The sequence below is a fragment of the Carassius gibelio genome, chromosome A25, assembly GCF_023724105.1.
Source record: "Carassius gibelio isolate Cgi1373 ecotype wild population from Czech Republic chromosome A25, carGib1.2-hapl.c, whole genome shotgun sequence".
NCBI lineage: Eukaryota > Metazoa > Chordata > Actinopteri > Cypriniformes > Cyprinidae > Carassius > Carassius gibelio.
The window spans coordinates 11000007-11288364 of record NC_068395.1 but is presented as its reverse complement, the minus strand read 5'-3'; the positions used below and the strand labels follow the sequence as shown (position 1 = coordinate 11288364).

At 38.6% G+C, this 288358-nt stretch overlaps 11 protein-coding genes and 1 long non-coding RNA gene across 13 annotated transcripts; 4 read left to right on the top strand and 8 right to left on the bottom strand.

Moving 5' to 3' along the window:
• Window positions 1-3860: 3860 nt before the first annotated feature.
• Window positions 3861-5415, bottom strand: LOC127947355 (beta-1,3-galactosyl-O-glycosyl-glycoprotein beta-1,6-N-acetylglucosaminyltransferase 3-like). Its single transcript, XM_052544440.1, has one exon. It carries the CDS (start codon window positions 5328-5330, stop codon window positions 4026-4028), a length of 1305 nt encoding a protein of 434 aa, XP_052400400.1. The 5' UTR covers window positions 5331-5415; the 3' UTR covers window positions 3861-4025.
• A 32452-nt stretch (window positions 5416-37867) lies between these two features.
• LOC127947431 (beta-1,3-galactosyl-O-glycosyl-glycoprotein beta-1,6-N-acetylglucosaminyltransferase 3-like) lies at window positions 37868-39247 on the bottom strand. Its single transcript, XM_052544544.1, has one exon. The coding sequence runs from the start codon at window positions 39167-39169 to the stop codon at window positions 37868-37870; it is 1302 nt and encodes a 433-aa protein (XP_052400504.1). The 5' UTR covers window positions 39170-39247.
• A 30143-nt stretch (window positions 39248-69390) lies between these two features.
• LOC127946900 (beta-1,3-galactosyl-O-glycosyl-glycoprotein beta-1,6-N-acetylglucosaminyltransferase 3-like) lies at window positions 69391-70915 on the bottom strand. The gene has a single exon (XM_052543717.1). The coding sequence runs from the start codon at window positions 70693-70695 to the stop codon at window positions 69391-69393; it is 1305 nt and encodes a 434-aa protein (XP_052399677.1). The 5' UTR covers window positions 70696-70915.
• Window positions 70916-85460: 14545 nt separating this feature from the next.
• Window positions 85461-87093, bottom strand: LOC127947354 (beta-1,3-galactosyl-O-glycosyl-glycoprotein beta-1,6-N-acetylglucosaminyltransferase 3-like). Its single transcript, XM_052544439.1, has one exon. It carries the CDS (start codon window positions 87013-87015, stop codon window positions 85723-85725), a length of 1293 nt encoding a protein of 430 aa, XP_052400399.1. The 5' UTR covers window positions 87016-87093; the 3' UTR covers window positions 85461-85722.
• Window positions 87094-96197: 9104 nt separating this feature from the next.
• LOC127946644 (proprotein convertase subtilisin/kexin type 5-like) lies at window positions 96198-121650 on the bottom strand. Its single transcript, XM_052543337.1, has 16 exons — window positions 121362-121650; window positions 117453-117656; window positions 116281-116349; window positions 116049-116091; window positions 111925-112070; window positions 110630-110824; window positions 110285-110371; window positions 109934-110129; window positions 107193-107416; window positions 106710-106952; window positions 105221-105466; window positions 104817-105015; window positions 104286-104491; window positions 103749-103849; window positions 103391-103562; window positions 96198-96971 (listed from the first exon to the last, which is right to left on the bottom strand). Exons 1-16 carry the CDS (start codon window positions 121534-121536, stop codon window positions 96571-96573), a joined length of 2907 nt encoding a protein of 968 aa, XP_052399297.1. The 5' UTR covers window positions 121537-121650; the 3' UTR covers window positions 96198-96570.
• Window positions 121651-122725: 1075 nt separating this feature from the next.
• Window positions 122726-196489, top strand: LOC127947042 (OTU domain-containing protein 7A). The gene is made up of 13 exons (XM_052543942.1): window positions 122726-122880; window positions 158918-159053; window positions 164300-164430; window positions 173973-174155; window positions 174362-174580; window positions 175678-175779; window positions 175952-176079; window positions 178849-178961; window positions 182554-182681; window positions 182863-183012; window positions 191513-191627; window positions 192347-192431; window positions 192731-196489. The coding sequence occupies exons 3-13, from the start codon at window positions 164346-164348 to the stop codon at window positions 194246-194248; spliced, it is 2826 nt and encodes a 941-aa protein (XP_052399902.1). The 5' UTR covers window positions 122726-122880; window positions 158918-159053; window positions 164300-164345; the 3' UTR covers window positions 194249-196489.
• LOC127946899 (uncharacterized) lies at window positions 130157-132430 on the top strand. Its single transcript, XM_052543716.1, has 3 exons — window positions 130157-130366; window positions 130803-132380; window positions 132427-132430. The coding sequence occupies exons 2-3, from the start codon at window positions 130975-130977 to the stop codon at window positions 132428-132430; spliced, it is 1410 nt and encodes a 469-aa protein (XP_052399676.1). The 5' UTR covers window positions 130157-130366; window positions 130803-130974.
• On the top strand, window positions 132440-137556 carry LOC127947041 (uncharacterized). The gene is made up of 2 exons (XM_052543941.1): window positions 132440-136980; window positions 137417-137556. The coding sequence occupies exon 1, from the start codon at window positions 132502-132504 to the stop codon at window positions 136705-136707; it is 4206 nt and encodes a 1401-aa protein (XP_052399901.1). The 5' UTR covers window positions 132440-132501; the 3' UTR covers window positions 136708-136980; window positions 137417-137556.
• A 7775-nt stretch (window positions 196490-204264) lies between the features above and the next one.
• Window positions 204265-225491, bottom strand: LOC127946789 (Krueppel-like factor 13). Its single transcript, XM_052543548.1, has 2 exons — window positions 224708-225491; window positions 204265-211890 (listed from the first exon to the last, which is right to left on the bottom strand). The coding sequence occupies exons 1-2, from the start codon at window positions 225159-225161 to the stop codon at window positions 211565-211567; spliced, it is 780 nt and encodes a 259-aa protein (XP_052399508.1). The 5' UTR covers window positions 225162-225491; the 3' UTR covers window positions 204265-211564.
• A 20902-nt stretch (window positions 225492-246393) lies between these two features.
• Window positions 246394-266897, top strand: LOC127946982 (transient receptor potential cation channel subfamily M member 1). Of its 2 annotated transcripts, XM_052543845.1 has the most exons (28): window positions 246394-246576; window positions 248271-248495; window positions 253905-253981; window positions 254440-254632; window positions 254797-255010; window positions 255349-255473; window positions 255622-255793; window positions 256358-256532; window positions 256835-256958; window positions 258474-258546; window positions 258627-258727; window positions 258815-258991; window positions 259434-259568; window positions 259751-259801; window positions 259965-260105; window positions 260466-260495; window positions 260582-260874; window positions 261070-261298; window positions 261892-262020; window positions 262185-262316; window positions 262564-262692; window positions 262830-263081; window positions 263188-263362; window positions 263779-263799; window positions 263945-264089; window positions 264276-264478; window positions 264602-264734; window positions 264838-266897. In XM_052543845.1, the coding sequence occupies exons 2-28, from the start codon at window positions 248418-248420 to the stop codon at window positions 266327-266329; spliced, it is 5199 nt and encodes a 1732-aa protein (XP_052399805.1). In that variant the 5' UTR covers window positions 246394-246576; window positions 248271-248417; the 3' UTR covers window positions 266330-266897. The 2 variants fall into 2 exon arrangements, with proteins under 2 accessions (XP_052399805.1, XP_052399804.1); XM_052543844.1 differs by lacking the exons at window positions 246394-246576; window positions 248271-248495; window positions 258474-258546; ... (16 more) ...; window positions 264602-264734; window positions 264838-266897 and adding an exon at window positions 252249-252687 and having other exon boundaries at window positions 253905-254632; window positions 256835-257213.
• A 390-nt stretch (window positions 266898-267287) lies between these two features.
• LOC127946986 (ras-related protein Rab-8B-like) lies at window positions 267288-282702 on the bottom strand. Its single transcript, XM_052543852.1, has 7 exons — window positions 282438-282702; window positions 274088-274148; window positions 271395-271455; window positions 271213-271290; window positions 270910-270999; window positions 270518-270634; window positions 267288-268243 (listed from the first exon to the last, which is right to left on the bottom strand). The coding sequence occupies exons 1-7, from the start codon at window positions 282559-282561 to the stop codon at window positions 268151-268153; spliced, it is 624 nt and encodes a 207-aa protein (XP_052399812.1). The 5' UTR covers window positions 282562-282702; the 3' UTR covers window positions 267288-268150.
• On the bottom strand, window positions 276302-281730 carry LOC127946988 (uncharacterized). The gene is made up of 3 exons (XR_008151206.1): window positions 280389-281730; window positions 279894-280013; window positions 276302-279611 (listed from the first exon to the last, which is right to left on the bottom strand). It is a non-coding gene; the product is annotated as an uncharacterized LOC127946988 (long non-coding RNA).
• Window positions 282703-288358: the final 5656 nt, after the last annotated feature.

Sequence of the window (288358 nt, the reverse complement as noted above, 5' to 3'; positions counted from 1 at the left end):
CGGCTGCCTAACAGATGTCCTTGATAGAGACACCACTAGACCAGGCCCATGAAGAGGCCATCCCTCTAGTGGAGTGGGCTCTTACTCCTAAGGGGCACTCAAGGCATAACATAAAGTGATAGCGTCGACTATCCAACGTGAGAGGCGTTGCTTTGAGACCCAAGACCCCTTGGTGTGGCCCCCAAAGCAGACAAAGAGCTGGTCAGATTGCCTGAAAGGCTGTGAACGCTCAATGTATATCCTCAAAGCCCTTACTGGGCAGAGTTAGGGGCTGAAGGTCAGCTGACTGCAGCGGCTCAAAGGGAGGTCCTTTCAGTGCTCCAAGGACCGTGTTGAGGCCCCAAGTGGGAACGGTGAGAGGAGGCGGGGGCTTCAACCGCCTAGAACCTCTCAGGAAATGCATAATAAGGCTGTTTCAACCCACAGGTTGGCCAGCGATAGGAGCATGAAATGCTCACCTTGAATGTGGAAGGGGTCTAGACGCTCTTGGAGAAATTACAGTATTGGAGATATGTCACACTCAAAATGGTTTGTAGACGGGGCTCTCGCCTGAGCAATGGTGGGTAGCACGTCCCCGGGGAGGCTTGGAGGCTCCCATCGAGGGACCATACATGCAGAGCCCAGACTTCAGAATGTGGATGCCAGGTTGTCCTGTTTGTCTCCTAGGACCAAACTTGGCTCCTCCAGAGTGGGGCCACCAGGAGGACTCTGTGCCTGTCTTCCCTGACTCGTCTGATGACCTGAGGGATCAGAGCGATTGGGGGAAAAGCGTAAAAAAGGAGGCTGGGCCAGTTGTGGGCTAGCGCATCTATGTCCTTCGAAAACAAGTTGGGAAATGAGAGTTGCTTTCTGAGGCAAAGAGGTCGACCAATGACTTCCCGAAAATTCTCCCAGATTTTGAGAACCGTCTGGGGATGGAGCATCCACTTTTCCGAGGGGACATTGTTCCGAGAAAGCATGTCTGCTCCAAGATTTGTCTTGCCAGGCATATGCGTCACCCTGAGCGACCGCAGCCTGGGCAATGGCCATTCCAAGAGGCGCTTTGCCAGTGCGCAGAGGCGGCTGGACAAAAGGCCGCCTTGGTGATTTATGTAGGACACCACTGTCATGCTGTCCGACTGGACTAGGATGTGGCACCCTTCAGAATCACCTGAAAGGATTGAAGAGCTTCATCTCACCAGCATCTCGAGGCAGTTGATATGAAGATGGCTCTCCTCATGCTGTAATAAGTAGTATATCTCCAGCACATGCATTCAGATCAGGGTTGCCAGCTTTTCACAACAAAGCCTGCCCAGCCTGGCCTGGTAACCAGCAGTAGAACGGTAAGGAGCTCTAACAGGTGCATCTAAATTCAAATCTCGTCATTCAATTTGCTACACTTCCAGGTTGAATTAAATCAGGAAGGGTCACATGACCTTCAATTAAGTCAAACTTAGCAGTACCACAAAAAAAAAAACCAACACCTTCATAATGTATGCAGTTGACACATATTTGTATTTGTATAGTTATAAAAATACAAAAAGGAGCAAAAACCCTGATATTTCATACATAAACCGTAACTGACCTATCAGTGTCAGCTACACTCCCACCAAATTACCTTTGATCTATTCGAAAAACATATAGAATGCAACAATTCGAATAATCAATGGAAATTTCCAGGCATCAACACAATATATGAAATCAGCTAACATGATTCTATCCCCACAATTCATAATTGCACACTCTTCAGTTAAAATGAACAAATTGTTCACCATATATCACATTGTTTTTAATATTAAACGGAGTACTAATCAACATGTGACCAAGATACTAATACCTACATACCAAAAACCCTGATATTACAAATACATCATACATAACCCATAACTGACCTATCAGCTACAGCTACAGTGTTCTAAATGCAACTTAAATAGTGATTTGTAGTTGTGTCCTTTTTTGGAAGGCCAAACAAAGTATTTTTGCTTTTACAACAAAACAGCGTCTCCATGACATGATGCTGGGGGCAACAGCAAGAATCAACACTACGCCTTCTTTCTTTGCTTGAACATTTGGGCGGAATTATGCAAATCTTCAAACACAGTGACTTAGACATACAGGGGTGTGTTTAAATGAGGCGTTTTAGGAGGGTGCGGACAAGTCTAACCTTTTATTAAAAATTCCTGTTTGGGTTTGAGACTTTAGTCTTTGCAACTTAGAAATCTTATCTATTATAGGCTTTTATCTTTATGAACATCTGTCAAGATTTTAATAGTTTTTTATGCTATTTGAGCCAATCAGAATTGACCCTTACCTAATTTAGGAAGTAGTTAGTGACCTCCTGTTAGAGTATAATTGCTGCTGTATTGAGTATGCAGAGAGCGGCCTACAAACTCCTCGCGAGTATTGAAGCTGATTTCTGCTGAGAAAAAAACTGCAAACTATTTTCTTCAACAAATTTTTCTTCAGTTAATTCCATCTCTGACTCCTGGTGTTCATTCATCATACCTGGTCCTTGGGTTTAACTGTAAATTCCCCTACATTACTTTGACATTCTGTAAACATGCTATTATAACAAGCGGAATTATAGTTATACACAGTTGTGGTTTACTATTCATTAACTTTTGTGCAAAACTTTGCTGTTCTGTGGTTTAAACAGGAAGAGATTTTATCGAATGCATTTTTATGCATACTTTCAATTCCATGCTTATATTTACCATTGCATATGAATTGAGAATTTACTATAATTTTTGGTTTGATAAATCCTTTCATAAAATATGGCAGCCCTTCATAACAGTTTTTATAGTTAGCTCATGAACAAACATTACAGATCAGTAGTGTACATTTGGATAACAATATGGTGGGTGTCAAATATTAAAGTGATAAGAAAAAATCTCCACTTTATGTGTTTGACTTATTGTTTCCTTTGTGATTTATAGCATAGGTTAGAAACGAATCGTGCTTCAGAGATTCACGTCATACTCGATTGTACCTCTTACCACACAGTACACCAGTGGATCTCAATTCCAGTCCATGACCCCTTCACGTAAATCATTGCTCAAACTTGAACAAACATTGCACTACTCGAGTTTCGTCAATGAAGAGGGTAGAGTAATTGTCGTTTATTCCATGTATGGTCTAAAATACAATCACCCTTTGTATTTGCCACAGAACAGCAACTGATTAAATGTTGTCATCTTTGCAGGAATGTTGTATGAAGACTTTACAAATGTAGCATATCTTCAGCAACATTTGTGAAAGTGATTAGCACATATTTCAGGCACATACCAGTATAAATATAGATATATTTTAGTACATTATGTGTCACATTCATTGTTTTAAAAATCCTCTTTTTTTTTCATAGGCCACACTACAACAATTTTTTAACTTTCAAGCTGTTTATTACAGCAAATTTACTTTCTTTCAGACATGATATGTTGACAAGATTCTTCTTCTGTCTGTTAGTGTGTTGACTGTCATTCTTGTTATCATACTTTGACCACACACTGTGTATGCTCCATTTAGAAGAAAATCATATATTGTTTCTGTATATATAGATACATTTGTGTTAAATTTTTACATTAATGTAAATTATTTGTTATATGTCAGAGCACTATCATGCATGATGCATGAAAAATAATATTTTATTTAAATTCATTATTTGTTTTTATCTTTAGATCTTTATTGTTAGTAGACTGACTGACTAATGATATGTTAGTGTTTTTTTTATATGTTAGTGTTATTAGCAAATCTGTTGGTTTATAAGAAATAGTATGCATAACAGAAAGAGAGCTTCTCTGAAGGTTTACAAATAGTTCATTAATTTTATTTAACAATTTGCAACATCCTAATAACAATATAACCTGCATAGAACGTGTATTATGTTATGTAAACATTAAACATTGACCTGCATAGAAAGTATATAATATTATATAAACAGAAAACATATGCACTTACTTTTACATAGCATTGTACTTCATATCAATAAAAAAGATTGATACATTATTTACAAAAATGTACAGAGGGCTTTTGAACCTGTTATTAAAACATCATAAAATAATGTCAGATTTTTGAACTGTTAGTAATGATCGACCATAAATAGCTTTGTACCTTAAAAATGCCTCCATACATTTGATTGCTATATCATCTACTTCTGGATCAAACTTGTTTGCCAAAAGATGGTGTTGCTGCACAATCCATTTCAAGTCTCCAGCTCCATAGACACAAACTGCCCGTCTATGTGTCCCAGTGCATGGTGGGTAGGGAGCTCCACTGTCTAGATCTCCTTCATGGTAACTCCACTTCACCAGACGAGCAATCGCGTTCATGTCCGATTGTTGGTACTTAATGTTTGGAGGATTGGATCCTGGTACTGAAGGCATCCGCTGTAACGTAGCCCACATGTGCTCATCTGGACTGTATGTGTCTTTCTCCCATTCCATGAAGTTTTCAATCTCTTTGCTTTTGAAGATGTGCTCCACAAACTCTCTTGAAACCACAAAATAAGCATTTCCTGAGAACATGGGGCTCTTTATTGGTGGAGGCGACTTTTTGACATCTGTCTGAGTCACAACGTCCGTAACATTGTGATGATACTGCCAGCGCCAATGTTTGTCCTTTACATCCTCGGACTCCAAACTGTTCTTTCCATTCAGGTGTTTTAGAGACTGGACCATTTCTGCATTGGTTTTAATTGGGAAATCCGTACCACAGGTGTTGAGCAGATACTTCCACTGGACAGGTGACTTGAGCAGATCTTGCATGCAGTTGATGTCCGCTTGAACTCGAGACCAGGAGGCGTAAATCACACTCTCCAGTTTGCTGGCCACAAATACATTGGTCAGGCAGGATGCAATGGCTCTTACTGCTTGTTTAAAGATCTCAGGAGACTTCTGGTCCATGTGAACGCAGTACACATTGTGAGGAGTGTAAATGGCTCTCAGGAGCCTTTCAAACATCTCAATCTTCTCATGGATCACCATGGAGTAAGCAATGGGGAAATCTTTCTCCTCTTTACTGAGAGAAACAGTCAGAAATCCTCTGTCTCTGATGTAGGATGGACAATCCTTGGTTGCATTGAGATAGAATGACTCTGATAGCTGGGATTTTCTTTTTTTAGAGGCCAGGAGTTTCTTGAAAACCTCTTTGTCCACTCCATCCATGTCTTCTTGGATAATAGCAGAACAAGCTTGTAGTTCTCCAGCATCTTGCTTTAGTAAGTTATTGAAGACTGACTCTTCCTTATGAGGGCAATTTATCCCTTGTCCTTGATAGTTCAGCACGATGACAAACATGGTTATACTCACAGAAAGGATGGAGATTATTTTCATAAACCTCTGATTGTTAAGTCCCATGCTGAGTCCTTTAAGATTATAGCCTGCCAAAAACAAGTACCTGGAGAGGAAACCTGTGTCAGTAAGGTATGAAACAGCCTCTCTTGTTAAAATACCAGAAGAATGAGGCAGGAACTGAAAGAGAGCCAGTCATGTACAGAAAGGAAGGGTTGACCTCTGCCAAAATGCATAATAATTATTACACAGTAGAGGTGTGGCTTTTTTCTTTCTAGTGGGTTTGATTTTCTGATACTACGGTCAGTAAACTTTGTGTAACAAAAAAGGTTTTAAAAATAAGAGGAAAAAAAATGGTTAAAACAAATAGGATTGTAACACATCATGTCATGGATTTACAAACTGAGGATGGCCTTTTTGAGCGAGGTTGTCTTATCTTTTGCTTACGATACCTGTGGCTTTTCACAAAAGATTTTTATTTAAAGGTATAGATAAATAAAAATACTTATTGACTAAACTATCCCTTTAAAGCAGTGGTCTCAAACTCAATTCCTGGAGGGTCACAGCTCTGCAGAGTTTCACTCCAACCAGCTTAAAAATCACACCTGCTTGGATGTTTCTAGTAATCCTGAAAACATTGATTAGCTGGATCAGGTGTTTGAATAGGGTTGGAGCTAAACTGTGCAGAACTGTGGCCCTCCAGGAATTGAGTTTGGAACCAATGTCTTAAAGTATGTGTTGACTTTGTGTTGGAGGTTAGAATCTTTTGCCACTCTTTTATTTCACTCTGTTTGCAGTTTATAAGCATTTCTGCATAATTAACAAAAAAAAAAAAGTATTTCTACATAACAGGAGGACACAACAACTTTGAATTAAATTGGCTAATTTACTTATTATAATTATATTTACTTATACTCATTATAAACTTGCTGTCTACCTTGAGTTTGAAAATTGTTCTGTGTCCTATTTTTGTTGTACAAAGATGCTGCCCAAGTTACAGTCATAGCCAAAAATATTGGCACCCTTGGTAAAACATAACCAAAAAAAGGCTGTGAAAATTAATCTGCATTAATCCTTTTGATATTTTATTTTAAAAAGTCCACAAAAATGTATCCTTTCATTGGATAAGAATTTAAAAAACGGGGTGAAATGTCATTGAAAAATGTCATGTCATGAAATAAATGTTTTTCTCTAATACTCATTAGACAAAATTAACGGCACCCTTTTATTCAATACTTTTTGAAACCTCCATTTGCCAGTTTAACAGATCTAAATTTTCTCCTATAATGCCTGATGAGAACACCTCACAAGGGATCAGTGACAATTCCTTCATCCAGAATCACTACAGACTCTTTAGATTCCCAGGTCCATGTTGGTGCTTCTCCTCTTCAGTTCACTCCTCTCCATTTCTATAGGGTTCAAGTCAGAGGACTGGAATAGCTATAGCAGAAGCTTGATCTGTTCACTAGATTTGTGCTCAGTCACCCATTTTTCTGTTGATTTTGAGGTTTGTGTTTGAATTATTGCATGGTTGGAAGATCCAAACATGGCCCATTATAAGATTTCTAACTGAGTCAGACACTTAATGATTTTTTATATGTTAGTATTTGATAGAATCCATGATACCATGTATTTAAAGAAGATGTCCAGGACCTCCAGCAGAAATATAGGCCCACAACATCAAAAATACAGCAGTATATTTCATCGTACACATTGGGTACTTTTTATTTCTGTGTTTGACAAACCCATCTTGAGTGTTTGCTGCTAAAAAGCTCATTTTTTATTTTCATCTCACCATGGAAGCCAGTCCCATTTGAAGTTCCAGTCATGTTTGATAACTGAATATGCTTTAGTTTGTTTTTGGATGAGCTAGGTGAATTTTTCATGTGGTGATGTAGGTACTGTTTGACCATTTTTTTTAAAGGTTTTCTGAACCCGAGACTCAACTGTTTTCTGCAGTTCTCCAGCTGTGATCCTTGGAGAGTCTTTAGCCACTCAAACTCTCCTTCTTACTGTGCATTAGGACAATATAGACACAAATCCTCTTCCAGGCAGTTTCGTAACATTTTCTGTTTATTGGAAATTCTTAATTATTGCCCTGATGGTGGAAATGGGAGTTTTCACTGCTCTATCTCTTAAAGCCACTACACTAATTTGTGAAGCTCAGTTATCTTTTGCTGTAAATCAGAAATGTATTCCTTGGTTTTTTTCTTACTTTGATGGATGATTAAGACAATTTGGGCTTTGTTTTCCCTCCTCTTTATATTTCCGTGAAACAGGAAGCCATGGCTGGATAATTTCATGTTTATAATCATACTGGAGTGCTCAAAATTGTGAATATGACTGGGAATATACTTCAGAGATATTTTACTCATAAGAATTTCTAGGGGTGCCAATAATTTTGTCCAATGAGTATTTGAGAAAAACATTTATTTCATAATGATATTTCCCCCCATTTTAAATTCTTATTATCCAATGAAAGGATACATTTTTGTAATTAAAAAAAAAAAAAAAAGATCAGAAGGATTAACAATGCTGATTCATTTTCACCGCCTTCTTTGATCATATTTACCAATTTTTGGCCATGACTGTAAGCTTTCAGTGATTTACAAGCTTTGCTTTTAACCACAAATCTAGAAATTAATACACCAGGTACATTAAAAAAGAACAATGTGAAGCTCACAAAACAAGATGAGTAAGAAAGATCGTGTACATTTGTAAACCATTGTCTTGTGTGTCCTTCTAGGAAAACAAATTCATTTCATTCTGTCAGATCTTGAATGCTTTTATTCTCTTTGTGTCATTTGCTGCTGACTCAGAGAAATGTCCGCCTGAAAGAAGAGCAAGGAATGGGAGTGTATTTACCACTTTAAACAGGGAAACATAATGGATGAACAGTCTTTCTTCATTAAGGTTTCGTAAACATTTTTCACATTTTCCCTTTATAACTAATAAGAGTTTTTATATTCACAGCACTGCTTTGTTTAAATGGGTAACCATGGTAACCTTTGTATTTCTGTTGTTTAGAAGCAAATGAGCAAAACAGATTAGTGTGTCCAGACATAACTAAACTATTGTGTACCTATGAAAGTGATGAGGCTTCCATAACAGATGCAGACAATATGGAGGTGCATCATCTCCCATCAATTAATGGGATGTTGAGTCACAGTGCAGAACGTCTTGGTTACGTATGTAACCCTCGTTCCCTGAAGGAGGGAACGGAGACGTTACGAATGGGATCTCGCCCGAGAGCCCAATCACCTTCAAGTGTGTGAGTGATAGCACCCTGTCGTGAGGCCAGCACGAGTGAAGGCCTATAGCTTACACAGAATACACTGGGTAGCATATTCCAGCTGGACATATGCTAGCAGGCTGCCTGCCCGTGGGACGACTTACAGAAGGCAGGTATCTACCAAGGGTTCGGGGTTCAGACACACTCTCTCTGTTTAAATCTAGATTAAAAACACATCTCTTTCGCCAAGCATACAAATAATGTATCTTTTAAATTGTTGCATCTGATCAAATGTGCATTTTTATTCATTAGCTTGGGTTAAACTAATTTTACTTTGTTGGATCAGCAGCTATGCTAATGATGTCTCTATTTTGTTTCTATGTTTTGCCTAGGATTTACACAAGCTCCAGTCTGGATCCAGAACACCTGAGAAGAGATGATGCTGACCCTCAGAGGACCCCAGATGATGCTAACCGATGATGCTAACCTTGAATCAACTTACAGAACTAACAATTATTGCTACATGTGTGACTGCATCATATAATAACTATTAATTAATAATATTGATAGTTCATCGTCTAGCTGACTACGTCTTGTATTATTATTATTATTTTTATTTTTTCTAAAAACGTGCACAAACTACTAGCTACTACTAAATATTGTAGAAACATAATTTTCTGTAAAGTTGCTTTGTAACGATTTGTATTGTAAAAAGCGCTATACACATAAACTTGAATTGAATTGAATTGAATCAAGGTGGTGATACATAAGAACTCTGAGGTACCCAGCCCGCAGGGTGGAAGTTTCATCGACAGAGCTGGCAAGGGGCTTGCCAAGGGAAAGACACATGCTGCGGAGAGACTTACTGTGGACATACACATGTGGGATTACCCAGAAAGGGGAATCACGACACATGGAGGCACCTAGTCCCACACATGGCTGACCAAAGGGCATGTACGCAAGTGTTGGACATCAACAGTGCTGGAGGAACCCAGGGTCCTGACTGAGGAACTCACCTGAGGGGAATAGCGCACGCATCCAGTCCACGGAGTGGAATGGCACAGCAAGCGGATTGACACCGAGCAGGTCCTTACTGGCCCGAAGGGGTGAGTCCCCGGGAGGACACGGGCTCTACACGGAGATTATAAAATCTTGCGAATGTGTTAGGTGTCGCCCAGCCCGCAGCTCTACAGACGTCTGCTAGCGAGGCGCCATGCACCAGCAACCAGGAGGAAGCTACGCTCCTAGTTGAGTGAGCTCTCACCCCTAAGGGGCATGGCAGGTCTTGAGCCTGATAAGCTAGAACAATAGCAGCCTTTCCCTTCTGCTGGCCTCCGTAACAGACAAAGAGCTGTTCAGAGTTCTACGGAGCGCATGTACTGGACAGAGCAGCGCCAGGGCTGGGTCTGCCTCCTCCAGGGGCAGCGCTTGCAAGTTCACCACCTGATCCCTAAAAGGAGTGGTGGGAACTTTGGGCATGTACCCAGGCCAGGGTCTCAAGATAACGTGAGAGTTAGCCGGCCCGAATTCCAGGCACGCTTCGTCAACTGAAAATGCCTGCAGGTCCCCGACCCTCTTCACCAAAGCCAAAGCCGTCAGGAGCGCAGTTTTCAAAGATAAAAACTTTAGCTCTACTGAGAGCAAGGGTTCGAAGGGAGCTCTCTGCAGTTCTGATAGAACCACTGTGAAGTCCCAAGAGGGCGAGGGCGAGGCAGATTGAGCCTCCTTTCTCCTCTCAGGAACCTGATGATCAGATCGTGCCTCCCAAGAGACTTACCTTCAACAGGGTCATGGTGAACCGAAATGGCAGCCACATAGACCTTGAGGGTGGAAGGAGACAGCCTTCGTTCTAACCCCTCCTGAAGAAAGGAAAGCACTGACCCAATCGGGCATTTCCAGGGGTCCTCACGCCGTGAAGAACACCAAGTGACGAAGAGGTTCCACTTCAAAGCATAGGCATGTCTGGTGGACATGGCTCTAGCTGAAGTGATGGTAGCTACCACCTGTGGTGGCAAGGTACCTAAACCTTCCGTGACCCAACCAGAACCCACCCATGTAGGTTCCACAGATCGGGACGTGGGTGCCAGAGGGTGCCCCTTCTCTGAGAAAGAAGGTCCTTCCTCAGAGGAATTGGCCAGGGAGGGGCTGTCGCGACGAGTACAAGTTCAGGGAACCAGGTCCGGCCGGGACAAAAGGGTGCAACCATGAGGACCTGCTCCTCGTCCTCCCTGATCTTGCACAACATCTGTGGAAGAAGGCTCACTGGGGGAAACGCATACTTGCGCAGACCCAGCGGCCAGCTGTGTGCCAGGGCGTCCGTGCCAGTGGGAATTTACTGGAGAGGCAAACAGGTCTACCTGAGCATCTCTGAAGTGTTCCCAAATCAGCTGAACCGACTGGGGGTGGAGTCTCCATTCCCTGGGGCGAGACTGCTGCCGTGAGAGCTCGTAGGCTGCACGATTGAGCCTGCCCGGAATGTGAATGGCACGAAGCGACTTCAGATGCTTGTGACTCCACAGGAGGAGATGACCACCCTGACGGTTGATGTACGCTACGGTCACAGTGTTGTCCGTACGGACCAGAACGTTCTTGTCCTTCAGCAGGGCCCTGAAGCGGTGCAGAGCAAGACATACTGCTAGCAACTCGAGGCAATTGACATGCCACTGAAGTCGGGGTCCTGTCCAGGAGCCTGACGCAGCATGCCCATTGCACATGACACCCCAGCCCGTCGCAGAGGCATCTGTTGATTCAACAACATGTCTGGACACATATCAGTACAATGTTCTCCCATTTCGGTTGCCCCTGACAGGGCCAACCCGAATGGGAGAACCTTGTACTGATATGCCTGCCCCTCGAAAGCAAACCGAAGAAATGGTCTGTGTCGAGGAAGAATGGAGACATGAAAGTACGCGTCCTTCAGGTCGATCGCTGCAAACCAATCCATCGGACGAATGCAAAATGCGCTTGGGCATTAGCATCTTGAACGGGAGTCTGTGCAGAGTTCGGTTCAAGGCACGCAAGTCCAGGATTGGCCGTAACCCACCTGTCTTCTTGGGTACTATGAAGTAAGGGCTGTAAAAGCCGGACTTCATGTCGGCTGGAGGGACCGGCTCTATCGTGCCCTTTGCCAGCAGGGTCGCGACCTCCGCGCGTATGACAGGGGCATCTTTGCCCACTATCGTCGTGTGGACACCCCGAAACCTGGGGGGATGCCGGGCGAACTGAATCGCGTAGCCGAGCCTGAGTGTCCAGATGAGCCAGCGGGAATGCCTGAGGAGCTCTAGCCAGGCTCCCAGGAACCGAATCAGCAGGGTCAAGGGGACTACAGGAGTACCCACAGTGGGGCAGTGTGGTGGAGCAGACAGCCCCGGCATGGGAGGCATAGCGTCCCTTAGCGGGGGCGGAGTGAGGGCACTCGTCTGATTCCAAGTAGCAAAGAGGGCATGAGAAGGCGAAGCGTTCTTGAGCCTTCTTTGCATGGAAACTGGCAAGGGGAGAGGAGAACGAGAGTGGCGAGGAAGCACGTCGCCAACTGTCATTCGGAGGTGGAGGAAACAGCTCTTTTAGTGAAGGTTTGGGTACCACTGGCCGCAGGTCTGATAGTCCTGAAGTCAGGCCATGGCATGCAGGGCAGAAACAGCCTGGCCCGCAGCTCTGTAAGCCTTAGCCACAAGCGTGGATGAGAACTTACAGGCCTTGGAGGGAAGTTTGGGAACACCACGCCAAGCGGAGGTGCTCTGTGGACACAGTTGCATCGCAACAGAATGCTCCACCGGGGGAATCCCTGCATACCCCTTGGCCGCCCCGCCATCGAGGGCAGTGAAGGCGGAGGAAGAACCAGAACTGTTTCGGGCAGTTAAAGGTGCCTTCCATGAACTAGTTACTTCCTGGTGCACTTCCGGGAAGAAAGGAACCAGAGGGGGGTGCTGGCGATCCGCATGAGCAGGCCCCAGGAACCAATCATCCAGCCTCGAGCGCTCGGGACAGGGTGGAGGATTCCACTCAAGCCGATGCTTTCCGCTGCCCCGGGAAAGCACGGCCGTCAGATCGGGATCGGACTCGGACAACGCTGGCACTCCCGAGGGAGGCAATGCAGCCGAACCCTCATCTCCCGAGGACTCAAGCCCGCCTTGTGATGCGGCGATCGACATACGGTCCTCTTCGCGAGCCCCGAATGAGATGTCAGGAGCCTGAGAGGGTCCAGCAAACTCATCCGGGAACTCAACCGGCTGCGGCGTATGTGAGGGGGGTGTGGCCCGAGGAGGTTTGCTTGTCGTGGAAGCCCACACAGTAACCCTCAGATCACCCTGGCCACCAGCCGAAGTAGCCCTCTTACGAGAAGAAGAGCTAGAACGGAGTGTGGCAGAGGGGACTCTATACCTTTTAAGGTAATCGAGTCTCGATCTCAATGCCAAGATGGTCATGTCCCCGCAATGAGAACATGAGCCATCCACGAACGCAGTCTCAGCGTGCTGGAAGCCCAGACACGTGACACAGCGATCGTGACCGTCACGAGGAGCGATGTATCGACCACACCCAGAAACACATGGGCGACACGGCCTGTATCTCTTTTGTGAGAGAAATTGCTCTTTTAGGGGTGTTGAAGTGCTCAGGGGAACACGGGAGCTGTCGCAGGAAACCTAGACGAACCACTGAATCACGCCGTCACACCAACACCAGCTCTTGCTTGTAACACTCCGGTGATTGCAGCAAGCGATGTGCTCGGCTCCCAAGCGAAAGCTTGAATGCGAGTTGCTCGCGTTGCTCCTTATATACCCACTCTGCGGGGCGGAGCTCGCGATGCGAATTCCCCAGACCAAGGTACTTTGTGTACCATTGGCTCGTTTTGTACCACTCGAAGGTGATTGGGCTCTCGGGCGAGATCCCATTCGTAACGTCGAACGACTGAAAGGGAACTCTGGTAGATATTGTGATATTCCATGCAGTCATGGCTGACTTCGCCATGCATCACCATTACACATTTTTTTTTACAATATTATTATGTTAAGAATGATGAAGGCCATTTGAAATCCCATTTGAGCTGCCAAGGCATACAGACTGAGATGCATCTGTAAAAATCAGATTAAAATCGCATTTCAAACCACCTCCCCGCCTCAATTAAAGAAGTCAAGTTTTTGACGCGTTTCCACCTAAATTACCTGGAACAATTGTAACTGGTTTGTGACCATCAGTCTGAGGATGCATACTTCTGCTTCCAGATCATCAAGGGACACAGGAAGTTCCTCAGGTTTGTTTTTTGAATGAAGTTTGCCGTTACTTTATTCCATTGAACTGGCCTTGAACGCCGATTGAGTGGCTGTCACATTAGGTCAAGGACTGACAACATGGCTGTGGTCTGATACATTGGTCAGATAGAATTACACTCTCACCCCCTGTCAGGTTGATGAGATGTGTTCTTCTTGAACGCAGACCAGGATCCTGTCGATCAGAGCAGTTCATGTCCCGTGTCACCTGACCTCAGGAGTGGACTTACTCTTGCACCCTTAGTTGGGTGAGTCTCATATGGCAAGGTTCAGCCGAGCAGATCAGGCCCAGGACCAGTTTTCTGCCTTCCAGTCGACCTGTTTGCTTCCAAACGACTCTGTTCAGAGTAAACTTGGTCTGAGTGAACATTTGTTTTGGTGGTGCCGTTTTGGCCTACTCGTAAATGTCACTGTTTGCCCTTAAGCAGACACATCTGGACCCAGTCCATTACCCTTAAGGACCTGCCACAGATTTATGTGGATGCCATATCTACTGAGCGTTACCCTTAGAGGTGTTTCAGAAGGATGTCACCCTCTGGTTTTCCACTATGCAGGGACGAGATGGCTTAGGCCTTTCCACCCAGCACAGATCCATTTTGGGACCTATTTTGATTGGAAGACCTGGCAGGCCATCCATTGAGCTGTTTAAGTTTGTCAGCTAACTTTGAAGTCATCTATTCTCTATTAGAGGAAAGAGGATCTGCAGGCTCTGTCAGCTCCTCTAGTATGGACTTATCTCCAACGCCGGTTAAGTCGGTTAAGCAGGATATACCTGCTTCCTAGGCCTAGTATATCCTAGGCTGCTTCAACACTGTTCGTTTCAGCAAGTGGTTGGAGGCTTTTTCCCTTGATATAAAATCTGATGAAATGGCACTCAGCATGCACATATAGCATACGTACATATGGGCGGTGCTAAGCGCTATTGGCCAATAAATTGGCGTGATGGTATAAGGCCTTCAGACATTCGTCACACCACAGGTGTTCCCAAAGCGATGACGTCATTGCATCATCTCATTCCCTATTCAGGGAACCAAGGTTACATAGGTAACCGAGATGATTTATAGATCAGTTGTCTGGCTGCAGACCATGAGCGAGTGGAGCTCCACTCCCGAACCGGAAATATGTCACCTCCACTAGAAAACAAATTAAAAAAATTAAACTCAGGTAATTTTATCTCAGCGTTGCTAAAATGGTGAATGGACGCTGTTGTAACGTGTAGTGTAAGCAAAATGCAGAGGGCTTGAATGAAATTTCTCACAAAAGGATTAATAAACACGATGGATTTCTAGATTAATTTTTATGAATTAAGGTATCAAGTTCAATTACACACTTTTACGGCACTTCAACATCTGAACACATATTATTAGTGTTGATACAACAAAATAGAAAGAAAAAAGCGGAAAAAAATTATAAATCACACCATAAAACGGGAAAAGAAAAAGGGGCTTATTCTAAAAGCAAAAACAAGTTCAAAGCATATAAGAGTTTCTGGGCGTTACTGTAATGAAGAGACTTTGCAAATATCTTTAGTTCATTCTTCCAGCCACTGAAGTGAGGTTTAACCTTTAAATACTTACATCTATGAATATAGTATTTTGCACAAAGTAATTAAGTTATTTATCAACAAGTCTAGGATCTTATCCTTCAACAATACTCCAACCTTAATTGAGACCACAGTCAAAGGGTGTATTGATGATGTATGTTTGGAATGAAGCCAGTTTTCAAAGTTCACATTGAAAAAACATATGTTCTACAGTTTCGATATCTTTCTCACAGAACCCACATGAATGCTTCTCCCAATTAAATCTTTAATGTTAGGAAATTATTAGATGGATTTTAAATGTATGTTGCCACTAAAAGTCAAAGTCTTTTTACATGTGACATCAACATGTACGTATTTATTATGTCTGTTTTGTTGTTCTATTATTATATTGTTTGACTTTAGTTTCAGATCAAATGTACATCAAGTGTTACTTTTCTGTGTTGATTTTACATAACGTAAGTACACAGACATAGTTTTGTTCCAGGTTTGCTGTGCAAAGACAAAAATGAAGACATGAGTCTTCTTTGTGTCCCCAGCCCAGCAGATGCATCAGATCAACAAATCACAACTTTTGGCACCTTCAGCAACGAGTAAATTGCTTTAACATTGATGACAATGCAATGTCAGTCATGTAATTAAACTTGACCCATGTGATGTAATTGTTCATGCCAGAGATTTCACAAAATTGTCAGTCAGGAGTATTTTCAACAGGAGGCACACTTTAGCTGGGTTGATAGTGACTTCAGTAAGTATGGTTGCTGTCTCTTATTTTTTGTGGGTATAACAATTAGGCTAAGTAATCTCACTATCTTCCATTTCCAAAGATGAAACTTTTGACAGATTTTTTTATGTCTTAATGTTTTTTTTTAAAATTATTATTATTATTTATACTGAACAGGTGCAGTGATTATATTTAAAGAGGCACTATTAAAAGTACAGAAAGCCGTACAGCATCTTTAGGTGCAGTCGCCTACCGCGCAGCCAGCTTCACAAATACTGTGGGTCTGGTCACCAGGGAGTGCCTTTGGGGTTTTACTACTCATTACTACAGATGACCACCCTGGCTACTGTAGCTGGGATTGCTTGACAGACGATGGAACTGTCAATTGTGAGTCTTTTTTTTCTTCTTTTTTTGCCAGTGTAAGCATAGCCATATATTCAGGAATATTCTACAATGTAAGATAAATGCAGTGTTTAAGAATAAACATATTCAGAAAATATTACTTTTCAGCAGTAAATTAGTGCACACAATACAATTGTGTGTTTTTTGACTCTAACACTGTTCAGTGTCAAGGGAAGAATGAGGCGTTTTTAACAGACAGTGGCTACATAGTTTTCAATCAATTTGTGAATCATACTTGGAATACAAGTCTCACTGTACATTGTCCAATGAAATCTGAGCTAGTTTAAAGGGTTAGCTCACCTAAAAATGAAAATTTTGTCATTAATGACTCACCCTCATGTTGTATCAAACCCATAAGACCTCTGTTCATTTTCGGAACACAGTTTAAGATATTTTAGATTTAGTCTGAGAGCTTTCTGACCCTCCATTAAAAATGTATGTACGGGATACTGCATGTCCAGAAAGGTAAAAAGGTCTGTTGTGAGTGTACAATGCTGCTGAAGTGTTTTCTGGTGCGCCCAATAACAAATGTAACACACAGCGTCACTGCAGTGTTGTGAATGTGCTCACAACAGACCCGGAAGAGAAGACAATGCTGAATAAAGTCATAATTTTTGTTAATTTTGGACCAAAATGTATTTTTTTGATGCTTCAACAAATTCTACCTGACCCCTTGATGTCACATGGACTACTTTGATAATGTTTTTCTTACCTTTCTGGACATGGACAGTATATCTTACATACATATTCGATAGAGGGTCAGAAAGCTCTCGGACTAAATCTAAAATATCTTAAACTTTGTTCTGAAGATGAACGTAGGTCTTTACAGGTTTGGAACGAGTCATTAAAGAGCCACACAGATGGGAAATCAAAAATTACCTGTATTACAGTGTATGATGTAGCTGTCCATCAGTGTAAACAATGTGCAAAGTAATTAAACCAAAAAGTACACGATTTATAAAGTTATTGGCTTCTAAAGTAAGGAGTCGACACTTTGCATAATAATCTCCGCCTACCGTGTTGGGAAAAACGGAACTCTGACCTGCCCCCCCACACAGACGCTCTGGTTGGTGTGATAGCATCATGTCGAGGAGACAGTGTGTTTTTAATTGTAAAGGCAAGTTTGTTTTATTTTCACTTCCAAAGAATGAAGATCAGAAGAACCAATGGCTAAAATTCATTTTTACCACAATACCAGAGCAGTACAACAAATCCCTTTTGTTGTGTTCACAACATTTCACTGATGACTGATTTTCTAATCTCGGTGAGTTCAAGGGGGGATTTTCAAAGTGTTTGGCCATGAAAGAGGGCTCATTACCAACTTTATTTAGACCAACAAGCATCTCTGAATCACAACGCGAAGTGTGATTATGAAGTTATGTGTTTGCATTCTCCCGAGCGTCTTATCAGTATGTGTGCTGTCTGTAGCCTTCGTCTGTGCTGATCTTCATTTACAAACACGTCATTAAAATGAAGTGTAACAAGTGCTGCTAACAGATATTCTCTGATAAAGTAATCCATATGAAAACAACACGATGTCCGTTTTTCACGTCTCCCTTCATTATATCTAATTTGACCACACCCCCGCGCTGAACGCGCTATTCAGATTCAAACTGAAGCGCGCAGCTTGAATACACCCACAGAAGAAAAAGCAGCGAGACTGTTCAATTTTTTTATTTTACTGTTTGCTTCACGATGAGAGGAATAAGACATAATTCACCCCAAAAAGATGCTAACGCATTGTTTACCAAGAAGTTGTGTGTGGAACAACCAATCAAAACTGACTACGTTAGTTGACCAATCAGAACACAGTATGCTACCGTTTGGGGGGATCTGAGAAGTGAGGTAATTTTAAAATAATATTTTGACAAAATGACAATGTTTTTTAACCTTGGATGGATTTAAACCTATTGTACAGGACTTATAAACAGTGATAGGAAGCTTAGAATTTTCATCTTACTGGCTCTTTAATGACATAATTTAAATTTTTGGGTGATGTAAGGGAAATGGGTCAATTTAGCTCAAAAGGAATCATTTAAGATTTTAAAGGGAATTTGAACAGAATCACTGTTTCATGGCTGATCACTGAGATGCCCTGCGATTCACTGAACGAGCCGTTTAACATCAAATCTGCGCTGGATATTAATATCAAAAGTATAGTGAAAACACTATCAATTAGCACAGTAACAAGATCGGCAGTTTAAGACATTAACTTGTCAGCACAAAACACAAGATACTTCTCTTTTCAATATGATTAAGGCTTTATTAGATAAATCTAAGACATATAAACTAATCTGACATATAAACTAATCTAACACATAAACGCATGCACGCACACATTCACACAAGTTGCAGGAAGATCGAAAGTTAGGGAAAGATGAGTTTAAGAGAATGGAAATATGGAATCCCAAGTTTACAGCAATACGTGAAATTGCATAGACATGAACAACCATCAATCACTTATTTAAAACTGCAGTAGGTAACTTTTGATGCTCTAGCGGTTAATAAACAGAACTGCTTGCGTCTTGTGGAAGAACATCGTAGCCGGAACTACTTCTCTCTGTTTATGTCTATGAAGAATCACAAAGGTATGGTGTTACTCCGCCACGGTGGCCCCGAAGCAATCTAAAATAGTCAGAATATAAACACTTATTATAGGTGCACTCTAGTGATTCAGGACAAGCTAAAAACATGGTTTGGAAAATGGATTCATGTTGTACTCGCTTATTATATACATTTTTCTACATTTTGAACACAAACAAAGTTACGGACCGCAGCTCTGATTGGTTGGTTTCTTACCGGGAGCGGATGACTTTCTGCAAATGGCAATAAGACCACTGGGAGGAGCCCAGTCTCATGTTCTACTGTCAGGACATAATGACAGGTTTAACAAATATGTAAAAAATATATTTTTACAAAAGTTACCTACTGTAGCTTTAACCCTCGCATTGAGTTCCTCAATGAGGTTAAAATTATATTAGATACCTCAGCACAAATGTCTGAAGGTACATTGCCTGTGTAAAGTTGTCGCTGATTGGCTGGAAGTTCAGTAGTCGTTGAAGTGACATCTTGGGAAGCCCGTGGTGGGGCGTTGGCTGAAAGTGCAGAGTTGTTTGTGCTGGTTGAAGTTGAACGGGCAGTCGTTAGAAAACTTAAATCAGAACACGAAACTCTCAAACGGAAAAGAAAAAGAAGTACAGTTTGACGAGACTAGGTTGTGTTTCTTCTCATCGTGGCTAAGTAGCAGCAGGCGTGCAGGCTGAAGCACACTGGAACCGCGCTCAAAGAACAGTGATGACAAACAGCATGGCTAAAAGCTAAAGCTAAGAAGCAAGGCTAAAAACTAAAAGCATACTAAAGCAGGCATGACTAATAGCAGAAGCAAAGCTAACAACTAAAAGCAAGATTTTATGGTGTCCTGAGTATTTAAACTGGCCTGCAGGCCACACCTCAAATGTTGTCTTGACCAATCAGATATTGTCTTGGCTCGGGGGTAACATAAATCATGTTTATCTTACCAAGCATGTGGTCCGAATTTTCCCGCTCTTGCAGGGTCTAATTTTGGACGTGATTCCTATAACAAGAATATGACACATTTGACAAATAACTGATGGCCTGGACTATTTCAAGCAAGCAGATTCGATTACATAGATACAAGACATGACTATGTATCCTTAAGCTATCCCATAGCAGTGGCGTAGCCACGGGTGTGCCAGGGTGTGCCTGTGCCACCTACAGTATATATATATTGTTCGCGACTCGGTTGATTCAGATCGGGACTTCGGAGCATGTTCGCGACTCAGTTGATTCAGCTCGGCACTTCGAAGCCTGTTCGCGACTCGGTTCATTCAGCTCGGCACTTCGGAGCCTTTTCGCGACTCGGTTCATTCAGATCGGCACTTCGAAGCTGTTCGCGACTCGGATGATTCAGATCGGCACTTCGGAGCCTGTTCGCGACTCGGTTGATTCAGATCGGCACTTCGGAGCATGTTCGCGACTCGGTTGATTCAGATCGGGACTTCGGAGCCTGTTCGCGACTCGGTTGATTCAGTTCGGCACTTCGGAGCCTGTTTGCGACTCGGTTGATTCAGATCGGCACTTCGGAGCATGTTCGCGACTCGGTTCATTCAGATTGGGACTTCTTAGCATGTTTGAGATTTTTTAAATTCAGATCTGGACATCGAAGCAGGAAGTGTTTGTCAAACAGTTAATTGGTGATAAATGAATATTTGGACTTGAGGCTTTTTTTTACCTGTCGATTCAGCATGTAGGCCTACATGGATCCACACACAAAGGTGGACACACTCTAGACGGGTGTGCCAGGTAGGGTGACCACCCGTCCCGCGTAGCGCATGCGCGCACAGCGTTTGAGCCCAATACATGCATCCCACAAATTGAGACTGTCACCCATAATCAATGCTTGCTCAAAAAAAGTTGGTCGCTATATCTGGAGTCACCAACCCGTCGATCGTGGTCGACAAGTCGATCTTGGAAGCATTTTAAGTCGATCGCGAAGATTTTTCAAAATCTGAGAAAAAAAGGTGCGAGCCTCCGGTGCGAGTTGGGAAGTGTGAGCCTCCGCTGACTGCGCGCGCACCTCCCGAAACAGACGAGACATTTATACTTGACACAACTGTTTTAAACTGAAAACCAGACCATACAACTGATTTAGACGCGGGTGCCGGTGTGATGGGATGTACTAATATCCGTCTGCTCGGGCATGATTGTTTTAGGCCTGTAATTGATTGATTATTGAGGTAATAGGGATGGCACGGTTCGCTGAAATAAAAAAACCAAACCGTTCGGTTCACCACACACGGTTTGGCACGCGCTTCAACTTAAATCTGACAAACCATCTGTAATATCATCTGTAATATGGCTTGCTATAAATGGCACATAAAAAAAAAAAACAGGGTTCAGCTAATAAATGTTTCTGTTGATGCATGCGCATTCTGGCTTCCCAGACATTACAAAAACATGAAAAAAAAAGATCTATATTGAGCAACTACAATTCATTTTAATCCTATAATTATATATTATAATTTATTTAAATTGCATAAATTGTAATGAAAAATAAACAAAATGAAATAGCTAAATTATCATATTTGGAAGAAAATTATTACATTTAACAATTAACTACATTTTGACACGACCTGCAAATTAACACTAGGAGTATGGTTGGACGGAAGCAGTGTGACAAAAATATTATCCCATAATTTTGCAGTCTCTTTTCTGGCTACACTACTGTCCCATAGTTATTAAAAGACATACACAATAAGTGATTATAACATGATAGTCAAATGTGTGGGTTACATATAAATGAATATGGAGTTAAGCGATGGACTGATGTTCATTTAGAAGTCATTTTTGGAGTTCATTTTGGTCCATATATATGTAGAAAAGACAGTTTCTTTGCCATTCTCTTGACAAAGATTTCTGTGGAGACCAGAGGTTCAAAGGCCCTTCCCCCTTAGGAATTTCAGTCTGGTTCTGCTGGGTGGGGGAAGTCAAAAGATCTTGTGTAGTACTCTCATGGGTTTATACATGGTGTCCGGCGTTGCTTATCAATTACAAACAACAAATTTGACAGTTTCTTCTGGGAATTAAAATTGTCAATAATTGTTCTAGTGGTGTTAATGTTGAAAGCTGTTCTGTGAAAGCGTTGCTTGGTTGGTTATCTTGCTTGGGACTTGTGGCTCAGAATGTTTTATGACTTCCTGTTGCCTTACTGAGGAATTCAGCTTGTGTTTCAGCCACAGCCCTGATCGACTCTTTAATTTGTCTGGTTCAAGTCATTTCTGTTACAGTGAACTAACCCTTTAAGACACAGACAATCTAAAATAAAGCAATGGCAATGATGTCTCAGACTGACAAATATAATTAAACAGTTATTTTCCTTTTTTTAAGGTTATTTTTCCTAGTTTTGAGTTGTTTTTTCCCAATCCATCTATTCCTCACAAAAAACTAAACTACTTTTATGGTTCTTTTTTCTCATTTTGTGACATTCAGCTAACATCTTCAAGAAATGAACTAATTTGTACTGGGTTGGAATGACATGAAAACTAAATGATGATTAAAACTGTAGGTAGCCTAAATATGTCAATTTAATTCTTACTCTGTACATGCTGAACTAGTACAAATTAAGATGACAAAGTAATTCAGCAAATGTGTATCTCTGCAAAAGAACCCATAACTGTCTGTGACATTTATGGTGAAACTTGCATGACAGGTGAGACAGGTCTGGGCCCTGGCCCTTGAACAATGTTTACAGGGCTTTTCATAGGGTTCACAAATACACCAACACCACTGAAAGAGACATGTTGGATTACATGTATTAATCATTTATGACAGTTCCAGTGCATTGTTGTTATATTTGTTCAATTGAAAAGCTTTGTGTACACATGTAGCACCCCCATACCTTCTTTTGTAAAAGTTTAGTATGGAGCAGCACCAGGTTCATTAAACTAGTGCATAAGGGATGTTGTATTAAAGGTATATTTCACCCAAAAATGAAAATGTGATGTTTATCTGCTTACCCCCAGGGCATTTCAGGATATAGGAACCAGGATTAAGTAGAACACAAACCAAGATTTTTAGCTCAAACCGTTGCAGTCTATCACTTTTATAATGTAAGTGGATGGGAATCACGGCTAAAACATAAAAAAAAAAAAAAAACCTACAGCTTGTGTCGATACATTAATTCGTAGACACAAAACGATTGTTCTTTGCATGGAACTGAACAGTATTTATGTCATCTTTTACCTCTGATTCATGCAATGTTCAAACTGTTAGAACTCTCCTGAGTGCCTTCTCCATAGACAGTAAAAGAAATGGACACAGCGACACTTCCTGGTGGTCGAGCGTACTGCGCAGACTCAAACTGAGCTTGATGACGTAAATATCACGTGAGCAACCTGTCTGACCTGTCTGGATCACCCACCGAATCTTGCAGACGTAAAATAATTTTGTCCCGTTGCTTTTATGGACTCTCTATGGGCTTCACCCTTGACTTTATGCCTCCACGTCCCCCCCGATAGCCTCATAGACAGTAAAAGATTGCGAGCTTCCTGTCCATACGGTCATTTCTCTACTGTGCGACAGAGGTTATGATGCAATCGTTAGCCTATTTTTACAAAAACTGCTTCTACGGGGCCACAACGTAAGATACAAGGTAATGGGGCCTTTTATACATTTTCATGTTTCTTTAGAAATAATGAATGGACAAATTGAGTCTTTAAACACCTCAGATGTAAAGTTATACGCTGTCAAAGTGACGCCAAAATGAATGGGAGTCAATTGAATGCTAACAGCAGGTGGGGGTCCGCTAGTCAATGGCGGCGCCAAGGGATGCTTCAATAAAATATGAAACCCTGCCCCCCGGTGTTCTCAAGCAGTTGTGTAAGGCGTCTTCTTCTTCTTGCTTTATGGTGGATCTGAGACTTATTAGTGCATTACCGCCACCTAGTGTTGTCAAAAGACCCGGTTCTTCAATACCAGGTCAGTACTAAAAAAATAAAAACGTTACAGTGGCATGTTTATTTTTTATTTTTTTTTTGCATGTTTTAACAAGTACCTGGTCAACCCTGTTCTTTGAAAAGAGAACAGATGTGCTCTCTTCATAAAAGCACTGAGACATGGTGACATCAAAAGGAGAAAACACACCAAACTAACAAAACACTCTTTTCACCTTTTCAGTTTAGTTAGTTTTAAATATTCTAGCAGTCCCCCCAGAGTGAGTTTAAGAAGACCGTTATTTTAGAACGTTCCCCTTACTGTTTCCGTGGCGACGTGTCAAGCTTGTCATGTTGACACACCACGTCTACAATAACATCGTATGACAGATGGATTGCTTTCATTTAGTTTTAACTTTTTTTTATATTCACAAACCTGCATACCATGCCATAAACAATATGATATTCCGATTCATAAATATGTGTAAATGAGTATGTTTTGTAATTTAAAAACCTTGATATGTAATGTGGCACCACCATGTTTGTTTGTGCCTCATTTCAGAGAGTCCTGTTAGTCGGATTTACAGCACATGAATTCATTAATCTCTCCCGAAATGCTTTCAAAAACTGGAGCGCTGCACAGTGCCGACCAGCAGTACAGATGGTCTGTCTCGTCTTTTTGTTTGTTTGATTAGCTGTTGTGATGACTGGGTGAAGGAGGAGCTAGAAACAAGTGTGAGTTAAACAGTTTAATGAATAAGAAACAAACAAACAAGAGTACAACACGATGCTGGGAAGACGACAATCCAAGATGGCGGTGAGACTGTGAGTAATCCGGATGGTGACGGTGAGAAGGCAGCAGGAGAGGATGGCACAGGAACTGCGGGGAATCGAGCCAAGGTTTAAGTCATGATGCTTGTGGAAGTGCGGAGAGTGGATGAGGTTCCGGGGGAAGACACGGACAAACAACACAGAAGCAAGAGACAGAGATCAGACATGAAACAACGTTCTCACAAACACAAGACGTGAGACAAGCCAATAAATAGGGAGTGTGTAATGAGTGACAGCTGCTGCTGATGACAATTAACGGAGACGCCCACAAACCAATCAGTGCAGACGCGAAATACACAGACTTCACCACAAAGTGCAAAACCCAGAGATCACGGTCACAGTGACAGCTGTTTGTTGGGATCATTGTAATCATTTTCGGTATAAACCATAATTAGATGTACTGTCTAACAGACTGTTACCATAGTCACTATGAGTCGCGTATGGGAGCTGGCTTTAATAGTCGTGTCGATACTGTTTGTTATCGGTGTGGTAAGTGAACCGGCCAGCAATGTGGAATCACATGTATGCTACAACAGAGACTTTCTCTTAAAACTGAGCACCTACGCGGGCTATTGGAATCATAATGATGTAAACATACCCACGGAGATAAAAAGAACTGTCAATGACAAGGAACACAAGACAAAATGAGGGAAGAGGGGAGGAGTTCGCCAAAGACTCGGGAAGAGGAAAACAAAAGTGCCACTTCCAGCTATCATTTTCTTTAACGTCCAGTCGTCTGTACCTTAGGCTTCTCTGAAACTTGGCTTAATGATACTGTGCCAGACTCCGAAGTTTGTCCTGAAGGATTTAGTTTAGTACGTTTGGATCGATGCAGCATGGCTTCAGGCAAGGAACACAGAGGAGGCGTGTGCGTCATGATCAATGACAGATGGTGCAAAACAACTGTGGTAAGAAAAAAGATTTGCACTAAAGATATTGAACTTTTATCAGTTTCTATGCTCCCCTCATATCTTCCTGTGAATTCACATAAATATTTCTGACTGTTGTCTATATACACAAAAGAGCAGACATAAACAATGCTGCAAACATTATTTTTTAATATCACCCGAGAATTGGATAAAATCTCACCAGAAGTGCCCAAGTTTATAATGGGGGACTTTAATAACTGTACCCTCAAAACAAACTCTGTCTACCTATTCACAGTATGTCACCTGTCAACACGAAAAAATAAAATCATTGATTTATGCTACGGCTTCATCCCCAAGGCATACTCATCCAGTGCCAGGGCCCCCCTGGGTGGCTCAGATCACAACACTGTCCTACTAAGACCCAACTATAAACAGGTTTTGAAAAGGGTTAAGCCTGTGGAAAAGCAGATTCAGGTGTGGGATGAGGACAGCATAGAGACGTTGAAGGGATGCCTGGAGTGTACATCCTGTACCATTTTCGAGGATTCTTCAGCTAACTTGCATGAATATCTCGAGCTATATAGACTTTTGTGTGAGTGCGGCAGCATCCCTTGTTCTGGCCAACAACTTAAATGAATTTAATATCTCTGCCTGGCAACAGATTGTGATGGACGATGCTGGGATGGAGAGCACTTTGATTATCAAAAAGGAGATGGTCCAGCAAATGTTTGAGAGGATTAAACGTATGAAAAAGCCCGGCGCCGGCTAACATTATAGGCAGATTGCTGAAGTACTATGCAGCCCAATTAAGTGGAATTTTCTGTTCCATCTTACAACGTTCAATAGACATCCAGGTGGTTCCACTGCTTTGGAAAACAGCAGTTGTGAACCCCCTTCCCAAAGTCTCCCATCCATCCTCATCCAAGGATTACAGGCCCATTGCCTCCCCTCTCTTTAAGTTACATCCCTTGAGCGTATTATTAAAACACACATCATGAATTTCTGTAGACATGCTCTTGACCCTCTACAATTTGCTTACAGACTTGGGAGGGGGACGGACGATGCTATTGTAGTGCTAAACTCAACTCTAAATAAATAGATCTCGGACTTCCTGAGTGGGCGGCCACAAAGAGTAAGGGTGGGGAACACATTATCTGGGGTTCTAACTGATCTAACTGATCTCTGTTTCATTACAGTTTGCACATATTTTTTGGTTGCAAATGTTGATTTAACTTCAAAACAGCCAGTAAAAGAGTTGCGCGATAACGCACATCATCACTTCGACACGGCATTAGATCTGGCTTTTGTTCACACAGCAATCGTCCCGGGTTGAACCAGGCAATGTTACTAGGTCCCCAACCCGGGTTCAATGCCGGAATTAATCCTGGGACGTGGTTGCTTTCACACAGAAGGCAACCCAGCAATGTTCCGGCAATATGCCGGGTCCGACGTGCAGTGTGAAAGGGGCTACTTTGAACACACACCCAGAGCAGTGGGCAGCCATTTATGCTGCGGCCCCCAGGGAGCAGTTGGGGATTCAATGCTTTGCTCAAGGGCACCTAAGTCGTGGTATTGTCGGCCCGAGATTTGAACCCACAACCCTAGGTTTAGGAATCAAACTCTCTAACCACTAGAACACGACCCTGTGCACTGACTGCTGTTGCAATAGTTACCCTGGACATTATGATACTGCTGTGATAAGTTTATTGGAGCGAGATGAAACTGAACACGGTCTCGTGTTGCATGAATTTGTTGACTGGTGTGAAGCCTCCCAGCTGCATTTGAATATGTCCAAGACCAAAGAGTTGGTCTTTGATTTTAGACATGGGGCTCCCTCACCCACTCCAACTCTGATAAAAGGAGAGGAGATAGAGATGGTGACGGAGTATAAATATCTTTGTCTTACCATTGACCGTAAATTATCCCGGGATCAGTGTGCTGATGCCATTTTTAAAAAGGGCCAACACTTTTATATTTTCTCCAAAAACTTAATTATTTTAATGTTGATAACAAAATGTTGTCTCTTTAAAAAAAAAAAAAAAAAAAAGTATTTTATTGAGAGTATTCTCTCCTACTGTATTGTATGCTGGTATGGACATTCAAAAATCACCCACAGGAACAAATTGGGGAAGATTGTTAAAACCTGTGGAATAATCATTGGTAAACAACAGGTAGACCTGTACCAACTATATCTGACGAGATTGGCACAGAAGGCAGACAAGGTTTGCATGGATACAACCCGTCCACTTTAAGTGGAGTTCAAGCCTCTCCCTTATAGATACCATAAGGTTAGAACCAACCAAGCAAAAATCTCATTCATTCCCATGGCAATAACCCAATCAAATAAGGTATAGGGAGGGGTATGACTGGAGAACATATGTGGAGTAGTTTATTTTTATGATTATTATAATTATTTATGATATTGTGCATGTGGATAATGTTTGTGTTGTGGATTATGTGTCGATATGTCTGTACTGCATAACAAATTGCCTCTCTGAGGACATAAAAGTTTCTAGTCTAAGTCTAAATACAAGTTATAAGTGGTGGGTGAACTGGGTGAAGAATAGAGTGAACTTAATACTTACACTATCTGATATAAATAAAAAACATCTGCAAATTAAATTTGAATGGATTGTTATTGTTGCTTCCATATACATATGCATGTATTTTTCAAACTCTAAATGTATCGTTTTACTATGTGTATTTAAATGTCTGAAACCTAAAATATGCATTATGTGGTTAATCACAACATAGCTGTGCATGTCTCTCTGGCTCAGCGCCAGCCAATGAGCAAATTTGCAGTTATGTGACATCTCCAAACGTTCTAAATCCCATATGTGGGACCATACCACTCAAAAGGTTAAAGACAGACACCCAAATCAAATGAGAGAGTTCAAGCAAGTAAGTTTTATTGTGTTTCACATACATTTATTCATTTGTGGCTCCCGCCAAAAAGTGACCGCCACAAATACATTTTCCAAAAGGCTTTGAATTTGGTGAATAAACATGAGCACTGCACGTTTCAAAGTTTATACCTGGTGCAGGTGTTTTTATATCACTATATTTCTGAAAGAATCCAACTGTCTTAATTATGGCTGTCATTTTAATTTCATCTTGCCTGTAATGCCTGAGCAGCATTTGTGATCGCAGGCTCAGCGCTTATTTGATTACAGCCGTTACCGGGGAAGTGGTGGATGAATGTGGGATTGAAATTAACGCTGTTATTAAAGTAGTTAATCGTTATACAAATACTAATTCTAATATAATGAGCATAAGAATGAAGTTTCTTTATTACCTATTTAATGCTCCTATAACTTTTATTATGTTAAAAAAACAGGAGGGCATGATGATATTTACTATTTTTACACACCAGAGTCTTTTACATGAATTCTGAATCTAAAATATGAGTGTTAGAGAATGTACAAATGCTTAATATTGTTTGTTTCATATCAGTCAGAAAAGCAATCCAATCTTTTCATGGCTTTAAAATTAAAGGGGGGGTGAAATGCTCGTTTTCACTCAATATCCTGTTAATCTTGAGTACCTATAGAGTAGTACTGCATCCTTCATAACTCCAAAAAGTATTTAGTTTTATTATATTCATAAGTGAAAGATAGTCTGTACCGATTTTTCCCGGAAAAACACGAGCGCCTGGAGGCGTGACGTGTGGGCGGAGCTAAAGAATCACGAGCGCCAGTTGCGCTGAGAGCGTTTGGAAGCTGTGACAGCTGTGAAAGCTGAAACTGAACGAGAGCAGCAGCAGCAGCAAGGACTCGCTCCGAGCGGGGCTCGAACCCGGGTCTCCTATGGGAGGCGGACGCACTAACAAGGAGGCAGAGATATTTTAAGCAGTTTTACTCACCGCCTGTGGTTCCAACACACAATCGTGACCCTTTTTCGTTGGGATTGCATCATCCTTAAGAAATAAATGATACGCAAATCCGTCGTCAAACTGGGCTTTGTTTGTAAAACAAGCATTTTAGAAATGCAGGGAACAAACACAAACACTTGCACAACTCCGTTGATGCTCTGTAAAAATAAACTCCATCCACTGGTCCCTTAATGCTGTTTTTTCTTTGGTAATCTGTGCAGGGTTGTCTTGCCCTGGCAACCAAAAACACACTCCTTTTGTGACATTTCGCGACACTCTCGCTCTGATCAGTGATTGTCTGTGCACAGCCTCTCTCTGCTCTGCTATACGGGAGCGCGCGCTCTTCCGGCAAACGTGCCCTCAGGACCCATATAGGGAAATTCCGCTCCATCTAACGTCACACAGAGCCATACTCGAAAAAAACTTTCCGAAACTTGTGACAAACCGGAAGGAGTAAAAAGAACTCAGTATGCATGAAATAGCATTTCACCCCCCCTTTAAATAATTTGGATTAAATGAAAGTATAGATTACATTTTTTAATTAGCATGTTTTTGTGTTTTGCTTTGGTACCAAAATTTGAGAATCGTGAGTTTTCAAGATTCAAGATTTTTATTCATCACATACAAAGTTATTTAGAGCATATATAACCAGCAGTGAAATGTGAGTCAGGCTATTTTATAGCTATAAAAGTAAACAATAAAAATATAAGAATAAAAAAGATGTATACCATAGAATTAAATATAGAATGGAAAATAATGTGCAAGAAAGTACAGTGTAGTCTTAAATATTAAGATACCCAGGGATGTACAAGAGGCAATGTGCATATGTGCATTATACTGTAGTCTTAAATATTAAGATACAAAGGAATGTACAAGAGGCAAGGGTTTTCACTGGTATCGGCACCGAATACTGAAATTTTGGTACGGTGACAACACTAGTTCCCTTTCAGTAGTTCACTCTCGATGTCACATCGATGATAGGCTGCACTTCCCCATGTCATGCTGCAAGCGGCAATCTCTCCTGTGCGCCTCAACACTAAAAGACCAATTCCAAAAGAGCAATTTCTTCTAAAGAGCTCCACGGGTGCGTCTTTAGAAAGATGACAGATCGTCCTTATAAGGATGCCGTTTCACCTGTGCGTTTCTGGGTGTGGTCGTTACCTGGCACCAGGTGCTGTCCACGATCGCTGCCTTACATGTCTGGGCACTGAGCACGCTGAGGTGGCCTTCATGGATGAGTCATGTTCCCCACTGTTTACCATGACCCCGTGAAGTCTTTAGGTAAGCATGATCTTGTCATCAGTTGCCTTAGAGTTGCCAGGAGGTTAAATCCTTAACGGTCACCCTCTGTACCCTCTTGGGACCTGACCCTATTGCTTAAATCACAACAGCAGTACCCATTCAAGCCTTTGCATTCAGCTGAGCTAACGTTTCTTTCAATGAAAACTCTGCTCCTTCTTGCACTGGCCTCCATCAAGAGGGTAGGGGACCTGCATGAATTTTTTTGGTGAAGTTGAAGTTTGGGCCTGCTGACTCCCAGGTAATTCTGAGGTCCTGGTCCGGCAACTAACCAAGGTTCCCACTACATCGCACTACATCCTAAGATCAACTGGTGAACCTGCAAGCGCTGCCCCTGGAGGAGGCAGACCCATCCCTGGCTTTGCTCTGTCCTGTCTGAGAATTGAGCCTTTGTCTGTTATGGATGCTGGCAGAAGGGGAATGCTGACTCTAAGCAGAGGATGGCCCACTGGATTGTGGATGCCATAACCCTGACTTATCAGGCACAGGGTGTGCCCTGCCCATTCAGGTTGCGAGCTCACTCAACTAGAAGTGTTGCATCCTCCTGGGCACTGGCTTGTGGTGCCTCGCTGACAGATATTTGTAGAGCTGCGGGTTGGGTGACCCCTAACACATTCGCTAAGTTCTATAGCCTTCATGTAGAATGTATCCTCCTGTGTTCTCACCTCAAAATGGTAGTGGCACTGAGATGCCTCGCTTAGTCTCGGCTTGCTAAAACTGCTCCAGAGTGTCCGTACTGTAGACCCTCTTTAGATCCTCCATCACCCTAGGCAGCTGGATGTGGCGGAATGTCCGGCGACAGGCACTCATGATGAATCCGTGAGAACCATGAAAGGCTGGGTTCCGTATTGAGACCTAGGCAGCAGTCGTATGTGTATAGTCCACAGTATAGCCTTAGAGCCCGTCTTTCCCCGGCAGACTTCTACCTTCCAAAGAGGGTTTTAATCACCTCAATTTTCTCCATATATACCTAAACAGATGCTATATGTGTATTTGCGCCCAAAAACTATTTCAGGAAAGATGGGGCTTCCACAGAATCCCTGTTCTAAATGGAACAGGTACGTTTTCCCAGTGTTATTCAGTCTCACCCAGTGATGTAGTGCTTTACAATGGTCAGTGGAACTACTTGTTCCAAGCCTCGGCCTACACCTAATAGGGGCACAGGTGGCTCGCTCAGAGCACTGGAAGGGGCAACACCCATGGCGCTTTGGTAGGGATCCCAATTTCACCTGTCATACAGTATATAGATATATAGATATAGACCACTCTATATATAGATGATGAAACGATATACAGCTATGCACCTGGATTTTTAAAATGTAGCCTACAAAAGTAGCCTAACCTACTTATGTTTGTTACAACTAGATGGTAGAAGCTATTCTCCGCTCTTCAAACACATACACACACAGACACACACAAACACACACACACACACACACACAAACACAAACATTAGCCTTTAAAGACATAGTGTTTCAGTAAAGAAAACCCTGTACTTATTCGAACGTCAGTTATTTATCATTTACCCTTGCATTGTGAACAAGCTGAGATCTGTCTCCAGGCTGTGTGCACTGCATGGTGCTTTGTTCCGAATGGAGGAAGGATGAAGTTACGAGGTTTCACTGACAGAGTGAGGATCAATAGTGTTACAAAGTTTTGAATGTTGAATTTTTTTTTTTTCATTGGTTAAATATTTGTAAAACCCTCAAAAAGACATAAGGAAACTTGAATTGTGTGGTAGCTAATGCCAAGTTATCTAAATAACTGTAAGATTATTTGGCCCTCATTGATGATCCTGATATCCTCTGGTCTATCATGGGCATTGTCTCCTCAATGGATCTTGGGATGAGAGCTTCATCTGCAGCCTGGATAATGCACAGTTATAAAATTAGATTAGATTAGATTAGATTAGATTAAAAAAATCTATAATTTTGTAATGTTTGTATCCTAAAAAATGAACACTAAAATATAATAAGAACCAGTCATGGTCAACAAAGGCTGGTAACATATAACTGTTAGACCTCAGTTCTAGGATTGCGAATTGTAGGCTAAGAAATCCAATAGTGTCTTCTTACAACAAACTGTTAAATTATATAGCACACATGTTTAGGTAACTCCAGTCTAACTGCAACTCAGTGTTGAGTACTCGAGACTCGGACTCGGTCTTGGACTCGGTCTCGAGACCGTATTTTAATGGTCTCGGTCTTGTCATGGACTCGTGTGCATTTTGACTCGGTATTGACTCGGACTCGAACATATTAGGAATCGGACTTATGCCCGAGTCCACTCGAGTCCCAATCAAAATATTTCATGATTATTACTGTATGTTAATGTTTAATTAAATTGATGTATGATTGATACATCCAATGACTGGTGATTTTCTTGTGACGTGAGACGTTAAGCCAGCAACACACTGGATGCATGGCGCAAGCGTCTCAGCTGCGTGGCGTGTCTGTTTTTAATTCGGCTCCCATGTTAACAGGTTAGATCTTGCAGACTGTCTGCGTGAGACGCGCGGAAAACCCGTGCATGCTAGAAATAGAACTGACGCCTATTTTCACACAAACACGCGCGTGTTGGAAGCGTTTCCAGGCAAAATAAACTAGGAAAATATGTTTATATGTCACTTGTGTCATTATGTACACAAATATACATATTAATTCATGACATTTTGATATTTGAAAGTCTATAGGTTGGCATAAATTCAGATATAAATGTAATTAAAATAAATAAATAAATAATTATCGATTTTCAAATATTGCACCTGTCAAACATACTCTATTTTGCAAGAGCCTGTTTTTCGGCGGCCTCTCTCTATGTCACCTATAGCAGAAGCAGCGCGCCAGCGCCGCATCAGACACGCTTCTGGTGTGTAAAGACACAGAAAACGCGAAGCAGCCACCACGCTTCTGGCACACAGCAGAGACGCCACGCAGCCAGTGTGTCACCGGCCTAAGTTACCCTCCTGTCATCCGCCTGTAGTGATCCCGCTTTCCAGAAAGCCACATTGCTACATTATTTCTCTCAACTGTGTTATTTTTACAAAGTAGAACAAAATGGTCACAGAAAAAAAACAAATATTGTTTAATTAAATTATATAATGAATACAGACACAGACTGGCTGTCTCAACACTAAACATCTCCCCCCGAAAAAATGTCTGACAGAATGCATTGAACTTATATGGCATTTCAACCAGCTTTCTTCCCCTTGCACATACACACTTTTGCATGAAATTTTCCTGGACAGTCAGTCGGCTCTTGTGTGTATGCCCTCCGTAACTAATAAAAACTTCGACTAGTGTGTATTTTACCCTGCATTAAAACCCACCATCCAGTGAAATTAGCATTAGATTATCCGTTGCTGTTACAGAAATTGATGAAATGGTAACTTTTGTCAGTCCCCGCTTCCTCTGCACCAATAGAGAGAGTTTTTAGTCGGGGTGGATTGATCATGAGCCCACATCATGCTTGGTTGGGTAGCAGGATGGTCTCCTCACTTATTTTTTTTGAAAAGTAATTATGCCCATCTTTAATCTTCACAACATCTAAAGTGCACATAATCCAAGACATTTTCAGGATATTAGCAGTCATTAGTTAAGCTTCAAGGTTAAAAGTTATGTAAAAGCTGTTACAGTTGAACATTTACAGGTATAGTGGTACAGTAATGTTACTTGTACTAGAAGTGTTATGTGGAATTACAATATAGAGTCGTACAGTAATATTATGTGTACTAGAAAGGTTATATGGATGTGTATAGTGGTACAACGATGTTATGTGAAAATGAGCACTTAATATTGACAAGTAACAATTCATAATTCTAATAAAATTACCTTTACACCACATACTATATGGCCATTTTACCCTTTATTGTTTCCATCATACATTTTACATACTCTTGAAGATTTCTTTAGGTCTTGTCTCAGACCCAATCTCTCTGGTCTCGGTCTTGACTCGGACTCGACCCTTTCTGAACTCGGTCTTGACTCGGACTCGACCCTTTCTGGTCTCGGTCTTGACTCGGACTCGACCCTTTCTGAACTCGGTCTTGACTCGGACTCGACCCTTTCTGGACTCGGTCTTGACTCGGACTCGACCCTTTCTGGACTCGATCTGGACTCGGACTCGAATGAGCCGGTCTCGACTACAACACTGCTGCAACTGCTACTGTGCACCCTTAATACACGGACACATGAAATTATACTGTAATCTGTATGTTTAGTTGATCTGTTTAAATCACATTTGCTACTTTTAAAATCTATGTTGCAACGATTTTGCAAATGTGAATATTAATCTATTTTTCTCTCTCCCTCTTTATTGAATGTGTCCTTGTTTGTACTCGCATTTGCATATCGCGGGACTACTTAGTTTCAGGGTGTACTCACACTGCCAGTTTGAACCGTGCCCGAGTGCGTTTGACCACCAAAGCGCAGTTCGTTTGACTAGTGTGAGTGCTCCGAATCGTGCCCGGGCGCGGCTCGATTGGCCGGCCCTGGCCCGCTTGGAAGAGGTGGGCCAGGGCACGGTTCAGTTGGACTCGGGCGTGGTGACGCTCAAAAACCAACATGGCAGGGAAAGGGTCGCTTTGGTCTACGGCAGAGGTGCAAAACGCATAAAAAAACTAAAAACTGCAAAGTCCTTGCTGCACTTAAGCTGGTATCTTGCTAACATCCTCATACGAGCAGCACGATTACGTGAAAATGTTCGCGCCACTAAGGCGACACATCTGTTTAACAACAGGCTGTGGACCAAACAACACAAAATTATCCACAAAGAAAACAGAGCGATGCACTCCATTGTGTTCATAGAGCGCCGCTCTTCCTGTTTATCCCGAAACCGTCGCACCATAATGACGTAAGCGTGCTCCGGCACGAATGCTGAAACCCTATATGTGAGTGCAGGCCAGAGGGGGAGTGGGGAGGGGGGGACAATCGTACTCGGGCCCGGTTCATGGCAGCCGTGCCTAGTGTGAGTACACCCTCAGTCTGCTAAATAGTAAGGCATGGCCAATTGACTTCAATAACAGGTACTCAGGCAAATATAAAAGTAGTTCGTTTCACCGCGTCACCGGTCGCAGCAAGCCTTGTGTGAAGCCTTTCTTGGAGGAGTTGGATGTGTTATTATCAAACTTTCCTGAGGATGGTGAGGATTCCTCTGGTACTGCTTGGTGTCTTCAACATCCACCTAGATAAACCCCAGGCTACTGACTTCAACACTCTGCTCGCCTCATTTGATTTCAAGCAAATTGCATTGTTTATAGAGTGGTTTGGAATGTGTGGGGAGTGCTCTTTTCCTTTAAACCTAGCCAAAAATAAATAAACATAGCCTATATGTTGGCTATGAAACACAGTAGGCGTTAATTGCATGCATTTATGGTGTAATTACTACATGTTTGTGTCTATGCATGTTCATATTTACTGGAAACCATGACCTGTCACTTTAATTGAGCACATGCAGCACAGCAAAAAAATACACTCAGAGAGCCAGGAGGGCTCGTGAGCATTGAATGGTTTAAACACTGGCAAGAATGAAAAAGAAAAAATGCAATTTATAAAATTTAGTGACGATATGACACTGCCTCGATAGTGCAATTGACAATTCCCGTGTCAGCGGTCCAGCGTGCAGCTCACTTCAGCCCCTTTCACACTGCACTGTGAAAGCAAACATGTCCCGAGATTGATTCCGGCATTGAACCAGGGTCGAGTACCTAGTGAACAAAAAAGCCAGATCTAATGCCGTGTCATAGTGATGATGCGCGTTATCACACAACTCTTTTACCGGCTGTTTTGAAGGAAGATCAAGATTAGATTACAGTAACGTGTGTAACAACACATTATGCCTACTCTGATTGCTGCTGTATTGAGAATGTAAGCAGAGATCAACCTACGAACTCCTCGTGAGTATTGAAGCAGATCTCTATTCCTGTCCAAGAACCCATCACAATCATTGCTCAAACTTGAACAAACAATGCACTACTCGAGTTTGTCAATGCAGAGAGTATTTGTCATTCATTCCATGTATGGTCTAAAACACAATCACCCTTTGTATTTGCCGCAGAACAGCTGAGTAAATTTTGTCATCTTTGCAGGAATGTTGTACGAAGACTGTACAAATGTAACATATCTTCAGCAACACTTGTAAAAGTGATTAGCACATATTGCAGGCACATACTGTTATAAACATAGATATACAGTATTTTGGTACATTGTGTGTCACATTCATTCTTAGTCATTGTTTTTAAAAACCTTCTTTTTCATAGACCACGCTACAACAATTTTCAAACATTCAAGCTGTTTATTACAGCAAATTTACTTTTTTCAGACATATTTTGACATAAGATTCTTCTGTCTGTTAGTGTTTTGACTGTCGTTCTTGTTAAATTAGTTTTAACTGTGCCTCGATCATACACCGAGTTTGGTAAAACTGCCTTTTCCTGTTATGCGCCCAGACTATGGAATGAAATGCAGAGTATTTTGAAGCTAAACATGCTGCCATCGTTAAATATTTTTAGAAACCTTTTGATGTCACATTTGAAAGAATCATGTTCCTGTTTTACTTAACATTTATATGTTACATTAATCTTGAGTGCTGGACATTTTTTGTGACAGGATTTTTTTGTTTTTGTTTTGTTTTCCTTTAATGTTTGTCTTGTAATATTTTATGTGTGAAATTTTGTATGCTGCCATTTTGGCCAGGACTCCCTGGTAGAAGAGATTTTTATCTCAAGGTATTATTCCTGGTAAAATATGGGTTAAATAAATAAAAAATAAAAATCACATGATACATAAAAATTGATAGCCTGAATGCACTGTAAGTCGCTTTGGATAAAAGCGTCTGATAAATGCATACATTTAACCACACAATGCATATGCTCCATTTTGAAGAAAATCATATCTTGTTTCTGTATTTATAGATACTTTTTTTATATGAAATAGTATGCATAACAAATAAAGAGCTTCTCTGAAGGGTACAAATAGTTCATTAATTTTATTTAACAATTTGCAACATCCTAATAACAATATGACCTGCATATGTTTATTATATTATCTTATACAGACATTAACATTGACCTTCATAGAAATATTATTATATTATATAAACAAAAAACATATGCATAAATACATTATAAAATAATGTCAGATTTTTTAACTGTTAATAATGATCGACCATAAATAGCTTTGTACCTTAAAAATGCCTCCATACATTTGATTGCTACATCATCTACTTCTGGATCAAATTTGTTTGCCAAAAGATGGTGTTGCTGCACAATCCATTTCAAATCTCCAGCTCCATAGACACAAACTGCCCGTCTATGTATCCCAGTGCATGGTGGGTAGGGAGCTCCACTGTTTAGATCTCCTTCATGGTAACTCCACTTCACCAGACGAGCAATCACGTTCATGTCCGATTGTTGGTACTTGATGTTTGGAGGATTGGATCCTGGTACTGAAGGCATCCGCTGTAACGTAGCCCACATGTGCTCATCTGGACTGTATGTGTCTTTCTCCCATTCCATTAAGTTTTGAATCTCTTTGCTTTTGAAGATGTACTCCACAAACTCTCTTGAAACCACAAAATAAGCATTTCCTGAGAACATGGGGCTCTTTATTGGTGGAAGTGACTTTTTGACATCTGTCCTAGTCACAACGTCCGTAACATTGTGATGATACTGCCAGCGCCAGTGTTTGCCCTTTACATCCTCGGACTCCAAACTGTTCTTTCCATTCAGGTGTTTTAGAGACTGGACCATTTCTGTATTGGTTTTAATGGGGAAATCCGTACCACAGGTGTTGAGCAGATACTTCCACTGGACAGGTGACTTGAGCAGATCTTGCATGCAGTTGATGTCCGCTTGAACTCGAGACCAGGAGGCGTAAATCACACTCTCCAGTTTGCTGGCCACAAATACATTGTTCAGGCAGGATGCAATGGCTCTTACTGCTTGTTTAAAGATCTCAGGAGACTTCTGGTCCACGTGAACGCAGTACACATTGTGAGGAGTGTAAATGGCTCTCAGGAGCCTTTCAAACATCTCAATCTTCTCATGGATCACCATGGAGTAAGCAATGGGGAAATCTTTCTCTTTACTAAGAGAAACAGTCAGAAATCCTCTGTCTCTGATGTAGGATGGACAATCCTCGGTTGCATTGAGATAGAATGACTCTGATAGCTGGGATTTTCTTTTTTTAGAGGCCAGGAGTTTCCTGAAAGCCTCCTTGTCCACTCCATCCATGTCTCCTTGGATAATAGCAGAACAAGCTTGTAGTTCTCCAGCATCTTGATTTAGTAAGTTATTGAAGACTGACTCTTCCTTATGAGGGCAATTTATCCCTTGTCCTTGATAGTTCAGCACGATGACAAACATGGTTACACTCACAGAAAGGATGGAGATTATTTTCATAAACCTCTGATTGTTAAGTCCCATGCTGAGTTCCTGAAGATTATTGCCTGCCAAAAACAAGTACCTGGAGAGGAAACCTGTGTCAGTAAGGCATGAAACAGCCTCTCTTGTTAAAATACCAGAATAATGTGGCAGGAACTGAAAGAGAGAGAGTCATGTACAGAAAGGAAGGGCTGACCTCTGCCAAAATGCATAATAATTATTACACAGTAGAGGTGTGGCTTTTTTCTTTCTAGAGGGTTTGATTTTCTGATACTACAGTCAGTAAACTTTGTGTAACAAAGAGGTTTTAAAAATAAGAGAAAAAAATGGTTAAAAAAAGAGGATTGTAACACATCATGTCATGTATTTACAAACTGAGGATCTTATCTTTTGGTTACCATATCTGTGGCTTTTTGCCCAAGAGTTTAATTTTAAAGGGATAAATAAAAAAAATTAAAAAATTACTGACTAAACTATCCCTTTAAAGCTTTGAGACCCAAACTCAATTCCTGGAGGGCCACAGCTCTGCAAAGTTTCACTCCAACCAGCTTAAAAATCACACCTGCTTGGATGTTTCTAGTAATCCTGAAAACATTGATTAGCTGGATCAGGTGTTTGAATAGGGTTGGAGCTAAACTGTGCAGAACTGTGGCCCTCCAGGAATTGAGTTTGGAACCAATGCTTTAAAGTATGTTTTGACTTTGTATTGAAGGTTTGAACCTTTTGCCACTCTCTTATGTCACTCTGTTTGCCATTAATAAGCATTTCTGCATTCTTTTTTAAAAAAGTATTTCTACATCAGATATGGGGACACAAAAAATGTAATTGAATTAGGTGATTTACTTATGTAATGCATTATAAACTTGCTGTCTAACTTGAGTTTGCAGTTGTGTTGTTCTGTGTCCTACTTTTGTTGTACAAAGATGCTGCCCAAGTTAAGATTTCAGCCTTGCTTTAAACCGCAAAACTAGAAATAAATACATCAGGCACATTAAAAAGGAACAATGTGAAGCTCACAAAACAAGATGAGTGAGAAAGATTGTGTGTACATTTGTAAAGTCTCATGTGTCCTTCTAGGAAAACAAATTCATTTCATTCTGTCAGATCTTGAATGCTTTTGTTCTCTTTGTGTCACTCACTGCTGACTCAGAGAAATGTCCACTTGAAAGAAGAGCATTTAAAACTTTAAACGGGGAAGCATAACTGTCTTTCTTCAGTAATGTTTTGTAAAAAAAAAAAAAAAAATCACATTTTCCCTTTATAACTAATAAAATAGTGTTTAGATTCACAGCACTGCTTTGTTTACATGGGTAACCATGGTAACTGTTGTATTACTGTTGTTTGGAAGCAAATTAGCAAAACAGATCAGTGTGTCCAGACATAACTAAATTATTGGGTACCAACGTATGTAATGAGGCTTCCATAACGGATGCAGACAAAATGTAGTGTAACAGATATACAGGTCATCGATTCATGGGTTAAATTCAGGCATACAAATGAAACCTTTTTACACTAAATGCCTGGCCTGGCGCCAGCCTGGCTGGACTTAAATTATTTACGATAACCGTGCGAGCCTCAAAGGAGACACGAAACCCCCACCCACATTCCTGAACACACACACATAAGCACACACACACAAACAGACCTTTCTTAAGGTTCTTTATCTTCGTCATTTTATTAATATGTATTTTGAATGTTTGTGTATTGCATAAAAATGGTTAATCCTGTGTAAATGGTTAAAGTTGCTGACTTATAAATTGGAAATGTGTCTCCTAATTTTAATGTTCTCAAATAGAACCATGGGTTGTAACCCCACTCCTGACCAGGTTATAAAACTTTATGATCCCACTGGGAAACAGGACAGGAAAGCTAACTCTTACAAAAGAATGGTAAAATGTACTCAAATGTAGTCTAAATGTATATAGTATTTATTTTTTATTTTTTAGATGTTTCCCATATAAATTGGGACTATCTGCAGTTTTATCATGTGTTAATCAAATCTTTAAATGTGTGTAATTCTGCATTTGAATGTAACTTCATGTTTTAATCATTTATATATATTATTTTTGGTATCTGTTTAATCGTTGTGCTTTGACGGACCCATTTATCTAAAGCAAATTAATGAAAAATGTATTAATCTTGAATTACGAACTTGCTAGAATATCACTGCTGAAATCTGATAAGCCCAAATTTATTAGGGTGGGTGTTTCCACAGAGACAAAGGAACTTTTTCCCGCTTCAGATCGCGGACGTTCATTGGTTGTTCACGGGAACAGAGGCGTGAACCATTTCAAGCCATAAGAGCTGACCCCAGAATGTCCGCCCTCGCTTACGTTCTCTTACTCTCTTCCCTCCTGCTTCGACCCTGGTCGCTTCCGCTCGTCCCTCTGAGCAGCCTCGGGCCACTCTAATATCGCCGTCCCTCTCAGCCCTCTCATGGCTCCTTTGGAAGCTTCCGTTTTCGTTGTTTTCTTTTCTTTTCATTACTAAGTTTATTCACCTATTTGCCTCTCCACACGAGGAAGACGAATCCTGAAACATTGCCTTGTTAAACCTTTCAAATACCATGCGATTCCGCAGCAACCCCCGGAAGACCTGAACCACAAACAAAGAGACCACGCTCACGCCAGGCTCCAGCACACGCACGCTGTTTTCAAAAGACCACGCTCATGCACGCTGGGCCATGCAAGTATCGTTTTCTATGGAGATTTAAATGCTGCTTTAAAGTTGGTCTATGATTTGATTCGTGTTGTCTTTCAAGGTTACTGTCTGTGAGTTTGCATAACTGAGCTCATTCTGTGACCATGCCATGCTCTCTCTCTCTCACCTCCCTTCCTCTCTCATTCATTCTCTCTCTCTCTCTCTCTCTCTCCCTCATTTGGATTCCGTTATGTCTTGTACAAAGTTTACTCTCTGTATTGTCGTACGCGTATTTACTCTATGTGATTTGTAGTTTGATGTATTATTAGTTCAATTATTAAAGACCAATATATTCATGATTGCCTCCGAATCGCTCACATTACGAGTCAGTGAAGTGTCTGATCTTAGCTACATGCTGTTTAAATTGAGTAACTAAATTTATCATAATGATAGGATAATGTTTTCATGGCCAGAGAATATTTTTCCTTGAATTATAAGAAGTGATAACTTTATTGAAAATTGATAAGTTAATCTTAAGGCCGTTTGCTGGACAAACCACTGTTTGATTTGCAGTAATTTACAGTAAGAGATATCACTATAACTGATATGAAGAATGGAATATTGACATATTAATGAGTAAATTACAGTGCCCTGTAATGAGTTATTGGTATAGGCAATTGAGCTATTTTTCATCTTCAATAAAATTTAGTGTAACTGTCATATGAGATATATATTAATAATATTCCTGATTAATTATTCAAATTCCCTATGTATCATTTGAGTTAATTATTATGTACAACCTAGTGCGGCTACAGTAGGTGCATCATCTCCCATCAATAAGAGAGATGTTGAGTCATGGTGCAGAACTCTGGTAGATATTGTGATGTCCATGAAGTCATGGCTGACGTCGCCGTGCATCACCATATATTTTTTTTTACAATATTGTTATGTTAAGAATGATGAAGACCATTTGAAATCCCATTTGAGCAGCCAGAGCATACAGACTAGTGTTGTCAAAAGACCTGGTACTTCGGTACCAAGTCGGTACTAAAAAAATTAAAATGTCACGGTACCAGGTTTCTTCAAGCCCAGGTGTTACAGAGTACCTGGTCAACCCGGTTCTTCATGCATACAGCGCTATGATTTCCGCAAAGAAGAAAATGCAGACGTAATCTCAAAATCCAGTCATGAAAATTAAACTTAGATTTTAACATGGACAGTCTCCATATGGACCAGTATCTGTAAATGTTAAGCCGCAAAAGTTGGTTGAAATATGAATCCTGCATGTTCTGCGCATCTCTGTGAATGAAGGAATGGCAGAGACGTGCGAGTTTGTTTATTACATAGACTGAAGCACAATGATGCTTGCAGTAATTTCAGGATCTGCCGTCTCAATGAGGATATAAATACATAAACAACATCACCAGAACTGTTCTGAGTCACTTCACAAGCATTTTACTGTTTAATTTGTGTAAAACCAGTGTCAATTTAAAGGTATTCATGGAAACCCCGTCAAAATAAGTTCATTTTTGCATAAAGGCATTGTGAAATATTACTATTATTTAGTAAAATGTATCTGATACTGCTACTGTTGAAAAAATTCATAAAACTGTTTAAAGTAATAAATCACAATATTTCTTCCATGTTTTAATTTTAATAGCAAATCCCCTTTGTTTACCAAAAAAATAAAATGTGTTTAAATTTCATTAATTAAAAGGCAAATTAAATTTGGGTGAAACTTGTTTACTGTTTTTCATAATGATATTACTTGTAGAAAAACTTTAAACAAAATTGTAAATAAGTATGAAGAATGACATTAGTTTTATTTTTAGTGATAAAAAGTTAGCATATTATTGTGTTTTGCTCTGGTACCGAAATTGGTACCGAGAACCATGGATTTTCACCGGTATCGGTAGTGAATACTGAAATATTTGTACCGTGACGACACTAGTTCAGACTGATATGCATCTGTAAAAATCAGATTAAAGAATCGCTTTCAAACCACCTCCCCGCCTCAATAGAATAAGTCAACTTTTTGTGTGAACACATACAGGCAAGATCTGCTTCATAATCTGACATAAAGAAAAATTATCTGTGGGCAAGTGTGCCTCCGTTGCCTTGTGACAGCTTGGAAAAGTATGTGTTTAGACTAGGGATTAATCTAGCATCAAATCCAGTATTACCAGTAACACCAGGACTGGGGATTTAAAAGCTTTCTCTTTAGAATTTGGTACAATGACAAGCTTATTTGTATTAACAAAAATATTTATAAAGATTTTGTTTACAATGTTTAAGTCTATGAAACCAAGCAAAAAAAAAAAAAAAATGTAAGTACTAGCACTGTCACCATTAGCCAATGTACTTTTAAATGTGTATATAAATATATATACACATTTACATTTAAATATATATATATTATTAATATTATTATTATTTATTTTATTTTTTTTGCCAGTGTAAGCATAGCCATATTTTCAGCAGTATTCTACAATGTCAGATAAATGTATACATGTGTTTAAGAATAAACATATCAAGAATATATAAGTTTTCGGCAGTAAATTAGTGCACACAATGTAAGTGTGTGTTTTGTGACCGTAACACTGTTCAGTGTCAAGGGAAGAATGAGGCAGGAACCAGCAAACAAATTTTAAGTACAAAACAAACAAAAAAAAGTGAATGGCAGCCCCTCATGGATGACTGCTGAGCAAACAGAAACAAACAGGGACTTGCAGAGAGTTATATCTTTCATTTTAGCTAGTGACAGTGTTTTAACAGACAGTGGTTACATAGTTTTCAATCAATTTATGACTCACACTTGGAATACAAGTCTTTACATTGTCCAATGGCAATGGCAATGATGTCTCAGACAGACAGATATAATTAAACTGTTGGTTTCCATTTTTTTTCAGTTATTTTTCCAAGTCTTTAGTTCTTTTTTTCCAATCCATCTATTCCTCACAAAAAACTAAACTACTTTCCCAGAACCCAGAACTTTCCGTGAAATGTATGGTTAAACTTGCATGACAGGTGAGACAGGTCTGGGCCCTGGCTTGTGAACAGTGTTTACAGGGCTTGTCATAGGGTTCACAAATACACCAACACCACTGAAAGAGACATGTTGGATTACATGTATTAATCATTTTTGATGGTTCCAGTGCATTGTTGCTATATTTGTTCAATTGAAAGGCTTTGTGTACACATGTACCTTCTTTTATAACAGTTTAGTATGGAGCAGCGATGGTCTGTGCTAGAAACTGAACAGTACTTATATCATTTTTACCTCTGATTCACACAATGTTCAAGCTGTTAGAACTCTCCTTAGTGCCTTCTCAAGGGGTTGCGTGAGGCGTCTTCTTCTTGCTTTATGGTGGATCTGATACTTATAAGTGCATTACTGCCACCTAGTGTGGTCAAAAGACCCGGTTCTTCAGTACCAAGTCGGTACTAAAAAAATAAAAACGTTACGGTACCATGTTTTTTTTAAGTACCAGTAGTACCGAGTACCCGGTCAACCCGGTTCTTGATGCGCTATCTGAAAAGTCTCTTCATAAAAGCACTGAGGCGTGGTGACATCAAAAGGAAGAAACACACCAAACTAATAAAAAACTTTAAAGACAGACACCCATCATATGAGAGAGTTCAAGCAAGTATGTTTTATTGTGTTTCCCATACATTTATTTATTTGTGGTGCCCGCCAAAAACTGACCGCCACAAATAGATTTTCAAAAAGGAACCTTTCAAAAAAGTCGAAACCTGGTGCAGGTGTTTTTATATCACTGTATTTCTGAAGGAATCCGACTGTCTTAATTATGGCTGTCATTTTCATTTCATCTTGCCTGTAATGCCTGAGCAGCGTTTGTGATCGCAGGCTGTTAATGCTGTTATTAGAGTAGTTCATCGTTAGCATAAACGTGGCTAGCGCTAACATAATGAGCATAAGAATGAAGTTTCTTTATTAACTATTTAATGCTCCTATAAATCGATCATCGCGTTAGTTAAGTCAGGCCATGTTAGTCACGCTTGCGTCAGCTGTTCCTGACGTGTACCAATCCAGTCTTGACACCTATCACCTGCGGTCTATTTAAATTCCCATTATTCAGTGTCTCTTCCATCGCATTGCTGCTTGCAATTAACTCCCTCCTCCAACCCCAACTCCACCAACTGAACCTGTAATCCGATCTAACTTGTTCGTTCTTTACAGTCTCTTCATTGGAAGTCTCTTCATACAGTCTCTATGACATTGTGTCTACAACTCATGTAATTGTGAATTGTAATTATATATGCTTATAATGGTTATGTTCTGTGCCCCAGGGGGGTTTGTCTTGCTGCTCTCCCCGCTCTGTCCAAGCATGGCTGCATGGACAGGCGTGTGGAGTGTTGCCCAGAACTTAACCATACCGCCAACACTAACTGTATGCAATTATGATTGTCATAAATATACTTGACGGAAGTGGTCCTGATTGAACTTCTATTACAGTAAAAAAAAAAAAAAAAACAGTAGGACATGATGATATTTACTATTTTTACACATCAGAGGCTTTTACATAAATTCTGGATCTAAAATATGCGTGTTAGAGAATGTACAAATGCTTAACATTGTTTGTGTCATATCAGTCACAAAAGTGTGTTTTTATTGTTATTATTATTAGCTAACTTAGTTGTTATTCTTGGCTTTAAAATTCAAAAGCCCTTTAAAATTAAATATGTAGCCTACACAGTTTGGATCAAATTAAAGTATAGTAAAAAAAATTAATTAGCAAGTTTTTGTGTTTTGCTTTGGTACCGAAATTGGTACCAAGAATCGTGGGGTTTCACTGGTATCGGTACTGAAAACAGAAATTTTGGTACCATGACAGCACTAGTTCAGGTGTTCCTAATAATCCTTTAGGTGAGTGTATATATATATATATATATATATATATTAGGGGTGTAACGATACGCGTATTCGTATTGAACCGTTCGGTACGACGCTTTCGGTTCGGTACGCGGTACGCATTATGTATACCGAACGGTTCGTTGGAGTAATTAATTATATTTGAAAAAAAAAAAAAAAAGAGAGAGAAAGAAATATAATGATATGCGTTCAACAAGGTAGCCCAATAACCCAAACAACGTAACAGGCAACGCCCCTGACACTCCCGAAGAAGAAAAAAACACCATCTTATATGTTTATGTTAGGCTACTCAGCAGGCGCTCGCTCACTCAGTACACGCTGAAGGCTCGTTGCAAAATAGCCAATGCGTTTAACAGACTAGAAATGAGAAGATCCTCCAATAACCAACAGGTCTGGTGTTTGGGTGCACTTTGGATTCCCTTTAAGCTATAATGGTGATGGCAAGAGAGTGGTGGATAAAAAAACAACGGTATGTCGCATCTGCAACATGACAGGGTACACCAGCGGGATTACAAAAAAAAAAAAAAAAAAAAAAAAAACAGCGGGAATATCTGGGATATATGCGTCAGTACTATCTGGGAAAAGACGAAAAAAAGGAGAAACATGCACGCAGCAAACTATCCCTGCAGCATTTAGACACTATAGCTTACAGGGAATCCAACCCAAACACCAGACCTGTTGGTTATTTTAGGATCTTATATTTCTGGTCTGTTAAAGGCATTCGACATTTTGCAACGAGCCTTCAGCGCGTGCTGAGTGAGCGAGCGCCTTAGGGGCCGTTCACATATCGTGCCTAAAAACGCATGGAAAACGCTAAGCGCGTCTTTCTCCTCCTTTCCAAAGCGCTCGGGCAGAAGCGCTCATGAGGCGTCTGTCTTTGCTAAGCAACAATGACGTGCTCTCTCCATGAGACGCGGAAATTTCAGCGAAGGATAAATGGATTTGCAGCTCTAAAAATCGCTTGCAGTAGCTCTGCTACTGAATTTATTTCAAAATTGCAATCCATATACAACTATGATCAGCTGTTCCTTCATCTTGGCTGAGCTCTCAACGTTGTTACGGGAAAGGATGAAGCTGATTGGTTGGTTCTTGTCACATGACCCGCGGTGCGCTTGCGGCATTCTGAAAAGTTGAGATGTTTTTACATTTTGCTGTATCTAAAACGTATCGAACCGAACCGAACCGAACCGTGACATCAGTGTATCGTATCGAACCGAACCGTGAATTTTGTGAACCGTTACACCCCTAATATATATATATATATATACACTCATGAGTATTTCACAATCTGCTCAGTTACTGGGATTTTCACCCACAACCATTTCTAGGGTTTACAAAGAATGGTGTGAAAAGGTAAAAACATAGAGTATGCGGCAGTCCTGTGGGCGAAAATGCCTTGTTGATGCTAGAGTTCAGAGGAGAATGGGCAGACTGATTCAAGCTGATAGAAGAGCAACTTTGACTGAGTCATGTTTGTGCAGAAGACTGTGGCAGGAACTGAAAGAGAGAAAGAGTCATGTAAAGAAAGGAAGAGCTGACCTCTGCCAAAATGCATAATAATTATACACAGTAGAGGTGTAGCTTATTTCTTTCTAGAGGGTTTGGAGGAGCACGAGAGACGACGCCCTGTTTCTGTGCCTCGTGATACGAGGAGCTAGGGTGCAGCTGGGGCATCTCCTGCCCAGATGTCCCGAGGGAGCGACGAGGGGGGAACTTATGGAATGTCGCCGCTTGTTTGTGGGCCTCCTGAAACCTGTCGACGACAGAATTGACCTCGTCGCCAAACAGGTCAGTAGGCTGTAGGCAGACCCTGTCCCGCTCTTTCATATCAGACAGGGTCAACCATAAGTGCCTCTCCGCAGCCACCATAGCTGCCATGGACCGCCCAATCGCTCAGGCAGTCTCCTTGGTGGCGCGGAGGGAGAGATCAGCGGTCCTTCTTAACTCAGATATATCGTGTGACTTGATCTCCTCTCCCTCGTCTAGCTCCTTAAGCAGGTCGGCTTGGTACACCTGTAACACCGCCATGGTGTGCAGACACGCACTAGCCTGACCTGCAGCCGCATACCCTTTGCCCACCAAAGCCGATGTTGTTCTGAGGGACTTTGAGGACAGTGCCAGGGCCTTCAGAGACGATGCCGCACCGGGGGACAGATAGCTCACGAGCATCTGTTCCACCCGAGGCATCGCTCTATAGCCGTACTCTCCCATCCCCACCACATTTCCATAGTAATCAGACAAGGGGATGTAGAGGTGGGCCGAAAATGGGCGTTTCCACGACCTGGCAATCTCATCATGCAGGTCGGGAAAGAATGGAAGGCCCCGGCTGGGAGGTGGCTGACTCGCGCAGGAAGCGTTCATCAAGATTGCTTCGCTGCGGTTCAGTTGTTTTTTTTGGCAGGCCATTCAATACTTAATTTGTCCACGGCGTGAGTAACCACCTCCAAGAGCTCCTCATATTGCGGCGAATGGGGTGGCGAATCCCTGTTGACCGACTCCACATCAACCTCCTCGAAGGAAGAGAGGCGGAGCGTAGATCCCTCTCCCTGGGTGGAAGGAATCGCAGAGCGTGCTTCCGATCCAGGGATTGGGCGCCAGATCTGGCGGAAGTGGAAGGAGATAGGGACTGGCCCGTCTCCATTCCCTCCACCAAATCCACTTGCGAACCCCACGAGTGCAGCCGCCGTTCTGCCTTGGCAGAAGCGGGACCAGCACCGTGGGGAATACTGGCAAAGGCCCCCTCCTCGAAGAGTGCCCTCCGGGAATGAAGCAGCCGCACCGACATTCGCTCACAGTGTGGACAGTCGGCCCCCTTCACTCCCAGGCAAACGACGCATAAGCTGTGTGTATCCCCACCCATTATATATCGCGGGCAGGGAGGAACACACAACCTACAACGTGATTTGGAATCGCCTTCACTATGCTTTGATTTCGCCTTGCTCTTCGGCATGTCTAGGAGCTCTAACTGGACATGCAACAATAAATAAGACTCACAAGACAAACAAGTGACATTCACACACAGAGCGCTTGTTGACGTCACGCTCTTCCATGGGACTGATTACCACAATATTCAGAGTCGACCACGCTAAGCGCGTTCCCCAAAGCGCATTTGACGCAGCTCGAGTTCCTGAAGAGGAACTTTAATTAAATTAGCGAATTTACTTTTGTGATGCATTATAAACTTGCTGTCTAACTTGAGTTTGCAATTGTGTTGTTCTGTGTCCTACTTTGTTGTACAAAGATGCTGCCCAAGTTAAGCTTTCAACCTTGTTTTAAACCGCAAAACTAGAAATAAATACATCAGGCACATTAAAAAGGAACAATGTGAAGCTCACAAAATGAGATGAGTGAGAAAGATTGTTTGTACATTTGGTAACCACCCAGTGTCTTCTTTGTCCTTCTAGGAAAACAAATTCATTTAATTCTGTCAGATCTTGAATGCTTTTGTTCTCTTTGTGTCACTCACTGCTGACTCTGAAAAATGTCAGCTTGAAAGAAGAGCAAGGAGTGGGAGTGTATTTAAACTTAAGACTGGGAAGCATAATGGATGAACAGTAACTGTCTTTCTTCAGTAAGGTTTTGTAAAAAAAAAATCACATTTTCCCTTTATAACTAATGAAATAGTGTTTATATTCACAGAGCTGCTTTGCGTATATGGGTACCCATGGTAACCATTGTATTTCTGTTGTTTAGAAGCAAATGAGCAAAACAGATTAGTGTGTCCAGACATAACTAAACTATTGGGTACCTAACAATGTGATGAGGCTTCCATAACAGATGCAGACAAAATGTAGGGGCATCATCTCCCTACATTCAAGTGGGATGTTGAGTCATGGTTCAGAACTCTGGTAGATATTGTGATTTTCCATGAAGTCATGGCTGACTTTGCCATGCATCACTATTATTTTTTTTCAAAATATTGTTAAGAATGATGAAGACCATTTGAAATCCCATTTGAGCAGCCAGAGCATGCAAACCGATATGCGTCTGTAAAAATCAGATTAAAATCACTTTTCAAACCACCTCCCCACCTCAATAAAAGAAGTCGACTTTTTGTGTGAACACATACAGGCAAAATCTGCTCCATAATCTGATGTCAAGAAAAGTTATCTCTGGGCAAATGTGTCTCCCTTGACTTGTGACAACTTGGAAATCCAATGGCAATTAGATTTATGTGTTTAGACTAGGGATCGAAATGTCACTGTGAAGAAGTCCCACATTGGTATTTAATCTTGCAACAAAACGTCTGTGGGAACAAGGGTTACAGTCATAACCCGAGATGTTCCCCTTCAAGGGAACATCGAACTGCGTCGAACGACACTTTGGGGGAATGAGTACCCACTATGCCACAACGAGCCCTGCCTGTCCTAGTGTGAAGCTGCGCACAGGCACACTTAGGACGAAAGCACAAGTGTGCCAGGTGTCAATGGAATGTCCAGGCTGTGAAATCTAATAAAAGTGTGAGGGGTGGCCCATCCTGCAAACGGCCAGGCGGGAGCGCAGCACACGGATTGGCAATCTCTCACAATCCTCGCAACCATCCTCCTCGAGAGCTGCCCATGCATGCTGCACTCCCAAACAATGCACACACATACGGTGTGTGTCCCCACCCGTTATATAACGTGGGCAGGGATGCACACACCTTGTGAAACTGCTTGTTTTCGCCATAATAATGCTTGTGACTATTAGACAATACAACACCAAATAAGACAAACAAGACAGAGAGCCCTTGCTGAAGAACAGAAAGCTGTCTCTGTTGTGTGCCGGCGTCCTTTTTATAGCTTCCGCATATGCCGTCACACATTACGTCATGACGCAACACCAATCAAGATTGGCTTATTTTCATTCATACTTCAGAGGCGCTACGCTGAGGGGCTTCCCCCAAAGTGTCCTTCGACGCAGTTCGATGTTCCCTTGAAGGGGAACCAGTTTTACCAGTAACACCAGGACTGAGATCATTGTCTTGTTGTGTTTACATATTTAAACCTTTCACTAAAATTGAAATGAATGCTTTACAGATGGATTCTTTTTTATTTTGGCAAAGAGAACAACAACAATAAAACAGTACAATGACAAACTACCCACATGGAAAGAACCTATATAAACATATATGTTTCAATATAGGTTTTGATATAGGTTTTTAATATATGTGACATATATAAAATTGGTCGTTTTCCTATATTATATGTACATATATGCACATATATGCACACATATATTTACACATATATGTACACATATATACAGTATTGTTCAAAATAATAGCAGTACAATGTGACTAACCAGAATAATCAAGGTTTTTAGTGTATTTTTTATTGCTACGTGGCAAACAAGTTACCAGTAGGTTCAGTAGATTCTCAGAAAACAAATGAGACCCAGCATTCATGATATGCACGCTCTTAAGGCTGTGCAATTGGGCAATTAGTTGAATTAGTTGAAAGGGGTGTGTTAAAAAAAAATAGCAGTGTGGCATTCAATCACTGAGGTCATCAATTTTGTGAAGAAACAGGTGTGAATCAGGTGGCCCCTATTTAAGGATGAAGCCAACACTTGTTTGACATGCATTTGAAAGCTGAGGAAAATGGGTCGTTCAAGACATTGTTCAGAAGAACAGCGTACTTTGATTAAAAAGTTGATTAGAGAGGGTAAAACCTATAAAGAGGTGCAAAAAATGATAGGCTGTTCAGCTAAAATGATCTCCAATGCCTTAAAATGGAGAGCAAAACCAGAGAGACGTGGAAGAAAACGGAAGACAACCATCAAAATGGATAGAAGAATAACCAGAATGGCAAAGGCTCAGCCAATGATCACCTCCAGGATGATCAAAGACAGTCTGGAGTTACCTGTAAGTACTGTGACAGTTAGAAGACGTCTGTGTGAAGCTAATCTATTTTCAAGAATCCCCCGCAAAGTCCCTCTGTTAAAAAAAAGGCATGTGCAGAAGAGGTTACAATTTGCCAAAGAACACATCAACTGGCCTAAAGAGAAATGGAGGAACATTTTGTGGACTGATGAGAGTAAAATTGTTCTTTTTGGGTCCAAGGGCCACAGGCAGTTTGTGAGACGACCCCCAAACTCTGAATTCAAGCCACAGTACACAGTGAAGACAGTGAAGCATGGAGGTGCAAGCATCATGATATGGGCATGTTTCTCCTACTATGGTGTTGGGCCTATTTATCGCATACCAGGGATCATGGATCAGTTTGCATATGTTAAAATACTTGAAGAGGTCATGTTGCCCTATGCTGAAGAGGACATGCCCTTGAAATGGTTGTTTCAACAAGACAATGACCCAAAACACACTAGTAAACGGGCAAAGTCTTGGTTCCAAACCAACAAAATTAATGTTATGGAGTGGCCAGCCCAATCTCCAGACCTTAATCCAATTGAGAACTTGTGGGGTGATATCAAAAATGCTGTTTCTGAAGCAAAACCAAGAAATGTGAATGAATTGTGGAATGTTGTTAAAGAATCATGGAGTGGAATAACAGCTGAGAGGTGCCACAAGTTGGTTGACTCCATGCCACACAGATGTCAAGCAGTTTTAAAAAACTGTGGTCATACAACTAAATATTAGTTTAGTGATTCACAGGATTGCTAAATCCCAGAAAAAAAAAATGTTTGTACAAAATAGTTTTGAGTTTGTACAGTCAAAGGTAGACACTGCTATTTTTTTGAACACACCCCTTTCAACTAATTGCCCAATTGCACAGCCTTAAGAGCGTGCATATCATGAATGCTGAGTCTTGTTTGTTTTCTGACAATCTACTGAACCTACTGGTAACTTGTTTGCCACGTAGCAATAAAAAATATACTAAAAACCTTGATTATTCTGGTTAGTCACATTGTACTGCTATTATTTTGAACAATACTGTATGTGCATACATATACCTGTATAGGTACATATATGCACGTATATATACCTATATGTTCACCTAAAATAGTAAAATTAAAATCCATAGCTGCTGGGCAACATAAATAAAAGTCCAAAATGTAGAAATGTACATTATTTATTTACTCAAGATCAATCAAATAGTACAATACAAAAAATATAGTACAAGAAGAAAAATAAGACATAAAACCTGCTAGGCAACATAAATAAAAGTCCAAAATATAGAAATTTACATTATGTATTTACAAGAACAATCAAATAGTACAAGAAGAAAAATAAGACAAAAAACTGAACAGAAAAAAATACATATCTTTATTGTTCTTTGAAGGTCTGTCATGACGCGCCTCATCATCCTCCTCCTCCGCCGCCTCCTCCTCCTCCTCTTCCTCTTCCTCTTCCTTCCTGCACTATCCAATGACGTTTGATAGGGTGTCCGAGATTTTTATCTTTTCCTTTTTTTTTTTTTCGGCACACAATTTTTTTAGCGGATAGGCGTTTTCGTCCACACAGATCTGGCGTTTTGGAAGAGTAAAACCAATGTTTTGAAACCGGGTCCCAGAGTGGATATATTTGAAAACGCCGCCTTTGCGTTTCGTCTCGACGTCGAATCCGTACATTTTCGGAAGATATGGCGTCATCAGGGCCGGTGCAAGCTCAAATGCCGCTCTAGACAGAGCACCATCGTGCCACCCCCACCTCACACTACTTAAGATGCATGTAAACAAATTTTTAAAAGCAATTCTATAAAATTACACTTAAAAAAGAAAAACGTTTAATCATGGTTCCAGAAGGTTTTTTTTATACTGCAGCGTGAAAAAAGTATACAATGCAGCAGCTGCATATAATGTCTGCTTTATAATAGATAGTGTATACAGAATAAAACTAAACATATGCAGACAACTTTTTAGCTCTTAAGTACTGGAGGTATCTTTTCTTGACTGATACACACAAACACACATTCACACAACTAATAGCCTACATTTCAGAAGCGTGCGCGTTGGGCTTTTGCAGCGGCAAATGCTTTGATTGCGTCCTCGAGTTGAACTTGTATTTCGGAGATAATTATTAATCAGTATAAGCTTTAAGAAACTGCGTTCTCCAGAGCTCACAGTGACGTGGAGAGTGAAAAGCACTTTCAATGCTACAAAAACATTTGGAAAAATTAATTCCATCCCTTTTTCACAGATGAATTTAAGCACATCCAGTGGTTTAGCTCCAACAACCAGGTGTAAAGCTGTAATCGGGCTTAGGCCCGACAGGACCCGAGCCCGACAAGTACATTTTGATTGACAGCTTTTTTTTAAAGCCCGAAACGGTTAACATAATTTATTCATAACTAACGTACAGGCCCATCGCAACAAGGCAGGCAAACCAAGCAATTGCTTGGGGCCCCGAGCTGGCCTCGGGCCCCAAGACAATGACTGGTTAAGATTAAAATGCAACGACACTGTGTGAGCGCTCCTTTGATCGTCAATGCAGTAACGTGTAATGACACTGTTATCCCGATCCCCCTCAAGGGGGCCCCTCTCAGTAGTCACTGACAAGCAGCCAGCCAACCACGTGATCTCTGCTACCGGCAAAATACAAAACCTCCTCGGCAGTCATGAAGCGGAATTATGCTTTAGGAAGCCAGAATAGAAAGAAGAGAAAGGAAGAGGAGGATAAGAAAAAAAAACAAGATAGTGGTAAGTGATAAATTACACTGGATAAAATAGATCTACTTTTCAGTCTTTTACAAATGGTGTAATTTTGCAGCAGGTAACTTAGGCTAGCAAAAATATGTTTATGTTATTTACCTGCCTGATGGCAAATGCTGCTTGTAACGAACAGTTAGTGCAACTTTTTTTTCGAACGGAAGGAATATGGTTACTGTAAACATGTTTTTTTTTTTAACGGGATAAAGAAGACACAGAACAGAAATCGCATACTGCAAGGAGTCAGCAGTGTTTTGATTTGAGGAACATAAAGAGAACGTCGTGGCGTTTGTCCATTGCAAGATAAAGCTGGTAACTATACCACAACTAGGGCCCTATGATTTCCTCGATGCAGAAAACGCGGATGGAATCGCAGAATCCAGTCATAAAAACAGAATTTACAGTTTAACGCAGAATGACACGTTATTTGCCAAATTTTGAATTAATTTATTAAAAATATGTCATTGCACTTACATCAAATCACGATATGGACTAATATCTGTAAATATTAAGCCGGAACAGTCTGTTTAAATATGAATCCTGCATGTTCTGCGTGTCTAATGGGAGCAGAAGCGCGTCTTCCTTTATTACAGACACTAAAGCGCGCGTGACGCTCACGGTATTTTCAGCATCTGCGGTCTCACTAAATAAGAGGAGAACACATGAACAACATTTCCAGAACTGCTCTGACAGTCACTTCATGAGAATTTGACCGATACACAGAGCTGTAAAAGTACGTGAACTCGTCAAAATAAAAGTCCTGTTTTGGACAAGTATTTGCCAGAGATGTATTACTATTGTTCTGCAGAATGTACATATCCTACTACTAAAAAAAAAATCAAACGTTATTTTTTCTAAGGTTTAATCACACAACATTTATTCCATGTTTTATTTTTAATATTAAATCCCCTTTGTTTACCAAAAACTTTGCTTAATTTTCAATAATTAAAAGATAAATTAATGTTTGGTGTTTAATGCTTAATGTGCATCTCAGAAAATGTTTTATTTAAAAACCCAACTGAATGGCACTTAAATGCACTTAATTCATCTTTCAACTTTATTGTCATTGTTCACAGTACAAGTACAGACAGAGAAACAATGGATAATAATTCAATGTTTATTTTTGATGTATCCATTGCATTCTATGCATTAAAAAAAAAAAAAATCTAAAAAAGGAAACTAGTTGCTCATTTTAAGAGACCCAGAAGTCTTATTTTCTCTTGCATAATTAATATTGCACTTTAACTGAGCAAAAACACATTTTATCCAATTAATTGATTAATCAATGGAATTTTTGGTAGAATACTCGATTACAAAAATATTCGATAGCTACAGCCCTAGATGAAAGTGGCTATTCCACAATAAATTCCGTGCATCAAACATTATCTTGGGATGTTTTTAAGCATTGGTAGTGAAAGCAGCTTCCTGCATCCCTTCCCTTCTAATATCAAAATATGGAAATGCTAACATATCTTTAAGTTTTCAGTAAACTTTATAATAAGTAAAAATACTGTTTAACTAAATGTTAATTAACTATCAGTTTACCATCTATTAATGATTGTTATTATAAAGTGTCTACCATCTAACTTAGTTAGCAGCTATGGTTTTGGGAAACGCACCCCTGAGCTGTTAATAGTGACCTCTTTCAATATGCTAACAGTGAAATGGTAAAACATACTTAAAAGGTAATTTCAGATTTTTTTTTTTTTCAATTATTTTCCCAGCTAAACCATCAACTTCATGCTCAACATCAACAGATGCATCACTTCTCAGTGCTGATGTTTCCTCTATATAGCACAAGGTACCACAAGCTCTATAATTATAGCTGATATCCTGCACAGCCCAGAGTTTAAACTGATAAGTGTGTGCTGTCATATTATTAGAAAAAAAAGTGCAGATCACTATTGAATTTCCACCAAACTATTTTTTCAAGCAGTATTTTCACTGTAAACCTTATTTATTTATATAAAGTGTGGGTGAACTTAAACTGTATGGCTATGCTGTGGTTCCTGTAGGCTTTGCGTGCGTGCGGGGGTCGGGGGGCCTCTATGTCCATTTTGCTTGGGGCCCCCAAATTCCTTCAAATGGCCCTGCTAACGTAGACTAGACCACTTGGAAGTTGGAATAAATAAATAAAATGAATCATCTGTGATGTCTCAGCATTCTAGACATTTAGCCTATAAATAGACCAACGCACCAATAAAAACGAGTCATTTTTAACAAATTAAATTAAGAAAAATTTTAAATTAAGATGGGTATTTGGCAATAACGAAATTAAGATAAAGGCTCCGCCGGATTTGCTTCGCACTAGCAGATGATATTTAATAAACGAATAATGCCAACATTAGTGTAAATACTCTGTCCACATTATGCATTTAAGACTCGATTAATATTTAGTTATCATTTGAAAAACCATAACTCACAGAGATTAGGCTAAGCCTACATGTTTTTGTGGAGGAAAATGATTGAATCCACTGTAGATGTCTTCAGCGCGTTCCTGCGCTCACTGATGGTGCGTCATTATTCATTCATTATTCTCATAAACATGGTCAAAACTTTTCCACACCTCAGACTTTGCATTAGTTGCTGGTGCAACCAAAACGTAATCGCCAGAGGCAAGCTTCCGTTTTACCTACTCAGTATCCATTTTCGCATCTTTCTCAATCGAAACACATCACATGACCGCTCGTTTACCTCGCAAACCGGAGCAAAAGCCCGACCCTGTCCCGAGCCCGCGTAAGATGATGTAAATTTAGCCCGAACCCATCGATCTTCAGCTCTAACCAGGCGTCTGCACAAAACAGTCAGCTCTTCAAACAGTTCATGCCCATCAACATCCCGCGAGTCTCCATGAGTCAGGGCCTTTTCCAGTCTTAAGCAATCCTGAAGAAATATTGTATTCTCCTTTTCAAGAGATGCGATGCCATATAAAAATCCAAATACGCACCCATCAGCGAAAAGCGCTCTTCCACGGAACGGAGGCGAAGCATTTAAAAAAGGAGACTCTTTGTTTCTCCAGTGCTTGGTCATTTAAAAGCCGTCGTCTTTTGTACTCATGGCCATATAATTTTATTAGTTTTTACATTTTTTGGAATATACGTTATAATATTTTGGATACATATATAGGCTACTAATAGGGCGCGGCTGGGCAGGGGTTTTTATTCAAATTTTAAGTTAATTTAAATTTATACTAATGGAGTGGGGGGAATGCTGTTGATATAAGTGCGATAATTGTAACCTAATGTAAAACAATGTCTTTCTCTCTCCCTCTTGCCGCCCTGGCTGAGGTGCCGCCCTGAGGTGCCGTATAGGTTTCATACATGCGCATATATCCACATATGGGTTCTTTCCATGTGGGTAGCTTATTTTTATTAACAAAAATATTTATAAAGATTTTGTTTATAATGTTTAGCAAACTCTATGGAACCAAATAAATAAAAAACAAAATGTCTTAATGTCAGGTAAACAGCAAAAGTCAATAGGCTTCTCAAAATGAAAACAAAATAAATTTAAAACTACATTGGTTAACGGTGACAGTGCTAGCATTTCTCATGGATCCTCTGCCATTGTGTCACCTGTATCGGTAATACAGAGTTGGCCTCCTGCAGCAAACCTAGTTCAGACGTAGCCAGGTGTCGAGATATCAGATATTTATCTGATTTGAAACCACATTTGGAAGTGGCTCAGAACAGATGAGAAAAAAAGATCCTGTATGGATGTGGATGAGTGTTTTTAACAGATAGTGGCTACGTAGTTTTCAGTCAATTTATGAATCAGACTTGGAATACAAGTCTTTACATTGTCCAATGAAATTTGAGCTAATTTAAGACACACACAATCTATAGTAAAGAAATGGAAATGATGTCTCAGACTGACAGGTATAATTAAACCGTTGGTTTCCTTTTTTTTGTTTTTAAGTTATTTTTCCAAGTTTTGAGTTATTTTTTTCCCATTTCACCCCAATCCATCTATTCTTCACAAAAAAACTAAACTACTTTTATGGTTCTGTTTTCTCATTTTGTGACATTCAGCTAAACGTCTTCAAGAAAGGAAGTAATTTGTACTGGGTTGGAATGACATGATGATAATAACTTAAAGGGGGTGTTTGTTCCCTGCATTTCGAAGATGCTTGTTTTACAAACAAGGCCCAGTTTGACGCCGGATTTGCATATTGTTTATTTCTTAAAGATAATGCAGTCCCAATGAAAAAAGTGTCACGATCGTGTGTTGGAACCGCATGCGGTGAGTAAAACTGCTTCAAATATCTCTGTGTTGTTAACTTAGCTATGGGTGCATAAGCACATCAAGTAAACAACATGCAATGTTGTCATCAAACTGCACTTTCCACATGTACACCTTCCAAACGCTTCCAAACGCTCTCATCGCAAAAGCTTACTCGCGCTCGTGATTCGTGATTCAGGTGCTCATGTTTTTCCGGGAAAAAATGGTACAGACTATCTTTCTCTTATAAATATAATAAAACTAAAGACTTTTTGGAGTTATGAAGGATGCAGTACTACTCTATAGGTACTCAAGATTAACAGGATATTGAGTGAAAACAAGCATTTCACCCCCCCTTTAATGATGATTAAAACTGTAGGCAGCCTAAATATTTAATTATTACTCTGTACATACTGTACTAGTACAAATTAAGATGACAAAGTAATGCAGGGAATATGTATCTCTGCAAAAGAACCCATAACTCTCTGTGACATTTTTGGTGAAACTTGCATGACAGGTGAGACAGGTCTGGGCCCTGGCCCTTGAACAATGTTTACAGGGCTTTTCATAGGATTCACAAATACACCAACACCACTGAAAGAAACATGTTGGATTACATGTATTTATCATTTTTGACAGTTCCAGTGCATTGTTGCTATATTTGTTCAATTGAAAGGCTTTGTGTGCACATGTAGTGCCCCTATACCTTCTTTTGTAAAGGTTTAGTATGGAGCAGCACAAGGTTCAATAAACTAATGCATAAGGGATGTTGTATTAAAGGGATATTTCACCCCAAAATGAAAATTAGATGTTTATCTGCTTACCCCAGGGAATTTCAAGATATAGGATTTTTTTTCTTCAGTAGAACACAAACCAAGATTTTTAGCTCAAACCATTGCAGTCTATCACTTTTATAATGTAAGTGGATGGGAATCACAGCTAAAACATCCATCCATCCATCCATCATCTTCCGCTTATCCGGGGCCGGGTCGCGGGGGCAACAGTCTAAGCAGAGACGCCCAGACTTCCCTCTCCCTAGCCACTTCTTCCAGCTCTTCCGGGGGGACCCGGAGGCGTTCCCAGGCCAGCCGGGAGACATAGTCCCTCCAGCGTGTCCTAGGTCTTCCCCGGGGCCTCCTCCCGGTGAGACGTGCCTGGAACACCTCCCTGGGAAGGCGTCCAGGAGGCATCCGAAATAGATGCCCGAGCTACCTCAGCTGGCTCCTCTCGATGTGGAGGAGCAACGGCTCTACTCTGAGCTCCTCCCGAGTGACCGAGCTTCTCACCCTATCTCTAAGGGAGCGCCCAGCCACCCGACGGAGAAAGCTCATTTCGGCCGCCTGTATCCGGGATCTTGTCCTTTCGGTCATGACCCACAGCTCATGACCATAGGTGAGAGTAAGAACGTAGATTGACCGGTAAATCGAGAGCTTTGCCTTACAGCTCAGCTCCTTCTTCACCACGACAGACCGGTACAGCGACCGCATTACTGCAGAAGCTGCACCGATCCGTCTGTCAATCTCACGTTCCATCCTTCCCTCACTCGTGAACAAGACTCCAAGATACCTGAACTCCTCCACTTGAGGCAGGAACTCTCCACCAACCTGAAGTGGGCAATCCACCCTTTTCCGACTGAGAACCATGGCCTCGGACTTGGAGGTGCTGATTCTCATCCCAGCCGACTCACACTCGGCTGCAAACCGTCCCAATGCACACTGAAGGTCCTGGTCTGAGGATGCCAACACGACAACATCATCCGCAAAAAGCAGCGACGAAATCGTATGGTCCCCAAACCGGACACTCTCCGGCCCTTGGCTGCACCTAGAAATTCTGTCCATAAAAATTATGAACAGAACCGGTGACAAAGGGCAGCCCTGCCGGAGTCCAACATGCACCGGGAACAGGTCTGACTTACTGCCGGCAATGCGAACCAAGCTCTTGCTCCGGTCGTACAGGGACCGAACAGCCCTAAGTAGGGAGCCGCCGAATTCTCCTCTCCAGTACCCTGGCATAGACTTTCCCAGGGAGGCTGAGAAGTGTGATCCCCCTATAGTTGGAACACACTCTCCGGTCCCCCTTCTTGAAAAGAGGGACCACCACCCCGGTCTGCCAGTCCAGAGGTACTGTCCCCAACCGCCATGCGATGTTGCAGAGGCGTGCCAGCCAAGACAGCCCCACAACATCCAGAGACTTGAGGTACTCGGGGCGGATCTCGTCCACCCCCGGTGCCTTGCCACCGAGGAGCTTTTTAACTACCTCGATGACTTCAGCCCGGGTGATGGACGAGTGCTCCTCCGAGTCCCCAGCCACTGCTTCCTCAACGGAACACAAGTCGGTGGGATTGAGAAGATCCTCGAAGTATTCCTTCCACCGCCCGACGATATCCCCAGTTGAGGTCAACAGGTGCCCATCTCTACTGTAAACAGTGTTGGTAGGGCACTGCTTCCCCCTCCTGAGGCGTCGAACAGTTTGCCAGAATCTCTTCGAGGCCAACCGATAGTCCTTCTCCATGGCCTCACCGAACTCCTCCCAGGCCCGAGTTTTTGCCTCCACGACTACCCGGGCTGCAGTCCGCTTGGCCTGCCGGTACCTGTCAGCTGCCTCCGGAGTCCCACAAGCCATCCAGGCCCGATAGGACTTCTTCTTCAGCTTGACAGCATCCCTTACTCCCGGTGTCCACCACCGGGTTTGGGGATTGCCGCCTCGACAGGCACCGGAGACCTTACGGCCACAGCTCCGAGCAGCCGCAGCGACAATGGAGGTGGAGAACATGGTCCACTCGGACTCAATATCTCCAGACTCCCTCGGGATCCGGTCAAAGCTCTGCCGGAGGTGGGAGTTGAAGATCTCTCTGACAGGGGGCTCGGCTAAAACATAAAAAAGAAAAAAACGAACTTCCACAAACAAAACCAGAATTAACCCTACAGCTTGTGTCTATACATTAATGCGTAGACACAAAACATTGTGTCATTTTTTACCTCTGATTCACGCAATGTACGAACTGTTAGAACTCTCCTCAGTGCGTTCTCAAGCGGTTGCGTGAGGCGTCTTCTTCTTGCTTTATGGAGGATCTGAGACTTATAAGTGCATTGCCGCCACCTAGTGTTGTCAAAAGACCCGGTTCTTCAGTACCAAGTAGGTACTAAAAAAATGTTTAACGTTACGGTACCATGAGGAATCCGACTGTCTTAATTATGGCTGTCATTTTCATTTCATCTTGCCTGTAACGCCTGAGCAGCGTTTGTGATCGCAGGCTCATCGCTTATTTTATTACAGCCGTTACCGGGGAAACCTCTCTGTCTCATGCTCTAAGTGCCTCCTGCTGCAGAGAATGAATTTGCATATATATGCTGCCACAAATAGATGCAAGGCTGTGTGAAACGCAGATACAGACCAAGTTCCTTGGCAAAGGTCAGTGAGTTGACGGGCTGCCTCCCATCCTGCCACTGCTTGATCCAATACTCATTTCATTTCGTCAAACAGCGCCTGGAACGAGGAATAGCACTGATGTTGGTTCTCCTATACCGCCGTTCCCCACAAAGCCGCTCGTCCTGAAAGCAGGGTCAGTACGAAGGCCACCTTAGATTCCTCCATGCGTAAAGTCTGTGGTTGAAGAGAAAAAAACATTGAGCATTTCGTCAGAAATGCCCTACAATAGCTTGGCTCACCGGAATATAATTCGGGAGTAGGTAATCGTGGTTCAGGTTGGTGGCCGGATGTAATAGGTGTGGGGGGAACAGGTGGTGTGCTAACGTCTTTATTGAGAGAAGATCAGATGTAGGAAGCTGGTGTGAGCCCTTGGCAGCAAAGGACCGCTGAGGACAACCCGATCCGTCTGGAGGTGAGGCAAGGAAGATGATGCAGGAAACGGAGATCTGGAAGATGGTGCTGTGATGACTCAAGCATGCTGGAAAGGTGGAGATCACAGGAGACTGAAGGTGACACACAAGAGGAAAAATCCACAGTTATCTGACAAAGACAAGTAACAACAGAGAGACTAAGATAGGGTTCGCTGATCCGTTGCAGCTGGCGCACTGATCGAAGTCAGCTGGCAAGCAGATCAGCAGCCGTGAACAGTGACCACGACCACAAGACATTCACAACATGAAATGAGAAAAGAAACAGCAAATCCACCAACCGTGACAATTACTACATTTTTGTGTCAATGCATGTTCATATTTACTGCAAAAAATGAGCTGTTATTTTATAATAATGTAATAGACTCAAAGAGTCAGGAGAGCTTGAATAGTTAAATAGTTTTAAATAGTTTAAACACTGGCAAGAACTAAAAAGAAAAAATGCAATTTATAAAATTTGTGACGATGTGACACTGTCTCAATATTGCAAGTGACAATTCCTGTGTCAACTGTCCAGCATGCAGCTCACTTATAGAGCAGACGCGATGTGATTTGAAGCCTAGAAAATACACTACAAAGAGTAACAAGTATTTATTTCATTAATTTAATAATGACTGTAAAAATACACAAGTAGCCTATTATTTTTATAGCCTATACACTCCCAATATGTACAAAACATTTTTATTTGTAGAAATAGGGTGCATTTTCTGCATTCAGTTTCTGTGAATATCTTCCTGAAACAAGTCACTAAAATAAATGAAAATGACCTGAAAAATACATTGTATTTGTAAGTGTCTTTTATTAAATGAAAAAAAAAAAATATCTGATAAAATAATCCATATGAAACCAATGCTGTCATAGATCGTGCCCAGAGATGTATAAAGTACTAGAGACCCAGACTTGAGTAAAAGTACAAGTGCTCTATCAAAAAAGTGACTTGAGTAGAAGTTGAAGTGCTCTTTAAGCACCACACTTAAGTAGAAGTACTAAAGTATTCAACATTATTTGTACTTAAGTATTGCAAGTAGTCTATTTTAAAATTTACTACTCAAGTACTGAAAGTAAAAGTATTGTGTTATGTAGTTATGAAAGAAAGTAGTCAAAAGTTTGAACATATTGTTTTTACTATTTCAAATGATAAACCTAAAGAACAATCACAATTCCGTTGACTAACTTTTTGTAAACAAAAAACGGTTACAGGGTTAGTTCGCCCAATTTGCAAAATTATGTCTTTAATAACTTACCCTCATGTTGTTTCAAACCCGTAAGACCTCCGTTTATTTTTGGAACACGGTTTAAGATATTTTAGATTTAGTCCGGGAGCTCTCAGTCCCTCCACTGAAGCTGTGTGTACGGTATACTGTCCATGTCCAGAAAGGTAAGAAAAACATCATCAAAGTAGTGTGACATCAGAGGGGCAGTTAGAATTTTTTGAAGCATTGAAAATACATTTTGGTCCAAAAATAGCAAAAACTACGACTTTATTCAGCCTTGTTTTCTCTTCTGTTTCTGTTGACAGTTAAAAACAAAGTAGTTTGTGATATCTGGTTCGCAAACGAATCATTCGATGTAACCGGATCTTTTTGAAACAGTTCACCAAATCGAACTGAATCGTTTTAAGCGGCTCGCGTCTCCAATACGCATTAATCCACAAATGACTTAAGCTGTTAACTTGTTTAATGTGTCTGACACTCCTTCTGAGTTAAAACAAACCAATATCCCGGAGTAATTCATTTACTTAAACAGTACACTTGACTGAACTGATGTGAAGAGAGAACTGCAGATGAACACCGAGCCGAGCCAGATAAAGAACAACAGACTGACTCGTTCATGAGTCAAGAACCGTTTCTGTCAGACGCGTCCGATTCGTGAACCGAGGAGCTGATGATATTGCGCATGTGTGATTCAGCTTGAAGCAAACTGACACTCACAGAGCGTCTGAACCAAACTGGTTCTTTTGGTGATTGATTCTGAACTGATTCTGTGCTAATGTTATGAGCCCAGGTAAACCGAAGACTTGCAGTCAACGCCAATGATGACAACTGTTTTCTTCAACTGGTTTATTAAATCGAACTGTCAGAAAGAACTACTGGTGATCCGAAAACCGATGCAACCGGTTCTTGACTCGTGAACGAGTCATTATCTGGCTCGGCTCAGAGTTCATCTCTCTCTTCACAGCAGTTCAATCAGCACGCGCAGTCTCGCTTGATTCGCTCAATGATGTGCCAGCTTCATCAAACCTGCCATCTACAGTTCTGGCAGTGGTAATGTGGGTTTGTAATGGAATGATTCATGACATTTTTATAATTGTAACGAGTAACGATGCAGCACATAAAAAAATATCGGAGTAAAAGTATTAAACTCAGCGAAAATATGTACTGAAGTAAAAGTGGAAGTAGGAGAAAAAAAATAATACTCTAGTAAAGTACAGATACCGCTTTTCAGTACTTAAGTACAGTAGTGAAGTAGTTCTACTTCGTAACCATACATCTCTGATCGTGCCTCTGTGGCTCTCTCCGATCACCAAAGGACACCGTCACCTGAGTATTGATACACTTTACCCCTCTATATAAACTGCTTCCAGACTCTTGCACATTGCAAAGACTTGTCTCAGCTAACATTTCCAAGCATTTATCTATCTTTTTGAATTCCTGGTGTCTGACCTTAGCCTGTTATTGACTCCTGATTCTTCGTCTGCCGCCTGCCCCGACCTCTGCCAGTATTGTTTCTGATTCTGGATATCCTGTTACATACTCGACGCTGTTGTTTGATTTCTGCCTGTCTGACCTTCCGCTAAAAAAAACTGCAAATTGTAGTTAGGGAGTAGAGTAATTGTCATTCATTCCTTGTATGGTGTAAAACACAATTGCCCTTTATATTTTGATGCAGAACAGCAACCGAGTAAATGTTGTCATCTTTGTTGTTGTCACGGTTTTACGCTGCCTGAAGGAATACGGAGCCGAGGATAGATGAAATAAGGCTTTTAATATATACCATTCATGGAGCACAGTGATAGACACATGTAAGTGAGTGAGTTAGTCACAAGTGAGGATACCCGACCAAACAGAACTGAAAGGACAAGGCTTATGTACAAAGGATAATTGGGGAAACACAGGTGGATGGCATGACTAAATTAACAGGGACATGGAACACATGAGGAATAGAATAGACACACCTGGGAACTAATCAAACCAAACACGGAAAGACACAAACTGGGTCACGGGCAAAAACACACTAAATGAGTCCAGGTGTGACAGTACTCCCCCCTCCCGGTAGGTGCGTCCTCGCACCGTAGAAACAACAGAGGGAGGCGTGGGTGGGAACTTGGGAGGAGGTTCCGGTGGAGGACGGACTCCCAGGAGGGGGCCAGCAGACAGGGACCACAGAAGGAGGAGCCAGGGAGGAGACGACGGAGGGAGGAGCCAGGGAGGAGACAGGAGCAGGAGGAGCCAGATGGTCCACCAGAGACCAGTCAGGACGGAGATCCAAGGTGGAGTCGACGGCGGGAGGAGCCATGGTGAAGGAGGGGTCGCCGACACCAGGGAGCCGACAGGCGGGGACTGCACCGGTGGGTGAGGAGCCCAAGATGGAGCAGCACAGCCGCAGAGCCAGGGTGACGTCGAGGATCCGGAGGGCCTAGGTGGAGCTGAAGGCTCAGGCGACCAAGGTGGAGGCGGGGTCCTGGCAGACCGCTGTGGAGCCGGAGTGACCGAGGATGGAGGTGGAACCGGAGGGAAGGAGGAGCCTGACAGAGCCGGAGGGATGGAGTGACGAGGTGGAACCAGAGGAGTGGAGTCCCGAGGCGGCGGATGGTCGACGACTGACCAAGGTGGAGCCGGAGGGACGAGGGAGCCCGGTGGAGCAGGTGGGATGACAGGCCACGGTGGAGACGAGGGAGCTAAGAGCCAAGGCGGAGCCGCTGGGTCGAAGGACCGAGGAGGAGTCCAGGGCTCGGAGGCTGGAGGCGGAGACAGGGCCTTAACGCGCCAAGGCAGAGCTGGAGACTGGCAGTCCAGCGGCGAACCATCGCGCCCCGATGGCGCGGACTGAGGGTGAGCTGCAGGACTGACTGGCACCAGCAGGGATGACGAGGAACTGGCTGGTCTAGGAGGAGGAGAGAGGAGAAGGATGGGAGGAAGGACAGGAGGATCAGGGCTGGACGGAACCAGTGGAAGTGGAGCAGAGGGACCAGCAGGTTTGGGAGGAGGTGGGAGAGGGAGGCTGGGAGGGAATACAGGAGACACAGAAGATTCAGGGCTGGGTGGAACCAGCGGAGACACAGATGATTCAGGGCTGGGCGGAACCAGTGGAGAAACAGAAAAATCATGGCTGGGCGGAACCAGCGGAGACACCGAAGATTCATGGCTGGGCGGAACCAGCGGAGACACAGAAGATTCATGGCTGGGCGGAACCAGCGGAGACACAGAAGATTCAGAGCTGGGCGGAACCAGCGGAGAAACAGGAAATTCAGAGCTGGGCGGAACCAGCGGAGAAACAGGAAACTCAGGGCTGGGTGGAACCAGCGGAGACACAGAAAACTCGGGGCTGGGCGGAACCAGCGGAGATGGAGCAGAGGAAATGACTGGAGGAGGTAGGAGTGGGAGACTGAGAGGGTATACAGGGGAATCAGGGCTGGACGGAACCAGCGGGGAAACAGGAAAATTAGGGATTACCTCCATAGACCAGTCCATCAGATCCAGAACTTGCTCCATATGACTTTCAGAGACTGTATACGGCTCACCCTCAGTCGCAGGAGTGTGGGCAGGGCTTTCCTCCACGCCCTCGATCTCCACGAGGACTCCCACGATGCACGGTGTTGCCGGCTCACACACCTGGTCAGTCGCGCTCTCGAGATCCTGTTCCCTGTCAGTGGATGGCTCGGGCTCTGCGGCTGCGGTGGGCTCTGGCTCCGTGTAGCGAGTAGGTGGCTGGCTGGTCTCTGGGTAGGGAGTGGGACTGGCAAGATCCTCTATGGGGCTGACGGTGAAAGATGAGCCATTTCTCGCCAGAGTCCACTCCACGTATGCGGCGAAATCCTCCCGAGGACCATCTTCGGGCGACAACGCTCTGCACTTGGAGTTCAGGCTGGTGTTGTAGAAGGTGCAGAGCGCGTCGTCCGGGTAGCTGGTGGCATTAGCTAATAGAAGAAACCGTCTGGTATGGTCCTTGAGAGAACGTCCTTCCTGCTCCAGCATGAGGAGAAGGAATTCGGGGCTATAGAGGGGATCCATCGACATTACGAAACAAAAGGACTGTGAAACAACAAAAACAAAACGGAGGGGAAAACACGCAGTTTTAAACTTTCTTTTTTAGGTCGGGTATTCTGTCACGGTTTTACGCTGCCTGAAGGAATACGGAGCCGAGGATAGATGAAATAAGGCTTTTAATATATACCATTCATGGAGCACAGCGATAGAAACACGTAAGTGAGTGAGTTAGTCACAAGTGAGGATACCCGACCAAACAGAACTGAAAGGACAAGGCTTATGTACAAAGGATAATTGGGGAAACACAGGTGGATGGCATGACTAAATTAACAGGGACATGGAACACATGAGGAATAGAATAGACACACCTGGGAATTAATCAAACCAAACACGGAAAGACACAAACTGGGTCACGGGCAAAAACACACTAAATGAGTCCAGGTGTGACAGTTGTATAAAGGCTGTACAAATGCAACTTCTCTTCAGCAACACTTGTAAAAGTGATTAGCACATACTGCAGGCACATACTGTTATAAACATAAATCTTTTGGTACATTATGTGTCATATTCATTGTTAGTCATTGTTTTTAAAAACCTCCTTTTTCATAGGCCACACTACAACAAATTTTTTTTACTTTCAAGTTATTAGCAAATTGGTTGGTTTATATGAAATAGTATGCATAACAAAAAGAGAGCTTTTCTGAAGGGTACAAATAGTTCATTAATTTTATTTAACAACTTGCAACATCCTAAAAACAATATGACCTGCATAGAACATACATTATATTAACATTAAACATTGACCTGCATAGAAAAGTTATTATATTATATAAAGAAAAAAACATATGCATAAAAACATCATGAAATAATGTCAGATTTTTGAACTGTTAGTAATGATCGACCATAAATAGCTTTGTACCTTAAAAATGCCTCCATACATTTGATTGCTATATCATCTACTTCTGGATCAAACTTGTTTGCCAAAAGATGGTGTTGCTGCACAATCCATTTCAAGTCTCCAGCTCCATAGACACAAACTGCCCGTCTATGTATCCCAGTGCATGGTGGGTAGGGAGCTCCACTGTTTAGATCTCCTTCATGGTAACTCCACTTCACCAGACGAGCAATCGCGTTCATGTCCGATTGTTGGTACTTGATGTTTGGAGGATTGGATCCTGGTACTGAAGGAATCCGCTGTAACGTTGCCCACATGTGCTCATCTGGACTATATGTGTCTTTCTCCCATTCCATGAAGTTTTTAATCTTTTTGCTTATGAAGATGTGCTCCACAAACTCTCTTGAAACCACAAAGTAAGCATTTCCTGAGAACATGGGGCTCTTTATTGGTGGAGGTGACTTTTTGACATCTGTCCTAGTCACAACGTTCGTAACATTGTGATGATACTGCCAGCGCCAATGTTTGCCCTTTACATCCTCGGACTCCAAACTATTCTTTCCATTCAGGTGTTTTAGAGACTGGACCATTTCTGCATTGGTTTTAATGGGGAAATCCGTACCACAGGTGTTGAGCAGATACTTCCACTGGACAGGTGACTTGAGCAGATCTTGCATGCAGTTGATGTCCGCTTGAACTCGAGACCAGGAGGCGTAAATCACACTCTCCAGTTTGCTGGCCACAAATACATTGTTCAGGCAGGATGCAATGGCTCTTACTGCTTGTTTAAAGATCTCAGGAGACTTCTGGTCCACGTGAACACAGTACACATTGTGAGGAGTGTAAATGGCTCTCAGGAGCCTTTCAAACATCTCAATCTTCTCATGGATCACCATGGAGTAAGCAATGGGGAAATCTTTCTCCTCTTTACTGAGAGAAACAGTCAGAAATGCTCTGTCTCTGATGTAGGATGGACAATCCTTGGTTGCATCGAGATAGAATGACTCTGAGAGCTGGGATTTTCTTTTTTTAGAGGCCAGGAGTTTCCTGAAAGCCTCCTTGTCCACTCCATCCATGTCTCCTTGGAAAAAAGCAGAACAAGCTTGTAGTTCTCCAACATCTTGCTTTGGTAAGTTATTGAAGACTGGCTCTTCCTTATGAGAGCAATTTGTCCTTTGTCCTTGATAGTTCAGCATGATTACAGACATGGTTATACTCACAGAAAGGATGGAGATTATTTTCATAAACCTCTGATTGTTAAGTCCCATGTTTAGTTCTTTAAGATTATTGCCTGCCAAAAACAAGTACCTAGAGAGGAAACCTGTGTTAGTAAGGTATGAAACAGCCTCTCTTCGTAAAATACCAGAAGAATGTGGCACAAACTGAAAGAGAGTGAGTCATGTATAGAGGGGAAGGGCTGAGCTCTGCCAAAATGCATAATAATTATTACACAGTAGAGGTGTGACTTCTTTCTTTCTAGAGGGTTTGATTGTCTCTGTATCTTTGTATACCAAAGAAGTTTAAAAACATTTTTTTTTAAATCCTGTTAAAACAGGAATTGAATTTTCATGGATTTAAAAACTAAGGATGGCCTCTTTGAGCAATTGTCTCATCTTTTGGTTAACATTTCTGTGGCTTTTTGCACAAGAGTTTAATTTAAAGGGATAAATAAAATACTTATGGACTAAACTATCCCTTTAAAGTATGTGTTGACTTTGTATTGAAGGTTAGAACCTCTTGCCACTCTTTTATGTCACACAATTTAATGAAGTGATGCATAATAAACTTGCTGTCTAACTTGAGTTTGCAATTGTGTTGTTCTGTGTCATACTTTTGTTCTACATACTGCCCAGCTTAAGCTTTCAGTGATTTACAGCCTTGCTTTAACCTGTTAAATGTCACCCCGTCCCGTATACGGGACGCCTACATTGACTATACTATATTACAATCAAATCTAATCTAATCTTGACAAACTATATATCGTTGGAAAGGTCTAAGACTCCCAAATATATATTTTACCAATATTTTTTGTTAAAAATTATGTAGGAAAAGTAATAGATGAATTTATGACAAGAGTGCACCCTCAGAAATCTACATTACAAAAGGAGCTTTTACCTTTGTTTAAAAAAAAGACTTCCTCGTTGCCTTTTTCCCTATCACTTTTTAGAAATCATCAGAAGCTATATATCACTTGAAAACATAAAATCTCAAAATTCATCCTTCAAAACCCATTTTAAAATCAGACATTGCATTACCATGTAAATGCTACATCAAAATCATGTTACAAAATGTTTTCAGTCATGAATTATAAAAATTTAGGTTTGTATCATGCACATTCATGTCTATCTTCAAAAACGTGAGTGACAGTTAACAGGTTAAACCGCAAAACTAGAAATGAATACATCAGACAGGTTAAAAAGGAACAATGTGGAGCTCACAAAACAAGATGAGTGAGAAAGATTGTGTGTACATTTGTAAACCAACAAGAGTCTCCTATGTCCTTCAAACAAATGAATTTCATTCTGTCAGATTTTGAATATTTTTGTTCTGTTTGTGTCACTCACTGCTGACTCAGAGAAATTTCCGCTTGAAAGAAGAACAAGGAGTGGGAGTGTATTTTACACTTTAAACTGGGAAACATAATGGATGGACAGTAACTGTCTTTCTTCAGTAAGGCTTCGTAAACATTTTTTCAAATTTTCCCTTTATAACTAATAAAATAGTGTTTATATTCACAGCACTGCTTTGTTTACATGGGTAACCATGGTAATCGTTGTATTACTGTTGTTCAGAAGCAAATGAGCAAAACAGATTAGTGTGTCCAGACATAACTAAACTATTGGGTACCTACGAATGTGATGAGGCTTCCATAATGGATGCAGACGAAATGGAGGTGCATCATCTCCCATCTCCTAATAAGTGGGATGTTGCAGTGCAGAACTAATTTTTTTTATTACATCAAAACTTTTCTGAAGACAGTCAGTTGTATTCAAAGATACATTCATATAAAAAACCTGTGCCACGTTTTGCATTTGAATCGTTAAGTGTTCATGTTTATTCAACAAAGTTAAAGCCACAAATAAATCAATGTATGGGAAAAACTGGGATGTCAGTGAATTTTTCGCACACCGGTATTTAATTTAGCAACAAAACCAGTATTTCCAGCAACACCAGGACTAGGGATTTAAATGCTTTCTTTTTAGAATTCAGAATCCTGGTGTCACGCAAGAAAAAAACAATTGTCTGTTGTGCTTACATCTGTACACCTTTCACTAAAACTGAAATGAATGCTTTACAGAAGTATTCTTTATTATTCTTAACAAAAATGACAACAATAAAACCGTACAATGACAAACTAGCAAAAAACTAAAATATTTATACATATTTTGTTTACAATGTTTATCAAACTCTATAGAACCAAATACATAAAAAAACAAAATGTCTTCCAATGTCTTGTGTAATGTCAGGTATATAGCAAAGTTTGTCAGGCTTCTCCAAATGAAAACAAAATAAATTTAAAACTACATTGGCTATCGATGACTCATGGATCCTCTGCTCTCTCAGCTGTATCGGTAACACAGAGTTGGCCTACGGCAGCAAGCCTAGTTCAGATGTAGACAGGTGTTGAGATTTTATATATATATCGGATTTAAGACCACATTTGGAAGTGGCTCAGAACAGAAATGGAACATTTTTGTTTACATGTGTGTTACAATATCCGATCTGTCACATGTGAGTAAATTTGTTTAATCTATTTAATTTTGACAGTGTAAGCATAGCCATAGTACGGAAAAAAGTAGGCTAAATCGTGTGCATGATTTACTATTTTGTTACCTCAATTCATAAATTACAATTCAGTAAATTAGTGCACAAAATATAATTGTGTGTTTTGTGACTGTAACATTGTTCAGTCTCAAGGGAAGAATGAGCAAGCAAACATTGAACCAATTTTAAGTACAAAATAAACAAACAAACAAAAAAAAGTGAATGGCAGCCCCTCATGGATAAATACAGAATAAACATAAACAAACAGTGACTTACAGAGAGTTATATATTTAATTTGAGCCATTTCACATTTGTTTGTTAAAAAAAACAGACAGTGACTACATAGTTTTCAATCAATTTATGAACTTATTTAGTTTAAGACACAGAGAATATAAAGCAATGGCTTCGTCTCATACTGATAGATATAATTAAACAGTTATTATTATTATTATTATTATTTTTGTTATTTTCCCAAGTTGTGAGTTATTTTTTCCCAATCCATATATTCCTCAAAAAAAAAAAAAAACTAAATGAATTTTTTGGTTCTGTTTTCTCATTTTGTGACTTTCAGCTAAACATTTGTACTGGGTTGGAATGACATGATGATAATAACTTAATGATGATTAAAACTGTAGGTAGCCTAAATATGTAAATTTAACGATTAGTCTGTACATACTGTTCTAGCACAAATTAAGATGACAAAGTAATGCAGGAAATATGTATCTCTGCAAAAGAACCCGTAAAAGTCCGTGACATGTATTCCTGTCTCACTCGCATGACAGGTGAGACAGGTCTGGGCCCTGGCCCTTGAACAATGTTTACAGGGCTTGTCATAGGGTTCACAAATACACCAACACCACTGAAAGAGACATGTTGGATTATATGTATTAATCCTTTTTGACGGTTCCAGTGCATTGATGCTATATTTGTTCAATTGACAGGCTTTGGTACACATGTAGGGCCCCCTATACCTTCTTTTGTAAAGGTTTAGTATGGAGTAGCACCAGGTTCAATAAACTAGTGCATAAGGGATGTTGTATTAAAGGAATAGTAAACCCAAAAAGTTTATGTTGATCTGCTACCCACAGGGCATTTCGAGATATAGGATTTTTTTTTCTTCAGTAGAACACAAACCAAAATTTTTAACTCAAACCGTTGCAGTCTATCAGATTTATAATGTAAGTGGATGGGAATCATGGCTAAAACATAAAATAAAAAATTAATTAATTAATTAAAAAACCCATACACAAACAAAATCGAATTAATCCCTGTGGCTCGTGACAATACACTTATGTGTAAAGACCAAAAATGAACAGTCTGTGTGTGTTGCCCTTTAAGGAATTTAAGTTTCAAATATCAGCTTTAATTATTTTTGGTAAATATTCTCAAGTGAAAATGTGAAGTTCATAATTATGTTTTTTTATCTAACTCATTTGTAAAAAAAAAAATATTTTTTGTTTCATGCGATGAAGTCACATCCTGTTATGCAGAACTAACTAACTAACACATCCTGTTAGTTAGTTCTGCATGAAAAACAATGAGACAGACATGGTGTGCTCTCTCTGATAATCCATTAGAAGCAATGCTGTAAGTTCATTAATATGACAATAGATATGCTAAAGATCACAGTATTTATCTGACTATGAGAAGTTAGATATATCACTTCTATATGAATTGTATCACAAGCCAGATCGTGTTTACTCGTCTGATTGTTTATCTGCATTTAATTCTGAGAAATTAAATTCAGTATTTATCTGAATATGAGAAGTTAGATATATCACTTCGATATGAGTTGTATCACAAGCCAGACCGTTTCCTCATCTGACTGTTTATCTGCATTTAATTCTGAGAAATTAAATTCAGTATTTATCTGACTATGAGAAGTTTTATATATATATATATATATATTAGGGGTGTAACGATACGCGTATTCGTATTGAACCGTTCGGTACGACGCTTTCGGTTCGGTACGCGGTACGCATTATGTATACCGAACGGTTCGTTGGAGTAATTAATTATATTTGAAAAAAAAAAAAAAGAGAGAGAGAGAAATATAATGATATGCGTTCAACAAGGTAGCCCAATAACCCAAACAACGTAACAGGCAACGCCCCTGACACTCCCGAAGAAGAAAAAAACACCATCTTATATGTTTATGTTAGGCTACTCAGCAGGCGCTCGCTCACTCAGTACGCGCTGAAGGCTCGTTGCAAAATAGCCAATGCGTTTAACAGACTAGAAATGAGAAGATCCTCCAATAACCAACAGGTCTGGTGTTTGGGTGCACTTTGGATTCCCTTTAAGCTATAATGGTGATGGCAAGAGAGTGGTGGATAAAAAAACAACGGTATGTCGCATCTGCAACATGACAGGGTACACCAGCGGGAATAAAAAAAAAAAAAAAAAACACCAGCGGGAATATCTGGGATATATGCGTCAGTACTATCTGGGAAAAGACGAAAAAAAGGAGAAACATGCACGCAGCAAACTATCCCTGCAGCATTTAGAAACTATAGCTTACAGGGAATCCAACCCAAACACCAGACCTGTTGGTTATTTTAGGATCTTATATTTCTGGTCTGTTAAAGGCATTCGACATTTTGCAACGAGCCTTCAGCGCGTGCTGAGTGAGCGAGCGCCTTAGGGGCCGTTCACATATCGTGCCTAAAAACGCATGGAAAACGCTAAGCGCGTCTTTCTCCTCCTTGGGCAGAAGCGCTCATGAGGCGTCTGTCTTTGCTAAGCAACAATGACGTGCTCTCTCCATGAGACGCGGAAATTTCAGCGAAGGATAAATGGATTTGCAGCTCTAAAAATCGCTTGCAGTAGCTCTGCTACTAAATTTATTTCAAAATTGCAATCCATATACAACTATGATCAGATGATCCTTCATCTTGGCTGAGCTCTCAACGTTGTTACGGGAAAGGATGAAGCTGATTGGTTAGTTCTTGTCACATGACCCGCGGTGCGCTTGCGGCATTCTGAAAAGTTGAGATGTTTTTACATTTTGCTGTATCTAAAACGTATCGAACCGAACCGAACCGAACCGTGACATCAGTGTATCGTATCGAACCGAACCGTGAATTTTGTGAACCGTTACACCCCTAATATATATATATATATATATATATATATATATCACTTTGATATGAATTGTATCACAGGCCAGACCTTGTTTACTCATATGATTGTTTGATGGCATTTAATTCTGAGGAATATAATGACATTTATCTCACTTTGAAAAGTCATATATACAGGAGCTCATGGGATATAACATTTAAATAAGAGCACGTGTTTACCTCTCTTCCTCTGAGGAGGTTGAGGCGGTCAGCAGGGGCTACTGGGCGTAGCAGCCCCAACCTATCGTGTTCCAGCTCCTCATTCTGGGGGTATTACTTCTTGTGCTCCATAGAGTCTAGAGTCAGAGTGGTGCTACCAGGCCGAAGGCTTCAAGCGGTTCTGAAACCTGCATCCCGTCAAGTGTGCTTCATTGGGTCCTGCCCAGAGCAGGCTCTGGTCAATCAAGTCTTCCTAGCAGACGACGTGGGTCTGAGGACCGTCGTTTTTATTAGAATACTTCAGCTTTGAGAGTCCTGATGCTGTGTCTCAGGACCTTGGAGGGCAGGCCCCTCTGGGGAAGAGCGGGGTACACTGCATTAACTGGTCCCCGTCTCTCCTCAGTGCCCTCAGGAGATCGATCTGCCACCCTGCCCATGTTCCAGGGCGCAGCGGTCTTCGACGAGCACGTCTCTGTTATTGCCCAGAAACGTAGCGGTGCTTAGAGGCTTGTGACCTCCACAGAGGTCCCTTAAGCAGCTAGTTCAGCTATCCCCTGCTGGTTTGCCGCTTCAGGGCACCGACCCAGCAGCTCTGATTACACCAGAGGTCAGTCTGGAGAGACTGCTTCCCTTAAAATATACTATAGCAGAGTGGAAACTACTGCCAAACATGTCTCAATGGGTCATGCACACTGTAGTGAGAGGCCACAGAATCCAGTTTGGTTCTCCTCTGCCTCAATTCAACGTGGCTTTTTCTACCCTGGTGGGCCCCGAGCAGGCTCTGGTAATGGAACAGAAGTAGACACCCTCTGGGGAAAGAGGCCATCAAGGTGGTCCCTCCTCGCATAGTGGTGTCTGGGTCATACAGCCAGTACTCCACCATTCCAAGGAAGGATAAAGGGCTGCGTCCTGTTTTAGATCTGCATCTTTTGAACCGCTCAGTAAGGAACTGAAGTTCAGCACACTTGCACTAAAAGCAGACAATCAAGTCTGAGGAATGGTGTCACGATCGATATTGAAAGATGCAATCTCTATCCTTCCCCATCATAGGAAATTCCTGAAATTGTTTTTGGGGGCAAAAGCCTAGTAATACAGGTTCTTCCTTTGGCCTTGCATTCTCACCCCACACTTTCACGATTTAAGCACATGGTGCAATGATTTGTTGATATTAGCTCAATCAGACTGGATGGCGTTTCGACATCGAGATGTCGTTCTCGCTCACATGGAAGACCTGGGGTTAAGACTTAATGCCAAGAAAGGTGTGCTTTCTCCAGTACAGAGAACCACTTATCTGGACACAGATGGTTATTATGGGCAAACCGTGAGAAACGTCCCAGGTTACGTATGTAACAATGGTTCCCCCGAAGGAAACGAGACGCTGCGTCTCAAAGCCATACTTCTGGCATCCCTGCCAGAGTTCGCTTCATTCCTAGAATCTGACGCTCGTTTCACTTCACGTGCTTTTATAGCTTCCTGGTCACTACGTCACCCGCCTTGACGTCATGCTCATTCATGAGACTGATTTCACCTATTATTCAGAGGTGGTCACACTGAAGGGCATTCCCATAGCATTTTCGGACGCAGCGTCTCGTTCTTTTCGTTATTTGTTTTTAACAGCAGAATTAATAACTATCCATTTATGGATAAATATACATATAAACCACTGTGCTATGTTGCTCATATTTATCACACAGTAAAAATTGCATGTACGTAAATGCAGCAACTGTGGGCCAAAACACATACACACACCGTTAACACACGCACACTCTCACAACCCACTCTGTAGAAGGCCTAAATCTCAGCTTGAGGTATATAGTGGCCGTGTAAACAGAAAACTGGCCTCTTCACTCTCCTGCGTATAAAAACAAGAGCAAACAAGGGTACCTGAATTACTTTAGGAAGCGTGAACTTTTTACAAAACCATGGTAGGCCTCTTGCAGATCGTAACCCTGCACGGTCAATGGCAGCCGATGTGCGTCACAATCATAGACTGTAAAAAAATATGGACGTAGTGTCCGTGACATCACCCATAGACTCTTCAATAGCGGTTATGAAGCCTAAAGTGTGCAGAGCGGGCCGTCGCCATCTTGGCAGCGCGTCACCACGCGACTCTCCCGGATAATCGAAAATGGGCAAAAAGGCGTGAGCTGATTACTGAAGCCATGCCCACCTAGCGCGACGGCATTGTTAGCAGCGGCAATCCACCTGTCACTCAAGTGGCCACGCCCTTAATTATGCAGAACTTTAAGGTTTAATATAATTTAAACGGATGAGTTATAAAAAAAAATACACCCCCTCACAGTTGTCATGAAGGGCAAAATTATCAATATAGACCAAAATAATTTTTTGTACCAGGCTGTAAACATGTTTTTTTCTGCTGTAAAGTTAGGCATTTTAACATGGGGAGTCTATGGGACTGACTCTCTTCTGCAGCCAGCCTCAAGCGGCGATGAATTGCAGTTTTAGTCACTTCCTTATTGGCTTCACGAGAGGGAGCACGAGGTTGCCGCTCGGTCACAATCCAACGCATCCAGAGGAACCCCAGAACTCTCGTGATCTGGGGTGCTATCTTGTATCCCTCAGATCGATTATTGGCCTGGGATCTTACAAAGATTTCAGTCCTTTTTTTCTTTTTTGAAAGTTATTATTGACGATACCTTAAAGCAATCTGTCTCAGCATTGTTTACTAATGAATGACGTAACCACAACAACGGCAAAACTTACAAACAGAAATCAAATATAAAAAACTGAATTAACTCAACCAAACATGTAAACGCATGAACTATATACTCTTCAAAGTATTAACACGATCATCTGTTGATTAATATTCTTTATTTTCTGCAATCTGTCATCTGTTAGGTATTAGAATGACATCAAAGGAGAGAGGTGGAGATAATTTTTTAAATAAAATTTCCTATTAATTTTTTTTCCCTTAAACCAGTGTTTTTCAAAAAAAGTGTTTTTCATTTCTCCCAGATGTTTCCCTAATAAATTATTTTTATTTTTTTATTTTTTTATAAATGCTCAAGTGTAATGTTTTGTACATCCATTTGTGCCTTTAATTCTGCCTGATTTTCTTCGTATTTTTTGCAGTCTAACAGTATATGTTTCACTGTCTCTTGTACTTTACAATAAGTACATAATCAAGAGGGATGCTTTCCTATTCTGTTCAATGCTGTATTTAAACCAACATGACCCATTCTGAGACGTGAGACTAAAATCTCCTCTCGTGGACTTCTACCCTTCCACATGTTAGTGACTGCTTGATTTTGTATACTGTATATTGACGTCCTTTATCCGCTGTGTTCCAATATTCCTGTCATATTTTAAGTGTATGTTGCTTTATGATGGTTTTGACCTCTGCTCTACTTATTGGTACTTGTACATCTACTGTTTCATGCCTTGTAGAGTTTTTTGCTAGCATATCCACAACTTAATTTCCTTCCACCCCTATATGGGCAGGAGCCCAAAGGAAGGAGACTGCCATTCCCTTATTATGAATGTAGCATATAGCATATATTCCTAGTGTTTGTTGTGCATTTAAGATTGCCCTTTTAAAACACAGTAAAAGGTCAAAATACCCAAATTTACGGTTTTACAACAGTGTCTGAATCCTATGCTGCTTATCTATTGTGGATACATTTCTAGAACTGTGGATTTTCACAAAGGTTTCTACCAAAAGCTCTGCTTTTTCTGCATTACTAATTGGAGTCTTATTATTGCTACATAACACTGGCATTTCCACCTTTCTACCTAATCCACTCATTGTGACAACTGAGTTTCAATTCTAGTTTTATTGCAGTACTGTCTCCAATACATGCGTTTGACTGACCTAATCGTTTTCCCAACTATTGCTTGTGCCCTTTTGTAGTTACAGTTTCTAGTGTGTGATGACCTTTAAGTTATGTTTTATTTCTTCTTTAAACTGCTATTCTACAGCTCTCATCCCACCACATCATGCTTTATCTCCATTTATTTATTGTACTTTTAGGATTTCTTCTTCTGCTGCCTGTATAATGGTTACAACTACTGCACTATTATTGTCACAATGATCGAGTCTTGAGATCCAAGTGCAAGGGCAAAAAAAAAATTATTTGCATATATCTGTAAAAATGTAGGAAGACGATGGCATAAACTCCAGATGAATAATGTCCAGAACGCTCAAGCTGCAGTAACTGCATTAACCCAGCACATACCAAATAACCGTGAAAATACCAACTGGACGAGAATAGGAACAACAACTAGACAGACACTAATTTCTTGAAATGTCTGTGTAATAATATTAAAATTCCATAATCATCGGTAATAAGGAGGTAGGAACCGGCGCACAATCAAACATCATTTTAATATTCAAAATAAACATAAAACAGTGCACCAGCCCCTCACGGACGACTGGTGCGCTCAAATAAAAACCAAAACACAACTAAACGCCCAGGCCTGGTCCTCTCTCGTCCTTCACTATAGTCGCTCCAGTTTTATATCCTTCCATCTCCTACGTGGGACTCGAGACCGGTGGTGGGTCGCAGGTGTAGCTCATCTCCAATCACTACACCTGGCCTCACTCCCCGTTCCCACGTCTCTCGGCCCCGCCCCACTCGTCACAGTCTGCCTGTCAACCATAACTAATTTCCACTTTGATATTTTCACTTAACCGTCCTGGTGTTCCTCTATGACAATTCTTGTTATTATTGGATAGTGATCACTACCCACTGTAGATCAATAGCACTTTCTTTATTATTTTAACTATTATACCATGTGCCCTTTCCTTCATTAATACGCACCAACTCCTTATCTATACATTTCTTCATTAATATTCCATTTATATCTGTTTTAGTACTTCCCCAAAATGTACTGTGTGCATTAAAATCCTGTAACGATAGTTGACAGGAAACGAGATATCCAATAGCAGTGTGTTTTAATGGGTAATCCAAAAAATCAATATGTAAACAGGCAAGAGGTCATAACCATGAAATCAGTCCAGAACAAGAAAAACAGGAAACAAGAAAACACAAGGGAACACGAGAATACCAGGTGACGGAAAACAAGGACTTCATCAAATAGAATGAAAACAGACCGGTATATATGGACAAGTGATGACGATGAAAGTGAAGACAGCTTAGTGCAATTAACAGGTGTGCAATTGGCCGTGATGAAGGGACAAGGCTTTGTGGGAAATGTAGTGCCTGCAGTGGGGTGCCTATGGGGAAGTTAAACCACTAGTGGAGACCCAGACCACAGACCAGACACCATGACAAATCCCCACATAACACTATTTTGCCCTGCATTGATCTGCAAACTAATTCCAACATATCAGTACTTAATCTATTGCAAGTGTTGTAAAAATTGGCTATTCTTATCTCCTGACCATACTTCAAATACAACATATTCATGTTATTTCCCTTTACTAATATGCTTATGTATTATTTCCTAATTTAAGTATATCCATACAATACAAAGTCTAACAGTTGTTTTTGGCCATGTTTCTTGCACACAAATTACATGAGGTCTATCTGCTAAATCTGTGACCAAAACTCTTGAATTCCTGTCCATTTACTAATAAGGCTCCTGGATTTCCATTGCAATATAGCTAATATCATAAAGAGCCTCCAACCCATTCCACAAGCTTGTGCTTCCTGCCACTCTCATTTCTTCCACTGCTTCCCAGCTAAGACCTTTTATTACCATATATGTTTTTGCTGATTTAACTATTATTTTGATATTTTCTGTCTTCCTTTATGTCTGTGCCAAGCAGTTTATCAACTCAACCATAAACAACACAAATTAATTTTTTCCCATAACTAACATATCCTTCTTTGGTTCATTTTTCTCACACTTCCCACAAGACCTACTTTTATTTTCTTGGAGTTCTGGTTTATAGGGTTCCTTTTCCTTAGACACTTTCTTTACAGCTTCTGCATATGTTATTTCCTGCACCTTCATTGCCCTCTTGCTAACTTCACATCCACTGTAGGCTGAACTGTACTCCCCTCCACAGTTACAGCGTTTCAGCTTCACTCTTCTCCACATTCCCCATACTCATGTTCGCCTGAACACCTACTACATCTTTGTTTACCCTTACAAACTACTTCTACATAGCCATATATTTGGCATTTAAAACATTTTACTGGGAGAGGGAAGTATGGCCTGACCTCATAACTCATGTAACCTATGTATACTGTAACTTACTTGAAAGTCTTGCTTCATCGTTTGTGGTTGTTCTAAGGCGATTTACCTCCAGCACTTTTACCCTGTTACATTGTCTCTTATTTGATCTTCTGTGACATTTACCAGTATTTCTGTTATAACTCCTCGAATCAATGCCTTGTTTCCAGTCAAGACGCACTTTATTCTCTTGTCATCTATTCTATTCAGTTCTATGGTTTTCTCTTATTGTGTTTTATTCCTACAAAAAAAAAATCAGCAGTGCTCCATTTCATTTCACAGTGCTCGCATTTTTGACTTTGCCTAACAATTTGTTTATCGACTTTGTTAATTGAAACGGATTCCACTAACCAAATTACGACCCCTCCTGAGATAGTTTTATGATCACTTTATATTCTACTTGTTGTTTAGTTACTGTTGTCATACTTGGTTCACTAACTGTTACATCTATATTAGATGTTACTTTTTCCTTTTATTTCCTGTTTTCTTGATCGCATTACATTCCAAACACTGCTATAACTCCCACCTTCTTCAAATTCCATCTCACTTCCTGTCTCCTCACTTTCTTCTGCCATCTCTTGCCCAGTCACAGTCTAGCAGGTGAAAACAATGAAAATAAAGATCAACCTTACTCACAGAGCAAAAGCACGTTTTTTTTTCACCTGTGCACCCCAAAAAAAATTAATAACAGCATTCTTAAATACACAAATGCACATATTTTGTGACTTTGAATATGAAGTGTTAGTTTCCATAAAAATGTCAGTTCTGAATGAGATACTAAATTACACAAGGAGGAAATTAAACATAACCCACTATATTTGTAGAATTATATTCTAGTGGGTAACACAAAGTACACAATTTCAGCTTAAAACATCTTCCTTGTAAATTTTTATACCTGCAAGTCAAGCTTTACAAGGTGCCATGTAAATGTACTGAAATGCACGCAAACACACACTGTAGTATCAACGTGATCTCATGAGAATATTCATGTATTTTATGTAAAATGTGGTTCTACAAAACATATTTACATACATTTTATATATACACTAAAACGTACAATACTGACAAATTTAAAGCATTTAAACACACTATAATAAAATATTGATGACACCTAAAACATAAATAACTTGCGTATGAGTAACTTTACAGACTTACAAATGAATCCATAATATGTAGGCTACCTCATCTTTCAGTGCTATGACTGCAGCTGTCATTAGAAGTCTGGTTGCTATAGAAGAAGCTAGCGTTCTGACTGAGACAGGAAAACAGGCTGATCTAGCCTGAATAATAAGCTATTTCAAATATGAAATTTAACCACAAGCATAGTGAACAGTTTTGTAGAATTTGTTTCCCGATTCCAAGAGAGTTGCAATTGCATGCCCCTTAGGGCGTTTTAAAGATGGCCGCCGAGTGACATGATTGTCTTAAAGGGACTTTTTATTCCACTCTTCAACTCTTTGCAACACCTTCACTATATCATCATTTAAATCTCAACACCTATCTTTTCTTAGGCAGAAGGATACAGAGGGAAACTTTTTGAGTAATTTTGCCGGGCAACTTAAATCTTTTTTAGCAATGTTTCTTGGGCACTTTCACATTGAGAATGGATAGTAAATGTCTATATGGATACTGTAGAATGGTCATGGGCCCTGTGTCTCATCTGGTTGCCCATTGGGGCAACATTGCCCAAAGTTGCCTGGCAACATTGATCAGAAAGTTGCTCTGTGAATCATGGGCGTCGCTAGGCCAACTTCAGCAGGGCTATATTATATACAAATTTTGTGATTAGCTCCATAAACTGTACACTAATTCGTGATCACGTGTACCACGAAATTTGGCCATATTTGATTTTTATATTATTTAAATCCGTAGTACTTAGGAAACCTTTCCTTTTATTATCACAGCTGAAAAAAAAAAAATATATATATATATATATATGTGTGTGTGTGTGTGTGTGTGTGTGTGCGTGCGTGCGTGCATGCGTGTGTGTGTGTAAAAAACACCAACCACAAACATTTGAACAGTAGTGTATAATGATTACTTGTATACCTAAAATATAATAATAAATTATATAAAAAAAAGTGGATGATGTTAGAACAAAAATTACTTTTGAATAAATACAGAAAATAAACAGTAATTTCAATGACACAAGTCATGGTCAACATACATTTAAACATACATTATTCATCTATTGTGCCCCTGACCTTTGCTCAAAATAAAGTTTTATTGATTGTTATAAAGAAGAGTATAAAGGCTTATATCTTTATGAGTGAGGACTTGAAGGGACCATACTATAAATGTATAGTATAACAAAGGTTTTTATACTGGATAGTAAATGCTGCAATAAAATATATTGTAAAATATTTTAAATGTATGCAGTCAATTAAAGTGCCGAAGCATATCAAGCACAATCCTGTATTGTAGAATTGCAGTTAATGAATTGTATTTGACCTTTCCTGGGTAAAAAAAATTGCAATAATTTGGCAACATAATAGTATACATCGTCACAATATAACAATGTAACATATGTTAACAGGTGGAATTTAAATTTGATGGTGACTAGGGTCTGGAAAATCTTAAAAATATGTAACAAGAAACATGGAAAGAGCTTCTCTGAAGTGTACAAAAAGTTTTTTTAATTGAATGACATAAAAAAGTTTTAAAGTATTTGCACCATACTATTAATATTACGACCAATTCAGAGTATATATATATATATATATATATATATATATATATATATATATATATATATATATATATATATATATATATTACATTTACGTTATTAAAAAAATCCCAAAAGGTTTCCTACAATATTTATTAAAATGTACAAATAGATATTGTCTGCACACGATTTACTAATTCTTTCCCTCAATGTACTAAAATGTGAACACGATAACTATTTAATTCCCTCAATTTGCTAAATTGTACACAATTTAGAAAATAGAGGGAATGAATTAGTTTATTGTGTGGACAATTAAAAAATAGAGGGAACGAATAGTAAATTGTGCGCATGATTTAGCCTACTTTTTTTCCTGCATGCCATGTGGGGGGCTCCATAATATTTCAAACCCATTATTAAAAACATCATAAAATAATGTCTGATTTTTGAACTGTTAGTAATGATTGACCATAAATAGCTTTGTACCTTAAAAATGCCTCTATACATTTGATTGCTACATCATCTACTCCTGGATCAAATTTGTTTGCCAAAAGATGGTGTTGCTGCACAATCCATTTCAAGTCTCCAGCTCCATAGACACAAACTGCCCGTCTATGTATCCCAGTGCATGGTGGGTAGGGAGCTCCACTGTCTAGATCTCCTTCAAGGTAGCTCCACTTCACCAGACGAGCAATCGCGTTCATGTCCGATTGTTGGTACTTGATGTTTGGAGGATTGGATCCTGGTACTGAAGGCATCCGCTGTAACGTAGCCCACATGTGCTCATCTGGACTGTATGTGTCTTTCTCCCATTCCATGAAGTTTTTAATCTCTTTGCTTTTGAAGATGTACTCCACAAACTCTCTTGAAACCACTAAGTAAGCGTTTCCTGAGAACATGGGGGTCTTTATTGGTGGAGGCGACTTTTTGACATCTGTCCGAGTCACAATGTTCGTAACATTGTGATGATACTGCCAGCGCAACTTTTTCCCCTTTACATCCTCGGACTCCAAACTGTTCTTTCCATTCAGGTGTTTTAGAGACTGGACCATTTCTGTATTGGTTTTAATGGGGAAATCAGTACCACAGGTGTTGAGCAGATACTTCCACTGGACAGGTGACTTGAGCAGATCTTGCATGCAGTTGATGTCCGCTTGAACTCGAGACCAGGAGGCATAAATCACACTCTCCAGTTTGCTGGCCACAAATACATTGGTCAGGCAGGATGCAATGGCTCTTACTGCTTGTTTAAAGATCTCAGGAGACTTCTGGTCCACGTGAACGCAGTACACATTGTGAGGAGTGTAAATGGCTCTCAGGAGCCTTTCAAACATCTCAATCTTCTCATGGATCACCATGGAGTAAGCAATGGGGAAATCTGTCTCCTCTTTACTGAGAGAAACAGTCAGAAATCCTCTGTCTCTGATGTAGGATGGACAATCCTTGGTTGCATCGAGATAGAATGACTCTGATAGCTGGGTTTTTCTTTTTTTAGAGGCCAGGAGTTTCCTGAAAGCCTCCTTGTCCACTCCATCCATGTCTCCTTGGAAAATAGCAGAACAAGCTTGGATCTCTCCAACATCTTGCTTTAGTAAGCTATTAAAGACCAGCTTTTCCTTACGAGGACAGTTTGTCCTTCGTCCTAGACAATTCAGCAATAAGAGGGACACTGACAGGATAGAGATCATTTTCAGAATCCTCTGATTTTTAAGCCTCATTTTCAGGTCTTTTCAGGTAAGTTTATAACTTTCCAGAAACAGCTAGCAAGAGGGTAAACCTGTGGTGCCAGTGAGGAATAAATCAGTCTTTCATGCGGCAAGATGTAAATCTTGTACAAATTTAAGTGGCAGAGCTGTTTGGTTAATGAGTGATTAATCATCATTGCACTGTGGCGTTGTTTATATCACTTACCTGAAGCTTATGGTTATCCAATATTACAGTAAATAAATCATATAATTTCTATAAAGTAAAAAAAACAAAATTTGGACTCAAAAAACAAAAACAAAAAACAGTAAAGATTAGTTTTGTGTATCACATCTTAAACTTTGTTTTAAAAATATGGTCACTTTGAAGAAGCTGTCTTACCTGGTTACCAGATCTGTAGTCTGACATGGGTCTAATATTCGTTAACTCCAACAGCCTATTACAATTCTATTTTATCCATAGATCTAATAATCTACAGACTCTGAACAAATGACCCTTGGCCAGGAGTTTGAATGACAGGCAATCTGAGCGGTCATAATACCAATTATAATGACAAATCATGGGAATAGTTAAGCTGTTAAAGGCAGTGGTTTAACATTTAACAAGCTGTAGGTGGAGACTAAAGGAATTGGTCATACATGGTGGCCATGGTGGGGTGGTGGATAAGACACATGCCTTTGGTGTGAGAGATCCGGGTTTGAATCCACTGTGAGACACCAATGTGTCCCTGAGCAAGTTAACCCTAGTTCCTCCAGAGTCGTGCGACCTCTGACATATATAGCAATTGTAAGTCACTTTGGATAAAAGCCTCAGGTAAATGTAAACTGAAGAAAGTTCTGGTGCTTATTAAAGTGTCATGTTTACATTTTGCTACCTCTTATCAAAGGCAAAGAATTGTAAAAGTATAACAAAGCTAAAATGTTCCTTGTGAAACTATACTTGTTCTGTCATATTTAATATTGTTTTCCCACCAAAAAACAGCAAAGCAAGAACTTCTGAGTCTGAATTAGTTTTCAGTTGTATACGCCCCTGCTTTATGAAAACTATTCACGCAACTAATAATGAATAGTTACAGGTTAAAAAGATAGCTCACAGAAACACAGTCATTATAGTGAAGCAGTTTTTTGGGCAGTCAGAGATGAATGGATTGTGTTTGCAGCTGTAAATTTATCCTTGTCACTGTCACATGTACCAGACAAAGAAGGAGTGTTCATGCAAATATAGAATTCATTTTTGGTTGGACAATTCCTTTAATACATTTACATTTTGCACTTCACAAATCAATACTAAGATTTTCTAACGAAGATAGCGATTGAAAAAAATCTAAAAATCGATGTGTAAGGAATGTATTGTTTCTGGTGTTTAAGTCTTAATGGCTTTTTGATATGTGTCTTGAATTGTGTGTTTGTACTTATTTATTTTAATTAATGTATATTTTGTTGCCAAGTAATTGTATTATTGTTTCGATAACCAGAGGAGAAAACCCCCAACCAATTTCAGAATGGTTCCGTCCTGGGGTGGAGCTACAATAAGAGTATAAAGTGGTTCCCACACAGTCATTCAGTGTGGGTTGTTGTAGGAATTTGTGATTGTAGTCTGCATACAGAGTAAATAGCTCTTTTCTTGCTTATGGGGTTCAGATCAATTGATTTAGCTGAACTAGCTTGTACATACTTTGTATATAGTGTATATTTCGTACAGTTTCATTATCTTTTTGATTATTCTGTTACTTTAACACCGTGTGTTGGGGTTTGTTACCACGTGTGTGCGCACGTGTGCCAATAAAGCGCCCTTCACCTGACTCCAAGCAGCTTCTGTGTCATTTTGCCTCCCCCTCAAATCCTAACAGGCCTTTTTTTTCTTCTATGTTGCATACATCTGAGATCGAGTGATGCTATATCTTCAAATCATGATAATTCTTCTCTAACATGTTTAATCAAATGTACATGCAGATTTGATTAGTATCTATGCCAGCATCTATATATTGGGCGGCAGTGGCTCAGTGGTTCATGTAGGTTGTCTACAAACTGGAAGGTTGGTTGTTCAATCTCCGGCTCCACCTGACCAAGTGTTGAGGTGTCCTTGAGAAAGACACCTAACCCCAGCTGCTCCCGATGAGCTGAATGGCGCCTTGAATGGCTGACTCCGCAGTCAGTGTGTGAATGAGTGTGTGTGAATGGGTGAATGTGAGGCAAATTGTAAAGGGCTTTGGATGGCCATGTGGTCTGGTAAAAGCGCTATATAAATGCATTCCATTTACCATTTAAATGTCAAGCTGTGCCTATAATGGGACCTCATTGTAAAGTGCTAATAATTAATTTTTATTGGTGAACTATCTTAACTTTGTACTTACTAATTCACATTGTTTGGTAATGCATTAATACAGGAAATGCTTGACTGTGACTCCAGCTTTAAATATGCACCATTCTAGACTGGCAGGAAGCCAAGAACTGACTCTCAGGGGAATGTAGGTGAAACCTGGGTGACAGGTAATACGAGAAGGGTCTGGCTGCAGACTTGCACTCTCAGACACTTGTGCTTCCGCTAGCGACGTCACTTGCAGTCTTAATTTATTTTCATTTTGTTCTATTTATTGATAACTTTTTGTTTGAAATCTCTCAACATTTAACAACAGTAGCCAGGTGGTGAAGACAAGAAAAAAAGAAACTAAATTACAATGTCACTTGTAATCGCCACTTGCACTCTCCGCTACCTGCAACACTTGCAATCAACACAAATCATGCGTGTTGCAAATGGAGACAGGACGCTGTGATGGTGATTAAACGATTAAACCTAATTTAGTACTATAACGTACAGGGTCCTGCAAGAAGAAGACAAGCCCGGACTGTGGCCACAGAACAGCAGAATATGAACGCAATGCACAAAGTCTTTCGTTAATCATTTTCTTCCTGTAAAAACAAAAAACAAAACAAACACTTAATATGGCATAATATATAAAGATACATTAAGTTCAATTAAAAGACCAAATTCGATATATAGTTATTATTTAATGTACTACAAGGCAAGCAGATGACTATGAACACAATGCGCAAACTTTGTCCTCCCATACAACAAATCGCTTAATGTGGCCTAATAAAAGACTAAGATGATAAAGACAATTCAGTAGGCCTAGCCTATATTTCTTGTTGTTGACTCAACTTATATACAGACCAGCAAATATGAACGTGCATTATGAAAAGCCGTTCAGGCAAGCAGACGAGTACAGAACACAGTGCGTTAAATTGTACATTAAATGTTTCCCTCCTATAGAAAATCATTATAAATTAAATAAAAAAAATTAATTAAAAAAAATGTATGCATTTGGCAGACGCTTTTATCCAAAGCAACTTACATTGCATTCAGGCTATCAATTTTTAGCTATCATGTGTTCCCGGGGAATCAAACCCCCAACTTTGCGCTTGATAGTGCAATGCTCTACCAATTGAGCTACAGGAACACTATAAAAATAAAATATATGTATTTATATATTTTTATTTTTATAAATAAAACACATTATGTAGCTTAATGGACAAAGACAGTGATATTAACATGTCGTAGACATTTTATTCTATATGGAAAAATGCTTAACGCGAAACTTTGCGTGTTGCGTTTATTCTGGGCTCACCTGTTTGTCTCTACATATTAGTTATGTATTTTAATAATGTAGAGAAGCATATTGAGTTCTGCCTTTATCATCTTAGTCCATTATGCCACATTTTGCGGTATGTGAGGAAAATACTATATAAATATTCATTTAAATAATGAACTGTATGTTTAATTTGATATTTTAATAGCTTCTTAATACATTAAGCCATGTTAAGTGTTTATGTTTTTATTACAGGAGGAAAACGCTTAGCGAGAGACTTTGCGCAAGTGTTCATATTCTGGTGTTCTGGCCACGGATTTGCCGGTCTTGTCTTTTTCTTACAGAACCCTGTACGTTATAGTTTTTTTTATCATTTAATCACCACCACAGATTCTTGTCTCCATTGGCAACACGCACAATTTGTGTTGATTGCAAGTGACGTCACAGGTAGCGGAGAGTGCAAGTGGCAATTGCAAGTGATGTAATTTAGTTTATTTTTTCTTGTCTTCGCCACCTGGCTACTGTTATAAAATGTTGGGAAATTCAAGCAAAATGTAATAAAAAATTCAAACAACAACAAACAACAACAAAATAAAAAATAAAGACTGCAAGTGACGTCACTAGTGGAAGTGCAAGTGTCTGAGAGTGCAAGTCTGAGAATGCAAGTCTGAGAGTGCAAGTGCAAGTATGCAGCCAGACCCTCTTGGGTAATACAGTTGGAGGATTCTGACACAGGAACAATGTTTACACGGCTTGTCAAAGGATTCACAAGCTGTAAAGCTTTTCTAAATTTTCAGTTGTTTTTGGTTTAGGCTGCATGCTTTTGTCATGGCAACAAAATGGATATAACTTCTATTTCACACTAAAACAATATTCATATTGATTATGTCTTATGGCTACACTATTGAAACATTGAGTATTGAGGCTTTACATTAACCTAGATTATTGCTTTTTTAGACAAAGGACAACCCAAAGTTATTTTATGTGGTCATGAATTATTCCACAAATGAAGCCTAGAGTAATATTGCAATCACACCATGTCGTAATTATTGTGATTTTGAGATGACAGCACAGGACGTTCTACTTGGAGCTCTTTACATCCTTGGACTCAGAACTATTGCACGAAATGCCTAAATACTCTATAGAGCCTGATGAATTTGAAGTGGGCATGTGGTAGTGGTACAAGTTCTTGCTCTCAGAAAAAGTTGTAATTACAAGTTCCACGTGGACATGTATGCTTTTACAAGTTGGAATCTTCTAATTACGATAATTACACTATAGCATGACCTACAGCTAGTCCACGTGTACCCAAGCTGCTGCTCAAAGGCAAAACGCCATAACTTCATTTTAGGTTGAAAATGGGTATTGATATTTTTGGGACATTTTGGGAGCATCCTTGAAAATCATATATTAAGAAAAAATGTTAACTTTGCAGGCCACCAAAATTATTTTGTTTAATTATTTTGGTAACACTTTCTATGAAGCCCATTTTTCTAACACATTATAAGAGTATTCTTAAGGTATTATAATAAATGCATAATGCATGCTAAAAAAAAAATAAAAAAATAATGATAATGTGATGTGTCACTGAGAGGCTCTTTTTATAGCCAATCATGTTGCCAATTGACCAAATAAGTTGCAAATTGGTCCTCCAGCTGTTCCTTATATGTACATTTAACTTTTCCGGCCTCTTATTGCTACCTGTCACAACTTTTTTGGAATGTGTGGCTCTCATGAAATTTATATATATGAAATGAGATTAGATATGAGATTAGATTAGATTAGATTAGATTAGATTAGATTTTATTGTCACTGCACATGTAGGTACAAGGCAACGAAATGCATTTAGCATCTAACCAGAAGTGCAATAAGCAGTAAGTACAGAATAAAGGTCTATAATATGTACAATAACTATACAGATAAGTATTATGGTCATAATTTAAAAATATGAAATACTATAAGCACGATATACAGATAGGTGTACTATGAACATACTATACAGATGGGCTATGTAAAAGTGTATGTACACTATAGGCAGAATCATGAACATAATTTACAGTATTGCAATGGACAGTAAAGTGCATCGAAAGTATTACAGTGTGCAAATGGATTATACAGTGTTCCTGGATGAACAGGCAGTAGTGCAAGTAATAACAAGTTGCCTTTTTTTTTTTTTTTTTTTTTTTGCTTGATGTAAATAAATAAATAAATCAGTCAGAGTGTTGAAGAGGGGGAGGAGTCTATGTGTGTGGTGTGGGGGTGTTGAGGGGTGTCGGAGGGCATAGTTCAGCAAGGAGACAGCTTTAGGGAAAAATGCGTTGCGTTATTGCGTTGGGCAGCTTTCACCGCCCTCTGCAGTGCCTTGCGGTCAGCCACTGAACAGTTCCTATATCAGACTGTGATGCAACTGGTCAGGATGCTCTCGATCGCACACCGGTAAAAGTTCACCAGGATGGATGAAGAGAGCTGGTTCTTCTTCAGTGTCCTGAGGACGAAAAGGCGCTGGTGAGCCTTCTTGACCAGGCTGGAGGTGTTTGTGGCCCAGGACAGTTCCTCCGAGATGGTGGTTCCCAGGAACTTGAAGCTGGAGACACGTTCAACAACCATCCCGTTAATGTGGATGGGGTCATGCTTGCTTCCTTTCTTCTTCCTGAAGTCCACAATGAGCTCCTTGGTCTTATTGGTGTTAAGGAGCAGGTTATTGTCAGCGCACCATGTGGCCAGGTGCTGAATCTCTTCCCTGTAGGCAGTCTCATCGTTGTCTGTGATGAGGCCAATCACCGTGGTGTCGTCTGCAAACTTAATGATGGAGTTGGATCCATGCACAGGCTTGCAGTCGTGGGTGTAAAGGGAGTAAAGGAATGGGCTCAGCACACAGCCCTGTGTGCTGAATATATATATATATATATATATATATATATATATATATACTGTATATATATTCATTATTATTATTGTTGTTGTTGTTATTTATAAGTGGGCTTTGTCTGCTTTAAATAAAGTCACAAGTTAACAATGGCAAGATATGAGATTTATAATACCTTACATTTATAGGAAATATAACCCATTGTAAATTAACTGGATGCATTGTGTTCATTGTTTATTATAAATCATCATAATAAATGATACAACATTTTTATAATACATTATGCATTCGTTATAATGCTCTTATAATGTATTATACATAAGGGCTTTATAGAAAGTGTTACCAGTTGTTTTTCAGATATTCAGTGGAAAACATTTTGAAGATCCCTTCTATATTACTCATTCATGCAAGGACCATCTTTTTCATGTGAAAAGACTCAATTTTAGTCAGTACTTGAAGTGAGTTCTGACATGTTGCCGGTACCGAGTTAAAGTGTCATTGCCTGGGTGATTAGAAATGACACCAGAAAGCACACTACCCAGGAGGTCATTTTAAACTGGTAAACTTCTGGAAAGTTCAAAGATTTCATGTCTGATTGTTGGTACTTGATGTTTGGAGGATTGGATCCTGGTACTGAAGGAATCCGCTGTAACGTTTCCCACATGGGCTAATCTGGACTGTATGTGTCTTTCTCCTATTCCATGAAGTTTTCAATCTCTTTGCTTTTGAAGATGTGTTCCACAAACAAATTTTTTTTGACAGTGAAACATTTCTGCACCACAAGTGTTGAGCAGATACTTCCACTGGACAGGTGACTTGAGCAGATCTTGCATGCAGTTGATGTCCGCTTGAACTCGAGACCAGGAGGCGTAAATCACACTCTCCAGTTTGCTGGCCACAAACACGTTGGTCAAGCAGGACACAATGGCTCTTACTGTTTGTTTTACGATCTCAGGAGACTTCCGGTCCATTTGAACACAGTACACCGTAAATGATGGTAGAATTTTCATTTTTGGGTGAAACAGACAGGAGTCAAACCCAAGCAGTGTCCACAATCACCCCTTATATATAGTGTACTATTACACATATCATATATTTAATTGTGGTGTCTTGTTAGTTACAATTTCCCTTATTGTATAACCCTTTGTTATAACATCTGTTCTTTTAAAATGCTCTTCATAAATAAAACTTGTCCTTGACTCAGGTAAGCAAATTAGATTTATTTATTTTTTTGCTGTTGATTCACCACAAGACTAGTAATGTTCTAACAAGTGAATGTTGCCCATTTTGATTTCATGTACAGACCACCTTCACTTATTAGAAAAGTTTCTCTTAATTTTTTTCATGTCATTTTTAGATTTAAATTTAACCGTTGTAGCTGTAAAGTTGCTGTTTTATTAAAAATTATTTTAACTGGCAAGTCACAATTATTGTGATTAATGTTCAATACAGTTCAACTGATTTTTTTCCTCTGGTAACAGTGGAAAATATTTGATGTGGCAAACTCAAAATTCCAACTTAAATCTCATTTAATTATGGATATCTCTTTTGCATTTACTGCATGACTTGACAGCATGTTTCAGAGTTGTACTGTACATCACCAGTGTTGATAAACTTACTTGGCCATTCTATAGTATGAATATTGTGAAAGCTAAATGCTATAGCACACAGTACGTTTTTTTTTTTTTTGTATTTTATTTTTTTTAAGAAAATGTAAAAGAGAAAGAAAGAAAAAGAATTAGGGAGAATTATTAAATGACTATTAAATTATTATATATAATTTATATTATAATTTAAAATATAACTACTAAATGATTACTAATTGACTGGAACTGTGTGAATAGTCTGTTATCGTGTATTCCTTAAAAAAGTAAGTGTAATCTGATTCTGAGCATTTTAAAATGTAATATACTCCACTTTTTTAATACAGATTATATGTAATCAGTTACTACCCAGCCCTGTCTGTGTGTGTACTAAGCCAATCACACATTTTGGCATCAAACTGACATTCATCATTTGATCACAGTCTGAAAGCTAAGACTATATTTTACCAAAGATAATAGAACATTTACTCTGAAACTGAAACTTTTACTTGCATCAACTGAAAAAAGCATACCAAAAGATCAATATTGAGATTTACAAAGCAACATTGATATTTTCAAACGAGTATCACTATTATTAATGGGTGTGTGAAGATGGTTATTAACATTATTTCTAATATTATGTGACAGTCTTTTCCAAGCATCTTGGAAAACGTTGCAACAATTTAGGCTGTTTCATTGCTCAGTCAAGACTACTATTACCTAAAGAGAATTCCGTTTTTTTTTTTTTTTTTTTTTTTTTTTTATCTAAAAAATAAAGGCAGAATGGAGACATTTTTGTTTCCTTGTGGCAGACAGTTGTAGTACTCCAAATATACTGTAGAAATAATCTTATTTCAGCTCACCATTCTCCAATAAATTATTTTTTATTATATTGACAAATAAAGGATTTTTATTTCTTTTATATGTTTATGACATTAATTAGGCAGGATTTACAAAGCAGAAATCTGAAACCATTTAGCTGTGCACAATTTCAAGATCATTTTTGTGTGTACATTCATTTTCTGAATCACGTACGATTGTTTGAGAAATTGTAGGATGGTTTATACACATTTGATAAAATAGGTCCATGAATCTTGCTCCATTGTGACAGCTTCTTCAAGACTTATAGTTCAGCAAAACATCTAATAAAGAGACAGGATAGGGCTTTTCAAAAATTTATTGAATATTCTTTATTAAGAAAATATGAATACACTATCTGTCACCTTTTAATCACCCCCCAAAAATGTTTAATACCACTTTATAGTAACTGTCATTAATAACATTAACAAACATTACATTACATTATGAAAAGGGTTATATTACAAAAACATAACAGTAATCTACATAGACAATGGCAGCAATATTCTGAAATATATACAATATATAAGCATAAATGTATCAAGTGCGTGCATATAAAGATGCTATCATATATTGATTTACATTAATCATTACCATTTTTTCAATCCAGTGAGTTCTGACAACAAAAGTGTGCATATAAAGAATTAGTAGAATTTGACTTATTAGTGACCATATTTTAGGCTCTACTGAGGTGCGTGTTCTCGTTAGCGTCCTCCTCGTCCTGCTCCTCCTCTGTGTATGGCTCATGGATGAAGCCGCAGCGGCGATACACAGATCCATCTCGACTGGTGTAGACCACGTCCACCTCGTCTCCACTGTCCTCTGGTTCTGGTACTCCGTGTGGCATGGGCCGAGGGCTGGGCTGTTCTCTAGACACCCCGCTCAGTCGTTCATAGCTCCGTTTCCAGCATAGCCTCTTTTTGGCCCTCGCCTGTACCAGAGCAAATATAACTAGTGCTAACACTACAGCTAGCAACAAAGCGGCAGGCAAAGCTGCAGATGCATGCTGTACCACTTGGGATCTCAGAATAACATCGTCCTCACTTATACTTGGTACAGGCGCCTCAAGACACAATGCTGTAAAAAAAAAAAAAAAACACACACACACACACACACACACAAAAGTTACATTAAAGTGACTTTATCATTGTAAAAACCTATAAAATTTTTGGCAAAGCAGTGTTCCCTCTAAGCTGCTTGCATGTGCTACCTTGCATTTCTTACATCACAACCGTGCAGAAGAAATACATGTAATATGTCTCGCACTAGGGTTGTGACAGTGAGGCTTTTCTCACTTTCCTTCGCTTTAAAATAGCTTGTAAAAGCAGCGTGCACATTGAACTTTCATTTTCAAATAGGGGCAATTCATTGTCAATTGATTGCATGCAACAACAAAATACAATGTCAAACTTACTTTAGCCTATATATAAAACAGTAGTTTTATTAACAAAACAAATAAAATACACCATGCTATAGGGCAGGCTATGCCTAATATAAAATAACAAATAACTTACATAGCCTATTTCCATTTTGTATACCTAAGTAAACATATAATGTATAGCAAAATAAATAAGAAACCTAGAATGTTTATTAGCAAAATGAGTAAAATAGCTTGGAGGGATGGCGTATACCTTGATGTCAAATAAAATAAATAAATGACACAAAGTTTAAATAAAAAAAAAGAAACTGCAAATACCATGGAACCAATTAAATAAGAAACTAATGTTTAAAAAAAACACCCAAAAACACCTTAGATAAACAGCAAAAGTCAACAGGCTTTTCAAAATCCAAAATATTGGCAAACAGGCACTTTTGCATTTAGTTTCAAAACAAAAATCATCTGCCATCGTCTTGTCTGTCTCACCTCACTCTTCTTGCCATTCAGCTTGACTCACTCTCCTCACTGGAGAAATGAAATCTGATCTGTGATGCGACTGTTGTCCGGCACACTGCATTAAGAAGCTGCGTTCATTTTTTAATTGTAGTGTCTGTTCATTTACTGAACGTAATAATTTTTATTACTATAAAAAATCTAAATGACTTGCAGCTTAACACCGGTATCACAGTCAACACTGTCTATTGTGGCAAGCCTATCGCGCACAAGACAGACACAAAAAACTGAGTTGGGAAAGACAGTTTTAATTAAATGCTAAATAATTGCGATGCTTGCACAAACTACTTAAAAAGTTGTTAGAAGTCACTACAGCATCAGAGCATGTGCATCTAGGGATATGCTGGTATCAAATTTTCATGTTGCGATTAATTGCTAATGATTTTATCACGGTATAATCACAATATTGAAATTTTGTTTAAAAAAGTGATCTAAAACAATATAACAGGTTTAATAAGTTTTACCTTATAACAAAAATTACTATTATTTAATATTTAAATACAATAAATCAATACAGAAGAAAATATATAAAGTTAAACATTTTACACAGCTTAAAGTGCAAAAGAACTGTAAAGACCAATAGGTATCACTTTACAATAAGATCTCATTAGTTAACCTTAATTAATGCATTATCATTCACAATGAGCAATAGCTACATTTGCTACCTAAGTTATTAATCTTTGTTAGTCTTTGTAAGTCTTAGTTACCAATCTGTCGGTCACTACGAGTTATGTCGAACGACATATGGGGTCTCACTCGGGAGGCCAATCATCTCTGAGTTTAAGAGAAAACGCCAATGAAAATTGGCTAGTGGATTTGACATACCTTAGCCACTCCCCGTGCCAACGGGTATAAATAGGGCGACAGGTGCATCCACTCATTAGATTTTTGCTTCAGAGCCGAGTGGTTGTATGAAAGCTGTTATACTCCACAAAGCCATTCATCTGCTGTGTCGGGTAGCTGTTCTGGTTGGCGCTAGGGCAAAAACAGTGGTGTCCCTTTCAGCGATTCCCCTGGGCGCTTCAACTAGGAGAGCAGATTTCCTAAAAGAGCAAATCACGGAAAATTTGCATCTTTTTAAAGACGCCGTTTCGTCCGCGTCCTTCTGGATGCGGTCGTTTCCTGTTCTCTGACAACGGCCGCGATCGTTGTCTTCGGTGTCTGGGCATTCAGCACGCTGAATGCTCATTCATGGATGGTTCATGCACGCACTGCATGTGTGACCATGGCAACGCTGTGATCGCGTCTTCCCTTTCTTAAAGGGAAAAGAGCAGACCCCTCTGTCACTACCGTTCCGGTTTCTCTGCCACGAGCAGAGGACCGCCGACTAGTACTCTGGGAGATTTGAAGGTGCCAGTGAGAGCTTCTCACACAGGCAACTCGGAGATGTGGGAGACTGCTCTTCAGGAGCTGGCGGAGACAGAGCCACTCCTTCCCCCAGAGCAGGGCCGGGTGGAGAATCCTCAGTTTTTGTTTCTTTCTGTTCTGCCCGATGGTCCAATGACCGGTGGCACCCACTTTTTCATAGAAGAGCAATTTCCCTCTCCTCCGAGGTGCAAGGCTCGCGGGTTGACGATGAGCGACGCACTGCCTCCTCATTCTCACCCACGATGCCCCCTTTTGCCAGCGGTCAAGAGGTCACGGTTCGGAGACACGCTGGCTCATTCAGATGGTTCGACTCGGTTATGCGATTCAGTTCACCCGGCCACCTCCCGAGTTCAATGGCATCCTCGAGACTTCGGTGGCAGTCTGGGACGCCTCTGTCTTGTGCGAGGAGATTGCTGTCCTGCTGGCGAAGGATGCAATTGAGCCGGTCCCTCCAGCCGAGATGAGGACGGGGTTTTACAGCCCTAACTTCATCATATCCAGGAAAAGCGGTGGCCTTCGGCCTATCCTGGATTTGCGAGTCTTGAATCGGGCACTGGTCAGACCTTGTCTTTCTACGGGCCGGCATGCCCTTAGAAGTGTTCTGTTGTCACAGTGGACAGGACCTCGACTGCTTTGGCACATCAACTGTGTGGAGTTGCTGGCAGTGTATCTAGAATTACGGCGGTTTCGGCCTGTGTTGCTAGACAGGCACGTGTTGGTCCGCACGGACAACACTGCGGCTGTTTCGTACATCAACCGACAGGGCGGTCTACATTCACATCGCATGTCTCAACTCGCCCGGCATCTCCTCCTCCATCTGGAGTCAGACGCGGCTCAAGTCGCTGCGCGCTATCCACATCCCGGGGGAGCTCAATCGTGCAGCTGACGCGCTCTCACGACAGCTCACCTTTCCCGGGGAATTACGAATCCATCCGCAGATGGACCAGCTGATCTGGAGTCGATTTGGGGAAGCCCAGGTAGACCTGTTTGCTTCCCACATAACCTCCCACTGCCAGCTCCACTATTCCCTGTCCTAGGCCCCCCTGGGCACAGATGCACTGGCACACAGCTGCCCTTGGGCTCTACACAAGTATGCATTTCCCCCAGTGAGCCTGCTCACACAGATGCTGTGCAAGGTCAGGGAGGACAAGGAAGAGGTCCTATTGGTTGCGCCTTACTGGCCCACCCAGATCTGGTTTTTGGAACTCATGCTCCTCGTGACAGCCCCTCCCTGGCGCATCCCCCTGAGGAGGGACCTTCTCTCTCAGGGGATTGGCACCATTTGGCACCCGAGTCCAGATCTTTGGAACCTCCATGTGTGGCTTCTGGACGGGACGTGACAGACCTAAGTGATCCCCCTCTACGAGGCAGGCCTATGCTCTGAAGTGGAGTCTGTTCACGAATTGGTGTTCTTCTCACCGAGAAGAACCCCGGAGATGCCCGGTCAGAGTCGTGCTTTCTTTCCTGCAAGAAAGGCTGGAGCGTCGGCTGTCACCCTCCGCCCTGAAAGTGTATGTGGCTGCCATTGCAGCCCATCACAATGCAGTGGACGGCCGGACCCTGGGGAGGCATGAACTGATCGTTAGGTTCCTTAGGGGTGCCAGAAGGTTACATCCTCCTAGGACACCCCTGATTCCTTTCTGGGACCTCTCTATTGTCCTGCAGGACTTCAGAGGGGTCCCTTTGAGCCACTGGATTCAGTCGAGCTTAAGTTCCTGTCTCTCAAGACAGCGCTCCTGATCGCGCTCACTTCCATCAAGAGGGTTGGGGACCTCCAAGCATTTTCGGTAAGTGAAGAGTGCCTTGTGTTCGGGCCAGCCTACTCTCACGTTGTCCTGAGACCCCGGCCGGGAGATGAGCCCAAGGTTCCCACCACTCCCTTCCGAGACCAGGTGGTGAACCTGCAAGCACTGCCCCTGGAGGAGGCAGATCCAGCCTTGGCGTTGCTGTGTCCCATAAGAGCGCTTCGCATATATGTGGACCGCACCCAGAGCTTCAGAAGCTCTGAGCAGCTACTGGTCTGCTTTGGAGGTCAGCAGAAGGGGAAGGCTGTTTCCAAGCAGAGGTTGGCCCACTGGATAGTGGATGCCATCACCTTGGCGTAGCATTTCCAAGGCGAGCCGTGCCCCCTGGGGGTGAAGGCCCACGTTACATGGAGTGTGGCCTCCTCCTATGCATTGGCGCACGGCACCTCTCTGGCAGGCATTTGTCGAGCTGCTGGCTGGGCGACACCTAACACCTTGGCAAGGTTTTGCAACCTTAGTGTAGAGCCAGTTTCTTCCCGTGTATTGGGTAACAGGTAAATTAGCAGGAAGGGCTGGCTGGGTGTCACACTTGCTGCGCCATTCCCCCTAACACAGGGATGCGAGCGCCTTTCTTCTCCCAGTAGAGTTCCCCGGTTAGCGCACCCTGGTTGAGCATCCTCCAGCACCCTCGGCAGTCAGACAGGGCGGAGCAGTCTGTCGCCAGGCCCAGTACTGGTGTTAACATGCCCGGAGCTCCGGTCAGCCCCTGTACTGGGCTAGGTGTCCATATGGCTTGATTCCCTACAGGTAATCCCATATGTGTATTTTTCCATGGTAAGGTTTCCCTCTTGGCAAACCCGTGTCTTCCCTTGACAGACACGTTCTGTCAGTGTCTTGTGGCAGCCGTTCCATCCCTACTCTAAGGTAGGACCTGCCTCAGAGACCCCTTCCATATGTAGTACTGCCCCCTGGGTCAGTCCATATCAGTATCTCCACGTCATCTCCCTACGGGTAGGATGTGGTCTCCGTAGCGACCTTTTCCTAAGGTTCACTTCCCCATTGTCTTGCCAAGCTGATAGAACAAATAGGGAAGATTTGAAGCAATCTTTCTCTGAAGGTTGAAATCCCTTCCATTAACTTTATGTGGGCGGAACAGCAGCGTGGTCTTCTCCAGCAGCAATGTACTCACCCTCTGGCCCCTTCGGGACCAAGGTCAGTGAATTTGCGCTGGGGCTTTGGGAAGGTTACGACCTTAAGCGTTGCTTTTGTGGCATGCCACGTCTTGCCGACAATTGCAGCGCCACAGGGTTGTGACGGTGTTCAGGTTGTGGCGTTTTCCATAGGACCCCATATGTCATTCGACATAACTTGTAGTGACAGACAGATAGGGAAGGTCTCGGTTATGTATGTAACCCTCGTTCCCTGATGGAGGGAACGGAGACGTTGTGTTCCCATGCCAAAACCTTGAACCAGTCGCTGTTGCCGGGACACGTTCTCGGCTCCTCAGCGTAAAACCTAATGAGTGGATGCACCTGTCGCCCTATTTATACCCGTTGGCACGGGGAGTGGCTCAGGTATGTTAAATCCACTAGCCACTTTTCATTGACGTTTTCTCTTAAACTCAGAGATGATTGGCCTCCCAAGTGAGACCCCATATGTCATTCGACATAACGTCTCCGTTCCCTCCATCAGGGAACGAGGGTTACGTACGTAACCAAGACTTTCATGTTAGCTCATTAAATAACACAGTGGCAACTTTCGATTTTAACAACATGTTATTAAATATTGGAATACCTAAGATTTATGAATGTTCAGAAGACTTTTTCATTGGCAATTTATATTATAATGAATTAACTAATGTTAACTAATGGAGCGCTAATGTAAAGTGTGAACGAAAAATAAAGAATCAAAAAACGATTTAAATACGTTTTAGCAGCAGCTGCTTTTTTTATGGGGTTTTCATGGTAACGGCTGCAGTTTCTGCAGTTCTCACACGTGTTCACAAGATTTACTGTAGATTAGTTTGTTTGTTCATCAGAACTGATTTGGAGAAATTTAGATTTATATCACTTGATCACCAGTTAATCCAGTGCAGTGAATGGGTTCCGTCAGAATGAGAGTCCAAACAGCTGATAAAAACATCACAATAATCCACAAGTAATCCAAACAAGCAGCTTTTAACTTCATAAGATTTAGAGTTAATGGAAGGACTGGAGTCGTGTTGATTATTGTGATGTTTTTATCAGTTGTTTAGTCTCTCATTCCGATGGCACCCATTCACTAGGGGGAGTCCATTGGTGAGCAAGTGATGTAATGTTACATTTCTCCAAATCTGCTCTGATGAAGAAACAAACTCATCTACATGTGGTTGGCCTGAAGTAATGCATATTTTCAGCAAATTTAAATTTTGGGGTAAGCTATCCTTCAAAAATATTTAATGTATGTCTCATTGAATGTATAGAACCCATTTGAAGGCTTAAAGTAAAAACTACCTGAAGCGGAATCACAAAGACAACACTTCCTGTTCCTCTCCCCAGACTGGCAGCAGGGCAAGCACTGACTCTCAGGGGCATGTAGGGCAAAACCTGGGTGACAGGTGAGACAGCTCTGGGGTCCGGCACCAGAACAATGTTTACAGGACTCGTCACAGGGTTCACAAACTCCCTAATGCCATTGACAAAGACACATGCAAAGTGAAATCTTGTTGTTTACACTGCTGAATGAACATTTGGACTGAAATATAAATAATATTAATAGTTTTCATCTTTTGACAAAAATAGCAGTAACTGATCAGGTGCTGCTATAAATAACAGCACAAACTTCCACACACACACTGTCATCAGCACTTACACCCTGTGAGTAATATCGGCTCTCTTCACAGCGAGGGTAACACACCCCATCCTGCAGGACACTGCCCCAGTCACACGTCACACAGCCCTGGGGAGTGTTATCTGCAAAAAACACAGAAACCTTTAGATGAGAAAGGGTGAGGCACCAACTGTTTCTTTCAAAGAGATCAACGTTTTGCCTTTTCTGTTTAATCTTTATTTGAATTGAACCCAGAATATTCATTTTGGATTGGAATTAAATTAACATTAGGGGCCTACTTAATACTAGATTTAAAAATGTGTTTCCCCGGAAATCCTGTGTCAGCCAGACAACTTTCTTAGAGATTTATTATATACCTTCTTGGCTGCCAAGTCAACAGATCTTATTTCATTGCTATTTTATGCCATGGATTTTATTGAACAGTCAGTAAACAGAACCAAATATAATTTGTCTGCAATAACATTTCATGATAAAACGAGGCCTATAATGACTAGAATGATGATACAACAATATTATGGAAGCTTATAAAATGTGAAAAAAAAAAGATAACCATAGCACCTGTGCAGGACTTGCAGCTGGTGTGGCACTGTCTGCAGCTGTGCCCGCTCTCATAAAAGCGCTCTGGACATTGATCCACACACTGCCTGGTACCCTGCAGGTCTAGCAGAGGAGGTGTGCACACCCTGCAGGTGTCCGGCCCTGGACCTGAGCACTGCTCACAGGAGCGGTCACACTTCTCGCAGCGCTCCCCTGTGCTGTAGTACCTGGCACATCAAGTGAAATAAATGCACGTCTTGTTATTACAGACAATGAACAGAAGACAGTAAATTACTGGTAATGGATCTGTAGTTATTACTTCTGCTGACCACGCCCCACAGGCCTAGCCATATTATCTGGACATTAACATTTGACCCTTGTTAAATATACTCAGGTCTTTGACTATTTTAAGAGAAGTTTGGGAAGCTACAGTTTTAACAAACACTAGTGCTTTTCTATTAACTAAGCTTTTTATTACCAATGGATAATGTGCGCGTGCGTGTGTGTGTGTGTGTGTGTGTGTGTGTGTGTGTGTGTGTAGGAAGATCTTACCCTGTGGGACAGTGGCTAACGCACAGATGAGAGAGCAGATGAAGGTAGCCTGGTGCACAGCTCAGACAGTCTCTGGGAGATGCCCCGGCACAAGTGGCACACACATGATCGCAGGGCATACAGAAACCCAGCTCTACCCCATCAGCCTCCTCATGGGCACTGTAAGTTCCCGCAGGACATTTGCTTACGCACGAACCGTCTGGAATACAAAGAGGTTCCCATTAAACCATTTAAATGTTTTCCCTTTCAACAATGCTCTAGATCCAAGAGAGGGATTTAAAAGACAACCCACAACAGATGAACACTTTAAATCAGTATTAATAATGACAAACAATTTCATTGTTTTCTTAACAGTATAAGTATACAAAAGAAATGCACTGATGTGAGTTCAGATGATTTCGTACTGTGGAGGTAGTTGGGCAGGGCGCAGGTCTGGCAGTCAGAGGGTCCCGACCCTTCGCAGGACTGGCAGAGCCGATGACATGCTTGGCAAGTAAACTGGTTGTTTTGGAGGAATGTTCTGGGTGGACAGTCAGAATCCCCAGTAACCCCACACATCATGGTGTTGGGATCCAGAACCAGACCCTTTTCACACTGCAGACACTGGGTGGGATCTGGACCCTCACAGTATGCACAGGTCTGGTGACATTCTACAGAGCCGATATGGGACATATTAATGACACATAATACATTTATATTTATTCACTCTTCAGTCACAATGATCACTCCGTTATTGTGATAAGATAACCAAATAAATAATCAAATAACAAGTATACTTTTGATGCAGACTCTTTTAACTTTTAACTTTTTAAAGTAAATGAAATGGTGCAATGGTGTTTTAAAAAAGTGTGATCCTGGTCCACTCTCTGCAGTCTCCAGAAGTTATGAGTGATCTTTAGAAGTTATGCGTGAAGTGTCTTTTAAATTGCTGATTGCTGAGCATTTTCAACCTTGTAGGATGGGGTGTCAAACTCAATTAGTCACATGTAGTTTTCAAATAAGTCTGAAGAAGGACTTGATTAGTTGAATCAGGTGTGCTTAATCTAAACTCTGCAGGACTCTGGTTTTTGACACCCCTGCTGTAGGATATGTACCCCACTATGTTTGTCTACCATTTTCCAAATCACTGGTAATCTGGAAATTATCCCATTACCCACTCATTTAGTTTTTAGCTGTTTTTGCTCTAACTCAATCTCACTAAAGTCTGCCTTAACCATAGTCACTGAGGATCTGTGTGGGTCACCTGATTAGCTGGGAGACTAGTCATATTGCCTCTTCTTTACTAAAGATTCACAGATGTTTCACTCAAGTGTACAATTCTTAAAAATAGAGATGCTCACATGCCTTCTTAATGGGTGCTGGCGCCCCCTAGGGGAATCCCTGGTACAAAGTATGCATGATTAGAAACATTGGGCTATGCACATACTGTGAAATTTAAATTAAATTTACAATTAAAAAATTTTTATTTATGCATTTATTTAGCAGACTCTTTTATCCAGTGCATTCTGGCTACAAATTTTTACATATGGTGTGTTCCCTGGGAATCGAACCCCCAACATTGCGCTTGATAGCACAGTGCTCTACCAATTGAGCAACAGGAACACTAATAGCACACACTATGCGCAAACCATAGTCTATTTGTAAAACTGGAAGGTGGAACTTATACCGCCGGCTTCACAGATAAGTCTTAAACTAGTCTCAGATTCAAATGCATGTTTGAGCCGTCTCAACTGAAAATATCTTGCTCCGAAATATCTTAAAATATGTCAGTGATGTAGTTCTGTGTCAAGATGCACACCTGTAATGATATGCTTAATCTAAGCCCCATTTGTGAACCCAGGCCATACTGTCCAGGATTATACTGGTTTTGTTTGTTAGTGGTTAATACTTCACCCTGGCATTCCTTTTCAGAGGTCTGGTAATATGTTCCCGCTGGGCACTCTTCCAAGCACGTGCCCTCGTAGAGTTTTGGGTTGAGGGCAGAGCAGGTCTCGCAGTCATCAGAGAGGGGTCCTGAGCAGGTGGCACAGGTGCGATGGCAGCTCACACAGACCCCCTGATCTAAGTCTTCAAAGTAGCCCTTCGGACAGACAGCCTTGCATGCCCCGTTTAAAAGCAAATAGAGAAAACTGCATCCTGAAACACCATAGTTACACAATGTTATTAGATTACAAATTCACTGTAATTAATTATCCACTGATATACTATTGAATGTGTTCTAACCGGCCTGTGCATACTTCCTTATTAATAGATTATACACAAGATAATATAACAGGGAAAAGAAATTCAATATTTTCCTTGTTAGTATCACTTTTCAGTGCTCTTTTAGCTGTATCTGTTACTAGTTAAACAATGCCAGCAGTAACAATAACTCACTTGTACAGGTGGACAAATCGATGCACACGTCACAGTGAGGAGCACAGCGTCTGCATGTGCCATCTTCTGCCACGTAGCTCATGGGGGTGCAGTTCTGCCTGCACTGGCCATTGGCCAGATGAAGGCCTTCTCGACACGAAAGGCACTGTGTGCTTATGCCATCACAGGTCAAACAGAGTTCATCGCAAGGTTCGCATGTCCCCAGCTCTGTCTCAAAATACCCTCTGCAAGAAACCCAAGAAAAACACGTTTGTTTCCCTCTTGTGTTCATTAACATATCCTCATGAATGCTAGTACTAAAAACCTCTGAAAGTCATTCGGCTTTCAGTTCAGCGTCAGTTTACAGTCATTTTTAGTGATGCATTTTCAAATGGTCTTTCCGTGTTTCGAAAACACTAAACAAAAAATGTATAAACGTATCGATAGTAGAGATAATCATTGACGTCATCGATATTTACCTCTGTCTTATTTATCTACACATATTCAAGACTTTTTCATTTCTTGCATAGTAGATATTTCAACAATATTAAAGGCTTCAAAGTCAAATCTCAAATCGGTGCAATATTTAGCATCCATAAAATATAAATATTTATTAATATAAAAATTCTAACTGAAATCTCTAGGTGTATTTCTAGGTATTAATGTATATTAATTTGATTATATATACAGTATTGTTCAAAATAATAGCAGTACAATGTGACTAACCAGAATAATCAAGGTTTTTCGTATATTTTTTTATTGCTACGTGGCAAACAAGTTACCAGTAGGTTCAGTAGATTCTCAGAAAACAAATGAGACCCAGCATTCATGATATGCACGCTCTTAAGGCTGTGCAATTGGGCAATTAGTTGAATTAGTTGAAAGGGGTGTGTTCAAAAAAATAGCAGTGTGGCATTCAATCACTGAGGTCATCAATTTTGTGAAGAAACAGGTGTGAATCAGGTGGCCCCTATTTAAGGATGAAGCCAACACTTGTTGAACATGCATTTGAAAGCTGAGGAAAATGGGTCGTTCAAGACATTGTTCAGAAGAACAGCGTACTTTGATTAAAAAGTTGATTAGAGAGGGGAAAACCTATAAAGAGGTGCAAAAAATGATAGGCTGTTCAGCTAAGATGATCTCCAATGCCTTAAAATGGAGAGCAAAACCAGAGAGACGTGGAAGAAAACGGAAGACAACCATCAAAATGGATAGAAGAATAACCAGAATGGCAAAGGCTCAGCCAATGATCACCTCCAGGATGATCAAAGACAGTCTGGAGTTACCTGTAAGTACTGTGACAGTTAGAAGACGTCTGTGTGAAGCTAATCTATTTTCAAGAATCCCCCGCAAAGTCCCTCTGTTAAAAAAAAGGCATGTGCAGAAGAGGTTACAATTTGCCAAAGAACACATCAACTGGCCTAAAGAGAAATGGAGGAACATTTTGTGGACTGATGAGAGTAAAATTGTTCTTTTTGGGTCCAAGGGCCACAGGCAGTTTGTGAGACGACCCCCAAACTCTGAATTCAAGCCACAGTACACAGTGAAGACAGTGAAGCATGGAGGTGCAAGCATCATGATATGGGCATGTTGGGTGTTATGGATGGTGTTGGGCCTATTAATCGCATACCAGGGATCATGGATCAGTTTGCATATGTTAAAATACTTGAAGAGGTCATGTTGCCCTATGCTGAAGAGGACATGCCCTTGAAATGGTTGTTTCAACAAGACAATGACCCAAAACACACTAGTAAACGGGCAAAGTCTTGGTTCCAAACCAACAAAATTAATGTTATGGAGTGGCCAGCCCAATCTCCAGACCTTAATCCAATTGAGAACTTGTGGGGTGATATCAAAAATGCTGTTTCTGAAGCAAAACCAAGAAATGTGAATGAATTGTGGAATGTTGTTAAAGAATCATGGAGTGGAATAACAGCTGAGAGGTGCCACAAGTTGGTTGACTTCATGCCACACAGATGTCAAGCAGTTTTAAAAAACTGTGGTCATACAACTAAATATTAGTTTAGTGATTCACAGGATTGCTGAATCCCAGAAAAAAAAAATGTTTGTACAAAATAGTTTTGAGTTTGTACAGTCAAAGGTAGACACTGCTATTTTTTTGAACACACCCCTTTCAACTAATTGCCCAATTGCACAGCCTTAAGAGCGTGCATATCATGAATGCTGGGTCTTGTTTGTTTTCTGACAATCTACTGAACCTACTGGTAACTTGTTTGCTACGTAGCAATAAAAAATATAATAAAAACCTTGATTATTCTGGTTAGTCACATTGTACTGCTATTATTTTGAACAATACTGTATATAGTATTTTATATATCATTGGGGTTGTTTCTTTCTTTCTTTCTTTTTGAAGTCCCTTATGCTCACCAATGCTGCATTCATTTTATCAAAATACAATTATATTTTAATATATATAAAATGTAATTTATTTCTGTGCTGTCAAAGCTTAGTTTTCGGCATCATACTTCAGCCTTCAGTGTGACATGATCTTTCAGATCATGTAAATAAAGTAACATTTATTTCTATTAGCCATGATGAAAATGTTGTACTGCTTAATATTTTTGTGGAAACCATTTTTTTTTTTTCAGAATTCTTTGATAAATTGAAATCTGACCCCCAATCTTTTGACCAGTAGTGTATATACCGTCAATTAAATTATGTTATAAATATATTTTAGATGTCCAAATATTTTTGGGTCCTCCGTAAAGCATGTTTTTGGAGTTCCAGCCATAGCGACTCACTCTGGACACTCTGACCAGCAGCTGCCCTGGAACAGATAGAGCTGGTAAGTGTCCGTCTTACAGCTCACACACTCGTCTCTGCTCTCACACGCCTCGCAGTGAGCAGAACACCTCTCACACAGCAGACTGGAGCTGTTCCCAAAGAATCCCAGAGGACAGCGCTCTACACACACAGCCTCCTGCTCCAACATGTATCCTGTTGAGACAGCAAACAGAGGTGCGAAGAACCTATTAAGGAGATTAATATCTTATTTATTCAGCAAGTTCTTTTGAAGCAGGAACTCATTAAAAGGGGAATTTGACAGTCTGTTTATCAGGTGGGAGGGAAAGGAAAGCTAACCTATACGTTACCAGTAGCACATGTGATGCAGTTCTGAGCCTCTGGACCATAACATGTCAGGCAGGATCGATCACAGTAACGGCAAGTGCGGCTTTCCACTAATAAAATACAAATAAATAAATAAAAGACATGATTATTTTATCTAAACTTTTCATTTAGAGTTCCAAAGCAGTTTTACAGAGATTGAAACAGTCACACAATTGCAGGTCAAAAGTGTGTATTACTACCACATATTCACCAGAGGACAGTATTGCACAAACTATAACAGACCTAAGCAAATCCTAAACAGCAAGTTTGCAAAAAAAGGTAGACTTATCTTTTTTATTGTTCTTATATTAAACGGCAGGCATTCTCACCATCAACATATTGGCCTTCCGGGCAGCTGATCACCGGGCACTTCCCGTAAACCGGCCGGCTCCAGCCACTGCATCTGTCACAGTCCCTCAGTCCAGGGCCGTGGCAGGTCAGGCAGGAGCTGTGACAGGGCTGACAGCGCCACCCTCTGGAGTCTTTAAATGTGTCTGCTGGGCACTCCTTCACGCAGGTGCCATCTTTTTCATGCAAAAAGAAGTGTTTATCCTCTTATCTTTAGTGTTGTGATTTACATCAAATTATTTTTAGTTGAAATATTATTTCACAATATTACTGTTTTTACTCTATTTTTGATCAAATAAATGCAGCCTTGTTAAGCATGAGAGAAGATGCAAAAATCATATCAAGCCCAAACGTTCGCTGTTAACAGGTGATAAAACAGTTGTTATTTTTCATAGTATATTAATTTAGTAGGAATAAGTAGGTGTGTATAAATCAAAAACATGAACATTAATTTGCATGAATGAACCTGATCTCAGATCAGAATCACAGTGCTAACCTGTGTAAGGTTTTGCATTAACTATATTTGCATTTCTATTTCCCATTAAAAACAATTGAGGGAAACAGTGCTTCTCTGCACAACATCCTTTCTGGGATATATACATATTTATTTAAAGGTTTCAGTAAATTCATGGATATTTAAAATAAAAAATAAATTGATTTTGACCTTATCTATGTAAATCCAAGTTTTAAAAGAAATTCTGTTTGATAAAGAATTTAATTCTTGAAGCATTTTCCATTGTACAGTACTGTTTTTATTATACTGAAGCACTTTCTTTCATGGTACTCGACTACAATTTTAATTGTTTGTGTCTCATTGTTTTTATTTTGATGTGTGTGCTTTTAGTTGTTTTTAATTGTGCTATATAAATAAATGATTGTCATCTCACAATTCAGAATTTATCTTGCAATTCTGAGTTTAAATTCACTATTCAGAGATGAAAGTCATTCAGAGCAATTCTTAGAATTCTGAAACTAGCAATTTGTTTTCTGTTTGGTGTTACGGAAAGTACTTCACCTATAAACATTATATTCAAAATTGCTAATACTTATAGGTTAATAAATACATGACAACAAAACATTTAAGTTTCATTATAAGTGACCCATTGGAGTTTTGTGGGGTTTTTTCACAAGCTCTCTACGAAAAAGTAGTATTCATTTTAAATTGTAGGTTTAGCCTAGACTTAACAAACCAAAGTAATGAGACTGAAACCGCTATGGCTATCAGGAAAATGAGAGTGAACTTTAGCGAGGTGTTCAGGGGAAGTAGTGTACGCACTGTTCAGGAAGTATCCGGACTGGCATGTGAGACACAGGCTATCGCTCCAGCAGTCCACACACGGCTCTGGGCAGCTGATACACAGTCCTCTCCCGCGGTCCTCGTAGGTCCTCTGGGGACAGTGCTGGCGACACTGCTGTCTGTATCTTCACACAGATAACAAACAATAGGCTTGTCACATATTGAGGCTAAACTGAGGGCTGTTTTACATGCTTGGATGAGTCATTACAGAACTTTGAAGCTATTTGAGCTTTTTTCTGTGTTCACTAAAAGAATTATGCAAGTCAAGTAATGTGGCAAACAGATTCCTTTATGCAGTCTTGCAGGTCAGTTGTGAGTGTGGTCGTGGAGAAAGCATAAGATTGAAATCCTAAGTACTTTGCTGAGATTGTACAGCCAGGACCATTGGAAGCCTTTTTTTTTTTTTTTTTTTTTTTTTTTTTTTTTTTTTAATAAACTGTTTGCCTTCTTTTGCATAAGCATTCATAGTCACATCACTTGTCTACCTTACATAGAAAATTGGTGGATTTTTTTTTTATTGGTAACTAAAACTATAACTATAAATAAAAATGAAATAAATGCAAAGGGAACATTTCTCATTTTCATTTAGTTTATATAATATATATATAATATAATAAATATATAATTCAAAATATCCACAAAAAAATAAAAACCTCAACTAAAATATTGTTTTAATTATTAAAAAATAACACAGGTTTGCAATGAAAATAATGACAATAGTTGGTGCTTCAAAAAATGGCATAAAATACATGATTGGAAAAATTTAATGTAATAAAACAAAAATCTTATACGTTCACTTAAAGTTGATGTTTGTTTGGCAAGAAGAAATCCACAAAAGTTGCATGCATTTCTAGATTAAACATCAAGTAATTTTAGGTGACTGAATAATCTGCTCACAGAAAGAAATAAAACATCTTATATATTTTTTCAGCATGCTCTAAATCACAGGTAATACAATACCTGTATATTACATTTATTAAAAGTGCCACAATTCTCTCAATTTTTTAATTTTGATTTGTGCCAGTTTCTCTGCCAGTTTCATTCTCATTAACATATGCAGTGGACAGTTTTTAATTTGCTAAATAATTTTGCAACCATATAATATTTTTCACAGAAAATTTCAACTTTGGAAACAATGCAATGATGATGTATTAACTGAAAGCTAATGAATTACTTTAAATTCAACAAAAAGTCAGAAAATGTAGCAGCTGGTTGAACCGTAAAGGAGTTTGTTCAAAACTCTTTAGTTGCCTCACTATCACTTGGTTGGAGCAATATCAATATCCTTCCTATCACTTGGAGCTGTTTGAAAACTTGCTTACGAAGACTTTGGAGCAGCTTCAGACCAGCAACGTCTTTGTAGACTTACTTTTGTATCAAATACGCTCTGAATCACAAGCTCCCGCTTCAAGGTGAGGAATATAATGCCGGCTGAGATTCTGTGAGCCCGGGGCAATTGGTTTCAGTGCTTTGACAGAGAGAGTCTGAGTGAAGAGTAACCAGAGAAGCCAAACCACACCAGAGGAATCAAAACCGTTCCGAAACCACAGCGCACCTGCCTGCAGCATTCAATATGTAAAAGCATGAGATCGGAAGACAACAGTTTACAGTCTGTTGTCATAATTCTATCACGATTCTTTTAATGTTGTTTAGACCTTTTGGGAATAAGACAGTCTTCTGATTTCTGATTGACTGCAGTGTTTATGAGGACTGACTAACAATTATACAGTAAAGTTATAAGAGAGCTTTTATATTAAAGGAAGAGAGAAAATGAGGAACAATTGTAGAGATAATATAATTGCACGATGGTCTCTCCTTATTAAAAAGAAGAAACTCCTGCTGTGTTGCTAAACAACTGCAGGAATGACAGCATAAGCATTAGAACACTATCAAAGCTGCTTGAGAAGAAGTTATAAAAACTGACGAACTGATATTTCTGGCATAATATTTTCTTTATTTTTCCCTTCCATCAAAAATAGTTAGAAACTCAGACTGGACTAAAGTGTTTGGTCCTGTATTTAGGCCAAAATTAAACTCACTGCCAAGTCTGTTTACATTTAATACAAAAAAAACTTTTAGTAAATACTGTGTATTAGAATAAGATTTTTAAGACTTTTACTCAGCAAGCACACATCAATTGGATCTAAAATGACAGTAAAGACATTTCTAATGTTACAAAACATCTATTTAAAAAAAAAAAAAAAAAAAAGAAATATATATATATATATATATATATATATATATATATATAAAATGATTCTTGATCAAATCAGCATATTTTAATGATTTATGAAAAATCACGTGTCACTGAAGACTGGAGTAATGATGCTGAAAATTACGGAATTAAATATATATATATATATATATATATATATATATATATGTGTGTGTGTGTGTGTGTGTGTGTGTGTGTGTGTGTAAAGAAACAGTTATGTTAAATCTTAACAATATTTTACAATGTTACTGTTTTTTAATGAAAAATGTTTTTGTTAAATGAATGTGTAAAATAAATAAATAATATAAACAATACATTTTGTGAGTCCTTTTAAAACCATTTAAAAAAATTCTTACCCCAAAACATTTGACTGGTAGTGCATGTATTATTTTTCAAATAATTTCAATGTCACCTTTTACACTCTAGCCTTGTAATAAAAAAAAACTCATTAAAATAAAACTTTGCTCATTGAAATTAGTAAAACTTATGAATTAATTTCTGTACAAAACTGAAATTGTAATGTATTTTAACTTTATTTAGATTTTTTTTTTTTTTTAGGATGAGTGTGCTGAGTTGTAATCTGGACAACTAGCACAGATTTTGAGATAGGATATTTTTTTTTTTTTTTTTTGTATTTCATAGTTTTGAGGACTTTATTATGATGCTAAAATGTGGAAAATAGTATCAAAATAGTAACTAGGTGTCTTGAAATGTCTAACCTAGTACTGCAGGTGTTAATCAATCTTAACGTAAGTCATAATAAATACAATCTAAATAAATCAATTTTAATGTGAAGATAAATTGAATAAAACTACATAAATCACAGGTTTTCACTATGGTCAACACATATCTTGTTGTAGTCAAGCAGTCGATAAGCATGGCTGATCAAGTGCTCCGTCTGAGACACAGAGGTGCCTCACTTTGGAACTCAACACTTAAGCAAGATGTTTGAGTGAGACGGAGGACAACAGCTGCCATGGCAATAGCGCAGGCACAATGAAAGCATGAGGAATGTTTGGGGGGATTAACATTGCTCTTTTCCTCTCTGAGTGGACTTTCATTAGTCAGGACTCTCGTACAAGACACTCCAACCCTCTGAGCAAAGAAAGTCCTTCAGTTTCAACCGAGCGAAGAGGAGATAGGCTCAAATTAGTGAGGAGAGAGAGCAAGAAGACAGATTGAGTGAGTTGAGGGAAAAACTCATAAGAGGTGCCTCTATGTATAGCAGCGTGGATCTCAGGTAACCGGCTGTGAGACTTAACTAAAAGTGAAATCTGATGCACACAATAGCTGGAGGCCACAACACACAATCAAACCTCTGTTCTCTTCATAGTATCTCTGCAATATGCGCCAAAAGACAGCCTTAAAGGAATAGTTCAGCTAAAAATGAAAGTTTGCTGAAAATGTACTCCCATTCAGGCCATCCAATATGTAGATGAGTTTGTTTCTTCATAGGAACAGATTTGGAAGAATTTAGCATTACATCACTTGCTCACCAAAGGATCCTCTGGGGTGGATGGGTGCCGTCAAAATGAGAGTCCAGTCAGCTGATAAAAACATCACAATAATCCACTCCATCAATTAACATCTTGTGAATTGAAAAGCTGTATTCATCACTGAAGTTTTTAACTTGAAATACAAGTCATCTGTTCATAATATTGCTTTCCCCAGTGTTTTTAGCAGCTGTTTGGACTCTTATTCTGACGGCACCCATTCACTGAAGAGGATCCATTGGTGAACAAGTGATGTAATGCTACATTTATTCCAATCTGTTCCTATGAAGAAACTCCTCTTGGTCTTGGATGGCCTGAGAGTGAGTACATTTTCAGCAAATTAAATTTTATAGCAATCGGAATGAACAGATTTCTCAAATACAGTACAGACTTACAAGAAGTAGCCGTCTGTGCAGCTGTGGCAAACCACTGGATCATCTGTCGAGGACACAAAACAGGTAATGACTATAAAAACATTTTTTTGTCACTGTTAAGCATAAAACAAGTACATAACAAACAACTGGAAAACAATTGACTGCAAGTATTAATAAACAGTAAAGAACAACCATAATATTACATAAATAAATGGCACTGCTAAAATAATGAAACATAGAATCTGTTATTTACCTGCAGAGCATGTTTTACAGCCAATACCGCAGTCTATACATTCTCGCGTATCCAGATCCTGAACCTGACCTGTGGTTCAAGAAAATGTCTGTTAGTATCATATGTGTGTGTGTGTTATACAATAGTTACACACATACATTCATAACTACCATATTTTTATTTATTAATAAATGTGTTGCATGAATAAGGCAAATGATTGGTGAGCAAACAACAATATAAAAATGTTTGAAATATACACAGGTGAAAAAAACTGGAACGTTTGGTACAGTATATGTAAGCGCTAAATCTAAAAGTGGAGTTTTAAATCTAAGTGGAGATTTTTTATTTCTTTTGCGAAAATGTCCATTAATTAAACTTACTTACTCAAATCATGTTTGATGTTAATATGAACACTTAAATGTATATTTTGAATGTTTTTTTTTTCACTACTCTACAAGTACAAATAGCTCAAAATCTCAAGACTGAATAGTTCATGAAAAAAACAATGGTTTTGCAGTGCATTGCATTAATGTATATGTCAATATACGAAGAATTTGGTTATATTAAATGTGTCTTTTATTTAATTTAACTGTAATCATGGTAGTTTAATTTTACATCTTGCACTTGTGATGCATCTCAATTCGCCTATTATACTAACCCCTAAAAGTATGTCCTTTTTTTTGTGAAGAAGGAGTAAATAGTTTTGAGTGAGTAGAAGAGACAGACTACCACGTCATAAAATTGCATCTTGAAAACACGGACTGCTCTTTCAAATAGATACATGCATGGAGTGGTGCAGGGATCATATATTTTTACAGGCCGAAACCAAGAAACTCTCAGAAAAAGTATTTGGGACTTATTAATTCATTTATTTATTAAAAGAGACTGGAAGCATTGATGGAGGCTTAAAGGTAGAGATGTTAAAGTTATGCGACCTTGATGAAGTTAATTTATATCCTTTTTTAGTGCTTCAACGTTCAGAAAAGCTGTGTTCATTTATGACTGAAATCTATAAGAATCATAAACTTTTGTGGGTGGAAGAGTTCATGTTTCACAGGTTATGGAAAAATCCTGTTAAAAGGGAACCAGGGTGATGACAGCAGCAGGTCGGCCTACAAAAATGGCATCACTGCAGCGCTTTATTCTTTAAGATAAACCAGCCTGTCGATCAATTTATAGAAAGATAAACTCACCAAGGCCACACAAGGCTGTCAGACAGACGCCGCTCAGAAGATTGTAGCCTTCTCTGCACTTGGCACAAACTTTGGCATCAGCACAGATCTCACAGTTAGGCAAACATGGGACGCAGGTGTATTGCTCTCGGTCCGCATAAAACTCTCGAGGGCAGTGTAGTCTGCAGTGACCCTGATACAGGAAACGCTCCTTCCCCTCCTCATCTTAAATCACACACAAAATACATTTAGCATGGGGACTCACGATCCAAATCACCTTTATTTCAATAATTTTCCACTGATCAGAGGAGATACATATATACAGAGGAGATCACTTCTACATATAGAAACCAAACCAGGAGTACTAAAATGTTCAGTTTGTGAGGAATTTATTTATATGTCTTTTGTAACTTGCAGGTTATATGTATCACTCGCTTTCTTTTAATAAATCACAGCATGTTTTCAAAGCAGGTAATATTATGACATTGGAGTTATTCCATCAATAGCAACCAAGGGAGAATGTCATGAAAGCATAAGCATGTTTATTTAGAAATTATTTTCATGACAATAAATTCCAGTTGTCACTACTGTAATATACATATATATGTGTGTGTGTGTAACACTGGATCACAAAACCAATCTTAAGTCACAGCAATAGCCAAAAAATACATTGTATGGGTCAAAATTATAGATTTTTTGTTTTATGCCAAAAATCATTAGGATAAAGATCTTTATCCATGAAGATATTTAGTAAATTTCCTACTGTAAATATATTAAAACATAATTTTGATTAGTAATATGCATTGCTAAGAACTTCATTTAGACAATTTTAGAGGTGATTTTCTCAATATTTAGACTTTTTTGCACCACCAGATTCCAGATATTCAAATAGTTGTATCTCGGCCAAATATTGTCATATTGCCAAATATTGTCAATTTCCAAAAACTCGTGGTCCAGGGTCACATACCTATACTGTATTTATAAATCATTTATTTATTTGTTTATTTTATGAAATTAATGTTTTCATTCACCAACGAGGCATTACAGTTTGATAAATAAATGTTTCAAATAAATTCTGTTCTTTTGAAAATTGCTATTGCCTTTTCTATCATCAAAGAATCCTGAAAAAAAAAATATTAAGCAGCACAACTTTTTCAGTACTGATTTAATAAATGATTAATAATAAATAATGCATTAATAACAAATGTTTCTTCAGCAGAATCAGCATTTAAGAATGATTTCTGGAGGATCATGTGACACTGAAGACTGGAGAATGGCTGCTGAAAATTCACCTATGCGTCACAGGAAGAAACTGCATTGTAATATATATATACATATATATATATATATATATATAAACTTTTACTTTAAATTGTAATACTTTTTCACAATATTGCAGTTATAGTGTATTTTTGGATCAAATTAATGCAGCCTCTGTGAACATAAGAGGCATCTTTAAATAAATAAATAAATCCAAACTACTTTTTATTGCAGCAGCCAAACAAGCTCTGACTGAAGAAAATGATTTTGGCATGAAATAAAACCAGGACTTGCTCTTGGCGAGTTTTGCTGAATGCACTGAAAGATTAGAAGCCACATTACTCTTTCCGCAAACAATCACTAAATCTGAAACTTGGGTATCAACATCTGCTTGTGTCTATCATGAGATCTTCTTTAAATAGAAACAGTAACAGGGATCTGGCTGACAGGTTTTGCCAAGACTGGGACCCATAAACAAGGGCTAAGGAGAGTGAACAGGCACTTTTGGCAGTGTTGTAGTTGTCGCACACTGGTGGATGCAAGGCCTCTCCGTTCAACCACCTCGGGCCGCGGAGAGAGAGATTAAGATTTACAGCTCTCTTCTTTGAGATGGTTGAAAAGGAGGGATGGCAACCACACACGCCTACTAAACAGTATTCAAAAGAGTGGCTTGGTTTGCTGAAGACCAGAGTTTGCTTATTCTGTTCTACTGAAGTAATGGTTCTGATGCCATTCCAAACCTGCACGCTGTTATTTATATGCGACAGTGGAATGTTAGTTTGGTGAATAATTAAAATTACGATCTGTTCCAAAGACTTGTAATGATATTTTTATAGTGTTTCATTCATTGTACTTTGAAGCTTGACAGATGAGGTTAATTGGAACCATCATTGTATGAAAAGGATTTTAATTTCTGGTTGAACTGTCCCTTTAACTTCCCAGAGTTCCACAAAAAATAAAATAAAAATACAGACAAGGTGTATCCCAATTCACTTTTTTTTTTCACTTTCCTATATCATTTTGTAGTATAAAGTAGTAGTGTGTAAAAGTAGTAGTGTGATTCACACTAAACAAATTCCAATAATAGGAAGTGCTTTTCAAATCCCCTGATGATGCACTGATTTATCTGATGGAACAAAGAAGGAAAACTTCCTGCACTTCACGGTCACGGCTTTAAAGGGACAGTTCATCCCCAAAATGTTGTCATCACTTACTCACACTCAAGTTGTTCCAAATCTGTTTCGACACACACACAAAAATATATATATATATATTTAAAAGAATGTTGGTAAACAAACAGTTGGCGGTAGCCATTGACTTCCATAGTATTTTTTCATACTATGGAAGTCAATGGCTACCATCAAGTGTTAAGGGGAGAAGTTATCGGACTGCGATGCTGTATGACAAAAAATGACCTTATAACATGTTTGGCTGATGTTCTTTCAAAGTTTGAAAAGGTTTAGTAATAAACAATTGTTCTTCACGTAACCTTAATAGAGAATTTGTGGGAAGTTGTCAAGTCTTTAATGTTCTCAAAAAATCTAAACTTCATTCATTTAGCACTTTTTCTTTGATAGTTTATTTAGACGTTTCTTTGACATCTGATAGGAATCATCCTATAGACTATTGCAGATAACACTCTAAAAAAATATGTCTTGCAAATGCAGACGTTTATCAGATGTTTGTACACAGCAGATTCTTGCAGAGGCTACTTGTTTTAGAACTTTCAGAAAACTTTTAAAAGTAACATTTCCATAAAGTTAGAAAAATGATCAAATGGAGCTCCCCCATAATGTCAAATTCGTCAAATATTCGAAATAGCCTAGAAAAGCATTTAAAGACGACATTTAGAAATAACGTTTTTAAACCTTAATGGGAACGTTAGCAAAACGTTCTTAGAACATATTTTTGTTAGCAACAGAAAAGATGTTATACTTTAGTTAAGTGGTCTCACCTTTTCCCACTGGCATGTTTGGCAAAGTCTAGCCTACTGTTACAACTTCTTCAGTGACATCGATTACTGTTCAAAATCATAACAGATTCATTTATGGAGTGGACCTTCATTTCAACTCTTCCTCTAATTAAAAGTGCGCAAGACACTGTCATGTTTGAGGTCACTAAACAAACTCTCTTTCGAGGTGAAGCACTCTTTGTCACGTTGATGAATAGGGTGAGCGGCTTCATTGTTTCACCGCGGCAGCTGTGCTCGGAGGACTGGGAGGTTTGCCTTCCCAATTGTCTCTCGGAAAACCCCTTTGTGATCCTGCACAATGCTGCTACAGAATCGTACCACCCAATGACCAAAACAGGCGAAAACGCTTGATGTATTTTAACTTTTAATTAAATATTGAAATTCCAGGCTGTAATAACTCATAGCTGATTGAATGGTTCTTTTGCAGTGTCCCTGTTTACTCACAGCATTCTTAGCGTCAATGCAGACTTACAAACAACTCCACACATGAGCTTATTTTTTTTATTGATATATATCATGCTATAGTTTGAATTTCATAATTTCCGTAACCTTCTGAAAACATCACATCGCTATAAAGTTGTTCTACTGCGCATGCGCACTGACAGCGGGATAAGATTTGTTCCAATGGAGGCACCTGTTTGATCCAACAGATACTTAAACTGTTAAACTACAGATTATGATAGTGAACTACCACTCACCTAAACCACAAGCGGTGCACTCGAATAGCTCGTGACCCTTACACTCCGTGCAGGTGGGATGACAGGAAACGCACTGATTTTTTAGTAAGAACTGTCCGCTGGGACAGGAGGACACCACCGGCGATCTGGCTTGAATAACACCGACAATAAAGAACAAATAAAATAAAGAGTACATCGTTCGCGATGTTGTAGATACAGTGCATCTATTCGCAATGCATGCACACACTCACACTCTCACACACATACAGTTCATTCAGTGTGGGTCAGTCCTGCGCTGCCAATGATAACGAGCGTCTAAAGAACAAAACTTGCCCAACAAGTTGCTTTCAATAAGGGGATTGGTCAACAGGTCCACCTATTGCTCTGCTCCATGTGATACAAAGGAGAAGGATACTGTTATGCACAAACGCAAAAAAGTTATCTGGTGATGTATTCTACCTCGTAACATTTTGATCAAGCATATCTATAATTTATCAGAGAACAGCAGTAATCAATACAAAGTATTTCATAATGTGTGCATCGTAATATACAGTTGTAAAATATAATTATGATATTATTATGGTGTTGTTGTTAATAATAACAACAATTCTCTGGATTTCACAGAAAACTATGTTTTGAAGGATCCCTATTGACAGTCTCTCGCGAGCTCTGTGCAAACCTTTGAAGACAAAATGAGCAGCAGAGGGAGGCAGAGTGTGCGCTATTGCTTATATATCAGTCCGAACAACAGGCTCTCCGTTGTTTTAGAAGAAATAACATTTTCTGTTCTTCGGAAAAATACCGTATGTTCCGGTTAGAGCGTCGTGGCATAATGAAAAAATTCCATATTGTTTTTTTTTTTTTTAAATGACTTACTATAGTCTGAATGTCTAATAATAATAATTATAATAATAGGCTATTTAAGTAATACATGTAATGATACAATAAAACATATAATAATAATAATAATAATAATAATAAAACTATCCACCAGGTACTTATTATTGAACATTTTTAATCAGAATGACACAACTGACTTATAGCAATGTAAATGATTAACCAATCTATGCTAATCTGTTGATTGACATTCAATAAATAAATAAATAAAAATCATTTATAAAAAACAGTTTATCGATATTATTTATGTTAGGTAACAAATATTAATAACAGTATGTTATGATAGCCTTTTGTTTTCATCTAAAACAATGTCGTATAATAGACATGCATATAAAACAAAACAAAAAAAAGTGTGTGACACCAACAGACTGTCTGATTTCCAACCGTGGGCGGAGTCTGTAGCTCATTTATAACGTCATTCAGTAGGCGTGAGAGCGGGCTGTGGGCGGAGTCTCTCGCTCCTTTACGTCATTCATGAGGGGGTAAGATACGAGGTGGGCGTGTCTTCGCTGTCACTGCTGCATCAGTGAATGACATGAGGATGTGAAAGAACACAGCGGGCTGGGCATATGATTTTAAAGCCATTCTCGAACGGACTGCTATATGGACGATGAGGAATACACTAAGGGCTGACTGAGAAACGGTAAGACGCATCTTGAATGATAGCCTGCTTGCATAAGGAGCATCAGTGTGCAATAAGAAGCTGTAAGAATAGCTGCGCACCCGGGGCAGGTGCACCTGTCTTCTGTACGTGTCCGGACCGCTATAAGACGCATCTTGCGGGTATACAGTGTTTTTATTTATATATTTATTTTCCCAGTCGAGTCCAGTTTGAACAAAGGATCTTGGGTGTGATAATAAATGGCCGATTCTTTTGGTGGATTTGAGGTAAGGGCGTCTTGTCGGCGCATAACCATCCAATGCATTGCGATATGATTGAGGATTGAATTTTTCTTTGTCTGTAGACACATTATATGCCTATAAATCAGTATGGGCTGGCACTGTTGCGTAACAGGCTGAACAGAAAAATCCGTTTATGGATTACAAAATAATGTTCAAATATGTAATATTTGATGTGAGAGAAGGATGATGGTGGATGCTTTCGTGTTCATTGCCTCTATATGCACAAGTCCCCAGCAGAAATCAGCATGCCTTGGTTTACTGTATGTGTGTCAGAGATGCTCTTTGGGTAATCAGTCTATAGATGCTTTTAATATGTAGCCTACTTTATAGACATGATTTAAAGTAAATTAAGGTAGATAAAGAATAATGTATGTTTAGTTAGTTTCAGGTTACATAGTGGCTATTTAGTATTTACCAAATAAATAAATATTCAGGGATTTTTTTAAATTTTTTTTTTAATTATTTTTTATTATCTCAGAGAGATCATTCTGCTTTCACAATTTAAATACCAGAATTGTACTCCTAAAATTTAAACCGATCTACTTTGTTTTCATTCCTGAGATAGGAAATATAGGCTGTGTGTATAACTATTTCTGAATTGTTTAAAATATTGTTTAATCGTTTAAGGATGAGAAACACAGCTCTATTTAGATCCATTTCCAAGTAAAACTCTTGATTTTATCAACACAGTGCGGGCCATTTGAGATCACATAACCAGGGCTATACTACTACTACTACTTCTAATAATAATAACAATAAGCCACTTATGGGATATTATGGCTTGGTCATGTCTGTAGTAGGCTAAAAGATCATGTTTGTAAAATCTGATACTGTATCTTTGATTTTTGACATTTGACACCTGATTTGTGTAACTTATACTTTGTGCTTGTGGTCATCAGTCAGTTGAGGCTATCACTTGTCCAGTTGTTTTAGCATCAAACGGCACCCACAAGATAAATCCCACTAACTCAAAGCATGAGTAACTCAAATAGCTAATAGACAGAGAGATATTTTATTGATCCCTGAGGAGAAATTTATGAAAAGGCCAAACAGGTCCCTCCGAAACACAGGAAATGCGACAGCTTTCCACATTCACATAATACAAAGTTAAACTCTTTCAGGCAGACTGCCTCTCTTTTTGGTCGGTTCATCTTATTAAATGTTACACAAGAACACGTATGACCTTGACTTGATAGCTTCAGCTGCTGTCATACAATGTTACATGCACCTATTGACTCAGTCTGCAAGAAAAAAGGTGGATGATTTAAAGACAGATGGGTTAGGATGATCAGGGCAAGGCAACAAAGCAGAGACCTCGGGCCGGTGAAGCCATTGAGGGCCTATGTGCGACGGGGCATCAGGGGACAACATTTTGCAACCGATAAATAAGTTTATTTGTGTAGCGCTTTTTACGATACAAATCATTGCAAAGCAACTTTACAGAAAATTAAGTTTCTACAATACTTAGAAATAGCTTATCAGTGGTGATGATCGGTTGCTACATGGAATTCTGACCATGTTGTAAGCACTTTTATGAGCAGAGCTGAGGTTGCTGAGATCTGAGATAAAATTCAGTATTATTTTAAAAGAGATCACAGACTTTGATACAATTTTGTATGATTTTTGAAGTTTTTAAGGCTGGTGGGTCACATCTAGTGGGACGTGGACAGAGGTGAACCTTTTAGCAAACATGTCTTGAAAGGGCAATGAATCTTTCAGTGATCAGTTCTTAAAAGAACCGATTTTCTTTAGTGTGAATTTAGAGTCCAGGGAATTCTGATTGGCTGTTATTTTCTTTATCTTTTCATTAAGTGACGTGACATTCAGCTAAGTATGGTGACCCATACTCAGAATTTGTGCTCTGCATTTAACCCATCCGAAGTGCACACACACAGAGCAGTGAACACACACACACTGTGAACACACACCCGGAGCAGTGGGCAGCCATTTATGCTGCAGCGCCCGGGGAGCAGTTGGGGGTTCAATGCCTTGCTCAAGGGCACCTAAGTCATGGTATTGAAGGTGGAGAGAGAACTGTACATGCACTCCCCCCACCCACAATTCCGTCCGGCCTGAGACTCGAACTCACAACCTTTCGATTGGGAGTCCGACTCTCAAATCATAAGGCCACGACTTTTAGCTGGAAAAACAGACATTTTGAAAGTAGTTCCAATGATATTGTTCCTCTGTGTTGTTCGTTATTGTTATAGTTGTGGAGTGGACTCTTTAATGTGTAGAATTTCTTTTTAAGATTACATATTTATTGTTATATTTATCATCCTTGGTGTGAACAGGCCTTAAGTGTGGTTAGAAAAACTGGGTGACACATGTATAGTACACGCATATTATGCTGAAATGTACATTGTGCGCTGTATACACACACCCCAATGTAATGTAAAAATGTAAAAACTGATATATACTTTGATATTTTGGTAGAACTCATTACTGGAGATGTTTTGAAGACTGTTCCAGCTGCTCTTTTCCATACAGTGAACATGTAGTAGTCGATTTTATGTCCCAAAAGGAACCATAAGTGTACCATAAGCGTTGGTCCATACATATTTGTCTGCTATATTCTATAACGTCTCATAAGTCTTCTGAGGGGTTTGATTTCATTTAAACTGGTCTGGTGGAGAAATTTTCCATAATTTCTCCCTGCATTTAAATAGTCAAACTTGGCGAATCAAGACAAATTTCATTTTCGGTGAACCACTAATTGGCATAAACAGATTGTGCACTTTAGTAGAAAAGTCCCTGTAAAATATTGTCCTCTTTCTTTGATTGTTTGGCTATTGCCACGTTTCCACCGGAATGACCCGGAACATTTGTACTAGGAATTTTTTTCCCCAGGAACTTTTTTCCCCCAAGACCTGTTGCTTTCTTTACGGTGTAAAATACCGGGAAGATTAGAAAAAATAGACTGGTGACGTAGATCTGCGCGCGTTTCTCAATAAAACTATGCTGATTTTGGACGTGCATCTCAGTAGTTCAGACTTTGTGCATTCGACTCGGGAGTGTGATGTCCTCGACGACGCAAGTCCGGTAAATCTGCAAATAGCAGCGTATTCGATAAGATCAGTCAGCTGACCATGGCTACTGCAATTTTCCTCTCTGTATATTTACAATAAAATGAAAAAGGATATCAAATACCACTGCCTCCTTTCATTTCATTTAAGCATAATAACAGCTGCAGGAATGTTAGTTCAGGGATATGTGTATATATAGAGCCATTACAATGAAACAAAATATTATATAAATTTACATTTTTTATTTTCATTTTAACATATAGATAAATTAAATACAGACCACAGATAACCTGTTAGATTTACCCAGAACGAATTATATTTAGTTTAACCACTAAAGAGACATCAGAGCCAGCGGCACATATCAGATAGTTTAGCCGAGGTGAGGCTGCTCTCGGCGGATAGATGAGGACTGAGCTCTCGCTGATTGCGTGGAGGCCACCATCTCCGAGATCGGCGAAACACATATTTAAATAGGCACTGTCTTTATAAATAAACCACATATTTGAATTTTAAACAACTACATTCTCACCTGAAATACTTTTAGAATTACATTTCATGACACAATAACAGTAATATTTGGAAAATGATCAGAATAAATGGTGGTTCAATCAATGCTGCGTGAACTCAACCAATCATGATGTTTAGCACCCAAGCCCCACCCCCGAAAGTTGCGGAACTTTGAAAAAGTACCACCTCGCCGGAAGGGAATTTTTGAGGGGCAGTTTTTTAACCGGAACTTTATTTAGTTCCTGCGGTGGAAACACACCAAGTACCAGGCCAAAGTCCCTAGTTCCTGGGTAAAGTTCCTGTGGTGGAAACGCGGCATATGTAAATGTTGTCAGATGTTGTCAGCGTTGCTAAAATAGGCTTACAAAGGAAGCTCATCCCATCAAAGGTAGAAGCTGCCTGTTTTTACGCAGCATTCCATCTCAGTCATTCTCCAGAAGTTTTAGTCCTTGAGATGAGATGAAATGAGTGGCCCATAGCAATCAGTGCTCTATCACTGAACGGGGCTTTGAAGTGTTCCCTGCTCCCTCTGCCGCTCCACAGGTGGGGAAGCGATGTTAAGGGGTCTGTCCACAGGCAGAGAAGAGGTCACCCAGAGGGCGAAAGGGATTGTGGTCCAGTAGGGAATGAAGGGATTGAAAAGACAGCGGGAGGATGGAGAACATCAGAAAAGGTTATGCAGGTCAGAGAGTGCTTTTCTAGATGGGACGGGTCAGTCTGCGATGACTTTAATTTCCTGGGATCTGTCTCGTTCACATCCTCTGACTCTAATCTCGGGTGTTAACGTTCATTCTGGCCATGCAGATACTCCAGACAAATCGAGAAAATCAAGAAAATGCTTGCCAGTGTAATTTCATGGCCACAAGCAACACAGAAACTTCATCATAAAGCTTATTTTACACTCATTTGGGACCTGCTTAGTGTTAATATTTGACCTTGAATTATGATTATAGTTCTTAGTTGCGAGAAATTCTTGTTTTTCACTCCTATTTATGGAAATAATCGGAGGCAACAATTTAGAGTCTAACTTATCTGAGACTGATCTGTTTGTGTATGTATTTGTTACTGAAGCTAAAGCTTTCGATGGGATGTCCTGAATGAGGTAATTCTGAGAGGGGGTTGCGTGAGGATGTGGGATTTGAACTGTCACGGGGGGATCTCTGAAATGGAGAGGCTCTGTGAGGTCACTAAGCAGGGGCTCCATCAGTGTTTTTAATCCCACGTCATCCCAGGGGAAATCAGCAAGTACACGCAAATCTCGTGAAAGGAATTGTTCAACCAAAAATGAAAATTTCATGTCATTTTGGAGCTTGATGACCCCAGTCCTCATTCACTTTCACTGTATCAAAAAGACTGGTGAACATATTCTTTAGAAATTATCCTATTTCTATAAAAAAAAAAAAAAAAAAAAAAACACTAATACGAGAAAAAGAGTCGGTGAAGTATAACTAAGACTCATTTGTGATTAGGAAAAGCCTTTGTGCAAAATGGAAATACTTGCATACCTTTCTAATATTCACAGACAATGATTCAAAAGTAAAATGCAAGTAATGCACTATGAAAGAAATAGAATCTAAAAACAAATTATATATACAATTATAGATGTCCTTAAGAAAGATCAGCTTGTTCTCATAAGCCGAAGGGAGAGTCAACCTTCAGATGTGACAGTCTGTGGAGCAGCTCAAAGTGTGGTGAGGAATCTGGCTGACAGCTCAGAGACTGGACCAGGAACAGCAGCTATCAGATGGAGAACCTGACAAGTTAAATATGCCCCTCAGTCCTAAAGAAGCTGGGTCAGGTCAGGACGGGCTGGCGTGAGGCTGAAGAACATGCTGGAGATGGACAGGGTGAGAAGTTCTTATGATGGAGGTATGAGGACAGGGTTACTGAAGGTCACGGTTCTGAGACCAGATCTGTGCTTTGACCTTTGAAGGTTGAGGTTATGAATTTGTTTGGTCACTTGTGATGATGTAGATGCTTTTTGATGGATCTAAAAAATTGACACTCATTTTTATGGAAGCCATTTCTGCTGTAAAAATGTTTTTTCTTCTTATGATTATGTCTTTCTGATTCAGAATTAGTTTCCAGCAATTCTGAAAGAACAAAAAGATTTAAATTCACAATTCTGAGAGAAAAAAAAAGAATTGATACAACCTTTTAACTAACCAATTCTGGTTTATTTAGAGTTTTTTCCCCAAAAATTTAAAAAAGGTAATTGCAACTTTTTATCTCACAATTCTGACTTCAGAACTTGTGCGATATAAACTCAGAATTGTGAGTAAAAAGGTTTGAATTGTGAGATTTTATTATTTTTTTATCCCACGTAAAGCCTTCATACATTTAATGTGATTGACCTAAAATTAAATGAAGAAATTGAGAATTTAATATCAGAATTGAATTCTCATTTACAATTTATATTGTGTATTTCCTCATTATAATTACATTTATAAAGGGTTAATTTTCACATGCCCTTTAAATAATATTTTGATATATTAAAATATTTAGATTTGTAAAAAAAAAAGAAGAAAAAAAATGCAAAGGTATGAAAATTTACACAGAATTAAACATCATTTATAATTTGTGTGTGCGTTTCCTCCATATAATTGCATTTTGAAAGGGTTTTGGTAAATGGTTTTAAATAATGGTTTGAATATATTTTATAATATATATTTTTTTTAATTTAATTAAATGTAAATATTTTTAGCTCGTTTGCACAATGCAATTCTTAGAATTTACATTTTTTTTTTTTTTTTTTTTATGTAAATCTAATTAACAGATTTTTTTCCCCAGAAAATGTGAAAATGTTACATTCTGTGTGGGTCTGGAAAATGAACTTGCTGATGGTTTTGCAGTTCAACAGGTTACTCTCATTTGACTCATGTGACTCAAACACTGAAGCATTTACAGGAATCTACAAGATGTTTTCATTTGTGTAGGATGTGGAAACGAAATTAGCATTGATTTCATTGTACTTCAGGAAGAGCTGCAGGAGTAAAATATGAATGGGGCTTTAATGATTTTTAACTTACCATTAATGCACTTTGAATACTTGATGTCACAAGTGGACCCTGTGTTTTACATGATGTTGCAATATTAATGTTGTTAGCATATGTCATCACATCAGCATGAATGTTAAGGAGTAGGCTATTTCATTCACTCCCAATGATTTCAGAACTAAATAATTCTTTGTTATGTTGCCAAAGAGGTTTAGTATTTGTTAGTTAGTCTTCATGCTGCTTTGTCTCAACGATAAAATACACTTACGGTTAGCATGCTAATAGTGGGTTGTGTTAGCTGTTTGAAAGTTACCAACGTATAATTGATAAGTTGAACCTTCAATTTCATCCATTTTGCTACTAGTCATTCATATTAGATTGTTGTCTCCAGCTTTAGTTGACTTTACGATGTAGAAAGCATCTTGCGCTACGATTCCATTTGCTTTAAGTGATGGCCACACATGCTAGCATTAACAGTGCTTATTGTAAAAAAGGCCACCCCTTGAAAGTGAACTCTTCCGAACCCTCCCGCCTGTGTTCGTGATTTGGACTGTTCCTAATCTTTCCGCGGAGTGAGAACCAAGACATTATAGAGGCTGGATGTGTTGATGTGTTTATAGTTAATATTTCATAGTTAAATAAGTTAGAAGTGGCCCGTTTAAGGCTTGTGTGGATATATGTGTGCGTGCAACTAATCGTAAGTACATTTACATAATTAAATGTATGATAAGTTCACAAGCGAGATTAATGACCGCTACCGCGGCATTCCGCCTAAATGTTTACATTTGTTTATTATATTTGCACATTTTCTTGTTGACAAAATGTTATATTTCGCCTGTGTTTTTGTTTGATAGAATATTTAATGTTATTGCATATTAGGCTATAATGCATAGACTTAAGACGCATCTCAGGGAACATGTTCGGGCTTGTTCACCGGACGAGCTAGGCACGTGAGCCAGACGCACGGTGCAGTAGTGCGATCATTTAATAGAACTTTGAGTCATATTTGTATATATATTATATTTAGATAATTTACAATGCTGTTACTTATGAGTATTTAAGTACTGCTGTAAAGATCTGTTAATGTGTATTTATTCATTTATTCATATTTGTATACTGTTTTATATTTACAGAACCACACACATCTTTGCACAATAAATCACCCTGAAGTACATTCCTGGTGTGAGACCTAATGTTCTGACCGGACACCCTGTAGCCGTTCTATAAATCCGAACCTGAGTTAGACAAGAGTAGTCAGCAGTTTTTTCATGGTCCTTCGAGCCGGATTTGTGGATTGCTACAGACATGTCTCAACCAGAAAGAGAAGCCCCTGCTGTGCGGCCGAGGAGACGAGTTAACCCTCCAGCCTACTTAGAAGACTTTGAGCTCAGTGGACCTGGGTCTCATCAACAGCAATCACGGTCACTTACCTGCCAGGGAGTACTGGAGAATGAACCAAGTGTTACAGGTCATTCTAGATCCACTTCACCAGTGAGCCAAGCATCAGAACATTCTGAGTGGATACTGACTGACCAATGGGACTACACTTCTGAGAAGCTGAGAGAGGAGAATGCAGCATTGCAAAGGCAAGTGAAACAGCTGCCAGAGCTTACAGCCATGTTAGAGAAGATGAAGAGGGAGAACGCAGCCTTGCAACGACAATCCAGCCAACTCCCTGAGATCATTTCAGCATTCCAAGAGATGCGTCAACAGAATGCTGCGTTATGGCATGAGCTTCAAAGCTTGAAATCGAAGCAGAGCTCTCCACCCGAGTCGGTCACTCCACAGATGCCATCACCACGCTCTCACTCTCCAGCAGTTAACTTTCAGACTCCACAGCCATACCGCCCAATACCAGCTCCACGCTCTAGGTTGCCACCATCTGCCACTAAGAGACTGCCACACCCAGCTGTGCCAGAGGAAAGCTCAGAGTTTACTGAAGATCTGAGAAACATGAACATTTCTTCCTCCCCTCGTGAGAGACCCTCCTTTACAGCACATTATATTGACTCAGCTCAGTTCAGGTATCCCAACACTTCCCCATATTCCCAGCCACCTCAGCTGCCTGAGTCCGTGGTCCCATCACAGGAAAGGAGGAGGTCAGCCCATGCAGAATATAGCTCAGATCATGTCTTACCCTCAAGTACCCAAGAGAAAATCTACAGAGGACCAGCCCCTACCATCCCCTGCCTAACGTCTTCTGATCCTAGGGAGTTTTCAAGACTGAGAATTGCATTAGAGAATATCCTGCCTGAAGATGCCACCGAACGTTTCAAATTTCAAATCCTCACAGACCATCTGAAACTGGAGGAGGCCCTCCTTGTGGCAGACTCTTACAGCAATTCCAGATTTCCCTTCACCAACACTATGAAAGCTCTGGATAAGATGTATGGTCAACCCCACCAATTAGCACTGCAACGAATCGCTGAGCTGATGGATGGAGCTAATATACGCAGTGGAGATGTAAAGGCCTTCAGGATGTTCGGACTGCAGGTGCGTTCGCTTGTCAGTATGTTGCAGCAGCTTGGCCACAAAGGTACTGTAGAGCTGGAATGTGGATCACATGTGTCTCGACTCCTGAGTAAACTGCCACATGACCTCAGATCAAGTTTCAAGCGGTACACCCACCCTTTGCAAGTCTCTATTCCTACTTTGCTGGACTTCGCTGATTGGTTGGAATATGAGCTTCAAGTACAGGAAGACAATAGCCAGTACGCTTGTTATACAAGGCAGGAATCTTCAGTGCGTGGCCGAGAGGTGAGAAGAGAGTCTAAGCAGCTTCGCAGACCAACTACCATTCTACTTGGTACCGACAAGTCATATTCATCATCAATGTCGTCAGCCACGTCTAAACCAGCTTCAGTCAGAGAAGAGAAGGTGAGAGCTTATTGTCCATACTGTGATAATAATAAACACTATCTGAATGGCTGTGACAACTTCAAGCTTCTTAGCAAAGACCTGAAAATAGACTGGATAAAGACAAAGAACCGATGCTGGCGTTGTGGTCGTGGACATCAAGCAGCTAACTGCACACTAAAGACTTTCTGCCCAACCTGCAACAAGAAGCACCTTATGGTACTACATGATGTCAATGACCAGGTCAAGCCATCTCAGCCAAGTGCAGCTCCTTCCAGTGCAGTTTTATATGTTGACCGACCAACCTCTGGAAGTAAAGTACTGCTCAAAGTGACTAAGGTTCTGATCAAGAATGGCAACGTGGCAATGGAAGCTTACGCCATATTAGATGATGGATCAGAGCGGACCATCATTCTGCATGATGCAGTGCAGAAATTAAGACTTGTGGGGGAGCCAGAGGACCTTGTACTTCGTACAGTAAGACAGGATACCCAGGTTATTCACGGGGCGGCAGTGACTTTTACTGTGTCCCAAACTGTTAACCCCAGGAAAGCTTACAAGATCCGTAATGCCTTCACAGCCAAAGCACTCGGTCTGGCAGAACATACACACCCAGTTAGTGTCCTGCAACAGAAATTTAAGCATCTTGCAGGGTTACCTCTACAACAGCTGGACAAGGTACATCCTGTTCTTCTCATTGGCTCTGATTGCCCCCACCTCCTCACACCCATAGAACCAGTCCGACTGGGGCCCCCTGGTGGGCCAGCAGCAGTAAGAACACGTCTGGGATGGACACTGCAGGGTCCAACTGAAGAATTGAGCAGTCATCTTTCCCCTGACCAATGCTTCTTCACCTCGCTGCAGCCTGTCAATGATCTTTATGCAAATGTGGAGAGACTGTGGCAAATGGATGTTCTACCCTACCAGAGTGAAAAGGTGATTACCAGATCACGCCAAGACAAAGAGTCCATTCAGCTTCTGCAAGAAAACACAGTGAGAGTGGATGTTAATGGTATCCAGCGATACGCTACTCCTCTGCTCCGTGTCAAGAACATGCCTCGCCTCTGTGCTCCAAAGGAAGCAGTCCTGCCACAGTTGAGAGGAATCGAGAAACGGCTGGAAAGGGACCCTGTTCTAACTGCAGCATACCAAGAGGAGCTGGCCAGGTTAGTGCAAGCTGGTTATGTTGTCAAACTTAGTCAGGAGCAAGTGGACAAAACAAAGGAAGCCTGGTACATCCCGCACTACATGGTGCAGCATAATGGGAAGAACAGGGTGGTTTTTAACTGTTCATTCTCATATCAAGGACACAACCTGAACGAGCTACTGTTACCTGGACCAACACTTGGTCCATCTCTCCTGGCAGTCCTTCTGCGTTTCCGGGAGCACTCTGTTGCCATCAGTAGTGACATCCGCGGCATGTTCCATCAGGTACGCCTCTTGCCACAAGATAAACCTCTGCTGAGATACATCTGGAGAGACATGCAAAGAGACAGAACCCCAGATGTCTATGAATGGCAGGTACTGCCTTTCGGGACCACTTGCAGTCCGTGTTGTGCATCGTTTGCTTTACAGAAGCATGTTCTAGATCACAGCCAGCCTGGAGAGGACACACAAGTTTCAGTGGAGAAGTCATTCTATGTGGACAATTGCCTCCAGAGCTTCGCCTCCCGTGACATGGCCAAGAATCTGGTAGACAAACTCTGTAACCTTCTAGCATCTGGTGGCTTTGAGTTACGACAGTGGGCAAGCAATGACCCTTCAGTTATCAGCCATCTGCCAGCTGACATTCAGTCACCGAGTAGCATCCTCTGGCTCAGCGAAGGCCACCAAGAAGCTCAGGAATCAACACTTGGCCTGCACTGGAATTGCCAATCAGATACCCTCTCTTACAAACGACGCAAACCAGACAATGAAGTGCCCACAATGCGAAGCATCTACCAGATCCTTGCCAGCCAGTATGATCCCCTTGGCTATATTGTACCCTTCACCACTCGAGCCAAGGTGATAGTGCAGAGGTTGTGGGACAAACAAAGGGAGTGGGATGACCCCAGGCTGCCAGAGGACCTATTAGACTCTTGGAAACACTGGGAGAGTGAATTGGAAGATCTGCAGAATATCAGTTTGCCCAGATGTTACTGCAGCAAGGAACTAGACTGCTCTAGTAGCATTAGGCAACTTCACATATTTTGTGATGCCTCAGAGAAGGCGTATGGATCTGTGGCATACTTAAGAACAGAGAACCCTCAAGGTGAAGTGGAGGTGGCCTTTGTAACAGCTAGGTCTCGTGTTGCTCCCAAGAAACAGCAGAGCATCCCTCGTCTTGAGCTGTGTGCAGCACTCACAGGTGCACAGCTTGCTAAAGTCCTGAAGGCAGAGCTAACGTTACCACTCAGTAGTGTCACACTGTGGTCTGATTCCACCACAGTGCTAATTTGGCTTTTATCAGATTCCTGTCGCTTTAAGGTGTTTGTGGGGACCAGAGTGGCAGAAGTACAGGACTTGACTGAATCTGACACCTGGCGTTACGTACAGTCATCCGACAACCCAGCAGATGCAATTACAAGAGGAAAGTCTCCCTCTGATCTCAACAAAGACAGCAGATGGAACCAAGGCCCAGCATTCCTCAGACAAAGACCAGACAGCTGGCCAGAAATGCCACCACTAGCTCACATAAGTGAAGACGGTGAGCTGAAAAGGTCAACTTTCTGTGGATTGTTAACCTCTGATCTGTCACTGCCAGATCCTCATAAATTTTGCACATTCACAGACTACTTAAAAGCTCTTATACAGCCATCATCAGAAAGCTCTCCCTTCATTGCAACTGCAGAAAACTACATAGAAGCTGAGCTCACAGCCCTCCGACAGATCCAGGCAGAATCATTCCCAGATGAGATATTGCACTTGAAATCTGGTAAACCTCTACCAAGCAATAGTCGACTGCTTTGCCTAGCCCCAGAACTAGATATCAGAACCAATCTCATTCGTGTTGGCGGTCGCCTACGACAAATCAGTCAACTAGACGAGGATACCATTCACCCCATTGTCCTTGATCCACATCACCCACTCACCAAACTAATTATCAAAGACTATGATGACTGTTTGCATCACCCTGGACCAGAGAGGGTGTTTGCGGAGCTCAGGAGAAAATACTGGGTGTTAAGAGGAAGAGCAGCAGTTAAACACCACCAACGCCAATGCGCTGAATGCCAAAAATGGCGGGCTAAACCGCATCCCCCCAGGATGGCAGATCTCCCACCTGCCAGGTTAAGAATTCACCAGCCAGTTTTCTATTCAACAGGTATAGATTGCTTTGGTCCCTATCTCATAAAGTTTGGACGCCGAAATGAGAAGCGTTGGGGGATCATCTTCAAGTGTATGACCACCCGTGCAGTGCATATTGATCTCCTCACAAGTATGGACAGTGACTCATTCCTGATGGCCCTTCGTCGCTTCATTGCTCGACGAGGGAAACCCTTCGAAATCCTGTCAGATCAGGGAACGAATTTCAAAGGTGGTGAAAGGGAACTTCGGGATGCCTACACTGCTCTTCAACCTGAGCTCCAAGCTCAACTGGCAAGCCAGCAAATTAGGTTTACATTCAATCCACCTAATGCCCCACATTTTGGTGGATGCTGGGAACGGGAAATTCGATCCTTGAAAACAGCCCTACAAGTGACACTCGGAGCACAGACAGTCACTGAAGAAGTATTGCGGACTGTTCTCATTGAAATTGAGGGGATCCTCAATGCTAAACCTCTTGGTTACATATCTTCAGACATTGCTGACCCTGACCTGGTTACACCCAACATTCTGCTGATGGGGCGGCGGGATGCCTCACTTCCCCAAGTGACATACCAGGATTCTGAGCTTCTGAGTCGACGGAGATGGAGGCATAGTCAGCTGTTAGCTGATCACTTTTGGAGGCAATTCATCCGTAACTACCTACCCAGCCTTCAAACCAGACAGAAATGGATGTCAGAAACAGACAACCTACAGATAGGTGAAACTGTTATGATTGTGGATCCACAGCTACCTCGTGCACTTTGGCCTGTTGGAAGGATTGTTCAAGTTTTCCCTGGGAAGGATAACAGAGTCAGATCAGCTGAGATCAAAGTGAAAGACCGAACTTACCTAAGGCCAGTGACCAAGATCATCTGTCTACCTCCTTTGGCTGAATGACATTGCAATACTTAGTAAGGCCCTTGTTGTTCAAATTCACCTTGTGAATTTGGGGGCGGCTGTAAAAAAGGCCACCCCTTGAAAGTGAACTCTTCCGAACCCTCCCGCCTGTGTTCGTGATTTGGACTGTTCCTAATCTTTCCGCGGAGTGAGAACCAAGACATTATAGAGGCTGGATGTGTTGATGTGTTTATAGTTAATATTTCATAGTTAAATAAGTTAGAAGTGGCCCGTTTAAGGCTTGTGTGGATATATGTGTGCGTGCAACTAATCGTAAGTACATTTACATAATTAAATGTATGATAAGTTCACAAGCGAGATTAATGACCGCTACCGCGGCATTCCGCCTAAATGTTTACATTTGTTTATTATATTTGCACATTTTCTTGTTGACAAAATGTTATATTTCGCCTGTGTTTTTGTTTGATAGAATATTTAATGTTATTGCATATTAGGCTATAATGCATAGACTTAAGACGCATCTCAGGGAACATGTTCGGGCTTGTTCACCGGACGAGCTAGGCACGTGAGCCAGACGCACGGTGCAGTAGTGCGATCATTTAATAGAACTTTGAGTCATATTTGTATATATATTATATTTAGATAATTTACAATGCTGTTACTTATGAGTATTTAAGTACTGCTGTAAAGATCTGTTAATGTGTATTTATTCATTTATTCATATTTGTATACTGTTTTATATTTACAGAACCACACACATCTTTGCACAATAAATCACCCTGAAGTACATTCCTGGTGTGAGACCTAATGTTCTGACCGGACACCCTGTAGCCGTTCTATAAATCCGAACCTGAGTTAGACAAGAGTAGTCAGCAGTTTTTTCACTTATATTATCAACAACTCTATGTGTGTCTCCTAATTGTGGAGGAGTAAAGGCACTTTGTAAGAGGCTGTTTTTTACTTTTGTCTTTATGACATCAGCTCATCTGTTTTATGAATAATAGCTGAAGTTTGCGAAGGGGTGGTGTGAGATTAGCTTTGAAAGGACAGCTAAAATGTGCCCTTTGTGGTAAATGAATGTGTAATTTTGGGAAAGAGTCATTGTTGCAAGTTATTGCAATGTAAATTCCAGCAAAATGTAATAACTCTTTCCCTTTCAGTTGAGGTCACCTTATTTTACCTCTATCCTAGTTTGTAATGGCCATTTTCCTACATTTTTGGAAAGGAAATGAGTTGTGAACATCATTTATCTTGACTTTTACTAGCTAATGGCTATCTAAAGGCTTTCAGAAGACCATGGCGTGTCCTATTTGTCATTTTCTGTTGCAGAAGGATTCTCATGAGTGACCCCTTTATGGCATCTATGCATACTATGCTTGCTCAATGCACACTCAATGATTCAGTGCAGGCCTCTACTAAAGCCCAATTCTTTTGGCATGTTTTTTTCACTATTATTATTATTCTCTTTATTATCTTTCTCATTTTCACCCATTTTTGAGGCCTTTGTCATACTTGAAAACTCATGAAACTGACACATCAGATCTGTGAAAAATGTGAAAATTATGTAGTGCTTATGCTTGGGTTTGGTCAAGGGGCTCTATAGAGCCACCAAATGCAGGCTGTGGTTGGGATGAAGTTTCTCAGATGCAGACGAAATTCAGTATTGGCATTGGTGACCTCATGTAGGAAAAATTCATTAGGTTTTATCTGACTCCGCCCAACAGGAAGTCAGAAATGTTGGATGGAATGTGTGATTTTTACATTTTCATTCAGTTTTGAAGTGCTTAGCAATACTCATGAATGTTAACATATCAATTTGTCATAGGACATCTTTTGATGTAATCCTGCAGTTCTGTGCCTGATCAGCTCAACATCACCCCCTAGTTGGACAATGCAAATTTTGTCTTTTTGGAATGCTTGTGTACTATAGACCCTTTTACAGTTGGTAAACAAGGTGACGTATCTGTGTGGGCGGGGCTTAGCTGGAGGCAGAAAGATTCCCCTCAACACTTGAACAAACGGTAGCTAGCGAGTTTTCTTAGCTTGTTTTTTTAACAATTGCTGGAGAAAATCTGAATATATCTGCTTTATCTGAATATTTAAGGTCACTCACTGTCTGGGACCGCGATAATTATTTGAAAAAGTTAACTTTAACGGACGGAACCAGATTGGTCGACCCGTACACAATCACTCATTGGATGGACGATCTGACAGGATTACCTCCGATTGAGTGGCCTGACATCGACACTTACCTGATAGAGAAACCGAGCGTGAATAGTAAAGAGAAACTGAGGGCGTATAAATCCTTAGATTAAATAAAGAGTGACATTACAGTTAAATTATTATTAAGATGTAAATATTTTCTAGAAATAAAAATTCTGAAGACTGCAAATTAATTATAAACTTTCTGTATTTATTCTTTCTTACCATGTTCTTAAATTCCGGTCACAATTAATCACAACAATGTATATAAAATGTTCTCCGTCGATTCTGGCAACCAACAACACAACAAGACGACATTTTAAGTTCCTTGAGTAGCCGACCCTGTGTTGGTTTGTATTAGCCGCCTCCAGCTTTCCGTTTGTTTTGCCTCCAGCTAGCGCCGTGACGTACCTGTGACGTCCGCGCAAAAGGGGTCTATTACCCAACATTCCATGTGGCAAAGTTTAGACAACAAAGGCTGAGGCTCCATAGCTTTAATACATTATGGCCTTTTGCACTGCAGGAACGTTTTCATAGTACCAGAACTAATTGTGGAACTACCCACTTCTGGGCGAGTTCGAACCGCAGTAACTAGGTGCGATTTTAGTACCGGACTGCCTTTTTCGAGAACCAAATTAGCTCCTACTCTAGGCTTGCCGCGATAGACGGTGTTGATGGTGTTACCGGTTTAAAGCCGCAACACCGGTTACATCTCTTTCCCACTGTGACACCGTCTTCACCGTCATTTAGATTTTTTTAAGAACTCGTATTTTTCTTAAAATATTTATTTGAATGAAGTAAAAATAATAATTATAAATAATTTAGTTTAAAAGAGAGCATATACAATAATTAAAAACTAAACGCAGCTACAGTGCTGCATGCCAAGAGTCACATCACAGATCAGCACAACTGCGTCATCTCTTCTCCCTGTGCTGCGTCTCATTAAAGACGACACATTGGCCCCATCGTCTTTAAAATTCATACACATTGCTTTCTACGAGTGTATGCACAGCGGCGGCGACATGCCGTCGAGCTAGGTGGGTGTGGCTTCAGCAACCAGCACCCACATTTTTGCCCATTTTTTCCGGGAGAGTCGCGCAATGACTCGCAGCCAAGATGGCGACAGCTCGCTCTGCACACTTTTACCAGTTGTCATTGTAGATTCTTAGTCCCCCTTTTATGTTCTTTCAATCACTTTAAGTATACGTTGACATTCCATGTCCATTATTGTGAAACCCGCGAGACACAACAAAAACACAGCTCCGATCACAGCGTCCTCCATCCTCCTGTTGTTAATATTATTTTCTTTGTTAACGTTGTTGAATGGTGCGCACAAATGACATCTCTGTCGACCGGCTTACATCACATCCTAGCATATTAGAATGATTTATGAAGGATTGTGTGAGACTGAAGGTTGGAGTTATTGGCTAGAAGAAATTGATAAAGAGTAATGAAAAAAAAAAGCACAATATTACTGTTTTCTTTTTTTTTAAGATACATAAACTTTTTAAGAGTAGTGCAATATATCATATATTGCATTTTTCGTTGCATTTATTTTATAAATTAATGCATTTTTGTGAATATCCTCAAAATGCAGTTATACAAGGGTGACAAGCTTTATTTCTCAATGAATCCAGCCTAGAGTACAGATCAATGTAGCCTACTGCAAAACTGCATTCAGATCTAATGAGCGAGGAGCAGTTGGGTGAACTTCATATTCTTTCTATATTATATTCACTGGAAGTAGGCCATTCCACTACATTTGGAGGATTTCTGCGTACTTCAACTAGGCAGAAGTAGGACATGATTTAAAACAATCCGATGAGACTAAAAGCATCTCTCAATAGCATAAGAGAACGGAAGGGCGAAAAAGAGGAGGATGAAGGATGGGTGAAGGATAAGGATGTTTGGGCTCTTCTCTAAAGGAAGAGTGAGACAATGTCAATTGTATCTGGAAGAAAGCCACGCTGAGACACATAAGTGACACTGAAAATTAAATCAAAAGGGGACGCAGGGAGTTTTGGCACAAGCACACCCTCGTTGGATAAACACACGCACACGACGGGCTGGTGGCCAGCGGTGACATTCGTACTGTGGTTTTTATTCTGTCATGGGGGATGGGTGCAAGAAAATGACAGCCCAGACACTAACTGACACGCAGCAGGCAAAGCGAGCTTAACAGACACGTCATCTCCACCCAATGTCCCACTGAGCCTTTGTTTTCCATCAGCACTCTCTCAGGAGATAACAGCGAGTTGTTGTGCACCAAAACTAACTACATCTTTTTGAAGTCGACTCTTCAGGCAATGGAGAACCAGCAAAGTGTAGAACTGATAAACCCTCACCCACACTGTCTGTAAACACAGGGTAATGTCATCAGTCAGATGCTGTAAGATCTCTTTAAATGTCTTTAATGTCTTTAGATCATGTTAGCTTGTGTATTTGCTAACATACATTAGCAAAATCGACCAAGCTAGCATTGATTTGTCATCCCTCAAACGCGTATTTTTATTTAGAAATCCTTTTTTCCCTCCCAAATCCTTTCCATTTAATTTATTTTTTGGTGATTTTTCTAGATTCAAAAGGAATAAAAAGGCATGGCTAATTGATTACAATTTCACAACAATTTATTCATGTTTAAGATAAAATAAATGTTTTGAGCCCTAAGAAATCATAATTTCCCCTGAAATTTAATAATTAAAAACATGTCTAATCAATTAAACTAATAAAACTTGAACATTTTAATAATTTATTTTATATATATATATATATATATATATATATATATATATATATATATATACACAGTATATATATGTGTGTGTGTGTGTGTGTACGTATGTATATAGGGCCCAAACAAACAAAGTGCGGCACAAAAGGGCTTTTCTGTTGGAAAAATTATACTTCTTAAAAAAATCATCATCATCATTATTTTATTTATTTTTATTTTTTTTGAGAAGTATGTTCCTCCATGCAACAGTAATATATTCTTAAATATTTCTTATTTTTTATATATTTTTTGTCATGATTTAAGTTAAACGGTTATTTTGACAGGTTGTTATGAAGACCTTTGAGCTTCTGTGTGTACATGATATAATAGTTTTACCAAATGAAATGGCGCTGGTGAAATGACTCGCAGAGCAGCTGTGACTGAAGTTCATGTGTTTGTGTTCTCAGGAGCGTCATCGGTGCTTGATTCAGCTCATTCACAGATACATGCAGAAGAGATTCATATTTAAATAGCACTCTTTTTGCACTTTAATATTCACAGACACTAGTCCATATAACATTGTACAGCCCTACTTTTGATTTAATAATCCAAAAGTTAGTGGCATTCTGTGTTAAATTGTAAATTGCATTTTTATGACTGAATTCTAAAGTTTTGTCCGCATTTTCTGGAAAACATAGGGCCCTAAATAAGAAATATAAAACATCCATTTCTAGCCATAATCATTAAACTTGTTACATGCTGGAGTAAAATGTTTTGTTGAAACCTCACTTGCTCTTCTGACACCTCTGTGTTGACATCCAGCTGTGAAATTGCACTTGGCTCCATATGTCGCTCTATAACAAACTACGTTCCACTTGGGGAAATCTTTGGAATTGTCTATGACATGTATATGACCTGATAGACCCCTTGATTTGGGTCAAATGATGTTGTATTAGATGAGCTCTTGTTCCTGAAAGTAGGACAGAAACAAGAGAGAGATGCAACGAACGAAAAGAAGAGGCCTGGTTCTGGCGCAGCCGTCCCACCCTACCGCTGCGTTCAAAGCCATGTTGGTTCTGTCTGTTCCCTTGCCAATCCGTGGAGAGTCCAGGCCCAAACACAGAATCCTTGCTAGAACAGGATTGGATTGTAGCCATGCATATGAAAAAGCTTAAACTAAAATGCTATGTCCATTTTCTTACTTTACATCTTTTTGGACAGTAATTGTTTTACAGTATGTGGGAAAATATCACCATTTACAGGCATTAGCTAGGGATTTTATTTTGGAATGAATCGGAATTGATAATGTGTTTTTCCATTCATTACAAACCAAACAACAAACTGAGCTCAATTACTGATTTTTGACAAATGTGATAATTGGTCATTGAATTTTCACGCAAATCAGCATCTTTGTGCTTACTGGAGCATTTAATTTGGAAACGATTTGGGACACTTTTAGTTACCTGGAGTTAACTGTTACGCATGGAAATTGATTTGAACTACATGAACAAAATAATATTCCCAGGGAAAGAGCAAAAAGAAATAGCAAGAGTTCATGTGTCGATACAACGAATGACATCATCGATTAAAAGCCAGCTGAACCAAAAGTATATGAGTATATCCATAGACGGATCGTGAGTAAGGCTGGGGTAGGCTTAGCCTTCCCCTGGCCACGGGGACTTGGGGAAAAAATGACACTTAATTGGAAAAAAATGCCTTTGCACAAACAAATATAATCTATTACGTCTGTTCAGGGGCGATTCTAAGATTTTCATTTTAGGGGGGCTCAGCCCCCAATAAGGGTATGATTAAAAAATTCTATTTGACTATTAGGGTAGGGTTGTATACTACTAACCTTATTGCAATCCACTATTCCATTGTATTCCCTGTATTTCATATATGGGAGTAGGAGTACTGACTGAGCCATATACAACACTGTAAAAAAAAAACTAATACAGTTTTTTAGATGTGACCAGTCACTGGAAAATTTGGAATTGGGAATGTAGATTTTTACAATAAAGACTTCCTGATTCAGTATTAGGACATTCATGTTTATCCTTTGATGATACCACAGCTTTTTCTTATGAAATGTACGTGGAAATTGGCAGTATTAAAACAACATAAGGGTTCAATGACTGCAATGAATCTTGGGAATACAGTGGTATTGTGTGTGTGTGTGTGTGTGTGAGGCTGTCTGTTCTATTCTCACCTGACTGTTGCTCATTTGCAGACCTACTCCCGCACGACAAAAAAATGTTGTATATCCATCTACAATGAAAAATAAATTATTATATTTTATTATTATTATTATTATTAATTTTTAGCTTTATAGCCTTTATAATCAACAATACGGTTGGTTATACATCAAGTCAGCCCCTGGAAATTTATTTCATTTCAAATCATTTAACTAACCAGCTAATATTCATTAAGAATATAGACAAAACATGTATTAATGTAATTGTCTATTGGCAATATGTTTAATCTGTTCTATATTTATTTCTATTTATTAAAAATAACACCATTATCAATTTGCCACTTCTATAAATCAATTACTTAAAAAAAAAAGAAAAAAAAAAAAGAAATCACAGATCCCTTTACTCTTACTCTAATATATGTATCATGATACACTAATGATTCATTATTACTTAATACAAAATCATATTTAATAATACAAAACAAAATAACTCCACATGATGTTTCTCTCTCTGTGACATTTAGTGCTTTCAGACAATGATGTGTGTCTTTAATCATTTCTGTGAATGGCTGCATAATGTAATGCCGAAATACACAATAATATGTTTTGAATTTTGAAAAGTAAATTAAAATAAATCATGATCGTTTTCTAAAGTATGTTTTCATGGGTGTTAATCGCTTCATTTTTGTTGGAAGAAAAAACAACTGTCACACCGTGATAAAGGCTGAAGGTGAACTCAGCGAAGACGTATTGGTATTGGATGCGAGAACACACACACCACACGCACACACACACACCTTGTACTCTCTGATGTTCGCTCTGCTCGGCGCCCCTGTGGATTGAAAAACGCGCTGAATCCATGCAGACTCAGATAAGGGGAGGAGCCGGAACTTGATGCAGCTTGCCACCGTTTCAAATGAGTTTTTAAAGGGGACTGAAGCGATCACTAATTAATTAATCAAATAATTTTTTAGGGGGGCTGGGCATAAGTTTAGGGGGGCTGAAGCCCCCCTAAAAAGGGCCTAGCGACGCCCCTGGCTTTTAGCCTGACCCTGGAGTTGGTGCACCCTCCGCCTATGAGTATATCGGAAATTCTCTCCTTTTCACATCCCTGATATGCCCAAGTCTTTGTAAAATGAAGAAAGTATTGGGACAATTCAAATTCGCCAGCCTACTGCATACACATTTATTTATTTTTTAATGCATAGCCTGAATGCACTTTAAGACGCTTTGGATAAAAGCATCTGCTAAATGCATAAATGTAAAGATTCTAATTGCGCTAATTATCTAATATGATTAAAATAGGAAATATCAGAGTGAATGGTTCAGTTGCTCATCTGAAAATTCTGCTTGGAACTGACTTTATGTGGTGAAGAAGATTTTGAATCAATTTTTTAGATTACTGATGTCATGATAACGATTTAGAGTGAGACAATCCAACTAACACCTTGCTAATATGTCGATGCTAATACTAATACTAATTATGTTTATCTTTGCTGATGTTTGCTGATATTTATGTAATTTCCCACTAAAATCAAACTATATATATATATATATATATATATATATATATATATATATATATATATATATATATATATATATATATATATATATATATATATATATATATATATATATATATATATATTATCAGTGGTTCCATGGAGGAACTTTATGCATGGAATCTTTCCACTGGACAAGAGGTTCTTTACAGTGGAAAACTATTCTTAACATCTACTTCATAATAATTAAAAAGTGAATAATATAGGCATGCTAAAGTGGGGTGGTGTTGGTGCAGTGGATAAGACAAATGCCTTTGGTGTGAGAGACCCGGATTTAAATCCACTGTGAGACACCAATGTGTCCCTGAGCAAGACCCTTAACCCCTAGTTGCTCCAGAGGTGTGCGACCTCTGACATATAGTCTGACATCTGACATGAAGCAATTGTAAGTCACTTTGGATAAAAGCGTCAGCTAAATGAATAAATGTAAAGTCTACTCAAGCTGAAGTGTAAGCCAGTGTTGCTGTATTACACTAAGCTCGCTTTGCTGGCCTCCAAATTCATGGTTATACCTTTAATGTCAGTCTCTTTCCATCAGGTTTGTTGAGATGCCTGATGCTGGCTGCAGCATCTGCTGCTGCAGTGAGAACTGTATTTTTGAGCTTTCTGTCAGCTGGTGGAATAAACACTTACACACCCAGAAGGGTCTGACTGGTGGCTGCAGACATACCGGGATGCCGTCACGTGCCTCACAAGTCAAAGACAGAGACAGAGTTGGTAATGGAAGGAGGGGGGTGACGAAAAATACTTTTTTCCTCATGACACTTAACCCCACTCTAAACCCGCCAAAATCAGGCATCTAATGCCTCACGCGAGACACGAGATGGATCCACCGCAGCCGACCTCATTGATCTTTGGGAATATTTGTGCATTGAAGCTAATGTGTCGGATGAACTTGGATTAATAAACCCATTTAAAATTAATGAAACCATTTCCTCAAATGTCACAGTTGTGAAAATGAATCAAGTATGCAGATAGATGTTTTTTCAGCTAGTAAAGGCTAATCAGTCATTTCAGAGCAGCTCTTCATCATTCTGCCAGAATCGTCAGCCAAAATGCTCAGTTCCCCTTTAATAAAGAACTATGAAATACAATTCTGTCATCGTACTCGTTGTTCCAGATATTTCTTCTGGAACACAAAAGATTATTTTTTTGAGGAATATTCTGTTTTCAGTATAATGGAAGTGAATGAAGATAGAACTGTCAAGCTTGAAAATTACACACACAAAAAAAAACAAATACTGTAAAAGTAGTCCATTTGACTACTTATGCACAATATGCTGCATCTTTTGACATGATGGGATATATGATATAATGTGATAGCTTTCTGTGAGAAACAGACCAAAATCTATACTCTGTCACAACCCCCGAATTGTAAATAGTTAAAAATAAAAATAAATTTGTTCTGAATAACATTTTAATTAATAAAAAAAAACTAAAGTAACTAAAATAATAACTAAATAACTACATTTTAAATGAAATTGAAATGAACACTGACATTATAAAATGAAATATATATATATTTTTTTTTTATTAAAGTATATTATAATTACACTAAAATAATGAACTTTTAATAAACAAATCATAGAGGAAAAAAAAGGTTTGAGCCTTCAGCAGATCCGGCATGTATTCATTTTACTTACGTCCGGCTTTTGCATCCATACCAACACACACATACAAGCTTAGCATTGTGGCTGGAGGAGGAGAGATGGGAAGTGAGTGATTGATTCAGAGGCTGAATAGCCTTTTCTACCCTGCATTGAAATTCAGTCATTGAATCGGCTGCTTTCGAGCGGGTTCCGACAGCAGAAGCGCGTCCCGTGACTGCGGATCAGTGTCCAATGTTACCGTATCCCTTTACAAACTCCACGGTGTGTATAACATTCTGGAACATATGCTTATAATAATAAGATGTGTTTGTGGTCTATATCCATTTCATCTCTTTAATAATTTAGTTTCGCAGAAATTAGGGAACTAATACTTGAACAGTTCTGTATTTAGAAAACAGTGCATTTTATACAATTTTACACATATAACAGAATATATTCACTGAAAATCTTGACAATTGAGTTTATTAGAGGAGTTGTGTTGTCCGATTTGTAAATGAATTAAGCTTTTGAGTCATAATATTTCAACGAATCAGTTGATCCAGTTCACAAAATCAGTCAAAAAGAACTTTTCAATTAATCAATTGAGTCAGTTTACAAAGCCTACCAGAACGATTCATTCATAAATCAGACCGTTCTGGTTCTCAGCTCAGTTGCTGTTATCTGAAATATAATAAATGAATTAAAATATTTTAAATAAATTACTATTATTATTCATAATAATAACACATTTACTCATAAATGATACAAAAACTACAAAATATATACATATTTCTGAGAGGATAACTGAATTCCACTCAGAACATGTGGCCTACAGTTATTAGAATAGTTTAGCATGCTGTACTTTCATATGTTCATATTGCAAGTATTATATCCATGAAAATGATGATATTATTATATCTATAATAACAGACTATAATAATATTTTTCATGCACAGCTGAGCCATCAGCACAGTCTAAGTGATCTGAGAGTGTTTACGGCTGTGATTCATTTTTTTAAATCTATTTTATTGTGAGATGGGGCTTTCATTGACCTTTCAGCAATTTAGACTCACAGTTTGTGTGGCAACATTATCTTGTAAAGGAAATTCAAAAGAGGTTTTCAGTTTACAGCTGAGCAAATTATCATAATATATCTGGTTTGGCAAATGTACCGCAGACTCAGTGTACTGAATAAGCCTCTTATACCTCATCAGTCATGTGTAGAGAACAAGTGTTAAAACCAGACATCATGACATCAGGCTGGAACAAAATGTCACATCTGATGCACTGTTTATCCAGGACTTGATTCGCAGCCCACACACAGATAATGGTTGAATTCATCATCCATTAAGAACCAGAACTTGTGCTACCAGCATGTTTTGGTTGAATCTCTGTAGTGGCTCTTCATAGTACAAAATTGTAATGTCTTGAAAGTACTGTTTTTTGTGTGTGTGCGAGACAGGGAGCGTGTGTGTTGTGTTAGCAATTATTTATTTTAAAAACCCCATTAAAATGACTTGATTCCCCGTGTTGGGGTATTTCCTGTTGAAACTTTAAAAACAAACACAACTGGCTAATCACATGAGGTTTTAGGGCGTGGGACATTCTCATTCTGGGAAGCATTTGATTGGATAAAAATTGGTGTAGTGCAGGATGACTCATAAATAGATTTATCATTTTTTCCCAGGAAGACAAATAATTAAACTTATTTAATTTAAATAAGTTCTATTTATTTATTTATTTGTGCATGTATCTGGTAAGAGTTAATTTTGTCAGCATGCATTATATACACTGCCGGACAAAAGTGTGTAACAATTAAAAATGTAATAATGCTCACCAATGCTGCGTTTATTTGATCAAAAATACAGTAAAAACAGTAATGTTGTGAAATAATATTACAATTTAAAATAACTTTTGTATTTTAATAAACAGCTTTTGTTATATTTAACTATTGAACTATAGTATTTTTTTAATAAATATTTGAATTCTACAATCCAGATTGTTTTTGTAAATACCATTGTTTTTGTTTACCATGTTGATACTCGAGAAACGTTATTTCTTTTCAGCTACAATTTTCAATACAAACTGAAAATGGCACTGTTAGATTATATTATCATAATATTGTCATAATGTAATATAAATACATTTGTTAAATATATTATAAAAAAAAGTGAATAATTGTAAATTATAAAATACTTTTCCAGAGTGCAACTGGAAATATAAATATATAATTAGATATATAAATAAAAAATGTATATATTGAATGATCTACTGTAGTTAATATATATTACAATGTCATTAAATAATGATATAGCCTATAGTATTGTATTGATTTTGTTTTATTCTAAAAATGTTAATTTATTTTTTATAAAAACAAAATTGTCAGAATGAATGTGGCCCAAAATAAAATAATAATTTATTCCTTTGGTTTCAGCAGCTGTTATTCCAGTCTTAAGTCACATCCATGTCACATTATCATTCAGAAATCATTTTCAGTGTATATGCCAGCCTCAAACCTAATGCACATGAACTTAAGGCCACAAAACTGTAACTTAGAAATCAAGTGTTCTTTCAATAGTTTATATTTGTATTGACAAATTGAGTCCACGAAAATAGCTCCCTATTTTCTTATGACATACGCAATGATGTGATAAACCACATGACAGATGTGTAAACAGAAGTGTGAATAAGTCTGGTATCTGTGAAGATCTCGGTGAAGAATCTGTTCCTGAAAATGCAAGGACACGCCAAACACTGTCATGGAGAAAACATGGCTTATTCATAACTGTGTTCGATGTTGCGTGGCTTCTCATTTCCTGACACATTTGATTTTGTTGCAGTGACAAAACAGATTTTGTTTTATTTAATTTGCCTGGAAAAGTTTGCTGTTGAAGACATGACTCGACCAGCGTTCTTTGTTAATGAATGAATGAATGAATATATGCATTCATTCACAATACTAACTCAGAACATGTGACTGTAAGATTGTATTGTTTAATGTTATTAATAATGTCATTAATAATGCATATATAACTATAAAGAATAAGAGCCAGAATTCAACAAAAATATACATTATTACTTTTTTTAACATCTTAATCCTATAAAGCAAAGTGGTTTCTGGTTTTGTTACACTTGGAAATGTTTTAGCGCTAACTCTGAGAACAGTATGATGTCATACTTAATTGTCTTGTTTTGAATTTGTTTTCTGAAACCGAGAGTGGCGGAAACTGATGAAAATATTATGTCATCACCCTTATTAGATTGCACATTAGAGTCCGATTTGAAAAGCTGGCACCAAACTGAACCCAGAAGAGGGGTGTGGAGACTCCATCTGGTGTGCCTGGCGTCCGGAAAATACTGAGTATGTGCTGTAGTGCTTGTTTTGGGCTAGTAGACACAATGAGATGCGTCAAGCAGCTGGGTTTTCGACCGATATTAGTCAGCAAAACAAAACACACAGGGGCGAGGTGAACCCATGGGGCCGTGCGGCCCATAGAAACTCATTCACATCTGAGACAAGCTGTGCTTTAAAGCATTGTTAACCCTTTAAGATTGTTAATCCTTTAACAAGACACAATGTGCATGTGGCTAAGACCAGTTTGCATGTTAGATATGCATGGGAGTTATAGTTTAGCTCTAGTTCAAATTAACTGTACAAACTCAAACATAGCAGATTTTTTATTAGCCAGATTTTTCAGTGTTGGCATGTCTGATCCACATTATTTAACTATATGAAAGCTAGCTAGCTAGCTAGATGGATGGATGGATACACACTTCTATCTGTCTGTATATCTAATATAAAAATAAACACATAATGTATTGATATACACTGATAGATTCTTTTGAACAGGGGAGTGTTTCTCTCTAACTAGGTCTGAGAGACTGAATCTTCTCAGGCTTGTTGCTAAATATAAAGGAGGCATAGTTTCACGGGAAGGTGCTGATTCTTCTTTCAAATCCCTCTACACTTTAGTGTTTCCTGATTTGTCTCAATGAACATGGGTAAATTAGGTGCCTGTAATTAGCTGTCATTTGGGATGCAGTCTAACAGTGATGGCAACAGGCTTCTGGATGTTAGCATGCTAACACAATGAGCAACGGGTTCTGAGGCTGAATTAGCAAATTATCCACACCGTATTGTGGCAGTTTTGGATTAGATATGTTGAGATTTAGGTCTATGCCATGTTTTGATTTGAATGGTTTAGTTAAAAGCCATCTGTTTTGACCAGCAGCAGAGGATAACTAGCACAGTTTTTGCTGACACGTCTCCTTGTCCTCCGGAGTAACACTTCAGGCCGTGCCCCTTCATGTGTCTCTGCGAGAATCTGTTCTAGTATATTATGACTTCATACTTTAATCATCAGTCATCAGCTGATTGATATTAGCTTCTATCCTCAAACACATTCTAGAACTGACCAGGTTCATTATCAGGCAAAGCCCACTTCATGAATATTCATATATAGGAGGCAGCAGATGGGAAATCAGTGCTAATGGATAATGTTTGATGGAAATAGTGCTGTGTTTGCGCCTAGTCTCAGTTAAATTCTCACATATCAGCAGTGCAAACAAACCCTGCACTGCTGCAAACAATGTGCAGCCAGAACCTAACAGCCGATACGCATGTCAACAGGGATTCAACTTCAGAATTGCAGTTTAGCTGCAATTAATGGCTTGCAATTAGCAACAGTTTCATTCCAACAGGTCAAGATTTTTAAGTTTTCGAAAGAAAATGAGACAAAATGCTTGTGCTCGAGTTTTTCTGGATGGTTACTGGGGTGTTGCTATATGGTTGCTAGTCTTCGGAGTAATTTTTAGCTACTGGTGTTTTATTTTTCTTTTTAACACTATACAAATTAAATAATTTAAACATAATAATAGGAAATATAGGAAATATACTAATAAATCTTGTCAATAAAACTTTTCACACAACATTAAACAAACATTTGCCTCATATATATACATTTATTTTATCATATTTAATAATAAATTATTTATTAGTATATAGCACAATTTATTTAATTAAAATTAATCTATTATTATTAGTTATAACAACAATAATAATAATACAGTATTATTATTATATTTAATCTATATTTTGCAATTGTTTAGTTATTTCTGCTTTTTAACACAATGGAATTTTAATATTCTATAATAATAGTAATAATAGGAATAATAGTATTATTAATAATTGTTTAATATTATTGTGTTAAAAATTTGAAGTAAAATATAACTAAATAATGTATGTGTTAATAATAATAATAATAATAATAATAGTTTATCATTACTATTATTATTGTAAATAAATAATTATGATATGTCAGTATTGCTTTGTCAAGTCAAGGCAAGTCATCTTTATTTATTTAGTGCTTTAAACAAAATGCATTGTGTCAAAGCAACTGAGCAACATTCATTAGGAAAACAGTGTGTCAATAATGCAAAAATCTTTTTTGTGATCTCAGTGGTCACAAATTTATTTTCTTTTTTTGTCTTTGTTTTCAGTTATGTCTAACTGCAGCAATTAAAATGTTATACAACCCTTCTGAGACTGAGTAGCTGTAATGTAAAATGTTGATTGAACATTGCCTAAGTCTTGCTAGGATGTTTTGAGTGGTTACATACTGGCCCAAATCAAAAGTGCCCATCCTGACAATCTATCTGTTATTTGAGTTGCTCTTTCAGTGTTGTGTTATGTGTGTCCAATCGTGTACAGGGCACATGGGAACAATGTGCCACTTTCAATTTGCTTTTGGTCAAGAAATAGTGTGTGAAGAGCTTTATTGAGAAGTATAATGTATTTCCCCTGCACATGATACGCATGAATAGTAGATCGACTGCCATTGTACTGTATTTCATTCGAATTTAATGGTGTTTTTTTTCTTAACTCATTTTAGCAAATGCAACAGGGTTTAAAAAGTGACCATTTCAGAGTCTTAGCTAATTATTATTATTTTTTAAGTAAAATATTTTTTTTTAATTATCATTATTACTATACATCATATTATTATTATTATTATTACTGTTTCTGTCTCTTTATGACTGGTTATTGGTGACATCATTTCAATTGGGGTGAAAAATATTAGATAATTTGTAATTTATGTAAAAAAAAATTTACAGCCAAATATAATTGTATTTTTTTTGTGTGTGATATATATATATATATATATATATATATATATATATATATATACACAGATGGATCATTCACAGTAAGACCAGGAACAATTAACTGAATTGAGCGTGAATAAAGCATAAATAAATGTTTAATTTAATGTTTTAATTTAAAAAGTTAAACATTTTTAAGAACTTATAATGGTAACACATGGTAATTCCATGGTATATTTTTTTAACCAATTATTTTTTACGTTATTCCACTGTATTTCATGGGATTAGGTCCATGCCCAAAAACACAACTGTGACTCATTAAATGTCCAAAAAACATGGTTCTTTTTCATACTTTTGCTAGTATAGTTGGAAATGGCCTAATGTTACAAGAACACATTTCTTACTAAAATAAAAAATGTGGGATAAATCCAAATCATTTTCTGTGGTAGTCAACATTACGTCACAAATTCTGTCAATAGAACTTAACTTGAACTTTCAATATCCCTTTAATGATTACTTGGGACTCATTTAAAGCTGCAGTAGGTAACTTTTGTAAAAATATATTTTTTACATATTTGTTAAACCTGTCATTATGTCCTGACAGTAGAATATGAGACAGATAATCTGTGAAAAAATCAAGCTCCTCTGGCTCCTCCCAGTGGTCCTATTGCCATTTGCAGAAACTCCATCGCTCCCGGTAAAAAATAACCAATCAGAGCTGCGGTCCGTAACTTTGTTTGTGTTCAAAATGTAGAAAAATGTATATAATAAGCGAGTACACCATGAATCCATTTCCAAACCGTGTTTTCAGCTTGTCCTGAATCACTAGGAAGACGCAAGCAGTTCTGTTTATTAACCGCTAGAGCGTCAAAAGTTACCTACCGCAGCTTTAATAAATTAACTTTGCTAAAATCAACTTTGAGTGAAGTAGATAGTAAGTCATGAGAAGGTTTGAAAGCCTCCTTGTTTGCAGTAAGTGTGCGACTCTTAGAAAGGCTCTTATAGAAAGCAGAGTTTTGTAAAGCCCAAGTCTGGCCTTGTTAAAGCACACATGGATGAATGAGCACTGCGTGACACGTCCTGAGTCTCATTTTCATCACTGGGCGTGTATCCCAGAATTCCTTGGGGTTGCTAGACCTGCAGCTGTGTGTCTTTGGCTTTGCAGGTCTATGAGGTAATCGGCTGCATGTTGAAGGCTCAGTGTGAGGGAACACAGCCAGGTGTGTGTGTGTGTGTGATAGAGAGAGAGAGATGTGTATGTACCTTAAGAGCACCTGTGGCAGCGCTGGTGAGGAACGCTTGAATAATGCAGCTCACACACACACACACACACACACACACAGATGTTGTTGTGTAGATGCTGTGTCTGCAGGCGTGATGGATGGGGCTCATTATGTCCATGAGTGTCAGCAGTCCTCTTTAACCTGTTTTTAGCAAAGCTTCATAGATCAGCAATGGATACGTTTGAGTATGTGCATTCATCAAGTTTTATAGACAAGACAGCAGTGTTGTTTCTTTACACAAAATAAAATCATATATGCAGATCAAATATAATATAATATAATATAATATAATATAATATAATATAATATAATATAATATAATATAATATAATATAATATGCTAGGACTGGAGAAATAGTATAATTTCTGTAATCAAAATTTTATAATTTAATAATTAATATTAAATAATGTTATATTCATTATTCAATTATAATGCTACAATATTCATATTAATTTACACACACACACACACACACACACACACATATATAGGAGTACATTTTACATTGCATGGTTTTATATATTTTACATACTGTGTAAATGTATATATAGTGTTAGTGCTGGGCGATATGACCAAAAAAAAAAAAAATATCGATAATTCGATATATCGATGTATATCGATAATTATCATGATAAATGCAACATTTGTATTTCTTTAAAGTATAAAGCCCGATTTTTGCTCCAAAGTGAAAGTTGTAGAAACCAGACTATTCATTTTACTTAACAAAATAAATATCTAAATAGAAAAAAAAAATGCTTAGTTTCTGCATGTTTTAACATAGACTTGAAAGTGCATGATCCAAACGTAAAATTTTACTTTAGTTTTTCAACAAATCAAACACCGCATTGCTGTTGCCACGCCGTACATCTCTCAGAACAGAGCTTGGCAAGAGTAGGGCTGATATTACCTAAAATATTACATCATACATGTTCTACTATTTGTTCTACTATTTAAACCTTATAGGCTACGGTTTGATACACGAAATAATACCTGAGTATCATGGTATGATGCCATCTCTGCGCGTCTCTGTCTCTCAAAAACTAAACGAGTATAGGCTAATAATCAACTTAAATACAGATACATTTTTTACTAGGCCTACATGTTTGCTTCCTTAACTTTTGCTGGTTTGTGTGGCATATGCACATTTGTTTAGCGAAGTTCAAAAACGACTCGTTTAAATAGTTAATGAATAATGCATATTGAAATGTTAGTCTTGAATTAATTGATTCACTAAATGTTAGTCATGAAATCTTTCTACTTGTATGATAAATGTATTTTTAAACATTTTTAATTTTATATTTTAGAACACTGAATAGGGCAAATGGTCGAAATAGTTTTCCACACTGTGTTCTCTTATTTTCCTCATAGTATTTCCAGACCTGCAAAATACTTAAGTGAAATACTTTTTTAACTCTATAGGAACTGGTGAGCCAAAGGATTTCATGTTGTTTTACATAATCCTCAAAAATTACAACGCAGTAACAAGTGGGCAAAGTAGCTAAATGAGTTTATGAATGAAATAAGCTCAAATAAAATAGCAGTGTTGCAGTTGCCTTTTTACCATGCATTTCCTGGAAATTTCTTAATTCAATTTCCATATTTCTAAATTGTGTAGGAACCCTTACTGTTTTAATTTAGATACTTAAATATCTATTTATAGGATCACGAAAGGTCCCCAAGCTGGGACTCGAACTCACGTTGCGCGAACCACAACCGCAGTACATCTCGAAGCACGAAAAAAAAAAAATAATAATAATAATATTTTAGTTAAACACTGCATATTTGTTCAGTGATAACGATGAAAAAAAGATAGGGTGTAAAACCATAAATCAAATACTGTACGAAGTTCTGGTTCAAGCTCCGCCTACTTCCGGTTTTATCCGAGTACAGATACAGATGCTAATAATTTTGTGATTGATACAGATACAAATACGGTCTTCGCTGCACACCCCTAGTACATATTGTGGAGCAATTCTGAGTAATTGCTTCCCATAATTCTTACACTTGCTTTGCATATCAGTTGGGTGTGATGGCACATTTTCCACCGCTGCCAGACGTCTGACGCTCCGAAAATAAACCTTGCAGCCTCTGAGCACAATTATGAAGGTTACAGTGTTAAATTTAGCTGTGGAAACGTTGATGATCAGCGGGAGAACAGGGAGATGTGATGAATGAGTGCGTGGCTGTTGTTGACGGTGACAAGGGCTTCTCTGTTGACTGTGAGCACTGTGGCAGAGGTGAGGCTGTGGAAAGTGTTTTACAGCAGCTCAGACCGTAGGTGGAGGTGAAAGCGAGGGTCTTTCTGTTTCTCACTCATTATTTCACTGTGGATGTTTTTCGAGCTTGTTGACATGGGCTCATGAAAACTAGAAGTCTGCAGGTCCTTGTGCAGTTAGGTTAACGGAGCGTGATGTGCACACAAACTGTTTCCTGTTTTCGGTGAATATGCATGCTTCTATGAATACAGGTGTGGGGCGAGATTATATTTGATAAACAAAGTATAATAATAATAATAATAATTCAATAAATTTATATAGCACTTTTCTAGGCACTCAAAGCACTTACACAGTCAGGGGTTATCTCCTCATCCACCACCAGTGTGCAGCATCCACCTGGATGATGCGACGGCAGCCATAGTTATATCATAATTAGATATGGGGATTGTTAGGAGGCCATGATGGTCAGAGGCCAATGGGCGAATTGAGCCAGGATGCCGAGGTCACACCTCTACTCTTTCCGAAAGACATCCTGGGATTTTTAATGACCACAGAGAGTCAGGACCTCGGTTTAACGTCTCATCCGAAGGACGGAAGTATGATCTGCTACGCAAGTTTTTCCTAATTTTCTTCATTTAGACATTTAAAGGCTTTCTTTATTTAATAATTAAAAGGGCCAGTTGCCTTTTAAAGTCTTAAAATGTCTTAAATGCCATTGCAAAAGTCTTTAAAAATTATAATATTAATATCTGCAATCTGAGGGCAGAAAAAATATGAATCACGATAAAGATATATGTGATTATTAACTTAATTTTTTATTTATTTATCTCAATTTATATATATATATATATATATATATATATATATATACATACATACATACATACATACATACATACATACATATATATATATATATATATATATATATATATATATATATATATATATATATATATATATATATATATGTATGTATGTATGTAGGTGTGTGTGTGTGTGTGTGTGTATATATATATATATATGATTAAAGAAGCCATAAGAAAAAAAATATTTAATTATTTTTTGATGTCTTAAATTTGGGAATGGAAAAATACAGATCATGATATGGTTTGACTTCAATCGATGATTACTGTGCATTTATGCCAAGTGATTGTGAATCTTCTGCGGTTGATGAATTATGACAGTTTTTACATTATGGTTTATTGTATCGTATTTTTTTTATTATTGAAATAATTTTATGTTATAGACAGTTGTAAGAGTGCATATTTTGTCTCATCCTTTTGAATAAGTAGCTGATAGTACTAAGGCATTTCAGAACAACAGTGCTGTCGTATTTCAGCTTGTTTAGATTTAAATGTACACTATTGTGCATAATTATATATATATATTTTGTGCTAATTATTTGTATTTTGGCTACACATTAAACTGTATTTAGCTTTTAATTCATCATGAACTTAAGCGGGTTCTCTCTAGGCTGCCGGTCACAGGAAGGAAAGACTAGGAACATCATTTAACAGATTTAATAGATTTGATCTCAGAAAGAGTCTTAAAAGTCTGAAATTAGATTTTAATAACGAACAATAAGAAGAAAGAAGCAGCAAAGCTGGTTAAAATGTTCAAATGAATTTAAAATGAATAAAATAGTCTTGTCAGATTTTAATTGAATAGAAGTTCCCTTTCTTCTTTTACCAACCTCTTTCCCTAAAAGCGCTGACCTTTGACCCTTACACTAATGTAGTTGTCCATCTCTTTGCCTGTCACTCTTCTCCTGTCTAATGCTGTGAAATGAGACTCAGCCGGTCTATTAATGGCCTGTCAGAGCTGCGAGCCGCTGTTCCGAGGGGAGGAGAGTGAAATGTACAGCATGCATAGCTGTGAATTATGTATTGTGATTCTTGCTTCTTGAGGTAACAGCAGCTCAAAGGGATCTTGCTGTAAAAACTGCTGCCGTGGGAGACTTTGGGCCTGCTGATGCATCAAATATAGCGTTGTTTTGTGTATGCATATTATTTTTTGTGCCGCATAGATTCACACAGTCTGTAGAATGACCTCATCGCTCACAGTACACACACACAATCAATGTGTGTATATAATATAATATAATATAATATAATATAATATAATATAATATAACATAATATAATATAATATAATATAATATAATATAATATAATATATAATTAAACTTGTATATAACCATTAAGTAAAACAAAAAAAAGAGATTGTAGGGGTGTTTCAAGAGGGTCACTGGGATTTTGGGTCACGTTTGCATAATGTGGCTAAAGTCAGACAGCATTACTGTGGTTTATAAGGCACTAGAGTTTATGTGAGTTTTTTTTTTTATTTTTTAACTAATCGTTTTCTATCTTGCTCTCTGTTTCTAGGTTTGCATCTGTGCCTGAGTCTTCCGCACCTGCCAGCCATGGACTAGACGAGAGGAGTGTGTGTTAGAGAGTTTGTGACCGCAGACATAAGCATGGTGGTGAGGTGGCTGCTCAACTCCCATTGAGAACACAGAAAGTAAGAATGCCTTTATTCAAGCGATCAGCGTTTATTCAGATGGTTTCACAGGAACTTCACAAAGCCCACACAGAACCTGTCGTCACATCTGACAAATTTCCGTGTAGTTTTAACACACGTCTTTAACAAAACTCCACAATATCAAAACTGTCCGTCAAAAATATATTTTCCAAAAGACTTTGACTTTGTTGCATAAACATGAGCACTGCACGTTTCAAAATCAAAACGTCGCACTGGTGTTTTTATATCACTGTATCTCTGAAGGAAATCGACTGTCTTCAGAAGATTTTAGATGTCATTTTCATTTCTTCTTGCCTGTATAAAGCAGCGTTTGTGTACTGCTTTGTGTACAGCCGTTGAAATCGCTATTTCTGGATCACCGCTATGTGAAGAGACATAGGCAAGTCATAGTTTTAATTTGCTAGCTAATGTAATTTACTTATTTATTTTGCTTGTTATCAGAAATTATCCATTCTAGAAGGACTCTCATTGATTCTTTGCAGAACTTTACCGGATGTTAAGTTTGGGCCACAAAAGCATGCATGCACAGTTAGGTTTGTTTACGTTGTTGTCGTTGAAACCATCTATACCTTTTATATACTTATTTCAGCTGCTAGTAATTGCTCTTTATCTCAGACATTTATACATTTTATTATTAATTATTTAAAATCAGTGTTCAATGATCATGTCATATTTGAATACGTTATGTTACAACAAAAACATTATAATTATTATGAAATATAAAATAGAGATGATAATAATAATAATATAACATTTACATTTTTACTGTTATATATAAAGTAATATATTATGATTAATTAATATGAAATATATGCATTACATATAATAACATAAATAATAATAATGTAACTTTTTTACTTTTATATAAATGGTTATTTACAAAGTTTCTTATTTAAGTATTTAATTAAGTAACTTATTTATAATTATATTGATTTGAAATTATATTAATATGCAATTATTTAAAATGTAAAATTTTATCAAAAATTACAGGCCATATAAAATAATGATAACATTTTTATTTTTACTTTAAAATTTAGGGTATTAATGATGCTAATGATTATAAACATCAATCATATATGAAACTATTAATAATTAATTATATACAATATTATTATAAATTAGAAAAACTTTGCAAATGCACCATTATAATAAAATACATATTTGTATCAGGGTTCATTCAGTTTAATTTAGTTTAACTTCTGAGATAAACTGAAAAATAATAATAATAATAATAATAATAATAATAATAATAATAATAAACATTTAGTCATTTTAAAAAGAGAGAGAAAAATTACAAAAACATTAACTAAAATGAAAATCAAAATGGAGATTACTAAAAAAACTGAATTAAATATTAATAAAAAGTATAATAATAATGATACTAAAATAACACTAATTTGTATGTATATACTGTATGTTATATATATATATATATATATATATATATATATATATATATATTTGTAATTTTACACATTATATATTAATAACAGGCTGTCTTAAGGTCATCAGACTTTAGGATTATATCATTCTATCATCTATTTAAACCTGACAACATATGACAGAACAAAGATGACCTATCAAAAAGCACAGAGTTGGTATTGTTCATGTGCTGTGTCTCTTAGAGAGCGAATGGTCTAATCTGATGTTTAATTGTGCGGGTTAGTCAGGCTTCTCTAATGACTATAGCAGAATGTAATTCTAGGGTTTGTAATCTTACTCAAAGTGCAGTGGATTACTCTGTAATGTTTGGAAGCTCATTCCCGGCTCTTCGGTTTAGATTAGTGGGCGAACAAATACTTCAGCAAGTACGTAAACACAGGCGTAAATGTTTGAGCAGTGCATCATCACCATGAAATCCCATTGAACATATTTAACGTGCAGTGCTGTGTTGCTTTGGTTGTAAAAACCTGTACTACTAGTTGATTAATCGTTTTAAGGAGGCTGTATAATTATACATATATATGTGTGTGTTGTGCTTGTAATAATTATTTGTTCTCCCTCAGTGTTTGTCATTTCATTTCTCATTTATGTCGGCATGTATTCTATTCCTGTCCCCAGTTTTTTTTTTTTTTTTTTTTTTTGTAGTGTAATTCCTAGTGTTAATAAAATTGTATATCATGATTTTATATAACAGTAATCCCATTTCAATCTATAAGCAAATTCATTTAAAAGTAATATAAAAGTAATCCAAAAGTAGGATTACTGACAAAAACATCCATCATGTAAATTGTAATCAGTAACGGACTACAAAAAGTAATCTACCTAAAACTTAAAGCATTATTAACATTACCAAACCTCTAATACAGTTATTAATTATATGATGTATTACATTCTTTGACAGTTTAATATAATACACGTGTATATTAGTAGTTTTCTTATATTCTTTTCTTAAGTAATTTATATAATCTTTATTTGTGACCCTGTAGCACAAATACAGTCTTAAGTCGTTGGGGTATATTTGTAGCAATAGCCAAAAAAACATTGAATGGGTCAAAATTATGGATTTTTAATTTATGCCAAAACAATTAGGATATTAAGTAGAGATCATGTTCCATAAAGATATTTTCTAAATTTCCTACCTTAAAAAAAAAAAAAAAAAAAAAAAAAATATATATATATATATATATATATATATGTATATATATATATATATATATATATATATATATATATATATATATATATATATATATATTTAATTGTAGTAATATGCATTGCTCAGAATTCATCTGGACAACTTCAAAGCTGATTTTCTCAGTATTTCGATTTTTTTGCACCCTCAGATTCCAGATTTTCAAATAGTTGTTTCTCGGCCAAATACTGTCTGATCCTAATAAACCATGCAAGAATGGAAAGCTTATTCATTTAGCTTTTAGATTCTGTATACATCACAATTTCAAATTGACACTTAAGGCTGGTTGTGTGGTCCAGGGTCACATATAATAAAATTTTTGTCTTATATTTAACAATCGTGACCCATCCATATTCAGAACGCATCGTTTTCAGGTCTGTGAGTTGCACTCAGTAGTGGCCAGTTACACTTTTTCTCCACTGTGGGCAGCTTCACATTCCTCTCATTTTTGTGTCACGCTTCGTAAATGATGCGGAAGCTGCTGGCCGCCGGTCGGGCTGTCTGACACACGGCACACACGCACGGATAAACAGTCCTGTTATTGCTGTTAACCCGTAGGTGTTCCTACCTCCAGCCAGCATAGCTGGGTTCAGGCTGATCCACCAGAATCAAACAACAGCGCATTTCATAAGGCAATGACAAAAAGGCCTTCAGCAGAATGTCACAGCCAACGTGTTCCAGCTGAAAAACCCCACACGCAGCCCGCATACTGTCAGCACAGTGTTGAAACATCACACCAGTCTGTCCTCTGTCCAGCGCAGTGACTCATTCACACGGCCCTGTGACAAAACACACCCAAAAAACATGCAAGCCACAGGTCACTGACACACCACCACTTAAAGGGACAGTTCACCCAAAATCCAAATCCTGCCATTATTTACTCACCCTCATGTTGTGGCAAACCTGAGTTTCTTTCTTCTGTTGAATACAAAAGAAGATACACTGAATAGTGTTGGTAACCAAACAGTTGCTGGTAGCCGTTGACTTCCATAGTATGGAAAAAATACTATGGGAGTCAATGGGGTCCGAAAAAACTGTTTGGTTATGAACGTTTTTCACACAAAAAAAATAATAATAATTTCATGTTCAGTAGAAGAATAAAGGTATTTTGAAGAATCTGGGTAAACAAATAGTTGACAGCAGCCATTGACTTCCATGGAGACAGAGAGAAAAAAAAACACTGTGGAAGTCAGCGGGGTCCAGAAGCCAAAATGGTAACTCTATCTCCTTTTTTTGTGTTGAGAAGAAGAAAGAAACAGCATGAAGGTGATAAAATGATGACAGACTTTTTCATTTTTAGGTGAACTGTCCCAAGTACAATATGATAAATCTGATCAATTTATTTTCTCAAATTAAAGCAGATTATGCCAAACAGCTGTGTCCCACAGCAAAGCACTGGCGTTACATTATCTGTTCTCTTTCGGAGTTTGTCAGTATTTTTCTAGCAGTGTAATCATATCCAGGTGTCTCACTGTCGGCTGTTGTGAGATCAGTCTCCACACACTCAAAAAAATAAAAATTAAAATAGTAAGAAAAAATATATTAAGTAAATTAAACAGAGATTATTGCAGTATGTTTTACAAATACATTTTAATTCACTCTAATTTAAAGATTGACCACCACTCCAAATACTTTTGGTCTTTTGTTTGTTTTTTTGATATATACTATAGTTGCTTCCGAGGCGAACAGGGAATGCTCTCAGAACTTTGGCTAATGTTGTGGCACTGTTCTCGCAAAGTTATGAACAAACGTTACGTTAATAGAATGTAAATTCAAAGTTATCAGGAGTTTAATAATGTTCTCAAAATGTTAGCGTGAAACATTAGTATTTGAGACTCGAAGGGTTTTATAAACTGGAAAATAATGTAGTTACTTCTTTACAGTGTACTTGTTTGAGAACATCAAACAAATGGCATTTCCGTAATGTTTACACAATTATAAAATGGAATGTTCATATAACCAAATTATTATTTTTTTTTGAAAGTTTGCAGAACATTTAAAAATCATGTTTTCATATCTTAAAGTGAACGTTCTTAGAAACATATTTTTGTTAAGTAGGTTGCTATTTCGTTGCAACTATTTATGCAATTTACGATCATTTTCTGAGTTTAAATTGTTTCAAAGTAAATCCAACGATATCTCATGACCAATTCGTATGTATTTTACGAGGTGGCTAATTCATACGAATCTGTGCGACCTCGCTCGTACGATTTTATAAGATTTGTCTAAACACCAGTGTCGGTTAGGTTAAGGGGCAGGGTTAGGTGTAGGTCATTCGAACAATTTCATACGAATTGTGCGACTCGTAAAATACGTATTATTTGGCAAAAATCATATGAATTTGTACGAGTGTGGTCATACCAATTAGCCACCTCATAAATTATATACGAATTGCCGTGAGATTGGGTTGGTAAACTCCTCAATCATATCACTCATTCCTCAGGCTGCATTCATCTCTGATTAATCTGAATATGATCAAACTGTAAATAATAGTTAGATGTACTGGGAATGCTGCATTTTGTGCTCAATCTCCTATTTTTGATGTCCTACATTGATTTACATGATAATTCCTGTGTTTTATTCTGTGTAGATGAGAGCGTGAAGCTGCAGGGCAGGCAGCGCAGCCACATGACCCCATGACTCTGGACATGGATGCAGTCCTGTCAGACTTTGTTCGGTCCACAGGGGCAGAACCGGGTCTGGCACGAGACCTGCTGGAAGGTATGAGACCTGATCTGCACTTTTCCCCCCCTCTTTTTTAATAAGGTGCTCTGGAGGTTAATTTTGTTCAGATGTCTGGTTTTGTGTATTGCTGGTTATCATTTCTTGTAGACACCCAATGTTGCATTTAAGGGTGAGGATACTTCATTTAAGGGCCCCTGAAGTATTCGGGTCGGTCTCTATGAACATGATCCACTAATGCCACTCCAAATACTTTTGTTTTGTAACAGTATGTTTATTGTGGCATGTGTTTGAACTATATTTAGTATGCTATGTTATTTTATTAATTATTTGTAGATGTTTCTGCAGTTGTTTAATTGTAATTTGTATATACTGTATATAATCTTGTTTTCCTGAGAATGTAATTCTCAATGTGCCATGTATACACACTATATACGGCTATATTAACGGCAGTAAATGTGTAATAGTATTTCAGCTATATTATATGCAGTGGTTAAAAGAATAGCATTTATTTGAAATAGAAATCATTTGCAACATTATAAATGTCTATAAATGTCATCCTTGATGCATAGAGAAAAAAAATAAAACATTACTGACCCCGAAGTACAAACTTAAAATGATGTATGGATATATACAGTATTTATAATAGTACGGTATATAAACACTTGAAATCTATATAAATTAAAAGAGTAATTTGAGTTTGATTTCATATGATATGACCGCTTCAAAAGTAGTTTTGTTGGTGTTATAGTAAGGTAAACTGCTGAGCTTTTCTAGATTTAAGGTGCTGCTGGGACAGTTGTGTGGGATGTGCATCTCTGCTTTTCTTTGTCTGTGTGTCTAGGCTTGATTTTTGTCCCATGTGTGCTTACATCGGGTTTATGGTTCAGTCAAGTGCAAAATGCACTGTCAAATATACAGTGGCTTTGTGCTTGAGATTTAATTCAAGCTATAGGTCGTTTTCTCTAGTATAAAGAATCGATGTACAGCTATTCATGATGTCCATTGTCCGAGCGCAGTTTGCTTAGACCTGTTTTTTAACTATAGTCCCTTTTGGCTTGTTGAAGGCACTTACGACTCATTCCAGACTCACTTGAAGGTCTTAAGGCTTTTGGATTTTGCTGCGGTAAGGGTTTTTGCTGGTCTACATCCTGCTCTGATTGGCAGCAGGAAGAGCATGGCATGTTGGGCGGTGGGGCGGATTTAGGGCCCATTTGATGGCTTTACGACCAGGCTCCCCCAGAAGGCCTTTGTGCCCATTGAGTGGAACTCATGAAGGAGAAAAGGGCACAAGTGCAGTTTGTCCTGAGGAGACAGGCCAAAGAGAGAGAGAGAGAAAGAGACATATCAACAAACAAAAAGTCAAGGGCGAGGGGACAGAAATATTCCCTCATGAAGAATAGAGCCAGCAGAAGAAAAGAGGTGCACCCTTTTGAGAAAAGATGTACAAAGAAGAATGTGTATGTACAAAGAAAAATTTCATCTCCTCTCATGTTAACCCTAAATTGTATTTTACTATTATTTATAACATTGTTGTACTATGATATTACTTATTTATAAATAAATGATACTATTATTTGTATAGTTGTATCACACACACACACACATATGTGATACAAGTACTTCATATATATTTCCACAGGTTAAGCAGTTTGCTGAGTGTTTTGTCTGATCCAGCATTTATTCTCCATAAATCATGTCGTGCTTTAGAGTGAATGTACTGAACCAGCTATTTTACATGTTTCATAAGCAGCCCTACTATCTCTGTGCTAATGTACTTTACATTGAAACCTTTCTCTGAGGACTCTGCATTAATATACAGTATATCTATTAAATTCTATTAGCAAGCATGTTCCTCAGAAAAAGATTTAGGATCAACACCTCCCTCTCCCAGCCTGTCCTAAAAAACCCACAAGGCTGTTCTCAGATAAGTACTAGCTGCTATTCTCTGAGGGGCTGTTGTAAAAACGCTGAAGCTTGTTATTCAGAATTAGCAATTTGTTAATGCTCTTTAAATGGCCCCACCGCTGACATTTCACTCCAGTGAAAACAACCCTGCCTCTAACAAGCCGTAGTTATGAATGAAAAGGGTATGAAGTGCATTCAGTCCTCCCCCTAGATCCCAAATAAATGGCCCCGCTGCAGTCCAGCACAACATACAGTACTCTGTATCTAAAAAAAAAAAAAAAAAAAAATGTTTATGGTTTATTAGGTCTGGAAATAAACACAGCTATTGCACTCTATAGGTTGTGGGCATTTCCAAATCATTTGTGATCAGATGTTCAAAAGCTATGAACAATTCAATAGTCCAACAGTTAATGTCTTGTGAAGTCCGTAATTCATAATATCCCTTCCTCCAGTGGAAAAGTACGACCTCAATTCAGAGGTTTTCTAGATGTCGTCTTCTCACCAGAATCCACCAACATATTTGTTTAGAGCTAATTTGGACTGTTTTTGCTTGTAAACAGTGCTTGAACTCTGCTAATTTCTCCCCTGATTCGGGCGAGACACCTTTTTCACTGGAGAAAGGGATATTATGTACAAAGAACTCTAGCTGAAATCAATGATTTAAAAAGAAAAGAGAGACAAACTTTCATTTCATTTGAACTGAAGACTGTATTACTGGTCCTCACAGACTCATTTTAGTTCATGTCATATTAAAAATGGTGGCTCTCTGACTGAAGTCTGTAAGATGATACAGTACAGTACATCAGAAGAAATTAAAGGCTGATCTAGCCTCATATTTACCATGGCTGCAGTATTTCTCTGTAGTGTACATAAGATCCTGGTGTTAGATGCCTCATGATGTCTGTGGAGAGTTCTAGGTAAAACTGATTTATGAACTACTGACTGAGAGTAACTAGCATAAAAGCAGTGATGCTAGCTACATTTTTTAAGAAGTTTTTTTTTTTTTTTTAATAACATGGTTTTTCCAGTAATAAGCCAGATTTTTCTCCAAAACAATCAGAAGTGTATTTTCTGTCACATTTATTATGCCCAAGTGAGGGTTTAAAGTTCCAGTTTACAAGCTTACCAAACTTCAAAATAAGAGCATGGCAACCCAAACTGGAAATTCTCTTATCATTTACTCCCTCTCATATTCCAAAAACTAACTATTTTAACTATTTTAAACTAAACATGACAAGGTATTTTTAAGAATGCTGGTAACCAAACAGCTGCGGGAACCCATTGAAATCCACAGTATTTATTCCTTATTATGAAAGTCGATGGATACCAGCAACTTATTGGTTTCCTTTGTGTTCCTACAGGTTTGGAAAAACTTGAGGGTGCGTAAATGATGGCAAAATAAAAAATTTTTTGAGTGAAGCTTCCCTTTAACTACTGTAAAAGTGTACTTATTAATACAGCGGTCTTGGATTTTGTACTGACACCTGTTGGTGTGGATGGTTGACAAAAACATTGCTATGCGGTTGCTACAGTTTTCAAAGAGTTTTTAGCATGCTAGGAGATTCAAAGGTGTGTTGCTTGTCTTATGCTAGAAAACTAGTATAAATTCACAACAAATATCTTACTCTTTCACTTTGACAAGACCAACAGCTGGAGCTCTTTGAGAACTAAGCTTCTCACTGATCGTTTCACCCACCAAACCACACAAAACTGCTCTCAGATCAGATCAAAGATCTGCCACAAGACTCAAATGATCTGCAGCTGTGTGTTTAGGTCTGATTGACTGATAGACGGTGGCAGGGGAAGGATGTGTCCCTGGTTGTCAGTGCCACTCATCATTAACACGCCATCCCACCTTGCTGTTGTCTGTCTCAAGCCCCCATCGGCTCCCTGTGGATCCACCGTCACAGAAGCTGTTGTGGAAAGCCGAGTGGAAAGGGCCTTAGCGTTTCATATCAGGCACAGGCTTTGTGTGGTTTCCCATGTGTTCTGGGAAAAATGAGTCAGCTGACACAGGCAGACATTGTGGTATGAGCCTTGTGCTCTATTCAGTCACTGTTGTGATTGAGAGATGACATGTCATGCTGGTGATTCCTCTTTTATGATTAAAAACCCATTACAAAAAGATAAAACTAAACTCTACTGTTCGATACATTTGTTGTTGAATAATATGTTGTTTCACATACTGTACTAGTGGAATACAATCTGTAGTGTACAGTATTCAGTGTGTGGTCAGCCTAAAGTAAGCTTTTAATTTCAGAAACAAAAATGGCTATTGTCCCTGTGAGATATTTAACATGTTGTCCCTTCACATCTCAGGGCTGATTGAATACAATGTCACTCTTCTCAACGTAAATAAAGCAGAGCAGCTGATTAATGGGAAAAGAAGTTTAATTACTGAAAGAACATCTTGCAGAAGAACCGCGAATGTCTTCGTTCATTAGCAAAGACATAGCAAAGCACCAAATTGGAGTTGTCTAGTTTCATTCTTCGCCTGCTCAATTTGTTATTTTAACAACATGCAAGAAATTTGTTGCAGTGTGCTAACTTTTATCCAAAAAGATGATAAATGAATAAGTATAATATAATATAATATAATATAATATAATATAATATAATATAGTTGTAGTGTAATAGAAGTATATTTCACTTCTAAAAATGTAAAATAAACCAGAATTTATATATATATATATATATATATATATATATATATATATATATATATATATATATATATATTAGGGGTGTAACGGTTCACAAAATTCACGGTTCGGTTCGATACGATACACTGATGTCACGGTTCGGTTCGGTTCGGTTCGATACGTTTTAGATTTTAAACGTACATAGACTTTAACGTTTTACGTTAAACATCTCAACTTTTCAGAATGCCGCAAGCGCACCGCGGGTCATGTGACAAGAACTAACCAATCAGCTTCATCCTTTCCCGTAACAAGGTTGAGAGCTCAGCCAAGATGAAGGAACAGCTGATCGTAGTTGTATATGGATTGCAATTTTGAAATAAATTTAGTAGCAGAGCTACTGCAAGCGATTTTTAGAGCTGCAAATCCATTTATCCTTCGCTGAAATTTCCGCGTCTCATGGAGAGAGCACGTCATTGTTGCTTAGCAAAGACAGACGCCTCATGAGCGCTTCTGCCCGAGCGCTTTGGAAAGGAGGAGAAAGACGCGCTTATCGTTTTCCACGCGTTTTTAGGAGCGATATGTGAACGGCCCCTAAGGCGCTCGCTCACTCAGCACGCGCTGAAGGCTCGTTGCAAAATGTCTAATGCATTTAACAGACCAGAAATATAAGATCCTAAAATAACCAACAGGTCTGGTGTTTGGGTTGGATTCCCTGTAAGCTATAGTGTCTAAATGCTGCAGGGATAGTTTGCTGCGTGCATGTTTCTCCTTTTTTTCGTCTTTTCCCAGATAGTACTGACGCATATATCCCAGATATTCCCGCTGGTGTTTTTTTTTTTTTTTGTATTCCCGCTGGTGTACCCTGTCATGTTGCAGATGCGACATACCGTTGTTTTTTTATCCACCACTCTCTTGCCATCACCATTATAGCTTAAAGGGAATCCAAAGTGCACCCAAACACCAGACCTGTTGGTTATTGGGGGATCTTCTCATTTCTAGTCTGTTAAACGCATTGGCTATTTTGCAACGAGCCTTCAGCGCGTACTGAGTGAGCGAGCGCCTGCTGAGTAGCCTAACATAAACATATAAGTTGGTGTTTTTTTCTTCTTCGGGAGTGTCAGGGGCGTTGCCTGTTACGTTGTTTGGGTTATTGGGCTACCTTGTTGAACGCATATCATTATATTTCTATCTCTCTCTTTTTTTTTTTTTTTTTTCAAATATAATTAATTACTCCAACGAACCGTTCGGTATACATAATGCGTACCGCGTACCGAACCGAAAGCGTCGTACCGAACGGTTCAATACGAATACGCGTATCGTTACACCCCTAATATATATATATATATATATATATATATATATATATATATACTAGAGATAAATTGTACAAATATTTCAAAAAAATAAATGAAGTATACAGTATAAATACCTTTGTATAATATGAATAAAATCTTTGTACAAAGATATATAAATTCAGTATATCGGAATATCTGGAATCAGTTTCGATGTCTTTATGGAATATTGCTGATTTTTTCTTTCTTCAGCTAACCATTTGCCATCAAAACTCCCATGGGTACTTGTTTAATTAAATTAGGTTTTTAAATTAGGTGTCTGGAATTTAAAAACACTGACCTAAGATGAAAAGAATTTCAATTTCAGCAATGATTTAACTTTTTTATATTTATGTGGTCTGAATGTATCCACAATATGTGATAATGTCTGCAAAATCAGAGGAGGGGACATCAACAGGAAACTGCCTTCAGCACATTGATTGAGACCACTGATCTATAATATAGATATTATTATTATTAGATATTATATTATGATGTTATATATATATAGATCAGTGATTGAGACCCATAATGCTTAGCAATCTGTGAAACGCATGTATCAGAGGTGCTGAGCGGTCATTCGATTAAGCTTTAAAATGTCTTTTAAAATTTCTGACTGGTCAAAAGTTGCACAAATCCATAGACTACAATGAGATTTGTATTGATTGATGTGGGTTCTGGTACTACATAGGCTACAGGAAGAATGTAATAACTCCGTCCAGACTGTTAGAAATAAAATGGATGCTAGATTTCAAATGATTACAGAATCATTGTTTGGACTCTCTTTCTGACGGCACCCATTCACTACAGAGGATCCTTTGCTGATCAAGTGATGTAATGCTACATTCCTTAAAATTGGTTCAGATTTATTCTTTAAATGTGATGTATTAAAAAAAAATAATTACATGAAAAATGTATTTTAAAGTTGGGTAACACTATAGAATAGGTAAGACCTATTAGTTGCTTATTAGCATGCGCATTACTAGAATATTAGCCATGTATTATTGCTAATTAAGAACATATTAATGCTTTATTCTACTTGGCCTTATTCTACATCTCTAATATATAACCAATTATATTACCAATACCTGTGCCTTACTAACTATTAATAAGCAGCTAATTAATTTAATTGAGAGAAATGTTGTAGCTATTCTAAAGTGTTACCAAAAATTGCATCTCCAGGCATTAAATTCTAGGTATTAAAATCTAGGGACATGGTACATTATTTAGTATGTTCTAAAATAAATTGTACATTATGTTGATGATTTCAGGTTCTTGTATCCTTGCAGAGACATTTGTCTTCCACGGCATAGGCAACACACACACACACAACTCTCTGTAGATGATTAGACAGACCTGTTTCTTTGATCCCTGCAAGGCCTTTAGGTTACAGAGATAAGACAGTCGCTGGAGGACATAGAAGCAGCTGTGTGTGTGTGTGTACGAGTCTTGAGGTGACTGTCATTTCACATTAGAGGGTTTGGCTTCTCTGTCGTTCCTGTGAATTTTCTCCCATTTTGCTTGGTATGAACTTTCTCTCTCTCTGTAGACAGAATGAACTGAGCCAAAAACAAATCCTCGTTTTTTTAATCAAATTCTCAAAAGAGCACAAGCGCTTTGTCCCTCTTTGCTATCGGGCTCGATGTGAAGTAGGATTCCATTGTTTAGGGTTTGATGTGAACTGTAAGTATTTTGTGGCACTCGTGTTGGCAGGTGGTGTGGTTGGGATTCGATTGAAAAGCCTTATGGGAGTTGGCATGTGCACTCAAATAGTAGCTCGGTGAAATGAAAGAGGATGCCCAGGATATGTTCACTAACAATGACCTCGTATTTAGTGGGCATGGAAACATTGTTTAAACTTAATTTTTGGCCTAAGCAAGATACATATTGTGTATTATTTTATTATAGTCTGATTTTGCATCCTGTTTCCTTGAAAATTGCATAAACTGTCACTCACAGTTTTGAACATAGACTTTATAGATCACGATTCCAAACTTACATTTTTATAATTCATGAATGAAAACATTTTGTAACATGATATTTATGTACCATTTACATGGTAATGCAATGTCTGATTCTAAAATGGGTTTTAAAGGAAGAATTTTGAGATTTGTGATAGAGAAAAAGGTAATGAAGAAGTCTTTTTTTTTAACAAAGGTTAAAAACTCCTGTTATAATGTAGATTTTTGAGGGTGCACTCTTGTCATAAAATAATCTATTACTTTTCCTACATATTTTTTAACAAAAAACATTGGTAAAATATGTATTTGGGAGTCTTAGACCTTTCCAACGATATATAGTTTGTAGGGGTGTAACGGTTCACAAAATTCACGGTTCGGTTCGATACGATACACTGATGTCACGGTTCGGTTCAGTTCGGTACGTTTTAGATACAGCAAAATGTAAAAACATCTCAACTTTTCAGAATGCCGCAAGTGCACCGCGGGTCATGTGACAAGAACCAACCAATCAGCTTCATCCTTTCCCGTAACAACGTTGAAAGCTCAGCCAAGATGAAGGAACAGCTGATCATAGTTGTATATGGATTGCAATTTTGAAATAAATTTAGTAGCAGAGCTACTGCAAGCGATTTTTAGAGCTGCAAATCCATTTATCCTTTGCTGAAATTTCCGCGTCTCATGGAAAGAGCACGTCATTGTTGCTTAGCAAAGACAGACGCCTCATGAGCGCTTCTGCCCGAGCGCTTTGGAAAGGAGGATAAAGCGGTGCGACTAGCGTTTTCCACGCGTTTTTAGGCATGATATGTGAACGGCCCCTAAGGCGCTCGCTCACTCAGCACGCGCTGAAGTCTCGTTGCAAAATGTCTAATGCATTTAACAGACCAGAAATAGAAGATCCTCCAATAACCAACAGGTCTGGTGTTTCGGTGCACTTTGGATTCCCTGTAAGCTTTATTATATTATACCATTATAGCTTAAAGGGAATCCAAAGTGCACCCAAACACCAGACCTGTTGGTTATTGGAGGATCTTCTTTTTCTGGTCTGTTAAACGCATTTGCTATTTTGCAACGAGCCTTCAGCGCGTGCTGAGTGAGCGAGTGAGCGCCTGACTGAGTAGCCTAACATAAACATATAACTATAAGTTGGTGTTTTTTTCTTCTTCGGGAGTGTCAGGGGCGTTGCCTGTTACGTCGTTTGGGTTATTGGGCTACCTTGTTGAATGCATATCATTATATTTCTCTCTCTTTTTTTTATATATAATTAATTAGTCCAACGAACCGTTCAGTATACATAATGCATACCGCGTACCGAACGGTTCAATACGAATATGCGTATCGTTACACCCCTAATAGTTTGTCAAGATCAGATTAGATTTAATTGTAATATAGTGAAGTAAACATAGGCATCCCGTATACGGGACAGGGTGACAGTTAAAGGGTTAAAAAGTTATCAGTGTTAACAAAGAAATAAGGATTGTATATTTGGTGCACATCATTGTTTTGAGAGCATGTGTGTGAATACCTTATCATTTTTAACAAACTATGATCCTGAGGGGGGTGATAGAGTTTGTAGCATGTTCTGTTGTAAAGTTACATAGTTACAGACATGCCAACAGTTTAATTCACTTTAACTTTTCCAGCAAGATTGTTTTCTCTCCGCCTCTGCCATGACAGTTGACGCTAAAGCATTAGCATTACCTCACCAAGTATCTTGAATTGTGTTGTTTTTGGTGGACCAGGCAAAAACTGGGACCTGAGCGCCGCTCTCAATGACTATGAGCAGCTCCGACAGGTTCACACTGCCAACCTGCCCCACGTCTTCAACGAGGGCCGTTACTACAAGCAGCCGGAGCGTAGCAGCACCCCGCAGCACATCAGCAAGCATGAGCAATGCCCCCAGAAACAAGAGGACAACACTCAGGGTGAGCGAAGCTCTCTAACAACTCCTCCTGTCGAGATTTATTGTTGTGTTTTCACAATATTTTCTCGTAATTCATGTCCTATATTTTCTTGTTTTTCTATTTTCTGCAGTAGTGATTAACAAATAATTAACAAGACCTGGAACATTTATTAAGAAAGGAAAAATGGTTGAAATGGTTTCTTTCTTCTCTCTCTCTCTCTCTTCCAGAGAAGCGTCTGTCCCGGGGCATTTCCCATGCCAGCTCTGCCATCATGTCTCTGGCGCGGCTGCAGGTGACAGGGGATTGTGCCAGGGAGCAGTTCCCCCTGGAGATGCCCATCTACACGTTCCAGCTGCCCGACCTGAGCGTGTACAGCGAGGACTTCCGCAGCTTCATTGAGCGTGACCTCATTGAGCAATCCACCATGGTGGCCCTGGAGCAGGCCGGTGAGCGCCAAACGCTGCTCTCAGATCAATGGTGGAGTGGATCCGAGGCCTAGCCCTTCACTGCAGTGATGGCAAACACAGATTTATGATCAGTACTAATGTCAGCTTAGATTGCATAAAACTCGATTGCTAGAGTCAACACAATACAGCAGTAACAGAATTAAACTAATCCCTCATCTGGAATCAACAGCAAAGCCAAGCGAACCGAAAACAGATCTATCTGTTCATTCAGTTATGCTCCATCATTGCTCATTAATATTTAGTCAAATATTTATTATAATAAAGTAATAATAAAATATTTTTTGTCCTCCAAATTTAAGTCGTGGAGTACAATCAAAAGATAAATAAATGAAAACAGTAAATATCCATGTAGCCCCATTCACAAAGGCTGTCATAGGTTAGAAAAGGTTCGTTATGGTTAGGTTAGTTTGCTGAAAGTGATATAAAATCATGAAACCAACATGAATTCAAAGCTTCTAAGAAATTGGCACATGTGTTTAAGCTACATTTATACTAGATTGATAATTATCAAAAGATCAAGTATTGCAAGGACACATTTCCAGTCTGTGCAATCTAAATACTTTAGCGAAATGCTAGCAGGTTGGACATGGCCTCAGGGATTTGGAAATGCTTTTGGATTGTGGGAGGAAGACCCTATCCCAAGAGAGGGCAGAGGGGCTGAGGGTTGAGGCTCTGATGTTCACCCGGGATGAGCTTCGCCAGCTCCAGAGAAAAGAGTGGGCGAATGGTCAATGCCCAGTTCAAACCGCCTCAGGGCTGAGAGCTGCAGAGGACTGCTTATTCTTCCAGTGCATGCTAGGAAAAAAGCTATGCTTAGTGAGCTATGCATCATAACTAAGCTAAACAAATACGTATTTTGGATTCAGGTCCCAAAATGAACAGAATAATCACAATTGACCAATGCTAGGACAATCACAAACCATCAAACAGTGTCTGAGACGATCAAATAAAGATAATTGACAGTATGACTAGTAACCATTTTAAGGTTTAAGATTGATTTTAGTTTTCAAGAGTGCGATGGGATGTTGGATGGAGTTAATTAGTCCATGAGTAATGTCAGTGTGTTTAAACTGTAGGTCGATTAAACTGGTGGTCCACCATGTGCACCAGCTGTAAGAAGCTACTACCGTTAGCAACAACAGGAGACGGCAACTGTCTTCTGCATGCAGCTTCTTTAGGTGAGACTTTCAGAATTCACTTTCATGTATTACACAAACACCTGCAATATCTGGACAAGGGAGAAGCATTCATTCTCAGGTTTCATGTGATGTTCCTTTAAATAGAATCACTTCACTGTTGTATGTTTCTCTCTAATATGGTGTCATGTGTCTGGCTATCCGTGTTTTCCAGGAATGTGGGGCTTCCATGACCGGGATCTGGTGCTGAGGAAGAGTTTATATGCCATGATGAAGAGCGGAGCGGAGAGAGAAGCTCTGAAGAGGAGGTGGAGGTGGCAACAGACTCAACAGAACAAAGAGGTTGGCAGCTAACACGCAAATCATACTCAGTTTTGGTGTGAATGTTTACTGAATGTAGCCAAATGCTTCACCATTCAATGTGTACTCCATTTGATAGAGTGCAATGACATCCATGTGCATTAAAATGTTCGATCTTGGTCCACTGTTTGAGCTATTTCTCTCCAGAAGTTATGAGCAAAAAAAAAAAATTTTGTACTGTATTGAACTGGAATGCACATAACATTGGCGTCTATTGTTGTTGCGTCTCAAGTAGTTTGTTGTTGCTTTGTCTCATTCGTTATATTTTTTTTGTAAAACAACAACCCAGTGTCGCCACCTTGTGGACAAACTACGGTAATGGTGCGGGGAAAAAAATCAAGTTGCATGTGCGAGAAAAATCTGGGTTGCCATGTACAGTACGCATAAACTATGCTGATGATTACATTTATATCACACACACTTTACATATAACCTAATATACACTTTGGGCTTAAAAATAGTAAAAATCCATGTCGCTTACTAATCATTATTTACTCTTACTATTATAATTTTCTTCTGTTCTAAATCGCTTACATTTCTATTATGATCAGAAGATGAAAGTTTAATCAACTTCCCTTATATATATATATATATATATATTTATTTTTACATTTTGTATCTACCCTACTAAGTTTTACCATCTGTTTTTTAGCATGTTAGTACAGAGCCTCGCACATGACATGCAGGAAAAAAAATTGTAGGCAAAATCGTGTGCACGATTTACTACTTCGTTCCCTCGATTTATAAATTGTGCGCACAATTTACTACTTCGTTCTCTCAATTTGCTAAGTCATGCACACGATTTATAAATCAAGAAAATTAATTAGTAAATTGTGCACACAATTTAGCAAATCGACGGAACGATATAGCAGATCGAGTGAACAAATTAGTAAATCGTGCGCACAATTTATTTTTTCTTGCATGTCATGTGCGGGGGTCAGTATTTTAGCATCTGTTACACAACTACTCAAACATGACCAAAAATACTGTTATGATATATTTAAACTTCAAAACATAAACTTACCACTAAGTAGTTTTTTTTCCATAGTTAAACTGCCTATTTCCTCACTGTACTAAATAGCAGCAATGCATGTTATGCTAATACTGTATTTATTGGTTCACGTTTATGTATGTTTAGTCCATGTTTTGTTTTCTTAGCTGCCCACTTAAACGCAATTAATAAGGTTTGAGCTACTTTTTATTTTATTATTGTTGTTGTTTTTCAATTTTGTAACTTGCCTGCTAACTTTTTGCTACCATGTTAGCATCTTTTACACAGGTTCTCAAACATGCTGTTTTGATTTATTAAATATGTAAATAAATCGCAAACTGTCCTTATAAACCATGCAAAAATGTATTGCTACTGTACATTTGCCTGTGTAAACATGTAGGCACATGTTTAAAAAGGCATATTTCTTTTAAGTCCTCCATTTCTTTCTTTAGGTGCCTTACTTAGATATTACAAGCACAATACATGCACTTCTTAAACATTAACCTGTGGTTCATTATGGCTCTCCCCATAAACACCTCTGCAGATTACTGTAGCTTGTGTATTTCCTCCACAGCTTTTAGCGTAAGAGCTTTTTTCTGTAACAGCATACTGGAGGACAGGAAATCAGCATTGTGATCGATAGCAAATCCTTGAATTCTTTATTAGCTGCACTGTATTCATTGTCCTGAAGGCCTGAAGCTCTTGAATCAGCTTCTGCTGAACAAAGTATCAATGTTTAAAGTCGTATAAACCAAGTGGGTGTGGATGTGGTGGAAATGTTTGTGTGAGAGGTGGAGGAGAGTGAGCGAGTGGGTATGTTTCCTAAAGAACTTGTGCATATTGATATAAAACCGTCTATACAACTGAAAAAAGAGCTTGTGTAGGGGAAAAAATGTAAATTTGTTCAATACGTTAAGAGGTTTTCGCTTATGTTTATGTAACCTCCTGCTTTTCTATTTACTAACAAAATGTTTTAATTTGCTGTAAGTGTGTCAGCGCCGTCAAATACAAAAATTAAGTATACTAGCAGATAATGGAAAATTTACCAATGAGACTATAGACGGTTATTAAACTGTTTTTTTTTTTTTTTTGCTCAGTCACCACTGACAGAAAATATTAGCAGATGACCGATAACTGTATTTGATTTAATCACACATTTATTGTATGAAGTAGCCATTTAGTATTTTTGTCTAGTGTTACTAATAGAAACTATGTAAAATAGGATATTAAATTTAAAAATCACATCTAAAATTCCCAATATGTTTTAAAAATATTTTCAAAATAGTTTCCATAATATAAATTACTAAATAAATATGAATTATATATTAAAATAAAACAATACTTATATGTACACAATTTAATTAAGATTATAAAATTATAAAATTGTAAATAAATTGCCTATTTTTAAAAAGAACGTTTAATACATAGCAGTAATCTGTCTTTCTATCTAAGACACAGTATAAATACAAATATCTCTATATAATATGCATACAAAAATATTAAAAGTGTATTAATTATATTTGTATTCAATTATTATTATTATTATTTGTTATTGTTATTGTTCATTTTTTGTTATTTCTTGAGCTTAATGGGTTTTCAATAAACAAGAAGTATTAATTTATAATAAGAGTTCTGACGGTTCTAGATGGGTGTGATGGATATAAAATAGGACATCTGTGGTGTAATATCAAGTGAAAATGTTGCAAGTAATGTTGTGGGAAACGCTGTAAATCAGCGATATTTTCTCTCTCTCTCTTTAGTCGGGGCTGGTGTACACTGAGGAGGAATGGGAGAGAGAGTGGAACGAATTGCTGAAGCTGGCCTCCAGTGAGCCACGCACACACTTTAGCAAGAACGGCAACTCCAGTGGAGGGTAATGCACACCCACACACACACACACACTCACAAACAAACAGTTACATCTTGTTATGTCACATCTTTCCATTCCCACCTACAAACACTTCAACCTATGCAAATTGTGTAAGCATGTATACATCGAATGCTATGCTACAGAATAATAAAAAACTCTTCATATCAGCTTCCTACGCACGTTAACCCATCATAACACACGCATATACACGTTACTATGTATATAAATTTTGCAAGGCAGTATGTCACAGGTGATGTGAAATAATTTCAACTTCCAAATTCAAGGTAAAAAAAAAAGAAAAGAAAAAAATGCAATCAGATTAATAGCAAACTATGGGATGTCCCAGCTGTTCCCAGCAAAGACCCACTCACACTGCATTCAGACTGCCATTAGAGTCTACTAGAGATCAACTCCATCCAGTATCCTCACTTAGCACATGATCTTTAGATGGACACTATGCCATTAACCAACACACAAAGAACCCATCAAGAACCATTTTTAATACGCAGGACTGGTGTAATGCATGGAGAAGAATGCAGTGAAGTTGAGCTCATTTTATAGTTGAAAAATCGCTTGGGGTTCATTTAAAAGTGTGACACTGCCACCTAGTGTTACTTTATATTCAGAATAGCAAACTGCCACACTGCTACTCTTTCTGCAGTGTACTGTGTACTACGTGTACTGTGCACAGTATGCACAATTTCTGAATTCTGTGTCCAAATGAGTGGCCAAATTGTGTTTTATGAAGCAACTGTGTGAAACACTGTATGCAATGTGCTTGACATGACCTCCCATTTCCAGTGGGAGAAATAAACTAAAAGTAATATGCTGATGTTTTATATATATATATATATATATATATATATATATATATATATATATATATATATATATATATATATATATATATATATATATATATATATATATATGATTATTATTATTATTATCATCATTTCTTTCCAAACCTGTGTGACTTTAAAGAACGCAAACAAACAAATATATTTAGAAAAATGTTTTTTGCCAGTACAATGAAAATCTGTGTCCATCACAATTCTACTTTAATATTATCTATATACTATTATAGTTTATATATATGTAACACCGATTACAATTCATGTTAAAAAAATATTATATGCTGTAGTGATTTTTATTAGTTTTTGTTTTGTATTTTTATTTGAGTTTTAGTTTTTAGTTTTTAGTTTTTTAAGTACTTCAGCCTATTCCAGGCAACATTTCTATTATTATTATTATTATTATTTATTTTTTAATCCAACATTAGCTTTACTTCAATTAACAAACATATTTTGTTTTAGTCAATGATAGCAGCATTGTCCTAATGTATTTGCATCTCAACACTCTTCAGAATATCTTCCTTTGTGTTCAGCAGAAGAAAGAAACTCATAGAGGTTTTGAACAACTTGAGAGTGAGGAAAAGTTTGGAACTATCCATTTCTTTTCCAAAATGATAACAACAAAGTAGCATGCTAATGTTTGAAGAATTTATCCTTCTTGTTATTGTATAATGTTTTTATTTCTAAAGTAATATCCAGTATATACTGTGTAATGTAGTGTAGAAATATTATGCTAGTTCCATTCTAAACAGCACTAATTCTGTAAGATTTGTAGTGAATTTAGAGAATACAATTCACATTTTGTTTAAGTTTTTTTGTCCTGTATTTCTATAACCATTGAACTAGAAACACTCACCTTAAATATGAAATGTGTATTTTTTCACTGTTAAAATTTTTTTTCTTTCTCAACTTCACATGCAGAGACACATACCGTATTTTTCGGACTATAAGTCGCACCTGAGTATAAGTCGCATCAGTCCAAAGATACGTCATGATGAAGAAAAAAACATATATATAAGTCGCATTTATTTAGAACCAAGAACCAAGAGAAAACATTACAGTCTACAGCCGCGAGAGGGCGCTCTATGTTTTCAGTGTAGACTACAGGAGTACTGAGCAGTATAGAGCGCCCTCCCGCGGCTGGACACAGCAATGTTTTCTATTGGTTCATATCTCTTGGTTCATTTCTCTCGGTTCATGCCAAATTAATTTTGATAAATAAGTTGCACCTGACTATAAGTCGCAGGACCAGCCAAACTATGAAAAAAAGTGCGACTTATAGTCCAGAAAATACGGTATATAAATCACTTGTAGGCTGATTCCTCTCAAAGGGAAATGTTTTCAAAACATTTCTTTGTTGTTTGAGTATTCCGACCAGCCCAGCATAGCAACACTGGCTCAGCCAATAGCAATCATTTGGAGTGTTTGCTCGACCAATGGCAGACAACACAAGCGTTCGGGGTAACCTGTTTGAAAACAGTCCATATTTTTGCAGTTCCATTTGGTGATGCTGGTGCTGCAGAAGTTATTTCACCTTTAAATGAGCGTGTATCAGTTTATCTCAGGTCATAGATCAGCGTAGTGGAAACTCTGCGCTGGCAGACAGCAGTTTGGTTTGGTTTCTCCTCTCACTAGTGTCAACTGAAGCACTGCGGTTGAAAGAGTTTCGACCAAATCTTGCTTCAGGAGGAAACTTACCCCTTACCTTTAATCTGCCTTCTGAAGTCACACTGACTGGAAGTGAAAGCATCAACCGCCAGGTCTCAGGTCATGCCTCAGACAGAGTCTTCTGGAAAATATAGCTTCCTGTTTTTCTCAGAGCGATCACTGTTTTGTGTGCTCTCACAATAATGAGCTATATATGAACTGGCTCCTTTTTGACTTGTGTAAAAGAACCGAAAGATTGAACTGTCAGTTTATTCAGGTAATAAATGTAATATGCAATGTTTAGTAAGTCTGATGCAGTATTTTAAAGTCTAGTACAGTTTCAAAAGACAGTGTAACTTAAGGGATGCATTAATAAATAACCCTTCTTGATGATAAATAATCCAGTTAGTGATGGTACTGTGCATGAAGGATATTAGTTGGCGAGGTTTGCCTGTTAAAAGCTTTGGAAAGCACAATGGGAAAAGAAAGGTTTTTATTATGTCGGACTCTCACAATATGACAAGAATGTTTAGAACAGATGCTTTCTTTTTAACTTATATCAATACTTTATTTGATATATTTTAATTTGATACTTTTAAAATGTTTTCGTGACATAATTAGGTGCAATATTTTATATTGTTTTATATATATATATGTGTGTGTGTGCGTGTGTGTGTGTGTGTGTGTGTGTGTGTGTGTGTGACTTTGTTGGTTGTTTTCTGAAAGCAGCATAGCTGTTTCGTGTGTGTGTGGTTTGGAGGTTAGTACTGATAAGTGCTCAAATATTTTTTTTATTTCTCTTTCAAACTCTTGTGTAGTTTGTAGTCGATTCTGAATGCAGGCGAAGTTCATTATAAAGGATTTAGAAAATATGATTATCCAAATTTTTGCCTTCGGTATCTAATGTAGTTGTATGTAGTCTGCTAGGTGAAGTCTAAAGCTTACTTATATTCATTGTGAACCATTAGAGGTAAAATTATGGTGAATTGGAAGCTGCTGTACCTTGGTTTAATTTTTTTTACTTGTACCAATAAACAAAGAATTCTATTGTTTTTTGTCAAATATGTCACTGCATGTGTATGTGTCTCCTGTAGTGTGGATAACTCAGAAGACCCGGTTTACGAGAGCTTGGAGGAGTTCCATGTGTTTGTACTGGCCCATGTTCTGAGAAGACCTATCGTGGTGATCGCTGACACCATGCTCAGAGACTCTGGAGGCGAAGGTAAGACTCCCAATCCAACAGCTCTCTTCAACCACATTAGCTTTTCCAGCTAGAATATGTGTAGGTTTTTATCCATACCACTAGGGGGCCTTATAGTGTTTTCTATTTAAAATAGATAAAGTGAAGTGTCGTACAGACAAATTAACCTTTTTTTGTTGTTGTTGTTGTGCTTACCTTGCAGCTTTTGCACCCATTCCCTTTGGAGGGCTGTACCTGCCGTTGGAGGTGCCTCCCAACCGCTGTCACTGTTCCCCGCTGGTCCTGGCCTACGACCAGGCCCACTTCTCCGCCCTGGTGTCCATGGAGCAGAGAGACCAGCAGAGAGAGCAAGGTAGACAATCACAGCAGACTGAATCAAACAATGACATAATGAGATGATACAGCCAGGGTCTAACTGATATAAAATCCAATCTAGTCTCGAATGGTTTTACAGCTAATTCCAATAGGATGCTTTAGGGCTGGAATACTAAGTAGATGTTGTTTTACAGTCAATCATTTAGTGAACATAACTAATTTAAAATTTGTTGTAGATATTGTTGAGAAGTAAATACAAGCCACTTAGTCAAGTCTGAGGCAATAAAATGGACACATCTGGAGAAACTGTATCAGTATTGATAATGGATATTTAATTGTGCATGCTTATTTTCACATATTTGTACATTTTGATTACCTTTAATACTCATGAATAATAACACTGTTAAATGTAAACCTTAGAAACTTTAAAAAAAAGAATAGCCATTTTTATAATGTACATTATAATGTTTTGATGTGAATGCATCTGTAGCATTTAATATATTTGATTAGATTAAAGTGTAATTTTGTTACATTTAATAATAAATGTCTTTGTTAAAAAACTGTAATGTTGAAATTCCCACATAGTATTACTTCAGGTTCATTCGTCACTCTTAAAATCCATAAAAGCTGAAAATTTGCATAATACGCACATTTTGTATACTGTAGAATTAGTATGAAAATCATATTGGTATGCAGTTGTGAATGTAAGCTAAGTGTATAACCCTGAAGTGTAATTATTTTGTTTGCGGATTCAATCATTCCATTAAAATTAGCTAGAAATTTAAGGCAAAGAATGGACTTGAAAACATTTCGTGCTAAATGAATAATGCAGACCTGCATCTGATCTAATTACCTTTGATCAATTATTAAAAGCACACTTCGTAGACTCCAGTCGATCAGAGATTGAGACAGGAAGAAAAAAATAAGCAATTATGCTGTTTAATATACTGTTTCAGACTCTCCCAGGGAGCCTGGCTCCCAGTTAAGGACATTACTAGCTGTCTGTCTGAATTAGTCCATTATGGTCTCTCTTGTGAATCCGTACAGTATAGTGTTATGTGCACTATAATGTGCTTATCCCTCTTAGAAGTCTTTAGTGGTGCCAGTTTGAGCGTAAAACAACACACAACATGCTGATGTTGTCTAGGGCTGAATGGGAATGCAGGCAGAGATCCATGCATGTGTGTTTCTCTCTCTTTCTCTCTCCAAGCCCCGGTTCACTGACTCACTGAAGCTGTTAGTACAGTACAAGCTGTTCTTTTCACACACACACACACACACACACACACACACACACACACACACACACACGCGCGCGCGCACACACACACACACACACACACACACACACTTCAATTGTCTCACAGTCAGGCCATTTGCCAGGAACAAACACACACCAACTGCCAAGGATGGGCAAAACCTTGTCTGTGGCTTTAGACACCACAAAAAATCAAATGAATATTGCAGGGGACCCTGGGGCTAGTTGTCATATTGAGTAATTTTATATATATATATATATATATATATTTATTTTTTTTATTTTGGCAGGTTCCATTATTACAACTTGCCCCATATATTGTGAAAACATGCTCTGTAATAACGGTGGAAAATGTAATGTTTTTTTTTTTTTTTTTTTTATTCATTTGAAAAAAGGGAACAAGTTTGACAACTAGCCTCAGTTGCATGGTAGTTTGACAATAAATAACCCCCTAAAGAACTTAATCGACCTGCCATATTTTGTACTATAAAATAAATATAGACTGCATTGTCTGTAGTTTATGTAAATAACATGTCTGGGTGACATAGAGAACCATTGGTTGATGTTTATCCCACTAGATGGCGCGCTGTCCCTCTGTTAGCCACAGGTTCCTCCTCGCATACCCTCACGTACCCATTGACCCCAAAAGCATGTGGTCGGTTTAAAGCAGTGGGTTGTTGACAGATTAGAGGCCTTGACTGTAGTCATATTTCTCCAGGATATGAATGATTGGCTACTCGGAAAATAAAAGAAAAACACCTTGCACACTCCCGTCTGGAATACCTCCACCCTTTTGTGAAGTGTGTAATTTATCTATACAGGAAACTGGGCGATTACAATCTTTTTTTTTGAAGTGTGTCATTTATATATAATACAGTATAAAAGTGACATTACATTTAGTACATTTTAAACTAAAGACACCAACCGGCGACCTGAGCTACTTTGTCTGATAAAGTTTTGACAGGTTAGAAACTTTCCTTTAGAATGACCTAATGGCAAATTAATTTATAAAAGTAATTGCAGTTTTGTATGGTAAAATTAAACTATCATTGAAGTCTAACAAGTATGAAAATCACACACAAGTTGTATAGGTCCATTTTTTTATTAAGTCAAGACCCAAAATTTAAATCTTCCAAAAGTACCTATATTTCTGTTTCAATGCTCATGCTACACTGAGATGAAGGAGCGCTTGCCTTAGTTTCTTCAGAGCCAGATGAGGTCATTTGTAGCTGCGTGTCTGGAGACGGTTAGCGCCATGAGGCCTCAAATACACATGTGCCACTCCTTTACACAAATGCACACACTCACACAACAGGGCATCTCCGTCTGAATCATTTCCCCTGATTCTATACTTACCCCCTCTCTCTCGCTCTCACTTTCTCTCCCTCTCTATTCCTAAAGAACCGCTTGGCCTCTGCCATTTAGTGCAGATCAGTCCAAGCCACCCACTACATGTGGTTTAGGCCCTAATCTGCTCCTCCTAAACCCTTAGCTCCCTTCTTCCACTTCCCGACGGAGAGTCTGTCTCTGTGTGGCTGTCTTGGTGGGTGATACCCCTCCTCCCCGGATCTTCCGCTGGGGTCTGCCAGGGAGTGCCCGTCTGCCCAGTGTGTGTTCAGGTGTCAGCGGTTTCCCGAGAACACTGAGACTCTTGTGTGTGTGTTTGAGAGAGAGAGAGTCGTGTCAAAAGACCTGTGAAATGTTTCTCTTGTGGCTTTCGTTGTATGCTAGCTTTGAAGCAAACATCTATATATTAGTGTATTTAGGAAAGTTATTAAAATAAGTTGTTTTTAGCATATATGCACATTCTCTTTTGTCTCCAAAAATATTGGTGACTCATATTGCACTTGTGGGCGGGTCTCTTTTTTCTTTTTCTTTTTTTTTTTTCTTTTTTCTCGTCCTTTAGAATGAAAATGCCCCACCCCTTAATACCACATTCTTCTGACTAGCAATAAATATTTTATAAATAAATAGCATCAGTAACAGCTTTGACATGAATTCAAACTTTTTAAAAATAAAAATAAAAGGGACAAGCCTTTCAGTATGTCTAGCTCAGACTTCCTGTTAAAATAGGAAATGTGCCAACACAGGAGAAAATTCATGGTATCTTTACATGAGTTTACATTACGTTGGGCTCTCATTATTCTTGTCATTCTTAAAAAAAGAATGAATCTTCAGACTTTTATTCACGCTTGCACACACATTTAGTATTATATAATTGTAGGGACTTCACATTGATTTTATGCTAATTGCAGTTGCTACACTGTGACTCTACAGCTTACAGGAACATTTTTGCCTTTTTTGTAAATAAAATGTCATTTAGCCCCTTTCATGAAATCATCAGTTGGTCACTATACAGATAGCAAAACCTTTCCCTGTTTTTTAAGATTAGCTAAAAGTATTTGTGAAGGAGAACAAAATGTGGTCAAATATCTTTCATCAACATTTCTCTTTTTCCACTTGTAATCTTTCTTTAACCACAGGGTAATTGTAATATGTCACTGATTTTAAACTCTTTTGGTGATTTAAGGCCCTTTTGAAGTTTTTTTCCACAAGATTTTCCTGCACATTGCAGACATACTGAATGGTTTCCCTGTGACGTGCCATGCTAGTATTGCTTTAATGCACCTTCATTTTTCTGTGGTTCACTTATTATGACAGCAGTCAACCAATAGGAAACGTGTGTTGCTATTTTAAGACACGCCTGCCCAGCTTTACGAATACTTCTGTTTTCTTTGGCATTCAGCAGCCAGCTTTTACATTTTCATTTTGAAAGCATGAAAAACCTTCTTGCGCCATGACCAACTCTCACGCCAAGCTTGGGTTAAAAACATCCAGATTCTTCGCATCGTAATCAGCCGTTAGCATCAGGAGGCCTACGGATCTTTCCGTATACAGTTTGCATGTTTTATGTGGCTCTGGAAAATGTGTAGGCAATCACATTCCCACGCATGTTATGGAGATCCACGACGAAGCTTTGTTTATCTGCGTGATTATTGTTCACAGTAGCTGTAAAAAACACAACTGGGAATGATAACTCCTGAATTCACACCTCATCAAGCACAAGTACGGTTTGCGTGACTAAAGCGGACTAATTGTTTTCCTCAGTGGGCGCAACTGCAGTGATTGATATCACCCACCAGAGGGGGGAGAGTCAAGAAAACCACAACGATCCCAGGAAATAATGCCTTGGGAGTCACTCTCAAAAGGATTATATCACACATCCCTCACATGACAGTTATTCCCGCTCATTGGCTAACTTTCCTGAGGCGGTGCCATGCCGTGCAGACAGACCCACTCGGCATACATCAACCTCCCCCTCATGCCAATGGAATAAGCTCTGCATGTAATGCTCTTGTAATGTAGCATGTCAGACTCCATGAGCAATGTTGTCTGTCAACAACTTCTGTTTGAATTATCACCGCAGCACTCAGCGAAAGACCTTATTTACAGTCTCGTTATTTCCTGATTACTCCTCCATTATCACTTGCATGTTTATCCAGTCAAAGTATTTCGGATAAAACAACAGACAGACAATGCAGGGGTACCAAATACCAACAAATACTCTAGGAATCGACACCCCTTGTTCCTTGAGAGAGGGGCCTCGACTTCACGGTTTTGAACATATGTGGTTGAGGCAGGTCAGTCAAGGACAGATCTGCACAACTGCCAGAAGGGATACAAAATACGTTATGCTTTAGACCCTCGGGGTAGAACTGGCAGTGGTGGTGTTTGGACCTGGAACTGGCCCAAATAGTAACAACAGTGCTAGCTGAAGCATGTGAGTGTGTATGCTGGGCCAAAGAAGGGAGGACAGCTGCATGTAGGAGTCGGGACATAACCCCACATAGCTCCGGCGTTCACCGTCTGACCCCGCTCTGGTGGGAAACTGTATCTGTGTGTGATGGTGAACACAATGGGGTACTTGTTGGTTAAGTTTATGTATGAGTGCATGCCCACGTGTACAATTTTGTGTGTTATTCTGAACAGTACAGTATGTGCTCTGCTTTGGGAATTCCACCTTCATTTCTTTCAGTTTGGACTTTGGATGCTCTTTCTTGTCCTGGTGTGACTCCCCAAGAATTTGACCCACAAAATGCTGGAAAAAAAACCCTCATAGCTTCAATTGTGCCAGCAGTTTATGTTTCAGTAACAGTGAAAAGAACGTCATGATTGGAGTGAATGATTCTGGCAGCTTAGATGTTTTCTTGGATCAACTTTTGTTGGTCTTGGAACAAAATTCCCATTAAAGAAAAATAGTGTATTTGAGATTTGAGATTGCAAAGCAATGATATATTTTTTTTGGTTAGAGTTATATTGGCTTTATTTTTATTTGCCAAATTCCTATTGTAGAACTACACTACCCATAATCCTGAGGACAGACTATATGCCATATATTCATATATGTTCATATATGCCTAAAGCAATTGTACTAAGGAAGAAAACGTGCCAGGTTCCAAAACAAATATGGCAAATGAGCCAGGTGTGTAAACAGCATTAGTACCAAGCCTAAAATTGTCTGATCTAAGCATCTGTTTGCTTCATTCTGATTTGAAAGCAGTTACAACCTTGTTTGCAGTAAATGCATTCTGCCTTTGAAGGTTACATCGAAATCTTTCATTTGTCCTTTTTGTACCTCACCATTTTCAATTTGTTTCTTCAAATCAAAGTTTGAATTGTGATGATTCATCCTTGTGCTGGTTGATTCGACTCCCAGAGCTCTATTGGAGAAATTGGGTCTCATTCACTAATTTTTGCGTACAATTTTCTTATTTATACGCACATTTGAACTTCTCACGAGAACTTTCCGCCTAATTCACAACACGTGCGTACGCACATGAGCTTGTTCTTAAACTCGTTCTTCTGTTAGTGAATTTGGAGTCTTCTAAATGAGCGCCCGCGTGCACGAGTCAGTAATTAGCATAATTCACGCCCAAACCAGCTCCATATAAGGGCTTTCCACAATGAGGCACTTGTACAGAGAAAGACAATAATGGCACCGAAACAAAAGACAAAGAAAAATAACTTTAACGATAATGAACGTGAGGTTTTGCTGTCGGAGGTGGAAGCCAGGAAAAATTATTTGTTATTTAAAAGTGTATCCACTGGCATAATGGACACAGGTAAAAAAGAAGCATGGGTTATTACACAGGTTTGGAGATAAGGTGGTATAGGGCGAGAGCGGTTAGTGATGTTGCTCAGGTGTGGTTCCAGTGAGTTGCATAAATCAATGAGGACTTCTCTGGGCAACCTAAAGCTACCGAACAGCCATTCGTCACTCTCAGCGAACATATCTGTGCGCTCTCTAAAGACGCGCTCTCCTTAGAGCACGCGCTGCGATGTCTTCAAGCAGTACCAAGTGTGCCATGCCTCTAAACACAAGATGAGACACATTAATCACCGTTTATATAAGGATAGATCAGGTGATTATTGTTTGGACCTCTAATATTATATATATATATTGGAAGTCCAATTGGAACTGTAACTATAATTTATTAATAACATCTAATTATATAGGGTTCTTAACACATGCTTATAAGGCCCTCGTTTGTACATGATTATTGCGTACGTGTGGTATAAGTTGTTCTTGAATCTTTTCGTACATTTAGAATATATTTTAGTATGAAAGTTTTTGATGAATCATGAATTCGTGAAAACGTCCGTACACACATTTCACGCAAAAATCTGTGCCTACGCATATTTAGTGAATTAGACCCATTGTTCGTAGTTGTCGACTATTGTCATCCTCCCCAAATCCTTGCAGAAATGTTCTGTGCTGGTACCATGATACAATACAGATTGTAATTCCATGGCTGTAAGTGGTTGTTCCATTGTTGATGATAATTCCTTTGTTTTTGTTTTTTTGTTGTTTTTTTTACTTTCACAAACTGAATGAAAGGTACGTATTTAAGACTAAATGTGCTTGAAGTTAATTAAAGTTGGAAAATCTTAGAGCGTGGACTGGATTGTATGAATGTTCAGTAGAGCAGCTGGACATTTTTGACGCTTCTTGTTGCCAGAATTGTGAATTAAAAGACACGGGTGGGATGCGAAGTCATGTGTTGATTGAAAATTCAACAGGGAGGAAGTATGCTTCAAGAATGCTCATGCCTTACTGTGGAAAATGGCTAAATGGTACACTTTTCTACACACTATGGTTGCATAATAATAAAAAAGTGATTATTTTTGACATATTGTGATTTGAACTGCTATGTATTTTCTTTGTAAATAATAGGTTTTAAAATGTTCCTCAATCCATATATCTGGTGTCATTTGCTTTTTGTGTGTGTGTGATCATGTCATTTTTAAAATGTGTAAAGTATTTAATCATATAAAAAAATGTGTATCTGTAAATTTTGTGGTATAATAATCTTATATAACCATATTATGATTAGATTTTCCCTTTCTACTTTTTATCAGCCCTACTACAAACACTTCATCTCCCCTTGACCTTTTCTTTCTTTCACACACACATTTATTCATTACTGTGACTCGATGTCTCTCACTCCTACTCTGCGTAGTGTCATTTAAATGAGTCATCGAAGAGCAGTATGTTCATCATTGGTACACCGTGAGTTCTACCCAGCAGTCACCTGGCAAATGGCAGGCTGTTCATGAGGAGAGGAGAGAAGACAGTTTGTTCTATCAGTGTGTGAAGGTTTATGAGTGTATGGTTGTGACAGAAGGGATTGAAAAGTCCTCTGTTCAAACATGCTATATTTTCCAACAGTCACTAGAACTGAATCGCCCACTTTCTATTTTCCCTACCATTCTGTCCGGTGCTTGTACTTTGAAAAGTCTAATCAGGTACAATGACAAACAGGTACAGTGATGGGAAAAGAGAAGTAGTTGTGATATTTTCTTTTTAGGAAACCAGGCCTTTTAACTTATGGTTAACATACCACTTGATTAATGTTGAAATGTTTTTCCTGTCAAATGGGTGTTGGAATCATGGAAGTACAATTGATGTTCCTCTTAATTTTTTGCAGTTTTGTCATTCCTTGTAGTGAAAGAGAAACTTTAAAAGAAATAGACCAATAAGTAAAATCAAACAATGTCATACCTTTAATTGTTGGGTATACTATTCCTTTAAAAGTATTTAAATTAAAATTAATAATTAAAGTACTTTAATTTAAACAAGAACACCTCTTACCTAGTCTTAGTATCCAGTTAAAACTATACCCACTGTTTGCTTCAATCTGTTTGGAAACTGGTTGCAACCTGGTTTTGAACAGATCCACAAAATCATTCTTCTCGTCTTTTTGTCCCTCCCTTTCAGCCGTCATCCCACTGACCGACTCCGAGCACAAGCTGCTAGCGCTGCACTTCGCGGTGGACCCTGGGAGGGACTGGGAGTGGGGGAGGGATGACAATGACAATGCTAAGCTGGCAAAGTAAGACCTTTTTTGTCTCTCTCTCATCCTCCATCTACCCCACAGCAAGCTTAGCTAAATTAAATTAATAACATGTAAGCAGGCACTAGTCTAAATGAGGGGTAATTAAAACAAAGGTCAATTGAGGCCAAACAAGAGCCTCTATCTATAAGTTATCTTTACCATATGAGGGATTTAGATGGGCTAAATCTTTCCAGAAGGACTCAGCACATGGCACCAGGCTGCACTATCCTCACAAAGGTTGATCGGCTCTTGATTGACATATCTTTAAGCCTCATTCGGTCATTAAAGCCTGTACATATTCTGAACTTTTATCAGTTGCATATTCTTGCATTTAGTCTTATGGTTAAGATGACTTGTGCAGAACGTTTTCAAATCTGAGTAAGTTTGCAGAGGTCAGGCATTTGAAGCATATAAATAAATAAGAACAGAGATCCAAAACAAACATCTGCACTGAAGTAACAGTAATGATTTGGCCCCTAGTTCATTGGCTTCATTATGGACTGATGACTACAAGCTGTCATTCTCTGGTGACTAGATTTATGCACTGGTTTGAGTTCCTAGTTGCATGCTTCAAATGGTTTGTAATTTCTTCCATTCCTTCACTGGCACATAAGACGGGACAAGAATATTCAATGCCTCATTCGAGCTGATAAACCTTTTGAGCTACAAATTTGGTTTTAGAAGAGATGTTTGACTATATTCTCCTCTCTCACTAGTCTTATTCTATCACTGGAAGCTAAACTAAACCTTCTGCACAACTACATGAATGTAACATGGATTAGAATTCCTTCTGAAACAAGGGTAAGTGGTTGTCCATTTATTGGTTGACAGGGGTTGCAAACCCTACTCCTGGGGTCTTTCCTGCAGACTTAATTTCCAACTCTGTTCCAACACACCTGGCTATGTCAAGTATTATATCAAGTAATACTGAAGACATTAACTAGCTGGTTTAGGTTTGTTTAATTAAGGTTGGCACTAAACTCTGTAATATGGTAGCCCTCCAGGAGCATGGTTGTTTCCCTTTTGTTTGTTTTTTGAGAACAGCATTAGCTAAAGGTGACTACAGTTCTGAGTCCTCATGGCTGATCTTTGTATTACAGGCTCCCTTGGCTCAGCCCGAGTCGCCCACTGCCTCTGCTGGTGAGGATGTACAGTCTCTGGCAGAATCCATGGATTCAGACCGGGAGTCTGTTTGCAGTAACTCCAACATCAATAACAGCAAGTCGAGTAAAGAGAAGGACAAGGACAAGCAGCGAAAGGACAAAGACAAAACAAGGGCAGACTCAGTAGCCAACAAACTGGGCAGCTTCAGCAAGACTCTGGGTATCAAACTTAAGAAGAATATGGGTGGCCTTGGAGGACTTGTTCATGGGAAGATCAGCAAGTCCACTTTAACAAATGGTAGAACGGTAGAGAACGGAGAGCAGAAATCCAAGAAAAAGGACTCAAAAACACGAAAAGGGAGCAAAGAGGAGTCAGGCCAGTCGGCCAGCACATCATCCTCAGAAAAGACAACTAGTCCCTCTCCTACAGACCGTGCTTCTGGTAGCTCACCTGTTGAGAGACTGCCAGAATCAGGCAAAAACTCGGGTGATCGGACACTGGACAACTGGAAGTACAGCACAGATGTAAAACTCAGCCTTAACATACTTCGGGCAGCCATGCAGGGTGAGCGCAAATTCATCTTTGCTGGGTTGCTGCTCACCAGCCACCGACACCAGTTCCATGAAGAGATGATCAGCTTCTACCTGAGCAGTGCCCAAGAACGCTTCAGTTCTGAGCAGGAACAGAAGAGAAAGTCTGAGACTGAGAAGAAGCCTCAGGCCAATGGGGTGGCACTAAAGAAGCCTGAACAGGAGAGTGCTTTCCAAAGGGAGCATTCAGATAGCTCTCCACCTGAGAGCTGCTCACCGCTATTGCAAACTAGCCATAACTCTTCCCAGGGTGTGAAGGTCCAAGAAAGGGGAAGCCCAAAGCTTGCTGCTTCCCCTATCCCGATACCCATCCCAGCCTCCATCCCAGGATCCTCCATGTCCCCTGTCCCTTTCTCCTCCCCTAGTAACGGTGCTAAGAAACCTGGACCAGTCCCTGTTTCAGCTCACTATAGCCATACGCCACCTATCCAGAGGCACAATGTCATCCATCTCAGGGATGTCAATGTGCAGTCATCCAGCTACCAAGAGGAGTCCTACAAGCCAATGGTCAGCACTCTCAAAACTTGTGCTACCTACCCCCAGCAAAACCGCTCATTGTCCTCTCAGAGCTACAGCCCAGCCCGCATGTCTGGCATCCGTACAATTAATACCATAGACAGCCTCCCGTACAACATGCCTGGGGAACATAAGTCCCACACTTATACCAATGGCTTCAACACTGGTGATATCCGGGACTGTCTGGAGTTTGCAGATGAGGACCCAGCGCCCCATGCCTGGCTGGGGCAGGACAAAACCAAAGGGCAAAGTGGTGTTTGCCCAATGTACTGTTTTCAGCAGAAACGTTGCAGGAGGGACAACTGCACCTTCTATGGCCGACCCGAGACAGAGAACTTTTGCTCATACTGTTATAGAGAGGAGCTGAAACGCAGGGAACGAGAGATAAAGGTGCACCGACCAGGATAGACCTGCAGATGCGCACACATATATAGCCACCCCCAATGTGTGTGAAACCAACAGCAACAACACCACCTTTTTGCACTTCGCAAGCGATACAAAGAACTAGCATAACATTTTCCTACTATATTTAAGATCAGCCTCCTTGCATTCTTGTTATTTTACTCTTAATAGTGAACAAACACTGCTTGACAATGACAGGAAGTGCAACCAGAATCAGTTTACAGCTTTGGCCAGAGATTGTGTTATTGTTTGTCCTATGTCCAATTTAATTCATACTTTTACTTGTTTTAGAGTAAAAGCTCTTGTCTGTGCATTTTGCTCAGTCTGTGTCATAAAGCTCCTTGTACCTGCAGAAAGAGATGTAAAGCTTCCCAAATCATGTAAGAGAAAATTCTCTTTAGAGGTCATTATAATGCAATACTTCACAGCATAGCTCTTTGGAATCTTAATATCCAATAACATTGATTTTGCTGTGCATTGCAAATAATTTAAATGGGAGGGAGTTGCACTGTTCAGCACTCTGATTTTATTTGTTATTTTTTTGAAAGCAATAAGTTTGGTAACAACCACCAACCCTCCCCCTTTTATCTATGCATTCATGACGTCAGCCATATTCTACTTTTCCCCATATGATTCTACGGGATATAGATAAGATTGTAAGAGGTCTGCTGTACAGGGATTATAATAGTGGAAAGTTTTAAATTTGTGGAATATCAGAGTGTGTATATACAGTGTAAACACTGACTTTCTATCATGTACTATATTGTAATTTAAAGCCTCTTCATAGGAGGGTTTGCATTTCATCATGATATCAAATTAAACCTCACTGTTGTGTGCTACTTAAACTTGACATCCGATACAGTAAGCATTTGACTTCCATTCATTGCTTTCTGTATTTGCAATATATAACACAGTCATGCTAGCGAATGCTAAATTACAAGAACCACCTTACCTTAGGATGTGTGTATGAAATGCAAACCCTTATATGCTTCAGCGGTGGACTAAAGTTGGAAAGCTTATGAAACTGTGTTTGTCAACTGTTTTATACTTTCACTGATGGCACAGCTTGGCTATAAGAAATTGGCAACTGCTCATCAACATTCTTTAACACTCACTGCCATGCTAGCCTCTAATGTACCAAAAATGGTCCTTCACCTCCATTTCGTATGTCCTCAGGAATTTTACTCTTAACCCCCCATTTGTGATGATCATATACATACTGTAGAAGCATCTAAATCTATAAATGTAAAATTGGATATTTAAAAGCTACAAATCTACCTCTTGAAAGCATTTTACGTTTTTGACTCATAGATTACATAGCAGTGCAAATAAAATGTCCTAACTAGATGCAATGTGGAATGTTAGTAGCTGAAATGTTCATGTGTATAATGAAAACGAAAATTCGGTGACAAAAAATTCACTGCCAATCAGAACATATTTTATGTTTAATAGACCTGTGAGATTGTACGGTGGGTGAAGCAACCCAGTGAAACCAAGCGATGGACATAAATGTCATTCGTTTTTAGTTTGCACCAAATCTCTTATTAATTTATTCTGTGTCAGTTTGTTTCATGACTGGTTAGGACACATTACCAAACCAAATCTCTAAATGTAAAAATTGACATTTTGTGGTACAACCCTACTTGTTTTTTTAATTTAATATTTTTTTTATATATATATTGATCACAGCAGTGCAAAAACCATCACAGACAACATCATGCTAATCTGCTAACTGATTAACTGGTTAAACATACACCTGTTCAACTGTTTGAAGCGCTAATTCTCATTATGTGCTTAGAAAATCTGAATGTTACAGATGACTGCACCAATCAATTCAACTAGTGTGACTAGCACGTTAGCTACTTTGTGTGCCTCTGCTAAGCAAAGGCCAAATCAAGTGCTTTTCTTCTACATGGACAAAATTACCATAAGAGCAGCGCTTGTTGTGTTTTGTTGTGTGGTGGTGTCCAGGTAACAAACTGTGTGTCTCTATAAGTGTTTTGTCTTTCCTGGCCAAGGATGTCCACTGCTTTGTTCTCTTCCCACGCCTCACTTCCCAACTTCCTGCTTTTCCTCGCCCTCCTTTATATTCGACAAGCTCATGGACTCTCACCGTTTTAGAATTGTAAAATATGATTTTGTATTCATTTGAGAGTTTTACACTACTTTAAATTATTAATTTTCACATTAGTTACCAATGTAAATAGCAGGAGAAAAAGAGACAAAATAAGATTAGTTTATTGTTAACTATGGTGTCTGTGTGGTTCTTTAAATTGTTTCTGCGGAAGAAAGGTGTGTGCCTGTGTGGTAGCAGACTTGCGTGTCTGTGTGTGTGTGTTTTTCCCTCAAAGTTCTGTAATTTGAGCAGGGCCCCAGGCTGTTGTTTCAGTCTACAGTATAAAACACCCACATTAGAATGTCTGGCTTCTCATATGATTGAGCCTGCAAAATTGGAATAGAGTCATAAAACTTTGCATCTAGGTGTAGTTTTAGGTGTATAACTTTGCATCTAGTGCTTTTCGGCTTCTATATCCCTGCAGTAGTCGCTGTCAGTCGTGGACCATGGCATTAGCATGAAAAACAGCACCAAACAGCTGCCCCACAGGTCACCTGCTTAACATCTGCCAGAAAAGTCTCGTCCTAACAATGAACTCTCTGTTGTGTTGTACAGTATGTTCACTTAAGACAGACATTCTTTGCATACTGCACACAAAAGATTATTATAGAGGCCTGAGAGTTAAAACACAAATCGGGTCACTTTAAAAAATGGGAGGTAAATAATTATGATTTGGGTCACCCTTAAAATTTTAGTCATGCATATTTTAAGACCCTCTCCCTTTGAGACTGCAAAATATATTGAATTGGAAAACATGACGGTGGCTTATCCGTTTTCGACAAATGTCATTTGCATCATGTGTGAGATGAAACAGGATACTCTCAATTTTTTTTGCAAAAGGATCACAGGATCACTTCGCAATCTGTTCACTATAGTATAATAAGTGGATTTCAAAGAGATACTTAACTGTATCAAGTATTACACTTATTTAAATTAAAGCTGCAGTAGGTAACTTTTGTAAAAATATATTTTTTACATATTTTTTAAACCTGTCATTATGTCCTGACAGTAGAATATGAGACAGATAATCTGTGAAAAAAATCAAGCTCCTCTGGCTCCTCCCAGTGGTCCTATTGCCATTTGCAGAAACTCCATCGCTCCCTGTAAAAAATAACCAATCAGAGCTGCGGTCCGTAACTTTGTGTTCAAAATGTAGAAAAATGTATATAATAAGCGAGTACACCATGAATCCATTTTCCAAACCGTGTTTTTAGCTTGTCCTGAATCACTAGGGTGCACCTATAATAAGTGTTTATATTCAGACTATTTTAGATTGCTTCGGGGGTACCGCGGCGGAGTAACCCAGTACCTTTGTGATTCTTCATAGACATAAACAGAGAGAAGTAGCTCCGGCTACGATGTTCTTCTGCAAGACGCAAGCAGTTCTGTTTATTAACCGCTAGAGCGTCAAAAGTTCCCTACCGCAGCTTTAAGTAAAAATGGTGATCTAATTTATGTTTTATTTAGGCATGGTGGTTTTAGGGTGGACTGGCACTGTAGAAGTTTCAATAGTGCGATTCTTTGCCCTTATTTTACATTAATCATACAGAAGCATTGGCATACAACACCAACACTGACTGCTATCGCATACCCTAAAGCCGCATTTACGCTCCATCTCCAACAACTGGAATCACAGCCGGTCTTGAAGTCTCGTATGGTCAAGCCAGAAAATATAAAACATTGCAATGCGTCTAAAGCAGATCCGAAATTTCCACTCACGCTTACAGTATGATCGGAACTCCATGTACCTCCATTGCAAATGGATGACTTCCAGTCTGTCAGTTGTTGAAGATAGTGAAAACCAATCCATGAGCTTTCGATCTTTTGTTCAGTAATTGTAATGTTTTTCCTGGCCTGTCATGACAACCATTACAGTTCAAGGGATTGCTGTCGGAATTCGCCAGGTCATACAGTTGTGTAGTGTAGCACTGCTTTCTGTTATGATTATCAAAACCACCCGATCGTTGGAACTTGCCCCCACCTCCCAGCTGTTAGAACTTGCCACGTAAAACCAGGAGAAGTATTTGAGCTCATATAAAATCTCTGGCGTCTGAATGGAAACTTGGCAGACCCAAGCATAATTTGAGATGTCTTCTGAAACTTTCGAGAACACATCGAGATTTCTAGTACTTTGCTAATTCTATGTTCTGAACGTGAAAACCAACATACTACTGATATACGTGTAGTGCTTTGACCTCTCGAGGGGTAAGTAGAAGGAGAAAGATGTTTTGCTTTTCAAGAGTCATGTGAACTCATCTCCTTTCAAGACAGCATGCACAGAGAGAGAAAGACGCATTGCTATCTATCAATCAGCAGAGCGGCCCCTGTACGGCTCTCCCATGACCTAGTTTGTGTTTGTGTGCAGCCCTCTCCAAAACTTCACACATATTTTTTCCCAGAAGTCTCTCATCAATAATCCGACTTTCTGTTTGCCGGCTTACAGTTTCTGAAAAGAATGTGAAAAATGTGAGAAGAAAAATAAAAGCGGAGAGAGAGACAGTATAAGGTCACACAGTGCTTTGCTACAGTGTTGTTTGTGATCCATGTCTTTCCTGCATTGGTGGAGAGGAAGGAGAAAGTGCATTGTGCTTAGCTGGGGCATGGCATGCTGTAATGCATTTATAAGATTGAATGTTAAGAGGTCTTGTGATACAGCAGTCAATGCTTTATTGTGCCTTACAGTATATAACAGCACAAGGCAGTGATAGTGTACCATTGTACACAGTCCACACTTTACCATCTTGACTCTCCCGATTGTTGATACTACAAACATATTTCATGCTATTAAAGCATTAAGCCACACTATTTCTATGTGCACGGAGGTTTTCTCAGGCATTAAGTGAAGCAGAGTCAAATATGCTTGCCTATGGTTAATTTTACGGTAACATGCAGCCTTGAATGCTTTAAAAAAATAGCAATAAATAAGAAAAACTACAGGAGTATGGTATATAATGTCTAACAAAGTTTTCTAAACAGGTGTTAAAGTGACAGAGGGCTAACAGTTTTCCATGTAAATCTGTATTTTTGTCCTAACCATTTTCACAAGCATTTTTGTTTGTTTGCTTGATTTGTTTTTGTAGTTAAACGTTTTACAGCAAGGGGTCATGATTTACCATGTTAGCATAGCTACATTAACCTAGTTAGTGAACTAAAAGCTGAAATATATATTCCATGGAAACCTATTTTTTTTAGTCCTAACCATTTTCACCAAATAACTTTCTTGCATATTTTTGCAGCAGGAGATCAAGGTTTATCAGGTTAGCATGGCTACATTAGCCTATGCAGTTAGCGCGGTACAACCTAAAGTAGGCCTGCCTCTTCCATGAAAACATTTACTTTTGTTCTAACCATGTTCAAGCATTTTCTTGTTTTTTTTATTTTCGGTAAGATATTTACAGCAAGGGGTCTAGGTATATCAGGTTAGCATGGCTGCATTAGCCCTGTTAGCATCCCATGTTAGCAGTTAGTATCTCTTTCATGCAAACCTTATAATTTTGTTCTAACCATGCTCCTAAGCATTTTATTGTATTTTTTCTTATCTAGGCTGTATAAAAAAAAGATTATAAGGTTAGCTGGTTACATTAGCCTTGTTAGTGTTAACATGAATCTCTTTCATGTGAACCTGTTTTTGTCCTAATCATGTTCGCATGCTCGCATTATCAGAAACGCTGGTAATCATCTTTACTTTCAGTGTCTGTTTTGGCTCTGACATAATGAGACCAACAAGAGGAAATGAAGCTTCTAATAAATATTCATGCTTATTTTCTGCCAAGATCAGTGAGCATTCAAATTGAAACAAGAGGACTGACTGTAACAGCATTGAAATTGTATTGCTGCTGTTCTAGTAATCCTTTTAACAGTACCTTAAGGTCTTGAACAAAGCTGCAGCTTTTCACTTGTTAAGTGTGATTTTTTAATAGACAAAATAATCAGATAAGTCTAGGCAATTTTAAATCTACTTGTAGATAAGAGATAAAAGACTTTTAAGCAGAGAAATTACCCTGCCACAACTTGATTCTGGTCTTTTTTGCTGGCAAAATTATAAAATAGTTATTTTAGGACACCGTGCATCAGGATTTAGCCACCTTGCTAACATTAAGCATTGAATTTCAATGCATAAAAAATAGTTTACAACTTCTTAAGTTAAATTATTTTGCATCTAAATCTGCTTTGATTCAGAAGTTTGAAGTGTTATTTCGTTTATGGAACTTTTTGCTCCCATAAACCTGTTCAGTCGGCTCATACACTATACACAATCCTGTTCAGCTTATAGATGCTAGATGAGGTGTGTCTGTGATCTATGTGTCCCCAGAGAAAGATGTTCCCTGCTCACTGTAACTCATCCAGGAAGGCTTAATCTCAGCCCTACAAAGAGACAAAAAGTTTTCTGTTGACAGAAAGATAGTCGTGCCTTTCGGTCAATTTGGTTTGTATAAGAAAAATTATTCAGGATATATTCTATGAAAAGAAGTCTTAAATAACAAGAAAAATAAAAAACGAGAGATATATGTTTCTCTTTAACATACTAAAACTAATAATAATAAATTAAAGTCTAATGCACTAGTGTTATTTTAATATTATTTACTTTTGTACTATTTATTCATATTATAAATTAGCTTTCATTATTTTTAAGTTTAAATTTTAATTCAATTTAGTATATAAAATGCATGCATTAGTTCTTCAAATTATTAATTTGCAAGAGTTAAAGTTAAAAGTTAAAGTTATTTGCAAAAGAAACGCTTCTAATTTCTTTAGAAGTTTTTGAAAGTTAAATCTAATATTTATTTTCGCTTAATTAAATATGAGCTTTATTTCAATGGTCAGTAACACTAATGCACATTGTAAAACTACTGACATTGTCATGTGTTTGACTTTTTTATGTTTTAATGTTTCCAAATAAGCAGATATATTATATTCTGTGAAATCTGCAGTGTTATATTTCAGTGTCAGAAACGTTGTTGTCTGTAGAACAGACTATAGCATCATATCATAGTCCAGACAGGAAGTGGGTAAGAATGGGATTAGGATCAGGCCCACACTTGAAGTAATATTTCCTGGACGGGCGCAGAGTTCGCACCAGTGCCACCCGCCCCCTTGCCATGCTGGAGTACGTGAAGGACAGAGGACATTCACACTATGACAGCCCCCACAGAGACGCCCACTCACAGTCTGAGCTTCTGAAGCTCAAGTCCTGATCACCCAGTACAACCACACAGCTTCACACACGCTCTCTCGCTCTCTCTCTCTCCCACACACACCTTCTTTCTTTTTGTTTTTGCAGTTTATACACCGTTTCAATTTTAAAAGTATCAATGATGCTCTAAAGCCTCCATGCCACAAAACCGAATGAAATGCTTGTCAGATGATTGCTGGCCTCACATCAGTTGACCGTTGGCTATTACTTAGCATCCCAGCTGGAGAAAGCCAAAAGCAGATAAAGAAAGTGAGAAAGCGAGAAAGAAAGTCTTTCTAATCTTTCCCCTTAGCCCTCCACCCTCCAGCAGTCATTGTACACACACACACACACACTCACACACACACATATTCAACAGAGGAACAGTTCGTTCTCTGCTCACATGGTCTCTTTCTTACTCACTGGCTCCCACTGCAGCATGATCTCTCACTGAGGGGGAGAGAAATGAAAGATGCATCTACCTGTCTGTCTGTCTGTCTGAATGATTGACTACTGGACCCAGAACATTCAAGGGACAAGTGGTGAAAAACTTCAGAAATGTCAAGGTGATATAACTGTACTCATATCATAATGGGGGGGAAGAGTGTCATTCAAAGACTTAGGGATAGTTCACTCAAAAATGAAACTTCTTTCACCCTCACGTCGTTCCGAACTCGTAAGACCTTTGTTTATCTTTGGAACACAAATGAAGACTGTCAGGGGATTTACAGCTGCTTAAAGTCAGGGGAAACTCCCAGGCAGGTGTGTTGAGGCAAGTTGAAGTGAAACTCTGCAGGATACTGGCCCTCCAGGACCGAGTTTGAAGACCCCTGCATATATATATATATATATATATATATATATATACCATATATATGCCATAATATATACCTTTTTTTTTTCTTCTTAAAAATGTGCAATCAAATGTGTAAAAAAAAAATATTATTAAATATAAATTAGTTGCTCCACTTAGTTTGGCTCACATCATCAAGGTGTGATATGTATGCTTTGTCTGTCTGTTTTCTGTCTGCCCTGTTCGACCTAGTTTGTATAAATACTCCCCATACTGTTCTTTCAGTTCCCAGTTATTATTTGGTCATGCTTTGTTTTGCTGCTCTGGTCTGTTCCTGTATTCTGTTTTTCTGTGGATTTATGACCAAAGACTGTATTTTGGATTACCCTTGCATCGTGCACTTCTTTTTAGCAGAGCTACCGTTACACAAGGCCTCTTATTTTTCAACCCCTCCTTTCAGCTGAATTTCTCCAGACACTTACACTCACCTCCCTCTTTATTTTAGGTTGTAAATTCCCTTTCACAAAAAAATAAAATAAAATAATAAAAAAAATAAAAAAAAAACTGGCAGTAATAAATAATACATTTGTTGCCCCTTTAATTTTTTTTTACCCCTTTACCAATTTTTATTTTTCGTGCAAAAATCAATGTTCTAATTCTAAATAAACTTGAATCATATTTTACTATTTTATTTTATTTTTTACCAAAATGACTGTTTCATTTACGGTGCAAAATAAAACTGACAGGAGGTGAGCAGATGGAGCAAGGAACACGCCAGCCTTCTCTCAGAATATTTTTAGCATTTTCATTCTCCTTAACAGAGAATAACCAGGCCTAAAGACAGGCCAGTTAGTGGGTGGTTATGAATTTTGAAAGTGTTGCTTTATTGCATTACTAAGTGGGACCAAATGTGGGCCACTCATTCTTTAGTTCCTTTACTTTAGGTCCTTATTTGATATTGCAATTGTCCAGATTTTCAGAGCATGATTTTCTGTATGAAATATATGACTCTAGACATGTGGTGTATGACGTGACACACATGTGCCAGACAAGTTGCTCTTTCGATATCTCACCATCTTGACACTCTTTTCAACACAGGCCTTGTTCAGTGTTGCAAATAACTAGACAGAAAACACAAATGCCACCTGTTTTGTGGTCTCCGCTGACATGTCCCTACATCACTTACAGTAAATATTTGCATGAATGCACCGATGCCTAGAACAAGGTGTACTTCCTGCAGACGGACGTATCTTGAGTGCATTATTCCACAAAACAAGCATCTCTCTGTTCTTGCTTCTTATTGGCATCCTGCTGAGCAACAAGTGCAACCATTGGCTGCACACTAAAGGGTTTGGGTCAATTTGTAATGCAAAGTCAGCCTAGAATTATGCTCTGTGTGCCAAAGCTTTTGACATTCAGAGCCAGGGACTGCAGTGCACTCAGGGCTGCCAAATACTGTGTATGTCATGGATATCTTTAAGGAGTACAGTCTTTTTGGATTTGTTATGAATTTGTGTAGCCTGATAAGAATAAATCTAAATAAAACTTTTACTTTTACTTAAAGAAATTGTTTTATATTTGATATCTGATTCAATTGGTCATATTTTTGTAATAATTTTGACTGTATATTATCCTGTTTATTACATGGCTAATAAAATAGATTGAATAAATTAAATATATATATATATATATTCTCTAAAATATCCAACACATAATTGTATGTAAAATATATATTTTTTAAACTATTCCTATAAATTAATTTGAAGCTAAAACCAAATATCTAAAAGATAACCACACAAAATCTGATAAATTAATATTTAAGTAATAAATAATATTTAAACACACACACACACACATATGCATATACATACACACACACACACACGTATACATGCTTGTAAATTACACTTGGTAAATAAAAAACATGACAATCAGAGCAGTGCTTCTTAATTATGAATTTATTCTCAAATGTAAACTTCACTATTTCATGCATACAAGTTAAGACAACATACATTATTTGACAAATTCTTGTTAATTCTCATATTTGCATAGGACATAGTCACAATATTGTCTAACATGTAAAAAATAAAAGGTCGTAAAAAGGTACAGCAGAGCAACCATAGACCAGCAACAATAATATAATCTGAATAATTCAAGGAACTGTACAACTGTAATACTTCACTGTAGTGATTTGGTTGATTGCGAAATAAAAATAAAATAAAAAAAGACAGTTTCATTATGCGGCAGTTGTTTTGTATGAGGTTATGGAGGAAAGAACTGGCCATTGCTAGAGAAGAGCTAATGTACAAAGTACAGAGGTGCTGGGAAATAGAAACCCAGCGTCATGTAGTCACTGGAGCAGGCATCACACGGTGTCGTTAAAATACAGACGAATACGTACAATAGGAAGGCAAGTCGAGTTCACGCGGCAAACGTCTACAGGACAGCATGAGGCCGCTAGTGCCTCATTACGATTCAATATACAACACTTATCGAAATCTCTACGATAGGAGAACATTTGCACACAATGTGCTTGACTGGTATGTATGAAGAGCGAGGGTTTTGAAATCACTTTTTTCCCGATGTCAGGAACATCGACCACCCGAACTGATTTCACAGGCGTCAAGAGAGAAAAGTTGCATGGAAACTGCAATGGACGAGGATGCGTTCAGTCTTTCAAATGGCTCTTTCACAGTGTCTGATCTTCAGAGCGCATTTATGGGGTTTTATCTAATGGGAAATGTCGGCGTATTTAGTTGAAATGAATTTCGTCGCTCAGTAGGGGGTCGTCTGCGTGATTCTCCCCAAATGAGGGGAGTTACTAGGTCACCACACCTGGGGATCAGAGGTTGTTCAAACCCAACTGCACGGTTTGGCAGACAACCAGACTAACAAAAATTACCACAGCCCTCAAAAGCAGTTAGTGTCTCCTGAGTTCAGCAAGAGACGAAACATAATCAACAGTCGAAACTAAGCCACGGCTAAGACTTAAATTCACTTCCACCATTTCAGATAAGCGGCTACCGTTAGGCAGTCCTCAACTAAATGATTTTTGTTAGCACATGACATCGTAAATATCCATTTCTGAAGTTGTGCTCACTGTCTAGTGACTCCCAATGCATTTAGCTTTGCTAAGCTGGATAGACAATCAGTGTATGACATTTACACATCCATAGGTTCTTTGGAGAAACGTCTAACTGCAAAAACACAGTGTAATTTTCACCAGTAAGTGATCTTCACACCGAAATGTCCACCTGTAACTGGTGGGACTATAAAGGCAATGCTGTACAGTTGTTTTGTATGTGGACATATTCACAAATATGTATTTCTTGGACTTTTGAATGTGAATGAAGGTCAAACGCTGTCGATTATGCATGTCCATGTTGAAAAATGCCAGACTTCTTTTGATTGTTTCCACCAAAAATGAATGACTAAATGAGTTTAGGGTGGAATTTTTATTTTTAAAATGTCCTTCAGTTCTTTCGATTCAATAAATCACTTTTCTGAAACTATCAGATGACTGAATTCCAACTATGCGACATGAACATTCAATAATTCAATCTTGAAACCTTTGGTAACGTCTTTAAAACAAAAACTCAATTTTTCTAATGCCGTCACCCATTGCCAAAAGTGAGAAAGTCGTGGCACTACAGCGTCCTTGGCATCCTACTAAAACATCATCCTCCATCAGTTATTCAAACTGACCTTATTTTGCATGGGAAGACAATATTGGAACTGATAACTGCACATTTGTATGGAAGCCATCTTGTCTGTTCTCTATTCTAAAAGAGGGTCAAGGGTTCTGCTTAACGTAGCAGAACATGACATGGCTGTTTCTTTAGGTAAGTTGAGTATGTAGGAGTTTATAGGTGACAAATAAATGTCGGAAGAACAGCAAAGAGGGAAAAACGTTAAGTACCAAACTGAACTAGTAACAAAATCATGTAATACACAGTCAAAAAGAGTAATAAGAGCAAAATAAATACTTAAACAAAAGAAGCTTTGATGCATTGGTTGGATATAAGCAGCATAATTATAGCAAATGTAATTGCAATCCTTTGGAATGGTAGAGCTTTGATGTAGGATGGTGAACAGGTTAATATCTGAGTTTTCACTTTTACTAATATGTGCATTTGTTCTGTACAACAATGACAAATTAAGAGAAACATAACTAAAAGTAAAACCAAAAAGTATATTCAAGATCACGCCAAATGGGGGAAATTAGAAATAGTTGCGCATCTAATACATCATTCACCCCGCTACATACGCATAAAAACGAACATCACTCATAAAAAAAACTGTACAAGGTCATATTTATCTTTACTATATCACTGTATATGATGAAATAAAATCACCTTCTCGATGCCTTTGGCACTCATTATTGAACTAACATGCAGTTTGCTGAATTTAGGATTGAAGTATCCAATAAAATGCTATTATTATAATTAGTAGGATTTTGTGGACAAATAGCTTTTACGAAACAAAACGTTTCTCGTTGAGTCGGGTGTGTGGGTTTATGCAATCCACTGGCAGAATGAATTTCACAAAGATGATTTGCTTTCAGTATGATGCTCTGATTTTCATGATAATTCATACAAAATTTTGTATTTAAATGTACAATTCTTCCAGATATGAAATCCAAGAAATCCCCCGTCCCATCCCAACACAAAATAAAATAAAATCATAACCTTCTCGATTTTTATAGAGGTATGAGTTTTCAAAAAAGAAAAAAAAAAAGATAGATGACAGAAACATTTAACACAGATGTAATTCTAATTATGTTAAATAACAAAACAATAAAACATGAATGTGACTATCTACTCACAATGATGTGGTCTCTATAGTAATGCATTATATCAAACTTGATCGCGTGTATGCCTTCAGTCTCATGCAATGCTTTTGAGAAGTCAGGATATTTCCCTTTTTTCTCTCACTTAAAACCACCTTTTACCTCAATGTTTTCAAATTTGGTGGTTATACACCAATATTCCACTGTTGATAAAAAGCTTTCAGTGTCTTTCGATGTCCAGTTTTACTAGCATCGTCGCGGCAGACAGAAAAGAAAGCCTTATGAAACACTAACAAACATCGCAAAAAATGAGCAATTATAATAATAACAGCTAAGATCTGAACGCAAAGAAAATAATCAGAAAAAAATACAACACAATGCAAAAATATTGCAAAAATAAAGAAATACGAGTACATCCATGGGTTTTAAGCCGAGAAACGTAGCAGGTACAGTTTGACGTGTCATGACCCAGACATGTTTCCACCTGTGTTCAATGGTCTTGCTTCGCATTCAAGTAGTATCGGTACAGTGAAAAATACAGAAACACAAACACGCATGTATTCATTTTTACATGTAATTCACACTAACCCGAGCTGTGAGTGACTTTGCATTGAGAAAATACAATTTCAGTAAATATTATAAGGAAAAAATATATATTTAGTTGTGTATACTCTATCGAACCAGTACCCAAATGACAGGTTTTGGGTTTGCGAGGTTCACTGAACATGTTTTACCAGGATTGAGGAGTACTAATGAAGAGGACGTTGGTTCAGACCGACCTTATTCTGCCCTGAAATACCCTCTCCTGACCAGCAGCTGGGAGTATTTGCAGATACATCAAAGGCAGTTAAACAAACTTATATAAAACGTCTACAAAGGAGTTTCTTGCACACAGTGAACATACATCGCCAGCTTGCTTTGGAAGTAAAGCTGACTTGTGGAATTCAGGAGGAGAAATCTAAAATGACTTTGAAGGGCCAGGGGAGGGTACGACCACAGCTAGACGGCTTTACGTGTGGGTTTATTGCAATAATGAGAAATAATGCCACCGTGGCACTGTTTATTTTGATGAGGGCTGTTTTCTTTAGCTGAAAGCCGTGATTATGGAGGGGTTTTTTGAGGACTATGAGAGAGGCCCCTGGGAGGGGGATGGGGGCTGTTAGGAAGGATAAAAGGGGGACAAGGCCTGGCATTCACAGGCCTCCCCACCTGCTCCTCTAGCCCTGGAGCGCTAGTCCAGCTGGGCGACTCTGATGCTGGTTTCCCCGCACTGGGCATGGAGGGTGGGCAAGGAAAATGTGCAAGAGAATATAAGACGAGACAAGATGGCTGGTGTTGAATAATGAGCTTATGAATTTGAAGTGAAAAACTGTCACAGAAAGCTTGCTAAGTGTCACTTTAGGAACATTGCGCATATGGGAAAGTGAGACAGCGGATGAAGCAATGCCACAGTAGTTCTGATAGCGGTGCCTCAGTTCCTGGAGGGTCTTTCGCCTGAGCAAGTAAGGCCCGGTCGACAGTTTCTCATGGTAACCGTTCATCCTCGCAGGCTGAAGCGACAAAGGACGGCAAATTCATTGTTCACTTGATTTGTATGATTCTGTACAAATCGAGTAGTAATGCCTAAAGCCCCTGTTTTAAGGAGAGTCAAGTTTGAAAGCAGCTGTTCAGTGAGGTAATGAGTGGTCACACTGACAAATCAGTGATCTGCAACAGTAAAACAAAAAAAGGATGCACGAGTGTTTCCCTGTGCTTGTGGAAAAAGTGCAGTCATTTAAAGAAAGAGTGAGTGATCTTGTCTGAGAATCTTGTCTGAGAAGTAGACGACAGTGCTAACATGGGGGGGGGGGGGATACTGATAACATCTGAAATTTCCCAACATGTTCAACTCTGATTTGATAGCACATCATGCCTATTGTCTGTGAGCCATTATGATTTGGGCTCTAAGTATCCAACCCCCCCATCTCTCCCCCGGCCGGCTGCTTGGATGCTATCCAATCAGATGAGACCATTTTCCCTCTTTGAGCTCCTGCAGTGCATTGTGGGATGCTGTTGGCGGGTGAGTGGGGAGTAGTGCAGAGGGGAGGGAGGGAGGTTTCCGTGTGAGAGAGAGGAAGCTGACTGGGTGTTTCTTCTACTGGAGTGCTCAGATCCTGATAATGCCTCGGTCTTTATCTGTCTCGCTATGGGTCAACCCCCTCTTTCCTGCCTCATGTAGATAGTGCTCTTTGTTCTCATGAAGGCCTGTTGCTCTCACCACAAAGTGAAACAACCATGATGATACAAACTCTGACAGTCTAGCTCACAATGAGTTGTAAATCCGTGCCCTATTAGTGATCGACCGATATATACCCGCAATGCCGGTTAATCTGCAGATATCTGGCCATTTAAAAAAACAACAACCGATAAAACTGTCTGACACACCAACATATCAGCCAGGCTGATTAATTATTATTTTGTGATTATCGTATTAGCCGATAACAGTATCTTACCTACAGATATTTGTTAAGGGCTAGGTTTCTGAAAAGCAACACAAGCACCAATGATCTCTAAGATATAAGATAAAATGTCTTTGGAAAACACTCCACTCTGATTATTCAAGCCGATATTTATCCATTTTGAGATTACAAGTATCGGCCAACAATGGACATATCCGATGGATAAAACATTTTTATAAATTTTGGCCATAACATTTTATTTTGTAAATATCGGTATTACATCAGTCACTGAGAAACGCACATCGGTCAACCACTAGTCTTAACCAGGTGCAATGACAAATGATAACTGACAAGTTTTTTTTTTTCCAACCACATGGTTTAAAATTTTGTTTGTTTTTCTGTGTACCTCTGCCCCCAGTGCAATCTCACAGGTCCAAATTCCAACTTCACATATCAAATATGGCTACAATATAGTCACTTCAATACTTGTTGGCACCTGGTCTTGACACGGTGTGTGGATTTGATATCTCCTTCTTTAAAACTTTTGCTTTGGCTCTCCATCTATCTCTCTCATACGCCCACTTCTTGTCAGATCGAGTGAGCGAGACAGAGTGCGTAAAGCTCCACTGTAATGGCTCTTGTCTCCCTGGCTAGTGTGCTATGAATAGCCCTGTGTAGGATGATGCAGTTTCCTAAGTGGAAGGCCTCTGCAGATGGAGCTCTGCAGAGGCCAGAGGGCCAGGACTTCTGCTGTTACCTGAGAGAATGCCAACATCCCTCCCTCCCTCCTTTCTCTGGGTAGAATAAAAAAAAAATATCTCGGTTCTCTCGTTCACACCTTGGTCTTTGGTGGATTCTGCTCATGTGCTTTTTGTCTTTATTTGAGTCTGAAGTAGGCGTACGTCCAGACAAGTCCCTCTGAATGTGTCGTACTGTAGTGAAAAACCCTGAAGTTGATGAATGTGCTGTTTTATTGAGGAAACAGCTGCTTTGAAACTTTAGCCTCCAAACTGTCAAGGGGAGTTTAGTTTAGTCCACTGAGAGAAGTGGTGCTGTCTGTACTCTTCATTGGGTGGCTCAAGCATTTAAAAGTGGACTGATCATGACATTCAAGGCAAATTGAGAAGATTCCCTTTGAAACATGGGCCCAGGCCAACAGAGCTCTATAAGAGGGAGATAGCGATGTTGAAAAGTCATTTTCAGTCTCAAGACAGAATTACCCCCCACCCCTTAGTTTCTGGTGAGTGGTTTTGCCACTCTCGTTAAATGACTGATTTAAAAAACGATAATAATATTAATGAAGAGTATGAATAACTGTTAAAACCCAGAATTTGCTTCCCTCGATGTGAAAACAAACCAACCAACTCAAAAAAAAAAAAAAAAGAGTGCAAAGTTTCCTTTTGTCCAAGTGTAAGGCTGTTTCTCAATGCATGTTTATCTTCATCATTGTCATTCTTTCAAGCTAACGAGGCCATCCCTGAGCAGGGCGCAAAATTCAACCTCTGTTGAATTTCGTAGTAAAGTGATGCTTGTATTGTGCAGTCAATGTGAGTATTAAAGGAGAAAAAAAAATTCTGGATCCTGAGGTGTATGTGTGCCCCTCTTCCTCACCCGTTTAAAAAAAAATTATGATAAACATCTTTACCTGTCAAACCTTTCAACGTTTTAGTTCACTTGAACAGAGCGGTTGTATATGAAAGAAACAGCAACAAAAAACCCATAATGGAAAGAGGCTGTGGCCAGAAGCTATAAAAATACAGACATATGGTACATCATGTAAATATTGCCACATGGAAAAGGCATCTTTTTTGTGTTTTTTTTTTCTTTTAGGGGTTGCACAAGAAAATTGCACTACAATAAGCAGTTATGTACAGTACAGTACACCACAGCAAGCGTCGGGTTTAGCATGGGCGCTCATTACGCCAGTAATTTTTTAGGGGGAAATGATGGATAGAGAAGCGTTAAAAAATGAGCCTGGAGATCCAGGCATTGTGGGAAGAAAGTGCGGCCAGGTTAAGGCGAGTTGGCTGGGCTGAGGGTGGGGCTAAGGGTGGGGCTTGATGCGTCGGATCGACTGTAATCGCTGAGGGAGCCGGGGCGCGTGGTGCTCGAGATGGTGGCATTGCCAACACCGTGCTGCCTCTTCAGCATGGCCGGCTGGAAATCAGAATGACGACGTGCGTGTTTCATCAGGTGATCACTCCGCATGAAACGTTTGTCGCATAGGGGGCAGCTGAACTTCTTCTCGCCCGTGTGGGTGCGATAGTGCCGTGCAAGCTCATCAGAGCGAGCAAACTTCTTACTGCAGTCAGGCCAGGTGCAGGGAAATGGGCGTTCTCCTGTGACAAACACATAGAGAAAGCAGAACACACAGCTGTTAGTGTTTACAATACACATTCATGATCGCTCAGATATATGTGATGTTTTCAAAACAGACTTTAAAGCTATGCAGTATTTTACAATCTTTACAGATTATAGGCCAGGGGTTCTTAACTCTGGCCCCTGACGTCCACTTTCCTGCAGAGTTTAGCTCCAATCCTAATCAAACACACATGAACAAGCTAATCAAGGGCTTCAGGATTACTAGAAAGTTGCTGCCAGATGAGTTTGATAATGGTTGGTGCTAAACTTTGCAAGAAAGTGGACCTTGAGGGCCAGAGCTGAGAAGCCCTGTCTTTGGCATTGAATCCATTTTTGAAAGAGTGAACTTGCTCCAAAAAACAAGGTGTTAAAGAGGCCACATCATAAACACCACCATGCGTCACTAACAGCGATAAATTGGTGCGGTGGTGCCAACTGATGTGAACCAAGTCCAGCCCTTATGTGGACAATGAACTCTTTCAGCACATAATATCCTGTGCTGACAAGTCTCATTGGTATAATATACTCTTTTAAACTGATCTAGAAGAGTTTTGTGGTTTCTCTTGGTAGGCTAACATTGAGAATTCTCAGAAGAAAATGTGAAACTAAAACAGTTCACAAAAGTCATACAGGCCCCATACAGCCCAAGTACACACACTAGAGCAGCTAAACCACCAGAGAATTAAGATCAGTGAAAGTGAAAGTGACGTGACATAAAGCCGAGTATAGTGACCCAAACGCGGAATTCGTGCTCTGCATTTAACACATCCAAAGTGCACACACAAAACAACGGTGCATGACCCAGACCATTCAGATCCAGGTCACGCAAGGGTTTACCCTCCATAGATGGCTTTTAAATCCCAAAATGGGCAGTCTTTAACCAGACGTAAAAGCCCTGATGTGGCACAACTATTTAGAAGCGGCTCATGAGAGCGTGCTAATCCTCTCCTATAGAAGCAAAAGTCTGCAATACAGTTTACAGTCGCTAAGCTGAGTGAAAAGCCCACACATTAAACCAGGAATGCACTGCATTAAAAAATGAACCATGTTCTAGCCCAATAAGCACTGCATCATGCTAATTAGAGAATTATGGGAATACTAGGGGGACATGTATCAGTATGACTGCTCCAAAGAGGCTTATGGGATTTACTGACTCATTATTGAGATAACTGATGGACACACAAACACATACTGACTGGTTTATTTGGAACTGGCACACATCTCAAAATTACCTTATTTTTTCTTTCCACCATTACCACATCAAATTTAATATCAACAGCGAGTTTAATTAGGCAGGTTAACGGTCTTTACCATGGTACCCTGCCCCAGATAGTACTCAAACATGAAACTAGCAGGTGAGCCAAATGCATGGGAAATTATACCCTACCCCTTCCCCTTCAGGCAATAAAAGAGGGCTTTGACACAAATCTACCCAAAACCAGATGGGTCCATATATCTCAGTGTGGTTTCCTCACAGTTGTGTAAATGTAGTACCAACACCTTCTTTCTTTGTGCACACAAAGGCCCACATGTCAGATGCAGAAAGTATGTTAGCTCACTTCATTGGTTGTTTCCCACACAAATGTGAGAACTGCTTCACTTATTTTATCAGTTTTTGATCCGTTTAGCAGTTTTCCCTCCCTGAGCAGTGCCACCACAAAGGTCTTGAAACCACTGTTGAATACCGTCCGGGTTCTATGTCTACAGTTTTTATAATTTTGAAAGGCAAAGAAATAAGTCAGAGATGTCAGTCATTACATGGTTAAATTAGACAGAACAGGCAAAGTACACAGACGTTCAGACAGCTATTTGCTGCTGCCTTTGTTTTGTGGTTTCCCCTTAAGGCCCCAATGGAAAACAACTTCAAACAAAAATGTATACGTGATGCCAAATTTATGTGTGGGACGACTGCTTTGCTGGGGTCCCTTCCCCCTACTATAAAAGATTGAGAAAGCGAGAGAAACAGCAGGCAGAGCGAGTCTAGACTGCTTCCGTCTAAATCTGTGACCTGTCACTCACTTTCAGACAGACATGCTCCCACCATTCACACAAACACACATACAAAAATGTACTACGTGATGACATATTTCTATCACATGTAAACAAATCAAATCAAACCTTCACACACACACATGAAAATATATTCTGCGTGTGAATGAGCTTTTGTCTCCATAACAATGTCTATGTACGTTTACTTGTATCTGTCATATATCTTCCCAAACAACCCACGTGACAAAACACAAAAAATACAGAGTTGCGCACACACAAACATTCACTCCCACTCTAAGTAAAGCAAAAAACTCATCATCTGATACTCATTTGCCACACACATATTCAAGCTCATCCAAACATACCGCAAGTATAGAAAGCAACAATTGAAATCCACTAAGCTTCAAACATGCCACGCCCACGAGAACTAATCTGAGAGGGTCACTGTTGTTTGACCTTTTTTAAACATCCTGGATCTAGTCATAATTGTGGCGTATAAACATAAATACACAAGATCGAACATTAACGTAGTAGAAATGGGGACGGATCGGTGGATGGTCTGAGATTCTCCCTTCAGCCAACCTGTAATTTAATAGTCTAATTAATATACGAAAGTCTGTGGGAACTCAAGGTTGTAAAGTGTAAGTTATGAGTGATGAGCAGGTGTGAACAGTGACATCAGTAAAAAGCTAACATATTAGGCTAATTATCCTGAGCAATGCGGTTGCATAAGCCAGGTTTTGAAAATCAACACATAAGACAAACAAAATAGCTTTTTACCAAGCTAGTTATCAAAGCAACAATTTTACGTTTTTTTTTTTTTTTTAGTTTAAGTTTTCACATCTAATATTTATATCTTATTTAATTTATTTTAGCTTTGTTTTAATTACAGGAAGCGATTTTAATAGTTTTAGGTTCTATAACAACACCATAGACAAGAAGGCTAGTGCGCTGGGAAGCTAGCATATGCTCAACACAAAGACATCACCTACAGACAAGACCATTCAGGACTACCATGATTGAAATGTCCTGCTTGCATTATATGAACATGACTAAGAGTTCAAGTGGGACATGTTTCCAGGAATATTATTATCACGAATGAGGGCGCTCTTGACGTGGCTCTGAAGTAGGCTTATGTAAAAAGGTCACACTGTCCAGTCTGTAACAGTTTCATAACAGATGGAAGTGGCTGTGGTTTTATCCACCATGTCAAAAACACTTCCTCTTTCTGTCCCTTTGGGAAAACAAAAGAGAGGCCTTAACCCATTCTGGCATACTGTTCATGCAAATACCCACAACAAAATGTATGTCATCTTTAATCATCCCCTTGACAGTGGTCAATATATTTATTCACAGCCCTGCATCCTGGCACTTGTACAAAAGGAGACTTTTTTAAGTGGTTTGTGTTGCATGGGCACTGGCATGTCTTCACACTGATGAGCTACACCCTCTTTGGTGTGGTGCAACCAGCACTGCATGTGCCCAAGTCTTTTTCGCAACAGGGGCCAGTAATTAGGAGAGCTTTAGATTCGACCTCTGTGTTAACGAACACAGTGACCCAGTTACCCTTTGCAGCAGTTACCTCACAGTTGCTAGTAAGGACATCCCATAGTGAAGGTAGCTGAGCAACAGTGTTTCCCTTCAGAGGCGATACCATTATGTCACAGACAGCAGCCTTACATAACTGTTCCCTTTTGGGGCCACTGGGTCAGTAAATAAACTCATGCTCATGTCTTCTCTCAAGTATAACAACACATTGCAAATCCGTGGTTAAATTTTATAGAGGGCCCAAAGAAAGAACAACTTCAGACTCCCTAGAATCTGTAGGAAATAGGAGAAAACGGCCTTTTGAGGTGAACAGTCTAAGCCACAGACATCTGATCAGGCCACTATCTGAGCAACACACTGTGCAGACTGAATGTCGATCCAGGAGACTTGGTGTCGCTCACCTGTTCCAACAAGAGTTACCAGCATCTCTGTGTGGGTGAGATAAAATTTCTCAGGTTTCTTCAACCGTAAGGCCACTTATGCAGGCTGAGACATAGGAAGGAATGGAAACAGCCAGACAAAACGTGAGAGAGGCAGGAAGACATTAAGGCAGGCAGTGAGGACATCCAGTGGGAGGTCTTCCAAATCCTTCATAACCATGAGCTCAAAGTGCACTCTCTAAGCTTGCTCAACGGCTATATACACTTGATGCCCTAGAACATGCTCTGAAATTAGCATAGTCTGAAAGTCCAATGTCAGCTGCTGTCATTCAGAAAACAGTTCAGACGTAGAATTAGAAGAAGACTTTGCATTCATCCTCTCGACACCAAACGGACACATCCCTTGCAGGTCAAGAATGGAGGACAAGAGTTTATAGTAGAAACCCTGTGCTGTATGTTCATTTTGAATTGCAAAAATGAAGGTCAGGACCAGGACCATGGAAACTGATCTTAGATGAGTATAAAAGGCCTAGTTCCATCCATAAAGATGTAGAAGTTTTGAAGTTGTCCTTGTTTTTGCAAGGTTTTTGGCCAAGAATAGTACAGACGGCACACATGTGCCTTCAGTTATCTTTAGCCAGAGGCAAAGCAAAAGTGATACAACAAATACAGATGTAAACTAGACCAAGACATGATGCTTTTAACATCTTATGTATTAGATCCTGATGTTGCCGATGGTGATTCCAATTAGATCAGACGTACTGAATCAGGGGCACACTGTCTCCTAGCCTCCGGTCTACCACTTACTCTGATTCATTATCTGTGAAAAACCACAAGAATCTCCAAAATGGCACCACAAATGAAGCTGCAGCACTTACTAGAAAGTTGTACTTTATTCCTGGTGGGTCATACAGAAGTCTGCCATCTCAAGCCCACATTGTTAATGACAAAACTGCTTTGAGCCATTGGAGACCCAGACAGGCCTCTTCTTAATCTCAAAGTTTCCAAACCCTACTTTAAGAAAGTTCTCAGCTTCTCTCAGCAAAGCAAACTGGGGGATTTCTGCCAACAACCCAGCTCTCCCAATTCCACGAGGGCTGAGATGCTTGTCGAGATGATCTAATCACTGCCCCATAGGAGCAGGGAATTTTGGGAGAGTATGCAATCCCATCAGCAACCAAATTGGGAAAGAGATATAGGTCACGCCCTCCATCTAACTGAGGTTTACAAGTAGTGAGTTCACAGAGACTGCAATACACCATGGAGACAAGAAACCACAAAGTATGGCACAAACATAGCTAGGACTTACATTATAGTTATGGGCAATTTAACAAATAGGCAACATTATTGTCATATCTGCATTAGACACTTCTGACTGCTGAGTGAGCAAAAACTCTCCTGGTAAAAAAATAAATAAATAAAGACCCAGATCACAGCATTTACAAACAACTCTGGGAATGGAACAAAAAAGACAGAAGTTCACCACACATATGTGTGTGCTTATGGAGGGAGGGCATGCAGGGTTGACTAACCACACTGAGACTTGTTGAGTCAGATCAGGCTTTCAGTCCTCTGTTCGTGCCAATGGCTTTGAGAAACTGAGGATTAATGCTAATGCGTGTGGGTGTAACAAAGACATTATGGCTAGGTCAGGTGCAACGATTAGGACTGGGCCAGACTCGTCCAGAGACATTGTGACGAAGGCAACTATGGTTAATTTATCATCCTCTTTTGTCTTTAATGAAAAATGCTAAAAACCACTTGCCTTTCAATTGCACATTCTCCTCCCAGGGTTTTACTGCTATTGAGAAATGTGAACAATAGTACTGGCCTTCACCATCAGGCATTTCAATCAAGCCTACTAGACATAACTCACTCCTCTCAGTCTCTACAGCACATGTGCACACACGGTCTAAGACACATTATATGAGGAAGCAGCCACAACTGCTGCAGATTTATGTCCCCTCCCCCTATTTTCCCACCTCATGAGGAGCACATCTCACAGCTTTGCTCTACTCATCAATACAGCTATGAAATTGACCTTCCAGTGGGTCCTGGCTTAACTAGGCCACTAGGATTGTTTTGTAACACAAAATAGTTATTTTAACTCAATTTTACATTAAGACAGTTGTAGCCAGCTGAAGCACGTGAATGGTAAAAAGGTAAGAGCAGGTGGGTGGGGTCACCCACAGCTCTGACATTATGTACAGAAACGAAGTCTGCTAAATGTCAAGAAACCGTGCTAAATTGGATTTTTATACTGTAAAAAGAGTATACATTAAATGGGTAATAACAAAAAACGCTAATACTGATCTTGAGTGAGATTTCTCTTTTTTAATCCCACGTTTTAAGGACAAACTGTCCTCTCTCCAATTCGTTAATTTCTTTTGTCAACCACATTAACATTAGTCAAAAGCTATTTGAGGCTTTGTTTACTTCCTTGAGTGATGCAAATCTTAAATGGATAGTTAATCCCAAAATGTTGATGCAAACCTCTATGAATTACTTTCTTCATTCAGAAAGGTCCTGCATTATTTTGGGCTTTCATTGACTTTCTTCGACAAAAACTGTTGGAATATTCTTTGGACTTTTTTGTTGCTCTTTTCTGCAAAAGAAACAAAAGTCAATCCGGTTAAATAAATTATCTAAACATACATTTTTGGGTGAACTATTCTTTGAACATGTTTAGTTCCTGAAGGTTTACCTTGAGTAGACACCATTGACAGCAAGATACTCTCAAACAAGACACCACCAAGTCAACCCTTCCCCCATGACTGTCCACTGAATGATCCTTTTCATCCCGCAGCCACGCCTGGAAGAGCACAGGCCAGGATCCTCCACATACAGATTTATTAGACAGTAAGGGGTCAAACTGGCAAGAGCTAATGTCAATATAAAAGCCTGGGAGGCAACCAAGGTTCTGGCACACAGCAGAAAGCAACCTCTCTCTCAGTTTCTTTTTTTTTTCTCCCCTCAATCCTCATCTCAAAAACCCAAATGCATGCACTGCTACTGCAGAGAAACACCAAATCAGTTTGCCAGCAGATGCAGCTGAGCAAGTGACCTACTTCAATGGAGGGCTTTGACAACGGGTCCCACCCTGTACCCACCCCCACACTTCTGCCTTTCCATACAGTACATCCCCACCCACAAATTGCAGTGTTAGTGCCCCACGCAGAGTTTGCGTGAGACCCTAAGCTGGCGGCTCATGCTTCAGGAACCTGAAAATACAGCTCCACATCAGCTCCAGATCCCCTTCTTCCTCCACAGAGAAATCGACACCCATACATAGTAGATTTAAGAAAGCAAAAGAGCTCAAACTATACAATGCTTCAGTAGTTCTGTCAACTTACGCCCTTATGGGTGGGGGGAGAGGACACAGGGTAATAGGGGGATGGTTACGTAGGAACAGACTTGCTTTTATAAGGCTCTGCCAAAGCTAACTAAAGTATACATAAGTTCAGCTGAGTTTGAAAGGTACTTATAGAAGCGGTGGCCTGTATGCTTTTCTTCATCTGAATGAAAAATAAGAGAACTGTATTCCCCTCAGTGAGGGCTGATTCAGGAGAGATGGATACCTGCAAAAGGGTGGATGAGTGCATGATGAAACACCCAGGGGGCTTCAGCACTTCAGCCTATCATATTTAAGTGAGAGAGAGAGCACCAAAGCATGGTTTCTACCACTCACACATGAGGCTGACAGTAAAAATCAGAAAAGAAACATGCTGTGGACAGAACTGATGTATATAGATAAATGGTTAAAGGTCCGTTTATACTAATCTTCTCTCAAACATAAACATAGGGGCACATATACAATTCATATGATCCCCGCATAACATCATTCCCAATTAACTAGCAGGTGCATATACTGAATGGCAAGTGGGTCAGCCATGCCCATGCACTCTCGGGCATCTAACATATATTCCGGTTACAAGGAAGCAGGCCAGGGGTGTGGAACGGAATATAGTTTTAGTCAGAGAGAGTCGAATCCCTGTTGTGAAGCCATCACCCTCACACTGAGCCCCACCCCGTCCCAGCCTTGGCAATGTGCCCAGCACAGGGCAGAAGTGCCCAGGTCCCACCCATCCAAACCGTCCACCTACACCACGGGGCAGGATGACTGCACAGGATGTCATGTCTGTAAATAACCCAGCAAAGAGGAAAGAAAAATGGCTGACGAGTCAGTTTAATTTTGCATGTATTTGCTATAAACCTGGGAGGAGGGTGTTCTAGGAATTTACTGCTTTAATGCACACTTGAACCAATGTCTGATCTATTGTTCAAGTGAGAAAACAAACGAATTCTGTAGCAAAACAATGTCATCTATACATTGTGCACACTATTGTATCTCTTGGGACTCTAGAAGACAATACAAAGGGTCACGTAAGGAACATAAGAGTCCACGGGCCAAACAAAAAAGCTAATCTGCCGTGAAATATGTCATTATGGGCTTTGTTTATGTGTATGATAAAGAGGGGTGCTCCCCTCTATTCCCACAATACATAAACAATACAGATGGAAACCTGATTTTAAGGTGCATGTAATAGTTTGTAAATAGTAATGGCTTGGGCTGGATTTAGTACCATTGTAAGTATCTCATGTATCCATGATTTTTACATTTCTTTTTTTTTTAAAGAAAATTATGCATGAGTTGAATTTACATTATGAGGTAATCAACGTTACATTAATTGCACTTAAATTGAATCCAAAATATTCCATCAATGCTGAAAGGAAAACAATGCTTTAATGCATTACATTAAATCTTTAAACGTGTAGAAATCTAATACTGTAGAGGTACAAGTACTAATACAGCAGTTTCACTTTGAGCAAAGATTTTGTCAAGTGAGGTATTGCATGCAAAACACTTTCAGATGAACTACACTTATGAGAAAAGTCACATGCACTGAAAGAGCACCATGTTTTTTGTTTATAGCAAACAGCCCAGAATATATAACAGCTATGGCCTTGGCAGTCTCCTCAAGCCAAGTTCTTCAAGCCAACTTCCTCTTCCTGAACCGAAACTTGCAGGTTTGTTAATTTTATTTATTTATTCTTTATTTGTAATTTCTGTAACCCTACACCCATTTCATATGTATGCATACCAGAGGATCATTATCTTGTCACAAGTCAACTGCAGCCTAATAAAGTAATGAGCATGTTATAAATTATCATCTGCAAGCATATTGTGCACCATTACAGTTAACAGCTCATCAAATGCAAACCAAGCATCTCTCCGAATCTGTCCATCTGTGTTTATAAGGATGATTAATGAGCCCTTCCTTATCCAGCCACATGCTAGTTGGAATCTTTTCTTTTTTCTTCCTACCCTTTCCAACTTTCTTGTGGGTCCTCTGTTTAGCCTTGAGTCTGGGCATAGCCATAAAACATCAAATAAGAATATTATTCTTGATGCTCCTAGGTCATGAACTAATCTTAACATGATAAATACCCTAACAAAGTGGAGATAAAAGTTCAGGATGCACCCAGACAACAGAGGAAGTGCCAGTACAGTCAGACTAAACTGAAAAGGTCCTCTTGAAAGGTCACAAAAAGGTTATTTTGCCAGACTTATCTCAGTGAGGGACACTCTGTAACCACAGGTTACCACAGAATTGCTTAAGGCAAGCACTTACAATACATAGTCTTTCTTTAAAAAGAAAACAACACTACAAATAGACCCAGAACGTAAAATTGTGGGCATGGCAAACGTATGTGGTTTAAGGCAGTAAGCAAGATGGAAAGGGTCATATCAGTCCGCAAACAAGTGCTTTAAAAAGTTATGTGAGCTAGTAATACATTCTTGAGGAGGGAAATAACACTTAAAAGACTTTGCACTGACATAGCTATTTATAATAATGCAATATTGTATAGTCTTCAGAAGTACAGAGTTAAAAAAAAAATCCTTCCATTGCTGTTTAAACAACTGCATTTGCTGCAGTGCATTTCAAAGCAGAGCCCTTTGCCACATTTATGTGCCGTTTGATCATGACAGTACATCTGCTCCAGCTCGATCATAAAACAGCTTCTTTTTCCAGCAAGCTTGCACTTGTGATGGCTTGGGCCCTCCTCCTTTCCCCTGGAACTACTCGTTCAACAAAAAAGCATTAGAACACTGCAAAGGTCTAGCAAACAAATGAAAAATAATTATTTACACTTTATTCCTAAGTTGCAAAGACAGACAAATGCAAAAACGAAATATATCAAGACCGGTTGCATTTTTCAGAAATTACTTATTGTTTTCTCAAAAGTAGTTTGACTAGTATGACTGCATCTCTGCGAAGGAAAACCCCAGAGCCCAAGCGTTTATCCTACCGCTACAGTATACGACTCCATCGGCGACGCTAACGTAAAAAGCTGGATGCAACTTTCTGTGCCCAATTCTTGCTGGGTTAAGACAAATGCTTCAAAGCAGGATTGAAACCAGGACCAGCAGGGAATTCAGAGAGGTCTGCAGTACTTTTGTCTTCCCAAGTTTGTTTTTATAACTCTGTGTTCCCCTCTCAGTTCAAAAGCAGTGCGTTGCTGGGAGAAAGATCCATTTTCTCTTTGCTCCATTGGTAGAGACTGATGGAAAATCTGCTGAGTGCTTAAGAAAGGTGCCCAGAATGGAGCAGGTTGGTTGAGTCTGGGCTGATGAACTCAAATGACCCACATTCTCTGATTACCAAAACAAATGAGATGGAACACTCATTGTTTAACCGAATCACGGTCCGATCGCAGACCGGTGACTACAGTGAAACCCAATCTAAAGTCTGCCCAACTGAAAGACAGGAAGTGAGGGAGGTCTTAAATACACACTATAAACATGATAAACTGAGCTGTTTATCTGCTCCAAATGACTTACTCTGATATGTAAACACAAAACTAGACACATAACCAACCCCATGGAATGCAACTGAAGCTGGAGTTTTACAGAAAGTATGTGGTGTATACTGACATAAACATGGCATTATATGCTGACGGTAAAAGATACTGACGGTTATATATACTGTAAAAGACCCAACGTGTTATCAAGCAAAGTATATGACACTGTAAGTGAAAAATGTAAATGTAAAATGTATATGACACGCCCACCTTATGTAGGCTACTTCAAAGCTTTAAAGTTTTATATTATACAAAAGCCTTTTGTACCAAAAATCCAGTCAACGCTATACACACAGTATTTATTATTATAAAGTCAAGGTGAGGTTTTGGGTAGTCCTGCTTCACAATATATGCTATTCATGGCAGCAAACCCTCACAAGATGGTAGCATTATTGGTTGTACATTCTCACTGCTTTTTCTACATGATGAGATGTGCAGTGTTGTGATTTCAAAGAAGACTGTTTAAGATGATAGATCATCATAAGCAAGTAGGTCAACATTTCTGAACACCATAACCACAAGGGATGAGTCACGGTTGATTAGTTGGGTTCTAGATTATTGTGGACCATTAGTTTATTTGGATTTAGATCTAAAGATTTCACAAATTCTTGGAAATGTCTACATTTCATAAAATAAGCTGAGTGTCTCACACATTGACACCAGGCGACTCAATCTGATCTGTTTTGCCTGATAAAACACATGGCAACATTCTTTATTTTGAAGTAACCAGGGGTGTGTTTAGGAAAACCCTGACAGAGTTGACACTTCTGGGTTTATCTCTGATCTGACGCTACAACGCCTTTAGGTGTCAAGTATTTTTTTTTTTTTATTTAGTGCAGGTTTCCTGTAAAAATGGCCATCTCTTGCCAGAAGTGACGGCAAAACGGCATTAATAAAATATTAGCGGCAGAAATGCATGTCACGGCGCGTGAAAATGCGCAACAATACGTATAATTACTTTTCTAAATGTACTTTCCATCCTAAACGTCAATTGTAAAGGCTGGAGGTCTGCGCTGAGGGCGGGTGCGCTGCGCGGTTCAGCGCTCGGCTGGTCGAGTCTGTTGCTGGCCAGATCAGCTGGCAGTCTGTCCGACGGGGGTGTGGCACATCACAACAAAGAGCCTAACAGTCAAACAAGCAACCGCAGAAGTCTCACCAACCCCCATATTTTATTCATTTAAAAAAAAAAACCTTGCATATATCCAAAGGACTAACGCAAAGAAAACCAGATTATGCGCGAACCTGCTGTTTTTGGACTTTGTGAGGCGTTTTCTGTCTGCACCGAGCGCTACTGCCAGTGACTTTTCGCAAACTACCACCATCGCCTCTTAAAACTACAGCCTACAGGAATTTTATGAGCGATTACATCATGGGGTGCCTGACTCTTTTTGCGCCAGCAATGTGATAGATTTAACTGCGAGCAGATTAGTATGCGAATGTATTGAGTGCATGTGTCTGTATGCATGAACACGCTGGCATATGTTGCAGGGTTTTTTTTTTTCTTTTCGTTCTGTTTATTTTATAGTACAATGTTGTCACCTTTGTTATTTTTATTAACATTCCTGCCACTTTATTTTTATTTTCTGTCACCGTTTTATTGGGTGTATTAATGCGCTGACATTATTCTATGCAGAACAATCGTGCCAATAAAGTGCTTTGGACTTGAAACTGAAAAGTGGTATACTGGGCATATATGTGTGTTGAGTTGGCTCATATAGGCGAGGCACGGGGAGGGAGAACTGTTGCTGTTTACCATATAGCTTCCTCATAGTGGGCGTGACAGTATGTATGGTTATACTTACCGCGAATAACAATTTATTTCCTTTAAAACGACTATTTAGAGTAAATGCATGTTTAATAATGAATATCACTGCAACACAACAGTTGTCCCATCAAGTAAAAACTGAGCTTGTACGGAACACAGTGTGCCCAAAGTGTGCGAATGCGTAAACGTCGCGCTGTTTACACTGGATCTGCGAAACGGCAATTACACTTGGCAGGAATGGAAACTGACCTGTATGTGTCCTTAGGTGGGCTTTGAGATGGGACGATTTGCCATAAACTTTTTCACACCCTGAATAGTGGCATTTGTGCTTTTTCTGTGGGGGTTCTTGTTCAATTCGACCCCTAAAGCGTTTGCTTCTTTGTTTAAGAGCAGAGTCGCCGGTGATGGTGGTGGTAGGTGTGGCAGAGTTCCCATCATCTCTGGTTAGGGTTGCTGTTGGTGGCGTGCTCTCCTCCTTTATTTTTGCCTGCTCGGCAAAATTGATGGGGGTCTGTTGATTAAAATCCGCCAGAATTCTCGCCACCACAAAAAGAGATGAGTTGTCCTTCAAAGGCTCCTTGGTTTCTTCTCCATTCCTCTGTGCAGCCGCAGTTTCGGGCTTGATCTCTCTATTCCCTTTTGGACCGTGGACAATTGCTTGGCTGGACATTGACACAAGGCACTCTGCTGCGAAGTGATCCATTTCGTTGAAGAATAGAAGTTGTTCCTTTATGACATTCAAACCCAATGCCAGTAGACCATAGAACTCAGTAGATCCCTTTGTGTGATGCTGAATAGGCAGCTCTCGTAAGCAAACTCACTTTGCACTATCTTACCGGCTTTTCAGCAACACTGACATCCTGCATGTAAATCATGCGCGATAGAGTCGTGAGCGCGCCACGCCGACTGCTTTCGTCCTTTAGAGATAAGTTTCCGGTGACGAGAGCTCTGAAAACTTGTCTGGATTGAGTATCAAAACTCCCATCGTGGCTGCAGTTCTCACAAGCGTTAAAGTGACAGTATGCTGTGCGCCGATTAGAGCTGATTGTATCCATGCTGGGGGCGTGTCGGCCGGTAGCGTATGGCAACGTCACCGAGCCGGCGCGCACTCATTGGATGGCGACGTGCACTGCCTTACTTGCCCCCACCAAACTTTTAGAAAGTATAAAAGAAACTTCACTCAGAATCTAAATGTATATATAACACATGCATTGATAAGAGTGAGAAAGGAGTCTATTTTTAAAGTAATATATACTTATATAATGTTATTGCTAAAATTGCTAAAGACTTCCGCTCACCCTCCCACTAAAATCATTGTATAAAAACCTATAATGAAAATCCTTCTATTTAGCATTTGTATTAAGATATTAATTGCAAATATATATTATCAGCATAATAAAGTTTAGCAGAAATAATAATTATTATTATTATTATCGTTGTTGTTGTTGATACTGAAGTGATTTCATCCCTTGTCTTTGTATACGGCATAATATATACAGTATATCTAAGAGCATATAGGATTGTCTCACTGAAGCATTCTTTTATAGTCAGTTGCAAGCCATTTTGTTGGTCACAGGGTTCACTCATATTTCCCTTTTCATAAATGGCACTCATTTAGGTTGGAAAAATAAAGCTTATTTCATATGATCTACTCTATGAGAAAGCAGTGGTTGCTAAAATAGGTCTCAGTCATGTTGCTGCAGGAGAATGGAAACAATACTGTAAAATATTTATACAGTTGGCTCCATTGAGTCAAAGACACCAAGGGCCTGGAAGTGACAAAACATTTCAAAATAAGTAACGCTCAGGCACAAAATCCCAGACTGGAAAATATATTAATATTCCTGCATTTCACAAGCAGACTGTGGGGGTGAAGACAGAGATCAGGGTTTCAAAAGTTACTTAATCTTCTTCATATGAAAGCAGGAGAGGAGGAAAGAAAGGGCTGAAGCCCACCACTTCAGCTCTAACGATGCACTATTCTCCTGTGGGAAAGCATGTACTCTCTTTCACTCCTATTCACAATAGACTTCTCTGGAAAGTTCCAAGTGTTCATTGAGAGCAAGTCTACATGGCATTCAGAGAGCCATCTGGTTGTATTACTTTACATATTCTTTCACCACCACGAGAGCTGAGTGTTCTTGCATTTCATGCAGTGTTTCTGAGGCAAATCCTATCATAGCACAACGCCAAGACAGCAGTTCCAATTTCACAAAATGGTCTCAAAACCAAAATGGAAGAAAGCGCGACCTAGAAAGGGTAATTTTATAAAATAATTTCTTTACAATTATTCTATTTGGTCTTATTTGACATTGTACTATAACTTTTTAAAATGTTTTACATAGTTTTAGTGAAAAGGGAAAAGTAGAAGTCGTGACATTTGCCAAGTATGGTAACCCATACTCGGAATTGGTGCTCTGCATTTAATCCATCCAAGTGTACACACACACAGCAGTGAGAAGTGAACCACATTACTGGTGAACACACACCCGGAGGGAGCAGTGGGCAGATATATACCCAGCGCCCGGGGAATACCGCAAATTTTATTCTCTATATTTATTATTCTGTAAATGGTATTCTGCACTAGGTCTGTAATTCCAAGATAACTTTCACAGACATTTAACTTAAAAGTTCCCTCTTGGTGGAAAGTGGAATATAGCACTTGCATATCATTGCTCTTTTGTTGATTTTGATTGCTTCCATTGTCCTCATTTGTAAGTCACTTTGGATAAAAGTGTCTGCTAAATGACTAAATGCACATGTAATGTAATTACATTGTTATTACTCCATAATGCATCACAGGATGAACTGGTTTGCCTGACTACACATTACCAAGTACTTCTGCAAAATGCATACATTTTAAATGAAACTCAGAGTCCCACACACTGAACTACCCACTCTGTCATTCTCCTATTATAATTTGAGTTCTTTTCTCAATTATCACCAAACTGTTTCAGGAGTAGGTTGAATCGTATTCTCAATTTCACCACGTGGGTGAGATGACTCACTTACTTTCAAGAAACATCACATTCTCCTGGGGCTCTGCATCATTACTGATGATTGTTGCACATGACCTCTCGGGTTTTGAGATGTAATCCCAGTTTGTGAGGACAGCCTGACCGCACCACCAGGTGGTACAGACCAGCCAAGGCCATGCTGTCCTAGAACACAAAGCCATATACTGTAGCTGTGTGGACTGATTAGACTTTCCTTGTAGTGCACATGCCATATTTACTCAGTTTTTATCTATATAAACCTGATTTAATGATATCTGAGGCTTAATCTGCCATTGCTGATGTGTTCAATTTAAAAGTGCATTTTGCAGAAGAACAAGGGTGATATTTTCCATCCAAAGAGAATAGTGAATAGAGAGATAGTCAGATGAGGGATAGATAGCCTGATGGATGGATGGATGGATGGATGGACAGATAGACAGAAAGATGATCATAAATGCAAAGTCCCATCAAAGCTGTCAACTTTTTACCTGATACTTTCTAAGCTAAGTCATTATGGGCGGAAACTGATACTTTTTAACCTTTTTCAGTCATGACTCATGTGGGTTGTGCATGTGATTGCTTTCCTTCACTGGGCAAGCAAAGAAGGACAATAACATGGCACCTTTTACACTGTCTCTCATAATCACCACTTAACTGCATGCTTCCCATTAACGTATTATCATGACCTGAAAGTCTGACTGGCAAACACACCTCAAAGGACTGAAGGTCACATAATACAGTTCAGTTTGTCGTCTTTCCGTGGAAGGTATAAATTAGAAATGACCTGCTCTCTCATCACAGCCTGACTCTGATAACTAGGGCTTGACTGACAAAAAAGATTTTGTGTTTGCTGTTTGTTTTCTCTCTCTCTCCTTCTTTAATATTTTTGTGTTTTATATTGCAGTTACTGTAGTCTTTAAATGTCAGTTCAGCAGCTCTGGCACATGTGAAACTCAGAGGCTGTTTACTACTTGTGGTTTAGCTTTGTTCTTTTCATCTACATTTGAGAAACATGTCATTTCCCATCATGCATGTAAAAACTCTCATCCTGTTCATCTTCAGACAGTGCCCTCTTTTGTTGATCTGGGACCAGCTTTGTCCCAGCCTAATTGTGATTGTAACCATCAAAAGAGAAACCACAGAACTGGTCTCAGATCAGCACCCAAAGACAACTCAAAACTAAAAACCTTCTTCCCACTTGAGAAGCGCACAACAAATGACAAAAGTGCTTAAACCAAATAGACAAACCTGATCATGAGTATAAAAACCTGCACAAACTTCCAGAATAACACAGAGAGTGCTCTTGCATAATATATAGTGACTGGTCAATCATTTCACGTGTTGAAATTTCCGCCCATGTCCTTGGCAAGATTCCTGACCTCAATGACTACCGTGGATCACGTTGTTCTGCTGTTTTCCAGCTGGATATTCAGGTTACACATGCCACAGGTGATTTATATACTTATCTATCTCAGCAATAAAGCAGTGAGCTGTCATTTACAATTTGAGCTATAACAGTTAAGCCACTTTAATGACTCCATGAAATGAAAAAATAATAGCTTTTAGATTTATGCCTTAGTTCATGTCCACTGTCCTCTTAAATGTTGCATGCATAAATGGGTATTTAAAATGTATAGTCGTTGTCCTTTGGGAAAACAGAATAAAAACACTGATGACTCATCCTGCACCACAGATTTTTGTCCAATCAAATGCTTTTTAGATTGAGAACGTCACACCCATAAATACAATTTGCCACAGTCTAGACTAGATAGATAGATAGATAGATAGATAGATAGATAGATAGATAGATAGATAGATAGATAGATAGATAGATAGATAGATAGATAGATAGATAGATAGATAGATTTCATATGGCCCAAGCCATATAAATAAATTGGTGCAGGAATTAAATCTGAAGCTGTCAAGTGATTTCAATGCTAAAATTGTAATTGTTCAATAACCATGAATGCATCTACCCCCCTTCATAAAAACACACCACAAGAAGGTCATATTAGTTATGCTAATTAGTGAAAAATCAGCGACATGCTAAGCGTAAATTGATTTTATAATGCCGATGCTTGCTGAGGCTAGCAGTAATCCACTCTGAAACAATGCTGCAGGGAGAGTCTTTGTCTGCTTCACACAATACAGTTTAAAAAGAACAAACTGTAACTCTCTATGTCCGCTCACTGCCTGTGAAAAGCATGTCTATTCATGAGGCATCGTCAGTGGGCTGGTGGGACATGTCTGACGGAGGAAGAGGAGGAAACCTTCTTCTATCTCTATCTCTCCCTTCAACCACACAGTTTTAACCTCCGGCTCTGTATTAGCATACCTTGATGACGGCATGTGTAGAGGGCCTCTTGCCAAACCCTATTCAAACTCACCAGCGATGTGTAATGTACAAGTGTACTATGTATACTACGTTCACGTAACCTATATCACACAATGGCATGGCCTTAGGGTCCAAATATGTAATGTACTCAAGGTAGGACTTTGAACATTGCTTTTCCTGTTCTTTATCAAAAGACATTGCTAATGGAGTTCAGCAGTGACTTTTACAACCCACTTTTACAGCAGCCTTTGATAAAATTTTCCCCATGCATTTTCTTTATAATGTTTTCAAGTCAATATAAAAAAAATAATAATTTGGAATAATCATACATTTAAATAATATTTCTGTATTTTTAATTGTAATTTTAATACATTTTCGACAAACATATGAGAATTTGGTTTGATCTTGAAGATCCCCTGTAGCAGATCTAGGCAGGTGGTGCTGGGGAGGCGGAGGGCTAAGATGAAGACACACATAGCGCACAAATATAGCATCCATTGAATACATAATGGTTATATAGCTAAACGTTAATATGTGAATCCGATTAGCTGGAAACATAGAACGCAAGTAGAGTTTCATGGCTAAACTATACATTTAACCACATTAGTTAACATAAACTAACAATGACAAATACTTTTAAGGCATTTATTAATATTAGTTCATGTTGATTCAAGCATTTCCTTATTAAAATCAAAAGTTCTAATATCTGTTAAGGTGCTAACACTGACTTTTGGCTGCCAGTCTATATACACACACTTTTTAAAGTTTATGTACAAATATAAAATTAGTTTGCAAAGTAATTTATGGTGGATCTCAGATTAGTGGTAGTGTTTTATAAACTATGGAAATTGAAAACTGAACATCAATAACCCAACATCCAAACATCTCAGCAGATGTCAATAGACATATTAAAAGCCAAACCGTGCCCTCTAGCAGCTAATGAGAGGACAGATTAACAAGGCTCTCGTTAAATGAGAACAAATCCTTCTGAAACACAGAGAGGTCACCAGTTGGATTTGAAATCAACTGCCAAACTGAAGCACCAATATCACTGCTAAGACTATTAAATGTAATTTTGAACTCTTAAAATTTATTTAATATTGTCCTTATTCAATATTGTTGCAAAATCACTACAAAGAAGTGGATTGTTCCTATTACTGTTTTCTCAAGGGATTTCCAGCTTGAAGAAGACTTGACACTTTTTAGAAACTTTAACTCCATAGGCCTGCATAGTGAACATGCAGTGGGTGTCAATTTCTGCTTGCAAACATACTGTTTGTCAGGAAAAAATCTAAATAAGTATTGCAGCTGGTAGCGTGTGAATGCCATCTTCAAGTGCTTGTGATTTCACAGCTAAATTTGTTATTTTGGAGCTAAACAATGACGCCAAAAGACTGCGATGAACAGAATATGTAGGTAGCCATGGGAAATAATACAATAGTATATTTTGTCAATAAACAAGCAGTATGTGGGCTTTAATTACACCATTATTGAGTTGACCTCACCCTTGTTGCATAATGTAAGATTTTATGATTTTTCTTTTCTTTTTTCGAGTGCAGGAAGTATAGCTATTATTGCACATTCTCACATGCTGAGGTTGTAAAGTATTTGTTATTATGGCCTTGAATGGAATTCATTAGTCACTCAGCTATTTCTGACACATGCTCTTTACATTAAGAATTGGACTTTGGAGACATAAACAATCAAGCACTGTACACAAAAGTTCCACTGTTCCCCACTCTGGTCTATAGGATTTAAAAAAAAAAACATCCCCCGGGGTGATGCTGCTAAACCAACAGGCCATAAAAAATATTATAAACAAAAGTATTTTTAAGTGTATAGACAGCTTCAGCGTTTATAACGGGGGAGTTTTTTGGGGGAGTTCTTATAATTGTTCTTGAATAAAGTCAGTGATAATGCAATTCTTTGATAATGCAGTCTAATGTTCTATGCTTGCTTTCTCTACATAATTTATGTGTTGTTTGAATAACCATGGGAACATTAAATCTAAATTCGGTCATATTAAAAACATTTTATGACGTGACCCCCATTATGTGGTACTTGCCAAAAAAAGGCAGGTGCAATGTGCATGGTTAACAGATTACATTATGTAACATTAAATAACTATTAGGTTAGACTTATATTAATTAATATTACTTTACCATGCCTTAACTTGTCTGCAGCTAAGGAGAATTTGTTTTTCAAAATCATCCCCCCTCTGTTTTCTTTTCAAATCAAACCCTGTATACAAGCCTGCACATTACAGACACATGAAAGTACAGTAAAGACTACATTAACAAATAGTTGTGTTCACAAGGGGCTGTTATAGAGCAAAAGATTTGTGAATGTGATTTGAGAACCAGGTCAGTCTGATTCATGAATTTATCATTCACTGTTTTTGTGAACTGGACCAACTGATTCATTGAAAAAAAAAAATGCAACTAAAAAGCGTAGTTCATGAATTAGTCATAACTAGGCCTACTTTTTTATATATAATTCAGAGCTTGAAAGTTTTTGAAACAATAGTTTAAGTAAGTAATGATGCCATGGGATTAACTATCCCTTTCATTTGAGAGACATTTTCTAAAATTATTTATCTACTAAAATAGATTTTTAATTGGACTATCCATTTCAAATAGTACCATAATGGTAGCCAAAATAAGACATATTTTACCCCTTAAACCGAAAACAAAACCCTCCCCCGTTGTGTGCACATTCTTTGTCTGGTTGTTTTGATGGGAGTGCAGCGAGTCAATGGGTTCAAAAGGGGGCGAGGCTCATCGGGGCTGCGCAGTGTTCAACTCTCTTTCCCCAAACCCACTGTGCGCTGTCTCACATGACACAAGTGAGAAAACTTATATTTTTTCTCTCGCAGCCTTACCAAAAACTGCAGCGTCCCTCAAATGTTGTACACTTTGTTTGTTCTCAAGTGACCTGCTGCAGACATGAGTACATCCAGTTCCTGTGATATTAATAGCTCCCCTGCGTCACCAAATTGTGCTAGATGGCTCTGCTAGACACGCAATGCTAGCCGAGCGCGCAGCAACGCATTCGCACCCCAAACAAACATTGTTATAAAACAGATATCTATCAGGAATCAGATGATTGTCTAGGTCGGATATGGGAATGTTTGCACAACGTCATGCCTGATACATTGATATACTTGTCAGAAGGGCTCACCAGGAAGTGGCGATCCTATTTTTCATTTCTTTCTTATTTCTTTTTTTTTTCTTTCAAGAGTTTTAGTCTCCTTAACGTGAATCTTTCAAGATCTCATGCATGTGGAAATGCATGAAATATCAAATGAATGTTGCATAAGCTTAAGTTAGTTTAGTCATGAAAAAATTATAGACTTGATTAGAGGGAGCCAGTGGGTGGAGAACTGTTAAACTGTAACTCATCAACAGGTCACAGCAGGGGTGTAGCCACCATTTCAATAGTGTGGGGGATAGAAATGTCAAATATATATATAAAAAAATTTATTGACAGGTTTTATTATTATTATTATTAATATTATTATAAGTGATTAGTGATTTCTTAGTGATTTCTTGCAGGTCATAATTTATTAGTTCTGTGAGTCCGTATTGGACTTTCAGAGCTAGAGCGCCCTCTGGCTTCGAGTATGAATGAATCGTATACTGCATGAGAGTTTGTAGCACTCCATGTTTACATTGCCTAGTTTCAGATAAGAATAAAACCGCGGATCATGCATTGACTATCTTGTCTCTTTGAATTTACACTGAAAACATTCTGCATTTTTACATAGTCAAATAACTAATTCTGTATGATTTATAAGCTTGTTTCCCCATGGGGACCTCAATTCAGGTCCCCACAGTGACAACACCAGTCCCCAAGGGTCACTGGGTATTCAGGTTTAAGTTCCCACTGGGATAGAAAAGCATGTGCGCAAACACACACACACACACACACACACACACACACACACACAGGTCAATATTGGATATTTAATTGTTCATGCTTATTTCCACATTTATTTTGTGTGTGTAATTTACTGTGATATAAAAGCACACTTAAAGATATAGTTCACCCAAAAATTTCATTGATTTATGGAATCAGCCAGAGTTATGATATCATTGCTGTTTACCTCTTTTTCTTATTCTCTTTAAGCACATTTTTTTTCTAGATCCACACAGGTCAATATTATGTTCATCCTCAAGTTTCTCCCCAGGAAAAAGCCACAATTTAGATCCACACTTGATGCTTAGAAATCCCCATGTCATTATAAATGATTTTGTAAGCCTATTTTGGCAATGCTCTTGATCTTCGTAAACATACTGCAGTTTGTGTGATTCACATGCACACCTGTTGTTTTCAGGAAACTCTTTAACCATAATGCCACACGCAGTTTGCAATTACGTACTAACATGCCCTGCAGTTGCAGCGTTGCATAATGTGTATCTGGTTACATTATTAGAGCATTCATTAGCTTAATATAACAACGTGAAGCACAGTAATTCTGATGCGATCCCCTTTCACCAGCTTCTGCTGGAGTTTACGCTCGGGTGCAGTGGGATCCTGGCACGGCCCCAGAGAAAGGGGGAGGATAGCAGACAGAGAGGTGGAGGGAGAAAGAGACAGACAGACAGAGGAGGGAGGTGGATCTTTCAATTGCTGGGTGCTGTGTTGTAGTCTGGGGAGATGGGGGGGTTGATGCAAAGAGACAAACCTGACCGAGCTCCCCAGTGTGTGCTGCATACAGACAAACCTATTCAGTCACAAACAACTCACCTAGATATTTTAGTTTGACTTCAATAGGAAGTTAGCAAAGTGAATGTGTTGTGGGATGTGCAAGTGTGTGTTTCAGTGCAACTAGGATCATCAAAGGTTTTGCAAAATAAAGATTGTTTTCAAACAAGTTTCCTAACTGCCATTGGCCATCAAAAACAGTAGCCACACCCCAAACTTGCGCTATTGGTTGAGTCATTGTTGCTATGTCAGGCTGGTCTGCATGCTTAAACAGAATAAATGCTAACTCCATATTGTAATGTAGATGGTAAAATGTGTGATATGTTCATTTTGACGCGATTGACCTGGGTTCGAATCCACCTTTTGGCGAACAGTTTTCTCCCTTTTCAAATTTCAAATTACATCAGAAAAGCATATATTTTCATTGAAAATGAAGAATATAATCAAAGAGTTGAAAATAAAGTATCGGGTAAGGCTAGGATAGGTTTGGGGAGGGCATTATTGTCCCAGTAAGGTGGCATCCATTTATTCATTTTAATTCAAATTAAAATACTGTTTAACAATGTACTACAATACTTAGGTGCAGATAATTGCCAGTATTTGCAATAAGTAGTAAAATGTTAACATAGTGTAAATAGAATCTATAGCTATTTTCACTTAGTGTAAATAGCATAGCAATACAAAATGCTGCTATGTGCACTTAGTGTACAGTAAATAGCCTCTATTGCTATTGACACTAATCAAACAGTTGGTGGTTGCTATTGACGTCCATAGTTTTTAATGAATACGAAAAGTTTTTTTTTTCCTACTGTGGAAGTCAATGGCAACCACCAACTGTTTGATTACCAGCAATCTTTAAAATATCTTCTTTTTTGTCAACATAAGAAAGCAACTCATACAGGTTTGGAACTACATGAGGGTGAGTAAATGATGACAGAATTGTCATTTTTGGGTGAACTATCCCTTTAAGTGGAGGAGATCCTTCAGGTCTTCATAACCCCATGTCTACCTAAAGAATCATCCCATCTTGGTTCACTTTTAGCAAACCAGCAATTATAAAAACCCATGCAAGTGACCAACATCACCGGGTCTCAGTTCAGTCAGTTCAGTCAGAGCCTCACCCAGACAGCAGGCACCATACAAATTACAGCACAACCCCAAACACACACCCACTTACAATTACCAGTGAGACAGCAGCCCCTACGGAGAGAGCATGTCCCTCTGAAGCAGACCCAGACAGATAGTAGAACAGGACTTACAACTCTGTGATGAGCCTTTTGAGTCACAAAAAGCAGAGGCCCTGTCTAAGGGCCTCACATTTTATTACCCATGAGGCCATTTTGTACTGTCAGTAGATTCTCAGGATCATAGCTGAGCAATGTTTTGTCATATAAAAACAAAAATATCCAGGCCACATGTGCGTTGGATGAAAAAGCAATGGTTGTAAGGGTATAAAGGTGTTTGAATCTACTGATCTCCGAAACTGTTGTTATCTCTTAGAGTTGTGCAGTGCCACAATGGTTGTTTGTTTTAGGCTCAATAATGCTTAGATTGCTTTTTGTCTCCTCACGCAAACTGCACACTTTCAGTTCCTGTGCTTTAGCATGAGTATTAGAAGACTGTGTTGCACAAGAAGTCTGTTGAAACTTGTACATTTTTTGTTTTATGTACAGCACTTGTGGCCACAATGCTGGGGAGCTGTGGTCTTTTATGGGATTTTTATGATATTGCATTTGAAGATCATAAGTCTGTTGGAAAGTAATAGCAAACATATTCTCACAAGCTGTATTATTTGATATATCATTCATATCTATAGCGGTAGGAGTAGGGATCCATTATATAAAGTACCATATTGGTTATCGTACAATAGTACATTTATCATAATTAATTGGTATCTACCAGTATTGAATATTTGGTAGCACTTTATTTTACAGTCCTGTTCCTCATGGACATACTATGTACTTGTTATAGTAATTACAATAACTATGTAATAACTAGGTACTAACCCTGAACCTACCCCTAAACCTAACCCTACCCCACGTAGTTACCTTGTGTTACCAGAACTTTCTTAGATAAATACACTGTAAGTACACTATAAGTACATGTTAGTACACATACTGTAAAATAAAGTGCAACCAAATATTTAATGCATGTTTATTTCATGCTTATTTCTGTTTTTACATTTAGATTATCCCTGCCATCATATAGTGCCCACTTATTCAGAATGTGTTAATGTTAGTTAACATTGTTAAACTTAAACTTCAAAATTATAATAATTATAATATATATAATAATAATCCACTTAGTAAATGGAGCTGCAGAGAAATGGGAAGATCCAAAATGTTATTTGGAAATCCTTGTTCCTTTTATGCTGCATAGCAACTAATCACTGGGTAAATGTTGTTACTGGGAATTCCTCTTTCTAAAATATGTCGCTTCTAGTTCTCTGGTTCTTCTAAAGAGCACAGTGTTCAGGACATTGTGAAAGTGGGTCAAATATTTGTGAACGGGGTGAGCCTTTAGTCGTCTGGTTGGACACAAAAAAATCTCAATGTGTTATTTTGCCTGAACACTATGTATACGGTATATATATTTTAGATAACATGAATGCAGGCTTTAGGGTTCAGTTAAAGGCTAAAATGCTCAAGTATTTTGAGTCTCCCTCTACAGATACCACATGGCACATCCTAATCTCACTTAGCCTTTGCCCATAGTCAACTCTAGCAGGTATTCTGTCCTCTCTGCTGAAGCATAGCCAATTATTACATTTCCTTCCCATTTGTACTGACCCCCATCCCATCCCCGCCGCCATCCAAACCCCCACCACTACCACACACACACCATCTGTGCTTCAGATAATACATCGACAGATAAGGTCCCATAAATACAAGGTAAGACAGTTATCATCAGCAAGATTAAACAGATGCTAACAGGCCGACACCAATCCATGGCTTGGATGAAATGGTCTTGAATTTTTACGCTGGCTGTTGTTTTTGAAACGCAGACTCAAAGTCTAAGCATTAAAGATGGACATGTTTTATGAATGTCCCTAGTTGCTGCACAGTGTTTTTCACTGCCCAGTTATATTCGCCTTTGATCCACCTCTGAGTACATCTGCAAGGACTGGATATTGATACAAATGTCCGGTTTAAATTAGATTCTGATTTACAACTCTTGATTCTAAATTGCTTTGATTTGATTCCAGTTCATCTGAGTACATTTCAGTTGTAATGTCCAGTTTGTTTACATATGAAAGAAGTCTACTCTCTGCTAATGCTGTAAATTATCCAGCACGGTGTTTTTCAGACTGACGCAAACTAGTAACTCATTTTTTTGAACTATTCATTAAAAGAACCAGCTAAAAAATGCATTTGTTTTGGAACAGACCTTCAGGGTTGTTCCCTATCTGAGATTTTTGATACCTTTAGGGATAGAAGTACAGTATGTTCAATTGACTGTTGTATAACTGCATACTTATTGTTCAGCTGATGAAACATCTTTCAGAAAAAAAACTAAAAACTTTCAGTAAACAAAAATGTAGAAGTTGTGAAATTGCTTGATCTGACCTTTATACAGTTCCTGTCATCGTAAAGACTGTATTCAGTCTTTAGATTTTATCTGCGTTAAGTGTAAACTGGTAGCTCTGTACAGTATGTTTTTAAATTCACTAAAAGTGTCCGTTCAGTAATTTGTTGATGAATTGGACTACACTTGTTACGCTTTGTTTTCAGTTCACTAAAAATAACTAGTTCATAAGAATCATGAATTGGATGACACCGATCCAGCTAACATGTTTAAAAAAAATTATTCGGGCAGTCCACATTTAAAAAAAGTTTTTAATTTGCGATAAAGAACTGCCTCATAAGACTTATCTGTTCATGAATCGCTTAACACTAGTCTGAATGTTTATGGTTCACTTAAGTCTCACTAGTCATGGAGTATGTTTATGATTCACTAAAAGGAACCTGTTCAAATAATTTGTTCATGAACTGGACTAGGTGTTTGTACTTTTATTTTATTAATTTTTTTAATGCATGCAGCCCACGAGAATGTTGCAATAGAAAGTATCTTGTCATTCAAAATAACATTCAAAATAGGCCGCAAACTCAGTCAGGTATATATGAAATCTGTATTTTTTTTAATTAACTCTTTCATTTGTAAATACCAGTAATATGTCAAACCAGATCAAGAGCGATATTGGCAACAGTGAAATGGGATGAAGGTTCAGTTCTCATCAGAACAGAGATCTTCCTCTGTGCATGGTTAGATGATTTTTATTTTTATTTATTTAAAAATTTTTGCATGTCCATCGTTTCTTATCATTTCATCTCAACTGTTGCTTGACGAGTCAATGCTGGTGCTCTAATGATAAACAACACTGACTTCAGTGTCTTCTCCACCCAAATGTTCTTAAGAACTAGATGATAACCCTCCTGCATCCATCTTGACAGCAGGCATATTTATTTCATGTTTTCAGGCTTTCCAGCGTACCCACAATTACTTTTTTTTTTTTTTTTGCAGTTGCAATCTGTTCCCTTAAAGTTCACTTTCAGGTCATGCCTTTGTTGACAACTGTGGGACGTAAAAAGTGGCACAAATAAAATGGTGCGTGTAAACAAGACTGTGTGGGTGAAATAAAGCAAAAGACTGCATTTCGTATTTGTTCTGTTAACATCTACCATGTGGCTCTGAGACTCACCACAAATCATCCTGAATTCAAGCTGAGCTACGTGGTTTACATTCTCAAAACACTGACCCACATTCGTCTCCTCCATTTAGCAAATAGGATCCTTGGCTCCACTGGAAACATCTTAACTGATGATTTGCCTATAGCATATACAATGTTTCAAGGTATCATACCTCAATTAGAGTACAGCTCTGTAATATTTATGAGACTCTGAGATGCCATGTTGAGAATGATTAAGCGTCTGTAACCTAACGACAACAGTTAGCTAGTGCTGAGTTGCTGACAACATCATTTGGCTTGGGCCGAACAAATATTGACTGCCCATGTTTGTTTTACACAATAATCCCAGTCTAGTCAATCTTTGTGTTGTGAGGCAGTCAAGCACTACAGAGACCGATCCAGATATTTGGTGATTATATTCTCTTGTTGATGTTCATTTACATTATGGTCATGTAATGGAGAGTTTGTTACTGTAAAATGCGTGTGAGCTGGGCCGTGGTTTGAAATGGGGTTTGCCTCATAGTAATTTAGGTTAGTTATAGGATACTATATGCTGGTTAGTGTAAACATGTGCAATGTGGACATGTGTAGTAATGGCGTATGTCTGTCTCGTGAGTAACAGACGGTAGACATGTCTATTTTAGTCTCTTGTTGTCTTGCAGTCTTGGAAATGACCCATACAGCAGATTTGTTTTCCACTGGTGTTACAAGTAGGAACTCCGGTGTGAATGCACCAGGATAAAGGTTCTTCCCTAGAACACAAAAAAATCATGAATTTTAGGTATAACTTATTCATTAGCAAATATTGAATATAGCCTTCTATGCCGTGTTAAAGCTCCAGACCCCATTCATTATAACTGTATGGAAAAGAGTCGTTTCTCCTTTCACGTTTCATGGGAAAATCTCAAACAGATATGAGACTAACGATAACCAGTATCACTTCTTTGCAATAAAATATCCATTTAGCCTGACATTTGAGAGATCTTGGAATGGCAGTTTCCAAAAGCTCTTTCACCCAGAATGGAAAAAGAAACAACACCAAGGGGAGAAAGACATGAAAATAATGTAATCCCTCTTGGATATAACATCTGGCTCTCATGACTGCAGACATTAGTTTGATACTAGAAGTTTACACAGCTGACTTGGAGATGAAAAGCCTGAGAGTTTTCCCCTCCCAGTTCAGCAAGGCACGTCACCCCGAATTGAACCTCGACTTAGTTAGCATAAAATCTAACACCAAAGAGGCCACTGCTGAAAGAAAACAGAGGGGCTTAATGCAGACCTTCACACCGAGGAGAGAAGCCACTCCTTTTTCCATTACACAAATGAGTTAAATCGCAAATAGTGATGACAGGTGACAGGTCAGAGTGACTTCTAGGTTAATAGCCATTGGCACCTATACAAAAAAACTAATCTTGTGTTTACTTAAATAGATATAAGGTTATTAGGGTCGCACAAGGTGCGTCCAGTTCTGAATATAAGGGCGTCCACAACTCACTAGCTGTCAAATCTATCACAACTCATCAATTCCAAGTTATTGAGTAAGAGGAAGCCTCTTCAGAGGGATTTCCTCTCGCTCAGCCAAGTGTCCTGTTTGGGGGCATGACCTTTTGTCCAACCTTGTTCTCAGAGTAGAAAGGGATTTGAACCTACAATTATAAGGCTCACTAGTGTCCCCCTTCACCCTTTCCAGAATTCGGAGAGGGGTATTCATGGAATGAGGTAACCCTTGGGGAGATTTTCTAAGAAGTGTTTACCCTAGACGTGAGCTCTGCACAGTGCTGAAGGCAGAGAAAGAGCAAAAGAAAGGGAGTTAGGTTGGTCCTGCAGAAAAACACTGAGGTCGTTCCACCCACGAGGCCTCATGGTTTCAGGGGCAAATCCCCTCTTTCCCAAGACCCAGAGACAGACGGTACACTGGGCTGCTCCTCCTCCACCAGCCCCCAACCAATCTGGAGAATCACACGTAGATGGCTACACCTTAGGTGCAGAACAGAATTAAACACCTGCTCGGTTTAGATGGTTAAGCCCCCTCGGCAAAGCTTGGGAACAGAGAAGAGTCATTAAAATACCTACATAGCATCTAAAGAATATGATTTTCTTTCTCCTTCTCATGACTGAAGAGGAATACCAACTCATTAGAGGCAATTGCTTAGCCATGAATCACTATTTCGAATGCTCATATGGTTACAGATTGGAAGAAATTTAGCTTTTCCTATACCCTGTTTGTGCTACAAATATGAATTATACCTCAAATGCAGAGGAAAGGTGCACTGTTTCTGCTTGCGACTTCTCCCGCTGTAAACTCAGTCTAAAGGAGGGATCAGGCTATATCTAAGGACTAGAATATCATGGAGACTTGGGTTTTGTTGGTTGTTTTCTTCAGGAATTTTTTAAATCTTGCATCTCAGAAGCCTTTGAAGGAAGTATGTTTTACTTGGCTGCATAATTGCAAGATTTCACAGGCTTTATAATACTTGTCATCACCAAATTATGGTAAATCAATAGCAGTGGGCCGCAATGGCATCAACATAAATCATATAGGACATCGTGAGTTGCATTGAAAGGGATGCTGTGGTGTGAATATTCACTGACACCGAGTGTTTCAGAAGAAAGTCTTCTAATAAAAAACAGGAAAACACCAGGATCAGCATGGAAACTTGCACTATTCATATGCTTACCCAAAACATCCTGTGTAATTACAGAAGGTCTCTCACAAGAGTGATATGACACCTCTCCCAGTCTGTCTCTCGTATTCGCTCCCTCCCACCCGCCCCAGCCCCCACAATTCCACACAGGAAACAAGCTGTAATCCTCATTACTGTTGTTTTTACTGCTTTGTTAGGGCTTGCTGAGTTGCGCTCAACCACTTTTTTGAACACTTGACAATTAAAATGGGAGCTTTTTTTGCACTAATAGTGCTTACACAAACACAACTATGTGGAGAGACCCTAATCTAATTATGAGACCTAGGAATAAAAAAAATAATTTGCATCTGTGCTAATGTAAAAGTGTTAACACTTTTCTTGTAGGAAATGGGGAACAATTTATCTTGGTGGCTGTGGCCCATTTTATGGAATGTCATTTCACATTTGTTCGAGGAGAAAGGCTTGTATTTCACGCCTGTGTTCCAGTAGACACTGTTTTGTATCATTCAGCGCTAACCTTTGACTAAATGTTTCCATCACTCCATCCTTAAATGAATGAAATCCTCTCCATCAGTAATGTTTTGTATCCTGATGACATGACATGAAAACTGTGGTAAATCCTAATGCTTTCCACATGCCTTGAGAAATGAGTGTAAGTCTAAATGGTAAACAACAGTGCTGAAGCACACAGCAGGGCTGGTTAGCATGCAGAGCTAGCTGCTGCTAATAGATTAGCCTTTGCCAACAAATCTTTCTCCATTTAAAGTGTTTAAAAAAAATTCTAGCAACATGTTACATTATAATATAGAAGATAGTTCACCAGCGTCGTGATTCATTTTAAAAGTCTCTTAATGACTCGTATTATAGAACTTGATTTCACATGCTCTGTTGGGCGTCAGTTGGCGAAACATTAAATGAGCCAATAAATAATTAAATTAGACTGCTGTTTTCTTACACCAAGTTTTTCTTTCAACAGTAGCTGCACAAAGCACACAGGCTTCTGTTTAATATAGTATGAATAGCAAAATATTTCCTTTTCTGTTTCAATGAGGAAACCTGATCTCATTGGTATTTATAGATATTCAAACATTATGTGTTGTTTTATGGAAGTATATGGAATAGTGACTGCATCTAAAAGGTGAAAAAGTATTTACAGCCATGGCCAAAAATATCGGCACCCTTGGTAAATTTGATCAAAGAAGGCTGTGAAAATTAATCTGCATTGTTAATCCTTTTGATCTTTTATTTTAAAAATTCACAAAAATGTATCCTTTCATTGGATAATAAGAATTTAAAATGGGGGGAAATATCATTATGAAATAAAGGTTTTTCTCAAATACTAATTGGACACAATTATTGGCACCCCTAGAAATTCTTAAGAGTAAAATATCTCTGAAGTAGATATTTTAGCTCTAGCTCACCCAAAAACAAAATAAAGCATATTTAGATATCAGACATGGCTGGAACTTCAAATGGGACTGGCTTCTATGGTGAGATAAAACTAAAAAATTAGCTTTTTAGCAGCAAAAACTCAAGATGGGTTTGGTGAACACAGATAAAAAGTAAAACAAAATCTTCCAACCGTACAATAATCCAAACACAAACCTCAAAAACAACACAGAAATGGGTCACTGAGCACAAAACCAAGCTTCTGCTATGGCCATTCCAGTCCTCTGACCTGAACCCTACAGAACATGAGAGGAGTGAACTGAAGAGGAGAAGCGAAGGGTCTGGAGTGATTCTGGATGAAGGAATTGTCTCTGATCTCTTGTCAGGTGTTATCTAACCTCACAGCCTCCTTTGATCATATTTACCAAGGGTGCTGATATTTTTGGCCATGACTGTACATATGGGCAGCTTTAGAAATGTAAATAATCTTTAGAAATTCTTTAGAACTGTAAATATATTTGTATTAAATTTTCACTATAACATACATATGCTTGATCCCTTTAACCCTATCCTAAACCAAAACACCAAAACACTGTTCTATAATAAAAAACTCAATAGGCAGATAAATCTAGAGTGAAATCATTTATTTGATGATTAAATGTTCATAAACATTCACTCATTTCAACTTTTTAAAGCATATATTTGGTAAAGTGTTCGAATCCAAGTTGAATACGGTGCAAGAAATTAAAACCCTATAATGTCCAAAGATGTTAAATGCACTGAATAAATGCAAAAGAGGATATTTAAGCCATTCATTTACATAAAATCAATCTCTTAATTCCAAGTCTCAAGAAAGCCAACTAAAGGCCAATGGTTACGATTTCACCACCGCTTGAGTGATGTTTACCTGAAGGTGTACAGTGTACAGAATGAAACGTGCCTGTGATGGTCTCACACTGAAAACATGCAGTGACGTGGTTATTAACGGGTGAGTCCCTCACTGCATATAATACTGTGACTATATTATGACTGTTAGCAAAAAGATCAATTGTGTATTTTAAGCTCGAACAAAGAGTGTTTTGACTATGAGGAAATGAAAAGAAATAAAAACAAAGTTTAACGCACTAGATTAGTGATCCAAAAGTCCATAACAGTCTCTCTAGTGTCTGTTTTGACATACCCATACCTTCTACTGTATTTCATACAAGATTGACTAGTTCAACTAGAGCCACAGGTTCAAATGCTCCTGTCTCTAGAAGCTCTGCTGGGAGAAATCGACATGCCTTGGCATGCCCCGCTATCAGACCTGTGTAAAGTTTTCCTTTCTCTCTGGTGCTTGTCCAACCTGTGTTTCCCTTTTTTTGATGGCATGAATTTTGAAAGACACAGACGTGAAGGGTCCCACCTGTCAATCTCTTGTACCTTCTCTGAGAGCATGAGGTGTACGTGATCCACCATTCATGTCCATCAAGTCCCCAACTCCCCCTCCTTAAAACACATGTGGGTAGAGTAAAGAGCAGAAAGCACACCTTTGTGCCTGCTGGGGCTGTTGTCTGTCTCTAAAACAACCAGGTGGAGCCATCAGCTTCCAGGTAGGACAGACACCTGCTGCATAATTCATCTCTGCAATGCATAGCTACCTGAAATCTGACTACACGGGAACAAATATCCCTTGACGTTGGTAATATACTGACTGAAAATTCTTTCTTTGAACCCACTTCTTTTATTCTCTTCCTTTTGACTTAAAGGAAGTGGAAGTCTGAGGATGCAATCATTTCTAGGAAGTGTTTTCCATAGATTAGCACATATGGAACTAATTTTGGGTGGGGGGGTTAACCTGCTGGCCAGCTGTTTACTATATTTTCCTTCTTTTTGGAAACATGTCGGGGAAAAAATATTTGGAAATTAACAAGTAGAAAACAAAACAAAGCATTCATGACAGCTGTTGGCCATCTCCAAGCACGACTCAATGAACTCGGTGTTTGTTTAGTCGGTTTGTGATGGTTCTGGTGTCTGGTTGGATTTATTTCTTTCTTTCTTCATGTGGACCAAGCAATGATTCAGAAAGGTTGCCAGACCTAAATGTGAGCTGTTGAATAGGTCTGACGAGTCCATCAGACAGTTCCTAGTAACCTTGTGTGTGACCCTCTGCAGGCGGCCTTGTCAATAGAGAGGTTATGTTGAATCATGGACGTGACCACCTGCAAGATGCGTGTGATAACTGGTTCAGGCAGTAAAGATACCTGCTTGAAAACATATGAGTCATTTTCATACTGTTGCTTAACACAAGTATCTGTTGACAAGAATTGCAACAGGAGGAGACGTTCAGGAAGCAAACAAGTATCGTCAGTAGCCTGCACTGTTGACCTAAAACTTGTCTCTTATGCAAATCAGGCAGACAAAGAGACCAGGAAGTGAAAGTTCAAGTCAGCTCCCAGTTAGAATATATGTCAGATATGTGAGAAACAATGTATGAGCGCTATCTAGTGGTAAGAAATATATAAGAACTCAAAAGTTCAGAGAATGAGCTAGCTGGCTGGCTGGCAATTTATATGGCATGGTTATTTCTAAAATAAGGTAATATTGTGCATCAGTTTGCAGTCTTGAAATTGGATATGTCACTTGATATGATCCCCACCAGCACAGATGCAATAATGTTTATGCTCATAATCCTGCTTTGCCAATTAATGTCTGCTGGGCTTTCTAGGCAATGTTAGTGTATGGAAATCCAGATTAAGACAATAGAAAGGGTTTCAGAACATCCCTGAGAAGGGAGATCATGTGCAAACCCTCGGCTGCTTCACTGATTTCTCTTCACATTTAAGATATTCTCATTTATGTAGACTCAGTCCATCTTATATTCCTACATACACATTGGCTGTGTATTATCCACTCAGGCTCATATGCATTCTGATATTTATTTGTTCCGGACAGCCATGATTGGTCATAGGAAATAGACAAGGTGTAGTGTAAATACATTGCCTGTTCCAAATAACAAACCCATGCTTTCACAGGGGCAGCATGTGTTTTTTTTTTTTTTTTTTGGATTTCTTTATACTACAAAATAGTGATACAAGGCAATACAGTTCGGTGTCTGCTGCATGCTGTATGTGGAAGCCCGCAGGGTTTTGTGGAGAGCTTTGGTCACCATAACAGGCTCATGAGTTGTAGGGAATTAGAATGTGCGCCTGAGCCATCTGCACCCATAAAGCTCATTTGTGTCTGCTTACGAGGAGAAATTATGCATTATCTGTTCTTAAAGCAGTTGGAAACACTTTGAGCATCGTTTCGTGGAAGAACCTTCATTGTTTAGAGCACAGTGACATCAGTTGTGAAGTTCACAGAATTCAGCATCGGTAAGAGTGTTTATGTCTTGTGTTTATGTACGCTGTAGATTCATCTGTAGCTACTTGAAATGTTATTGTTGTGAGATTCTTGTTTGTCAGGGATTCAATTAGCAAATGCACTCATCTGTGGCATTTAATCAAAAGTGTTGGAGGAATTAGTAGATGTTTTCATTTTAGTCTGTAAACAAATCAGTGTTTGTCCTGGCTTGTTTTAAATCCCCTTGAGCATGAAGCCATTTTTTGGATTGGTTTTTATGAATTATTATGATATTGTCATTTTAGAAAGCACAGAGCCTCATAAATAATACGAAATCAAGCCATCAGTGGGTTGCACCTCTTATGCAACACTAGAAACTTTTAATTTCTCACAAGGGCTCCAGATCTGACCTCTACATGACAGAAGTCTTTTTCTGCTTTGGATGAGGCAGACACACAGGAGCTCTATTCGCATCAGCTGTGGTGTTCTTCACTTAACATGGATTACTTTACCTTTCATCCTCTTATAATGAGATGAGGAGCTGGGTGTTTGTTCATCAGGTTGGCATGCATTTGTTATATTGACGTCTTCAGCCAACGTAGCATACACAATTGGAAATGAATGAATACACTGAGAAACACAAACTAAAATGTTATGTATAAAATCATTATGTGATTTTACACACACACACACACACACACACACACATATACACAATAAAACTAAACCCATAAAAATGGCATTACTTGAAATAAAATGACTGTTAAATAAATATATATATTTATTTTTTTATTTTTTTTTTACTTTTACTAAATAACTAAACATAAAACTGAAATCAAATCAATAAAAATATGTATAGAAATACTAAAAATGAAAAATAAACAAAATTACTAAGACCTTTTTAAGATTTTTAGTTTTGAAAGTATGACTAAAATATCTCAATTATACTAAAATAACACACATTTACAGTGCATTGTACTTTTATTTATATATACATGTACTTTATATAATTTTATTTATATATTATGTATAATTTCGTATAATATATTATTATCCAATTAATCCAGAATATGTGTAACGGACATTCTGAACACATATGTAATAATAACTGTAACCACAAGAGGACAGTATTCTACTTTTTCAGACGTTCACATATCATTAATACAGAAAAGGTTCCTCTCAGTGTAATTGATTTGAAAGGTCTGGAAGGGGCACATCTGTTTCAGGTTTTATTTGATTGATTCTTTTGTTTCTTTGTGCATGTATTTAAAGAGAAATTCATTTAATTCATGTCCTCAAATAATCCCTTGGTTGTAAAGTGCAAAAACTCTGACTATTAACATGGCATTCTTACCTTTAACGAAAATAAAAAATACTAGCACGTGTGTAATAAGATCACCATGATCTAACCAGGTATATATGTTCACAGTTTGCAAAACCTTTGGTCCTCACAGACTTTCTCTTCAAACTTTACCACAGAATCAGAGATTTCACAGTTAGTCTAGGCCTACCCGCTTTCTTATCGTAACTCTAGTCTTCGAAGTCCAGGAAAGTTTGCATGATTTCAAAACCTTTTTGGGCCACAGTGTCCCAAAGTAGATTTACTTTCAATAACCATTTATTAAATCTCTCCCCCATTAAAGTCGCAAGCTCCCAAGAGCGGGCTGCATTAATCCTGATTACATCGAGAGATGTTTTATCCTCGTGTGTCTTTCTATCTTGTCAGTTAAGGGCGGGAGAACCCAAAGAGTGAACATCAGGAGATGAGTTTGAGCGCTGCTAGTGCAGGGACCGCTTTACAGACAGAACAAAAGAGGGTCTTAGAGGGTCCGATTCGGGCATGAGTCTTTGAGGTGCGGAGTGAACGGGACACATGGAGCGGGGAGGTAGAAGAGCCAGTGGCTCCATCAAACGGGCCTCCGTCAAACGCTCAACATCATTGTCACAGAAGGTAAGAGTGTCCACTGCTTAAGGCATGTTTAGGGCTTTGGATTTGATCGAGTGATGGAGAGATGACTGGAATGAAGGAAAATATGTTCTTCTTTATGAGTGAAGTCAGGTGTATGTGACATGATACTAATCCAGATATTCAAAGCAGAGTTATTTTAGTTAACTAAAACTGTAACTTAAACTAAAACCATTAAAAACAGTTTCATTGCCAAAAATAAAAGAATCATTAACCAGAAAAGAAAATGTATGAAAGACTTAAACTACTTCTACAACTAGTTTCAACTGTTTTTTTTTTTTTTTTTTTTTGGTTGAAGTACTAAAATAATACGAAACACATAAACCATAGCTAAAACACAACAAAGTTACTTCGAACAAATATTAAAATGAAAAATGTGCAAATAAAATCCAACTCAAAATGTTAACAAAAACAATATAAAAGTATATTAGTGATAGTAAAATAACACTGATTCACAGGTTTATATCTCAGTTGAAGGGTTTAATGTTCGTCCAGCTGGCTATAGGGTTACATATTTTTATAATTCTTTTCATATTTTTCGACATTACATTAATAATGGGCTTCTAATGCAAAATCAATGCTGCTTGTTATTGTTTCTCTACATATATATTTTTTTACTTAAACTTCAGCTTTATAAAGTATTATATTATATTATATTATATTATATTATATTATATTATATTATATTATATTATATTATATTATATTATATTATGTATACACTATTTGGCCAGCTAATTCAAGGATTTGAATAATATAATATAATATAATATAATATAATATAATATAATATAATATAATATAATATAATATAATATAACATAATAATATTTTACAAAGCTGAAGTTTAAGTTAAAAAAACACAAGCAGCTCTGGTTTTTCATTAAAAGCCCATTATTAATAGAATTCATATAATATAATATATAATGTATTATAATAATAGTAATTATTATTACTTTAGATCATTTTTAAATATTGCTGCTATAATGTGTCATATGTTTCACAAAGCTGTAAGCCGCATGCAGTAATAATACAAAAACAGTTATATACAACGTAATATAATTGCATTTTCCACTTATATTCACAACTTTGTTGCAGAGTGTTTGCAAAGGTATAATGTGAAAAAATTATTTGCAATAAATAAATAAATAAATAAATAAATAAAACATTTTATCTTTAAAACTTGCTGATTATCTTTACAGTTGCAGCTTTAACCACGGCTGCTCCAATGAATCTAAAAAGCAAATTTTACTTGTTACAATGTGGCAAAACAAGATGTTAGATATGCATTATATAAAAAAGATTTACATCTTTAAACCTCTTACTAATCTAAATCCTAATCTTAATGATCAAAAGGGTGGTTTCAGCAAGTAACACAGCCTTCTCCAGCAGCACCAGAATGAGCGGCACCTCTGTGGTTTGATGCTCCTCCGCTGCCTCTAATCCCTCATAATGCCCAGTATGAGCACCAGCAGCTGGGCGGGATTTACCACTTTACCTCCCTACTTTCAAATGTCTGCTTTCATGTGATTAAGACTGAAAATACAGCCTTCAGAAATGCCTAAGGAATCCAACACATCTTTACAGTGGTAGACTCTTGCTAATGTCGAGTGGCGCACTTTGAACTGATGCAATACATGCAGAAATTTTCAAATTAAGTAATTTACTCAATATCTTCTAGTAGCGGGTGAAGAGGTCAGAATGCATTAATCAAATTCTTGTAAGGGACCACAAACTTTACAAATGAGTGATTAGTCAATAAATGCAACCATGAGTACGTAACACCTTTATTAGTTTCCGTCAGTACAGTTTTGAAGGATGTGTGTCCAGACTGAGTTAATGAGGAAAGAAGGATATGATTGTTACAAAAACACTTCCTTTGACACTTGCATGCATGCATCCTCTAAAATGTCTCTGTCCCTTCCCCCGCTCACAAAGACAGAGGAAAGCACTCTCACACAAACATAGTTGTCTAAAAATTGTGTCTTATGACTAAGAAATCTCAAGGCTAATCAGTGACATGTTGGTCTCATGTGATGGTGGCTAACTGGATTTTCAAACCCACACAGACAATGAGTCTTTTTAGAGGCAGAGTAAGAATGAAGAAGCACTGTTTTACAAAGGTTAAGCGTGTTAAACTTACCCAGAAGTCCCCAGACCTATTGTGTCCAGACCTGGTATAACCTCTATAAAACTGAAAACTAAAAATGAAGATGGAAAGTAAGTACTGTACTGGCAACCAAATAACATAAAAATGTATTTGTAAGTAAGATATTTGACTCTCTTGCTCTATTTTTTATTGTCGATAGATAGATAGATAGATAGATAGATAGATAGATAGATAGATAGATAGATAGATAGATAGATAGATAGATAGATAGATAGATAGATAGATAGATAGATAGATAGATAGATAGATTGTGAGAGCAAATCAAATTTTACACTGCTCATTAGTTCTAAGCAATGGGTCACAGGACTGTTGGTCTCTCATGTGACCTTCAGTGTCTAGTTTCGGAAAGACTTATACAATTCACAAAGTGTGTGAACAGGCAATGTTATATATATATTTCAGAAAGTATGTATTTACTGTATCTTTGTGGGTTTTGGCTTTATAATGTGAAAATGCAGACTTGTACAAAATCTGTAAGAAAGATTTGCATAACCGTTTAATCTGATTTCTGAGCTCTCACGAATCGCAGCCACAATCCTATTTATGAACAAATGCCTTTTTAGTTGAGCAACACCGTGTGAGATGCCTGACTAAAGACTCAATGGTGTCAATTGTTGCCGGGTTTGCTATAGGCCTTGTTAATTTGAGCAAGGAAATGCTTTCGTGCATTTTCTGTGCAAAACTTAAAGCTGATGAGCATTCAGCGGATTTGAGATTTGATTGCTGTGGATAATGAGTTTAAACTAGCCGAAATAAGTGCGTCACACTGGCCGAACTACTGCAGTGGCAAGAGCCCTTTGTCTTCAAGAGCTTTAATTAGTCCACGTGCGTTTGACGAAAGCACCGAACTGCTGAAAGAGTGAGATGGTTGAGGAAAGGACCCATTGAAAAGTACTTTAAACCAATGATCTCACCATTTCTATCTGACCCATAAAGGGCAAAAATGGACATCTTCAGTTTGTGTGTCATCTTCCCATGTTTTCAATAGTTGACAAGGCAACCCTGCTGAATAATAGATTTTAAACCAGCCCAGTGTGGTTATATCGTTTCCATAACTGGCCAAATTGGTCAGGCCGGTCTGTGCTGAGGATCTTTTTAAGCTGGTCATGCTAGTAAATCAGCTAAACACCAGCTTAGACCGATTTACTGATGATTTACTTTTTTTTCAACTAGTCACTTCACGAAACCAACTCACGTGAAATGAATTATGAATATCTTCACAATTGTAACTTTTCGAATCAACTGATGCAACATCTATTGAGTAGAGTTCCCAAATAAGATGATTGGGTTACAGACGGCTTATTTTTTGTATAAAAGTCTATTCTCTAAAAGATTAAAGTCAGTAGCGTCATCAATTCCTAGAAGTGATTGTTAGTCCGTCAGAACCATTTCAACAATTAGTGCTGGATGACCTTGCCCCCGACTGGAGTCCTGTCATGTCTCAACTAGGCCTCTTTTCAAAAGAATGTCTGCGCCCAATTCTCTCAATTATGCAAATTGGGCTTGAAATCAAAGTGGTTGGAGGAGTCTAACGCTTTCAAATGAAAAGCTGTGGTGAGTTCCCATTCCTGTCTGATTCTAGAAACAAACCTGACTCTCTACGTCAACTTGCAAGAAGTATTTGTGGTAGAAAAGCCATCTCAAGACGTTTTCTGAGAATTAAGAAGTGCGGTTTCATGGGGGTTATGAAGCTATCAAAGTAGATTTATTGTGCTTTGCTCCAGCGAGGGATGAAAATACCCTGTGGGCAAGGAGAGAGGGGTCATGGGACTCCCAAAAGGATTACCTTGAACTGGAGTCATGGGACGTGCCCCGAACAAAGAGCCTGCTCACATGCTTATCATATGAACAGCCCCTCATAAAGTGATGAAGTTTCATGTCCTGTGGGATTCATTGGGCACCGGCGCTCTGGGAAAGAGCACCCCTCGCCAGCAGAGCTCCAGGAGGGACACTGATGCAGAAACTTTCTTTTTGGCACCTTCTTAATGTCAACTAGAGGCTCCACAGGTAGGACCCCTACTAGCTAACACTGGGTGACCAGAAGCAACCCATGGATCCAGGGACCACGGATGTGATGATGAGATCAGGATTGGAATTATGAGATTGTAGTATTAAAATATAAATTGAGAATGATTCACAATGTTTTTCTGGACGAAACAACAATTAGCAGTTTCCAATAAAACGTTGTCATTGTTAAACAATGTATGATTTTTAAGAAAGTATTTTGTTGTTGTTGTTGTTTAAAAAGTGCAACCAAAATTTAAGAGGTGAAATACTTTAGAAACTATGAATGTATTGGTTTATACTCATAACTGTGTGATGGAAAGCCATGGTTTTTGTGGGTTTCTAACATGCTCTGTCTTTCTTATCTTGGCTTATATTCTGTGACTGATTTTTCAGAGATTTTCCTCAAAAGCTTTCGTCTTAATTAGGGCTGAACCAATAACAAAAGCCCAGACAGATATTGCTTTGAACCAAAGGTTATTTACGTCCAGTGTGCGGAGCACAAAGCTGGCACAGCAGAATCTTTTGCGAAAGCTAAAAATGTTGGTGGGTTTCCTTGGCACCTTCTAAAACAGAAAAAAGAGAGAATAATTATGGTCTGGAGCAGAGTTTGCACTCCAATTTGCTATGCACTAATAATTTCAGGCAAAACAGGACACAGCCTGGATACGGTCAATGACTCTCTGGATGCTCTTTCATTCAACTCGTATCCGCACATCCTAACACAAGAAACCGTTGCTTTGCAGTTTTAGTAGCTGACTACGGGAACTGTAAAAGACCAGCATTATCTGTATACCCTTATATTCATAAAAGCACACTTATCAGTGCTAAAACAAATAAACAAATGCAATTCACCAGAAGTCTCTATAGTTAATCACTTTAGACATTTGCCATGTATATATTTTCTCTTCCATGTGTTAAGTATATCCACGGCTTGTGCGAAATGTACCACTCATACTTTAGTAAGGATTATCATCGCAAAGAGGATTTACTGTATTCACTCTGGGCAAACTCGAGGGACTAAAAGCAGTTCTTGCTGTAATTGATGTTATACATATATTAACATGGTCGAATGGTACATTAAATATATGTATAATTTTGAAGGTTTGTGCTTGTATAACCAAACTACTATTTTATTTTATTTTATTTCTGCTTCTTTGGGTCAGAAAAGCATTATTTCATTTTATTTTATTCACTGTCTTTTCTTGTTTGTTTCTTAGGTCCAGAAAATTTGGATTGAGAAAACCTTTCACAAAAGAGAATGTATTCATATATTTCCAGCCAAGGACCCAACAAGGTGAGCCTTTCTATTTTAAACAATTTCAAAAGAACACGCAACTACATATAATGACACCATTGTGCGAGACAAATTACCTCTATGACTCATTTCTTTTTTTGAGGCTTTTTAGACTCTTATGTAATGAGGGGTGATGTGTGACATCATAAGCCCTTTCATAGATCACTGTGTGGGCATGTCTCGAGGCTGGATGTGATGGGGCCGGTGTAGTTCAGTCCACCACACTTCCTGTGGATGGAGGGATGCCAGGGTGTGCACTCATGCATGTGCCCATTGAACACAGACCGCAGTTTAGACAAAACCCTGATAGGTGCTCTATGTGCAAAGAAAGATATGCAGTACCCTCAAACCAAATTATTTCCATGGTGAAATGTCAGCTAATTGAGTTACGTAAGCAACATCCTGTTGTATGCAATAAAACAGCCCTCCAGCATTACTTCTGCTGTGATTTTCCTCAGGTGTGCTTGTGGTTATTTAGTGACTCAGCACCCGGCCATTCCGGCAACCAACAAGCCCTCAGAAGAGAACCAGCTTGTACACGTGGACCCTCCTCAAGAGAAATGGTCTGTGGTTAGACATACCCAGATTGCCCCTACTGACGCCTATGGCATCATTGAATTTCAAGGAGGAGGATTTGTCAACAAAGCCATGGTATCTATTTTGAACATTATGGGGTGAATCTGCTAACGTAATTGTACGTAATTGTATAGCAATTGTAAGCAAAGAACCCTGCTAGCATAGCTCACTTAAACATATTTCATTCAAGAACAACAGTTAAATCTGACATTAATCTTATCATTTTATATTTCTTAAAGTATATTCGGGTGTCACATGATACCAAGCCGGACAACTTGCTGCATCTCATGGTGAAGGAATGGCAGCTGGAGTTGCCCACACTGCTTATATCAGTTCATGGTGGCCTCCAGAACTTCGACCTGCAGCCCAAACTCAAGCAAGTTTTTGGAAAAGGCCTGATCAAGGCTGCCGTGACCACCGGAGCATGGATCTTCACTGGTGGAGTCAGCACTGGTGGGTATTCATTGACTACAACAGGGATGGGCAACTCTGGTCCTGGAGGGCCACTGTCCGGCAAAGTTTAGCTCCATCCCCAAACATACCTGAGAAATCTAACCAAAGTCTTCAGGATTACTAGAAAATATTTGTTAATTAGGAATAAAGGTAAATTCTCCAGGACAGTGGTCCTTCAGAAATGGAGTTGCTCATCTCCCAATCCACATGGTTGAAATCACTTGTTGGAACCAATGTTGGATCTACTGTATCTTCTGTTTGGTATCTTGATAAATATTTTATTGGTTTGATATCAAGTATAGTTTCCTAATCTGTTTTATGATACTGTCCCAATGTAGGAGTGATCCGGCACGTTGGAGATGCTTTGAAGGATCACTCTTCGAAATCCAGAGGGAAGGTCTGTGCTATAGGTATCGCTCCATGGGGAATCCTGGAGAGCAAAGAGGATCTAATTGGAAAAGATGTAAGCAAAAACTATCGATGTATAGTAAAAAACATGATGGTGCTCAAACGTATGAAGTAACAATCTCCCGAGGTGCTATGCTACGTCATCGAATGGTAGAACCTCTGTACTTGTCCAGTGATATCCACAATTTACTGTTCCTTTCCAGGTGAACAAACCATATCAGGCCATCTCCAATCCTCTGAGCAAACTTGCTGTTCTCAACAATAGCCACTCGCACTTCATACTATCTGATAATGGCACATGTGGGAAATACGGGGCAGAGGTCAAACTACGCAGGCAGTTGGAGAAACACATCTCCCTCCAGAAGATTAACACGCGTAAGTGTGGCAGCATCAGAAATCTTATCTGCTTTAGGTCTAATGTACCTCCGATCCTAAGAGGGCACATTTGAAAGCATGCTAAGGGTTTGAATGACATGAGATATATCCTGATTATCAGTAATGGGGTTCATGGGGTCAGGGACCAATGGAGATGCTCCATGCCATTTCAGATTTGATCAAGGCTTTGGTGTCTGTGACCTGTGGGTTTCCCTTTGTCATCCTATGCCTGGAGCTCGTGATAAGGCAGGGACAGCAAAGGGAGGCTCAGCTGTCACCACTCACATCGTCATCTGGGATCAGACCCGGGAGAGTCGAATTAAAATGATTGTACTCACCACTTCACCTCTCCTTTTGTTGATTACAAAAGGGATTTTTGATTTTTAATGTGCATGCATTTGGAGTAATTGAAAATAAGATTTAAAGCACAAAACACCCAAAAGGCTCAAACATTCAGGCTAATGTTTTGTAATAGTATTATATTGATATGTGCACAATCCCTGTACTAAGGGATTCAAAACATTTTGGAAAGTTAATTGCTTTTTTTCTGTCTATGCATGTTAGGACTGGGCCAGGGTGTACCGGTGGTATGTCTGATTGTGGAGGGGGGTCCCAATGTGATCTCGATTGCCTTGGAAAGCCTGCGTGAGGAACCACCAGTGCCTGTAGTGGTCTGTGATGGCAGTGGTCGAGCCTCTGACATCATTTCCTTTGCCCACAAATATTCTGAAATTGAAGGGTGAGTATTAATAATCATTCTTACACTGATATGTGGAATACTTTATTAAAAATTTTTAATAGCGTCATTCTGTATTCAAATGTTGAAACTATAAATATTGATATAAATAAGAAATTAATACATTTACGATCAGTGGAACCATTTGCATCACCCCAGCAGGGTCCTGATCCCTTTGTAGGGGTTTATGTCCAGTAATGACTAGCTATATGCACATTATCCCATACATTTCTAGTACTGATTCATCTTTAATGGAAAGAGTCAGCCGTCAACTATTCATTATCAACTGAATTTAATTTTTTTAGACTGGTAAACGATGACGTAAAAGAGCAACTGCTGGTCACCATCCAGAAAACCTTTAACTACAACAAAATGCAGTCAGGGCAAATTCTGCTCATGGTCATTGAATGCATGAAGAAGAGGGAGTTGGTAAGTATCTACAATGACATAAGATCATGTAACAGTTGTAGACCAACATCCATCAACACAAGCCCACTCTCATTTTCTTCCCTGATAAAACTGCTTAAGCCTAAGATAGTCTTAGTGTGTCTCCTATTCTCGTCAGGTCTTCTTGTTTAGATTGGGTTTCGATACTTTTCAGCTTTAAGACCAGCCTAAGACCAATTTGACCATTTTTTTTAATTCTTTGTGCAAACTTTCATCAATAAACATTATCATTCATTATTCATTTTGTCATGTGTCTTTATTCATGTGTCACTCGCATATATCCATCTGCATTTGCTCTCTAGTTTTATAAACCAGGTGCATAACTTCATATCAAATCACATCACATCTTTTCATATGAATAAGCATTTTGCAGATGCTCTAATCAGGAGCATTGAGACCATATATGTCAATGTCTCAGATATGAGACCATTGTGATTAACAGATTGCAAGCGCTTTCAGACTCCCAACGTTAGAACTTCACAATCATTAACTTGGTTAATGGTAATATTTGTGCAGCTTAAACTGAGGCTAAGTGATGTGTTAAGTATTTAGTAATACTGCCTCAGGGCAAGAGATCATCTGTAGTACTATACATCTGTACTAGGATCAGCATAATGCCACCTGTTCTTGCCGATGAGCTACATACATTCACCCTGTTCCTGAATATGTGCAGACGCAGGGAGGAAGGGTGGATCCATTTCTCTCTAATCCACACTGAACAGCTCCTCTGCTTATTTCAGTGACATAACATCTCAATATCTGGTATTAGATTGGCTAATGGCTTTCCACAACAGTGTTTTTACATGAAATGCTAATGCTAATGTGTGTTAAGAGCTCAAATGTCCACATATGTACATAAAGCCTTTGGTTTATATAGGGAAATAAATGTACATACAACTTTTAAGCCCACAATTAAAAATGACTATTGATAGCTTAGCAGACGCTATTATGAAAGCAAGCATTGTTTTTCATTTGTGTCGAAATGGTTTGCTTAAAAACCGAGATATCAAAAATTAAATGAACTAGCATCCATTCTCAAAACATAATAAAGAGTTCAATTTAAGATATCACTCCTCCCATTCCATCCATGAGGTACTAATCTAACTGCCCAGACTCCACCATAAGTCTCTCCTTAGCGATGCATGCTAACATTCAAGAATGTTTTGGAAGAGGGCCACTCATCCATGCTAACGTGATTACATTTAACATTAACGTACATGTGACTCCAAATTTAATATAATTGCATTTAATGCAAGACATCCTAAACAAGGAAAGCTGTATAACTTAATTTGAGAGGGAATTAAGATAGTTATTCAGAGTGTAAATAAGAAGGTCCTGCTAATGTTAATAAAATGAAGCTGAACTTTCATCAAAAATAACAAAAAAACAGATTTTCTATTCATTTTTCCCACAGTAATTCATTCCTCACCCAAAATAAAAGTATGAGAGTGTCAATATATTAAAGTTTTGCTGCCCCGTCCAACTTGGTATGTGTAGATAACAGTCTTTCGAATGGGCGCTGAGGGACAAGATGACATTGAAATGGCTATCCTCACTGCTTTACTGAAAGGTATAGTGAAAATGCAGACCTTCTGAAATACCACAAATTTAGTTCATGGTTAGAAATTAACATGGCTGGTTGTAATTCAGGAACAAACGCATCGGCTCCAGATCAGCTGAGCTTGGCTCTGGCCTGGAATAGAGTGGATATAGCACGCAACCAAATCTTTGTGTATGGACACAATCTACCAGTGAGTGAAATGTTTACCTTGTTTCTAAATAATAAAATAAATTATTTCATAAAGACCTTTCTTAAGTTAAAATGTTTGTTTTCATAGCCTGCGAGTGCCCTTGCTAGTGCCGTCTCCACCAGCGCAGCACCATCTCATGAAAAACAGAAAGGAGCAACTCAACGTATCAAGGGAAAGGTCAGAGGAAAAAAGGGCAAAGGAGGCAAAGCCAAACCAGAACAACCAGAGGAAACTGACCCCAGAAAGTTAGAGCTACTGAACTGGGTAAGACATTAAAATTAAATTTGCTACAATTAAAATTAAAATTCACCATTCATTTATATATAAAGTCTTACTGCTATTCTTGGTGAATCGAAAGTACAAAACTTGTCTAAAAGATCAACAAGATCCAATAATTCCAGAGTGTTTGATTCTTTGCCAGTTAAAAGAACCAGCTCATAAGAGTCATTTGATTGTGAATTGAATTACACCGTCCATGCAGCTTGCTTTTCATTATTTTGTGGTATACAGTAGGAAACACTGGTACATGTTAAGTGAGACATTTGGGAGAGGGTTTATAGTCCACCTTTTCCTACATTCGCAACTGGATAATCTATATAATTTATGTAACATATACATTAAGTAGCCTACCTATCTTCAAGTTTACTCTTTCAGTATACTTAGCTTTTCCTCACTGTAAGTTCTTGCTCGCTGTCACCCTCTTCAGGTGAATTCCCTCGAGCAGGCCATGATGGATGCTTTGGTTCTGGACAGAGTGGATTTTGTCAAGCTCATGCTAGAAAATGGTGTAAACATTCACCATTTTCTAACCATCCCTCGATTAGAGGAGTTATACAACACTGTAAGCACTGCAACCATTATAATTTTTGAGCTTATCACAAAGGAGGTACAATAGAGCATGAGGGCAATTCATTAATCTGCAGAAAAAAGACAGGTCCTGCTGTCATATTTTTTTATATTCCTCAAGATTTTATTACTCAATCATACACAATCTCATAGCTTGTGTTATTTTGTGTTTTCCAGAAACTCGGTCCAGCCAACACTCTGCATATTGTCGTACGAGATGTTAAAAAGGTAAATCTGACTGATATTACTTTGAAATCTGGTTAATCCAACTTCACTGCTTACGTTTTGAGAAGAAAATGTAAAAATAGAATTGTATGCATTACTTTTCTTTCATAAAAAATAACATGACAAACATCTCAGATGAAATAAGTTTTGTCATTTGATTTTAAAGGGGAATCTCCCACCGGATTACCAAATAACACTGATTGACATTGGACTGGTGTTGGAGTACCTGATGGGCGGAGCATATCGCTGTAACTACACAAGAAAAAACTTCCGAGCTCTTTATAACAATCTTTATGGACTAAAGAGGGTAAGACATAATCTGTGTCCCAATTTGAAGGCTGCATCCTTCGAAGGACGCATACTTCAAAGGTCACACCTTCAAAGGCTGTGAAGGTCACACCAAGTGTTAAATGGGATGGTCTAGCCTACGAAGGAGTGATCTTGTCGCCTAGCAAATGTGACAGCTGCCGTTGACGAATCTTGTCATCATCGGCACACAATGAATCTTGGGATAGCCTGGGCAGCAAAGGATCCATCTGTTGTATCCTTCGTTGCCTCGAAGGATGTAGCCTCTGAATTGGAACGCAGCTACAGAGATTACTCAAATTAATAAATGTTTTCAGTGTGCACAAATAGTCTAAGTAATCTAATGTCCCTTTATTTCCAGCCTAAAGCCCTAAAGCTGCTTGGAATGGAGGTAAATGTCAAGCATTGGACCTTCTTTTTACATTATAAGAGAGAACAGATTCTTTATTAATATAAATATCCTGTTCACCTCATTAGGATGATGAGCCTAGACCAAAAGGCAAGAAGAAGCAAAAGAAGAAGAAAGAAGAAGAAGAGGACATTGACGTGGATGACCCAGAGGTCTGCCGCTTCCAGTATCCGTTCCATGAGCTGATGGTCTGGGCAGTGCTGATGAAAAGGCAGAAGATGTCTCTGTTCCTGTGGCAGAGGGGCGAGGAGGGTATGGCTAAAGCTCTGGTGGCCTGTAAGCTCCTCAAAGCTATGGCTCACGAGTCGTCTCAGAGTGAGATGGTGGACGACATATCCCAGGACCTCGACAACAACTCCAAGTGAGTTGATGCAAAGCCCCTTTCAAGTCAGGTTCACTAATATGTAGGCAATAGTACAACTCATATCTAAATGCTAAAATGCTATGCTAAGTGTTCTTCCTTCTAAAACTGTACAGTCTTTAAACTATTTTGTTACTTAAATACTGAAAAAGAAGAAGTCTTCTACACTAAAATTTGCTCTTCTTGTCGTTTTAGGGAGTTTGGAACCTTGGCCTATGAGTTGCTGGATCAGTCCTACAAACATGATGAGCAGCTAGCCATGAAACTGTTGACGTACGAGTTAAAGAACTGGAGTAACTCTACCTGTCTGAAGCTGGCAGTGGCTGCCAAGCACAGAGACTTCATAGCCCACACCTGCAGCCAGATGCTTCTCACTGACATGTGGATGGGCAGCCTGAGGATGGGTAAAAACCCAGGATTGAAGGTAAGGTATTTTTTTTTAATGTAAAAATTCCTGCTGTTCTTAAAAGGTCATAATTTACCCTTCCACAAATTAAGGCGTTAAAGTGGTCTTGAACTGGAGCAGAAAGTTGTGGCATTAAATTTTTACATGTACTTCAACAAACCTTCCTGATTATTTTCGTCTTGTTTTCCTGTACAAATATCTTAACATCCTTAAATCAAGATGCATTTACTTGAGATGCAAAGTCTTATTTTTCTGAAAACTTGAGTTCATGCTTAAAACAAGTACAAATATGTGATGGTGGGGTCAGAAAAATAAACTTGTTTTTCCCTTGAAAATGTCATTTTCTTACGATACTAGCAGATATTTGTTCTTATTTTAATCATAAACTCACTTAACTTTATGAATTTCTTTGTGTGTCCTTCTATGTATTTCTTATTTCTTTCTTTACTTGGGCTTAAAAAGGTTTTTAAAAGTCTTACATTTACCTTCACAAACCCTGAGTTTGAGATTGTAGAGTTATTCATTTGGAAATGTATATAAAAATAAAGATAATTGGATATAAATTATTTCTTGATTGTAATATGCCTTTTTTTCTGTTTCTGCAACTCCAGGTGATCCTCAGCCTCATTTTCCCACCTTTTATCCTACTGTTGGATTTCCGTCTGGGTGATGACACATCTCATCAAGTTACTGCAAAAAATGAGGACAGGAAGACAAAGGATGATGATAAGTCTGGCCGGGTAAAAACTGCACCATTCCTTTTATTTAAACAAAACCCTTAATGCTGCATCAAACAGCTTCTTAATCTTATGTTTGGTCTGGTTAAAACAAATCCAGGATTTAGATTTTAGAGAGGCTGCAATTTCTATGAATTCTGTTGTAAAACCATCTCATGTACATCTAGGATGCCAATGCAGATGCAACCTCTAAGAAAGGAGACGAGGAGGAAGGTAATAAGAAAATGAGGCGGATCCCAATTGGAACGAAGATCTTTGAGTTCTACAATGCACCTTTCACCAAATTTTGGTTTAATACTGTGAGTAAAAAAATTGTCCGTTCATACATTTTCCAAACTGTTTATCTTATTTTATCCAAGCATTTTGGGCCAAAGGCAGGGATTTACCCTGAACGGCTTGAGAAGAAGATATTGTAGAATACTTCATTTTATTTATTTTTATAGAAAAGAATGGTTAAATTTTATATCTTACCCATTTTTTACTGTATTGTTATTAAAATAACAAATAAAATTATGTTGAAATTTCAAATCAGTTTGCATTGGACAGATTTCCTACCTTGGCTATCTCATGCTGTACAATTACATAGTACTGGTGAAGATGGAGCGTTGGCCATCCTTACAAGAGTGGATCGTTATTTCATACATCATCACTTTGGGGTTGGAGAAAGTCAGACAGGTAAAGATGTACATCTCTCTCCTTAAAACACCACTGCATCCACAGCTCTTAGAAATCGATCCGAAAACAATGAAATGAATCCAAACTCAACAGCAAAGAATCAGCTTGTAGCCTATATCTGGTACTATCTCTTCCAGATCTTGATGTCAGAACCGGGAAAACTCAGGCAAAAGATAAACGTGTGGTTAGAGGAGTACTGGAACATCACAGACCTGGTGGCCATCTCGACCTTCTTGCTTGGCCTACTTCTTAGGCTGCAAAATGAACCCTACCTGGGCTACGGCCGTGTGATCTACTGCGTAGACATAATCTTCTGGTATATCCGCGTACTGGACATATTTGGAGTCAACAAGTACCTAGGACCTTATGTCATGATGATAGGGAAAATGGTAACACAATTCATTTTGACTAAATCTATTATACTTCTTGACCTAGTACACAAATTTTCAACTATATGGACTTTATGAATATAATAAGCTGTCACCTGTCTTGCAGATGATTGACATGCTATACTTTGTGGTGATCATGTTGGTGGTCCTGATGAGTTTCGGTGTGGCACGGCAGGCTATCCTACATCCAGACGAGGAGCCAACATGGCGCCTGGCCCGCAATATCTTCTACATGCCTTATTGGATGATCTATGGAGAGGTGTTTGCAGATTCGATAGACCGTAAGACTAGAATTTATAGTAAGATTTTGTTTTCTGCCTCCAGGGTATAGATGGCATTTAACACTCTGTTCCACCTTCCAAATACCTCACTAATATCCCATTAACCCTGCTGTTTGCAGTTTACCCTATAACAACATGTCTAGTGCTTTTCTTGTGTTAGGAACCTTTTGAGTATTCCGTCTTATAACTTTCAAACTTGGAGACAGAAAAAATTGATGTCAAATTGTGGTTATTTCACTATTTCAGACTGTATGCCATTACTGTTTCAAACAGATTGCAGCAACTTATAGTTGATTATTTTCCTGCCTGTCTCTTGATTTGAATAATTCTTGTTGCATTCTTTGTTCTTGTTTCTGGTTTCCACTTGCACTAACTGACTGTTCGTGTCTATTCTGCCCTTCTGGAATGTGCTCAAGTTTACGCAATGGAAATAAATCGTAAGCAAAACATTTGTCACAATGATAAACACTGTTGTCATCAAAAATAACACTACTAATGCGATAATGGCACTGGAATTGTTGCTAATGCGGAACAGAATGATTGCTGGTACTACAACGTAACAAGAAAGCTTTTTTTAAACAGCCCCCTGTGGAGATAATTTATATGATGAGGATGGGAAAAAGCTTCCACCATGCATCCCTGGAGCCTGGTTGACTCCAGCCATCATGGCCTGTTATTTGTTAGTGGCCAACATCCTACTTGTGAACTTGCTCATTGCTGTCTTCAAGTAAGAATGCTACCATTTCATGGTTTTGATTACCTATTTCACTTGAAGCATGTTAAAACCAAACAGTGTAAAAAATATTTTGTAGATATTGGTCTTTACAAAAATGTCTTCATTGCTGTACTGTATATCTAGCAACAGTCCAGTGGTGTTGATTCGCTACTTGCTATGTGTTTCATTCCAATAAAGCAACACGTTCTTTGAGGTTAAGTCCATCTCCAACCAGGTGTGGAAATTTCAGCGATATCAGCTCATCATGACCTTCCATGACAGGCCTGTGCTTCCTCCACCAATGATAATCTTTAGCCACCTCTACATTCTTTTCCGCAAACTCTGCTGCCGCTGTAGCAAGAAAAAGGAGGGAGAACTAGACGAAAAGGATAAAGGATTAAGTAAGTTAAAAAAATTAACAGACAAAATTACAAAGGATCAAGATGCAGGTGTCCAAGTGGGTAATAATTTTAAACCAAACATGAGAAAAATATTTGCTTGTATTTTCTCTTTTCCCCATAAAGAGCTTATTCTTACCCCAGAGGAGCTGAAGATGTTGTATGAGTTTGAGGAGCAATGTGTGGAGGAATATTTCAGGGAGAAAGAAGACGAGCAACAGTCCTCAAATGATGAACGTATCAGGGTTACAAATGAAAGGTAATTTCAGTACAGGAATACGGGTAAATCACTTCAACCCCAGTTTGCAAACTTCTTATCTGTGCAGTCATCACATATTCATACTCTTCTTGCTCCCGCTCAGGGTTGAGAACATGTCCATGCGCCTTGAAGAGGTGAATGAGAGAGAGAACACAATGAAGGCCTCTCTTCAGACCGTGGACCTTCGTTTGTCCCAACTGGAAGAGATTAATGGCCGGATGGTGAATGCCTTGGAAAGACTAGTGGGAATCGACCACTCTGAATTGACCCGGGCACGGTCAAACGCCTCTTCTATTTGTGACCCCTCCTCTCTCCAACGTCACAGTAGCATCAACAGTGCTGATGGGTACAGCCTCTACCGCTATTACCTGGGTGTTGATGACCGTCCACCTGAAGATAAAGAGGCAGATCTGAGTAAAACAATAAGCACTACAAACCTCAACACAAAGGAATACGGCCAGAATCTAGAGGTAGATGTTCCTGGGGCAAAAAGACGCCTTGGCTCATGTGTGGACATCCGAATCTTCCCTTGTGATAAGGATGTTGAGGATGAAGGGACAAAGCCAGAATCACCAAAATCTACAGTTCCTGACAGCCAGACATCTTCGGATAATGCAATAAAGAAAGAGGCATTGATGATGGAGAGAGTAAAACTTCAAGCAACTACCTCCTACCCATTAGAAAAGGTTAAAGCTTTCAAATACTATCCAGGAGAAATAGCAAGCATATCCCCATCCACTGTACGAAGGTGTTGGAGCACAATCACATTTGATCAAGCAAGTGGAAGGGAAGCAAATCAAGAAGGAGAAGGAATGGATGGGTCTCCAGTTACAAGACGTTGGCCTGCTGGATATGAGTACAAGGTACACCCTAGTCTTTTTGGGCAGATGCCAAAGGTATCAATGGTAAGACCCTTGGTAGATCAGATTGACCAGTTTAACAACAGTTTCAAAGTAGAGCAATCTTCTGACCAGCCTGAGCAACAGATGTTGAGAGTTTCTTCTAGACACAGTAAAGAGGACATGGGAATGCAAGATGGGGAGAAGACACAGGACAGTTCAGCTGGATCAACGAATCCCGAAAGTGCTCAGTCAATAATTGAAGATGGGATAAGAAACTCAGTGGGGATGACTGTTAGACAGGCATCGCTAGATGCAGATGGGGTAAAACGGGAAGAGGGTAGTGACGATGTGGACAAATGCCTGAAAGATACTGAGCAGGAGGTGACAAAGGAACCAGATGAACCTGAAGGAGGACTTGGAAAGGAGGAAAGTTCAGAGAAGCAAGACGGACAGCAAACAGAGGAGATACCAACAGGTGTAGTTCCCTTTGATTCTGAAGTCCAAGCTGATGGTAGCCATCTGCTTCTGCCAGAAGACACAATGTTTCTGCCTGGAAGATCTAAGAGCTGGTCCACGAAACCTTGCATGCCCTTAGGAAACAGCTTGAAAAAAAGATCCCACGAATCAAGCAGTGAAAGAGACCTTGCTGGAGCATATGGAGACTCTCCTGATTATCCAGGTTCACCAGCACAGAAGACAACAAACGATGCACCATCAAGCAAACCATATTCAGACACTCCAGAGGAAGTCTGATAAGAAGATAGAATCAACAGACAAGAACGACACACACATTAGTTCTGTATATCCACCTGTAACACTGTATACTTATATATCAACAGTATGTAATCAGGTGTTGTGATCGAATTAATTGAGTAGTAAGTAAAACTCCAAAGCCATAGTATCAACTGTCCATTTTGTGTGTGCTTGCACTTAAAGTATTTATATTATTATATTTATTTAAGGTACAAAATACATTATGTGACAGTATGTCTCCTTGCTATCCTTGCTAACTGCTTAATGTTTTCTGATTGGTAAAATGTAATGGTAATGTATGGGCTAAAAAGTAGGGCTATGCAAAGTGAAAGGACAAAATGAGTCTACCTCAATGCAAAATGTTTGTAGTTGGCATGTTGTATGAATGACACATTCTGTTCATTGTTAAGGAAAATACTGTGTAATAGCACCATCTGCTGTCCTGGATGATGAATTGCTGGAAGAAAGATGACAAAACTTGGAAAAATAAGCTGAAAAATATGAAGACAGGTTTATACAGTATTTACTTTGGTCATAAAATCTACAATTAATAAAACCACACTTCAAATTCTTGTTCACACTTTCTTTGTCAAGGTTTTAACAGGTGTGAATGAGCATATAGTAACTTTTCAGGTAACCGATCGCATTATAGAGTCAAATAACGAAGCTATTGTATCTCTTAAAAATTCGGTCATACAATTACAAATATGAATAAAAGTTCATGCATAACAATGGTCCCATCTAAAAAAATCAGTGGTCATGATATACGGTACATTTGTCAAAGTAAAATAATGATAACTAAAACTTTCATTCAGTGTACTTAGGTGGTATCCAGTCCAACTTAGATTACATTTACATTTATTCATTTAGCAGATGCTTTTATCCAAGCGACTTACAAATGATTAATGGACACAGTTCCAAGGCATTAAGGTTCCCAATATCAGCACTAGTCGGAAGAGAGAATTCCCAAATGGGGACGTTTTATTGCTGTAATCTATACTACTTCATCTGACACAACTATCAGTGCAGCTTGAATAGGAGACCAAAATGTCTCAGGTTTGAAAACAAAAGTGCTAATTTAACCAACTGCATTCACTCTGCATCCTTTGACAAAAACAACTACACATAATGACAGTACAAGCATGAAAAACATACAAAACCACTTTTTGTCAACTGAATGTTTCATTTAAGCTTTCTTGCTATGCAAAATACAAAACAAACTGTAGCATTGACATAAAGACCTTAGTCTCTATACATGCTTTCACATGGCCAAGCAGCCCGTTTTCAAATTAAAACATGAATGAAATAATTATTGATAATTTAATGCTAATTAAACAATTAATGATCATCTTCATATTCAAAAAAATCACACATTTTTCACAAATCAGTGCTAGACTGAATTTGAACATAAACCATATAGTTTATCACCCTAATGCTAATGAGCTATAGTACAACACAGGCCCAATTTATCTTATTTTCTTTACACTGATGGTTTTCAGGTTTGGCTGAAATGTGTCCACAAAGAATATTTTACAAAAACATTTCAAAACAAAATCGTTCATATCTGATCCATTATCTTTTGACATACTCATCTCGATTATCACCACACAGCAATGGAAACATTTCATATTGTGACTCTACCACCAAGTGAACCCACTTAATCTCTCAAATTGCATAATTCCTCTGTTCCATCTTGACTTTAAAGGCTTGGAAACATGAACCTTCATCCATTCTTGAGCCTGATAGTCCAGCTCTTTGCAGGGGCTCATGTGATATTTTATACCAGCAGAGCATTTCTGGCTGTCGCAGATACACAGCGAGTTACAGCAGAGCACATTTAAAGATGCTGTGCTTTCTGGAGCGCTTCTCTGAAATCTTCACAGGCCCCCCATCATCTGCTTGACCACCATCATTCTAGTCAGTAGAAAAATAGAAACATTTAAAATCTGCTTTGTTAAAACATGTTAAAAATAATTTATTACGATAATTATATTAGGGTTGGCAAAAAAATTTACAGTTGCAATCAAAATTTCTCAACCCCTCAGAGACTGCAGTACTTTACAAATACAAGCTTTTCTGAAGATCCAGGATAAAATAAAAATTGAATCTATAACTCACTGGCATATTAAAAGTGATATTGTCAACATATAATGTAATATTTTTTAGTTATACAATTTTTTAATAATACGGCTATGTCATAATTATTCAACCCCTATCCAACATTGCTGTTTTTCATTGCATTGTGTATATTTGCTTGGTGGGGAATAAAACACTCTCAAAACATAATTGAGCTTTTAGAAACTCTATTAAAAACAGAATTAGTTTGAGCTGTTACACATACAGTTAGCCCATGCATGTGTGTTGAAGTTGAGTAGCAAAAATGTCAACAGAGATCTCATGAAAGCTAAAAAGAATAAATATTGTATTACGTTAGAAAGGCTAAAGCTATATGAAGATTTCCAAGACATTGAAAGTTCCTAGAGACACAGTTCTCATCCTAATTCCTTAGCTTGAAGTGTTTTTTACCAGAAAACCTTTGAGGTTGTTGAAGAAAAAGCACAATATCATAAAATGTTTAATCAGAGCAACTGAGAAAAACCTGCAATGTACAGCCAAAGACTTGCAAGATGACCCGATGAAAGGAGGTAACCCATTTCAATGCAGTGTGTAAGAAGAACACTAGACAAGTATGGCCTTCATGTTCAGACATTTTGATGAATACCACTTGTTACGAGGTCCGACAAAAGCTGCACTACCACAGCCAATTTTCGACCCGCACAATTCAACTAAACACACGGGGATTTATTTCAATCATAGAGCACCTTAACCCCCGCCCTAATAAGATGCCCGGAGTTTCATCTCCCACTTCATTAATTAAATGATATAATAAGCCATCGAAACCAAGAAGTATAATAAGAAAAGGATTTATTAATTACATAAACTTAGGAGACAAACAAAAGAATAAGTCAATTACCTCAGGAGGGGGAAAAGCCAAAATAATAAACCAAACTAAAAAATCTACCGCATTACACCTCTTTCCTTCTCAAAATAAAGCGGTATGTCTCCTACAAAACAAGCAAAGCTCATAAGCAGAAGAACAACATCTCCATCGTCAAACTTGGAGGTGGAAAAGTCCTGTTATGGGGTTTCTTTACTGTAGAAGGAAGTGGAAACCATGACTGTATGAAGGACATCATGGATTCTTTGAAGTATCAGGCCATTTTGATAAGAATTGTGATGCCTTTGGTGCAAATACTGAGGCTGATGATCAGTGGACTTTCCTGCAGGACAGTAATCCCAAAGTACACATCCAAATCTACTACTGCTTGGTTCAGGGATCAGTCATATAATGTACTTGAGCGACCTGTTCAGTCTCCAGAATAAATTCTCATTGCAAATATCTGGTTTGAAGAAAGCAGTGGCAATGTGAAAACCAAAGATTATCAGTTATCTGGAAACTTTTTCAGGCGAGGAATGGGCCAAGACTGTAGTAGAGAGGTGACAGCAGCTTCTAAAAACTTCAAGACAGCATTTATTTATTGATTTTAAAGAACAAAAGATTCTGCACAAAGAATTCTGAATAATTTTGAATATGAATGTTTTGAGCCAATTTGAATTTTATCATGATTCATCAGTGTTCCGTTCTCAGAATCACTCAAAAGTGTATTAACAAACTTTCTCTAATACTTTACTGATGCCTTTGTTGAATTGATTTCGTAAAATGTTGTTCTCTACAGCAAAATGTCTTGCAGGTCAAGGGGGTTGAATAATTTTGATTGCAGCTGTATATAATAATATAAAATAAAATTAAAATAATCCTCCGACTTGTACTTAACTACTGAACTGATATCAAAATAAATGCAATTATAAAAAATTTTTTTACCTGCATTAGTGACTGTTCGTGAACATGTGTTTCATTGTAACAATTATTAATGTTTAAAATAATTGTAAACAATTTTAAATAATTGATGTACAATTAATGGTTAATGATATCAAGTATTGCACTTTTTGTAACAGCTCAACTAATATCAAACTAAATGCAGTTTTAAAATTGTTATAAAATATGGATTTATGCAATTTTAAAATGTGATTTATTCTAACGATTTTTAAAAATGCAAATAATAATAAATTATATCTAGTAAAATAGATATTTTTTACAACAAAGAAAAACCTTACAAAAACACTCACCATTTTTATGTTAGGTTGAGCCATAATGTCTCTAGCAAGTGTGAAAAAGGCCTCTTCGACATTTATACTGGTTTTTGCACTTGTTTCCAAAAACTTGATCCCGTAATCAATTGCCAACTGGACAAAAAGGCAAAAAATTAAAACAGTTATTAACAAAAAACTACCAAAAATAAAAAAAAATTAAAGTAAAATACAAAATATATAATAAAAAATTATATCCAATCTCACTCAAAATAATGTATATCTGATTCGAAATAACATACTTATAATAAACAGGTAATGTTACAAGAATGGCATTTTAAAATAAAATGCATTTTCTTTATTCTTCATTTTAATAGATAATAGTTATTTGTATGAAAAACTGTAAGCTTGTAGGACTTGAGAGGCCTCACTTTCTCTCCTCTCTCTTTGGACACCTGTCTCCTGTCGTTCATGTCACATTTGTTTCCGAGGATCATCTTCTCTACATCAGATGATGCATGCTGAAATTAGTAATTGAGAAGTTCTCAAACAAATGTATCAAATAAACAATAAATTATATTTTATATAAATTTACAGAGTGGCTAGCAAACCTATAATTCAATGACCCCCTAATATGGACACCCCCCCCCCCCAACCTGGACCAAATGATCTAAATGATGATACTTTATCAATTCAACATGTTACCAGACACACATATTCCTCCTCAATGTTACCTCCTCGATGTTGCGGATCCAGTTTTTAATGTTCTCAAATGACTTTTCGCTGGTGATGTCATATACCAACATAATGCCCTGAAAACAAGCCAAGCAGAAATACGTATGTGAAAATATATGAAAAATGCATTTTCAGCGATCTACACTTACACAGACATGAGTAGTAACCAATGCTGTTTTACCATTGCGCCTCTGTAGTACGCCGTGGTGATCGTCCTAAATTTTTCATGCCCTGCTGTGTCCCTGTAAAACAATCAGACAGTCACACACAAACACGTTCCTTCCTTCCTTTGTCACCCCGCTCAGCCTTACCACTTCACATTCGTTTACAGAGATTAATTAAATTAAACATCCTTAGAGGTACGGATGTACAGCCTGTCCATGACACTACTGTCTGCATTTCTCATCCTTCATAAGTCACCTAACTGAACAGGAAGACCAGCCACAGTGTGTGACGTCATTTCCGTCATATTAGCAAAAACTTATATGTAGGCTATTAGGCCTATCAGTTAAGGTATGCATAAGCTCTGGTAAGTAGCTAATTTTCGAAATTTGACTGAAAGGCTGGTGGTATGATAAGATAACAGGTTAATGGGCTTGTGATATGCTATGTTAATAACAGGTTACTGGTATGCTAAGCTAGCAGGTTAACTGATGAGTAATACACAGAGCTTGTCTGCTAACTGTTAATTTGCTAGCTGATTGGAAAACAGAATGAAAAATGTCAATTTTACCATTTATAATTATGTGTGGTTATATATTTGACACATTACTTATAAGATTTTGAAAATCAATGTTTTATTCTGGTACCTGTGTTTAGGCTACAAGATTTAACTGATATATAGGTATAAGCATTTAAGGAGGCCTTAAAGTGGTTTGAAGATTTTTGAAGTCAAATCATGGGGTTATTTTCATTTTTTTTGGATGAACTATCCCTTTAATATAAATTTAAACTAAGTGGATAAGTGCTGGTCATATAATTAGAATATCATCAAAAAGTTTATTTATTTCATTAATTCCATTCAAAACGTGAAACTTGTATATTATATTAATTCATTAGATACAGACTAAAATATTTCAAATGTTTATTTCTTTTAATTTTGATTAGGGGTGCTCCGATCACGATCGGCCGATCGTTATGCGCATCTCGTCAGTAAAGCCGATTTTCTAATCAGCGGTTAATTCCATCAGGTGCGTGATTTCACATAGAGCAGCTGTTACTACAGAGAGCATTAACGATCGGCCGATCGTGATCGGAGCACCCCTAATTTTGATGAAAGTAACTGACAACTAAGGAAAATCCCAAATTCAGTATCTCAGAAAATTAGAATATAAATTAAGACCAATACAAAGAAAGGATTTTAAGAAAATCTTGGCAAACTAAAATGTAGAAAAATGAAAAGTATGAGCATGTATAGCACTCACTACTTAGTTGGGGCTCCTTTTGCCTGAATTACTGCAGCAATGATAAATGAATACTGGAAAATGAAATCTGCATCTCCATAAAGTTGGTCAGTAGCAGGAAGCATGACGTGCTCTAAAACTTCCTGGTATACGGATGTGTTGACCTTGGACCTCAGACAACACAGTGGACCAACACCAGCAGATGACATGGTACCGCAAACAATCGCTGACTGTGGAAACTTTACACTGGACCTCAAGCAACGTGGATTGTGTGGCTCTCCTCTCTTCTTCCAGACTTTGGGATCCTGATTTCCAAAGGAAATGCAAAATTTACTTTCATCAGAGAACATAACTTTGGACTACTCAGCAGCAGTCCAGTCCTTTTTGAAGTGAGACACTTCTGACGCTGTCTGTTGTTCAAGAGTGGCTTGACACAAGGAATGCTACAGCTGAAACCCATGTCTTGCATACGTCTGTGCGTAGTGGTTCTTGAAGCACTGACTCCAGCTGCAGTCCACTCTTTGTGAATCTCCACCACATTTTTGAATGGGTTTTGTTTCACATTCCTCTCCAGGGTGCGGTTATCTCTATTGCTTGTACACTTTTTCCTATCACATCTTTTCCTTCCCTTCCCCTATTAATGTGCTTGGACACAGAGCTCTGTGAACAGCCATCCTCTTTTGCAATGACCTTTGGTCGTCTTTTGGAAAATGTCAAGTCAGCTTCATCAATGTCTTCTCCATGATTGTGTAGCATAAAGAACTAGACTGAGAGACCATTAAAATGCTTTGCAGGTGTTTTGAGTTAATTAAGTGATTAGCATGTGGCACCAGTTGTCTTCAATATTGAACCTTTTCACAATATTCCAATTTTCTGAGATACTGAATTTGGGATTTTCCTTAGTTGTCATTTGTAAACATCAAGATTACAAGAAATAGACATCTGAAATATATCAGTCTGTGTGTAATGAATAAATATAATATACAAGTTTCACTTTTTGAATGGAATAAATGAAATAAATCAACTTTTTGATGATATTCTAATTATATGACCAGCACCTTAATTGCAAATAATATGTAGTCAAGTACCTGAAACCATTACATTCACGTAAGTAAATTCTTTTAAAGTATATTATCGTGTACTTCTTTTTTTAAAAGGTTATTCTCATTCTAGAGAGCATTTTATTGGACAAAAATATCTATATTTGCATGCAAGATTAATTAAGTGTGTGTTTATGCTAGAGGTTTCTTCTCTAATAGCTTCAAAGCTAACTGTTTGTAGCAATTAACTCTGATTAAGAGCAAAAGCTTTGTGTTCACTATATTCAGAAATTCTGTTTAGGTTGTAACTAACACACCAACAGTTTGCACAGCTTTAAATACGCCTGAAGATAAAGAGTAAATGACAATATAATTAAATGTATATGAAATGGAACTTAGCGCTGCTTATTCATGACCAACAAATGGCTCACCATATCTGCAGCTTGATTTTCTTCCCATTGAGCTCAATAGTTCTGACTTTGAAATCAATTCCTGGCAACAGAGAAAAAGAGAAACAATCAATGTTGCACTGCAGTGGATAGGTTCCTGGGATTAAACTGCTCCTCTTGCTGGATAGTGGACAAAATTTTTGTTTTTGTTTTTTTGTATTCCAGCTAGTCTCACACAAATGCTATGTGCCAAGCAACAATAAACTCAACGTGTGTGTGTGTGTGTGTGTGTGTGTGTGTGGGACATACTTGTCCACACATCACTTTAACTTTCACTTATTACACTTTCAATATTGATGGTGTGGAGAGATGATAATATTTCTAATAAAGAACTGAAAGATCAGTCTTTTAAGATAATGTATGACACAAAAAGTGGCATCCAGTGGAAATTTAGAGAAATTAATAATAAAAAATGTCTTACACAACTAGTCAAATGAGTTGCTCTGTGGTGAGGTTTTCCTGTGGAAAAATGTCTAATGCTACAACAATATACCTGGACCTTAAGTGGACCAATATATACAGCACCTGAAAGCAGAAAAAATAAGCTTTCCATTGATGTATGGTTTATTAGGATCTGACAATATTTGCCCGAGATACAACTATTTGAAAATCTGGAATCTGAGGGTGCAAAATAATCGAAATACTGAAAAAAATTTATTTGAAGTTGATTTGAAGAAATGCATCTTACTAATCAAAAATTAAGTTTAGACAAACTTACAGTAGATAATTTGCTAAATATCTTCATGAAACATGATCTTTACTTAATATCCTAATGATTTTTGGCATAAAAGTAAAATTGATCATTTTTGACCCATACAATGTTTTTTGTCTACAAATATACCCCAGTGACATAAGGCTGGTTTTGTGCTCCATAGTCACATATTAGTTGTACATAGCCATCCGCAACACTCTAGTATCGTGATGGTGAGTTTTGATTGAGTGATCACTATTCACATTTTCTTCAGATAATGTAGTGTCAATCAATGACACAAATGTTTAATACATTTACATTCAGTAATTTAACAGAAGTTTTTAGCTACAGCTATGAGGAACATAATTTATCAAGCAGATTAGTTAAGCAATATCACAACCCTCAGAGAAGTGAGGGGAAGTGCAGACAGTCTACAACCAGGGTCCTGGATATCCTGGCACAAGAAAACAGATGCAAATCAAAAGCTCGGCTGCATTGGCGGAAGAATGCTGAGATGGGCTGAGCAAATGCAAAGTATGGCAAGCCTTTGTAACATTTAATCTATAAGCTGTACTACACTGTAAAAAAAAATCCAACTTAGTTTGTATTACAATATTACAATATTCAACATTAAAAAAGTTGAGATAACACAGAAATGTAAGTTAAATAGAAATTAAGATCAATTTGTTACACCAAATTAATGTTTCAAGTTAGAACAACTAACAACTTTAAGTTGGTTATTAGTATTGCCCACAAAGACTTATGAGCATGCGCAGTTCGATCGCCTTTTTATAAACAACGCCATATTAATTTCTGGTAAGTGTAGTTCTATGTGTATCAATTCACGATATGATTTAAATGAAGTTTGTTCACAATATGCGCTTTTGTACAACATAGGTGGCTGCAAGTTAGGCAGTTAAATTTTCCCACCTGGTCTTATTGTTGCCTCAGGTCAGACATTGCCTATTTTTTTCTGCCTGACAGTGTAAGTTAATCTCTCCTGTAGGTGGTGTTTTCTATATAATATTTACCATAAGAGTTGAAATATGTTTGTTCAAAATATGCGCTTTTTTACGCCATTTTAGAATTACCTGGGGCGGCGCCCAGTTAACAGTGATCTGAATGGTATTCGTTCAAAATATGTGCTTCTGTACAACTGTTTAGGTGGCTCCAAACTGGTCAGTTCAACCTCCCCTGCTTCGTCTTCGAGAAGTCTTTAAGTCATTCGTTGGCTTTTTTCCCCGACAGTATCATGACTTAGGTAAGCACTGTTTTATATATATTAAGTAAAATTATTTAACCTGTTAGCCAGCACCCCCGATTGTGGGACTCACAGCTGAAAGTGCTCTACCAAACTTATAATTGTAACAGTTTCCTACTTCAGTGTGTTACAAACATAATTTTGGTGTCTTTGGAAAGAAGACCCTTTGTGCTTTACTTTTTTATCAACTAGATTTGATAATGCTCAAAAATATTAAAAGTTATAGACACTGAACTGCCTTGAATTCTTTTCTTTTTTTTTTTTTTACCACACTTAAATGTTTTTTTATTTGATATGAAAATACATGAAATTATACCTGGAGCAATCTAGAAAAGTAATGGGTTGAAAGTCACATGTCTCATGAGTTTCTATTTCAAATCTGAATAAGATATCATGAAAAATGAGACTGCAAATATTTGTATGAGACTATGTCTACACTGCCCACCCCCCAAATATAAACATATTTACCAACAGTATTGAAGGCTTCTACAAACTATTTAGTCAGTAAAAATACCACTGCATAGTTTTTTTTCATTATAAAACACTAGACAGAAACTTAGACATCATATAAGTGATTTATTTGAGCACTAGAAAAATACAATAAGAATAATTTGAGTAAAAAAAATAAGAATAACAAGAAAAAAAAAAGATTTAACTTTGTTTGCCAGTTCCAGAAAATCCTGAGATTGCTAGAAATGCAGCATTTACTATGAATTACAATGCAAATAAGCGCTGATGGCCACTTATACAGATGGTAATAACACAAATGTGCCAAAGTAAATAATCCACTCTCTCTATTCTTATAGACGTGTTCACTTTGATAGCCGTGATCATAGATACAGATGGTTGGTCTGGGAACGCCCCCGGGAACCCCCCGTCACGTGATGTGAATTTAGCCCGTGGGGGGAAAACATTGCCATGGCGCCAATTGAAATACACGGGAAAATCATGCAAGAAGAGTTGTTGTGTTGTTTTCTGTACCTCCAATAAACTAACAAATTATGAATTGAAGTTCTACATCCTTCCTTATAAACATACAGAATTGGAAAGGAGGACAAAATGGCTACAAGCAACAAATTGTGAGGATGATCAAGGGAAGTTGTGGAATCACAAGACTAAGCATGTGTATGTGTGCAGTCGGCATTTCATCACAGGCAGGCTACGTTAACATTGTGTTCATTATTAACTTTATCTAAACTGTGTAAGGTTCTTTTAGAAAGTGGCCAGCATATATAATTAGCCTTATCATTCTACCTGAAGCAAAACTATGTAACGTTAGCCTAGTGTGGAACTTTAACTCGCATGAAAGTGCATCTGCAAAGAGGTGTAGTCTACGTGATACGCAGTATTCCCACTAGAAAAGGCCAAGGATAAAAAGCGTGAGGATACGTAACAAATCAAGAATGAGTCAGTCTATTGTTTGTTATCTGGCTCGACTCGGTTTGCATTTTCAGTTCTCTCTTCACAGCAGTTCAGTCAGTGTACTGTTTGAGTACATGAATTACTCCGGGATATTGGTTTGTTTGAACTCAGAGGGAGTGTCAGCCACATTAAAAAAGTTAACAGCTTAAGTAATTTAAAAATTAATGCTTATTGGAGACGCGAACCGTTACAAACGATTCAGTTCGATTTGGTGAACTGGTTCAACCAGTAAGAAGAACCGGTTAAATTGAACGATTTGTTCGCGAATCTGACATCACTATCATTCAAACGAATTTAAATTTGTGATTTAAATTGCTGTTCTACAAAAAAAATAAAATAATCATAATGATGAAATAAAAAAAAATTGTGATTCTATAATAAATTAATTCACTCATATTGGATTGAGAGTTTTGTGCTGAACTTTAAACTGCTTGAGTAAAACTTAAAGTTCTGAAGCTGCACTGTAAAAAAAATATATAATAATAATATGAGAGCTCAAAAACCTTCGGCAGCTGGTTGCCTTAAACTTAAGTTTTGTCATGTTTTTTTTTTAAAGCAACTTCAACTATCAGGTTTTGTAAACTTATGGAGTTTTTATCATTTAAAAATATATTTCTAGTCAACTAAACACAAAATTGGAAGTTTAACTAAAAGTTCACTTAACTTAATATTAGTGGTGGGCGTGCTGCGTTAACGCAAGACTCTTATCGGGCGATAAAAAAAATATCGCCGTTAATCTATTCTCAAAGTTGGGTTGGGAGCTGGGTCTATACTAAGCGAGCTATGATGACTTTCACCTTGATATTTTATATAACCGACTGGCTGAAGCCAGCCTAACGGACAGCGACACTGAACCGTGCTCTCTTCTGCGAAGTTCTCCTCGAAGTCCCTCCTGCACCGGAACGAACAAATACAAATCGCAGTTTGAAACAAACAACAAGATGTGAAAGAGCTTAATTCAGTACTTGCGGTGTTCTGGTGTTCAGGGTTCACGCAGAGAAAGGCGTCTCGAGACACAAAAAATAAGTGTTTTCAAGTGTTTTGATCAAAACACTTGAACATCGAATTTGCTTATTTTTGCTCTAGTGCCGACAAATACATACGAAATATGTCAAAATATCCACCTTGGAAATTATGCTCGAAAAAACAGTCAGTTATTTCTTAAGTGAAAGTAAACAGTTGAGGAAAAAAATGGGATGTGTATTAAATTGGATGTGTTCATCATCTCTTAAAGTGACCGCGCCTAATTTAGCTACTGGCTGCTGTAATGTTAATCCAAGAAAATGAAAATCACTCACTGCTCTTGACTACTTTGTAGTTTTAACAGTCAAACCAAAAATTATTCAGACACCAGATATATTTTTTGATATATATAGCAAAACTGTAATAATGTGAGAAATGTTAAAGGTGTCTGAATAAATGTAGGTTTCATTGTATATTTCATTTTTACATTGAAGACTATCCAGTGCTTTTTTACATTTAATTATTTAGTTTCTGTAACTTGACACCTACAAACTTGAAAAAACCTTAAACATTGTGTAAATAGCACAAATAAATAAAAATAAATGAACATACAAATTAGACAATTTCAAACAGGGCCCACTGGTACAACCTTCACCGGGTCCCCGCTTGTGCAATGTGGAATTAGTTTACAGCTTTTTCAAGCAGTTTGTGATGCATTTTAGAAACAGGAGATGTACATTTCTAATGCACCATCTAGCTTGATAAACCTCTTCTCAAAGACTTACTGTTTGTCAGTTTTATTTGGGTAACACACATATTCTGAATGCCGTCGGCAGAATTCGAATGAGCCATTTTAAAATAGATTAATCTAGATTAATCTAGATTAATTTCAAGATCACAGTGAGATTAATCTAGATTAAATCTATAATCTATGCCCACCTCTACTTAATATATTATGTTGATTTAACATGCACAAAAGTTTGTACAACTAATTGACCTTTAAGTTGAGTAAACTCAAAAATCTGCTGAAGCTGGTTGCCTTAGTCATATGTTTCCTCCCCGTTTTAAAATAATAAAAACTTGGGAGGAGTTTTCCTTTTCACCAAGCACCAGGACATGTGGATTCTGGCTTGTCTCATGATTCAAGTACAGCAATAATTAGTGCCAACCTTAAAATAATAATAAAAAGAAAAGTTCAGTTAACATGCATTGTGGTGATATTTCATTGATACACTCACTTTACAAATGATTAAATTTAAATGAGTTAAAAACTATAGCGAATTTAAATTGGTTAAAGTGATAATTCACCCAAAAATGAAAATTCTGTAATTTTTTTTTTCAAAATATCTTCTTGGAACGATTTTTATTGTACAACATGTGTCTTATACAAAATAAATAAAGGTGACTTGACTACACAGGGCATTGTGATTTTAAGTTTTGCTTCTACTTACAGGATGAATGTCAATGAAAGACCGATTCATTTCCATGTATGATGTGCACACCATTTTTCCATTTGTGTGGTATGGTCCAGATGGCAGGAAGGGTTTTAAAGACAATTTCTGCACGAAGGCCTTTAAATGACAAAAGTACAGAGAAAGCACAAGTTAAAAAAAAGAACTAAGCTTAAAGTTTACGTTTTTACAGTCTTTGTGAGGATCTACTATCAACCGCACTAAGAGACAGACTAAACCAGTTTTCACTCCCTCCAGAAAATTTGTGGCAATATTTGCAGCCAATCTGAGTAAATTTTACCACCCTTTACCCTTTAACTGATTTGGACTTGTAGGAAGGAACAAAAGTACACTGTAAATGAAAGGAAGCTTAGTTGGACGGAATGCAGCAATACACTTATTTAACCTCATTTGTCTTTTTTCATAATTTTTGGAAGTCATAGGTCTAAGTAAAATTGAAAACTTATGTATCATTAATTTAAATAGGTTACCTACCTTGAAATGTTTCGGTTAACAGGCAGAAATTTTATTGTTGCAATTTTTTCTTCACGAAAAAGTCCATTGTCTAAAACATAAGTAAAAACACATTTATTACAACACATTTAAAAAACATGTCAATCAATCTAGCTTCATAAGAGAAATTGCTGTAATTATAGGGTATTCTAATAGATGCTTAACAATATTCAATATGAATAAACCATTAAAACACTTTTACTGTACAATTAATTAGGGCTGGTGCGCTAAGACGGCTATGACTTCTGTTTTACGCTCCCCTCTTAAAGGTTGTTTGTAGGAGTAACGTTATGTAAATTTGGGGCACTGGTATAAATTTTCGCTTAAAGAGCGGATTGCCTCATGACTGTGCGCTTTTCTTTCATCTGGGTTTTGGACATTTATAACAGAAAATTGCAGGTTCATTCAATAGTGATGGGAAGTTCGACGTAATGATGTCGTCGGCGATAACGTAATGGTGTCATGTCAATCAAACATTCAAATATATAAAGTCATTAATCATAACTTTAGTCAGTTAAAAGCCTCATAATCATGAAAAGTTAACAATTAAGTTTTGCAACAACGCAACCAAATACAGTAACAGCAATAATGTGGAAAGATTTAAGTCTTGAAGATATAAAGTAAATAAATTAGGTGTCAACAGCGCAGCTGTTTTGTAATGTATTAATGCTGGCAAACAAACAGGAATAGCATTCATTTACAATCGATCTGATTCTCTGGGGGAAACAAACGGACTAAAGGGAATAAACTTTTTTAACGTATAAAAAAATTATAATTAACGTATCAGAAACATTACTTAATATTACAACAGTTATATACATCATTAGATTATATTAACAATTACTTACCCTTCATAATCATGCAGGCTGCCGCTGATGTCTGTGCTGAGTCGCTGACTGGACCGTTAAAATTTGAACGGAGTGAAGCGGGAAACATATTTATTCCAACAGTTGGTTTATAACTAAAAATAACCCAACGGCGAAAAAAAAATGACCAAACAAATTTTAACATAACCCAACACATTGACCCAATATGTGTAACCCAGCGGTTAGGTTAAAAAAAACAACCCAATGTTTTTTACTGTGTAATAAATAAATACTGGTATCTAATAAATAAGTACTAGTATCTAATTAATAAATACCTAATAAATAAGTACTAGTACCTAATAAATAAGTACTAGTACCTAATAAATAAGTACTAGTATCTAATGAATAAGTACAAGTACCTAATAAATAAGCACTAGTATCTAATGAATAAGTACAAGTATCTAATGATTAAGTACTAGTAACTTTACAAAAGATACTAGTGCCAAAAGAATAAGCACTAGTACCTAAAAAATAAGCACTAGTAGTTAATAAATAAGTACTAGTACTTAATGGAAAAGATACTAGTATCTAAAAAATAAGTACTAGTAACTTGAAAAAAAGATACTAGAACAACTTATAGATTAAATGTTACAAAGGCTTTCCACTGGCAGAGGAGATGGAAAAACCAACAAAGGAAATGACTAAAGTCTCTGTGCAGGTAGACGAAAGACAAGTGTGCAATGTTCACACATACAGCAAAATCATTTTCTTAAGCCAAATTTTGTCTAAAAATCTTTAAAGCGAAATAAATGTACTTGAGAGTATGTATATATATATATATATATATATATATGTGTGTGTGTGTGTGTGTGTGTGTGTGTGTGTGTGTGTGTGTGCGTGTATCTGTATACACAGACAGATATATATATATATTTAAAATATATAAATAAATTATCTAGACAGAGATATTTGTTTAAATATGTCTACATAAGCAAGCTGAGTCTCTCATAGGCCTGTGCATTTCAAAACAAATCCAGATGTTTTAATGTAACACGTAATCACATGATTTATTAAAACACACACACAGGTGCTTTTTAAACCTACTTTACCAATGCAAATGTAACTAGAAACGTCATTATTACAGCTTTACTGTATCTGAGCACTATTGTCCTGCAGATAACAGGACACCATCCAGTCCCTTCTACCAGATCACCGGTGAACTGACCGATTGTTGAGATGAGGGTGGTGTTAAACGCATCCTCGCTGAATCTGAACAGCAGACATGTCTTTCCCACTCCACTGTCTCCTATTAGCGAGAGTTTGAAGAGGTAATCATAAGTCTTCGCCATTTGTTCAAGGCATTGACACACAAGTCATAGGGGCTCTGTCCGAAATCGAATACTTCCCTACTATATAGTATGCAAAAACAGTACGCGAGCAGAGAAGTATGTACGAAATCATAGAATTCTAAAAACAGTAGGTGAAAAGTACACTGATGACCTACTACTTCCGGAAAGATTCCGAAGTGCGCATATGATGTATGGCAAGCCTTTGTAATATTTAATCTATTAGCTGTCTATTAGTATCTTTTTTCATGTTACTAGTACTTATTTTTTAGACACTAGTATCTTTTCCATTAAGTACTAGTACTTATTCATTAGGTACTAGTCCTTATTCATTAACTACTAGTGCTTATTTTTTAGGTACTAGTGTTTATTCGTTAGGTACTAGTGTCTTTAGTAAAGTTACTAGTACTTATTCATTAGATACTAGTACTTAATCATTAGATACTAGTACTTATTCCAGTAGTGACTAGTATTTAATTACAATTTTGTGTTAACAAAAAAAAAAGAACTAGTACTTATTTTTTAGTTACTAGTAACTTTTTAGACCAGAGATATCCTGAACTTAATAGATACTAGTACTTTTTAAACTTGCATTTTTGACCAGTATGGTAATTGTATGTTGAATATTAATGAGCCAGCAACATATAGGAGAGAGATTAAACAGGAAACTGAAACAAGGAGATGGATGTACTTTTTAGACATTAGACGTTATTTACCAAGGGTGTCCATATTTTGGTGCTGCAGACACTGAATGTTTTTACATTATTATTCTCTACAGGGCACACTGGTGCTGCAGACACTGAATGTTTTTACATTATTATTATTCTGTACAGGGCACACTGGTGCCTATAGACACTGAATGTTTTTACAATATTATTCTGTACAGGGCACACTGGTGCTGCAGACACTGAATGTTTTTACATTCATGTTCTGCACAGGGCACACTGGTGCTGCAGACACTGAATGTTATTACATTTATGTTCTGTACAGGGCACACTGGTGCTGCGGACACTGAATGTTTTTACCTTAATATTCTATACAGGGCACACTGGTGCTGCAGACACTGAATGTTTTTACATTCATGTTCTGTAAAGGGCACACTGGTGCTGCAGACCCTGAATGTTTTTACATTAATATTCTGTACAGGGCACACTGGTGCTACAGACACTGAATGTTTTTACATTCGTGTTCTGTAAAGGGCACACTGGTCCTGCAGACACTGAATGTCTTTAAATTAATATTCTGTACAGGGCACCCAAAATCCAAACCTGGTCGTTTTCAGACAAACAATGTCAATAAAATTAATAATATTTATAGTTATTATTTCTAAATAAAAACTCTAAACAAAATAAGGAGTACTACTTTTGTAATAACACTATTTGATGATAATATACAAAACTGAGTTGCCTATGTAAGAATAAATATAATAATAAATATAGCCACAAAAAAATGCACACTTCTTTACCCCTGGGAAGAATGTAAGGCATTGCAAATGTTTACCTATTTTAGCTATTTTTACTCAAATTAGGGTTTTGCGGGCAATAATGAGTACTCAATTAATTTATTTTTAATTCATACTCATCACAGGAGGGTGTCCTCGCACAGAAACTCCACAAGTGAGACTCCCTGAAGAAGTTCCAGGAAATTAAACTTTCGCTGTAGATGTAGCTGAATAAAAATTCAGATAGATGTTTTACTGATGAAACTTGATGAAAATAAACAATGACTGAGACAATATATGCTTTTATCTCTGCTCTTCAAACAATCGCGCGTATTTTTATGAGAATAAAGTTTAAAATGCAATCCTACTGCAAATTTATTCTGCGTGTTGTATTACCATGAACATTTTTTACTCGTCTTATGTCATGACTAGTCCAAATGGCTACAGTTCAACAAAAATAATTACTAGTAAAATAAAAAATCATACTAGTAACATTTAGAATAAGTACTAGTAGCTAATGAATAAGTACTAGTATCTAATGAATAAGTACTAGTGTCTATTTAATAGGTACTAGTATCTAATGAATGAATACTAGTATCTAAAAAATACATACTAGTACCAAATGAATAACTACTCGTACATAAAAATTAAGTACAAGTCACTAGTGGAATACATACTAGTCAACACTCAATAAGTAAATAATTATTAGTATTTAATCAATAAGTTCTAGTATCTAATGAATAAATACTAGTACCTAATAAAAAGTAATAGTATCTAATGAATAAGTACTAGTACATAATAAATAAGCACTAGTATCTAAATAATAAGTACTAGTATCTAATGATTAAAGCTGTGGTAGGGAACTTTTGACTCTCTAGCGGTTAATAAACAGAACTGCTTGCGTCTTGCGGAAGAACATCATAGCCGGAACTACTTCTCTCTGTTTATGTCTATGAAGAATCACAAAGGTACTGGGTTACTCCGCCGCGGTATCCCCGAAACAATCTAAAATAGTCAGAATATAAACACTTATTATAGGTGCACCCCAGTAATTCAGGACAAACCAAAAACACTGTTTGGAAAATGGATTCATGGTGTACTCGCTTATTATATACATTTTTCTACATTTTGAACACAAACAAAGTTACGGACCGCAGCTCTGATTGGTTATTTTTTACCGGGAGCGATGGAGTTTCTGCAAATGGCAATAGGACCACTGGGAGGAGCCAGAGGAGCTTGATTTTTTTCACAGATTATCTGTCTCATATTCTACTGTCAGGACATAATGACAGGTTTAACAAATACGTAAAAAATATTTTTTTACAAAAGTTCCCTCCAGCACCTTTAAGTACTAGTATCTAATGAATAAGTACTAGTAACTTTACAAAAGACACTAGTACCTAAAGAATAAGCACTAGTACCTAGTTAATGAATAAGTACTAGAATTTAATGTAAAAGATACTATTATCTAAAAAATAAGTACTAATAACTTGAAAAAAGATACTGGTACAGCTTATAGATTAAATGTTACAAAGGCTTTCCATATACGATGGAAACTTTACTATCTCATGATGCCACAGAGTAGGAGTTGTCGTCGTTATATTTGAAAATGGCGGAAAGCAGAGACACGGTGTTCTGTCGATTTGTCCTACGCTGTCAGATTTTCCTACCTCCCACTAAAACGGGGTAGTACAATTCAACAACGAAAAATGCTACTATAAAGTTATGGTTTATTAACGTCTACACCTACCACAACCATAATCATATTCTTACAGTACTGCAAATACAGTAATTATGTGTTATTTCCGTGGTTGTAGCTAGAATGGATACAGTTACAGGAAACCAACAATAAATATAATATTCTACCAGTTAGATTGTGTTTTTATTAAAGGCTACACCTACCCCAACCCTAAACCTACCCGTACAGTAATGCAGATACATTAAATATTGTTGTTTAGCATGAGAAAAAGGACGCCATATTGATGTACGCGTGTGTAGTAAACTTGGGTAGGAAAAACTGACAGGGTAGGGTAAAATGTCAGGACAGAGGCTCTATTCAAGTGTAAGTTCTTTATAAAACAATTTTTTTTATTTTTTGTTTATTTTTTTGTGGTTAAATTGTATTTGTTTAACATCATATAAGTAAACGATTGCCTTGTTAAAAGTTTAAAAAATGTAAATTGAGGGTATCCTTTTCCAGCCAATTCAGAAAAAAATATAGTTTTATCATTATTATTACGGAATAGTCCAAGCTAATGTAAATCATCAACACTTTGTGTACAATTATTAGGCAAGTTGTATTTTTGAGGATTAATTTTTTTATTGTACAACTACAGTGCTCTTGGTCAATCCAAAATGTTAACAAACCCTCAAGCCTGAACATTTAAGTAGTATAAGTGAAGTATTGGCGTTCTTAAGAGAATATCTACATCTACACAATTATTAGGCAACTATTAGTTCGCAGAATTAAGCAACTAAATGAAAATCAAAGATTTTCCCATCTCAGTTGTTTATTTTCAACTGTTGAAGTGAGAATAATAAACAAACTCAATTTACAAATAAACATTTCTGAAATTTCAAAAAGAAAACTCAGTGACCAATATAGCCACCCTTCTTTTCGATAACAGTCACAAGCCTTCCATTCACGGAGTCGGTCAGTTTCTTGATCTGGTCAGAATCAACTTTTTGTGCAGCCGCAACCACTGCCTCCCAGACACTGTCTAGAGAGGTGTACAATTACCATCACTGTAAATTTCCTGCTTAAGAAGGGCCCAAATTTCTCAATAGGGTCTAAGTCAGGTGAAGAAGGGGGTCAATGTCATTTGTTTTCCATCTTTAAGGCCTTTAGTGGCCAGCCATGCCGTGGAGTACTTTGATGCATTTGATGGAGCGTTGTCTCGCATAAAAATCAAAGTCTTCTTGAAAGATGCAGACTATTTCCTGTACCACTGCTTGAAGAAAGTGTCTTCTAAAAATTGGCAGTATGTCTGAGAGTTGATTTGAGTCCATTTTCAACCCGAAAAGGTCCAACTAGCTCATCTATAATAATACCTGCCCATACCAGTACCCCACTTCCACCTTGCTGGTGTCTGAGTTGAAGTGGAGCTCTGTGTCCATTACTGATCCAACCAAGGGCCCATCCATCTAGTCCATCAAGAGTCCCTCTCATCTCATCAGTCCACAAAACCTTTGAAAAATCTGTCTTCAGGTATTTCTTGGCCCATTCTTGACGTTTCAACTTATGTGTCTTGTTCAGAGGTGGTCAGGTTTCAGCCTTTCGTGCTTTGGCCATGTCTCTGAGAACTGAACACATCATACTTCTTGACACTCCAGGTAGGTTGCAGTTGTGGAATATGGCAGCACTGGAGGATAATGGGTTCCTAATAGCTTCATGTTTGATTCTTCTCAAATCTTTGGTGGTTAATTTGAGTCTTTTCTTCTCTACACGTTTCTTGCGACCCTGTTGACTGACTATTTGCTACAAAATGTTTGATGGTGTGATCACGGCCCAATATCTTAGATATCCAAGAGTGCTGCATCCCTGTGAAAGATTTTTAACCTGAGGAGAAGAATCTACCTAATAATTATGCACACCTTGATATAGGGTGTTGAACTCCTTAGGCCACACCCTCCCTCATTACACAAATACACATCACCTGATATGCATTAAATCCATTAAGCATTCAAGTTTATACAGCTTGGACTTGGAAATTATGGATAAAATTATGATATGGTCAAAATAATCACTTGCCTAATAATTGTGCACACAGTGTATCTAACACTGTTTTCTTTAATCAAAGACATTCGTTGTTAGCAGCTTAATGAGATGGTTACAAAACTACAGTAAACTAAAACATTTTTATTTCTCCTTTACCAGTGTTGATATTATGCAATATGTTATTTCCATGTAACATTAATAGGTTGACCATGGTTCATCACGTCTGTGTTGATTTTGCAGGGACTGATGAACACAACCGTGCTTTAATACAGTGGAGAGTGGCTAATGAAGCCCTCTTTACTGGAAAGAGAAATGCTGCAATTAAAGGTTTTGAGTAAGTGACGTTATACAAGACAAATGTAATATGTAAATTTATTCTAGTGTAGATTCAATGGAAAGTTAGGGGGGGTTACAGCAGCATCCTTGAAATGGTATTCTGCCATGGATGAGGCAATAGGGGGAAGACCCTCCCTCCATCACACCACCCACCCTTATTGGCTCATCTGGCCCGGATGTTGCTGTTACCTCTCCATCCTCAGTGAGGTCAGAACGTGAAAGAGTAGGGAGGAAAAGGAAAGATTTTGAGGAGCTGAATGAGACATGGAGGAGAGGAAAGCTGAAAGAGAAAGAGATGCCATTGA

Bases quoted from the DNA above. Each gene is read 5' to 3' on its own strand.
- LOC127947355 (XM_052544440.1), bottom strand. From the start codon at position 5,330: ATGGGACTTAACAATCAGAGGTTTATGAAAATAATCTCCATCCTTTCT.
- LOC127947431 (XM_052544544.1), bottom strand. From the start codon at position 39,169: ATGGGACTTAACAATCAGAGGTTTATGAAAATAATCTCCATCCTTTCT.
- LOC127946900 (XM_052543717.1), bottom strand. From the start codon at position 70,695: ATGGGACTTAACAATCAGAGGTTTATGAAAATAATCTCCATCCTTTCT.
- LOC127947354 (XM_052544439.1), bottom strand. From the start codon at position 87,015: ATGAGGCTTAAAAATCAGAGGATTCTGAAAATGATCTCTATCCTGTCA.
- LOC127946644 (XM_052543337.1), bottom strand. From the start codon at position 121,536: ATGTACTCTTTATTTTATTTGTTCTTTATTGTCGGTGTTATTCAAGCC. The intron at 110,372-110,629 runs GTGAGAATGCCT...GTATTTTATTAG, and splicing joins GGAAGGCCAATATGTTGATG to TGGAAAGCCGCACTTGCCGT. The intron at 96,972-103,390 runs GTAGTTTTTACT...TTTTTTTTACAG, and splicing joins TCTTTGTGATTCCGCTTCAG to CATTGTGTCTTGAGGCGCCT.
- LOC127946899 (XM_052543716.1), top strand. From the start codon at position 130,975: ATGTCTCAACCAGAAAGAGAAGCCCCTGCTGTGCGGCCGAGGAGACGA.
- LOC127947041 (XM_052543941.1), top strand. From the start codon at position 132,502: ATGTCGTCAGCCACGTCTAAACCAGCTTCAGTCAGAGAAGAGAAGGTG.
- LOC127947042 (XM_052543942.1), top strand. From the start codon at position 164,346: ATGACTCTGGACATGGATGCAGTCCTGTCAGACTTTGTTCGGTCCACA. The intron at 174,156-174,361 runs GTGAGCGAAGCT...TCTCTCTTCCAG, and splicing joins ACAAGAGGACAACACTCAGG to AGAAGCGTCTGTCCCGGGGC. The intron at 183,013-191,512 runs GTAGACAATCAC...CCTCCCTTTCAG, and splicing joins AGACCAGCAGAGAGAGCAAG to CCGTCATCCCACTGACCGAC.
- LOC127946789 (XM_052543548.1), bottom strand. From the start codon at position 225,161: ATGGATCACTTCGCAGCAGAGTGCCTTGTGTCAATGTCCAGCCAAGCA. The intron at 211,891-224,707 runs GTCAGTTTCCAT...TGTTTGTCACAG, and splicing joins CCACCTAAGGACACATACAG to GAGAACGCCCATTTCCCTGC.
- LOC127946982 (XM_052543845.1), top strand. From the start codon at position 248,418: ATGGAGCGGGGAGGTAGAAGAGCCAGTGGCTCCATCAAACGGGCCTCC. The intron at 248,496-253,904 runs GTAAGAGTGTCC...TTTGTTTCTTAG, and splicing joins CAACATCATTGTCACAGAAG to GTCCAGAAAATTTGGATTGA. The intron at 254,633-254,796 runs GTATCTATTTTG...TATTTCTTAAAG, and splicing joins GATTTGTCAACAAAGCCATG to TATATTCGGGTGTCACATGA.
- LOC127946986 (XM_052543852.1), bottom strand. From the start codon at position 282,561: ATGGCGAAGACTTATGATTACCTCTTCAAACTCTCGCTAATAGGAGAC. The intron at 271,456-274,087 runs GTGAGCCATTTG...ATTGTTTTACAG, and splicing joins AAAATCAAGCTGCAGATATG to GGACACAGCAGGGCATGAAA. The intron at 271,000-271,212 runs GTAACATTGAGG...TACTAATTTCAG, and splicing joins GGATCCGCAACATCGAGGAG to CATGCATCATCTGATGTAGA.